General features: G+C 48.4%; 2 protein-coding genes across 2 annotated transcripts; both read right to left on the bottom strand.

The window, feature by feature from the left end:
- Positions 1-14789: 14789 nt before the first annotated feature.
- Positions 14790-235087, bottom strand: NXF1 (nuclear RNA export factor 1). Its single transcript, XM_030217477.1, has 21 exons — positions 234857-235087; positions 188434-188629; positions 188176-188332; positions 128124-128207; positions 127536-127640; positions 126946-127026; positions 126011-126080; positions 115153-115241; positions 114836-114943; positions 96677-96786; positions 93856-93892; positions 93686-93754; positions 47381-47436; positions 47082-47189; positions 35559-35617; positions 34985-35100; positions 23660-23702; positions 23491-23563; positions 22946-23128; positions 15741-15801; positions 14790-15611 (listed from the first exon to the last, which is right to left on the bottom strand). Exons 2-21 carry the CDS (start codon positions 188556-188558, stop codon positions 15573-15575), a joined length of 1773 nt encoding a protein of 590 aa, XP_030073337.1. The 5' UTR covers positions 188559-188629; positions 234857-235087; the 3' UTR covers positions 14790-15572.
- Positions 235088-272789: 37702 nt separating this feature from the next.
- Positions 272790-288083, bottom strand: STX5 (syntaxin 5). The gene is made up of 11 exons (XM_030219272.1): positions 287978-288083; positions 279230-279443; positions 278557-278627; positions 278126-278181; positions 277765-277835; positions 277519-277635; positions 276246-276302; positions 276049-276130; positions 274935-275035; positions 274039-274160; positions 272790-273892 (listed from the first exon to the last, which is right to left on the bottom strand). Exons 2-11 carry the CDS (start codon positions 279422-279424, stop codon positions 273733-273735), a joined length of 1032 nt encoding a protein of 343 aa, XP_030075132.1. The 5' UTR covers positions 279425-279443; positions 287978-288083; the 3' UTR covers positions 272790-273732.
- Positions 288084-288358: the final 275 nt, after the last annotated feature.

The following is a 288358-nucleotide window of genomic DNA, read 5'->3' on the forward strand; positions in this document are numbered from 1 at the left end:
CTCTGGAACTCTTTGCTGGAGGATGTGGTAACAGCGGTTGGCATATCTGGGTTTTAAAAAGGTTTGGACAAATTCCTGGAGGAAAAGGCCATAGTCTGCTATTGAGACAGACATGGGAAGCAACTGCTTGCCCTGGGATTTGTAGTATGGAGTGTTGCCACAATTTGGGTTTTTTCCAGGTACTTGTCACCTGGCATGGCCACTATTTGGAAAACAGGATACTGGGCTAGATGGACCACTGGTCTGACCCAGTATGACTCCTCTTATGTTATGTTAGGCAGCAGTATCAGCTAACTGCGTGCTTCATCCTGGAGCTTGTACTGAAGATGCAACTGTGCTTACCTTTCTGGTATTTAACCTCCTCCCTCAAAAATTGTCTCTAAAAAAATTATTTTGCTCAACTTCTAAATTGGCTGATTCTGGATAGCCAAGTTTGTAAAACCTAGTATGTGTGATGCTGCCCTTTTCTTTTATTTCAACAATTTTATTGAAATGACGGAAAAACACATAAAGCAGAACAGTAACAATAATTTTCAATTTTAACCCCCTTCCCCCAACAAAAATGCACTTCAATACAATCTTGCCCATTAAATTGCAGCAAACTATAGTATAGGGTGGAGAGGAATGTATTAACATTGTAATCCAAAGACTGGGGCTGTAGTCCTTAGACTTATTATTTTAAGTGTGTTAATTCACAAACAGGATTGTGAAAAGGTGCAAGAGGACCTTATGAGACTAGGAGTCCGGACATTCAAATGGCAGATGACTTTTAATCTGAGCAAGTGCAAAGCGATGCATGTAGGGAAGAGGAACCCAAAGTATAGCTACGTGATGCAAGGTTCCACATTAAGAGTCGCTGCCCAGGAAAAGGATCTAGGTGTCATCGCTGATGATATGTTGAAACCCTCTGCTCAGTGTGCAGCGGAGGCTAAGAAAGCAAATAGAATGTTAGGAATTATTAGAAAAGGAATGGAAAACAAAAAAAATGTTATAATGCCTTTGTATTGCTCCATGGTGTGACTGCACCTCAAATAATAGTGTGTGCAATAATGGTCACTGCATCTCAAAAAAAGATATAGCGGAAAAAGTACAGAAAAGGGCAATGAAAATGATAAAGAGGATGGGATAACTTCTCTGTGAGGAAAGGCTAAAGAGGCTAGAGCTCTTCAGCTTGGAGAAGAGACGTCCGAGGGGAAATATGATAGAGATTTATAAAATCATGAGTGGTGTGGAATGGGTAGATGTGAATCACCTGTTTACTCTTTCCAAAAATACAAGGACTAGGGAGCAAGCAATGAAGCTACTAAATTAAAACAAACCAGAAAAAAATATTTTTTCACTCAATGTGTTATTAAACTCTGGAATTCATTGCCAGAGAATGTGGTGAAAGCAGTTAGCTTAGCAGGGTTTAAAAAAGGTTTGGACAAGTTCCTAAAGTCCTTAAGCCATTATTAAGTTACACATGGGAAAACTCCAGTTCTTATTCCTGGGGTAAACAACATCAAACCTGTTTTATTCTTTTGGGATTTTACCAGGCACCTGTGACCTGGATCGGAAACAGGACACTGGACTTGATGGACCTTCAGTTTGTCCCAGTATGGCGATACTTATGTTCTTACTGAAATTACTGTTCCCACTGGGCATGCTGGCATTTATACATGTATTCCGTGAATTCTTAATATTTTACCGCATTCAGTAGAGCCGTTTGTAAAATACATCAGAAAAGTATGAACATCCTGAGTTGGATGACCCATTTCTCCGAGGACAAGCAGGCTGCTTGTTCTCATATATGGGTGACGTCCGACGGCAGCCCCAGGAACGGATTCTTCCTAGCAACAAAGCTTGCTAGAGCCCTCGCGCACACCACGCATGCGCGACTGTCTTCCCGCCCGTAGCGCAAACATGTCTCAGTCTTTTTTTTCCACGGCTCAGGGCGGCTGTTTTCAGCTGTTCTGCGCCCGAGAGAGCCCTCACGCCATTTTCACGGTTTTTTCGCCTCTTTTTGTTGTGTTAGAGCGAGTCGCTTGTGTTTCTTCGTTTAAAAAAAAGTGTTTACTTTTTCCTCTACCTCTTAGTTTATCCCCGTAAGTTTCCTTTCGTTGTTGCGAGCGGCCATTTTGGCCGCCCGTACGGGTTTTTTCCCCTTTTTTGTGCCCTCTTTTGGCACCATCGCGGATTTTGACTTCGCCGCTGCGATTTTTATTTCCATGACCTCGAAGATCGCCAGTGGCTTCAAGAAGTGCACGTGGTGCAGCTGGGCAATCTCAGTCACTGATCCACACGCTTCATGTCTTCAGTGTCTTGGGGATGGTCATCACCCCGGCGATTGCACTCTGTGTCTTTGCCTAAAAAAGCAGACACAAGCGTTGAGATTGGCCCAGTGGGAGCGCCTGTTCCGAGTTGTGCCTGGTCCTTCGGCGTCGACGGCGTCGGCACCGGAGACTGCATCGATGTTAGGAGTGCAGGTAATGGCTGTCCAGAGACCTTCTCACGCTGGCAGCAGTGAGCCATCGAGTGGGTCTCCACCGGTCTCGAGGACTCCTGTGGTACAGGCCCCCCGAGACCAACCTCTTTCGGACCCGGCCCCGAGGAGGCGTGTGGATTCCACGTCCTCCTCGTTGGTACCGGTAACGTGCTTTGTGCGAAGGCAAAGCAGCATCATCATCGGTCACCTTCCCGTCACGGTACCGAGAGCTCCGGGACGCTGAAGGATTCGGCACCCGTGAAGCGTCGACGCCGGGAGGACCGTTCACCCTCCATACAAGAGGTGTCAATGCGCTCTTCTCTGGACAGCCTGGTAATGCCTTCGAGCCCCAGGCAGATTCTGACTTCGTCGCCTGTACCGATCCCACAGCCTTGCTCGACAGACTCTCTAGATGAGCGCCTCCGAGCCATCCTTCCAGGGATTCTGGAAGAGCTGCTGCGACCATCTGTTCCGGTACCGGTGGTGCTTGCGCCATCGGTACCATCGAGAGATGCGGCGGTTGGCTCCCCGCCCGTGGTGCGGACTGCAACGCCGGTACCGCTTGTGGCATCGGCTGCCACCCAAGTTGACTCCACATCAACGTCGCTGGAGGGAGCTTCGTCGCCAGTGGCACGGGAGTCTTCTTCTCAGCATCGCCATCGAGGACATGGTTCCTCGGCGTCAAGACGGGCCCGGCTTCGGACTGAAGTCAGAGAACTCGTGTCCGATATCAAAGGGGAGACCTCGTGGGAAGCAGAGGAAGAGCCAAGATATTTCTCTGATGAGGAGTCTTGTGGTCTTCCTTCTGATCCTACTCCTTCGCCAGAGAGAAAGCTTTCTCCCCCCTGAGAGTCTGTTTTTCTCTTCCTTTGTCCAGGAAATGTCTATGGCCATTCCCTTCCCTGTGGTTACTGAGGATGAGCCCAGGGCTGAGATGTTCGAGGTCCTGGACTATCCTTCGCCACCTAAGGAATTGTCCACTGTTCCTCTGCATAATGTCCTAAAACAGACATTGCTGACGAACTGGGCAAATCCATTATCTAATCCCTCCATTCCCAAGAAGATTGAGTCCCAGTATAGGATCCACGGGGTCCCAGAGTTGATGAAGACCCAGTTGCCTCATGACTCTGGCGTTGTGGATTCTGCTCTCAAGAGAGCCAAGAGTTTTTGGGATTACACCTCGGCGCCCCCGGGGTGGGAGTTTAGAACTCTGAACTCTTTTGGGAGGAAGGCCTATCATTCTGCTATGCTCGTGTCCAAGATTCAGTCGTACCAGCTCTACACAAGCATCCACTTGCGGAACAATGTGCGGCAGCTGGCGGACTTGGTCGATAAGCTCCCGTCGGAGCAGGCTAAGCCTTTTCAGGAGGTGGTCAGGCAGCTAAAGGCGTGTCGAAAATTCCTGTCCAGGGGTGCTTACGACACTTTTGATGTTGTGTCCAGGGCCGCTGCTCAAGGGATAGTGATGCGCAGATTCTCATGGCTTTTTTGGTGAGAAGGTCGAACAGGTGGTCGAGCAGCTCCACCAGTGGGACACCGCCTTCGACAAACTCTCCTACCGGGTGCCTTCAGCATCTACTTCATCAAGTAGACGTTTTTATGGGGGAAGGAGGAATGCTCCCTATGCTTCTAATAGGTGTAGGTACAATCCACCTTCCCGACAGCCTGTCCAGGCTAAGCCCCAGCGCGCTCGTTCACGTCAACAGCGTGCGCCTCAACAGGCCCATGCAGCTCCCCAGCAAAAGCAAGGGATGGGCTTCTGACTGGTTCCAGGCGAGCATAGCCGCTATAAAAGTGTCCATGCCAGACGATCTACCGGTCGGGGGGAGGTTAAATTTTTTCACCAAAGGTGGCCTCTTGTAACCTCCGATCGGTGGGTTCTTCAAATAGTCCGGCTAGGATACGCCTTCAATTTGATGTCAACACCTCCAAATTGCCCACCAGGAGCTCAGTCCTTCAGCTTCCAGCACAGGCAGGTACTAGCAGAGGAACTCTCCGCCCTTCTCAGCGCCAATGCGGTCGAGCCTGTGCCACCGGGGCAGGAAGGGCTGGGATTCTATTCCAGGTACTTTCTTGTGCAAAAGAAAACGGGGGGGGGGGGGGGGGGGGGGGGAGGGATGCGTCCCATCCTAGACCTAAGGGCCCTGAACAAATATCTGGTCTATGAAAAGTTCAGGATACTTTCCCTGGGCACCCTTCTTCCCATGATTCAGGAAAACGATTGGCTATGCTCTTTGGACTTGAAGGATGCTTATACTTACATCCCGATACTACCAGCTCACAGGCAGTATCTTCGATTCCGTCTGGGGACACGGCATTTTCAGTATTGTGTACTACCCTTTGGTCTCGCCTCTGTGCCCAGGGTGTTTACAAAATGCCTGGCGGTTGTAGCGGCGTCGCTGCGCAGATTGGGAGTGCATGTGTTCCCTTATTTTGACGATTGGCTGGTGAAGAACACCTCGCTGGCAGGAGCTCTACAGTCCATGCAGATGACTATTCAACTCCTGGAACTACTGGGGTTTGTGATAAATTATCCAAAGTCCCACCTTCTCCCAGTTCAGAGACTAGAATTCATAGGAACTCTGCTGGATTCCCAGACTGCTCATGCCTACCTCCCCGAGGCGAGGGCAGACAACCTTCTGTCCCTTGTTTCCTGGGTCTGAGCGTTTCAGCAGATCACAGCTCGGCAGATCACAGCTCAGCAGATGTTGAGATTGCTAGGCCACATGGCCTCCACAGTCCACGTGACTCCCATGGCCTGTCTTCACATGAGATCAGCTCAATGGACCCTAGCTTCCCAGTGGTTTCAAGTTGCTGGGGATCTAGAGGACGCGATCCAGCTGTCCACGGGGTTTCTCAAATCCCTTCACTGGTGGACAATTCGATCCAATTTGACCTTGGTACGTCCTTTTCAAATTCCTCAGCCACAACAGGTGCTGACCACGGACGCGTCTCTCCTCGGGTGGGGAGCCCATGTCAATGGGTTTCACACTCAAGGACGGTGGTCCCTCCAGGAAACCGGTTTTCAGATCTCCTGGAGTTGCGAGCGGTCTGGAATGCTCTAAAGGCTTTCAGGGATCGGCTGTCCAATCAAATTATTCAAATTCAAACAGACAATCACGTTGCCATGTATTACATCAACAAGCAGGGGGGCACTGGATCTCATCCCTTGTGTCAGGAAGCCGTCCAGATGTGGCTATGGGCTCGACGTCACGGCATGCTTCTCCAAGCCACGTATCTGGCAGACGTGAACAACAGGTTGAGCAGGATCATGCAACCTCACGAGTGGTCTCTCAACTTCCAAGCATGGGGCACCCCCTTGGTCGATCTCTTTGCTACTCAAGTCAATCACAAGATCCCTCTGTTCTGTTCCAGACTTCAGGCTCACGACAGACTAGCGTCAGATGCCTTTCTCCTTCATTGGGGGAAGGGCCTCCTGTATGCGTATCCTCCCATACCCTTGGTGGGGAAGACTTTGTTGAAACTCAAGCAGGATCGCGGGACCATGATTCTGATCGCGCCTTCTGGCCGCGTCAGATCTGGTTCCCTCTTCTTCTGGAGTTGTCCTCCGAAGAACCGTGGAGATTGGAGTGTTTTCCAACCCTCATTACTCAGAACGAGGGGGCGCTTCTGCATCCCAACCTCCAGTCCCTGGCCCTCACGGCCTGGATGTTGAGAGCGTAGACTTTGCCTCCTTGGGTCTGTCGGAGGGTGTCTCCCGAGTCCTGCTTCTTCCAGGAAAGATTCCACTAAAGGAGTTACTCTTTTAAATGGAGGTTTGTCGTCTGGTGTGACAGCAAGGCCCTAGATCCTCGCTCTTGTCCTACACAGACCCTGCTTAAATACCTTCTGCACTTGTCTGAGTCTGGTCTTAAGACCAACTCCGTAAGAGTTCATCTTAGTGCAATTAGTGCTTATCATTACCGTGTGGAAGGTAAGCCTATCTGTGGACAGCCTTTAGTTGTTCGCTTCATGAGAGGTTTGCTTTTGTCAAAGCCCCCTGTCAAACCTCCACCAGTGTCATGGGATCTCAATGTCGTTCTCACCCAGCGCCTTAATCCAGCGCCAGTCTCGCCTTGGATGCAGCCAGATCTGCAAAAGTAATTTGTGATGTGCAGGTAGCACAACAGAACCCACCGGACATCCAAATGACAAAGGGCTGCAAGGTCTCGCAGATAATCCTCCGCCACAAACGCTGGCAGAAACAACGGTTGATTAAGGTGAAAGGCGGGAACCACATTTGGCAAGGAGGGAACTGGATGGATCATCCCCGAGTCCAAAAACTGGAGAAAAGGGTGCCTACAAGACAAAACCTGCAGCTCCAACACCCTCCTTCACTGTGGCCATTGCCACGAGAAACACCGCCTTTAGAGTCCGATCCTTCAAGGATGCCACCCATAATGGCACAAAAGAAGCCTGCTGCAGGGCCCGGAGCACCAAATTAAGATGCTAGTCCAGACAAGGAGGCAGCAGCGGAGGTCTAAGACGACTAACCTCCTTCAAAAAACGCACAATGTCCAGATGGGATGGCGAGGGAAGACTGTTCCATGTGACCCCAGGAAAAAGCAAGGGTTGCCACCTGAAGCAAATTAAATGCCAGTACTTTCTGCAGCCCCTCCTGCAAAAACGACAAGATGCATGGCAAAGAGGCCAGCAGTGGAGAAACTCCCTGCTGGTTGCACCAAGTCTCGAAAGTCCGCCAAAGTTGTTGAGTGCTTGTGGGTCTGAAAGAGGGTGGTGATCACCTCTTCCTCATACCCCTTCCTCCTCAAGCATGTCCGCTTAATAGCCAGACCATAAGACCAAAGTGGGAAGGCTCCTCCATGGAAACTGGCCTCTGGCAGAGGAGGTTGGGAACCACCAGCACAGGAAATGGCTCCTCCATGAGCAGCTTAACCAGATCCGCATACCACAACCTCCTGGGCCAGGCAGGAGCCACCAGAATTACCAGTACCCGATGTCACAGAATACGATGAAGGACCCTCCAAATGAGTGGCCACGGAAGGAAGACCGAGTAGGGCCTCCACCAGCCAGGGCTGCAGCAGTGCATCCAGACCCTCTGACCCAGCCTCTGCTGAAAAACCGTGTTGCCATCAGATCCATGGACGTCATGCCCCACCACTTTGTGGTGACGCAGAACAGTGTCAGGGACAGCTCCCATTCCGCCAGATCCAGTGACATCCTGCTGAGAAAATCCACCTGCACACTGAGAATCCACGGAATGTGAGCCGCAGACAGGAGTTACAGGCAATGCTCTGCCCAGGCGCAGTCTCCAGAGCCGCCATGTTGTCGGAAGTACCCGGACAAGGAGAGTACCGTGGGGAAGCCAAAATATGCCCCTCTGTAAGTTGCCCCAACACAGCCACCACTGCATACTGAGACGTGCTTGTGGTATCCCCTGGAGCTGCACCTGATAGTCCTCTGACACCAGCACCGCAGAAGAGAGTGCTGAAGAGGATGCATGTGTGCCTTCATCCAGGGCATCACATCCAAAGTCACCGTCATGGACCCCAGAACCTGCATATAATCCCAGGTGTGCAGGCTCTGAGCCCCGAGAAGGGGCCAAATCTGCCCCTGCAGTTTCTCCATGTGAGAGGCCATCAGAAACACATGGCCCTGCCCGGTATCGAAGTGCACCCCGAGATATTCCAGAGACTGGGACGGGACTAGATGACTCATGTCCAAATTGCCGACCCAGCCAAGAGACTGGAGCACCTCCACCACTGGCGGTGGCTGCATGACTCTCGGCTTCCGAGGACACTCGGATTAATCAGTCATCCAAATAAGGATGCACCCAAATACCCTCCTTGCGGAGGAATGCTGCCACGACCACCATGACCTAGTAAAATGTGTGTGGAGCCATGGCTAACCCAAAGGGAAGGACCTGAAAATGAAAATGGTGACCCAGTATTGCAAACTTCAGGAACTGCTGGTGCGGGGGCTAAACAGGTACGCCTCCTTGACATCCAGGGTGGTCAGGAACTCTTCCAGCTGCACTGCCGCCAGCACCGAACACAACGTTTCCATATGAATATGCTGAACCTTCAGAAAATGGTTTACGTGCTTCAGTCCACACTGGTCGGGAGGCCCCTACCTTTTTTGGCATCACAAAATAGATCAAACAACCACCCCATCCCCGCAACGCCATGAGCCTGCAAGACCGCCAGAGTAGCAAACACTGCCAAGCACTTGGAGGGTGCTCTGCATGGGGATTCCAAGAAAAAAATTGCCGACAGGAGCAGAAAACGTAACCGTCTCAGACAATGTCGAGGACCCACTGGTCTGATGTATTTCTGGCCCACTGCTCAAAAAACAGGGTCAGCTGACCTCCAATTGGGCGACCCAAGCAAGGGGCCGACGCTCCATCATTGGGCTGCCCTTGCAGGGGGTAGAAGGCAGGGACCAGAGCCTGAACCCCGCATGTCCCCTCGAAAGGATGCCCTCTGCTGGAAACAGGACCGCTGAAAACCCGAGAAAGTCCCTGCCCTAGCCAAACTGGGCTCCGGACAATACTTCTGGGCCTCCCAAAACGAGGATGCGGTCCTCTCGCCATGCTCAGTCCTCAGGCAAATGCTGTGTCTTAGAATCCCCCAAATCCTTAACCACCTCTTCCTGGTCAATAGCAGCCACCCCCAGAACAGGAGTCTAGTCAACCGCTGTTTAGAGGCTGCATCAGCCGCCCAAGGCAGAGCCACAAGATCCGCCATGCTGTCACAGCCAAGCCAACTGCTTAGACAACGCCTGCATGAGGTCATACAGCAAATCTGTTAAATAGACCAGGCCAGACTCCAAAGATAGGAAGTCCATCGTTCGCTGCTCATCGCCTGCTGGCGAGTCTGCCGCCTACTGAATCCAAGTGAGGCAAATCCTCGCCACTTAGGAGCTACAGATAGAGACCTGCAGCGAGAGCACTGAAACCTTGAAGCCTGTTTCAAAGATGCTTCTAGTTTCCGGTCATGCAGCTGCTTCAACGCTTTCCCCCATGCCACAGGCAGGGTGTCTTTTTGGTGACCGCCACCACCAAAGAGTGTCCACCTTAGGTAGTTTCAACTCAAGTAATCTGGAGATACCAGATACAGACATCACCTTCGCCACTCGCAGTCTGGCATCTGCGAGTGGACCACTGTGCTAAGATGAGCTCCTCTATGGCCTCATGCACCAGAAAAGACCGCGCCGGTCTCCTTGTACTAGCCATCTCGGGGTTGGCCTGGGCCTCTGCCACTGAAACATTCAGCACCTGGAGGGTGCACATAATCAAGGAGGGCAACTCCTCCTTATGAAAAATCCTGACCACCATCGGATCATCTGGTTCCACAGCCAGGAGTTTGCTCTCCTCCAACTCATCCTCCAGGGCACCCCCCCCCCCCCCGATATGACAGATAGGCCCTGCTCTGAGCAAGTGGGCGTAGGGGGTTCTTGAGGGGAAGGGGGGCCAACAACCCCACCTCTGACGTAGCTTCCACCTGCCTCCTCTTGTCAGGGGGCATCAGGGACAAGACCCCCATCCTACAGCACAGCTCCCGAGTGTTGCTGGACTCGCCTCATCAGGTAAACTTGATGAAGGAGCAACACAAAATCTGGGGAAAATGGAGTTTCCTGCCCTGCTGACCTAAGTCCTGCGCGTGATGTCTGGCCTTCCCAAGTCCTGCATTTTCCTCGAATCCTGCTGCAACGGAGCACCCAGCTGACCTGACTGCAAGATGGCCATGGGAGACATTACATCTAACACACTAGAGGTAGAGAGCATGGAAACTCCTCGCTCGACCCGGTGCCATATTGTCCATCCCAGAGTCTCCTGCGGTGGCATATGAACACCCCCCAACACAGAGACTGGATACTGCTCGTCGCTTCCCACAGTGGGAGAAGCGTTTCACTGTCTCTGCAGCCATCCCTGCCAAGATGTGGAAGTGGCACCTGGAAAGCAAAAAGAAAACCAGATACACTCACTGAGACAGTCTACCAGAAGGTGTGCATCCCCAGAACACAGTCGAGCCCTCTCTGCACTAAATTGCTGCAGAGGAAAAAAAACGCTGCTACTTTTTTTTTTTTTAAAGCCGGGTTACAGTGAGCTTTTTTTTTTTTTTTTTTTTAAACAGCTTTCTTGTTCCCCCACGCTGCATAGGCACAAAGGCAGGGATCTGTGAAAAAGAAATCAACAAAAAACACAGGTCTGGTCTGTTGCTCCGTCTTTTGAAGTGCAGCGAAATCAGCTTGAGTGGAACAGAACAGAGGGAGAATCAGCCCACTGAAACAAACAGAGGCAGGGGGAAACCCGGGGAGGGGGAGGGACCTGGGATGACCAGGTATGCCCCCTAAAGCCAGCAACGAAGAGCCAGGACAACCCCTTGCTCAACTGCCCAGGTCACCCAGGCCAGGAGCCCTCCTAACAGAGGAATCCAGGGGCTAGAGGATGTCCGTCCATCCGCCTGTGGAGACAGCGATATACTGACTTGGGGAGGAGCTATCTGTCCTAAATCTAGTGATCTCTATAAGAACATAAGCATTGCCATACTGGGACAGATTGAAGGTCCATCAAGCCCAGTATCCTGTTTTCAACAGTGGTCAGTCCAGGTCACAAGTACCTAGCAAGATCCCAGAGCAGTAAATCTGATTTTATGCTGCTTATCCTAGAATATTCAGTGGATTTTCCCATCTTAAGGAGAAATTAAGTCCTACCTGCTAATTTGCTTTCCTTTAGTCCCTCTGGACCGGCGGGCTGTGCACGCCCCCCAAGCAGGCAGAGACCGAGAATGCCGATTCCCGAGAGAGCCAACAAGAGCCCCACTCAATCCCAAAGCACCCCAGCACTTAAGTTACAAAGTAAGAGGAAAGAAGAAATAACATACACCAGATATCTGTGCACTGCTCAGCTGTTACAGCTACCTACACTGAATAAGACAGCACTGGCACAAAGATGAAAGTCATCGAATATAATTATCAACATCAAGCAAGACTAAAAACGCTTGATGACCGTTCCATCTTTTACAGTTGCTCCATTTAAACTGTAGAGTCTTGGGTTTTTTTTTTTTGAAAACAGCTCTCCACAGAGGCAAGAGCCAAAACAAAATCACGCACACGTAGCTCAAAAATACCAGAAATGACAAAACTGTGTACAGAGATGGATCTGGGCCAGTCTGGGCTGGTAGTCGGACACAACCCACTTGTTCTTGGATTCATCTGCTACTCACCCTAAGGAAAAAGTAGCTGCGGACTTTGCAGCAGTGTGGGCAGTGTGAAAAATTGCTCTCTATAGTTACTTGTACAGTGCTGGGTATAGCTAGTGCTGCTATACAAATGCTCAGTAGAATAGCAGTAATGACTTCACTTCCTTTTTTATCTACTTTACTAGCCGTTAAGCCCGTAACAACGGGCTAGTTTTTTGTTTTCCTATGGCCTCCCCGCCCCCTCCACCAACCCTGCTGTCTCCCCTGCCCTCCCCCCAGTGTCTGTTTCCCTCAGTTCCGCCCCCTCCTTCCCTCCCTGCTCCCTCCTCCCTATTGGGCTGTACTGCTGGTGGAGGCGGGGCTTGGACTTCTACACTCTCAGCGTTCCGACTCCACTGCGCATTTGCAGGTGAGTCAGTCACTTGCCGTTAAGCCCATAACAGGCTAGTTTTTTGTTTTCCTATGGCCTCCCCCCCCCCCCCACCGTCCACCAAACCTCTCTCCCCTGCCCTCCCCCCAGCGTCTGTTTCGCTCAGTTCCGCCCCCTCCTCCTCCGATTTCCACGCCCATGTCCAAGCCCTCCTCCCTATTGGGCTGTACTGCTGGTGGAGGCGGGGCTTGGACTTCTACACTCTCAGTGTTCCGACTCTACTGCGCATTTGCAGGTGAGTCGGTCACTTGCCGTTTATATGTTTGATTACACTTTCTACAATCTTCCAGTGAAGCAAATTTTCACTCTTTCAAAAAGTACAAAGACCATTACATGGAAATATTTTTTCACTCAAAGAATAGTTAAGCTCTGGAACTCATTGCCGGAGGATGTGGTAACAGTGGTTAGCGTTAGCCCAGTATCCTGCACTGTTTGAAGCAGGATACTGGGCTAGATAACCATTGGTCTGAATCAGTATGGCTATTCTTATAAGCATAAAAGAGATAATATATGCAAATAAATGTACAAATGAGAAGCATTCACAGAGCAGGCACACAGTCATCAATCTGCACAGTCAGTTTCATAAACAAATGTTTTATTAACAAATGGTCTTCAGTATGGTTACAGTCCAAAGAGTCAACATGTAACAACACAAGATGAATGAGTAACGTTAAAATCCACATACTTCCACAACATGAAACAAAATGCAAGTGCTGCTGCAGGGGCCACAGTCACCTTTAGCGGCTACAAGACTCTGTACATACAGTCCAAATTGGCAATGGCAAACTGAATGTTCACATTCATGTGACAAACAGTGAAGGAAAAATATACATATATTTTAATAACAAGTTTTACTGTCCAAGCTTCCCATTGGTATGTTTGTGTGAACTCCCACGATCATTCTCCATGGTGGTCTGCTAAGATCTATGGTATGCACCCTAACGTATGGACATTCAGCCTCCAAGACAGGCAAAGGAAAGAAAAGCAAGACCCACATCCCTGTGTAGTCCCCATGGTTTACTGGTGTTGCCTCAATTCATATTCTATGTGAACACTAATAAGATGCGGTGGCACTCTTCCTTCTGTAGAGAATTATGGATTGTCCATTGGAGCAAAGTATGTCAGCTACTTTCTGTACACATCTTCCCTGCATTATACAGGAAGAGCCATTTTGTGGAAATCATGTTGACAAGAACCTGAGAAGTTCACACATGTCCAGGCACAGCATCTCTTTGATGTGCACTGCAGTCATAGGATCCAGTGGGTAGGCAGCCTTGTAATGTCCTTTCCACAACCCCAAAACCCATCAACCTACTTTTGATGAACTCTCCCACTCACTATTATAACCTACTCCCCTCATCCCCTTCTCCATTTCTCACAGATACTACCTGATAAGTTCACTACTACTATATTCACTCACTTCCCTCCTTCCTTCCCCATAACAGTATGCACCCATTTCACAACCTCATACATCACCACAAAATACCTCCCAAAGTGGGAGCAGCATTTCACTGTCTCTGCAGCCATCCCTGCCAAGACACGGAAGTGGCACCTGGAAAGCAAAAGAAAACCAGACACACTGAGACAGTCTCCCAGAAGGTGTGCATCCCTGGAACACAGTCGCGCCCTCTCTCTCTCTCTGCATTAAATCGCTGCAGTGGAGAAAAAAAAAAGGCGATATATTTTTTTTTAAAGCTGGATTACAGCGAGCTGTCTTTTTTATTATTTTTTTTATAGCTTTCTTGTTCCCTCAGATAGCACAGGCAAGGATCTGTGAAAAAGAAAAACCCCACAGGTCTGGTCTGTTTTCCTGTTTTTTTCTGCCGTGCAGCCAAATCAGCCTGAGTGGAACAGAACAGAGGGAGAGTCAGCCCACTGAAACAAACAGAGGAATTTTAAAAGGCAGGTATTTTGTGGTGATGTATGAGGTTGTGAAATGGGTGCATACTGTTATGGGGAGGGAAGCGAGTGAATATAGTAGTAGTGAACTTGATACATCACCAGTCTCTGCCACACCATCACTAGGTATATCTTCTTCCCTCCCTCTTCATCACCATGCAGACCTATTCACCCATCCTCATCATGCAGGTCCATCCTCTCTCATCACTATACAGGCCCATTCCCCCCCATTCACATCACCATACAAGTCCATTCTCCTCCCCCTTCAGCCCATCACCACTCAGACCCACTCCTCCCTCTTGACCCATCATGCACCCACATTCTTCACCTCCTCCCACCCCATCACCCTGTATACTCATTCCCCACACCCTCCTACTTCATCATCATGTAGACCCATTCCCCATCCCCTCCTACCCCCCATCATCATGTAGACCCATTCCCCATCCCCTCCTACCCCCCATCATCATGTAGACCCATTCCCCATCCCCTCCCAATCCACCCCCATCTAGACCTATTCCCCATCCCCTCCTACCCCATCATCATGTAGACCCATTCCCCATCCCCTCCCACTCCACCTCCATCTAGACCCATTCCCCATCCCCTCCCACCCCACCGCCATCTAGACCCACTCCCTACCCCATCATCATGTAAACCCATCCCCTACCCCGTCATGTAGACCCATTCCCTAACCCTTCCCACCCTATCACCATGTAGATCCATTCTCTGCCTTTTCTCCCATCCTCATCATGTAAACCCATTCCCCACCCTCTCCCACCCAATCACTGGGTAGACCCATTCCCCACTCCCTCCCACCCAATCATTAGGTAGACTCATTCTCTACCTTCCCTCCCTCCCACCATCATGTAAACCCACTTCCTATCACCACATACATCCATTCTTTACCTCCCTTATAACCATGCACTATCATTTTCCCCCACTGAATCACCAACTCCCCACATCAGCAGTCATCAACTCCCTTCCCTCATTATTACACCCACTTCTGTTCCCCATTCCTGTAAAAAATGAAACACATTCACTATACTTTGCAAGAAGAATGTTTACGTACTGCCTGCACAGCCAAGAGCACTGGCAATCAGCCACCTGCTGCCATACAATACAGTATTTGCTCCACCAACCAACCTACCCCAACCCTGAACGAGTAGAGGCAGGCACTTATCTACAAATCAAACTATTCTCCTCCTTCTCCTCATGAATTAAACAGAAGTTGGAGGAAGGATGGGGAAAGGGAGGGAAAGGAGCAGAGAAAAAGGCAGATGGGGCGGACTGAGAGATCAAGAGAAAGCCTGACGCACACAAATGGCAAGGGACACTGTCTCCTGCAAGACAATTAAATTCATTCTAAGTGTATCAAATAAATTCTTTGAACATTCATCCTGATAAAATCTTAATCAGAAACATAAAAAAACAAAGGTGAAGAGCACTCAACCAGTTAAAAACAACTAACAGAAAAAAGGGCACCCCTCGCTGTAACATCGATGACCAGTGCTATCTGTAAAGGGTTCCCAAGTAATTCACAGTTTTGGGTGTGGCATTTCTTAAGTACATAGCAACAGGTCCAGGCAGAAATTCTTCACTGCTATAAAAGACCAAACTTTCACTTCATAAATGCCACTTCAGGGATCTTTCCTTCTGCCTGAAATGAGAATGAGAGGCAAAGAATGAGCACAAAGAAGAGCAAAGAGGGACAGCTAATATCCAACATGGCCTATTCTATTGGTGGAAAGCACTTTGACACACTGAGAAGTTTTTAGCATTTTCTTACATTAAGTTGCGTGAATATCTGCGCAGCTCGAGGAAAATCCCAGTCATTGTCCTGAAGGCATCTGGAATCCAAGAGTCAGATAAAGAGTGATGGACGAGCAGCATCAAGTAAGGTGTCACACACAGAGAAATTGCAGGGGGTGGGGGGGGAAATCACACCACAGACCAGCAGATGGTCAACATGCACAGAGAGAACAGCAGAACAGAAGAATAGTCATGAGCATGCATAGGAAACAGGTTTTACGCACACACAGAAGAGCTGAGTGGGTCAGTCACTAGAGTCTGACAAAGCGAATGCTACATACCTGTAGAAGGTATTCTCCGAGGACAGCAGGCTGATTGTTCTCACTGATGGGGTGACGTCCACGGCAGCCCCTCCAATCGGAAACTTCACTAGTACAGGCCTTTGCTAGTCCTCGCGCACCCATGCGCGGCCGTCTTCCCGCCCGAACCGGCTCGTGTTCGTCAGTCCCATATGTAGCAAGACAAAGACAAGGGAAGACACAACTCCAAAGGGGAGGCGGGCGGGTTTGTGAGAACAATCAGCCTGCTGTCCTCGGAGAATACCTTCTACAGGTATGTAGCATTCGCTTTCTCCGAGGACAAGCAGGCTGCTTGTTCTCACTGATGGGGTATCCCTAGCCCCCAGGCTCACTCAAAACAACAAACATGGTCAATTGGGCCTCGCAACGGCGAGGACATAACTGATATTGACCTAAAAACTTATCCAACTAACAGAGAGTGTAGCCTGGAACAGAATAAAACATGGGCCTAGGTGGGTGGAGTTGGATTCTAAACCCCGAACAGATTCTGAAGCACTGACTGCCCGAACCGACTGTCGCGTCGGGTATCCTGCTGCAGGCAGTAATGAGATATGAATGTGTGGACAGATGACCACGTCGCAGCTTTGCAGATCTCTTCAATAGTGGCTGACTTCAAGTGGGCCACTGACGCAGCCATGGCTCTAACATTGTGAGCCGTGACATGACCCTCAAGAGCCAGCCCAGCCTGGGCGTAAGTGAAGGAAATGCAATCTGCAAGCCAATTGGATATGGTGCGTTTCCCCACAGCCACTCCCCTCCTGTTGGGATCAAAAGAAACAAACAATTGGGCGGACTATCTGTTGGGCTGTGTCCGCTCCAGATAGAAGGCCAATGCTCTCTTGCAGTCCAATGTGTGCAGCTGACGTTCAGCAGGGCAGGAATGAGGACGGGGAAAGAATGTTGGCAAGACAACTGACTGGTTCAGATGGAACTCCGACACTACCTTCGGCAAGAACTTAGGGTGAGTGCGGAGGACTACTCTGTTATGATGAAATTTGGTGTAAGGGGCCTGGGCTACCAGGGCCTGAAGCTCACTGACTCTGCGAGCTGAAGTAACTGCCACCAAGAAAATGACCTTCCAGGTCAAGTACTTCAGATGGCAGGAGTTCAGTGGCTCAAAAGGAGGTTTCATCAGCTGGGTGAGAACGACATTGAGATCCCATGACACTGTAGGAGGTTTGACAGGGGGCTTTGACAAAAGCAAACCTCTCATGAAGCGAACAACTAAAGGCTGTCCTGAGATCGGCTTACCTTCCACACGGTAATGGTATGCACTGATTGCGCTAAGGTGAACCCTTACAGAGTTGGTCTTGAGACCAGACTCAGACAAGTGCAGAAGGTATTCAAGCAGGGTCTGTGTAGGACAAGAGCGAGGATCTAGGGCAAAGTCTACGCTCTCAACATCCAGGCCGTGAGAGGCAGAGACCGGAGGTTGGGATGCAGAAGCGCCCCTTCGTCCTGTGTGATGAGGGTCGGAAAACACTCCAATCTCCACGGTTCTTCGGAGGATAACTCCAGAAGAAGAGGGAACCAGATCTGACGCGGTCAAAAGGGAGCAATCAGAATCATGGTGCCTCAGTCTTGCTTGAGTTTCAACAAAGTCTTCCCGACCAGAGGTATGGGAGGATAAGCATACAGGAGACCCTCCCCCCAGTCCAGGAGGAAAGCATCCGGTGCCAGTCTGCCGTTGGCCTGAAGCCTGGAACAGAACTGAGGGACCTTGTGGTTGGCTCGGGATGCAAAGAGATCTACCAAGGGGGTGCCCCACACCTGGAAGATCTGTCACACTACTCGGGAGTTGAGCGACCACTCGTGAGGTTGTATAATCCTGCTCAGTCTGTCGGCCAGACTGTTGTTTATGCCTGCCAGGTATGTGGCTTGGAGCACCATGCCTTGACGGCGAGCCGAAAGCCACATGCTGACGGCTTCCTGACACAGGGGGCGAGATCCGGTGCCCCCCTGCTTGTTGATGTAATACATGGCAACTTGGTTGTCTGTCTGAATTTGGATAATTTGGTGGGACAACCGATCTCTGAAAGCCTTCAGAGCGTTCCAGACCGCTCGTAACTCCAGGAGATTGATCTGCAGATCGCGTTCCTGGAGGGACCAGCTTCCTTGGGTGTGAAGCCCATCGACATGAGCTCCCCACCCCCGGAGATATGCATCCGTAGTCAGCACTTTTTGTGGCTGAGGAATTTGGAAAGGACGTCCCAGGGTCAAATTGGACCAAATCGTCCACCAACACAGGGATTTGAGAAAACTCGTGGACAGGTGGATCACATCTTCTAGATCCCCAGCAGCCTGAAACCACTGGGAAGCTAGGGTCCATTGAGCAGATTGCATGTGAAGGCGGGCCATGGGAGTCACATGAACTGTGGAGGCCATATGGCCCAGCAATCTCAACATCTGCCGAGCTGTGATCTGCTGGGACGCTCGCACCCGCGAGACGAGGGACAACAAGTTGTTGGCTCTCGCCTCTGGGAGATAGGCACGAGCCGTCCGAAAATCCAGCAGAGCTCCTATGAATTCGAGTCTCTGCACTGGGAGAAGATGGGACTTTGGATAATTTATCACAAACCCCAGTAGCTCCAGGAGGCGAATAGTCATCTGCATGAACTGTAAAGCTCCTGTCTCGGATGTGTTCTTCACCAGCCAATCGTCGAGATAGGGGAACACGTGCACTCCCAGTCTGCAAAGCGCCGCTGCTACTACAGCCAAGCACTTCGTGAACACTCTGGGCGCAGAGGCGAGCCCAAAGGGTAGCACACAGTACTGGAAGTGACGTGTGCCCAGCTGAAATCGCAGATACTGTCTGTGAGCTGGCAGTATCGGGATGTGCGTGTAGGCGTCCTTCAAGTCCAGAGAGCATAGCCAGTCGTTTTCCTGAATCATGGGAAGAAGGGTGCCCAGGGAAAGCATCCTGAACTTTTCCTTGACCAGATATTTGTTCAGGGCCCTTAGGTCTAGGATGGGACGCATCCCCCCTGTTTTCTTTTCCACAAGGAAGTACCTGGAATAGAATCCCAGCCCTTCTTGCCCGGATGGCACGGGCTCGACCACATTGGCGCTGAGAAGGGCGGAGTTCCTCTGCAAGTACCTGCTTGTGCTGGAAGCTGTAAGACTTAGCTCCCGGTGGGCAATTTGGAGGCTTGGAGGCCAAATTGAGGGTGTATCCTTGCCGGACTATTTGAAGAACCCACTGATCGGAGGTTATGAGAGGCCACCTTTGGTGAAAAACTTTCAACCTCCCCCCGACCGGCAGATCGCCCGGCACTGACACGTTGATGTCGGCTATGCTCTGCTGGAGCCAGTCAAAAGCTTGCCCCTTGCTTTTGCTGGGGAGCCGAGGGGCCTTGCTGAGGCGCACGCTGCTGACGAGAGCGCGCGCGCTGGGGCTTAGCCTGGGCCGCAGGCTGTCGAGAAGGAGGATTGTACCTACGCTTACCAGAAGAGTAGGGAACAGTCTTCCTTCCCCCATAAAAACGTCTACCTGTGGAGGTAGAAGCTGAAGGCTGCCGGAGGGAGAACTTGTCGAAAGCAGTATCCCGCTGGTGGAGCTGCTCTACCACCTGTTCGACCTTCTCTCCAAAAATATTGTCCGCACGGCAAGGCAAGTCCGCAATCCGCTGCTGGATCCTATTCTCCAGGTCGGAGGCACGCAGCCATGAGAGTCTGCGCATCACCACACCTTGAGCAGCGGCCCTGGACGCAACATCAAAGGTATCATATACCCCTCTGGCCAGGAATTTTCTGCACGCCTTCAGCTGCCTGACCACCTCCTGAAATGGCTTGGCTTGCTCAGGAGGGAGCTTGTCCACCAAGCCCGCCAACTGCCGCACATTGTTCCGCATGTGTATGCTCATGTAGAGCTGGTAAGACTGAATTTTGGCCACGAGCATAGAAGAATGGTAGGCCTTCCTCCCAAAGGAGTCTAAGGTTCTAGAGTCTTTGCCCGGAGGCACCGAAGCATGCTCCCTAGAATTAGCCTTCTTTAGGGCCAAATCCACAACTCCAGAGTCGTGAGGCAACTGAGTGCGCATCAGCTCTGGGTCCCCATGGATCCGGTACTGGGACTCGATCTTCTTGGGAATGTGGGGATTACTTAAAGGCTTGGTCCAGTTCGCCAGCAATGTCTTTTTTAGGACATGATGCATGGGTACTGTGGACGCTTCCTTAGGTGGAGAAGGATAGTCCAGGAGCTCAAACATTTCAGCCCTGGGCTCGTCCTCCACAACCACCGGGAAGGGGATGGCCGTAGACATCTCCCGGACAAAGGCCGCAAAAGACAGACTCTCGGGAGGAGAAAGCTGCCTTTCAGGGGAGGGAGTGGGATCAGAAGGAAGGCCATCAGACTCCTCGTCAGAGAAATACCTGATGTCCTCCTCCTCCTCCCATGAGGCCTCACCATCGGTATCAGACACAAGTTCACGAACCTGTGTCTGAAGCCGTGCCCGGCTCGACTCCGTGGAACCACGGCCACGGTGAGAGCGTTGAGAGGTAGACTCCCTCGCCCGCACCGGCGAAGCTCCCTCCGCCGACGTCGTCAGGGAGCCTTCCTGGGAGGTGACCGCAGTTGGTACCGCAAGCGGCACCGATGTCGGAGACCTCACCCCGGGCAAGGGGCCAGCCGGCGCCTCACTCGATGGTTCCGGTGGCGCAAGCACCCCCGGCACCGGAGGGGAAGGGCGCAACAGCTCTCCCAGGATCTCTGGGAGAACGGCCCGGAGACTCTTGTGCAGGGCGGCTGTGGAGAAAGACATGGAAGCCGATGCAGGTGTCGAAGTCAGAGTCTGTTCCGGGCGTGGAGGCTGTTCCGGGCTGTCCAAGGTGGAGCGCATCGACACCTCCTGAACAGAGGGTGAGCGGTCCTCCCGGTGCCGATGCCTACTGGGTGCCGACTCCCTCGACGACCCAGAGCTCTCGGTACCGACGCGGGAAGGAGACCGGTGTCGATGCTTCTTTGATTTTTTCAAACGAAGCATGTCACCGGAGCTTACCGGTACCGACGAGGAGGACGTAGAATCCAGCCGTCGCTTCCTCGGGGCCGAGGCCGAAGAAGGTCGGTCTCAGGGGGGCTGTACCGCAGGAGCCCTCAGGGTAGGGGGAGACCCACCCGAAGGCTCACCGCCACCAGCAGGGGAATGGACAGCCCTCACCTGCACTCCAGTCGAAGCACCACCGTCCGACGACATCAGCACTAGTGGAGGTCCCGGTACCACCGACGCCGACGCAGCCTTCCGATGTCTCGGCCACGACGATGCAGAGGGTCGATGCCTCGATGCAATCGATACAGTCGCGGCCGAGGGCGGAGGTCTTGACGCTGTCGACGTCGACGCACTCGATACTCCCAGTACCGATGCCGACGAAGAGCCCGAGAACAAAACGTTCCACTGGGCCAATCTCGCTGAGTCCTTTTCTGTAAAAGGGCGCAAAGACTGCAGGCCTGCGGGCGGTGCCCAGCCCCCAGACACTGAAGACACGGCGCGTGCCTATCAGTGAGCGAGATTACCCGGGCGCACTGGGTGCACTTCTTGAAGCCGCTGGGAGACTTCGATGACATGGGCGGAAAAATCACGCCGGCGAAATCAAAACTCGTAATTGCAGTAAGGCACCAAAAAGAGGGGGAGAAAAAACTCGACCCAAGGCCTCAAAAGGGCCTACCCCGAAAACGAAAGAAAACTTAACGGGGCCAAAAACTGGAAATACGGGAAGGGGAAAAAGACCGAAGGGCCCTTCTCCAAAATCCCTTTTTTTTTAAAAGCGAAAAGTCAAAAGACGCGCGAGGGTCAACTTAAGGGGCGCGAACGGCGCAAGCACGACCGTACCGAGCGCGGACAAAAGAAGACTGACGAACACGAGCCGGTTCGGGCGGGAAGACAGCCGCGTATGCGCGGTGCGCATGGGCGCGCGAGGACTAGCAAAGGCCTTTGCTAGTGAAGTTTCCGATTGGAGGGGCTGCCGTGGACATCACCCCATCAGTGAGAACAAGCAGCCTGCTTGTCCTCGGAGAAAATCCAGGATCTTCAGTTTTGCTGAGACCAATTCTGTGACCGAAACTGGCCACTCAGTTTCAGGAGAAACCAAAACTGCCCACCCCCTGGTGGAGACCCTCTTCTCAGGATCAGTCTCCCACGCTCTCCCCTGTTGCCCGACTACCTATAGTCCCTCCCCAGGCCTACCTTAGTAAAACCCTGGTGGCCTCTTCATGGGCAGAACGGACCCCATGTGTTCCTGCCCCGTGCACTGCTCTAATCCAAATAGCTGCCGAGACCGCTGTGGGAGGTCCCGGCAGCCATTTTCCAATTGGAATCAGCATAGGTGAGAACTTGCGCTTGCCTTTATTGGTTCCAATCGCAAAATGGCTGCCGGGACCTCCCGCGGTAGTTTCATGAGGCTGCTGTGGGACGTCTCGGCAGCTGTTTGGATTGGAGCAGCATATGGGGCAGGAATGAGGGAGGGGGGGCTGTTCCTGCCCCCGAAGAGTCTACTAGACCAAAGCCACATCGAAGAAACAGCACCACTGGGAAGTTACAAGTGGGGTTTGCTTCTGCCCCCGAAGAGACCACCAGGGCCTACGGGTAGGGCACAGGAGACTGATCGGGACGGGTGGGGTGGGATGTAGGGTTGAGGAGGTTTGGTTTCAGCTGAAAATGCACAGACATTTTCAGCCGAAACCTGAACCTGGATTTCCGGTCGGTTTCCATGCCAAATCTGATACTGAAACCAAAATTCAGTTGACCTCTAAGTCACAAATACACACAGAGGAGCAGGGTAGTTACACATGCATGCACAAATAAACCAGCAAGATGACAGATTCTCATGTCCTAACATATGCAGTTTTTCAATCACTCCTATGTGCAGGGTGTAAGGATGCTGCACTCACTTCTGAGACCACTCTAGGTTCATGCCAGATTGCAGTGAGAAGGCCTGCAGCAGGTCTTGATTAGTGGCAGTCAAGGTAGGAACAGGGCTGCTGGAAGGTGTGGGTGCCGGCGTAGCAAAGGCTTTGCGGATTTCTTCTATAGTTGCATTGCGCACAAAGAGCTGATCATTCACAATGCAGAGTCTGGACACAGCAAGAGGAAGAGAAGAGTTGAGAGTATCCTATCTCACCTACTAACCAGCCCTGTCACTTGCTGCCCCATCTGTTTAAGCCCTTCACCTACTACCTAGCCCTGTGCAACTCTCTTCACAAGGCCACGATACTCCCACTCTGTAGTCCTTAGAATATATTTGATTAATGTTTCCTCACTCACTATAACTTGACCCAGCAAACACCTGCTCCACTTTCCAGACTTCAAACAGCCCCATAACTACCTCCTCAAGCAGCTCCTAAACTATCTGAACTTGCTGTTGTCCCTTCCCTCACCCCCTACAAGTTCCACAACCCTGGCTTACAGTATACGCTAGACACAACACTCCTCTTACCCTGCATTGCCGGCTGGAACAGCAACGAACATTCGAGAGAAGGCTCGCACCTCATCTCGGGAGTTCTCTTCAACTAGTATGAGAGGGGAAAGAGGAAGGTGTGAGTTAATCTTGGATGGGAAAGAGCAACTGGTGCTTGGCAAATTTTGGAAGGGGGCTGGATACTTACCTTCCTTAAAGATACCATGGACCACAAAGGAAAGCAACATGTTCTAAAATACAGAGAAGAGAGAGAAAAAAAAGGTGAAATTAGATCTTACCTGCTAATTTTCTTTCCTCTAGACCCTCCAGACCGGTCAAGACGCGTGGGTTATGTCCTCCTACCAGCAGAGGGAGACTGAGAAAACACTAAGCTTTTGAAGCCTGTATATATAACCTGTGCAGAACCTCCACTAGCCAGTATAACCCTGACAAAGCAGAGAAACAACAACTAGCAACCCTGTACGTGGTCACAGTAAACTGCAAAAACAAGAAACATCTTCCGCTTGCTCTTATGGAAACATGGTCCTTTGCCTTTGATAAAACAGTTGGGCTTCTACAGGTGGACTATCAAAGAAGAGCCCCACCTGTCCCAGACTCCTATCACAAAACAGAAATAAACAGTCTGCAATTAGAGAAACAACAATCTACAGCTGCCAAGAATTATCCAACAAACACACCTCCTGGCCTCCAATACAGACAGGGCGGGCTCTTGACCGGTCTGGAGGGTCTAGAGGAAAGAAAATTAGCAGGTAAGATCTAATTTCACCTTCCTCAGCGACCCTCCAGACCGGTCAAGACGCGTGGGACGTACCAGAGCAGTAACTAACTTACGGGAGGGACCTACTAAGGCCAGAGGTCAAAACTGCTGCCCCAAAGCGCACCTCGTCCTTTGCATGCACAGGAATCCTATAATGCTTCACACAGGAATGCAATGAAAACCAAACCGCAGCCCGACAAATATCTAACGGAGAAATCATATTATTCTCCACCCACGAGGCTGCCATTCCCCTAGTGGAATGAGCAGACCAGCCCCTAGGCACCACAGGACCCTTCAAGTAAGCAGATGCAACTGCCTCCTTCAACCACCGTGCTATGGTCACCTTAGGAGCCGCTGCACCCTTCTTTGGGCCACCATGAAGAATGAACAAACGGTCAGAGGCTCTGAAGTCCTGAGTTCCAGAGAGATAACAACTCAAAACTCTCCTGACATCCAGCTTGGCAATACCACGCTGCTCCGAATCTCCAGCCATATCATCCAACACTGGCAGAGAGATGACCTGATTAACATGGAACTCGGAACCACCTTGGGCAAAAAAGGAAAGCACCATCCGCAACGAAACCTTTCCCTCAGAAAGGACAAAAATGGTTCCCTACAAGACAAAGCCTGAAGCTCTGAAACCCTCCGTGCTGAAGTAATCGCCACCAACAAGACCGTCTTTAAAGATAAATCCTTACAAGATGCCGATACCAGAGGCCCAAACGGAGGCCTGATCAAAGCATCCAAAACTAGCTTCAAATCCCACGGAGGCACCATCCGTCACTGAGGCGGACGCAGCAACTTAACACCCTTCAAAAAACGCACTACCTCAGGCACAGAAGCGAAGGACTTTCACTGAAGCTTCCCACGAAAACATGACAAAGCTGCCACCTGAACCTTCAGTGTAGACAAGGCCAGACCCCTATCAACACCATCGTGCAAAAATTCCAAAACTTCCGCCACCGAAGAGCGAAACGGCCGAACTCGATGGTCTTCACACCAGTGCTCAAAGATTCTCCAAACCCGGACATACGCCAAGGAAGTGGATCGTCTACGGGAACTCAACATCGTAGCAAAGCCACTGGACAAAAGCCCCTTCTTCAACTTGTGCCGCTCAAGAGCCAAGCCGTAAGCAAAAACCGAGCCGGATCCGGCATGATTATCGGGCCTTGACACAGAACTGATCCTAACACAGGCAGGGCCGCCGCCCCTGCCAACCGCACCAGGTCTCCGTACCATGGTCGACGCCGCCAATCCGGAGCCACCAGAATCACCCGACCGGAGTGATGTTCGATGCGCTATATTACTCGACCGACTAACAGCCACGGAGGAAACACATACAGCCACTCCCGAGGCCAAGGCAACAGAAGAGCATCGATTCCCTCCGCTCGAGGGTCTCTTCAGCGACTGAAAAAATCTCTGAACTTGCGCATAGCGAGCCGTTGCCCTAAGATCTATCACCGAAAGTCCCCAGACCGACACAACTCGCTGGAACACTGACCGAAGAAAAGACCACTCCCTGGGATCTAGAGTGTGCCTGCTGCGATAAACTGCATCTATGTGACCTACCCCGGCCACATGCGCTGCCAAGAGAGCCTGAAGATGAGTTCAACTGCGCCACCAAGGCTCTTTGTCCCCCCTTGACGGTTGACATACACTACTGCCATGGCGTTGTCGCAGAGCACTCGGACTGCCTTGTGGCGAACTACCGACGGCAAGGCCTGGAGCGCCACCCGAATGGCCCGAGTTTCCAGCCGGTTGATGGACCACTCTGCTTCTGCCCGAGACCACCGGCCTTGAGCTACCTGACCGAGACAATGTGCCCCCAACCTTGCAGACTGGCATCCGTGACCATTACCAGCCCCTGTGGGGACTCCAACGGCATTCCTTTTCCCAAATTGCGCGGGTTGAGCCACCAGTGCAGAAAACACATCTCCAAGTCCTGCGACAGAGGGGACCAACGATTGAGCAGAGCTGACTGTACCTGACGCATGTGCGCCCTGGCCCACGGAACTACCTCTATGGTCGCCGCCATCAGGCCCAGGACCTGACGATAAGTACGGGCTGTCGGCGCCTTCTTTGCAAGGAACCGACGAATCGTACCCTGCAACTTGGAACCAAAAGGCTGCACGAAGGAAAGTGAAGATAAGCTTCCGTCAAATCCAGGGAAGTGAGAAACTCTCCTTTCCGGACCGCACCAGTGACCGACCGCAACGTCTCCATCCGGAAAGAGGGCACCTTGAGTGCCGTATTGACCCTTTTGAGATCTAAAATGGGACGAAAAGTGTCCTCTTTCTTGTGGACCACAAAATAGATCAAATAGCACCCCGAGCGTTGCTGATCTGAAGGAACAGGAACCACGGCTCCCAACGCGAGCAGCCACCGCAGAGTGTCCCTCACTGCTGCCCTCTTGCTCCAAGACCGACAGAGGGATTCCAGAAACACTTCGGGAGAACAGCTTTCGAATTCCAGTGCATATCCGCCTCGAAACACCTCGAGAACCCACTGATCTGACCTGATTTGGGCCCAGCTCTGGTAAAACAGACTCAGCCGAGCCCCAACATGCACCAGAGCCTGAGCCCGCACACCTTCATTGGGAATTGCGGCCTGAATACTAACCTCCCGCGGAAAAGCCACGCCCTCCGCGACGACTCTCACGAAAGAACTGTGTGCGCTGGAAAAACCGACCCCTAGAGGTCCTACTACTATTAAACATTTCTATAGCGCTACTAGACTTACGCAGCGCTGTATAAATTAACATGAAAAGACAGTCCCTGCTCAACAGAGCTTACAATCTAAATTGGACAGACGAACAGACAGCTAGGGGTAGGTCCCACTCGATCTGCCCGGCCTATACCGCTGAGCCTCCCTAAACCGTCCCCGAGAGGAACTAGCTCTGGCCCCTGCCTTGAACCGAAAATCTGGAGCCATAGAACCTTGGTATCACTAAGACCTCACACTAACTTGTCCAAATCTTCTCCAAAGAGCATAGCTCCCTTAAGTGGCAGAGAACACAACTTAGCCTTAGAAGCCGCATCCGCGACCCAACCTTGTAAACCGAGGGCCCTACGCGCTCCCACAACCATAGCCATATTTTTGTCTGAAGTACGCAACACATCATAAAATGCCTCAGACAAAAAGGATGAACCCATGTCCAAGTTGGCTAACTCCTGACCCCCCAGAAGAACCAACATCTACCGAATCATCCAGGAGCTTCTCGGCCCAACGAAAACATGCCCGAGCTACCAGACCCCCACAAACCGAGGCCTGCAGGGCTAGAGCCGACAAAACAAAACTACGCTTGAGAAAAGATCCCAACCTCCTATCCTGAGGATCACGGAGGGCCGTTCCTCCATCAACCGGGATAGCCGTAGCTATAATTACTGCCGTCACTACTGCATCTACCGTGGGAGCCTTAAAGGAATCCCTATCTTCCTGAAGGAGGGGATAAAGCCTCGCCATTGCCTTTGCCACCTTACACAGCAAATCCCATTCCTGACAAATCATCTCCCAGAGATCCTTGTTCATAGGGAAGGATCACGCCTGACGCTGAATGCCCTTCACCAACGGATCCTGGCCAGTTTCCCCCAAAGCCACCTCAGGACCAAACTGAAGGGTGGACGACACCCGATCTATGAGTTCTGACAGCTCATCTCTATGGAAAATCCGCACTACTGAAGGATCCTCTCCAGGAATCCAACAAGCCTGCTCCTGAGAGCCGTCAATTCCATCTGACTCCCCCAGATCACTAAGCGCAGCTTCTGCAGCTACAGGAGAAAAACAATGCCTGTCCTCTGACCACTCTAACCGCGGTCTCTCAGCCAAGACGGAAACAGCCCCCTCTTCCAATTGGGGGGGGGGGGGGGGGGGGGGTCCCGATCTCCAGGCCTGATACTGCGTCCAGACAAAATCTGGAGGAAAGCCCACCATTCCTGGACCGTCATTAGGCCCTTTTGTGCCAAAAACGGAGGCCACAGGCCCAAAAACAGCTGGCTCCACGGGCCGCGTCGGACTCAAGATGGCGGCCGTTCCCGCCGAAACTGTTCCCACTGACAGCGGCCCTGCCTACGCTCCCGCTGACCCGGAGACTCCCAACACCATCGATCCCTCCGAGGTCAAGTCGGGGGGAGCCGCAGCCACCTTTATAGGCGCACCGCAAAGCTTACACTAAGCGCCCGGCGCCTCTACCCCTCGCCATGAGCACGCGCGACATCGGAGGAGCTGGGCCGCCATAAACCACGAGGGAAGGGAAAAGCTGTTCCGCAAATGCGCCAAACCAAAAACTCACTCACACTGCAAAAGCACTGAAGAAAGCGCTGCTCCCTCGTTCCAGCAAGGAATCGAAACCCCCGTTCGGTCCGCTGAAAATAAAGAAATAAATGCCCTTAAAGGCACAGTACTCCAACTCTGGCATCTGGAAATTGTAAGGCACTCAAGGCTACAATACTGAGAAAGCAGCCGAGGCACAAAGCTGGCAAGCAAAATGAAATAGAATAACTGACCTTAAAGGCACAGTACTCTAACTCTGGCATCTGGAAATTGTAAGGCACTCAAGGCTACAAAACTGAGAAAGCAGCCGAGGCACAAAGCTGCCAAGCAAACAGAAATAGAGAGCAGCACAGGGGGAGGGACCCAAACATAGGTGTAACACCCCAGGGGGAAAAAACTGGGCCCCACCGGACCCAGGGCCCCAAAGCACATTTTTTTTTTTTTTTACACACACGTACAGGGTACTGCAACAGAATAAAGTTTGGAAGGAAAAAATCCTACGACCCAATGACAAACTACCTCACCAGACTCTTGGAGACTGCACAGGCTGTCAACTGCTACCTCTGCTGAGACTGAGAAAATACTGGCTAGTGGAGGTTCTGCACAGGTTATATATACAGGCTTCAAAAGCTTAGTGTTTTCTCAGTCTCCCTCTGCTGGTAGGAGGACATAACCCACGCGTCTTGACCGGTCTGGAGGGTCGCTGAGGAAGGTGTATAATTATTGGAGAAAGAGAGATGGGTACTTGGAACAGGTATGCATTCATGAGTACGCAGACACAATGAGCACAAGCACGTGATACAAAGAGCACATGGGCCAAGAATGCATAGACCCAGAAAGCATACAAGCACCCCTAATGAGTGTGCATATCTACTAAGCCTGTGCACACAGAGAACATGAGCAGCCAGTCTGTGCAGCACAGCAGAATGATCACTCATTACAAAGTGCACAGTCATAATACAGAAAGCTGGTGGTGACATACTGCAAGTATGCTTTCTTAACACAAACAAGATACTGCCTCCTCCAGGAAGCACTGAGGGCACTCTTCCCTTCCATATTCTCTGCCTACTCCTCTAGCAGAGACTAAAATTAAATGCTGTCAAACTGAAGGCCTGCAACTTCAATAATTGGACAGACTCCTATGGCCTGTGCCCTGATTATGGCTAGACAGATCTGGATGGGCTGGAGTGGGCTTCACGGCACCTCCTGTAGTTGAGGAGTAAGACCAGTGCCAGGAAGACTTCTATGGTCTGTGCTCTGAATATGGCAAAAGATAGATTACGTGTGTTTATATTATATCGCATCATATGCTATAAGTTTATCTTGTTGGGCAGATAGGATGAGCCAGGCAGATCCTTATCTGCCGTCATCTCCTATGTACGGGTCTACAAGAGGATCAGAGGGGGTACAGAAGGGCATGAGGGGTGAGACACAGGATCAGAGTGGGGTATAAGGGGATCATCTCTCCTCCACCTGCAACCAGATGTCCTTTCTTTCTCTTCCTCCTGTTCCCCGATCCCACTCCTCACCTCCCCTATTCTCTGCCCCTCTTGCTTGAGATCCTTTCTTTATTTCATTCCTCTAAGATCTCTTTCTCATGTTCACTTTATCAATCAGTCAAGTCCCTTCCCCTCCCTTTTCTATCCCCACTCTTCCCTTCACAGTACTGTGCTAAGACCCCCCCCCCCCCCCCAAAAAAAAAGTGAAGATAAATACCTGTAGCAGGTATTTGAGGACAGCAGGCTGATTTTCTCACGATTGGGTCGATGTCCGCGGCGGCCCAGGAAACCGGCAAAACTTTGCAAGCAAAATAAAAATCTTTCGAGAACACTCCAGCGTGCAGGCAGAGCGCACCGCGCATGTGCAAATGGCTTCCCGCCCGCGGCACGAGTGTGTCATCCTCAGTTTAATAAAAAGCAATCAGAGAACCAGAACAACTCTAAAGGAGAGGTAGGTGGGTTTGTGAGAACAATCAGCCTGCTGTCCTCGGAGAATACCTGCTACAGGTATGTATCTTCACTTTAGGACAAGCAGGCTGCTTGTTCTCACGATTGGGGTATCCCTAGCACCCAGGCTCACTCAAAACAATGAATATTGGTCAATTGGGCCTTGCAACGGCGAGGACAGAACAGAGTTTGACCTGAAAAAAAAACACAACTAAGTGAGAGTGCAGCCTGGAACAGAACAAAAATGGGCCTAGGAGGGTGGAGTTGGATTCTAAACCCCGAACAGATTCTGCAGCACTGACTGCCCAAACCAACTGTCACGTCGGGTATCCTGCTGAAGGCAGTAGTGAGATGTGAATGTGTGGACTGATGACCACGTTGCAGCCTTGCAAATCTCTTCAATAGAAGCTGACAGCAAGTGAGCTACTGAGGCAGCCATGGCCCTCTAGAGTCAGCCCAGCTTGGGCATAAGTAAAGGATATGCAATCCGCTAGCCAATTAGAAATCGTGCGTTTTCCGATGGCGACTCCTCTCTTGTTGGGCTCAAAAGAAACAAACAACTGGGTGGACTGTCTGTAGGGCTTTGTCCGCTCCATGTAAAAGGCCAAAACTCTTACAGTCCAAGGTGTGCAACTTGTCTTCACCAGGGCGGATATGAGGACGGGGAAAGAATGTTGGCAAGACAATTGACTGGTTCAGATGGAACTCCGACACCACCTTCGGCAAGAACTTACGGTGAGTGCAGAGGACTACTCTGTTATGATGAAACTTGATATAAGGTGCATGCACTACCAGGGCTTGGAGCTCACTATGAGCTGAACAGCCACCAAGAAAATGACCTTTCAGGTCAAGTACTTCAGATGGCAGAAATTCAGTGGCTCAAAAGGAGCTTTCATCAGCTGGGTGAGAACAACGTTGAGATCCCATGACACTGGTGGAGGTTTGACAGGGGGCTTTGACAAAAGCAAACCTCTCATGAAGCGAACTAAAGGCTGTCCAGAGATAGGCTTACCCTCTACACGTTGATAAGCACTAATTGCACTAAGGCAAACTCTTATAAGACTCTGATAAGTGTAGAAGGTAGGACAAGAAAAAGTATCTAGGGCCTTGCTGTCACACCAGATGGCAAACCTCCTCCATTTGAAAGAATAACACTTTTTCGTGGAATCTTTCCTGGAAGCAAGACTTGGGAGACACCCTCTGAAAGACCCAAGGAAGCTGAGAGCCAGGACTTGAGGTTGGGATGTAGAAGCGACCCTTCGTTCCGGGTAATGAGGGTGAGAACACACTCCAATCTCCACGGTTCTTTGGAGGACAACTCCAGAAGAAGAGGAAACCAGATCTGACAAGGCCAGAAGGGAGCAACCAGGATCATTGTTCTGTGGTGTTGCTTGAGTTTCAGCAAAGTCTTCCCTACTAGAGGTATGGGAGGATACGCATACAGAAGCCCTGTCCCCAATGCAGGAGAAAGGCATCCGACGCTAGACTGTCGTGGGCCTGAAGTCTAGAACAGAATTGAGGGACTTTGTGATTGATCTGAGTGGCAAAAAGATCCACCAAGGGGGTGTCCCACGCTCGGAAGATCTTGTGGACAACGCGCATATTGAGCGATGTGGTCGTTCGGCAGCCATTACCTGCGTTCTTGAAGTCGATGCTTCCCTTGATGTCGACACCGCTAACCTCGGTACCGATGCCGAAGGACCGGACTGATCAGCAAAAAGATTTTCTCGTTGAGCTTCCTGAGACACTTGGGTCTGTTTTTTCATCAAAGGACACAGCTTACAAGCAACTGGTAGATGATTGGGCCCAAGGCACTGGAGACACCACACATGTGGGGGTTGGTACCCGAGATGGTCTAGTTGCACTGAGTACAACACTTGAAGCCGCTGGGTGTCCTCGATGACATGGACGGAAAAACGGCAGCTGCGAAATTAAAGGACGTGATTGTGCCAATCAAAAAGGCAGAAAAAGGGAAAATAAAAGACGGCCGCGACGAAAAGAAAAGAAAACTTAAATTTAGTGACAAAACTAAAGAAATAAGGGAAACTACTCTTAGAAACAAAAAGAAATTAAAAAAAAAATTTTTTTTAGAAATGAAGAGAAGAAGCGTAACAAACGAAGTCTCCTGGGCCTTGTAAGAGGAACACAGCGAAAAACCGTGCCACCTCAGATGTGGAAAAAAGGAAACTGAGAATGACATGCTCGTGCCGGGGCGGAAAGCCGTTTGCGCATGCGCGGTGCACTCTGCATGCACGCCGGAGTGTTCTCGAAAGATTTTTATTTTGCTTGCAAAGTTTTGCCGGTTTCCTGGGCCGCCGCGGACGTCGACCCAATCATGAGAACAAGCAGCCTGCTTGTCCTCGGAGAAAGACCAAATACATTTACTAGGCACACACATCAGAAAACTAAATTTAAACATAAAATTTAATATGCAAACACATGCATATTTATGCAAATATATTTCCAACACTGCAAAGGAACAGCCCCCATCAGTCAGCATGCTTAAATACATTTTCTAGTGCATTTTCTTTGCAAACGGACAAAGAAATGAATTTAACACTCCTGCCATAGTGAGCATACACCTAGAGTACACAGACACAGCAAGCATGTACACCCAATGTGCAGACTCAGCTAGAGAAACTGCACAAAAACACAGCATGTACCAGATGTAGAAGGGCACATCACTAAGGGTCAGTTTGTCAAAAAAGGAGCACTTGACCATTAGCGATCGAGCACTTCCACTTTTCAAGATGGCAGCAGGCGTTGCTAGATACCCCCCCAGACCAGGTTGTGTATTGCTGGATTAAGGTGGTACCACAGCACGGAAGCTCAAGGGCCTCCCTGTGCTGGGGGCCAAGTCTAGGGAGATGCTCTAACTCAATGTTCCTGGGCTAGGGGTGCCACCTAGCTGGAGGTGGGGTGTCTACCGGATCCACTTGGGCCATGAGTTCCCTGAGGTGAAATGCTGCACTTCACCTCAGATGAGACAGCTGCTTCCGCATAGGATCTTTACTTCAGCCTTGAACTAAAATATAGATTTTATGCTGAAGGGGATGCAAATAGTAATTGCATAAAAATGTATTTTTACACTGGGAGCAATTCCTGATTTGGTGGGTTTGCATGCCAACCGTGCTATCCTCCAGCGCGATTGTTTTACTGTGGATTTTTCAATACTAAAACTCATCAGGGTAAGACTAGCATGGGAAAACTGAAAGTAAATGTTAAAGATAGCTCAGTTTACTGCATCAGCCTCAGAGAGAGTAATTTTACAACAGCGTGCTTAGGGTGTGAATTAATTTAACATGAGCATTTACTGAGCAAAGTTCACGGCAGATTATAATAGGGAAATATTAATCAAATTCACCAACCATTTCATAATCTGAAAACCAATAACCAATTTCAAACAAAACAATACAATTAACTGAGGAAAAAATTTCTAAATAACCAAGTTTTCAATGCATTCCTCAAAATCTATAGTATCACAGGCGAGATATATGCCTATGTCCCTTTACAAAACAACTTCTCCAAAAGCTCTTGCACAAAGTTAAACCTGCTTCATGTATTTTATAATAAACTAGTAAAAAAGGCCCGTGTCTGACAGAAATGAAACGGGCGCTAGCAAGGTTTTCCTCTGAGTGTGTAGGTTTGAGAGAGAGAGTGTGTGTGAGAGATGGAGTGTGTGTGTCAGAGAGAGAATGAGAGACAGAGTGTGTGTGTGTTTGTGTGAGAGTGTGTGAGAGTGTGTGTGACAGAGAGATAGAGTGTGATAGACAGAGAGTGTGTCAGAGAGTGTATGTGAGAAACAGTGAGTGAGTGTGTGCCCCCCTCCCCACCCCATCTCTCTGGTCTCAGGACCCCCTCCCCACCTCCCTCTCCCCTGCCCCCCCCTCCAGCCATCCATGTCCAGCGACCCTCCTCTCCAGCTGCCCCCCTGCAGCCACCCATGTCCAGCAACCCTCCCCTCCCGTCACCCATGTCCAGCGACCTTCCCCTCCCCCCACTCCCGCACATCAAACCTCCTCGCCACCCGCAGCTGCCATTGGTAACGCTGTCCGGCCGCTGCTGCTTCTCCTGTTGAGCAGCAGCGGCCGCTACAAAAAGAAAAAAAGCAATAAATGTTTTTAAAAATCAAGCGCAGCACCGCAGACAGCCATCAGGCATTGGCTGTCGGCTCTGCAGCCGCTCCTCCTCTTGCCTCTCACGTCGCTGTGCTCCTCCGGGGTCTTACTCCAGGGGCAGTGACGTGGAGGCGAGAGGAGGAGTGGCTGTAGAGCCGACAGCCAATGTATTATCGACGACGACACCCAGATCTCTTTCTTGGTCCTTAACTCCTAACGTGGAACCTTGCATGACGTAGCTATAATTCGGGTTCTTTGTTCCCACATGCCATGCTCCAGTAGAATGTACTTTTATAAGTGTATACCATCCCCAATTTTGTAAGCACCTATGTCTGTGTGCAATATGCTACTTTACAATCAAAATGATCCCCCCCCCCCCCAAGCAATGCACACCCAGTCTGTAAACAGAGACAAGTACTCACCGTCTGTGCACAGATATCCACTATGAAAGAGTTGGTGTCATGCAGGGTTTTGGGCAGCTCGTTCAGTAAGGCCACAACATTTAATCTGGTGTGTTTCAACAACCTGAACCTCTGGGCTGCATGAGAGGAAAACTGTTAGCCACAACTGGAAGACTGTAGTGGGTACAGAATGACAATGAGCAAGCTTAGAAACTCACCCATGCCAAACATCACCTTCATGTTCTCTCACACCAGTGTGCCCCCCCCCCCCCTCTTGTGCTCTCTTCCATCACCCCATCCTCTCCAGTACTATTCCATGTCATGTCATCGCTGCCTAATTCTTTAGCACCTCCCCCACACCAAAGAACCACATCTCCCAGAATGTTCTACCAATAGCACATGCCCAATCCTCATTTCCCTCTTACTTTCTCTCTCATACCTCCATTTCATCCCCTAGAACTATTCCACCTCCGTCCCATAGTGTGCTCTTCCACCAGCATCTCCATCTGATGCACTCTCTCCCATCATCTTATGCTTTCCCACACCATCATCCTCTGATTCCCCCCATCTCTACATGTCATGGTACAAATTCTACCTGCATTCTTGAGTTTCTTCACATTTCTGTTGTCCTTGAAATATTCACCAAGACTGTTCCTGTTACACAGAAAAAGTGTGTTACTACATGTTCACTTTATACAGCTGCCTAACCTTTTCACAGAGTAACATCACCTTCAAAGAAATTCCAACGTCTCCCAAAAACAGTCATTCCAACAGGGTTAGCTCTAGCACTCGACAACCACTTGGTGCAGTACATTTTAGGGCTACTACTTGGCAGGGAGAAGCTGTTAGGCAAAGTATCCTTTCTTAGTCCTGCACTGGGCAGTGGCAGCCAACCCAACTGCTGTGGTCCAGACCAGGACAAAGATCAATCACTCCAGCCAGCCCCTCCTCCAACCTCAGCCTAAGGACAGACAGCCTCTTAGTAGTACCACCATGGTACTCCACTCCTAATTCTGACCTTCTCCTAGGCTTCTCCTCTACTGCATCAGTCTATGCAGCCAGCATGTCATGCCAGAAGGAATGTGGCTGTCGCTTGTCAGAGGGAGTCACTGGATGAGTTGGACAGTGGACCCTGGGGCTCAGTATGGCATGGCAGGCAGGCTATCAACAGAAGACTGACAGAAGAACAGTAAGGGGAACTGATGTTGAACATGGAGGGTGGGTAGGAAAGGGGAGATGTTGGATTGTGGGACACCTGGGCTAAGGAAAAGAATGAAAGATGCTGGACATATAGGAAGGGAGAGGGAACGGAAGAAAAGATGCTGGAGATGGAGGAGATAAGGAAGAGAAGATGCTAGACATGTGGGGGTAGGGCCTTGAGTCTTAAACCTTGATTCACCCCTGGGTTCACCTAGGGCATTACATAACCTTGGACCAGCCCTGCACCCTGAGAGATAAAGTTATGTACATGTAGCAAGTGTTTTCCAAGGACAGCAGGATAAATATTCTTACTTTCAGGTGACACCATCTGCATGAAAATGTTCACTAGCTTGTACACTACAACTTTATACAGCATTGCACTGTGCACATACACCTTCTCCCCTGCTGCTCCCGTGCAGGACCTAGCCAGTCTAGTCTTCACATGCAGAATTCAATGCCAAGAGGAGGTAGGCAGGTATGTAAAATATTTATCCTGCTGTTCTTGGAGAATACCTGCTACAGATATGTAACTCCGTTTTCTCCGAGGACAAGCAGGATAATATGTTCTTTCATCTGGGAATCCCTGGCTAACAGGCTGCCTTAAACAAAAAATAAGGAACAATAACAGGGCCCACAACAGGCAGAATCAATGGAATTCTGGAATTAGTAAGAAGCCACCTGTGTTTACATTTTTCTTTTTAGGCAGACTGGAACTGAAAGAAATGGGCCTAGGGGTGTGGAGTTGGATTCTAGACCCCAAATAGATTCTGCCAGGGCCATAATCACATGAAATTACGTGGAGGGGCATAATCGAACAGTGCCGGCCATCTATATGGGCAGCCATCTATATGGCTGGCGCCGCAAACAGCGGTCCCGAACCGTATTATCGAAAAAGATGGCCGGCCATCTTTCATTTCGATAATACAGTTGGGGCCGGCCAAATGTCAGAGATGGCCGGCATCGGTTTTCGCCAATAATGGAAACCGATGCTGGCCATCTCAAACCCGGCCAAATCCATGGCATTTGGTCATGGGAGAAGCCAGCATTTATAGTGCACTGGTCCCCCTCACATGCCAGGACACCAACCGGGCACCCTAGGGGGCACTGCAGTGGACTTCAAAAATTGCTCCCAGGTGCATACCTCCCTTACCTTGTGTGCTGACCCCCCAAAACCCACTACCCACAACTGTACAACACTACCATAGCCCTAAGGGGTGAAGGGGGGCACCTACATGTGGGTACAGTGGGGTTTTGTTTTTTTTTTGGGGGGGGGGGGTTTGGAGGGCTCACATTTACCACCACAAGTGTAACAGGTGGGGGTGGGCCTGGGTCCACCTGCCTGAAGTGCACTGCGCCCATTAAAAACTGCTCCAGGGACCTGCATACTGCTGTCATGGAGCTGAGTATGACATTTGAGGCTGGCAAAAAAAATGATTTTTAAATTTTTTTTGGGGGGTGGAAGGGGGTTGGTGACAACTGGGGGAGTAAGGGGAGGTGATCCCCAATTCCCTCCAGTGGTCATCTGCTCAGTTGGGGCACTTTTTTGAGGCTTGGTCCTAAAAATAAATGGACCAAGTGAAGCCGGAGAAGTGCTCGTCAGAGCCGGCCTTCTTTTTTCCATTATTGGCCCCACGCCCCTGTCCCGCCTTCCATACCCTGCCGAAACGCCCCCTTGAAGTTTGGCCGGCCCTGCGATGGAAAGCAGTTGAAGCCGGTGAAAATCAGCTTTCGATTATACCGATTTCGCCGGCTTCAGGAGATGGCCGGCCATCTCCCGATTTGTGTCGGAAGATCGCCGGCCTTTTCGTTCGAAAATAAGCTGGATAGTGACCCTTCAGCTTGGAACTCGATCATCCATTGTGCCTGCATTCGCTGTGTTTGTATGTGCACACTTGTAACAGAAGTTCTCTGTGGGTGATGTTACAGTTCTTATGAACCCTAGCAGCTCTAGCACCTGATTGGTCATGCACATTGAATCTTCCTCTGACGTGATCTTTACTAGCTGATCAACCAGGTAGGTAAACACGTACCACCAATCTGTGAAGAGATGCTGCAAACACTGCTAAGCACTATGTGAATACTCTTGGTGCTGACACAAGGGCCAAATAGCAGTGCATGAGACTGGAAGTGGCGCTTCCCTATTCAGATTCTAGATACAGTTATATCCCAGTCGCAGGAAGTATGTGGGTACAAGCATCCTTTAAGTCCAGAGAGCATAACCAATCTCCTTTTTGAATCATGGAAATTAGGGTGCCCAAGGAAGCCATTCTAAACTTTTGCTTGGCCAGGTTTAGGGCCCTCAAGGTCTAGGATGGGACAAAATCCTTCCATTTTTTTGTGACCAGGAAGTACTTAGAATAAAATAAAATCCCTTCCCTGGTGGAAAGAGAGTTCCTTGGTAAGCAATTCCTGATGCCGAGAGCTTAATTTTGATGTTCTTGATGGGCAATTAGGAAAACATTTTTCCAATTGCAGTTAACCTACCCAGACAATTTTGAGAACCCACAAGTCTGAGGTTGTGAGGGGCCTCCTTTCTTGGTGGGGGGAGGGGAAAAATTTAGCCCCCTTGCTACTGGAACGTCATCCGAAACAGTTCCTGAGGCTCTCCTGGAGACAGTCAAAAGCTCATCCCTTTTTTATTTATTTATTCATTTTCTTTAATACAACAAGTTTTTACACTTGACAGGCAATACAGATAAGAAAAATTTCTAATAAAAGAACAATATTTTTAGTAGAGAAAAGTACTCTTCTTTAGACCCCAAATACTCAAGGGGGGTGTGTAATCTCAGAAAAACAAAGAAGACAATTTAAACAAATATTAAGATCTTTACAGAAGAAATCTGCTTAACACGCATTCCCTATTCTAATACAAATTATTATCATCTAATTGGAAATTACTGGTTAGCCAATTTTCAAGTTTATAAATGCTTTCAGTTGTTCCGGTTGGTAAAAAATATATTTTAAACCAGCATATTTAATAACACATTTGCATGGGTAATTTAAGTAGAAGGAAGCCCCTAATTTTACTGCATCTGATCTCATTGAGAGGAATAATTTCCTCCTTTCCTGCATCTGTTTAGTAATATCAGGGTACATCCAGACTTTTTTCCCCCGGAACAAAGATTGTATTTTTTTTAAAGTACATGTGTTTCACCGCTTCCAGGTCTTGTTGAAAAATAAATTATACTATTAATGTCTTTCTTTCTGAGTCCACATTTAAAGTTGTTTCTAAAATCTCAGAAATATTCAGTTCTTCATCTTGATTTTCCCATGGGGTAGCTTGTAGGGGATTTTCCAGTGGTTTTTTAGTTTGTATATAACATATTTTATTTAACGGAGCAAAAGCTCATCCCTTATTTTGAATGGGGAGTTGGTTGAGACTTTTGGACCTTCTGCTGTCTTGGACAAGAGCAAGACCCCCGAGCTGTTTAGGAGGAGCGGGAGGTGGGCAGATATCTATGTCTTTCAGAGTAGAAGGATCTCCATTGCCCTCCACTAAAATACCTCCTGGAAGGGAATGCTGAAATGGGACTGGCGAATGACTTGAGTGTGTGAGAGCTGCCTGATGAGAGTAGCAGCCTTTTGCACCTTTTCACCATAAAAGTTATCTCCATGGCACAGAACAACTGCCAGATTCTCCTGCACTTCAGGCTTGAGGTCTGGGGCCCACAGCCAGGCAAGTCTACAGAAGCTCTGGATACCATATCAAAAATATCATAGGTCTCCCAAACCATGTATTTTTCACACTCCCAGCTCTTTGGCTGCCAGCTGACGGAGTTTGTTGGCCTTCTCCTGAGGGAGAGTGTCAGCAAACTCTGCTACACTATGCACAATGTTCTATAAGTGCATGCTCATGAAGAACAGGTAAGAAGCTATGTGGGAAGTAAGCACAGCATTCTGGAACAGCTTTTCCCCCAAAAGACTCCAAGGTCCTTGCCTAAGTTCCTGGGGGCACGGAGGAGTAGGTCTTCATACTCTTGGTCCTTTTAAGAGTGGATTTGACCACTATTGTGAGGAAGCTAGAACTTCTTGAGTCCTGGAGTCTTCTGGACTCTATATACAGAGTCAACCTTCTTGTTCACTTGCTGTACAGAATTTGTGTGTGTGTGTCGGGGGGGGGGGGGGGGGGGCAGGCTCCCACATCTTCATCTGCACCTCCTTAAGGATTCTGTGGATGGGCATTGTCACAGGTTCCTTGGGGGAAGGCTCAAACTGGAGGATGTCCAACGCTTCTGCTCTGGACTCACTTCCAATTTCCACCTGAAGAGGGGTGGACTTGGCCATCTCCCTAACAAAATCAAAGAAAGAGCTCCTCTGAGGGAGATTTTACGTCTCATACTACTAATCATTCTATAGCACTTCTAGAGATGCTCAGAATCAGACTTATAAAAGTACTCAGCAGGAGATGCCCAAGTCTCTCCCTGCCTCTATGGTCTGGCCTAGGCCTGGGGCATCAAGGCACTGAGGGCCTCCAGTTGTTGAGAAGCTCCTTCCCTCAAAGAGCTGAAGAATGACAATGATGCAGTGTGCACATCCCAAAACCCTTTGAGGTCTCAGTGTTGCTGCACGACGGGCAAGCAGTACAAAGGTTTGGCTGTATCGCCTCAAGCTTTGCTATCAGTGGTCTCAAAGCCATAGCTTCTTGCCATACAAAGTAGTGCTTCACGAAATCCTCAAATCTGCCCAGGAGATGCTCCACTGACAAAGACTGGGACCCAGTCAGTGTGGTCACATTCTTCAGAGACAATGAAGTGTACTGGATGCAAGGTCTTGGCTCCTTGGAGGTTGACACGTCCCCTGCCGTGTCAAGAAGAGTGAGCTGCCCTTACATTAGAGGCACTTTGAGGGCTGTGGTGCCTTAGTGCCTTGAAGCTCTTTGTACTGTGCCTCAAGGGGGAATCAATATTGGTACGCTTTGGCCTCTGTCCGACATCCTGCATTTGCATCCCTTGGTAATGACGAGGATAAATCTTCCTCTTCCTCAGGAGAAGATCGGAGGATGCCCGATTACAATGTTCTCTATCAACACGATGTTGAGGGTGGTTGAGAACCTTTCAGTGCTGATGTGTCCCCGGTATCTGATGCAGCTCTTGGAGTCATGTAGGCTGGTGCTTCCGATGTCGATGTCAATGGACTGGACCTATTTGTGCCAAAAAGTCCTTTTGCCTTGTTCTCATGACCTCTGATGTCTCTCCTTGAGATCTGCAAACAGAAGTTACAAAAAGAGGAACCATGATTGTGTCCCAGATGTTTCCAGCACCAATTAAGAGTATTTGTGATTGATATGATCCTGTTACACCTGGCCATTTCTGGGAGACACTGGTGTTTTGAAAAAGTGTCACAGCAAAATCAAACATCTCGATTGTGAAAATTGTACCCGGCTAGATGCCCAAGGCCTAAGAAGGCCTAGTGGGCTAGGGAAATAAAGAAAACTTAAAAAGTGCTGAAAAGCCTAATTAAAGAACCACATCCTCACATGGCAGTATCAGGACTTACACAACAGTACAAGGCAAAAATATCACCAAACCGCAATATGGAAAATTCCTTGAGACATGAGCTGAGAATAGCTGTGAGAAGCATATCCAACTTGCCCTGTGGAAAAAAAAAAAAAGAGACTGGCTAGGCCCCATGTGACTGGCAGGTGCTGTGCAACACTCTAAAAATGTTTAGTATACAACCTGGTGAGCATTCCTGTGCAGGCTCTGATGGATGATATCACCCAGATGCATGAATTTATTATCCTGTTTGTCCTCGGAAAGTACCTCATATACACAATCACCACAGAAAGATCTTCCCAAATAGGGACCCAAGAGATTCCCCCATATAAACTACCTCAGGAGGGAGACTGACCCCATTTACAATCAGGGAGACTGACCCCATTTACAATCACCCCAAGACAGAAAGATTACTCAAATGCAGTGTTCGCTTACAGTCACCTCAAGAGACCTCCCAAAAATTAAACATTTACCCTGAGAGAGAGCCCCTAAATATATAGCCATCTTCATATGTACTGACCAAGAGAGATCTCCCCAACATTAACTTCCAGAAATATTCTAATATAATGACCCTGAGCAAGATCTTCAATATTTTACAGATTCCCAAACCAATCACCCTAAGATTCACCCATATGCTTAGTCAGACCAAGACAGACTCCTCCCAAATAGCCACTTCAAGAAAGCTTCCCCTGTTAGGGACCCTACCAATCTGCACTAAATACAGTTATCCTCGGGACCGGTTTTAGCAATTGCGGGGCCCTGTGCAGACCAGTTTGGTGGGGCCCCTGCCCCCACCTAACCCCCGCCCCTTGTTGACAAGATGTGTTTTAAAAAATTTTTATTTAGGAAATTTCAAATAAAGACAAATAAAGCAAAACTTGTACAGAAAAACTAATTCAAATAAGCACAATGCTATCATAGCAAACCTAGTACTAAGGAGACACTCCACCTTCCTGTAATGCGACTCCTTCATTGTCATTTCTCCTACACGAATGGGTGGTCTTTTTTTTTTTTGCTTCCAACACCACAAGGACTCACGGAGCCCAGCTAGAGCCACCCTAATGCTCTCACAAAGGCCTGCACCATTCCCACCAAAATCTGCTCCCCAATCTCTTCATCACCCAGGGCAACTCTCATATGATGAGGTTAAAGAGATAAGGACTCTTTAGCTTGGAGAAGAGATGGCCGATGTGGGATATGATAGGGAGATACTAAATGCTGTGTGGAACCAGCATTTAGTATAAAGATTAGGGGACACTCCACAAAGTTACACAGTAATAGGTGGCATATCATTTAAGCTGATCAACCTTTATGATGTCACTAGTAAAACAGGCCCATTTCTGACACAAATGAAATGGGCTAGCAAGGTTTTCCTCGGCATGTGTATGTTTGAGAGAGAGAGAGAGAGAGAGTGTGAGTGAGAGCGAGAATGAGTGAGAGAGAGACAGAGTGTGTGTGTGTGTGTGTGTGTGAGTGAGAGCGAGAATGAGTGAGAGAGAGACAGAGTGTGTGTGTGTTTGTGTGTGAGAGAGAGAGAGTGAGTGTGTGAGAGAGTGTATGTGAGAGACAGAGAGTGAGTGTGTGTGTGTGGGGCTCTGAGTTAGTTCCGTGACCACCTCCTTCCTTCCCTCCCTCCCTCCCTCTCCTCCCCTCCGAGTTCTTGGCCCCCCTTTCCCTCCGAATTCCATGCCCCCCTCCCTCTCCTCCCCAGCGTGTTCCATGCCCCCCTTTCCTCGGAGTGTGTATGTTTGAGAGAGAGAGAGAGAGAGAGAGAGTGTGTGGGTGAGAGATGGAGTGTGTATGTGAGAGAGAGAGAGAGAGAGAGAGAGAGAGAGAGACATACAGAGTGTGTGTGTGTGTTTGTGTCAGACAGAGAGAGAGAGAGAGAGAGAGACATACAGAGTGTGTGTGTGTGTGAATCTGTGTGTGAGAGAGAGAGTGTGTGTGTGAGAAAGTGAAGCCTTCAAGCCTTGAAGCATTTGTGCGCTCTGTAAGGCTCCATCTCCTCAATTGACGACATGTAGTTCCGGAACGTTGCAGGAATGCTTCAAGGCTTGAAGGCTTCACTTTCTTGGCTTCAGAATGTTGGAGGTGCGTTTTATTACATAGGACTAGTAAAAAAAGGCCCATTTCTGACACAAATGAAACGGGCGCTAGCAAGGTTTTCCTCGGAGTGTGTATGTTTGGGAGAGTGTATGTGAGAGTGACTGTTTGAGAGTCAGAGTGAAAGTGTGAGTGTGTGAGAGAGAGTGAGTCTGGGTGTGAGTGTGTTTGTGACAGAGTGTGTGTGTGAGAATGAGAGTGTGTGCAAGTGAGACACAGTGTGAGAGAGAGTGTGTGTGTGTGGGCGAGAGAGAGAGTGTGTGTGAGACACAGATTCTCTGTGAGAGTGAGTGTATGAGACCAAGCGAGTGTGTGAGTGACTGTGTGGCACATAGAGAGTGAATGTGATACAGTGTGAGATAGAGTGTGTGAGAGTGAGAGTCAGAAAGACATTGTATATGAGAGAGAGAGTGTGAGCCCTGCCCTCCCAATCCATGCCCATCTGTGCCCTGCCCCCTCCATTCATCCTTTTCCAGCAATTCCCCTCTCTCCCTGAGCCCTGCCCTCCCAATCCATGCCCATCCATGTTCCTCTGTCACCTGCCCCCTCCATTCATCCCTATCCAGCAATTCCCATCTCTCCCTGAGGCCTGCCCTGCAATCCATATCCATCCATGCCCATCTGTCCCCTCCATTCATCCCTATCCAGCAATTCCCCTCTCCCTGAGTCCTGCCCTTCCAATCCATGCTCCTCTGTCACCTGGCCCCTCCATTCATCCCTATCCAGCAATTCCCCTCTCTGCCTGAGGCCTGCCCTGCAATCCATATGCATCCATGCCCATCTGTGCCCTCCATTCATCCCTATCCAGCAATTCCCCTCTTCCTGAGTCCTGCCCTTCCAATCCATGCTCCTCTGTCACCTGGCCCCTCCATTCATCCCTATCCAGCAATTCCCCTCTCTGCCTGAGGCCTGCCCTGCAATCCATATGCATCCATGCCCATCTGTGCCCTCCATTCATCCCTATCCAGCAATTCCCCTCTTCCTGAGTCCTGCCCTTCCAATCCATGCCCATCCATGCTCCTTTGTCACCTGGCCCCTCCATTCATCCCTATCCAGCAATTCCCCTCTCTCCTTGAGGCCTGCCCTGCAATCCATATCCATCCATGCCCATCTGTCCCCTCCATTCATCCCTTTCCAGCAATTCCCCTCTCTCCCTGAGCCCTGCCCTCCCAATCCATGCCCATCCATGCTCCTCTGTCCCCTGCTCCCTCCATTCATCCCTTTCCAGCAATTCCCCTCTCTCCCTGAGCCCTCCCCTCCCAATCCATGGCCATCCATGCTCCTCTGTCCCCTGCCGCCTCCATTCATCCTTTTCCAGCAAGTCCCCTCTCTCCCTTCCGTGACCCCCCCTCGCATCCATGCTCCTCTCTCTCCCATGTCACAGCCTGGCCCGCCCTCTTCTCCCCCCCCCTTCGCATCCATGCTGTCGTTTCTCCCCTGCCCTCCCGCTCCCATTGTTGTACTTTACTGGCCACCCTCTTCTGTCCCCCCAACATGCGTTTTTTTTTTTTTTCTTCTTGTTAAATTTACCTCCGTGGCGGTTCCGGCAGCAAAGCGTCAGGGAAGGAGGCGGTGCTCCCGACGTCTAGGTTTCCCTTCGCTGTGTTCCGCCTTCTTTTGACGTCATCCTTGACGTCAGAAGAAGGCGGAACACAGCGAAGGGAAGGCTAGACGTCGAGAGCGCCGCCTCCTTCCCTGACGCTTCGCTGCCGAGCGATGCGATTGGTTGAGTGTCATTGCTCCGCCCTCGATGTCATCACGTTTGACGCGTGGGCGGGGCAGACACAAAGCGATCTCACCCCCTTCACTTTTTGGCTAAGAGAGGCTTCATTAGAACGTTGGAGGTGCGTTTTATATAGAGAGATATCTTAAAAAGAGAAGGCAATATTACTGGTGCAGCAATCATTCATTAAAAAAACAAAACAAAACAGTAGAACTATACAGAAATATTTCCAATTGTTTGGGATGCCACCAGCTTGTTCAAAAGAAATTTCCATGTGCACCTTGATAAGCTACCTACTTATATAAATTTTTCATCAATGAACCCCAGAAAGAAACTCTCTTTAGCACAATGATAATATTAGGGGGAGCATTAACAATTCACTTGAGAGCTCAAGATCAGATCCAACATTCCCACAGTTTAAGGAGAGAGATTATGTTCAATAAAATTAACCCATTTGAAGGCACTACTCAGAGCAAGAAACACTCAGTGCAGATTAATAACTTGAACACACATTGGCTTACCACTCCCCAGTAAAAGCACAACAACTAGGAATACGTCTGATCTCACGGCAACATGAACAATGAGGTAGCTTGAGGCCATCGACCTCTAACATCAGAACGTACCACTCAAATCGAAGACAATCCAAAACCAGGCAAACAATGAAATTGATGCCACGGCACCACTCAGACGTTATGTCATGAGAGAACTTTAACATATGCAGTATGAGGAAGTAAATAGGGCACTGAAAGGAATGGAGAATGGATTGGGAACAAGTCACTCACCAGCTTGAGTGATGTTGGACAGGTTGTAGTTGCAGGAACACAGCTGCACTTCTCTAGACTCACTCAGCCACGGTTTTTTCACGTGGCTGAGTTGCTACAGAAGGGCAGCTATGATTGGTCAGGGAGCCCTCTCTAGCATCTAAAAAGGGTGTTCCTAACTGGCCCGGTGTCCAGCCAATCAAGAGTGAATGTGGCTGGAAGATTATAAACAATCCCAAAAACAAGTGAGAATTGAGGGTAGCCCTAAAATAAGCAACCTGTGAGTGCTAGAAAAAAAAATACAAATTTTAAAAAAACAAGCCCAAAGTCGCAAGATGCTGCAGAGGGAAGGACAGGGTCAGTCCAGTCGCAAACCCTGTTCAGTCTCTAGACGGCAGTGTGGGCCCCCTGGGGGTGCGAGAACCTGCGTGGCCGCACCGCTTGCTCCTGCCTAAGACCGGCCCTGGTTACCCTGAGAAAAATCTTCCCAAATTAATAGTTCCTATTACCTTTTCTCCTTGCATTTTACAGTTTAAATGCCCGGGATTGGCAGCTCTTGAGGACTACAGGGCCCTGTGGGTTCAAATCATGAAATGGCTGGAGCACCCCCAGGAGAAAATAAAGTGTCAGCAGTTCCCAGGAGAAAATAAAAGTGTCAGCAGTTCCCAATGCAGTTGAGAGGGAGCACAGCTTCAAACACAGTCATCCCAAGAAAGATCCACCTGAACAACTGGCCTTAATCACCTCAAGAGAGAATCCACTCCATAAAATACATAGTGACTCCATGAAAGCTTCCATCCCCACCAAATACAGTCATGCTAAGGAAAAAATCAAACCTGGCAGGGTTTCCTGTTGAGGTGGGGATGCAAAGAGAGCAGCAGGCCCCATCATGATATGCATCCAGAAGACCTTGCCTGTCTTCAGAGTCATAAACCGAATAATACCTGTCGGAAAAGAGAGCAAGAGTGAGACAAACCAACTTTTCAGAGCATTCAGCCAAGAGATGTTATCCCAATAAGACACATCAACAAAGCTTCAGAGCACTTGGCACTGAGAATAAGCACAAACAGAGAAAGAGACAGACAGACAGACAAAGAACAAGACCAATGTCTTGCACTGTGCCAAGAACACTTACTGCTGGAGAAACCGCAGGACCAGCGCCTTAATGTCATCAGATGCAAAATAGCTGCCCTAGAAATAAAGTGAGGAGGATTTAGTTGGAGAGAAATATTACATTACCTGTGCAGAACAGACCCCAGATGATCTGCACATAACAATACATGATGAATGAATGGATGCACACTGTACCTGTTCTGTGACAGGGCAACGCGTGTGCATGTAAGCTTTGACTGTATTTGTTGTGTATTATATAAACTGCCCTTTTCCAGTGGGCTACAAAGCGGTGAGCGGCAGTGTAAAACACACAACCAAATCATTAAAAAGCATAACAATTTAAATCACCGACTCTAATATTCATTAAGCCCAATGAAGTCCAGGCTGTCTATAAGAGAAACAAACAATTAGGTCTCCTAATAAATTCTCTTTGCAAGAAATAAAACTAGTAGAAAGAGGCAACACAAGTTAATACAGAATGTTCACTAAGAAAACAAAGAACCAAACCAAGCAGGAAGGGAAAATTAGGTTCTTACCTTGGTCATTTTCTTTCCTTTAGTCACAGCAGAAGAATCCATTAACTGATGGGTTGTATCCGCCTACCAGCAGGTGGAGATAGAGAACACTGAAAAACCGCAGTGACCCTTGGACGGCTAGCCCCATTCTGCCTTCAGTATTTGGAATTTCCAAAGCAGAGTGAATCATAAAGGTAGAATAACATAAACTTTCCTCACAGCGAACAAACGCCCCAGAACAGGAGCAATAACCACACAAAGGAGGGAAGAACTCAACCTCCTGCAACAGAACAGCATGTAGAAATCTGAAAACTGGTTTCCAACTTCTCCCAATGAGATTTATATCTGCATGAAAGATCTGAACAAACAACAAAGTCAGACAGGGAGGGATCATGGATTCATCTACTGTGACTGAAGGAAAGAAAATTACCAAGGTAAGAACCTAATTTTCCCTTCCTTGTCATCAGCAGCAGATGAATCCATTAACTGATGGGATGTACAAAAGCACTCCCTACTTAGGGTGGGAACAAGCCACTCCGCGAGCAAGCACTTGTGCTCCAAAAAGCGCGTCCCGCTTCACTGCAACATCCAGCCTGTAATGCCGGACAAATGAGAGATGGGAAGCCCAAGTAGCCGCACTACAGATCTCTTGAAGAGAGAGTGGACCCGTTTCAGCCCACGAGGAGGAAACTGCTATTGTGGAATGCGCCTTAAACGCTTCAGGCGGAGACCGGCCTGAAAGCAGATATGCAGAAAAAATGACTTCTTTGAGCCAACGGGCTATAGTGGCCTTAGACGCCGGCCCCCCGCGTCGAGGACCTGTCAACATGACAAAAAGGTGATCAGAAGTCCTGAAGTCATTAGACATCTGTAGATACTGCAACAGGGCCCTGCAGACATCCAAAAGATGTAACTGCCCAAAGGAGTCCAGAAAATCTTCCCTAGAAAAGGAAGAAAAATGGGCTGGTTCAGGTGAAACGCTGAAACCACTTTAGGGAGGAAGGAGGGCACTGTACGTACCGTCACTCTAGACTCCGAGAATTGCAGAAAAGGGTCCCGACAGGACAGCACCTGAAGCTCAGACACGCGTCTAGCCGAAGTCATGGCCACCAAAAAGACTGTCTTGAGAGTCACATCCTTCTCCGAAGCTCGCTTAAGCGGCTTGAAAGGTGAATCCTGGAGAGCCTTCAACACCAGCCCCAGGTTCCAGGCCGGGCAAGGCGCCCGCACGGGAGGACGGAGCATAAGCACCCCTCTGAGAAATCGGGCAATGTCCTGATGCGCAGCAAGGGACAAGCCAGAGACTTTCCCTCGATAGCATGCCAATGCTGCCACCTGGACCCGCACGGAATTGTAAGCCAGGCCTTTTTGTAAGCCATCCTGCAAAAAGTCCAGCACCGGCAAGACAGTAGCCCGCGTGGGAGTGATCATCTTTGAAACACACCATGCTTCAAACTTGGGCCAGATCCGAGCATAAGCTGCGGAAGTGGACCGCTTGTGGGCCTGCAAGAGAATGGAAATGACCTTGTTAGAGTAGCCTTTGTCTCTCAATTGCGCCCTCTCAAGAGCCAGGCCATAAGACCAAATTGGCAGGGATCCTCCATAGACACCGGACCCTGAACCAACAGGTTCGGCACCAGGGGCAAAGGAAATGGAGCCTCCACTACCATCCGACGGAGATCCGCATACCACGGACGCCTTGGCCAGTCTGGAGCGATGAGAATCACCAATCCCCGGTGTAGTCGAATCTGAAGAAGGACTCGCCCTATCAAGGGCCAAGAAGGGAACACATACAGGAGGCCCGAGGGCCAGGGTTGAGCCAAAGCATCCAACCCCGCCGAGTGAGGATCTCTCCTTCTGCTGAAAAAGCGAGGGACTTTGGCGTTTGAACTTGACGCCATTAGATCCATTCCGGGTGTTCCCCATTTGGCACAAATCTGAAGAAAAACTTCTTCTGCCAGTTCCCATTCCGCCGGGTCGATTTGGAGCCTGCTGAGAAAATCGGCTTGCACGTTGCTCTGACCTGCTATGTGAGCTGCTGACAGAAGCTGCAGATGGAGCATGGCCCAGTGGCAAATCTGAGCAGCCTCCGCGGCCAGAGCCCTGCACTGGGTGCTGCCCTGACGATTTATGTAGGTCACCGCTGTCGTGTTGTCTGACAGGACCCGGACAGCAAGCCCCTTCAGAGTCTTTTGGAAGGCCATAAGAGTCTGGAATATCGCTCTCAGTTCCAAGCGATTGATGGACCACCCCGCTTCCACGGTTGTCCACTGACCCTGAGCATAGCTGCCCTGGCAATGCGCTCCCCAGCCCAACAGGCTGGCATCAGTTATCACTAGGCACCAAGAAGGAAGCGCAAGCGGCATGCCTTGGCGCAGCATCCTATCTGAGAGCCACCACTCCATACTGAGCCGGGCCGCAGGGAGCCACGTTAGTCTGCGTTGATATTCCTGGGAATTCGGAGACCACTGATGAAGCAGGGCAATCTGCAAAGGCATCATATGCGCTCTCGCCCAAGGAACCACCTCCAAGGTGGCCGTCATCGACCCCAGCAGCTGGACAAAGTCCCAAGCTCACTGGCGAGGCATCAGCAGGAGCAGACGAACCTGATTCTGAAGCTTGCACCGCCTTTGGTTGGGGAGAAAGACAAACTTCGAGGCTGTGTCGAACTGGACCCCCAAATACTCGCGAGATTGAGAGGGAGGGGGGGTCAGGTGACTTTTGGGTATATTGACCATCCAGCCTAGAGTCTGCAGGACTGTAACCACTCTGGATGTGGCAAGGCGACTTTCGGCTGCCGAATCTGCTCTGATGAGCCAGTTGTCGAGATAAGGATGCACTCTGATACCCTCTCACCTGAGACAGGAAGCTACCACCACCAGTACCTTGAAAAAGGTACGGGAGGCTGTGGCTAGGCCGAAAGGCAAGGCTCGAAACTGGAAATGTTGTCCCAACACCGCAAACCGGAGAAACCGCTGATGCGGGGGCCCAAATAGGAATGTGCAAATACGCTTCCTTTAGGTCCAGAGACGTGAGAAACTCTCCTGGCTTTACCGCCACAATGACGGAGCGCAGGGTTTCCATGCGAAAGTGTCTTACTCTTAGGGTCTCGTTGACTTTTTGAAAGTCGAGGATTGGTCTGAAAGACCCGCCTTTTCGAGGCACAACAAAATTAATGGAATAGCGGCCGCAGCTGTGTTCGGCGGGAGGTACCGGGATCACCGCTCCGAGGTGCAGCAAGACTTGCAAGGCTCCTCTACCGCCGCTCGTTTGACGGCAGTGCCGTATCGGGACTCCACAAACACGTCTCTCATCGGGCACCGAATTCCAATCGGTAACCTTCTCTGATCAGGTCCAGGACCCATTGATCCGAGGTAATCTTGGTCCACTCCTCGAGAAAGAGGGAAAGACGTCCTCCTACTGCAGGAATCGAGTGGACCGGCGTCCCATCATTGTGGAGGACGTCCCTGAACGCCAGGCCAAGAACTGGCCACTGCGGAGCGTTTGTCCGACTCCGAGTGAAAGCAGTTCCTCTGCTGAAAATGGGCATGTTGAGAAAACCCAGTAGAGCACCCTGGGCGATACCTGCAAGCTTCATGGAAGCGAGGTCTGGAAGAGGAGGGAAACACAGGACTCTTGGAAGAAGGCCTTGGCCTATCCTCAGGTAACCGCTGGGGCTTAGAGTCCCCTAGGTCTTTAACAATCTTCTCCAAATCCTCTCCAAATAACAGGAGGCTCCGAAAGGGTAACCTCACCAGCCTTTGCTTAGAGACCATGTCAGCCGCACAATGCCGTAGCCAAAGAAGACGGCGGGCAGAAACCGCCACAGACATCTGTTTAGCCGAAGCTCTGACCAGATCATAAAGGGCGTCAGCCAAAAATGACAGGGCCGACTCCATCCGTGGGGCAACCTCAGAGAGGGACCTCGCACCATCCGCGGGTTGCTCCACCGCCTGCTGTAACCAGGAAAGACATGCCCGGGCTGCAAAGGAACTGCAAATAGATGCCCTTAAGGCCAGGCCCGAAATTTCAAAGGACCGCTTCAGCGCAGATTCTAGCCGCCGGTCCTGCATGTCTTTCAAAGCGACCCCTCCCTCTACTGGGAGAGTGGTCTTTTTTGTCACCGCCGTGACCAACACATTCACTTTAGGCATCCCCAAAGGGGCCAAGTGCTCCTCACTCAGAGGGTAAAGCTGACCTATAGCCCTGGCCACTTTCAAAGGCCCATCGGGGTCAGCTGAAATAAGCTCTTGGATGGAGTCATGCACAGGAAAGGCCCGAGTAGGCTTCTTAGTACGCGCCATCCTAAGATTAACAGAGGAGGCCTCGCCTTCAGCAGGATCATCAATCGAGAGGGCCTGCAAGGCGTCAGCAATAAGAGCTGGCAGCTCGTTGCGGTGGAAAATCCTCACCGCATTGGGATCATCCAAATCCAGTGGCAAACAGGCACCCTCCTCTGGATCATCGGTCCCTGAGGGCCTGCCAGATCCCTCAGACTCCCCACAGCCCGACCACGGGGGGGGGGGGGGGGGGGGGGGGGGGGGGGGGAGAGGAGAAAGGATATGCACCACTTTCAGATGGGGAATTTACCCGTCTATGTTTAGCGTGTTTCCAATGCTCAGGGGAAGAAATAACATCTGAAGCCATCCCCGGGGCATCAACACCCGGAGGGCACCCAGGATGCAACACAGTGTCAGACACCTGCGGCAGAGCTCTTTTCAGCATGAAGGCCTTATGCATCAGTAGCACAAACTCAGGGAAGAAAAACTCAACCTGGCCCTCCGTCCCCGAATTAGGTGAAACGGAGGTTGGAGCACCTCTGGCAGCCTCGAAACGAGGTGTCCCCCTGCACTCAGACTCCTCCGCCATCGCGGGGGTCGAGGCATGCGGCGCTTCCAAAATGGCGCCCGCTGCCAGCTCCATCGAGCGGGAAGAATCATCGCTCGTCATGCTCGTACTAGCGCGAGCGTCTAAGGAGCACGTTTTGCACAGCCCCGCTGCTGATCTGCGTTTACTACAACGGGAGCAGCGCTTAACTCCTTCAGCAGCCATCGCCCGACTGGACGGAAATATAGCAATAAAATGGTGGCTTCGCGCCAAAACTTACCCCGCTTGGAACAGCGTCCGCGGGACCTCCCCGGAGGAGCTGGGCACCACTCTCACCTCAGAAGACCGAGTCAACGAGCTCTGGCCAAGCTGCACCGAACCAGAATCTCTGGAGAAAGCCTCAGAACAGCCATGCAGTAAAAGCGCGCTCTTTTTTTTTTTTTTTTTAACGCTGTGAGGGAAGTTGGAGGCAGGCAGCAACAGAGGGACTCCGGGAGGATGGGGGAATGGGTAAGGCAGGGGAAGGGCGAACCTATATGCCTTTAAAGTGGGCACCACCAGCCACAACACCCCTGCTCAACTGGCAAAGCACAGGAGCCACCCCAGGCAGAAATTCAGGAGCTGATCAAGCTACGCCCACACCTGCTGGGAGATAGAGAAATACTTAAGGCAGAATGGGGCTAGCCGACCAAGGGTCACTGTGGTTTTTCAGTGTTCTCTATCTCCACCTGCTGGTAGGCGGATACAACCCATCAGTTAATGGATTCATCTGCTGCTGATGACAAGGAATGAATTATCGTTTATGAAAATCTTAAAATACTTATTAAATTGTAGAAACAAGTCAAAGAGGTGTACAAATACCAAACAAAAATAACAAAATGAAGGTAGAAAAGAACTCCATTAAAACTGATAGGAAAGCTGCAGCCATTCCAACAAGGGTATAAGACAGAGATCATTCATTCATTCTGTGGCTCCTGTGGGTCCCAGAGCTATACCCCAACCCGCAACAGGAAGAATAATGTCTTTAAAAATTATTAAAAGCTAGTTGAAAAGGTAAGTCTTTAGTGATGAATGGAAATTGTTAAGCAGTCTTTCAAGTCTTAGAAACTGCAGTAGGGATTTCCAGAGTGCTGGTGCTAGAAAATAAAAGGCGCTATTTCTGTTTGATTCCCACTTAGCTCTTGCTGGATTAGGCAATACTAGTCTGTTATCACTGAGTGATCATAGGAAACATGCTGGTGTATAGGGGATGACAAGTAAAGCAAGATAAGCTGCGATTCCCTCCTATAACAAACTAAGCCTTGCATAGCTTTCTAAAAAATTTGGAGGCCGATACTCGAAACAATTTAACTGAGCAGCAGCAATTCCTACCCAGAAACTGTACTGAGCAGGTCAGGAGTGGACATTCAATGGCACTTAAAATGGACAGTACAACTGAATATCTGCTCTGACTGTCACAACACTTGTTGGTTAGTGCCAGGGAGTCGGGTGGGGCGGGGCACGGCAGTTCTGCCAGCACCAGAGATATTCAGAACCGGTACCCACACAGCTAGAAGGGCAAGTAGGACCCCATAACAAGCAGTCCTAACTTTGCCTGGTTAGCTTTATGGGTATAGCACTGAATGTCAGTAGTAGAGAATGACACGTGGACAAAGTTTGTCCCCCCCCCCCCCCCCCCAGCTCTGTCCCTGTCCCTGCAGGCTCTGTACCAGTTCCCGCCCTGTGCCTGCAGGCTCTGTCCTCATCTGCACAAGCCTTGAACACTTATGATTTTATATTTAAATCTTTTTTATTAAAGTATAAAAAGGAACAATATTCTGTACAACTGCTGTTTATATGTATCACAAATAGAAAACAAGAACAACAATGAGCAACTATATTTACCCCCTCCCCCCACTGACATGCTCTACCCTTCCAATCCCAACAATAGCGGACTTCTACTACTCCAAGGAAACCTAATCCACCCTGTTAAAATGTCCAGGAGTACAAAATACAACCCGATCCGTATGCCCTAGTGAGGGAGAAATATGCCCTATGAAGCACTGTTATGATTTTGTAGGTTGCAACAATTTTTATTGAAGACAATGCATAAAAATACAGGAAACAAGAGGTAAGATATAACCAGAAATGAGCCCAGCAACCATAAAGAAGCCTCAATGGCAGGAAGTAGTCATCAAGATTTTAAATCCCCTCCCCCCCCCCCCCAAATCCCACACAAAGGAAACAAACAGGATCTGTGGCCCCGTACTCTTGCAGCCTCAGACCCCTCAATAAACTCTGCATGACATGAACCCTCCGTCCCCACTGAATTCACCTCCCAGCCGTACCTTCAAGCCCAAAGCTCTTTCCTTAGCAGCATTCCCCCCCTCCAAAAAATAAAGAAAACCCACAAAAACAAACCCCAACCCCAATACAATAGTGCCATTCCCATATTTACAAATGACAATAATAAACACCATCCCCTAGAACTCAGTGTATGGAGATAGGCATGCACTTGATTTCACCAATGCCACACCGAAGCTGCTGCTACTGAAGTCTAGAATTGAAGAATACATTTACATGCAACAAGACAACTTCTGAAATGGTAAAACTTGGCCTTTTGTCCCCACCCAATTAGCTCCGGGTACATCCAAGAGTAACTGTTCTACCATGCCAAGTGCAACTCCACCTAGACCAGAGACCATGTATCACACGGCAGAGGACCAAAATTGTTGAATATTAGGGCAGTCCCAAAACAAATGCCCCAAAGTACAAGCAGCCCCACCACATTTAATATAGAAAGGCAACTGTGCTCTACCTGCATGGAACAGCTGTGCCTGGGAGAAACAAGAACGGTGAATCATTCTGAAATAGCATTCTTGCAGCCAGGCCCCGGATACCAAACAGGGGATAGCCCCAGTGGCAACCTAAAGATCCCAAGTATCTAAAACCCTCCCCAGCTCCGTCACCTATCTATCTCAAAGGTCTGACAAATCTTGTTGTGGCCGACGCACCCAAAGAGCTCTGTAAAGGCTCGAAACAGACAGCACCTGCAAGGAATGCATTAGAAAAGAAAAAAAACTCGCAATTTGGCTCCCGCTTGGTGGCACAGAGAACCAGCACTGACGGAATAAATGTAGTGGTGCGACTGACAATACCTGAAACGATTACCCCATTGAACACCAACCTTCTCCTGAAGGTCCTCAAATAACATAAGTGTTGCATCTTGGGCCAAGAAATGCTCTAAATAAATTATTATTATTATAAACATTTGTATAGCGCTACCACGCAGTGCTGAACACCTGACATAGAGAGACAGTCCCTGCTCAGTAGAGCTTACAATCTAAAAATAATACAGACAGACAAGACAACTAAGGGCGAGGGAAGTACTGGGTGAGAAGGAATAAGGGGAGGTAATTGAGTAGTAGCTAGGAGCCAAACGTAGTGGTGAAAAGGTGGGTTTTTAGCATAGATTTGAAAACAGGTAGAGATGGAGCTAGACGTACAGGCTCAGGAAGTCTATTCCAGGCATAAGGTGCCGCGAGGGAAAAGGGGACGAAGCCTGGAGTTAGCGGTGGAGGAGAAGGGGGACGACAAGAGATTTGTCCAGTGAGCGGAGTTCACGGGGAGGAACGAAGGGAGAAACGAGAGTGGAGAGGTAATGGGGAGCTGCAGAATGGATGCATTTAAAGGTCAGTAAGAGAAGTTTGAATTGTATGCGGAAGCGGACAGGGAGCCAGTGAAGTGACTTGAGGAGTGGGCTAGTGTGGGTATAACGATTTTGGTGGAAAATAAGTCGTGCTGCAGAATTTTGGACAGACTGGAGAGGAGAGAGATAGCTGAGAGCAAGACCAGTGAGAAGTAAATTGCAATAATCCAAATGAGAGGTGACAAGGGTTTGGATAAGGGTTCTGGTAGCGTATTCAGAAAGGAAGGGGCGGATTTTGCTAATGTTGTAGATAAAGAAACGACAGGTTTTGGCAATCTGCTGAATATGGGCAGAGAAGAAGAGAGAGGAATCAAAGATGATTCCAAGGTTACGAGCCAAGGAGACAGGGAGGATGTGAGAGCCATTAACAGAGATAGAGAATGGGGGAAGAGGGGAGGTGGATTTAGGGGGAAAAAATAAGAAGTTCAGTTTTAGTCATGTTTAGCTTCAGATGGCGTTGAGACATCCAAGCAGCAATGTCAGACAAGCAGGATGAAATTTTGTCCTGGATTACGGTTGAGATTTCAGGGGTGGAGATGTAGATCTGAGAGTCATCTGCATAAAGATGGTATTGAAAGCCATGAGATGAAATCAGGGTACCAAGGGAAGAGGTATAGATGGAGAAAAGGAGGGGTCCAAGGACAGAACCCTGGGGGACACCACCTGAAAGCGGGATGGAAGTTGAAGAGGAACCGCCAGAGTGAACACTGAAAGTGCGAAGTGAGAGGTAAGAGGAGAACCAGGAAAGAACAGGGCCATGGAATCCAATCGAGGATAGTGTATCAAGGAGTATGGTGTGGTCAACAGTGTTGAAAGCAGCAGACACATCAAGAAGGATAAGGATAGAATAGAGACCTCTGGATTTAGCTAGCAGCAGGTCATTAGAAACTTTGGTAAGTGTAGTTTCAGTAGAGTGAAGAGGGGGGAAACCAGATTGGAGTGGGTCAAGAATAGGTTGAGAAGAAAGGAAGTCGAGACAGCGGCAGTGAACAGCGCGTTCAAGTAATTTGGAGAGGAAAGGAAGAAGGGAGATGGGGCGATAGTTGGAGGGACAGGTAGGGTCAAGTGTGGGTTTTTTAAGAAGTGGAGTGACAACAGTATGTTTGAAGGCCATAGGAACAGTTGCAGTGGAGAGTGAGAGATTAAGGATGTGACAGATGACAGGGATGATAGTAGGAGAGATAGCGCTAAGTAGATGAGTGGACACGGGATCAGATGAACAGGTAGTACATTTAGAGGAGGAAAGAAGAAGGGCAGTTTCCTCAGTAGAAACTTCAGAGGAGGAGGAAAAAGAAGGAGAGGAAGGAGAGTAGGGGGTGCGGATTAAGGGACAGAGAGGCGGGGAGGGTTTGGATGAAAATTCAAGGTTAATCTTACAGATTTTATCGTGGAAGTGCTCAGCTAGGGTCTGAGGAGAAAGAGAAGGGGGAATTGGGGACGGAGGCACTTTGAGAAGAGAGTTCAGTGTGGCGAAGAGAAGTTGAGGGTTAGAGCCAAGGGAATTTGTCAATTGGGTGAAGTAATCTTGTTTGGCCTGCGAAAGGGCAGACTGGAAGGAGTTAAGCATGAATTTGAAATGAATGAAGTCAGCAAGGGTGCAGGATTTAAGCCAAGAACATTCAGCAGAGCGGGCACAGGAACGAAAGTAGCGGATTTTAGAGGTAAGTCAAGGCTGGGATTTGGTACACCTAGTAGGACGGGATATGGGAGGGGCAAGAGTGTCCAGAGCAGAGGAGAGAATAGTATCATAGGAAGAAACGGCTTCATTGACAGATTTAGATAGAGTGGTGGAAGAGAAAAGGTTAGAGACACAAGAGGACAGAGTAAGGGGGTCAAATAGCTTGAAGATTTCTAGATGTGGGGGTTGAGACTGAGTGGGACTGGGGAGGAGGGTGCTTAAGTGTGAAGGTTAATAGTTGATGGTCAGAGAGGGGGAGAGCTGAGGAACAGAAGCTGGAGGAGAAGCAGTTGGAGGAGAGGATAAGGTCGAGACAGTGATCATTTTGGTGGGTAGGTGCAGAGGAAGATAGTTGAAGATTGAATGAGGAGTTAAGGCAAGGAATTGGGAAGCATAAGACTTAGAGGAATCATCAACGTGGATGTTAAAGTCACCAAGGATGATGGAGGGGGATGTAGGTTCAAGAAAGAAGGAAAGCCAGGCGTCAAAGTCAGTGAGAAAGGATGAAAGAGCCTTATCAGGGGATAGACAAATGACTGCCAATCGGAGAGGCAGAGGAGTGAAAAGGCGGATGGAGTGGACTTCAAAGGACAAAAAGCAGTGAGACTGGGGTGGAAGAAGAGGTTGGAATTTGCAGAAGGGAGAGAGTAGCAATCCAACGCCACTGCCATGGCCGTTAAGACCTTAAGTTTCCCCAAAACAGAAAAACAGGGTTATCCAGCTCAGGCTCAAAAGCTGGATTACCTCGGATAGCAAGAAGATCAATAATGGAAGGGTTCCCCCCACCCCAACATACGCACCAGGGCCCTCCAAACCTCCCACAGTAGTCAAAGACTAGAGCCCTTATAACAGGTGGGAAGCCACGTAGTTGGACAATGTAGCAAAGAAAGTAAGAAAATCATAAGGGGCAAAAAACACACTCTCCAAATCCAAAGGCATAAACTGGGACCTACCAAGACCAAGAAGCCAATTCCCCAAGTGGCAGAGTAAGCAAACCCAATTGTACGATTTATAATCAGGTAAACCTAAACCACCAGGGCTCCAATTCCCAAGTAAATATTGCCAACGTACTTTCAGCTTTCTACCCGCCCAACAAAACTTACTAAAAGGACATGAGTTTATAGAGATCTCATTGCAACACTGACAGTGGTAAAGTCTGCAACAAGTACAGCCACTCGTGGGAAATGACGATACGGCGCAGCCTAATATGCCCCATCAAATACAGTGGACGATTCCTCCAACCCTTCAACAGCTGTTGGTCTCCTCGAGCAATGGCGGAACATTAATAGAGAGTCGTTGGATGCATGGCCAACTGAATTCCCAGATACTGAAATGACCGAGTCGCCCACTTCAGTGGGATGTTGAAACCCCACAAAGTTTTCAAAGCTGCTGTCGATGACAATGCCTCCAACTTGTGAAGGTTTTATTAGCGATAATGGACAGCCCTGTCTGGTACCGTGCTAGATCAAAAACTAACAGACACTGCACCATTAACCATGACCTGCGCTCCAGGAGAAGAATAAAGCGCTTTGACCATAGACAGGAACCACCCATCAATACCATACTTCAACAAGATGTCAAAAAGAAAATACCAGTGAACGCGAACGAATGCCTTCTTGGCGTCAAAGCTGATCAACAGTGAAAGACAATCAACCAAGACCCATTGCTCTAAGGCCACCAAGATTCGCCACAAGTTTTTCGCGATAGGCCGACCACGTACAAACCCCACCTGTGCATCATGAATTAGGGAGGGCAGATACCAAGGAAGCCTACTGGCCATAACCTTAGCCAAAAGTTTGATCTCAAAATTAAGTAAGGAAATAGGCCGATAGGACTCAGTAACGTGGGATCCCAATTGGTACTTTGGGGAGGACTATAATCTGGTCAGTATTAAGTTTCTTCGGGACGGCATCCATCTCAACCATCACGTTAAATATACAGGTGACAGGCACCACGCAGGCCTCCCCCATTAGCTTATAGAATTCTTCCTGTCACAAAATGCCTAGCACCTACCTGGGGTTAACCCTGTGGCCACCTGGAGGGTCTGCCTACACCTGTCACTTGTGACCTACACTAGCAACTTCCACCCCATTGACTGGGTCCCATTTGGCTCTGGGCAAGTCTCCCACTCTGAAGTTATTCTCCAGTGATTTCTAGGTTACTGGGGTCACACTCTCAGGGGTCCCAGAATTCCTCGAAAGCACCCACAGACCCAACACACAAACCGCCAGGATTCTTAGTCAGTCCAGGACAACAGAGTCAATAAACAAAAAAGGTTTATTGTCACAAAATTAGAACAGTGAATCATATAAAACAGATGGAAAAGTAACAGACAATTACAGTTAGCGAATGATACATACCTGTAGCAGGTGTCCTCCGAGGACAGCAGGCTGATTGTTCTCACGACTGGGTTGACATCCATGGCAGCCCCCACCAACCGGAACAAAACTTTGCGGGCGGTCCCGCACGCAGGGTACGCCCACCGCGCATGCGCGGCCGTCTTCCCACCTGTGCGCGACCGTTCCCGCTCAGTTGAATGACAAGCAAAAATGAGTAAAAACGCAACTCCAAAGGGGAGGAGGGAGGGTAGGTGAGAACAATCAGCCTGCTGTCCTCGGAGAACACCTGCTACAGGTATGTATCATTCGCTTTCTCCGAGGACAAGCAGGCTGCTAGTTCTCACGACTGGGATATCCCTAGCTCTCAGGCTCACTCAAAACAAGAACCTAGGTCAATTGAACCTCGCAACGGCGAGGGTATAACAGAAATTGACCTACGAAGAACAACTAACTGAGAGTGCAGCCTGACCAGAATAAATTCGGGTCCTGGAGGGTGGAGTTGGATTTAAACCCCAAACAGATTCTGCAGCACCGACTGCCCGAACCGACTGTCGCGTCGGGTATCCTGCTGGAGGCAGTAATGTGATGTGAATGTGTGGACAGATGACCACGTCGCAGCCTTGCAAATCTCTTCAATAGTGGCTGACTTCAAGTGAGCCACCGACGCTGCCATGGCTCTGACACTATGAGCCGTGACATGACCCTCAAGAGTCAGCCCAGCCTGGGCGTAAGTGAAGGAAATGCAATCTGCTAGCCAATTGGAGATGGTGCGTTTCCCGACAGCGACCCCTTTCCTATTGGGGTCGAAAGAAACAAACAATTGGGCGGACTGTCTGTGGGGCTGTGTCCGCTCCAAATAGAAGGCCAACGCTCGCTTGCAGTCCAATGTGTGCAACTGATGTTCAGCAGGGCGGGTATGCGGTCTGGGAAAGAATGTTGGCAAGACAATTGACTGGTTAAGATGGAACTCCGACACCACCTTTGGCAGGAACTTAGGGTGAGTGCGGAGTACTACTCTGTTATGATGAAATTTAGTATACGGAGCATGAGCTACCAGGGCTTGAAGCTCACTGACCCTACGAGCTGAAGTAACTGCCACCAAGAAAATGACCTTCCAGGTCAAGTACTTCAGATGGCAAGAATTCAGTGGCTCAAAAGGAGGTTTCATCAGCTGGGTGAGGACGACATTGAGATCCCATGACACTGCTGGAGGCTTGACAGGGGGCCTTGACAAAAGCAAGCCTCTCATGAATCGAACGACTAAAGGCTCTCCAGAGATGGCTTTACCCTCTACACGATAATGGTAAGCACTAATCGCACTAAGATGATTCCTTACTGAGTTGGTCTTGAGTCCAGACTCTGATAAGTGCAGAAGGTATTCAAGCAGGTTCTGTGCAGGTCAAGAGCAAAGTTCTAGGGCCTTGCTCTCACACCAAACGACAAACCTCCTCCACTTAAAAAAGTAACTCTTTTTAGTGGAATCCTTTCTAGAGGCAAGCAAGACACGGGAGACACCCTCAGACAGACCCAACGAAGCGAAGTCTACGCCTTCAACATCCAGGCCGTGAGAGCCAGAGACTGAAGGTTGGGGTGTAGAAGCGCTCCGTCGTTCTGCGAAATGAGAGTCGGAAAACACTCCAATCTCCACGGTTCTTCGGAGGACAACTCCAGAAGAAGAGGGAACCAGATCTGGCGGGGCCAAAAAGGTGCTATCAGAATCATGGTGCCGTGGTCTTGCTTGAGCTTCAGTAAGGTCTTCCCCACCAAAGGTATGGGAGGATAAGCATACAGGACGCCGGTCCCCGAATGGAGGAGAAAGGCATCCGACGCCAGTCTGCCGTGTGCCTCTAGTCTGGAACAGAACAGAGGCAGCTTGTGGTTGGTCTGAGAGGCGAAAAGGTCCACCGAGGGGGTGCCCCACTCTCGGAAGATCTTGCGTACCACTCTGGAATGGAGTGACCACTCGTGCGGTTGCATGACTCTGCTCAGTCTGTTGGTCAGACTGTTGTTTACACCTGCCAGGTATGTGGCTTGGAGAAGCATGCCGAACTGGCAGGCCCAACACCACATCCCGACGGCTTCCTGGCACAGGGGGCGAGATCCGGTGCCCCCCTGCTTGTTGATTAATACATTGCAACCTGATTGTCTGTCCGAATTTGGATAATTTGACAGGACAGCCGATCTCTGAAAGCCTTCAGTGCGTTCCAGACCGCTCGGAGCTCCAGGAGGTTGACCTGAAGATCTTGTTCCTGGAGGGACCACAGTCCCTGGGTGTGAAGCCCATCGACATGAGCTCCCCACCCCAGGCGAGATGCATCCGTCGTTAGCACTTTCGTGGGCTGTGGAATTTGGAATGGGCGTCCCAGGGTCAAATTGGCCCGAATGGTCCACCAGTGCAGTGAAGTGTGGCAACTGGTGGAGAGGCAGATGACATCTTCTAGATTCCCGGTGGCTTGGTACCACTGGGAAGCTAGGGTCCATTGAGCAGATCTCATGTGAAGACGAGCCATGGGAGTCACATGAACTGTAGAGGTCATATGACCTAGGAGTCTCAACATCTGCCGAGCTGTGACCTGCTGAGACGCTCTGGTCTGGGAACCGAGGGACAGGAGGTTGTTGGCCCTCGCTTCGGGAAGGAAGGCCTGAGCGGTCTGAGTATTCAGCAGAGCTCCTATGAATTCCAGAGATTGGACTGGCTGGAGATGGGACTTTGGATAATTTATCACAAACCCCAGCAGCTCCAGGAGGTGAATAGTGCACTGCATGGACCGGAGAGCTCCTGCCTCCGAGGTGTTCTTGACCAGCCAATCGTCGAGATATGGGAACACGTGCACTCCCAGATTGCGTAGATACGCCGCAACCACCACGAAGCACTTCGTGAACACCCGTGGGGCAGAGGCGAGCCCAAAGGGCAGCATACAATACTGAAAGTGCTGTGTCCCCAGGCGGAATCTGAGATACTGTCTGTGAGCTGGCAGTATCGGGATGTGAGTGTATGCGTCCTTTAAATCCAGGGAACATAGCCAATCGTTTTTCTGAATCATTGGCAGAAGGGTGCCCAAGGAAAGCATCCTGAACTTCTCTTTGACCAGATATTTGTTCAGGCCTCTCAGGTCTAGGATGGGGCGCATCCCCCCTGTTTTCTTTTCCACAAGGAAGTACCTGGAATAGAATCCCTGCCCTTCCTGCCCGGGTGGCACGGGCTCGACCGCATTGGCGCTGAGAAGGGCGGAGAGTTCCTCTGCAAGTACCTGCTTGTGATGGGATCTGAAGGATTGGGCTCCCGGAGGACAATTTGGTGGAGGGGAGGCCAAATTTAGGGCGTATCCGCACCGCACTATTTGGAGAACCCACTGGTCGGAGGTTACAAGAGGCCACCTTTGGTGAAAAAATTTTAACCTCCCCCCGACTGGCAGATCGTCCGGTACGGACACTTTGATGGCGGCTATGTTCCCATGGATCCAGTCAAAAGCCCGTCCCCGGCTTTTGCTGTGGAGGCGCAGGGGGCTGCTTAGGCACACGCTGTTGACGGGAACGAGCGCGCTGGGGCTGTCCCTGTGCCTGATGAGGCCTTTGGACCGGCTGGGTGTACCTACGCTTGTTGTAGACGTAGGGTACAGCCTGCCTGGCCCGGGAAAAACGGCCACCTGCTGAGGTGGATGCTGAAGGCGCCCGGTGGGAGAGTTTGTCGAGAGCGGTTTCCCGCTGATGTAGTTGGTCCACCAACTGCTTGACTTTCTCACCAAAAATATTATCTCCCCGGCAAGGGACATCAGCCAGCCTCTGCTGGGTGCGGTTGTCCAGGTCAGAGGCACGCAGCCATGAGAGCCTGCGCATCACTATACCCTGGGCCGCAGTACGAGATGCCACATCACAGGTGTCATATATACCCCTGGACAGGAACTTTCTGCACGCCTTCAGCTGCCTGACCACCTCCTGAAAAGGCCTGGACTGCTCCGGGGGGAGCTTGTCAACCAGGTCCGCCGGGTTGCTTCACATTATTCCGCATGTGTATGCTTGTGTAGAGCTGGTAGGACTGGATGCGGGTCACGAGCATTGAAGACTGGTAGGCCTTCCTCCCAAACGAGTCCAGAGTGCGAGACTCCCATCCCGGGGGCACCGAGGCGGTATCCCTCGAACTTCGTGCCCTCTTGAGAGCAGAGTCCACGACCGCCGAGTCATGAGGCAATTGAGGCCGCATTAACTCTGGGTCCGAGTGGATCCTGTATTGGGACTCCGCTTTCTTGGGGATGGTGGGATTAGATAATGGTCTCAACCAGTTCCGAAGCAGTGTCTCTTTGAGGACATTGTGCAACGGCACCGTGGAGGACTCTCTAGGTGGTGATGGATAGTCGAGGACCTCGAGCATCTCAGCCCTCGGCTCATCCACAGAGACCACGGGGAAGGGAATGCAAATCGACATATCCCTGACGAAGGAGGCAAAGGAGAGGCTCTCAGGTGGCGAGAGCTTTCTCTCAGGTGAAGGAGTGGGGTCGGAGGGAAGGCCCACGGACTCCTCTGAGGAGAAATATCTGGGGTCTTCCTCCTCCCCCCACGAGGCCTCTTCCTCGGTGTCGGACATGAGCTCCTGTAGCTCAGTCCTCAACCGAGCCCGGCTCAACTTCGAGGCACCGAGGCCTCGGTGGCGTCATCGAGCGGTGGACTCCCGCGCCGGCGGGGATGAAGCTCCCTCCATCGACGGGGACTCCACCTGCGTGGCGGTCGAGACCGGCGCCGCAAGCGGCGTCGGCGTCTAAGGCCTCGGCACCGGGCTAGAGCACGCCAGCGCCTCCATCAACAGCGCCGAGGGCGCAAGCACCCCCGGCGCCGGCACAGTCTGGCGCATCAGCCCTTCCAGGATCCCCAGAAGGATGGATCGGAGGCACTCGTCTAGGCCCGCTGTCGGGAAAGGCGAGGGGGCCGGTAGAGGTGTCGGTGCCGGAAGCTGTTCGGGTCCAGGAGACGGCACCGAAGTGCTGGCACCCTGGCGTGACGATACCTCTACTACAGAGGGGGACCGCTCCTCTCGGCGCTGCTGCTTCCTCGGCGTCGAATCCTCTCTGGCGCCAGGAGCCATATGCGCCGTGGGCGACTGATGACGGTGCTTTTTTGTCTTTTTGCGGTGCCCGTCATCGGCGCTCGGTGGAATTGAAGAGGAGGAAGTCGATCCCCCTCGGCCTCGAGGGATCGGGTCCGACAGGGTTCGGTCCCGAGGGCCCTGGGTAGAGGGAGTGACCGGGGTCGATTGCTCACGCGGCCGCTCACCCCTGCCGTCTCCGGAAGACCGGCGGGCCAACGGGACCTGTGCTCCTGGGGTCGGTGCCGATTTTGTGGACATCGGTACCGGTACCGAAGATCCGGCCGTCGATACCGATGCCGTCAAAGTCGACGTCGAGGGGCCGGCGCAAGTTCCAAAAAGACGGTACCGTAGAACTTGCCTCGCCACCTGTGTCCGTTTCCGTAAACCGAGACACAAGGTGCACGCCTTGGTATCGTGCTCCGGCCCGAGGCACTGGAGGCACCAAGCGTGAGTGTCGGTCTGCGAGATATGCCGGCCGCACCGACCACACTTCTTAAATCCACTCGGGACCTTCGAGGACATCGACGGAAAAATCGCGTCGGCGAAGTCAAAGTCGTCGATGGTGGCGGTAAAATTCACACCCCGAAAAATAACTCGACCGTGCGGCCACAAGGCCGCGAGACGTCCCCTCTAGAAGACGAGGGAAAAACAAAGTTCTTCTTTTTTTTTTTTTTAACAAAATAAAACAGAAAAGTAAATACAACAGAACGAAGAAAAATCTCGCGGTGAACGTGCGATCCGGTTTCCGGGGCTGACAGAGAGAGAGAGACGAACGCGGCTCTCTCCAGCGCGGAAAAGAAAAGACTGAGCGGGAACGGTCGCGCACGGGCGGGAATACGGCCGCGCATGCGCGGTGGGCGTACCCTGCGTGCGGGACCGCCCGCAAAGTTTTGTTCCGGTTGGTGGGGGCTGCCGTGGACGTCAACTCAGTCGTGAGAACAAGCAGCCTGCTTGTCCTCGGAGAAAACTGAATAAGGATCAATATTAAAACTGTCTAAATACTTTGTCACTACTTGGATAGCACCTGGGAAGCCTCAGGAAATTAACTGCTCACAAGCCTGAACAGGGGTCTCAGGACAGAGATGTTTACCTCTGTGCTCCCTAGCTGAGACTAAAGATTTCCTCACAGTTCACCTCTGTTCTCCCTAGCTGAGACTAAGGATTTCCTCACAGCTCAGGTGGGAAAAAACTGTTGCTTCTGTAACAGATTTACAAAAAAAAGACAGTCACCATCTGCTAGCCAAACAAGGGAAATGCACTAGGGAACAATAAAGTCATACATTCACACAAGAAAATCTGGACATAAATCCCCTGTTTCATCACACTGCCCTATACCCACCCGGATCAGGAGCCTTCATCAAAGAGCCCTGCCGAATCGCCAACTGGACCTTATCAGGACTAAAATGTTGATTCAGCACAGCCCATTCAGCGGGAGTAAGTTCAGGCACCTGGATATTCAGGTATTGAGATGCCTGCAGATCCTCCTCGTGGGGGGGGGGGGGGGGGGGGGGGGGCAGCATAGAGTGTTTTATAATACCAAAGATATCCTGTATAGCTGCATTAGCAGTAACTGGGCAAACCCCGGAGTCCCGAAGCGATATACCAGAGTTGCTCCTCCACATCAAGATATTAAACAGGCCAACAGCCGTCCACACTTGTTACTTTGTGCATAAAGACAATACTTATAATATGTTTGGGATTTCCTTGTTCTCTCCAGCAATAGCTCATTAAGAGCCACTTGGGTTTCCAATAATTGCTGTTTGTGAGCCGGGGCATGTCCAAAGCGCTGCCTCTGCAATCGCAACGAAGCTTCCAACCACAATATCTCCCGGACCAATCTCAGACTGCTGGATAGAGGAGAATAAAGTGGGGGAAACCAAAAGATAGTCAATATGCGATTGTGTTGAATGAGCTCGTAATAAATGGGTATAACCCCTTGTCAGTAGGGTGTGGAACACGCCACACATCAATTAATTTCTTCACCAATTCATTCCGGAATTCATTACATTAGTTAACAATAACCAGTTGATAATCTTTTCTCTCTTCTGTATTGTGAATTTAACAATATGTACACTATTTGTGGTTTATTTGCTAATCTGTTACTCTCAGCCACTTCATTATACTACTTCACTATTGTTGAAATTCAAACTCTATATTTTTAATCTAAACTGTAAGCCACATTGAACTCAAACTTGTTTTCAGGATAATGTGGGATATAAGTGTCATAAATAAACCAACCAAGTCCAGTGCAGTGCACAAATTGGGCAAAGCCCGGGCGGGATTAACAGTCTCCAAACGAGGGTTATAGGATTTATCGACAGCTGAGTCCCACGCCGTGTTAAAGTCACCACTCACAACAAGGGGGACAGGATGAAAAGATAACAGCAATTGAGGCAACTGTTTATTAAAAAAGGTGATTATACTAATTAGGGGCATATACTGTGCATACAAGGATCTCCTGATGGGTCACCGTCATCAGACAGATCACATAATGGCAGGATCCACCGCCACCGTTTGAACTGCATCTGCCACTCTCTTCCCAATCAGCACAGCACCCCACTATGTTTCCCCTGGGCCACTGCAGAAACACAGTCGCCCCCAACCACTTTTAATTTTGCGTGTTCTACGGTAGAAAGATAGGTTTCCTACAGGAGAGCAAATCCACCTTGGCCCTCTGAAGCTGCTGGAGTATTTCAGCACATTTCACATTCTAAGTAAAAAACCACATATTACGGAACCCAAGCAGTCCCATTAGCAACAAACACACATGGTCTCCGATCCAGGCCAGAGGCTATCCCAGCCACCAGCCTCCCCCACAAAAATCTGGGAATGATACTAATAGGAAGAAACTGCCATACAAATAAGCAATACAAAATCCCCCTGCCCTCCAACCATCCACCCACCTTGCGCACCCCAAGCCCTTCCGACTCCCCTAATCCCAACCTCCCCAACCCCCAGAATCTCTTTGGAAAGCCATCACGTGGAATCCCCACCACCCGCTCAAGCCTAGCAAATTAATTAAAAGAAAAGCAATTGAAAAACAAGCACACCTCCACCACACACACTTAACTCGACCCCAACCAAACATCCCAAATACAATCCACAACAGCATAAAATACAACCAGTCACTTCATTTCAAGAACACATCCAGATGGCATCTAAACCCTCACACCACACATACTCACTCCCCAGGGGAGCCAGCAACATCAATATGCCCACTGCAGAGATCCACTATAACAGACAAGAACAACAGGAAGCTGTAAAAGGTTACCTGCACACCCATGTACCCATACTCACTCCAGACCTGCAGCTCACGCTATCTTCAGTATATGCCCACTCTCAACTGACAAACAACCCCAAACTAACTATATGCCACGGACCACCAACCACACCTCTAAGCTCCACGAACACCCAAGCACTACCATATGCTTAGGAGACCTCAAGTCCTACAGCATGGAGCTGAGAAAGTCCCAAATAGTCCACCAAGTCTCCATCTCTGAGGGACTCTGGCTCCCAAAAAAAAAAAAAAGTAAAAAATATATATTCGTGTGATTCAAGCAGCCCTATCTGCTTGCCGCGGAGATCAGGCTGCTGCACATAGGAACCAGAAAAGTTCAGCAAATCCATCAGCTTTAAAGGCCACCGTGAACTATAAGGAAGAGTCCAGACCAAGCAGTCTCAACTGGCAAGCCAACATCAGTACAACGATCAGCACCCACTGCCAGCAGGGGTCGAAGGGGCCTCATCAGTTGGCAAGGTATTCACATAGCGTCTGGCAGTCTCAATGGTGTCAAAAAGCTGTGTCTGGACACCTTGATTTTCCGCTCAAACAGCTGGGAGCAGAGCAGTGCAAAACTGTGCCTCTTGGCTGATACCCCCACCAAATAGTCCTGAAAGCACAAAATCATTTTGTTCTTGTAAGTCGCGGATTTCCCCGCCAGCAATGCCTGTAAGATCGCAACTTTGTAGGCATAGTTCAGCAGCTTAAGGATCACTACCAGGGGCCTTCCATTAGCCACCTGCTGAGAGCCCGTACAATGTGCCTGCTCAATGCGCAGAGGTCCCAGGTGCAATGACAGTCCCAATTCCCGCTGGAACTAGGCCTCCAAGAAGCCTATCAGTTCAGGCTCCATCACTGACTCTTGCAGTCCCACCAAGCACAAATTACTTCACCTACAGCGATCCTCTAGGTCTTCCAGTTTTGCTCGACAGTGCTACAATTCTCTCTGTAACTGGGCCTGTGCCTCCTTTATCTCAGTGACCAGTGTCTCGAGCTCACTGGTGCGCTGCTGCCATGTCGCAAAGTCCCAGCCCAAATCGTCCAGCTTACTCTGCATATGGCCACGTTTATCATCTAGCAGTTGAAACTGCTTTATCAAGCATGCCCTCCATCAGAGCCGCCACATCTGCTACCCACGTGCAGCAATGATGGTCCTGCAGGGCTCCAGGCGCTGCCATTTTGTCGAACGGGTGCCGGCCTTGAGTCATGCCCCTCTGCACACCCTTAGCTGCCATTGCATGATTGGCTCACTTTCCAACTGAGGGCGACTGGTTCAGGGGAGATTCTCACCGCAGCAGGTACCAGGAAATAGGCCAATTGCCACAGTGAGGTTGATTTTGGCAAGGGATGGGTTTCAGCGTCCTCTCCGCACTGGGGAATCATGAGACCTCTCTGTTATGAGTTTTTAATCTGTGGATGAATAACAAGTCATCAACAATCTCAGGATTCAGTCTAGCTCTCCTGTTTCCCACAGTCCTTCCTACAACAGAAAATGTCCTCTCAGAAGATGTGCTGTAGAAATGCACAGGAGTCCCTGTGCAAGTTTTGCCAGTTTTGGACAGCACTCTTGCTTGTTTTTGAAAAAAATAAAATGTCGTCGTTTGCATTAGAGAATGACATGGGGATGGGGACAAAGACTGTCCATGTGTAATTCTCTAGTCAGTAGTATCTGAATAGATTCTTGGCATCACTGAAGACCCAGATTTTCAATGCTGGTGCCCAAATAGGGCCTGGCACTGAACATCCAGACCCATTTTAGCCAGTAGTGGACAGATGAATACTGACCCCTTTAAATTTTAAGTGCTGGGGCTGCTTGGGCGGGACCTCACCAATGGATCTGTTTGCATTCCAGGAAAATGCGCAGTATTCTCTTTTCTGCTGTCTGTGGCCAAGCCTGCATGGATTTGCATGATGCCTTTGCAGTGTTTTGGAGTCAAGGTCTTCCTTATGCTTTTCCTCCTTTTCCCCCCTTTCCCCTTGATCTCAAAGGCTCAAGTGAGTTTAATCACACTGGCCAAGACAAGTTTGGTTCCTGTGGTTGCTGACCCTTTCTACAGACCATACCATACCCCTAGGGCATCATCCAGAACTTTTGGTATACCACCAGGGGCTGCTTCTCCACCCCAACATGAAAACTTTGTCCCTTATAGATGGAGATAGAATGGACTACAGTCAACTCGCTCCCCATAACAGAATCAAAGAAGTTTTACTGGCATGCCAAAAACCATCAACATGGAAATCTTACCAAATTAAGTGGCACTGTTTTGCTCGATGGGCAAAAACCTGCAACAAAACCTCCTGAAATGCTCACCCACAGAAGTTCTATTATATCTTCCCAGACCCAGGTCTCAAAACTTCTTTATTATGACTTCACCTGACAGCCATTTTGGCTTACTATCTCCAACTACAGGGAAAACATATCTCGACTTATCGCCTTGTCTCGTAGGAGGTTTAATGAACATGAGACCACCCTTGAAAGTCCTGCCACCAGCTTGGGACTTTAAGGCTGTCTTAATCAAACTCGTGGAAGCACCATCTGAACTACTAGCGACAGTTTCACTCAAACATTTCCGGAAAAGTCTTTTTAATTGCTATAACCACAGCTAAAAGAATCAGTGAATTTAAAGCATTAGTCCATTACCCTTATTTTTAACATAACAGGGTGGTTATGTGTATCCACCCAATTTTTTTTTAACCAAAACTATTTTCAGACTTCCACCTCAATCAATCCCCAGTTTTATTAGTGACCCCCCCCCACCCCCTGCCTCACCCTACCCATGGAAGTCTCCCCTTCGATTGTAGATGTACCCTAGCTTATTATTTTGAAAATACAAAGAAAATATGACTTCACAACATTTTGTAACTTATAACCCTAATGACCCTGGAGAACTAGTTTCCAAAAGGACACTATCCAACTGGATCTCAGACTGTGTTTCACTCACATGTCTACAGCCACCAGAACGCATTGGAGCATATAAACTCAGAGCAAAAGCTGCTTCCATTAGAAACCTCAAACCAACTTCCACTACAGACATCTGTGAAGCTACCACTTTTGGTCTCAACTCATACTTTTATTTATTATTTATTTGTTACATTTGTATCTCACATTTTCCCACCTATTTGTAGGCTCAATGTGGCTTACATAGTACCAGAGAGGCCTTTGCTGACTCCAGTGTGAACAAATACAAAGTGATGTTGTGGTAAGATAAAGTTCATGTGGCATAGCCACATTAGGGAATCATACAGCACAACAGTTATATTATGTCCATTCTGTACTTTAGTTTTGTTGTGTTGCAGAGATCAGGCATTTAAGTTGGATCGGTAGGGTATGCCTTTTTAAACAGGCTAGTTTTTAGTGTTTTCCGGAAGTTTAGGTGGTCGTATGTCGTTTTCAAGGCTTTTGGTAATGCGTTCCATAGTTGTGTGCTTATGTAGGAAAAACTGGATGCGTAAGTTGATTTGTATTTAAGTCTTTTGCAGCTTGGGTAGTGTAGATTCAGATATGTTCATGTTGATTTGGAAGTGTTTCTAGTTGGTAGGTCGATCAAGTCTGTCACGTATCCTGGAGCTTCACCGTAGATAATTTTGTGAAACAGGGTGCAGATTTTGAAAGCAATGCGTTCTTTGATTGGGAGCCAGTGTAGTTTTTCGCTGAGGGGTTTTGCGCTTTCGTATCGCGTTTTTCCAAATATAAGCCTAGCTGCCGTGTTTTGAGCAGTCTGAAGTTTCTGTAAGGTTTGTTCTTTGCATCCCGCATAGATTCCTTTGCAGTAGTCAACGTGGCTTAGTACCACTGACTGTACCAGGTTGCGAAATGTTTCCATCGGGAAGAATTGTTTCATGCGTTTGAGTTTCCACATTGAGTGGAACATTTTCTTTGTTGTGGTTTTCACTTGGCTCTCTAGTGTTAAGTTGCGGTCCATTGTAACGCCAAGGATTTTCACGCTGTCTGAGATGGGGAGGGTGTAATCTGGGGTGTTGATACTTGTGCGGTTGTCCGCATTGTGCTGGGATGAGAGGATGAGGCTATGTGTTTTTTCTTTATTGAGTTTTAGTTGAAATGCATTTGCCCATGAGTCCATGATGTTCAAGCTGAGCTTGATTTCGTTGGTGATTTCTGTCAGTTTAGTTTTGTAAGGAATGTATATTGTGACATTGTCTGCATAGATGAAAGGGTTAAGGCCTTGGTTAGATAAGGACTTGGCTAGTGGGGTCATCATTAGGTTGAAGAGGATCGGTGATAGTGGTGATCCTTGTGGTACTGTACATTCTGCTTTCCACGGTGATGATATGCTTGATTTTGATTTTACTCGATATGTTCTTGTGGTTAGGAAACCCTTGATCCAGCTAAGTATATTTCCACCAATTCCGAAGTTGTCTAGTAATCTTATTAGTATATTATGGTTTACCATGTCGAATGCACTAGATATGTCGAATTGGAGGAGAAGGATGTTATTGCCTATTGCTATGTCCTGCTTGAATTTGGCTAGGAGAGTGAGTAGTACTGTTTCTGTGCTGTGGAGGGGGCGAAATCCTGACTGTGATTCATGTAATATTGAGAATTTGTTTATATAATCTGTAAGTTGTTTGGTTACCATGCTTTCCATCAGTTTGACTACCAACGGGATAGATGCAACTGGATGGTAGTTAGTGATTTCATTTGTATTTTACTTGGTATCTTTTGGTATCGGGGTGAGTAGGATATTGCCATTTTCCTTAGGGAAGAGACCTTGCTGAAGCATTTAATTTAGGTGGGATGTAAGGTCTGTTATGAAGCGGTCAGGGACAGATTTCATTAGATAGCTAGGGCAGGTATCTAGTTTACAGTGAGTGTTGGAGAACTTGCTAATCGCCTGGGTAACTGTTTCGACGGTAAGGTTCGGTCAGCCAGGTATTCTCCAAAGGTTGGGTCCAACTCATTAAGGAAGTTTTCGATGTCAGTGTTGTCCTGAAGTAGTGTGTTATGTAGGTTTACAATTTTTTCATTGAAATACTTGGCAAGTTTATCTGCAGATGGGATGTCTATATTCGTTGTAGTGACCAGGTTGGTGTCTAGGAGTTTGTTCATGAGTTGGTATAATTTCTTCGTGTCTTTGTAATCTGTCTCTATTTTATATATTTATTTGTTGCATTTGTATCCCACATTTTCCCACCTATTTGCAGGCTCAATGTGGCTTACAATTTTTCCGTCATGACTTATGTCATTTCAGAATACATATAGAATTGGTAATATATATAGAACATGAATGCTAAATGAACAGTCAGGTAAAAAAGGGAAAATATACAAACAGTATCACATATTGAACAAGGATTGCATATTAAAATTAAACAATACGGTATAGGAAGAGAGTAAGGTAAAATTATGTATAATCATACCTGATAATTTTCTTTCCATTAATCATAGCTGATCAATCCATAGACTGGTGGGTTGTGTCCATCTACCAGCAGGTGGAGATAGAGAGCAAACTTTTGCCTCCCTATATGTGGTCATGTGCTGCCGGAAACTCCTCAGTATGTCGATATCAAAGCTCCATCCGCAGGACTCAGCACTTAGAGAATTACACCCACGAAGGGACACTCTGCCCAGCTCACCACCGCCGAAACGGGGGAGGGGAATTAACCCAGCTCATCCCCACACAAGTGGGGGAGGGAAATCCGTCCAGCTCATCCCCGCGGAGCGGGGGAGGGACACCACACCCGCCGATGCGGGGGGATCTGGCTTATCCTGCAACCGCAACCACGGGAGGAGCTGACTGACCCTAACACCGCCGAAGCGGGAGGGGTACAAAGCTGCCCTACAGCCGCATGAAGCGGGAGGGAGTGCCGGCAGAATTTATGTCTCAATCCAGCCCCGTAAAACGGAGGGGAGAGGAATGCAGCAGCTCACTGTAACACAAACTCGTCTCAACTCTTGAAGAATCCAAGTGAAAGAAGAACTTGAACACGAAGTCCTCCTGAAGTAACTGAAGGCTAAACTTGAACCTAAAATTCAACCAGAATATAAACAGTACAGATATCTGGGAGGGGCTATGGATTGATCAGCTATGATTAATGGAAAGAAAATTATCAGGTATGATTATACATAATTTTACCTTCCATATCATCAAGCTGATCAATCCATAGACTGGTGGGATGTACCGAAGCAGTACTCACCCAGGGCGGGAAATTGAAATCCCTGACCTCAACACTGAAGCTCCAAACCGGGCCTCCGCCCGTGCAGCCACAGTCAAACGGTAATGCTTGGAGAATGTATTAGCCGAAGCCCAAGTTGCCGCCTTGCATATCTCTTCCAAGGAGACGGATCCGGCCTCTGCCATCGAGGCCGCCTGAGCTCTCGTGGAGTGAGCCTTCAGCTGGATAGGCGGCACCTTCCCCGCGGCCACATAAGCCGCTGCAATGGCTTCCTTGACCCATCTTGCCACTGTAGGCTTAGCAGCCTGCAGACCCTTACGAGGACCTGCAAACAGGACAAACAGATGATCCGATTTCCGGAAATCATTGGTCACTTCCAAGTATCTGATGATGACTCGTCTCACATCCAGATATTTAAGAGCAGAGTACTCCTCTGGGTAGTCCTCCCTACGAAAGGAAGGGAGACAGAGCTGCTGATTCACATGGAAGCGAGAAACAATCTTGGGCAGGAAGGAAGGCACTGTGCGAATAGTCACTCCTGCCTCAGTGAACTGCAGAAAAGGCTCTCGACATGAGAGCGCCTGGAGCTCGGAAACTCTTCTGGCTGAAGTGATAGCCACCAAAAAGACTGCTTTCAACGTCAAGTCTTTCAGAGATGCCCTCGACAAGGGTTCAAAAGGCGGCTTCTGCAATGCTCTTAGTACCAGGTTGAGATTCCACGCAGGCACCACTGAGTGCAGAGGAGGGCGCAGGTGATTAACTCCCTTGAGAAAGCGCACCACATCTGGCTGCGAAGCCAGGGAAGCACCCTTCAGGCGGCCCCTGAAGCAAGCCAGAGCCGCTACCTGGACTTTAAGGGAACTGAGCGACAGGCCTTTCTCCAGACCTTCTTGCAGGAACGCCAACACTGAAGAAATTGGAGCAGTGAAGGGAGAAAGAGAGCCTGCTTCACACCATGCTGCAAAGATACGCCAAACCCTGGCGTAAGCAGTAGAAGTAGAGCGCTTCCTCGCTCTCAGCATAGTGGCGATGACCTTGTCTGAGAAGCCCTTCTTCCTCAGACGCTGCCGCTCAATAGCCAGGCCGTAAGACCAAAGGGAGAGGGATCCTCCATCATCACGGGACCCTGACGTAACAGGCCCTGCTCCACTGACAGCCGCAGAGGATCGTCGACTGAGAGCCTGATCAAGTCCGCATACCAGGGACGTCTGGGCCAATCCGGACCCACCAGGATTACCCTGCCGGGATGCTTTGCCACCCGGTCTAGCACCCTGCCCAACATGGGCCAGGGCGGGAACACATAGAGGAGCTCTTGTGTCGGCCACTGTTGGAGAAGAGCATCTACTCCCAGGGATCGAGGGTCCCGTCCTCTGCTGAAGAAGCGCGGCACTTGGCAATTGGCCGATGACGCCATCAGATCTAGGCTCGGCTGGCCCCAGCGCTTCGTGATGTCCAAGAACGCCTGAGCAGATAGTTGCCACTCTCCGGGCTCCAAGGTATGGCGACTGAGAAAGTCCGCCTTGACATTCATGACTCCGGCAATGTGGGCCGCTGAAAGCTGCTCCAGGTTCGCTTCCGCCCACTGGCAAAGACTCATAGCCTCCTTGGCTAGAGGGGCGCTCTTGGTACCTCCCTGGCGGTTGATATAGGCCACAGCCGTGGCATTGTCCGACAGGACCCGTACAGGCTACAACACCAGTACCGGGATGAACTCCAATAACACCAACCGAATGGCTCTGAGTTCCAGGAGGTTGATAGACCACTTGCCTCTGCAGGAGACTAGAGCCCCTGCGCTGTCCTTCCCAAGCAGTGGGCTCCCCAGCCCATCAAAGAGGCGTCTGTCGTGACGACAATCCACTCCGGGGTCACCAGAGGCAATCCTGCAGACAACTTGTCTGTCTGCGTCCACCAGCTCAGCGCCTTGCGCACTGCTGGGTCCACAGGAATGCGCACAGCATAATCCTCCGACATCGGAGTCCAGCGCAGCAGCAGAGATAGCTGTAGTGGTCTCATATGAGCCCTGGCCCAGGGCACTACTTCCATCGTGGCCGTCATAGAGCCCAACAGCTGCACGTAGTCCCAAGCCCGAATAGGAGAGGCTACTAGGAACTAGTCCACCTGAGCCTGAAGCTTGACAATCCGATTGTCTGGCAGGAACACTCTGCCCACTTGGGTGTCGAATCGAACTCCCAGATACTCCAGGGACTGAGTCGGGCGCAGCTGGCTCTTCTTCCAGTTGATGATCCATCCCAGGGAGCTCACCAGAGCAACTACCCGGTCCATAGCTTTGCCGCACTCTGCATAAGAGGGGGCTCGGATCAACCAGTCGTCCAGATAAGGATGGACTTGTACTCCTTCCTTTAGCAGGAAGGCCGCTATGACCCCCATTACTTTGGAAAAGGTCCGCGGAGCAGTAGCCAACCCGAAAGGGAGGGCTCTGAACTGGAAGTGTCGTCTCAGGACTGTAAAACGCAGAAAGCGTTGGAGAGGAGGCCAGATGGGAATATGCAGGTACGCTTCCTTGATGTCCAAGGAAGCCAAGAACTCTCCTGCCTTCACTGCCGCTATAACAGAGCGGAGAGTCTCCATGCGAAAGTGCCTCACTTTCCAGGCCCGATTGACCCCTTTGAGGTCGAGGATAGGCCGGACAGAACCTCCTTTCTTTGGAACCACAAAGTAAATGGAGTAACGTCCCTTGCCAATCTGATTTTTTGGCACCGGAACGACCGCACCCAGGCGGATCAGGTTGTCCAAGGTCTGCTGCACTGCCACAGCTTGACCGGAGACTTGCAGGGAGAGAGTACAAACCCGTCTCTTAAGGGTTGGCAGAACTCTAGCTTGTAGCCGTCTCTGATGACTTCCAGCACCCACGCGTCTGAAGTTATAGTGGTCCACTCGCCCAGAAACGAGGACAGCCGTCCTCCAATCTGCACTGGGGCGTGGACCAAGGCCCCGTCATTGGGTACGAGACCCTGGGGGAGGACCGGAGGGAGCACCTCCGGGACGGCGGTCTCTGCGAAAGGAATGCTGCTTGGGGGAGAAATTCCTCTTGAAGGAAGAGGGGGCAGAGGAACCCGACTTGCCCGGGCGGTACCGACGGGCTTCCAGCAACCGTCCTCTGGAGGTACCGGGACGAGTACTAGCCCGAGCCCTGACCTCTGGTAATTTCTTGCCCTTAGACGTGCCGAGATCGGTCACGATTTTGTCCAGCTCGACCCCAAAGAGCAGCTTGCCTTTAAAAGGCAATCTAGCCAGGCGGGATTTAGAGGCGTGGTCAGCCGACCAATGTTTCAGCCAAAGCCACCGCCGCGCAGAGACTGCCTGAGCCATGCCCTTAGCTGAGGCTCTCAAGACATCATACAGCAAGTCTGCCAAATAGGCTAAGCCCGATTCCAGGGCCGGCCAATCAGCCCTCAAGGAAAGATCCGAGGGGGAAGCCCGCTGCACCATAGTCAGGCACGCCCTGGCCACATAGGAGCCGCAAACTGAGGCCTGCAAATTTAACGCAGCTGCCTCAAAGGACGACCTTAAGGCCGCCTCCAATCTTCTGTCTTGGGCGTCCTTTAGGGCCGTGCCACCTTCCACCGGCAACGCCGTTTTCTTAGTCACCGCAGTGATTAAAGAATCCACGGTAGGCCACAGATAGGCCTCACGTTCACTCACAGCCAAAGGATAGAGGCGGGACATAGCCCTAGCCACTTTAAGGCTCGTTTCCGGGACATCCCATTGAGCCGCAATTAAGGTGTGCATGGCATCATGCACGTGGAAGGATCTAGGCGGGCGCTTCGTCCCCAGCATAATGGCAGAGCCAACAGGGGCTGAGGGAGAGACGTCCTCCGGAGAGGAAATCTTCAAAGTGTCCATGGCCTGTAACAACAGGTTGGGCAAATCCTCTGGGCTAAAAAGCCGCGCTGCAGAGGGGTCATCCTCTCCATCCGAGCGGGGATCTATCTCCTCCAAGGAATCCGCAAAGGACCGTTGGGAGACCTCAGACACGCTGCCCTCATCTACATCGGAGGAGACAAAGTCCTCCAAGGCCTGGAAATCAACCCGAGGGCGTTTACCTCTGGGAACCTCAACCTCTTTATCAGAAGAGGGAGCAGGGGCAGCGTTTTGCATGAGGAAAGCCTGATGCAGCAGCAAAACAAACTCGGGGGAGAAACCCCCCAGACTGTGCACTTCCGCAGCCTGGGCAACAGCCCTAGACGCACTCTCAACCGGCACTCGCAATAGCGGGGGAGAGACATGCTGCGCATCCAAAATGGCGTCCGGCGCGAAACTCCGCGAATGAGCCGCGCGGGAAGAACGGCGCTTAACTTTAGCCGCTTTGTGCCGTCGCCCAAATTAAGGGCGTTCATGGCATTAATGTCTCCAACCTCAAGGGCGGCCCACGAAGAAGCCGTCCGAGCCGCGTGGCTGGCCAAGATGGCGGAGGCGAGGAGCGGGGGATGGGCGTTTATGGCGGGAAAAAACCGCCACGCCGGAGGAACGACCGGGACATTCATCGGTCACTAAACTGTCACCCATCAAGGGCGAATCAGGTTGTAAAACCCCCGCATCCCCTCTAGAAGCGCTCCAGCGATCCGGGGAGCGACCCTTTGCGCCCTCGCCCTCCAACGCCATATGCCACGAGGAGAAGAATCGGGGAACCCCCTGCCCGCTATAAAAAGGTAAAATTACCTGCTTGCCGCTCCGAGCTGTAACGAACTGGTGTCCCAATGAGTAGCTGCAATGAACGTTTAAAGAAACGTCGAATTAAACGCCTTTAAAGACGTTTAAAATTTTTTTTTTTTTTTTTAAACGGAGCCAGCGGGAGGGGGGAGAAAAGGAGGGACCTGGCACCACCAGGTTTGCACTTGCTCAAAAGAGCCCTCAACCCCAGGCCTCAACAAAACCTAAGGATTAGGCTTGGAGGCCTAGCCAGAGCTGCTGCTGTGTGTGACCACCACCTGCTGAGATAGAGAACATACTGGGGAGTTTCCGGCAGCACATGACCACATATAGGGAGGCAAAAGTTTGCTCTCTATCTCCACCTGCTGGTAGATGGACACAACCCACCAGTCTATGGATTGATCAGCTTGATGATATGGAATCCTATTGTTAAGTAAATGATGGTGAATTACAGTTCCAATTATAAGTCATTATGGTATGTCATATTAAAGAGATGTGTCTTCAGTACCTTACAGAAGTAAATTAGGTTGTGAATTATCTTCAGGTCTAAAGGTAGAGCATTCCACTTTTGTGAACTCAAGTATGAAAAGCTGGATGCATGTATTAGTCTATATTTTAGTTTCATAGTATGATCTTTTGGTCTGTCTTATTGAGTTTTTGTATTTGTTTCCATGCGTTGAGTGTAGGTTCATCTTTTGTTTTTTTCCATGCTCGTTCGAGTTTCCTGGATTGTGTTTTTAGGTTTTTCAGTTCATCATTGAACCATGGTATTGAGTTATGCTTACGTGAGATTCTTGTTCGAAAGGGTGCTATTTTATCTAGTATGCTTCTGCATCTTTTATCCCATTCTAAAATGTAGTACATGGAGTCCGTTTGTGCTGTCCATTCGTTATTGCATACTAGTTGCCAGAATGTTTTCGTGTCTACTTGACCTCTTGTGCTGTAGGTTGTGTGTCTAGATTGTAAGCTCTTTGAGCAGGGACTGTCTTTTTTGTGTATGGTGTACAGCGCTGCATATGCCTTGTAGCGCTATAGAAATGTTAAATAGTAGTAGTAGTGTTCTTGTATTCGGTGTAAACCCTTCTTCCGCCAGTGTAGGGCCAGTGTAGGGATAAGTTTAATTTGTAGTGATTGGTCCAGGGTGTTTCTGTCCGTTTAATATCTGTTATTATTAAGTTTTGGTCTGATGATAGTTTGTGTGAGATGAGATCGAGTGTGTGCCCTTTGACGTGGGTTGCTTGCATTTGTGGCCATTTGAGATCCCATAATTGGAGGAATTCCTTACATTCTCGTGCATTGATAGAATTTGAGTTTTCTAGGTGAAGGCTGATGTCTCCTAATACTAGTATATTGGAGTTGGTTACACATGTGTTTCAAATGAAGTCCATGAAGTTGGTCTGGCCTTCGTTCCAATTACCTGGAGGTCTGTAAAACAAGACACAATTCAAATGATTGCGTAGGGTTTTGTTGTGGATTCTGACTGAGGCAATTTCAAGTTGAGGTGTTATGGACTTGGCAGTGGTTTCGGTGGTAAAACTGGAACGATAGATTAGTGCTATGCCTCCGCCTCTCTTTTCTTTTCTGGTCCAGTGTGTAATTTTGTATCCTGGAGGGCACAAGTCTAGGATTATAGGGTATTTTTGGCCATGGATCCAGGTTTCATTGATGAAAAGTAGGTCAAGGTTTTCTGACATGATTCACTCTATTAGTATTGCTGTTTTGTTTACAGCGGATCTGGCGTTGATGTAGCCCACTAGGATTGTTTGGTTTGGGTCTTCTGCGTTTGGTGTTGTGTGGACTTTTATTAGTTGTTGTTTTTTTGTTAAGGTGAGTTTTTAGGGCCCTTCTTTCCCTTCTGTTGTGGTTGTCCGCATGTTGGTGTTCTTCCTTTGTTTAAGTTGTTGTCAGTTTGATGAGGTGTGGTGTAATCTTTGATGGTTGTATAATATGGGTACGTTTGTCTTGACCTTTCTTCAGTGCAAAATACAGCATTCATACAATCTGTTTTATGAATCATGTTTGCAAGTTAATTTTTACAGACAAGAGACTTTATTTCTCCTCCCACTACATCCCTAGGACCACATTCACTAACATTCCAAAACTCTATGGCCCTCAACATGGAACTCACCATGGAATGTGCCTGCATCCCCTGCTTATCTTCAGAGAAAGTGGAGTTACCTGTAATGGGGGGTCTCGGTAAACAGGGGAAAGCAGTCACACTCGCCTTCCCACCGTCCCCACAAAAACATGAATGGAAATCTGGAAAAGGCGAAGTTACTTACCTGTAGCAGGTATTCTCCGAGGACAGCAGGCTGATTGTTCTCACATGTGGGTGACGCCCATGGAAGCCAGGTCCGGAAAATCTTCCTAGCAACAAAGGTTGCTAAAAGCCTTCGAGCACGCGGGTGCGCGCACCGAGCATGCGCGACCTTCTTCCCACCAGATGCGCGAGAGTCCCGCTTCAGTCAACTTATGAAGCAAAACCAAAGAAAGGAACAACTCCAAAGGGGAGGCGGGCGGGTTGATGAGAACAATCAGCCTGCTGTCCTGCTACAGGTAAGTAACTTCGCTTTCTCCAGGTAAGTAACTTCGCTTTCTCCGAGGACAAGCAGGCTGCATGTTCTCACATGTGGGTATCCCTAGCCCCCAGGCTCACTCAAAACAACAAACAGAGTCAATTGGGCCTCGCAATGGTGAGGACATAAAGATTGATCTACGAAGAAACATCTGAGAGTGCAGCCTGGAACAGAATAAAAATGGGCCTAGGGGGGTGGAGTTGGATTCTAAACCCCGAACAGATTCTTCAGCACCGACTGCCCGAACCGACTGTCGCGTCGGCTATCCTGCTGAAGGCAGTAATGAGATGTGAATGTGTGGACTGATGACCACGTTGCAGCCTTGCAAATCTCTTCGATAGTGGCTGACTTCAAGTGGGCCACTGATGCTGCTGTGGCTCTAACACTATGAGCCATGACATGGCCCTCAAGAGTCAGCCCAGCCTGGGCGTAAGTGAAGGAAATGCAATCTGCTAGCCAATTTGAAATGGTGCGTTTCCCGACAGCAACTCCCCTTCTGTTGGGGTCGAAAGAAACAAACATTTGGGCGGACTGTCTGAAGGGGCTTGTCCACTCCACATAGAAGGCCAATGCTCTCTTGCAGTCCAATGTATGCAACTGACGTTCAGCAGGGCGGGTATGAGGACGGGGAAAGAATGTTGGCAAGACAATTGACTGGTTCAGATGGAACTCCGACACCACCTTTGGCAAGAACTTAGGGTGAGTGCGGAGGACTACTCTGTTATGATGAAATTTAGTATAAGGAGCATGGGCTACCAAGGCTTGAAGCTCATGACTCTACGAGCTGAAGTAACAGCCATCAAGAAAATGACCTTCTAGGTCAAGTACTTCAGATGGCAGGAATTCAGTGGCTCAAAAGGAGCTTTCATCAGCTGCGTGAGATCCCATGACACTGTAGGAGGTTTGACAGGGGGCTTTGACAAAAGCAAACCTCTCATGAATTGAACAACTAAAGGCTGTCCAGAGATAGGCTTACCCTCCACACGATAATGAAAACTACTACTACTTAACATTTCTAAAGCGCTACTAGGGTTACGCAGCGCTGTACAATTTAACATAGAGGGACAGTCCCTGCTCAAAAAGCTTACAATCTAATAGACAAGTGAACGGTCAGTCCGATAGGGACAGTCAAATTGGGGCAGTCTGGATTTACTGAACCGTAAGTGTTAGATGCCGAATGCAGCATTGAAGAGGTGGGTTTTAAGTAAAGACTTGAAGATGGGCAGGGAGGGGGCTTGGCGTTAAGGGCTCAGGAAAGATGTTCCAAGCATAGGGTGAGGCGAGGAAGAATGAGCGGAGCCTGGAGTTGGCGGTGGTGGAGAAGGGTACTGAGAGGAGGGATTTGTCCTGTGAACGGAAGTTACGGGCGGGAACGTAAGGGGAGATGAAGGAAGAAAGGTAGTGAGGGGCAGCAGACTGGGTGCATAAGCACTAATAGCACTAAGATTAACTTTTATGGAGTTGGTCTTAAGACCAGACTCTGACAAGTGCAGAAGGTTTTCAAGCAGGGTCTGTGTAGGACAAGAGCGAGGATCTAGGGCCTTGCTGTCACACCAGATGGCAAACCTCCTCCATTTGAAAGAGTAACACCTCTTCATGGAATCTTTCCTGGAAGCAAGACTCGGGAGACACCCTCAGAAATACCCAATGAGACGAAATCTATGCTCTCAACATCCAGGCCGTGAGAGCCAGAGACTGGAGGTTGGGATGCAGAAGTGCCCCCTCGTTCTGAGTGATGAGGGTTGGAAAACACTCCAATCTCCATGGTTCTTCGGAGGATAACTCCAGAAGAAGAGGGAACCAAATCTGACGCAGCCAGAAGGGAGCAATCAGAATCATGGTTCCGCGGTCTTGCCTGAGTTTCAGCAAAGTCTTCCCTACTAGAGGCATGGGAGGATATGCATACAGAAGGCCTGACCCCCAATGTAGGAGAAAGGCACCCGAGGCTAGCCTGTCGTGGGTCTAAAGTCTGGAACAGAACTGAGGGACCTTGTGATTGATCTGAGTGGCAAAGAGATCCTCTGAGGGGGTGCCCCACACTCAGAAGATCTTGCGGACAACTGCCCTGTTGAGAGACCACTCGTGAGGTTGCATTATCCTGCTCAACCTGTCGGCCAGACTGTTGTTTACGTCTGCCAGACATGTGGCCTGGAGAAACATGCCGTGATGGCGGGCCCAAAGCCACATCTGGATGGCTTCCCGACACAGGGGGCGAGATCCGGTCCTCCCTGCTTGTTGACATAGTACATGGCAACCTGGTTGTCTGTCTGAATTTGGATAATTAGATTGGACAGCCGATCTCTGAAAGCCTTTAGAGTGTTCCAGATCACTCGCAACTCCAGGAAATTGATCTGAATACCTGATTCCTGAAGGGACCAAGCTCCCTGAGTGTGGAGCCCATCCACATGAGCTCCCCACCCCAGGAGAGATGCATCCATAGTCAGCACTTTTTGAGGCTGAGGAATTTGGAAGGGACGTCCCAAGATCAAATTGGAGCGAATTGTTCACCATATCAGGGAATTGTGAAAAGCGGTAGACAACTGAACTGCATCCTCTAGATCCCCAGCAGCTTGATACTACTGGGAAACTAGGGTCCATTGAGCTGATCTCATGTGAAGAAGGGCCATGGGAGTCACATGAACTGTGGAGGCTATATGGCCCAGAGGTCTCAACATCTGCCAAGCTGTGATCTGCTGAGACGCTCTGGCCATGGAAACCAGCGACAGAAGATTGTCTGCCCTCGCTTCGGTAAGGTAGGCTCCTATGAATTCTAGTCGTTGAACTGGAAGAAGGTGGTAATTTATGACAAACCCCAGTAGCTCCAGGAGTTGAATAGTCTTCTGAATGGACTGTAGAGCTCCTGCCTCCAAGGTGTTCTTTACCAGCCAATCGTCGAGATAAGGGAACACATGCACTCCCAGCCTGCGTAGCGACGCTGCAACGACCGCCAGGCATTTGGTGAACACCTGGGCCACAGAGGCGAGCCCAAAGGGCAGTACACAATACTGAAAGTGCTGTGTTCCCAGACGAAATCGAAGATACTGTCTGTGAGCTGGCAGTATCGGGATGTGTGTATAAGCATCCTTTAAGTCCAGGGAGCATAGCCAGTCGTTTTTCTGAATCATGGGAAGAAGGGTGCCTAGGGAAAGCATCCTGAACTTTTCTTGAATCAGATATTTATTCAGGGCCCTTAGGTATAGGATGGGACGCATCCCCCCTCTTCTTTTGCACAAGGAAGTACCTGGAATAGAATCCCAGCCCTTCTTGCCCCGGTGGCACGGGCTCGACCGCATTGGCGCTGAGAAGAGCGGCGAGTTCCTCTGCAAGTACCTGCCTGTGCTAGAAGCTGAAGAACTGAGCTCCCGGTGGGCAATTTGGAGGCTTGGAGATCAAATTGAGGGAGTATCCCTGCCAGACTATTTAAAGAACCCACTGATCGGAGGTTACAAGAGGCTACCTTTGGTGAAAAAATTTGAACTTCCCCCGACCGGTAGATCGGACACTTTTATAGCGGCTATGATCGCCCGGAGCCAGTCAAAAACCTGTCCCTTGCTTTTCCTGGGGAGCTGCAGGGACCTGTCGAGGCGCACGCTGTTGACATGAACAAGCGCGCTGGGGTTGAGCCTGAACAGGCTGGCGGGAAGGTGGATTGTACCTACACTTATGATAAGTATAGGGAGCATTCCTCCTTCCCCCATAAAAACGTCTACCTGATGAGGTAGATGCTGAAGGCGTCCTTTGGGAGAGTTTGTTGAGTGCGGTTTCCCGCTGGTGGAACTGCTCGACCACCTGCTCGACTTTCTCGCCGAAAATATTATCCCCCCGGCAAAGAACATCCGCAAGCCACTGCTGGACTCGATTTTCCAGGTCAGAGGCACGCAGCCACGAGTCTGCGCATCACTATACCCTGAGCAGCGGCTCTGGACGCCACATCAAAAGAGTCGTAAGCACCCCTGGACAGGAATTTACAACACGCCTTCAGCTGCCTGACCACCTGCTGAAAAGGCTTGGCATGCTCCGAAGGGAGCTGATCGACCAAGTCCGCCAGTTGCTTCACATTATTCCGCAAATGAATGCCCGTCTAGAGCTGATAAGACCGAATTTTGGACACGAGCATAGAGGAGTGGTAGGCCTTCCTCCCAAGAGTCCAAAGTCCGAGCTTCCTGGCCCGGGGGCGCCGATGCGAAATCTCTCGTACTTTTGGCTCACTTGAGAGCGGAATCCACAACCGCAGAGTCATGAGACAACTGGGTCTTCATCAACTCCGGGTCCCCGTGAATCCGATACTGGGACTCAACCTTCTTAGGGATGGTGGGGTTAGATAATGGTTTCATCCAGTTCCTGAACAATGTCTGCTTGAGGACATTATGTAGAGGGGCAGTGGATGACTCCTTAGGTGGCGAAGGATAGTCGAGGACCTCGAACATCTCAGCCCTGGGCTCATCCTCAGCTACCACCGGGAAGGGAATGGCCATAGACATTTCCCACACAAAGGACGAGAAAGACAAACTCTCAGGGGGAGAAAGCTTTCTCTCTGGCAAAGGAATGGGGTCAGAGGAAAGGCCACAAGACTCCTCAGAAGAGAAATATCTTGGGTCTTCCTCTGCCTCCCACGAGGCCTCTCCCTCGGTATCGGACAGGAGTTCCCTGAGGTGCTATGGCCCCGATGGCGATGCCGAGAAGCTGACTCCCGTGTCGGCGGCGATGAAGCTCCCTCCATCGATGTCGACGGGGAGTGAACTTGGGTGGCAGCCGAGGCCGACGCTGCAAGCGGCACCAACGTCGAAGGCCTCACCACAGGCGGCGAGCCAGCCGCCACATCCATTGACGGTACTGTAGGCGCAAGCACCGCCGGTACCGAACAGACTGTCTCAGCAGCCCTTCCAGGATCCCTTGAAGAATGGCTCGGAGACGTTCGTCAAAAGTGTCTGTCGAGAAAGGCTGTGGGATCGGTGCAGGAGTCAAAGCCAGAATCTGCCGAGGACGAGGAGGCAGTACCGGGCTGTCCGGAGACCGGTGCATCGACACCTCTTGTATGGAGGGTGAGCGGTCCTCCCGGCGTCGACACTTCCTGGGTGCCGAATCCCTCAATGCCCCGGAGCTCTCGGTACCGTGACGAGAAGGTGACTGATGACGGTGCTTCTTTGCCTTCGCTCGAGGCATGTCACCTGTACCCTTTGGTAGCGACGAGGACGTGGAATCCACACGTCTCCTCGGGGTCGGGTCCGAAAGAGGTCGGTCCCGATGGGCCTGTACCGCAGGAGCCCTCGAGGCAGGTGGAGACCCACTCGATGGTTCACTGCTGCCAGTGTGGGATGGTCTCTGGACAGCCATTACCTGCGCTCTTGACATCGATGCACTCTCCAGTGCCGACATCGACACCGCTGCTGATCTTGGTGCCGAAATACTGGGCAAAGCTCCAAACAGACGTTCCCGTTGAGCTTGTCTCGACGCTTGTGTCCACTTTTTAAGGCTAAGACACAACTTACACGCGTCGGGGCGATGATCGGCCCCAAGGTACTGGATACACCACATGTGAGGGTCGGTGCCTGAGATTGCCCAGTTGCACCGAGTGCACTTCTTGAAGCCGCTGGTGAAACTCGATGTCATCGATGGAAAAATAGCGGCGGTGAAATCAAAACTCGCGATGGTGCCAAAAGAAGGGCACAAAAAAATGGAAAACCCGTACGGGCGGCCAAACAGGCCGCACACGCAAACGAAAGGAAACTTAAATGGAGAAAAACTAATAAATAAAGGAAAACTAAAACTCTTTTTTTTTTTTTTTAAGACACAGCTCAAACGCGAGACGAAGACGAACGAAAACGAAGGGAATCGGCGAAAAAAACGCTGAAAACGAAGGCTCTTCTTCTCTGGGGTACAGAGCAACCGCGAAACAGCCACTCCTAACCGCGGAAAAGAGAAGACTGAAGCGGGACTCTCGCGCGTCAGGCAGGAAGACGGCCGTGCATGCGTGGTGCGCACACCCAAAGGCTTTTAGTAACCTTTGTTGCTAGGAAGATTTTCCTGACCTGGGGCTGCCGTGGACGCCACCCACATGTGAGAACAAGCAGCCTGCTTGTCCTCGGAGAATATGCTAATATATTTTCAAATTCTTTATTTAATTCTGTTTTCTGCATCAGCTTTGATACAGACTGGCTGGTGGGAGGGGTTGAAGGCTGCATGGCAATATAAATGCACCAAGTCAAAAGCAAATTTTTCACACTCTGATGGGGGAAATCCAAGGTCTTATTAAGGATCAGGTGAAAATAGGGGGAGATTTCAACATTGCCCCAGATGCGCGACTGGACCACTCCTCGGGGAGAGGGCAAACTGGTGACCCTGGACGTAAGGCGCTGCTGCAATTCCTTAAAGAGCTTGAGGTGGTAGATTGTTGGAGAATGCTGCATGGGATACACGACAGTCATACACACATTTAGATAGACTGTGGGTACATCGAAATAGCTGGAGGAGGAGGCTGAAATAGAGGCAGTCCAGGTTTCAGACCACGCTCCTACGTGGATTAAGTTTAAGGGGCTGGGGGATAGGAAACAGGGCGGTGTACAGAAATTGAATGATACAATACTTAAAAATGAAAAAGTTCGGGAGGAGATTAAGAGGGCCATACAAGAATTCTATCACTTCAATGACAATAGGGAGGTTCCAGATGAGATACTGTGGGATGCAATATAAGCAGTGGTGAGAGGAGTCTTGATTAAATGGGGGGGGGGGGGGGGGGGGGGCGCGGGAAAAAAAAAAGAGAACAGGGATAGCCTGCTCCATTTAGAAAAAGCACATAAATGTAACCCCACATTAAAATTTGGGAGGAGCTTAAAAAAGTAAGGGGAGCGTTAGAACAACTGCAAATGGTAGACATTGACTACATGAGAACCAAGCTTAAACAGCAGAATTTTGAATTTGTCAACAAATCAAGTGCCCTATTGGCTCGTCTGTTACGGGCCAGATGAACCAAATCTCTTATTCATGGCAATTATACCCCATTCTTCCCAATTAGTAGAGGGACCAGACAGGGCTGTCCTCTGTCACCACTTCTATTTGCCATTTATATAGAACCCTTGGCGGAACTGATGCGTAATCACCCTGATATTCAGGGTATTATGGTGGGGAAGAGGGAGCACCGCATAGCTATGTTCGCTGATGACTTATTGCTTTACGTGGCAGAGCCACAGGGACTTTGGCGGCAGTGCTGGCTGTACTTGGGGAAATTGAGAGACATGCAGAATGGATAAAAGTGAAATATGGGGGATCTCCCTAACCCAGAAGGAAGAAAACAGATTGAGAAGTAAATTCGCTTTTATATGGGCTAAGAATCACATTTGATATTTGGGGATTCAAATCCCTAAAGACGTGAGCTGCGTGTACAGACTTAATTATGGTAAATTAGTAGAAAAAATTCGGATAGAACTTTCTAGATGGAAAGGGCTGTGGCTATCCTGGTGGGGGCGTATGGCTGTGGTAAAGATGAATGTATTACCCAGGCTGTTGTTCTTGTTTCAATGTTTGCCGGTGGTGGTCCCTTGACAGACACTTCGACAGCTGCAAAAATATATTCTGCAGTTTATATGGGGAGGCAAGCACCCTTGACTAGCTGGGTGGGTGATATTTTTTATTTATTTTATTTGTTACATTTGTATCCCACATTTTCCCACTTATTAGCAGGCTCAATGTGGCTTACATAGTACCGTAACGGCGCTTGCCAGTTCCGGTATGAACAAATACAAGGTCATATTATGGTAGAATAAGGTTCAGGTATGATGAATACTTTGGGGGAGTTTAGGGGGGAAGAGGGAGAGTTTATGGTCTTTGGTTTCATTATGTCGCAGATATCCAGGTTTTTTATGTTGGTTCGGTGGGGTATGCCTTTCTGAACAGGTTTGTTTTTAGGGCCTTACGGAAATTTAAGCGGTCGAGCGTAGTTTTTACTACTTTTGGCAGTGCTTTCCATAATTGTGCGCTTAAATAGGAAAAGCTGGATGCGTAAGTCGATTTGTATTTGAGTCCTTTGCTGCTTCGGTAGTGAAGATTTAGGTATGAACGTGATGATCTTGTAGTGTTTCTAGTTGGCAGGTCAATGAGGTCTGTCATATATCCCGGGGCGTCGCTGTAAATGATTCTGTGAACTAGTGTGCAGATTTTGAAAGCAATACATTCTTTGACTGGGAGCCAGTGCAGTTTTTCTCGGAGGGGTTTGGCGCTTTCAAAACACGTTTTTCCAAATATAAGCCTGGCTGCTGTGTTTTGTGTGGTCTGAAGTTTCTTTATGATTTGTTCTTCGCATCCTGCATAGATTCCACTGCAGTAATCTGCATGGCTTAATACCATTGATTGTATCAGGTTGTGAAATACTTCCCTTGGGAGGAATGGTTTCACGTGTTTGAGTTTCCACATTGAGTGAAACATTTTCTTTATGGTGGATTTCACTTGGTTCTCTAGTGAAAGGTTTCGGTCGATTGTTACGCCGAGAATTTTCAGGCTGTCTGAGATAGGGAGGGAGTAACCCGGGGTGTTGATGTTTGATGGTTTTTATGTGTCATATTGGGATGAGATACTGAGACAATGTTTTTTTTCTGTGTTGAGTTTTAGTTGGAATGCATTTGCCCATGAGTTCATGATGTTTAGACTGAGGTTGATTTCATTATTGATTTCTGCCAGATCGTGTTTGTAGGGGATGTATATTGTAATGTCATCAGTGTAGATAAATAGGTTAAGGCCTTGGCTAGTGGGGTCATCATGAGGTTGAAGAGGATCGGTGATAGTGGTGATCCTTGCGGTACTCCGCAGTCTGGTTTCCAAGGTGATATGTTTTTACTTGATTTCACTTGGTATGTTCTGGTGGTTAGGAAACCTTTGATCCATTTGATAGTGTTTCCACCGATTCCAAAGTACTCTAGGAGTCTTAGTAGTATGTTGTAGTTGACCATGTCGAACATGCTGGACATGTCAAACTGGAGAATGCTTTTGCTTATTGCTATTTCCTGCTTGAATTTAGTTAGGAGAGTAAGTAGTACTGTTTCGGTACTGTGTAGGGGGTGAAATCCTGATTGTGAGTCGTGTAGTATTGTGAATTTATTTATGTAGTCATTAAGTTGTTTGGTTACCAAGCCTTCCATTAGTTTGACTACCAAGGGGATAGATGCTACTGGGCGGTAGTTGGTGATGTCATTTGTTTTTTTTTCTTGGCGTCTTTTGGTATTGGGGTGAGTAGGATGTTGCCTTTTTCTTTAGGGACGATGCCTTGTTGGAGCATGAAGTTTAGGTGGGATGTGAGGTCTGTTAGGAAACTGTGGGGGGTGGATTTTATTAGGAAGCTGTGGCAGGTGTCCAATTGACAGTGGCTGTTGGAGTACCTATTAATTGCCTGGGTAACTGTATCGGTGGTGAGGAGAGCGAAATTTGTCCAGATTCGGTCCGCTGGGTATTCACCAGGAGTTGGGTCTAGTCCATTGATGAAGTTTTCGATTTCCATGTTGTTCTGAGGTAGCATTTTGCGTAGGTTTGCAATTTTTTCGTTGAAGTATTTAGGTTGTCTGCAGGTGGGGTGTCAGTGTTGGTTCTGGTAACCGGCGTTGCATCTAGTAGTTTATTCACAAGTTGGTATAATTTCTTCGTATTTTTGTAATCCGGCCCTATTTTAGTTTTGTAGTATGACCTTTTGGTCTGTCTTATTGCGCATTTGTATTTCCTTTGTATTTGTTTCCACGCGTTGAGTGTGTGCTCATCTTTTATTTTTTTCCATGCATGTTCCAGTCTCCTGGATTGTGTTTTTAATTTTTTCAGTTCTTCATTGAACCAAGGTATTGAGTTGTGTCTGCATGAAGTTCTTGTTTGTAAGGGTGCTAATTCATCTAATATGTGTCAGCACCTTTTGTCCCATTCTGAGAGGTAGTATATGGAGTCCGTTTGTGCTGTCCAATCGTTGTTGTATATCTGTTGCCAGAATGTATTCGAAATGGGGAGAGATGGAGAGGGGTGGTAGAGCGGTGCTAAGGATTGAGTGGTACTATATGACTGCTCAAATTAAGATGGTTTTGGATTGGGAACGGGGGAAGTTAAAGCCAGCAAGTCAGATGGAGCAAACAAACTGCCCCAAAGGGCTTTGAAAACTTATTTGTGGACTTCTGAGGGAATGGGAGGGGCGCTGGCGGGAACATACAATCCATTCCTTAGGCATCTTATTGGTATGTGGGGGGATCTATGGAAGAGTTGGGGACAAGGAGATAAGGTGTCCACCCGGGCGGCTATGAGGTGGGAACCAAAGTTTGGAGCTAGGAGAGATAATGCCACATTTGTGAGATGGGATCAGGTAGGCCTTTTGAGCTTTCGAGATACGATGCAGGGGGGAAAGATGAAGAGTTTTGAGGAGTTGAGGTCCAAGTATGGACTCCCTGAAGGTGATATTTTCCACTACCTGCAAATCCAACATTTTGTGAGAACGATGGGGTGGATGAGAGAGGGTCCACAAGAGAAGGAAAGTTTGGAAAATTTGTGGGGCTTGTTGCAGAGGGTGCCCAGACTCATCTCCGTGCTGTATAAATTCTTTAGGGGTAGTGAAGGGGGCATGGGAAGCAGATCTTAATTGCCATTGCCATTTTAATGAACGGGAGTGGGAAATGATCTGTGGGGAGGTCCAAAAGGCATCAACGTGCATTAGTGCAAGAAAATGCTTACAAGGTACTCACCAGGTGGTACTGTACACTGAGAGACTGAAGCGCATGTAACCTAATGCCTCTGATCTTTGTTGGAGATGTGGGTTACATACGGGCTCCTTTGTGCATATCTGGTGGACCTGTCCGCAGCTGATCCCGTTCTGGCATGTAGTAATGAAAGCCTTAGTAACTATGATAGGGAAATCGCTGGTGTGCAGCCCATCAGTGTGTTTGCTGGGACTGCATAATAAGAGTGACTCCTGGGAGAGGAGCAAATTGATGAGATGGGGGCTAGCGGCAGCAAAATGTCTTATAGCGCGGAGACGGCAGACTACTGATCCTCCGTTAGTGGAGACTGGAAGTGTAAACTGGAACAATTTATAGTCATGGAACGCCTCACGGCGTATTGTAGAGATGGAGAGTTACGGCGCAAGAGAGGGTGGTCCCAACTTCAAGACTGCTTAGCCCAACTTTTGTAATTACTTGTTATGACTTGAGCTTGTTCAGTACAAGGGGGGGAGGGGGGGGAATGAAAGAGTAATGGGGATGGGTGCAGGGAGGGGGAGTTACCTTAGAGTGTGTAAAATAGTAATTTTAAGGGTGCATGATGATCTGCAGAGCCTGGTGACGAAGTTTGCAGCATCTGACTTTATATGTAAGAATTATATAAAACTCATGGAGCATAAAAAGTGTACGTAGACCATCGCTGAAGGGACGGTGGAGAATACTAATAAGCTATGTATTTCATGAGCTAACTGGATCAGGTCCGGTGCTCAAGGCATAATTGTATGTTTGATTGCACTGCGTTGTAATGTTGGCTTTATATTATAAAACTGAATAAAACATTTAAAGTTGAAAAAAAAATCTTCTTACTTACCTTACAGGGAGGAAGTGTTGTGGGAGTCTCCACATCAAAGGCAATAGGGGGAGGTAATGTGTGTCCATCCTTACAGAAAAGAAAAAAAGAAGCATCAGGAGCACTGGAACTTACTGCAGTTGGCTAGGAACTGAATATAGTTCTGAATAAAGGAAATAATAATTTCTCACCAGCCTCAGAAGAATGGGAAACCTCACTCTCACGGCCCTGTCAAAATCACACAGGAGAAAGAGAAAAAACAACAAAAGAGAGATAACAGTGAGGAAAAGCAAGAAGCTGTTCTGATAGACACAGCCTGCTAGGGGAATAGTGGAATGCAGCAGCGAGGCCAAGCACTAACTGTGCATATTCCACTCTGCAGAGCGGAAAGCCAATGTACCCTGTTTTCTTTTTAGGTACCTACACCCTCATCCTCCCTTATAAGTGCTTCTGCCCTCCCAGACAGGCAGACGTTCCCTATGTCCCCCCAAGCTTCCAGCAAGGCACAAGTTCCCCTACCCTTACAAGTCATGAGCTCCACCCCCCCTCCCCCCCATCTCTCCCACCACTCTAGACAGGTGCAAATTCCCTGCCTTTCTAGATGCAAGTGCCACTGTCCTCCTGCTCTCCAGACAGGAGCTTATCCTCTGCAAACTGATTTCCTAAACACTGCTGTCCTAAACATCCCTCCTATAATTTTTGTGGTCTGATGCTTTCTGTTCACAGGCCACTGGGCTTTATTTCTCTAACACTCAAGATATTTCGACATTTTGGGTGCTGTGGATCCAAATATGAGAAATGGAGTCACCCCCTGAATGTAAGTGCTGGAGACTCCAAGAAAACAGTTGGCTATGTTGCCTTTGCAGAAAATCCCAAAACGTAGGGGGCATTCTCACCCTCTCCTTATTGTATTGGGCCCAAAATATGGGACATAGAGGCATGAGAAATGGACAGAGGCAAGCTTCCAGAAACTGTTCATTATACAACCTAGGCAAAACTAATGTTAAAATTCTGTAGCCCATCTCCAGTTAGGAGCTCTGCACAAATTATGGATCCACAGTCTGTCTCATTAACCCTGCTCCTCAGTGACAGAGATATACACAGTCTCGTTAACCAAAGGGCTCCATGCACTATCTTCTCAGTGACATGAATACACGGTATTGGAGTTGCAGTGGCAGGAATAATCAAATCCACTGCTTTTCTCCTTGATCCAGAAATACACTTGGGCAGTGGGCACCCTTCGAATATCTGCTCTTCTCTGTACTTATGCCCAGGATTCAGACTGCGAAGAGAGAGTTCAGGGTCGTCAGGTTTGGGACAGAGACTGGTGTCCTACAAGATTTCTATACTCACCTGCCTTTTTTAACTCACCTGTGAACCTTGGGGGCCACACTACAGCAGGAGTCTCTCATTAGGGAGTGAAAGAGCAGAGGTTTAAGGTGGGAGGAATGGCACATAGCGGTTAATTAGGATGAAGGGAGGGGACCCCCAACTTGCTGCTTGCTCCAATTCTTTCAAAGTCTCCACTTCAATCAGCCTGTGAATTCCTTTCCCTCCCCCCTTGACCAGCAACTGAGACACAATAATTACACTCTGAAGAGAAGGTACAATGGCGGAACAGTACAGGAGCAGAGGTGTACAAGATGTCATGGAAGAAGAGATGCAGTGATGCACAGAGGAACAGGGGGAAAGAAGAACTGTCATGCCACACAGTCACTCCCAGTAGCGCTCCCTGATTATGCTCAACCAGTCCCCTTATCAGAGGCTCTGATCACTGCTTTTCTGAATGCCAGAGTCACGGGAAGTGCACAGACTAGTACTTGACTGCTGCGCTTGCCATCTCTGCATAGCCCCTGCCCGTTACACCTCAGTGCTCAATATTTTTTTCAGAATTTGTTCTTGCTCAGGTGCTGATATAGGCAGAGCTGCACATGCAAATCTAAAGGTTTCTGTGGGGACACAGTGCACCACCGTGGATTGCCAACATCTACCAACGTTCCGTCGCTGCAGCTAGTGAGAGGGGGGACTGCTGCCCCACTCTTGTCCACCTCTGAACATCCATCTTCTGCCAGAGAACGCCTTGCGTCTGCTCTGGATGTGCTGCTGTTTGGCCACTGCGCGACTGTGCCTGTCTTAGGTTGTTCCTCCCTTGAGGAATCTTACCCGTCTCGGGCTAACCTTCCTTCTCTGAAGGCCAAACAGGGCATATCCACCTGGGCACTGTGCTGCTCTGCCAACACCCTGCCATTTCTCATTTTCATGGGCACCAGGGCTTACAGAATGACAGCACCTCTCCAACCATATGGGCACAGAGAGGGCACATAGCACAAGGCTTCATGTATGAACAAGATCAACCCAAATCAATGTCATGCAAAATCAACACTATTCAACCGTGAGAGAAAACAGCAGCATCAAAAGAGCAAATGCTGAGCTTTCTGAGGGAAGGCTACAGGCTGGGAGAGACTGTGACAGCAATGTTAGAAGGAGGGCAGAGGTAAGAGAGCGGGGGGACCTGGGAAAACAATAGGGGAGGCAATGGCGAAAACAGTGAGAGGGATGAGTAATAAAAGGAAGGGTTCAAAGCAAGAAGAAATAGAGAAAGACTCCTGCAAAATGCAAGCCAGGGGAATACAAGGGCAACAGGAACTGTACTGAAAAGTAGAAGATTTCCCAAACAGCTGAAATAACAAATCCACACAATCAGAGGCGGAAGGACAGTGGCTGCTGCAAGAAAAACACTCTCTCAGCATATGTTAAACAGAATTGTATATGGAGTCCTGAGAAACCAATTGTTCAGCAAACCCTGAACTCCCATACTTTCTTCATGTTGAAACACACATCTGCTCCTCCTCCAGACAGAAACAGTCCCTGCAAAACATCAAATCAGGCCAGCCACTCTTTCTCCTGTCACTCACCCCCAGAGGACTAAGGAGTTCATCAAGTCCTTCCATAGAAGGGATGAAGGGGAGAGTTCCACCCTCCACAGAAACCACCCCCCCCCCCAACACTGACCTGATGTAGGAAGATTGATCCTTAAAAGAATCACAGAGGGGATTCCCATCCAACCAGAGCTCCTCCAGCTTCAGCCCTTTGACTTTGTCCAGCTCCCGGTCAGACCTCAGCTGAAGACATTCAAACGTTTTCAAGATATTACATGTGTGACTGACGGAATCCTTCTATCTAAACCTTGCTGTGTTCTCAATCAATTTCTTACCCTCCTCTCCATGAGCATGCCCAAGAGAAGAACACAGCAGTAAGGACACAACATATATATAATTATATCGTTTACAATAAAATTAAATAAGTGAAAAAAAAGGATTCATAAACAGTTTATAAAATGGATGGAAGTCAAATAAGGTCTCGGTCAGCAATTCAAACCAGGGAGCAAACCAAACTACCCAGGACCATCTTTAGGCTGGCGTGGGGCCTGCTACAGTAAAGCGAATACACTTCCCTGTAAGCAGGTATTCTCCAAGGACAGCGTGCCTTACATTCTCAAGTGGGTAACACAACCCGCGTTGCCCAGTCCAGAGATTACAACAAGCTAAAAAGAACTTTGTGGAGCAAAAGATTCGTTCCACTGTGCATGCGCGAGTGCCTTCCTGCCCACTGTGAGAGCATGGTACCACAGTACAATACTATAGCAAATGAAAACAAAAATAGGAGACAACTCCTAGGGGAGGTGGGAGGGATTGTGAGAATATAAGGCCTGCTGTCCTCGGAGAATACCTGCTACAGGTAAGTATCTTTGCTTTCTCCGAGGACAAGCAGGCCTATAATTCTCACAAGTGGGGAATCCCTAGCTACCAGGCTCACTGAAAACAACCGTAGGTCAATTGGGCCTTGCAACGGCAAGGGCATAACATAGATCAACCTGAAACTATATACAAACTGTGTGAGAGTGCAGCCTGGAAAAAAATAAAACAGGATGAATGGATTCTAGATCCAAAATTCTGCAGTACTGCTGTCCAAACCCACCATCGCACTGGGTGTCCTGCTAAAGGCAGTAATGAGATGTGAATGTGTGGACTGGAGACCATGTTGCAGAAGGTAAAATTATGTATCATACCTGATAATTTTCTTTCCATTAATCATAGCTGATCAATCCATAGACTGGTGGGTTGTGTCCATCTACCAGCAGGTGGAGATAGAGAGCAAACTTTTGCCTCCCTATATGTCAGTGATGGGCAACCTTTTGAGCTTGGTGTGTCAAAATTCGCCAAAAAACCGAGCATAACTCGGGTGGTGTGTCACTTCGATAAAAAAAACCATAATTTCACGATACTTATAGTTTAAATAACAAAAATGTATAATTGTAATATATAACTGTATTTAATAAACCAAAAACTAATTATTTAACTTACCTGCTTAGTGACTTCTTTGTTCATCTGTCAATCGGTTTCTTTTGTTGGTCTTGGTATTATTTAACTTGTGTGGGGTGCCGTGAACTAAGATAAGTGAGGGGGAGGGGGAATTCTTTAACTAATCTGCCTATTAGTGACTTTTTTGTTGCTGAATTTCATTGGCTAAATCTTCAATTGAAGGTTGGTATTTTGTACACTTCAAGCCCAAGCATGCGCTACTAACTTCATCTTTCAATCTGTTTCTTTTGTTGGTTTTGATATTATTTAACACTGAGAATAAGGTTTCACAAAAGTACGTAGAGGGAAAAATTGTGAGTAAAGCCATTGCTATATTTTTCAGGGTGCTAAAAGTGTCTGGTAATCGGATCCAGGCACTCCAAATTTCCTGGTAACTCAGATATTCTCTTAATAATTGCATCTTTATTCTGCATATCGTGAAATAGAACTGGTGCACATCTTAGGAGAGTTTCTTTAATAAATCCTCCCTCACTGAGTGCTTTTCCATGCTGAGCTATGGAGTGAGCAATGCTCAAACTTGCAGATGTTAAATTTGTAGAACCTTTTACAAATGTAAGGATGGAATTAGATTGGCTCTTATAAAAGTGTAGCTGCCTGGAAATGTATTCCTTCCTTTCATCCTCACTTTTTTTCAGGAGCTGGGAATGATTAGTTTCAAAATGTCTATTTATATTCCACGTTCTGCTTACTACCGTTTCAGTACATAGAACGCAAAATGATCTGCCATTTTTTTCTATAATGCCATACATCTCGGTCCATGTCTCTTGAAAGGGTCGGCAACTGCTACTACCACTTCCTTTACTTAACCTTGTTTTTTTATTTTTTGGGTTCTCCATCAGGGGGGCAGTGACAGAAGATAGAATTATAGATAGCCTGTTAGCCCTGCAGGCAATTAGGGGTTAACTAGCCTAACTGACCACCTTATGTAAATTAAGATGGCTGCCGCTATTTCTAATGGCGGGAAACGGCACCCATAGCACATGCCCTTGCCTCTCCCAGCCTCCCCCTCACCTATCTCAGTAATGATGGTCAATTAGAAATCCACGACACCCCAGAACAGTAGATTGGATGATGGTTGCTGTGGTTATGTGGTTGCTGGTAATGGCGATCACAGGGCCCTCAGAGATGCGTCCCCCACGGCATTCCACTGCTCTCTGCTCCGCCGGCCGGAAGTGAGGTCAAACGGCCGTGCAGGAGCCGGGGCAGAGGGAGCAGCAGGGAGGGAACGAGCGGAGGACTCGGAGGGAGCCAATAGGAGCGCACACGGGTAAACATGCACCGGGGGGGGGGGGGGAGGTCGCGCTGCACCTTGGGGGGGGCGCATCGGTGATCCGCCCGGGTGTCAGCAAGGAACGCCGCTGCTTCTCTGTATGCGGCCACATGCGGCCGCGTGTCATCGAAAATGGCTACGCGTGTCAGTACTGACACGCGTGTCATAGGTTCGCTATCAGGGCTATATGTGGTCATGTGCTGCCGGAAACTCCTCAGTATGTTGATATCAAAGCTCCATCCGCAGGACTCAGCACTTAGAGAATTACACCCACAAAGGGACACTCTGCCCAGCTCACCACCGCCGAAACGGGGGAGGGGAATTAACCCAGCTCATCCCCACACAAGTGGGGGAGGGGAATCCGTCCAGCTCATCCCCGCGGAGCGGGGGAGGGACACCACACCCGCCGATGCGGGGGGATCTGGCTTATCCTGCAACCGCAACCGCGGGAGGAGCTGACTGACCCTAACACCGCCGAAGCGGGAAGGGTACAAAGCTGCCCTACAGCCGCACGAAGCGGGAGGGAGTGCCGGCAGAATTTTAAGTCTCAATCCAGCCCCGTAAAACGGAGGGGAGAGGAATGCAGCAGCTCACTGTAACACAAACTCGTCTCAACTCTTGACGAATCCAAGTGAAAAAACTTGAACACGAAGTCCTCCTGAAGTAACTGAAGACTAAACTTGAGCCTAAAATTCAACCAGAATAAAAACAGTACAGATATCTGGGAGGGACTATGGATTGATCAGCTATGATTAATGGAAAGAAAATTATCAGGTATGATACATAATTTTACCTTCCATATCATCATGCTGATCAATCCATAGACTGGTGGGATGTACCGAAGCAGTACTCACCCAGGGCGGGACATAGAAATCCCTGACCGCAACACTGAAGCTCCAAACCGGGCCTCCGCCCGAGCAGCCACAGTCAAGCGGTAATGCCTGGAAAAAGTATGGGCCGAAGCCCAAGTTGCCGTCTTGCAAATCTCTTCCAAGGAGACGGACCCGGCCTCTGCCATCGAGGCCGCCTGAGCTCTAGTGGAGTGAGCCTTCAGCTGGATAGGCGGCACCTTCCCCACGGCCACATAAGCCGCTGCAATGGCTTCCTTGACCCATCTTGCCACTGTAGGCTTAGCCGCCTGCAGACCCTTACGAGGACCTGCAAACAGGACAAACAGATGATCCGATTTCCGGAAATCATTGGTCACTTCCAAGTATCTGATGATGACACGTCTCACATCCAGATATTTGAGAGCAGAGTATTCCTCTGGGTAGTCCTCCCTCCGAAAGGAAGGGAGACAGAGCTGCTGATTCACATGGAAGCGAGAAACAATCTTGGGCAGGAAGGAAGGCACTGTGCGAATAGTCACTCCTGCCTCAGTGAACTGCAGAAAAGGCTCTCGACATGAGAGTGCCTGGAGCTCGGAAACTCTTCTGGCTGAAGTGATAGCCACCAAAAAGACTGCTTTCAACGTCAGGTCTTTCAGAGATGCCCTCGACAAGGGTTCAAAAGGTGGCTTCTGCAATGCTCTTAGCACCAGGTTGAGATTCCACGCAGGCACCACTGAGTGCAGAGGAGGGCGCAGGTGATTAACTCCCTTGAGAAAGCGCACCACATCTGGCTGCGAAGCCAGGGAAGCACCCTTCAGGCGGCCCCTGAAGCAAGCCAGAGCCGCTACCTGGACTTTAAGGGAACTGAGCGACAGGCCTTTCTCCAGACCTTCTTGCAGGAACGCCAACACTGAAGAAATTGGAGCAGTGAAGGGAGAAAGTGAGCCTGCTTCACACCACGCTGCAAAGATACGCCAAACCCTGGCGTAAGCAGTAGAAGTAGAGCGCTTCCTCGCTCTCAGCATAGTGGCGATGACCTTGTCTGAGAAGCCCTTCTTTCTCAGACGCTGCCGCTCAATAGCCAGGCCGTAAGACCAAAGGGGGAGGGATCCTCCATCACCACGGGACCCTGATGTAACAGGCCCTGCTCCACTGGCAGCCGCAGAGGATCGTCGACTGAGAGCCTGATCAAGTCCGCATACCAGGGACGTCTGGGCCAATCCGGACCCACCAGGATTATCCGGCCTGGATGCTTTGCCACCCGGTCTAGCACCCTGCCCAACATGGGCCAGGGCGGGAACACATAGAGAAGCTCTTGTGTCGGCCACTGTTGGAGAAGAGCATCTACTCCCAGGGATCGAGGGCCCCGTCCTCTGCTGAAAAAGCGCAGCACTTGGCAATTGGCCGATGACGCCATCAGATCTAGGCTCGGCTGGCCCCAGCGCTTCGTGATGTCCAAGAACGCCTGAGCAGATAGCTGCCACTCTCCGGGCTCCAAGGTATGGCGACTGAGAAAGTCCGCCTTGACATTCATGACTCCGGCAATGTGGGCCGCTGACAGCTGTTCCAGGTTCGCTTCCGCCCACTGGAATAGATTCATAGCCTCCTTGGCTAGAGGGGCGCTCTTGGTACCTCCCTGGCGGTTGACATAGGCCACAGCCGTGGCATTGTCCGACAGGACCCGTACTGGCTTCAACGCCAGTACCGGGATGAACTCCAAAAGCGCCAACCGAATGGCTCTGAGTTCCAGGAGGTTGATAGACCACTTTGCCTCTGCAGGAGACCAGAGCCCCTGCGCTGTCCTTCCCAAGCAGTGGGCTCCCCAGCCCGACAAAGAGGCGTCCGTCGTGACGACAATCCACTCCGGGGTCACCAGAGGCATACCTGCAGACAACTTGTCTGTCTGCGTCCACCAACTCAGCGCCTTGCGCGCTGCTGGGTCCAAGGGAAGGCGCACAGCATAATCCTCCGACATCGGAGTCCAGCGCTGCAGCAGAGAGAGTTGTAGTGGTCTCATATGAGCCCTGGCCCAGGGCACTACTTCCATCGTGGCCGTCATAGAGCCCAACAGCTGCACATAGTCCCAAGCCCGAAGAGGAGAGGCTAGTAGGAACTGGTCCACCTGAGCCTGAAGCTTGACAATCCGATTGTCTGGCAGGAACACTCAGCCCACTTGGGTGTCGAATCGAACTCCCAGATACTCCAGGGACTGAGTTGGGCGCAGCTGGCTTTTCTCCCAGTTTATGATCCACCCCAGGGAGCTCAAAAGAGCAACCACCCGGTTCACAGCTTTGCCGCACTCTGCATAAGAGGGGGCTCAGATCAACCAGTCGTCCAGATAAGGATGGACTTGTACTCCTTCCTTCCTCAGGAAGGCTGCGATGACCACCATTACTTTGGAGAAGGTCCGCGGAGCAGTAGCCAACCCGAACGGGAGGGCTCTGAACTGGAAGTGTCGGCCCAGGACTGCAAAACGCAGAAAGCGTTGATGAGGCCAGATGGGAATATGCAAGTACGCTTCCTTGATGTCCAAGGATGCCAGGTACTCCCCTGCCTTCACTGCCTTCTATAACAGAGCGGAGAGTCTCCATGCGAAAGTGCCGAACTCTCAAGGCCCGATTGACCCCTTTGAGGTCGAGGATAGGCCGTACAGAACCTCCTTTCTTTGGTACCACAAAGTAAATGGAGTAACGCCCCTTGCCAAGCTGACTTTCTGGCACCGGAACGACCGCACCCAGGCGGATCAGATTGTATAAGGTCTGCTGCACTGCCACAGCTTTGACCGGAGACTTGCAGGGAGAGAGTACAAACCCGTCTCTTAAGGGTCGGCAGAACTCTAGCTTGTAGCCGTCTCTGATGACTTCCAGCACCCAAGCGTCTGAAGTTATTGTGGTCCACTCGCCCAGAAACGAGGACAGCCGTCCTCCAATCTGCACTGGGGCGTGGACCAAGGCCCCGTCATTGGGTACGAGACCCTGGGGGAGGACCGGAGGGAGCACCTCCGGGACGGCGGTCTCTGCAAAAGGAATGCTGCTTGGGGGAGAAGTTCCTCTTGAAGGAAGAGGGGGCAGAGGAGCCCGACCTGCCCGAGCGGTACCGACGGGCTTCCTGAAACCGTCCTCTGGAGGTACCGGGGCGAGTACTAGCCCGAGCCCTGACCTCTGGTAACTTCTTGCCCTTAGACGTGCCGAGATCGGTTACGATTTTGTCCAGCTCGACCCCAAAGAGCAGCTTGCCTTTAAAAGGCAATCTAGCCAGGCGGGATTTAGAGGTGTGGTCAGCAGACCAATGCTTCAGCCAAAGCCACCGCCGCGCAGAGATTGTCTGAGCCATGCCTTTAGCTGAGGCCCTCAAGACATCATACAGCAAGTCTGCCAAATAGGCTAAGCCCGATTCCAGGGCCGGCCAATCAGCCCTCAAGGAATGATCCGAGGGGGAAGCCCGCTGCACCATAGTCAGGCACGCCTTGGCCACATAGGAGCCGCAAACTGAGGCCTGCAAACTTAAAGCAGCGGCCTCAAAGGACGACCTTAAGGCCGCCTCCAATCTTCTGTCTTGGGCGTCCTTTAGGGCTGTGCCACCTTCCACCGGCAACGCCGTTTTCTTAGTCACCGCAGTGATTAAAGAATCCACGGTAGGCCACAGATAGGCGTCACGTTCACTTTCAGGCAAAGGATAGAGGCGGGACATAGCCCTAGCCACTTTAAGGCTCGCTTCCGGGACATCCCATTGAGCCGAAATTAAGGTGTGCATGGCATCATGCACGTGGAAGGTTCTAGGCGGGCGCTTCGTCCCCAGCATAATGGCAGAACCAACAGGGGCTGAGGGAGAGACGTCCTCCGGAGAGGAAATCTTCAAAATGCCCATGGCCTGCACTAACAGGTTGGGCAAATCCTCTGAGCTAAAGAGCCGCGCTGCAGAGGGGTCATCCGCTCCATCCGAGCGGGGATCCGTCTCCTCCAAGGAATCCGCAAAGGACCATTGGGAGAACTCAGATACGCTGCCCTCATCTACATCGGAGGAGACAAAGTCCTCCAAGGCCTGGGAATCAACCCGAGGGCGTTTACCTCCGGGGGCCTCAACCTCTTTACCAGACGAGGGAGCAGGGGCAGCGTTTTGCATAAGGAAGGCCTGATGCAGCAGCAAAACAAACTCGGGGGAGAAACCCCCCAGACTGTGCACTTCCGCAGCCTGGGCTACAGCCCTAGACGCACCCTCAACCGGCTGCGCGTCACACGAGGGAAGACACAGGCAGGCAGGGAAGGAAGGCCAATGGCAGCTGAGCTGATCTGCCTGCTCCGGAGATGTAAGTTGAATAGCGAAGAGACGGGCCGGGTGGAGGGGCGGCGGCAGCAGCGACTCGGGGGGGGGGGGGGGGTACCGGCGGCGGCGAACTTGGGGGGAGGGGGCAGCGGCGACCCAATAGCCCGTTTTAACGGGCTCAACGGCTAGTATATGTATATATTAACCAATTGTAGAATCTAGCTTCCTCTAATAAAGGTTTCATTTACTCATTACGAATCCAAAAGAATCCACGGTAATTATTGAGTAGTCTGGGTTAGTGAGACAGGCTGTAAATCCATAGCAGAACAGCATCTTGAGTGTGAAGCCCATCTAGATGAGCCACCATCTCGGGCGAGATGCATCCATCGTCAAAACTTTTTGTGGCTGAGGAATTTGGAATGGAAGTCCCAGAGTCAAATTGGATCAAATGGTCCACCACAACAGGGAGCGAACTAGCTCCGAGTACACTCAGATAACATCCTCCAGATTCCTTGTGGCTTGGTACCACTGAGAAACTAGGGTCCACTGGGCAGTTCTTATGTGACGACATGCCATGGGCATCACATAAACTGTGGACGCCATGTGGCCCAATAATCTCAACATCTGCCGAGCAGGGACCTGCTGAGAGGTTCAAACCCGAGAAGCCAGTGCGACTACAGCATCCGCTCTCAGCCCCGGAAGGAAGACTCAAACCTTCTGCATATCGAGCAGGGCTCCAATGAATTCCAACTGCTGGACAGGGAGCAGATGGGACGGGGTAGCTTAAAACAAACCCTAGTAGCTCGAGCACCCTAATAGTCCTCTGCATGGACTCCTGAGCACCAGCCTTCGACGTGCTCTTCACCAGCCAATCGTCCAGACAGAGAACACATGGACTCCCAGTTTGCGTAGCGATGCTGTGACTACTGCTAGACATTTGGTAAAGCCCCTGGGAGCTAACGTGAGGCCAAAAGGCAACACATGGTACTGGAAGTGCTTTACTCCTGGCCGCAATTGCAGAGACTTCCTGTGAGCTGGAAGTATCGGGATATGTGTGTAAGAACCCTTCAAGTCCAGAGAGCATAGCCAATCATTTTCCTGAATCATGGAGAGAAGTTCCTGAACTTTTCTTTGACCAGGAATTTGTTCTGGACCCTTAGGTCTAGGATGGGGTGATTCCCCTGTCTTCTTTTACACAAAGAAGTACCCAGAATAGAATCCCGCCCTTCTTCCCCTGGTGGAACAGGCTAGACCGCATGGGCCTTCAGAAGGGCTGAAAGTTCCTATGCAAGTACCTGCTTGTTCTAAGAGCTGAAGTGATGAGCTCTTGGTGGGCAATTTGGCAGTCTCTGTCGCCAATGCAGGACATAATTGAGAGACTATTTAAAGAACCCACCAGTCGGAGATTACAAAGGGCCACCTTTGGAGAAAAAACTTCAGCCTCCCCCAACCAGAAAGTCATCCAGTACGGTCACTGGTACTGCGGCTATGCTCTGCTGGAGCCCGTCAAAAGCTTGCCCCCTGCTTCAACTGGGAAGCTATAGGGACTTTAGGCACACACTGGTGACAGGAACGAGTGCACTGGGGTTGAGCCTGCTGAGGCGGGCGACAGGCAGCATACCTACATCTCTGTGATTAGTAGGCACCCTTCCTCAACTTGTCAAAATACCTCCTAGAGAAGGAGGCAGATGTAGAAGGTGCCCAGCAGGAGAGAGAATGGATGGTATCAGTAAGTTTCTTGATTTGGTCAGAAACCGCCTCCGCCTTCTCTCCAAAAAGGTTATCCCCCCAGGCACAGGGCATCTGCCAACCTCTGCTGAACCACTGGTTCCAAGTCAGAGATACAAAGTCATGAGAGTCTGTGCATCGCTATACTTTGGGCAGAGATCCTGGAAGCCACATCAGAAGAGTCAAAGGCGCCCTAGTTAAGAACTTACGACACATCTGCTGCTGCATGGCCAACTGGCAAAGTGATTTGGCCTGCTTTGAAAGGAGAGTGTCTGCCAAATATAGCAACTTGCACACAGAGTCCTGTAAGCATACGCTCGTGAACAGCTGGTATGATTTAATATGGGACATGAGTATAAAAAACTGGAACATCTTATGCCCAAGAGTCCCGGGGGCATTGAAGCATAGTCTCTAGAACTCTTGGCCCTTTTGAGGGCAGATTCAACCACCAGGGAATGATGAAGCTTATCAAACCCAGGGGTACTCTGAATCCGGTACATGGTGTCAATCTTTTTTGGGGAGTACCTGGACAGACAGAGGGGACTCCCAATTCCACATGAGAACATCCTGGCACGAGAACATCCTGTAAGATCTCCTGAAGCTGGACTGTCAAAGCCTCTGTAGGAGGGGACTCGTAGTCCAGGACCTCAACTATCTTGGCCCTGGGCTCATCCTCCATTTCTAAATGAAATGGAATGGCAGCTGCCATTTCCTTAAAAAAGGGGACGGAAAGGATCTTTAGGGGAGACTTTCTCTTTTCCTGTGGAGGGGAGGGGTCAGATAGTATCCCAGAACACTCCTCCAAGAAGTATCAAGGGTCATCATCTGACTCCCAAGAGCACTCCTCATTGGCATCAGACAGAACCTTCTGTAGAGAAGGCCGAGACCGAGACTGCCTCGAACTACAGGAGCCATGTCGTCGAGAGAGGCATAAAGGAGTCGGTTCCGACATCGACTCCAGCAAAGCTTCCTCCACCGACGTCGAGGGAGTGCCGACTTGGGCAGCAGTTGATGCTTGGGTCGTACACAACACCGGCATCGGAAGCCTCAGCACAGGCTGAGGGCCAAGCGGGGCTGCAACGAGAGGCACGGCAGGCACAAGCACCCTCAGTGCCGATGCACACTGTTGAATAAAGCCTGCCAGCAGCTCAAGGAGCAAGGCCATCGGCTCAGAAACAGCCTGCAGACTACTGGGGTCGAGATGGGAAGCTGGTCCTGGCTGCATGGAGACCGCCACACAGCATCTCTTGTATGGAGGGGGAGCAATTCTCCTGGCGCCGACGCTTCTCGGGTGCCGAATCCCTCAGTGCCCTAGAGCTCCTGGCACCTTGCGTTGAGGGGGATTGATGCCGATGCTTCTTGGACTTCGTCCGAAGCCGGCCATCGAGGCTCCTCAGTACTGACGGGGATGATGTCAAATCCTCCCATCGCCTCGGTAGAGTCCGATGCAGGTCAGTCCCGAGATCCCTGCACAGCAGTTGGTATCGACGCAGGTGGAGACCCACTCAATACATAATTGCTCCCAGTGTTGGCAGGTCTAGCAGCTCCCGATGCCAGGTTTTCAGACCGGGCTACAAAACTCTTCTCACATTGGGACTCTCTGGCCAACTGAGTCATTTTCTTCATACGAAGACACAGTTGTAAGGGCTATGATCAGGCCCCAAACATTAAAGACACCAAGAATGGATGTCCTTACCAGAGATGGTCCTATTGCGTCGGTAACAGTGCTTAAAGCCACTGGGAACTTTCGTGGATATGGAAGAAAAAACTTCTGTGGCCAAATCAAACGACTCGATGGTGCCGAAAAAAGGGGCAAAGCACCAGAGAAAAAAAATAAAGGGAGAACGCGATCAAAGTTAATCCCTAAATGCAGCATAGACACACAGAAAAGAAAGGAAACTTAAAAGCGGGGGGGGGGGGGGGGGGGGGGGGGGAAGGGAAGGGAAAAGGGAGAATCCAACAGGGAAACATGAAAACCAGAGTGCAAAACAACGCCGAAAGGCACTCAAGAAGCTCTTCCAAGGAGCAGCAGAAAATGGCGTCCACTTCCCACCGCAGTAAAAAAAATAAAAAGAAAAAGAACTGGCAAGAAGGCACTCGAGAATGCGCAAGCTCTTTTTAGTCTGTTATAAGCTCCAGACTGGGCAATGTGGGCCGTGTTAACCACTTGTGAGAATTATAGGCCTGCTTGTCCTCGGAGAAAGCGAATGATACATACCTGTAGCAGGTGTTCTCCGAGGACAGCAGGCTGATTGTTCCCACGACTGGGTTGACATCCACGGCAGCCCCCACCAACTGGAAAAAAACTTCGCGGGCGGTCCCGCACGCAGGGCATGCCCACCGCGCATGCGCGGCCGTCTTCCTGCCCGTGCGCAACCGTTCCCGCTCAGTTGAATGACAAGCAAAGAAATGAGTAAAACGCAACTCCAAAAGGGAGGAGGGAGGGTAGGTGAGAACAATCAGCCTGCTGTCCTCGGAGAACACCTGCTACAGGTATGTATCATTCGCTTTCTCCGAGGACAAGCAGGCTGCTTGTTCTCACGACTGGGGTATCCCTAGCTCTCAGGCTCACTCAAAACAAGAACCCAGGTCAATTTAACCTCGCAACGGCGAGGGTATAACAGAAATTGACCTACGAAGAACAACTAACTGAGAGTGCAGCCTGAACAGAATAAAATCGGGTCCTGGAGGGTGGAGTTGGATTCAAACCCCAAACAGATTCTGCAGCACCGACTGCCCGAACCGACTGTCGCGTCGGGTATCCTGCTGGAGGCAGTAATGTGATGTGAATGTGTGGACAGATGACCACGTCGCAGCCTTGCAAATCTCTTCAATAGTGGCTGACTTCAAGTGGGCCACTGACGCTGCCATGGCTCTAACACTATGAGCCGTGACATGACCCTCAACAGCCACCCAGCCTGGGCGTAAGTGAAGGAAATGCAATCTGCTAGCCAATAGGAGATGGTGCGTTTCCCGACAGCGGCCCCCTTCCTATTGGGGTCGAAAGAAATAAACAATTGGGCGGACTGTCTGTGGGGTTGTGTCCGCTCCAGATAGAAGGCCAACGCTCACTTGCAGTCCAATGTGTGCAACTGACGTTCAGCAGGGCGGGTATGCGGTCTGGGAAAGAATGTTGGCAAGACAATTGACTGGTTAAGATGGAACTCCGACACCACCTTTGGCAGGAACTTAGGGTGAGTGCGGAGTACTACTCTGTTATGATGAAATTTGGTATAAGGAGCATGAGCTACTAGGGCTTGAAGCTCACTGACCCTACGAGCTGAAGTAACTGCCACCAAGAAAATGACCTTCCAGGTCAAGTACTTCAGATGGCAGGTATTCAGTGGCTCAAAAGGAGGTTTCATCAGCTGGGTGAGGACGACGTTGAGATCCCATGACACTGCAGGAGGCTTGACAGGGGGCCTTGACAAAAGCAAGCCTCTCATGAATCGAACTACTAAAGGCTCTCCAGAGATGGCTTTACCCTCTACACGATGATGGTAAGCACTAATCGCACTGAGGTGATTCCTTACTGAGTTGGTCTTGAGGCCAGACTCTGATAAGTGCAGAAGGTATTCAAGCAGGTTCTGTGCAGGACAAGAACGAGGTTCTAAGGCCTTGCTCTCACACCAAACGACAAACCTCCTCCACTTAAAAAGTAACCCTTTTTAGTGGAGTCCTTTCTAGAGGCAAGCAAGACGCGGGAGACACCCTCAGACAGACCCAACGAAGCAAAGTCTACGCCCTCAACATCCAGGCCGTGAGAGCCAGAGACTGAAGGCTGGGGTGCAGAAGTGCTCCGTCGTTCTGCGAAATGAGAGTCGGAAAACACTCCAATCTCCACAGTTCTTCGGAGGACAACTCCAGAAGTAGAGGGAACCAGATCTGACGGGGCCAAAAAGGCGCTATCAGAATCATGGTGCTGTGGTCTTGCTTGAGCTTCAGCAAGGTGTTCCCCACCAAAGGTATGGGAGGATAAGCATACAGAGGCAGCTTGTGGTTGGTCTGAGAGGCGAAAAGGTCCACCAAGGGGGTGCCCCACTCTCGGAAGATCTTGCGTACCACTCTGGAATGGAGCGACCACTCGTGCGGTTGCATGACTCTGCTCAGCCTATCGGCCAGACTGTTGTTTACACCTGCCAGGTACGTGGCTTGGAGAAGCATGCCGAACTGGCAAGCCCAACGTCACATCCTCACGGCTTCCTGACATAGGGGGTGAGATCCGGTGCCCCCCTGCTTGTTGACATAATACATTGCAACCTGATTGTCTGTCCGAATTTGGATGATTTGGTAGGACAGCCGATCTCTGAAGGCCTTCAGTGCGTTCCAGACCGCTCGGAGCTCCAGGAGGTTGATCTGAAGATCTTGTTCCTGGAGGGACCACAGTCCCTGGGTGTGGAGCCCATCGACTTGAGCTCCCCACCCCAGGTGAGATGCATCCGTCATCAGCACCTTCGTGGGCTGCGGAATTTGGAATGGACGTCCCAGGGTCAAATTGGTCCGAATGGTCCACCAGTGCAGCGAATTACGGCAACTGGCAGACAGGCGGATGACATCTTCTAGATTCCCGGTAGCTTGGCACCACTGGGAAGCTAGGGTCCATTGAGCAGATGTCATGTGAAGGCGCGCCATGGGAGTCACATGAACAGTGGAAGCCATATGACCCAGGAGTCTCAACATCTGCCGAGCTGTGACCTGCTGAGATGCTCTGGTCTGGGAAGCGAGGGACAGAAGATTCTGCGCCCTTGCTTCGGGAAGAAAGGCCCGAGCCGTCTGAGAATTCAGCAGAGCTCCTATGAATTCCAGAGATTGGACTGGCTGGAGATGGGATTTCGGGTAATTTACCACAAACCCCAGCAGCTCCAGAAGGTCAACAGTGCACTGCATGGACCGAATTGCTCCTGCCTCTGAGGTGCTCTTGACCAGCCAATCGCCGAGATACGGGAACACGTACACCCCCAGCTTGCGTACATACGCCGCAACTACCACGAGACACTTCGTGAACACCCGTGGTGCAGAGGCGAGCCCAAAGGACAGCACACAATACTGAAAGTGCCGTGTCCCCAGACGGAATCTGAGATACTGTCTGTGAGCTGGCAGTATCGGGATGTAAGTGTAAGCGTCCTTTAAATCCAGGGAACATAGCCAATCGTCTTTCTGAATCATTGGCAGAAGGGTGCCCAAGGAAAGCATCCTGAACTTCTCTTTGACCAGATATTTGTTCAGGCCTCTCAGGTCTAGGATGGGGCGCATCCCCCCTGTTTTCTTTTCCACAAGGAAGTACCTGGAATAGAATCCCTGCCCTTCCTGCCCGGGTGGCACGGGCTCGACCGCATTGGCGCTGAGAAGGGCGGAGAGTTCCTCTGCAAGTACCTGCTTGTGGTGGGAGCTGAAGGATTGGGCAATTTGGTGGAGTGGAGACCAAATTCAGGGTGTATCCGCACCGCACTATTTGGAGAACCCACTGGTCGGAGGTTATAAGAGGCCACCTTTGGTGAAAAGCTTTCAACCTCCCCCCGACCGGCAGGTCGTCCGGTACGGACACTTTGATGGCGGCTAAGTTCCCATGGATCCAGTCAAAAGCCCGTCCCCTGCTTTTGCTGTGGAGGCGCAGGGGGCTGCTTAGGCGCACGCTGTTGACGGGAACGAGTGCGCTGGGACTGTCCCTGTGCCTGATGAGGCCTTCGGGCCGGCTGGGTGTACCTACGCTTGCTGTAGGCGTAGGGTGCAGCCTGCCAGGCCCGGGAAAAACGTTGACCTGCAAAGGTGGATGCTGAAGGCGCCCGGTGGGAGAGCTTTCGAGAGCGGTTTCCCGCTGGTGTAGTTGGTCCACCAACTGCTCGACCTTCTCGCCGAAAATGTTATCCCCCCAGCAAGGGACATCCGCCAGTCGCTGCTGGGTACGGTTGTCCAGGTCAGAGGCACACAGCAAGGAGAGTCTGCGCATCACTATACCTTGGGCCGCAGCTCGAGATGCCACATCACAGGTGTCATAGATACCCCTGGACAGGAACTTTCTGCACGCCTTCAGCTGCCTGACCACCTCCTGAAAAGGCCTGGACTGCTCCGGGGGGAGCTTGTCGACTAGGTCCGCCAGTTGCCTCACATTGTTCCACATGTGAATGCTCGTGTAGAGCTGGTATGACTGGATGCAGGTCACGAGCAAGGACGATTGGTAGGCCTTCCTCCCAAACGAGTCCAGAGTGCGAGACTCCCGCCCAGGGGGCGCCGAGGCGGTATCCCTCGAACTCCGTGCTCTCTTGAGAGCAGAGTCCACGACCGCCGAGTCATGAGGCAATTGAGGCCGCATCAACTCTGGGTCAGAGTGAATCCTGTATTGGGACTCCGCTTTCTTGGGGATGGTGGGATTAGATAGTGGCTTCAGCCAGTTCCGAAGCAGTGTCTCCTTAAGGACATTGTGCAACGGCACTGTGGAAGAATCTCTAGGTGGTGATGGATAGTTGAGGACCGAGCATCTCCGCCCTCGGCTCATCCACAGTGACCACGGGAAAGGGAATGCAAATAGACATATCCCTGACAAAGGAGGCAAAGGAGAGGCTCTCAGGGGGCGAGAGCTTCCTCTCCGGTGAAGGAGTGGGGTCGGAGGGAAGGCCCACAGACTCCTCTGAGGAGAAATATCTGGGGTCCTCCTCCTCCCCCCACGAGGCCTCCTCTTCCTCGGTGTCGGACATGAGCTCTCTCAGCTCAGACCTCAACCGGCCCCTCTCGACTGCGAGGAACCACGTCCTCGATGATGGCGTCAAGCGGTGCACTCCCGCACCGGCGGGGACGAAGCTCCCTCCATCGACGTTGACGGGGACTCCACCTGCGTGGCGATCGACACCGGTGCCGCAAGCGGCGTCGGAGGCCTCGGCATCGGGCCAGAGCACACCAGCGCCTCCATCAATGGCGCCGGGGGGCGCATGCGCCCCCGGTGCCGGCAGAGCCTGGTGCATCAGCCCTTCCAGGATCCCGGGAAGGATGGCTCGGAGGCACTCGTCGAGGCCCGCTGTCGGGAAAGGCAGGGGGGGCGGTGTGGGTGTCGGTGCTGGAAGCTGCTCGGGTCCAGGAGATGGTACCGAAGTACCCGCGGACTGACGCAGCAACACCTCTTCCACCGAGGGGGAACGCTCCTCCCGGCAGTGCCGCTTCCTGGGCGTCGAGTCATCCCTCGAGGTACCGGAGCTGGCAGTCCCGTGTGCCGTGGGCGACCGATGACAGTGTTTCTTTGCTTTCTTTCGATGCCCGTCATCGGCGCTCAGCGGAAGAGACAAAGAGGAGGTAGAACCCCCCCCGGCCTCGAGGAATCGGATCCGACAGGGTTCGGTCCCGATGGCCGTGGGTAGAGGGAGTGGCCGGGGCCGACTGCCCGCGCGGCCGCTCACCCCCGCCGTCACCGGCGGCCCAACGGTACCTGTACTCCTGGGGTCGGTGCCAGAGTCGGCGCCGATTTCGTCGACATCGGTACTGGTACCGAAGACCCGGCCGTCAACACCGATGTCATCGAAGTCGACGGGCCGGCGCAAGTTCCGAAAAGACGGTCCCGAAGAACTTGCCTCGCCACCTGTGTCCGCTTCCTCAAGCCGAGACACAAGGTGCACGTCTTGGAATTATGCTCCGGCCCGAGGCACTGGAGGCACCAAGCGTATCGGTCTGCGAGATCTGCCTGCTGCACCGACCACACTTTTTGAATCCGCTCGGGTCCTTCGAGGATATCGACGGAAAAATCGCGTCGACGAAGTCAAAGTCGTTGATGGTGGCGGTGAAAAGCACACCCGAAAAAGAAACGACTGCACAGCCACAAGGCCGCAACGAAGCGCCCTCGCGGCTAATAACGACGAGGACACTCTTTCTTTTTTTTTTTTGAAGTTCGGTAGAAAAAATACGCGAACGCGTACGCTAAATGGAAAAAAAGCCGCGGCTAGGCCGCAATCCGGTTTCCAGGGCTGACAGAGAGACGATAACACGTCTTTCTCCAGTGCGGAATATAAAAAAACTGAGCAGGAACGGTCGCGCACAGGCAAGAAGACGGCCGCGCATGCGCGGTGGGCGTGCCCTGCATGCGGGACCGCCTGCAAAGTTTTTTTCCGGTTGGTGGGGGCTGCCGTGGACGTCAACCCAGTCGTGAGAACAAGCAGCCTGCTTGTCCTCGGAGAATGAAGAGGAAGTGTTGCACTATAGATGTACAGCCCATATTTCATCAATGTACAAGGGGTATATGTGTCTATGTATCAAGAGATATTAATTGTGATGCAAATTCAAAATTCCTGTTAACTTCTTTTCTTCAGATCCTTCCAAACCAGTCCAGATACTTGAGTTTGTGTCAGCATGCCAAGAGTTCCACAATTTTTCCAGCTATATCATTACTGCACAAGGACTGCTGCAGCTGAACAATTTCCAGTATACTATTGCCTACACTGAACTAACAACCTTTAAAACTAGAACCTGAAATAAAAATCAGCAGAGCACTTTGTTCCCATTCCTATGATTGGCACCAACTCAGTTGGGAGATGGGCAACAATACTTGTGGGTCATAGGAGTGGATGCTGTCTGCTTTGATGACACCTATCCTTTCTCTATCTGCTTGCCACTAGTCTGTAGGCCTGGGCAGGTGTGACAGATGAAGAACTAAGAAAGGTTACACAGTTTACACGCCTAAAGATGTCCCTGACAGATCTCTATCCTCTGCTACACTTACCACATTAGAAGATAGATTTAAGATCTTGAGGTTAGGAGCTTTCCGTACCAAATCAGTCAATTCATCCAGTCGATATAACTTGTTGTTGCTCAGGTTAAGAGACAGCAGCTGTAAACAGAGAGCATTAAAGACAAAGGAAGGCATAGAGGGATTCCAATGTAATAGTTTCTGTTCAGTGAGTGGGAAATGCTCTCCATAAGGAGAGGAATAGGTATAGTAAGCCAGGAAAGGAAAGCAGAGGAGATTGGACAAGATGAGACAAGTGGTGGTGAGCCTGCAGGCTGTAGTTAAAGAGGAAAAGGAATCTCACTTCTTACCTCAGGAATGTTCTCCTCTATGATTTGGAGGACTGTCTGCATGCAATTCTTCCGATTCAGCACCAAATCAATATTATGACAGAGAAGCTCTGCATGTGCAAAATTCAGAACAGCAACAAGACACAGTAAAAGTTCTATATCCATCATGCTCTTCCACATTCACTTTTGCCATCAATCTATTACTCATTATTCCTAATTTGCCCTCTCATCCAACCTAATTATTTTACTGATCTATCTTTCCACTACCATCTGTCATCCACCATCCATGCACCTCTGTACTCTGTTTTTCAGGCATGTGACCTAATACTTCAGTGTGCCTGTTATTCCTGCTGCTGCCTGATCCTGTCCATTGCTAAAACGTACCAGTAGTGATGTAATTTTAGTCTCCTTTACATATTTTACCAGAGTTAGCGAGACAAGGGGATGCAATAGCCTCTTGCACCGAGGTTGTCTCTTCAGGAGCTTCTGCCTAGGAGGGAAAGGTTAAGACATCTGGCATGTAGATAACTGGGTGGCTGGTGGGCATGAGGATCGCCTGGTCACTTGCCTGCCTGGTACGAAGGAGGCAGACCTCACACGTCTCCTAGATAGGCTTTTAGAGAGTGCTGGGTAGGAGCCGGCTGTCTTGGTACATGTGGGTACCAATGGCATAGGAGAATATGAAAGGGAGGTTCTGGAAGCCAAATTTGGGCTCTTAGGTAGAAAGCTGAAATCCAGATCCTCCAGGGTAGCATTTTTGAAATGCTCCCTATTCCATGCACAAGACCTAAGAGGCAGGCAGAGCTCCGTAGACTCAATGCATGGTTGAGATGATGGTGCAACGATAAGGAATTTAGATTTGTTAGGACTTGGGCAACATTCTGGGGAAGGGGGAGCCTGTTACAAGAGGATGGACTCCACCTTAACCGGGACGGAACTAAGCTGCTGGCGCTAACTTTTAAAAAGGAGATAGAGCAACTTTTAAACTAAAATGGGGAGGAAAGCCAACAGTCGCCCAGGACTGCATGGTTCGGTGTGGAGTATCCTCAAAGGATACTATTGAAACAGGACATTTAGGGAATCCCAATAGAGAGTTTTAAATGGGAGAACTGAGTAAAGGATGAAAATTATCCCTGTCAACTTCAAAGCAGCTTGTAGATGCAAGGAAAAAACACAATTTGAAGTGCTTATATACAAACGCTAGATGCCTAAAAAATAAGTTGGGAAAGTTGGAGTACATAGAACTAAATGAAAAGGTAGATATAATAGGTATCTCAGAGACCTGGTGGAAGGAGGACAATCAGTGGGACACTTATCAAGGTACAATTATATTGCAATAATAGAGTAGATCAAATTGGAGGGGAGGGTGTGCAATATGTTCAAGAGCGAATTGAGTCCAACAAAATAAATATTCTACATGAAACAGATAGCAGTGTGGAATCTTTGTGGATAGAAATTCCATGTGTGAAGGGAAAGAGTATACACTGGTGTATTACCATCCACCAGGACAGAATAACAAATGTTTACAAAAATTAGGAAAACTAGAAAATAGGGCAACATTATAATAATGGGTGATTTCAATTACCCCAATACTGACTAAATGCTACATCAGGGAGCGCCAGGGAGGTAAAATTCTTAGATGTAATACATGACTGCTTCTTGGAGCAACTGATCCAAGAACCAACAAAAAGGGGAGCTATTTTAGATCTAGTCCTTAGTGGAATGCAGGGCATGGTACAAGAGAGAACGGTGTTGGTCCGCTGGGAAACATGATTAAATTTGAGCGGATATCTGGAGTGAAGCCACTAAAGAAATCTACTGTAGCAGTATTCAATTTTCAAAAGAATGACTATGACAAAATTAGGAAAATGGTTAAAAAGAAGCTGAGAGGGTTGGTCGCAAAGGTTGATACTTTAAATAAGGCGTGGATGAAGTTTAAAAATACCGTTGTGGAAGCCTAGACCAGATGTATTCCACGTGTTAACAAAAGTGGAAAGAAGAGCAAATGACAGCCAGCGTGGTTAAAAGGTGAAGTGAAAGAGGCTATTAGAGCCAAAAAAAGCATCCTTCAAAGAATGAAAAAAGGATCTGAATGAAGAAAATAAGAAGCAGCGTAAGCAGTGTCAAGCCAGGTGCAAAGCACTGATAAAGAAGGCTAAGAAAATATTAAGAAAAACTTGCTGTGGAGACAAAAATTCATAGTAACACCTTTTTCAGGTACATCAGAAGCAGAAAGCCTGTGAGGGAATCCGTGAGAACGTTAGATCATGAAGGAACAAAAGAGACACCCAGGAAAGAAAAAGCCATAGTGGAGAAATTGAATGAACTCTTTGCTTCGGTCATTATGGAAGAAGATGTAAGAGATCTACCTGTACCAGAAATGGTTTTCAAAGTGACTATGCACAGGAACTGAAAGAAATCTCAGTGAACCTGGAAGATGTACTTTGCTAAACTGACAAGTTAAAGACTGATAAACCACCTGGACCAAATGGCATACACCCTAGGGTTATGAAAAAACTCAAACATGAAATTGCTGATCTATTGTTAGTTATTTGTAATCTGTCATTAAAATCGTCCGTAGTACCTGAAGACTGAAGGGTAGACAATGTAACCTGATTTTTTAAAAGGGTTTCAGAGGTGATCCAGGAGATTACAGACCGGTAAGCCTGACTTCAGTGCCAAGCAAAATAATGGAAACTATTATAAAGAATAAAATTACAAAACACATAGATAAACATGCTTTAATGGGATAGAGTCAGCATGGGTTAAGCCACGGGAAGTCTTGCCTCAAGAATTTGTTTAATTTCTTTGAAGGCGTAAATAAACATGTCGAAAAGGTGAGCTGGCTGAAGTAGTATATCTGAATTTTCAGAAAGCTTTTGACAAAATTCCTAATGAGAGACTCCTGAGAAAATTAAAAAGTCATGGGATAAGAGACAATGTTCTTATGTGGATTAGGAAGTGGTTATTGGACAGAAAATAGAGGCCAAGGTTAAATGGCCATTTTTCTCAATGGAGGGTGAATACTGGAATGCCGCAGGAATCTGTACTGGGACCGGTGCTATTAAACATATTTATGAATGATCTGGAAAATGGAACAAGTGAGGTGATTAAATCTGCAGATTTCAAAGAAATATTAAAAGTTGTAAAAACACACGTGGATTGCAAAAAATTGCAGGAATGCCTTAGGAAACTGGAAGACTGGGCATCCAAATGGCAGATTAAATATAATGTGGACAAATGCAAAGTGATGCACATTGGAAAGAATAATCTGAATCATAGCTACCTAATGCTAGGGTCCACCTTTGGGGTCAGCACTCAAGAAAAAGATCTAGGTATCATTGTAGACAACATGCTGAAATCTTTTGCTCAGTGTGCTGCGGCAGCGGCCAAAAAAGCAAGCAGGATGTTAGGAATTATTAGGAAAGGGATGCAAAATAAGACCAAGCCATCTCCGTCTGGCTGCCTGGGTTCGTAACATCTTTAAGATGCTAAGGTCAGCAAGCCTCCAAGGTTAAAGGAAAGGGGAGGGGAAGTAGGTTTCTGTTTCTGAAGTTGAACAAGCAAAGGAGAGGAGGGGAAGATAACAGGTTTAACAGATCTATTCGGATAAGCTTTGATGGTGTCAGCATGGTCTGTTCCTGCTGTCAGCTATTGTATGAGGCAAACACTCTCTTTCTCTCTCTCACACACACACACACACACACTCTCTCTCTCCTAACGCTTAAAAACATAATCACCATTACATGATAACCTTGCTAGTGCACATTTCATTTGTTTAAGAAACGGGTCTTCTTTACTAGTAATATTATAATTACTCTGTATCGCTCCATGATGTAACCTCACCTTGAGTACTGTGTTTAATTCTGGTCACCGTATCTCAAACAAAGATATAATGGAATTAGAAAAGGTTAAAAGTAGAATGACCAAAATGATAAAGGGGATGAAACTCCTCTTGTATGAGGAAAGGCTAAAGAGGTTAGGGCTCTTCAGCTTGGAAAAGAGATGGGTGAGAGGGATATATATGATTGAGGTCTATAAAATCCTGAGTGGTATAGAACTGGTAGAAGTGAATCAATTTTTCACTCTTTCAAAAAGTACAAAGACCAGGGGACACTCAATGAAATTACATGGAAATATTTTTAAAACAAATAGGAGCATTGTTGAAACATAAAATAGAGGGGTGGGGAGGGAATAAAATGTAAAAAGTTTGATGACAGAAGGTAACAGTTTGCCACCACTGAATACTTGTTCATGTCTGAGTTTCTGTATCTTCAGAATGTGGAATGTGTTTCTTGTGATTTGTCATCAATAAAAATGTTGAAACTTAAAACAAATAGGAGCAAATATTTTTTCACTCAAAGAATTAAGCTCTGGAACTCGTTGCTAGAGGATGTGGTAACAGTGGTTAGCGTATCTGGGTTTAAAAAAGGTTTGGACAAGTTCCTAGAGAAAAGTATATAGTCTATTATTGAGATGGACATGGGGAAAGCCACTGCTAGCCCTGGGATTGGTAGAATGGATTGTTGCTACTAATTGGGTTTCTTCCAGGTACTTGTGACCTTGATTGGCCACTGTTGGAAGAAGGATACTGGGCTAGATGGACCACTGGTCTGACCCAGTATGGTTATTCTTATGTTAGTTCGCTTTTGGACTCTGGAGCGCTTTTTTTTGCATTTGTTGGTCTTCTTGAGAAACTAGCTTTCCAGCAGCACCCAAAGCATGTTGTTAATGCTCATATATTACATCCACAACATGCTGGCTTCTGCCCAAAACATAGCACAAAGATGGTTAGAACAGCTTTTCTAAGCAAACTCCATTCTGCTTTTGATAATGGCAAGGTAGGCTTGGTGATGTTACCAGACCTAACTGTGGTATTCAACCTTATAGTAAATGCTCTCTTGCTGATCCATTTAAAAGACACTGGTATCTCCGGTACAGTGTTTCAATGATTTTCTTTTTTTTTTTTTTTTTTTACAGGGCAGAACTTTCTCAAGCAAAACCGAAACCTCTCCATTTTTCATAACAACATTCCACTGTAGCGAACTGTAAGGTTCAATATTGGCTCCATTACTTTTCAACATTTTCGAGTCCATTTACCTTCTTTGTAAAACAGTCATGTTATCAGCATCATTTATTGTGCCAATGATGTCCTCCTCATATCTTACAATGATTTTCTCTCTCCTGATATCTTGCCATTCCAATTTTGTTAATTCTATAGTCTCATCGCTTACTGACAATTGCCGTGTTCTCAATTTTTTCCGAAATCATAACCTTATGGCTTACTGGTTGGTTACTGTGCCCTTCTCATCTAGCCGGATTAATGGCAACCCAACTCTCCTTATAAATCTCTTTTAAGTACCTTGACATCTATTTGGATTATTAACTATCTTTCTAGCTTCAGATTTCAGCAGTAGTTAAAAAAATGTATTGTTTCATACTCTTATCAGTTCATGGTGGTTCACCACTATTTAGATCATGCAATAGATGGCATTGCAATAATCTAAACTTGATGTTACCAGGAAGTTTAGATTATTGCAATGCCATCTATTGCAGTCCTCCCATTCAGTCAAGCGAATACAGATTGTTCAAAACACTGAAGTGAGGATCTAGTGTTATACTAATAAATATGAATATACTAGTAAAAAAGCCCCGTTTCTGATGCAAATGAAACGGGGGCTAGCAATGTTTTCTTCTGTGTGCATGTGGGAGTGTGTGTGTCCGTGCCCTCTGGCCTCTCTCCCCTCCCCTCTCTGAGTCCTTCACTGTTACAGAGCCAGCGATTTGATTTCGTGCTCTGCTGTTTTCCTTCACTGACTGTGTTACAGAGAGGGCGGGGCAGACACTCATAGGGAAACCGGATATCTCGCCCCCTTCACACTTCCGGCTGGAGGCTTCATAGAACGTTGGTTTTGCCTTTTATATAGAGAGATTACCACTTTATTAATTCACCATCACCAGCTTCCAATACATTATAGAATTCAGTTTAAAATTGGAGTGGAGAAGCCTACTACTTAGTGCAGAAGACTTTGATCCTGATGAACTGGGTTCACTTTGCACTGCAGCTCCTTGTGACTCTGAGCAAGTCACTTAACTCTTCAATGCCCAGGTACAAAATAAATGCCTATATACAATATGTAAACCGCTGTGAATGTAACCACAGAAAGGTGGTATATCAAGTCTCATTCCCTTTCCCTTATTATTATTTATCTTATAAAATTCTCCTACTGACTCACAAAGTACTATGTAATGGCATCCCATAGTTTTCCATATCCCTGCTAGGGCCTTGATTTCCCTGCAAGATGGTCGTTTATTTATCCATCCCATTTCTTGTGCCTGACAGGACTCAGCAATCTGCTTTTTACTTTATTGCATCTTCCTTATGGAATGTGCTTCTTCAGGACCTTTGCCTGGGGCTCTCTCTTCCCAAATGTAAAGCAGCACTCAAACTCACCTTTCTATCAGGCCTAGCCTAGCCTACTTAGAAGTAGGTGGCCGAGTCTCTGTCCTTGTCTTTGTCCATCTAGCTTTTGAACTCTATCTGTAACCCTCGATTTTTAATGCTTTACTTTTTTTCTTGCCTATCACTTAAAGGTGCTCCTTTCCTTCTCTCAATATTTTTCTATGTAAACTGCTTTGCTATATGCATCAAAAAAGTGCAAACTATAAACCATGCACCTTCCAACCACCATTCAAATCAATCAATGACTCGCTCATCAGCCAACATATCAACTCATACACCTATCCCAGATACCCATAAGCCACACCAGGCTACTCATCCCTTCTATTCATCAGCCATCTTCTAGCTGCTTAACTGTCCACTCACTCATAATCCATCATCCATTAATTTATTCCTTAACCCACTCATGTAGTTAACATATCCATTTACCCACTCAACATCTAGCACACCCATCTATGCATGCATCAATAACTCATACATCATGCCAATCAGTTATCAATATGCACTCACCCACCATCCATCACAACAAAGAATCACACATTGATGATCAAACTCACCACATCCACCATATTCAACTAAACCATACATCTACCATCTTTCTAACATCAACATACCATCCACATACCTATCTATTAAACCTGTATCCATCAATCCACTTAGCTACTTCATGAAAAGACCAAATATTTAACAGCAGGTACCCTGACAAAAATGGCCCACAACAAAAGAGTCCCCAACAAAACAGCCCAATAATCATTTACCTGCACTGGTGTTTAGCGCTCTACCTCTGCACCAGGACCCCAGGTTATATCAGAGTAAAACGTAGCTATATGCAAAAAGGCACCCCATTGAGTAGCAGTGATATGGATTATCACCAAACGGCTGGGCACCAGGTTCCAGCAACAGAAAGGTTCAGGGAACAGCTCAAAGAGAGAAGTGGAGCCACAAATAGGGCTGACTCAGTGTGTGTGTGTGTGTGTGTGTGTGTGTGTGTGGGGGGGGGGGGTCCACTGAAGGAAGCTTATGCAGAGCAGCATCCTAAGTAGAGCCAAAGTGGCCATACGGAGCAGGTGGTGCTATTGCTTCTCAACTAGTATGCATCAGATCTCAGCACCACAGCCCTCGTCAGTACCATGGTTCTAAGACACCTCTGCTGCTCCTTGGGTGTTGACAAGTTGGGTGGTGCCAGAAGTAACTGAGGCAAGGTAGTGTGCACTGAAGCAGAAGCAATTTAATTGGTCTGGGCGGGACCCTCCTTGGTTACATGCTGTAAAGTGGTGTCAAGTGAGGGAAAATGCTTGTGCTATGCTGGCTGGCATCAGAGCCAAGGGTAGTATGGAAGATGGAGCAGTTCTCTGCACTAGAAGAGTTGGGTGCTGGAGGCTGTGCTAAACGTTGGCACTGGCACAATCAGGTGCTGGAGGCTGTTGTCAGTGCCAGAGCAGAGAGTGCAGCATCACAGCTTCTGATGCAGTGCCCCCAAGGCATCTTCCATAGAAGCAAGGACCAAACTGAGCAATCTCCTTCTGTTGCCATTACGGAGGCTATGCGGCTTGGTCTGGGACATGGGCACTAAGGTAGGTGCTACTGCAAGGATCCCAGGGGTCTGTGGCAGTGTGCCAGCACAATGGGCACTGAGGTGCGTAAGTCAAGTTGGAGATGTCCAGTTGTGTGAAAATGCTCCAAATTAAAACAGGTGGACCCTGATCCCAGCGTGTTGCACAGAGTGAATAACATTTCCCTCCCTGAAGGTTCCTCTTTGGCTCTTATGCTCCATCACCTGCAAGTTGAAATTCAGGTGGGATTCGGAGAGTCAGGGATCCCTAGGAAAGTCAAGAAACAAAAATTTAGAAAATAAAATAAAATAATAAATGAACTTGATGCGGAAAAAGCATTCGATAAAGTGGACTGGGAATTCATGTTTGATATGATGCGCTATATATATGGGCTTTCATGGCTGGTTTTATGAGGCTATCATTGCATTATACACAGAGCCCTCAGCCGCGATCCTCCTTAATGGAGTGAAAAGTGAGAATTTTCAGATATACAGGGGGACACGTCAGGGGTGCCCATTATCGCCCTTATTATTTATCATAGCGCTGGAACCCCTGCTCAGAGCAATAAAATTGGAAAGGGCAATACAGGGGGCTAAGATAGGAGCCAATGAGATTAAGGTGTTGGCATTTGCTGATGACCTGCTAATTTTGACTACTAACTCTAATGAAGCACTCCCGATATTATTAAATATAATTGAGAGGTATAGCCAACTCTCGGGGTTCATTCTTAACCTTGCAAAGTCAACAGCCATGATGGTGCATGGGGAAGGGACTCCCAGCTCTAAACAACTTAAGGTGAACTGGGTGGATAGCGAAATTCGGTATCTGGGGGTCCATATACCAAAAGATTTAACGCAACTGTACCACCTAAATGTTTCCAAATTGATGAGGGACACGTGTACAAGATTGCAATTGTGGCATGACTACCCACTTTCTCTGTTGGGTCGTATTGCTATAATTAATATGATGATAGTGCCTAGGTGGCTATATGTTTTTCAGGTACTTCCGCTATTCTTAACAACTACAGTGGAAAAGAAATGGACTAGAGTCATCCAACGTTTCCTCTGGCGGTGGAAACGGGCACGAATACCGTTGTGGATACTCCACACCCCAGTGGAATATGGGGGTCTGGGGCTTTTGAACATTAGACATTTAACAATAGCTAGCGGCATGCGCCACATAAATGACTGGCTCAGAGGAACGAGCTACTTTTCGGCCACAGCAATAGAGACTGCAGCGCTACAACAAGTACATCCTGGATACATGCTGCATGCTTCAAAAGCGATAATAAGTAAGGAGTTTGTGGACACAGGAATCTTCACATCAGCACGAGCGGTCTGGAGATGGGTTTGCAGATTACACCGCTTTTCAGCAAAAACGACACCGTACATGCCCATATGTGGGAATTTGGACTTTCCACCAGGGCAGCTACATAGCGCTTACCGGAGGTGGAAACAACAGGGTCTGATTTTTCTAGCACAGGTATTGACAGCGGAAGGAAAGATTCAACCCTTTGGGGAGTTACAAAAAAGTTATCAGTTACCACCACTGGACATTTTTTACTATTATCAATTGAAACACTACATCACCGGATTACCCTGGGACGATCTGACTGAGGATGTCCGGGAGGAGTTGGCGGAGGCATACACCATCAGATCCCAGCAGAAGGTACCATTGAAGTTCCATCATAGACACCTTAAAGATGCAAATACAGAACTTGACACCGGAAAGCTGGCAGAGGCATGGAGTGCGGAGCTGGGTGTAACTATAAAAGCTGCAACATTAAAGGAACACATTTTGGGATTGAGGCAAATAACCCAATCCTCAAAACATTGGGAGATGCAGTACAAGGTAGCGCTCAGAGCACATATACCGCCAAGGCGGGCCTTTCATATGGGCTTATCCCCAGATGGGGCATGCCCAAAATGCGGGGCTGCAGGAGCCACTCTTGGATACATGTTTTGGGTCTGCCCGCAAATACGTACCTTCTGGGACAGACTTTTGAAATGGATCTCACATACTTGGCATGCTGGCTGGCAACCCAATCCGGAGATGCTGTTTGGAAAACTGCAAATACTTGAACCAATCCCACAGGGCATGCGAGAATTCTCGCTTCGAGCCATAATTGTGGCCAAGTTAAACATTTTAAAATCATGGTTGTCCATAAGAGCTCCCTTGCTTCAGTCTTGGAGAGGGGAGATGATACAGCTTATGAGATTTGAAAGGCTGGAAGCAAAACAACAACCCCCCGCCAGAGAGAAACGATTCTATCGCAGATGGGGTCCCTTTTTGGACACATTGACTCCTAGAGCACGAGGCCATTTATTGAATATGTGAAAAGTAAAGCACGGACTTGATTAACAGGTTAAGAGACTGAGTTACCTCCAAAGGGGGGGGGGGGGGGGGAAAGGGAGAGGGTGGGTAGTAGATTAACCAGGGAAGGGGGAGGGGGGAAGGGGATGGGAGGTAAGGAAGGTTAAAGGGTTGGAAGATTAGTTGTTAGTTGCAGAGACTTACAATGCTGTGAGTATGTTGCACAACGTTGAATGTATATGTTTTCTGAAAAACTCAATAAAAATCATTTAAACATAAAATAATAAATGGAAAACAGGGAGACCTGTTGTATTGGGCTTTTTTTCCCATGGCCATTCTGTCAGCGCTCTTTTGTTGTGAGCCATTCTGCAGGGGGCTGGTTTGTCTTTCAGCTATTTTGTCAGGGCTCTTTTGCTGTGATTTTGACGGGTCACCTTATTAGTAGATCCACTATCTTACCCATCCGTCCGTCCGTCCACTAACCACTCATCATCCAGCCAATCACGACCGAGCATTCACCCTATGAAACTAGTCACAAGGAAAAGGACCCTACCTGGATCATTGCGAATATTCTTCAGATCTATTGCCTGCTGTGCACCGTCATAACGCTTACTCATGCAAATCTAAAACATGAGAAAACAGAATTACATAGACTGCAAGCGTTTCTTTGAACATAGAGCCCTGTGGAATCCATTCCAAAGAGATAGCCCAGAATTCAGTGGCAATGTTATGCACTTCCAAATGGAAGGAACCAGATTTAATTCCCGAGTTGTGTCTTCTGTTCACTGGGTTAGCCAGGACTGAGGGTAGAAGAGATGAAGAGGAGAGAGAGCTGTGCTTATTACAGAGTCTCATCACTTCTGAACAAGCTAAGGAAGCGGGAAGGTTTTGGGAGAGTTGTGGGAAGGGAACTCGGGGAGTTAGGTTTAGAAAGATGCTTTTCATATGTGTGTTCAATAATTGTTTGTACTGCGGTTTTCTTACAGGATGTCATAAGATAAACCTTTAATAAAAAAATGTTTTCAAATTATATAGTGTCATCACTTAGTGATCAGATTCAGGGTCTACAATTGCAGAATTCTGAAAGCAGCCCTGGTGCAATTGTCCCTGGCTCAGGACCATCACTGCAATGACCAAACTAATTATGGCAGGGAAGGGGTGGGGGAGTGGATTATAAGACAGAGGAAAATTATCCTCAAATAGTTAACTTACATAGTGTGTATTTCCAGGAGGGGAGGGGGTTACACAGATGAAGCACGCGTGGGTCTCAAATTTATGTGCTTGTGCCTAAGCACCTATGCACATGCATACTCCACTACTCTAGGATTATATAAAGGAAAGCAAGTGCCTACTTTCCTGTACAGAACAGGCTCCTACCGCCTGCCCTCCAGGCACTTAACTGTAGCGTGCTGTTATAGGATTGACTTTTATGAGCCTCCCATGTTTTTGTCCCGACAATGAGAGAACCCCTTCTCAAAACCCCCTTACCTTCAGAATCACAGTCTCCTCTGGTTTCAGTTCTTTTTGAATACTCTTGGGAAGGTCTGAAGGGACTGATATTACGTTCAACTTGAAGGCAAAGAAAAGAATGGCCATGTTAGAGACCTAGAATGGGAGCCTAGCTTACAGAGAAAGTGCAGTTTTTCACTGAAATTCCAAGGAACATGGGCTGATTGTGAAAAGATGCCCACTCAGATGCAAAGCCCACATCAATGTTTAACGGGACAGCAGATTTCAAAATGTGTTATTTTCTTCCCCTAATCAAAGCAAGACCCTGGTTCTGCTTACCTTTTACCTAGCCAAGGTACACTTGTTGACAATCCGTCTGTGTACATTTTGTCAGATAAGGGCATCGCAGTTTTCAATGGGCCAATTTACCCTGGTAAATTGATACTTAGCCAGAAAATTACTTCTGATAATTGTCCTTGAGAGAAGAAGATGCCAACCACAAAGCCTCTCGGGATAGAGACCCAGGCCATGCAGAGGGACAGAAGTCATAAGAATGTACACAGCCAATGCACACCTAGGAAAATGTCAGGAGCATACTGGCTAGGGCTGGACTCTAAGAGCTCCTGTACCTTGTAGCCGTCTTTGTCTGTGATCTTGCGTGACACTTGTTGCAGGGCTGCAGCTACGCTGGCCTCCTTCACGTAGAACATTGCTCGGTTCTGCTCATGGTGAAACTGAGGGAGAGAAGCATGAGGAATTAACAGGTCAATCACATTAGCCATCCAACACTTACTGAAACAAAGACCTAAAAAGTGTGATGCTGCTGAAGCATCAGTGATGTTCAACAGGGCTGCAATTAGAGTAGGGCAACTGGAACACTGTCCAAGGTGCTATATTTTAAGGGCAGTATGGAGAGTGGAGTAGAATGGAGCCATCACATTTTGTGCAGTTTGTTTTGGGCTCATAATACCTTATTCTGGTCCAGTACACTGAACACTTATGTCCTTGAAGTGCTTCATGTCCCACCTATTCCTAACAATTTCAAAAGAAGTATCTTCAGTCCTTCATCTTCTCAGCAAACACACATACAAAGTAAGAAAAGCCAGTCCCAATATGGCAGAAATGCGTACACATGTGTCTTGTCTATCTATATCCATGCTCAGAATTTGTATATATGCAAGTCAGCTGTTGGCTTTTCAGACTGCAGCCTGGCTCACCTCTACAGGTGTGAAGGGGACAGTGCATACGCTCTGTATGGAATCCAGTAACCAAGTCTTGTCATATTTTTTTCCATGGGGAATCTAAGAGACAAATGAAATAAACATGGTAACTACAACAAGAACTGAAAACAAAGCATCATTTTTATATAAAGATGATGAAACTGTCTTCCTCTTCACATGCCTCCAACACATCTCTCAAATCAGTCTTAACCTAAGTCAGTCAAATGGAGAAATTAGGTCTTACATTCTAATTTTATTTCCTTTAATTCAAATCAGACCAGTCCAGAACCTGTACATTATATCCATGGAGCAGCAGATGGAGACAGAAAACAAAAGCTATATAAGGGCACCAAGCAGCTGTAGCTCTTCAGTATTTCAAATGACAAAGCAGCAGAATCTATGTTTTTCCTTTTGCTTGAGTTGAAATAATTTATTTTATTTCAACAATTTGAAAAATTAAAACTGCTAAAAATACAGAGATATCAATCACTAAAACTGAGAATAAATGTGTACCTTAGAAACAGCAAAAAAAAAAAAAAAAAAACAATAACAACAAACAAACTAATAGAACAACCATGATATATCAATATATCTTAGGGAAGGTCTCTGAACTGGTCTGGTTGGATTAAAGGAAACAAAAATTAGCAGGTAAGACCTAATTTCTTCTTCTTTAGCATCCAGAGCAAACCAATCCTGAACCTGTGGGATGTAGCAAAGCTGCCTCAGGATGGGTTGGGACTTGAAATCTCTATCCAAATCACTTCAGCTCCAAAAACCATTTTTGCTTTAGCTCCTACAACAAAATTGATAATGCATTGCAAAAAGTATGAAAGGACCATGTCACCGCCTTGCAGATGTCTACTGGAGATACCACTCAATTCCACCCATAAGGTCACTACACCGTTGGTAGAGTGCACTCTCAAAGCTATAGGGGTCTGTTTCCCCACTAAGATATAGGTAGATGAAATTGCTTCTTTTACCCAATGTGCAATAGTAGCTTTAGAAGCCGCTTCATCCCTCCTTGATCCTCCAAAAAAAAAAAAAAAGGAACAGCGTATCCGACTTTCAAAATTCATTCGTCACTTCTAAGTATCTTAAAAGCACTCTTCCAACAGCTAGTAAATGTAAAGATTTGAATTCTCCAAATTCTTCTCTGCAGACGGAGGGAAGAATGAGTGTCTAATTTAAATAAAATGAAGAAACCACTTTCAAAGTGGAGGAAAGGATTCCTACAAGGTAAAGGACCAACAATGACAAGGACCAACGTTTTGAGAGAAAGATCCTTTAAGGTTGCTCTCTTAAGAGGCTTGAAAGAGGGAGTCCCCAGCACCTTTAGTACTAAATTTAGACTCCATTCTGGAAAAGAGGCACAAATTGGAGAACAAACTCATAACTCCCCAGAGAAAATGAACTATTTCTGGATCAGCTGCTATAGAAGACCTCACCATATGACTTTGAAAGCAAGATAAAGCTGCCATCTGAACTTTTTTTTTTTTATATTTTATTGAAAATTTTTAAACCGCATCAATAAGCAAGAACAGCTAGCAATCAAAATGATACAAATTGCAATGATATTGGTAACATAATATCCCATCATCTCCCTCCTCCTCCCACATTCCCAAAACATTACTCCACTGAATGGTTAGTCCTCTGTAGTTAGAAAATCACCCAATGTCTTGTGAATATCAACTAGGTGGTATCATCAAACTTGGTGCATCAAGGTCTATCCCAGAGCGGGATCTCCAGGTGGCATATTTGTTCCATTGTTTATGGAACTGTACGATTTGCCCCATTCGGAGCGCTGCTGATGTAGATAATCCATTTTGTAAATTACTTTTAGCACTGGGGGCGGCAGTGGGTTTCTCCAAGCCGCTGCCAATACAATTTTTCCGCTACTAGCAGGGTTGATGAAAAACGATGTGTCTCCGGCTGCACCCCCAGTGGGCGAAAGTGCAGAAGACAAGATTCCACTGTCAACGGATACCGCACTCCTGTAATTTGAGCCAGCAAGAAGACCACATCGGACCAATAAGTCTTTATCTTTGAGCAAGTCCACCAAATGTGGAGCATGCCACCCTTCAGAACAGCCCCTCCAGCAATAACCCCTTCCTTGTTTACACATTTTTGCTATTCTGTACAGGGTGAAATACCAGCGATACAATATTTTGTATCCATTTTCTATCAATGAGCTAGAGACAGAAGCTTTCAGCATATAACCAAAGACCTTATCCCATTTTTGTAAATCATATTTATTTCCCATGTCCTGCTCCCATCTCTGTGTGTACCTCAATAAATGGGTATGTCGGGCCAGGAGCACTGCATATAACCATGATGTACAACCCTTGGCGTTCCCACCCTGGAGTGAAGTCTCCATCATCGTGTCATCTAAAGTCAGTTCATCTTTAGCTCTACGGAGTATATAGTTTCATATCTGCCTATAGTTAAATATATTTTATTTATTATTTATTTATTTATTTATATTTTACTCACACCTTTTTCAGTAGTAGCTCAAGGTGAGTTACATTCAGGTACTCTGGATATTTCTCTGTCCCAGGAGGGCTCACAATCTAAGTTTGTACCTGAGGCAATGGAGGGTTAAGTGACTTGCCCAACATCACAAGGAGCAGGATACTCTTCCTGGAGATCTAAAAATGGTATTATTTTCCCCTCCTCCCAAATCTGTCCCAATTGTGACAAGCTCCTTCGTTCCCAGCTTTTATAGACTGCCTCCTCTGTCCTGACGGGAAAACCTGGGGCGGCTCGTATGGCTGTCTGTCTAAAGTATGTTCTGTTGGGAAAGAGCCTTTGGCGTATATCATACCAGGTTTGTAGAGGAAACCGTATAGCAGGAGGGGCCGTCTTAATATGATGTAATAGCTGTTGATGGGGCAACCACAATAGGGATCCCAACTGATGTGTGCCTAGCCAGTGTCTCTCAATTTGGACCCAAGACTTGGTGGCTCCAGTGACTCACTCTGCCAATGAGTAGATGCGCCGCTTGGAAATACAACAGAAAATTAGGGACCCCCATACCTCCCCATTTCTTTGGCTGATATAAGATCTCCGCTCGAACCCGCGGCAGCTTATGCCTCCAAATGTATGCAAAAACTTTATGGTTGAGCTGGCGAAAAAAGTGTTTGGGCACTGGTAATGGCAATGCTAAGAATAAATATAGAGCTTTGGCAAGACCATCATTTTTACAGCTGACTAGTAAATCAGGCCTGTTTCTGACACAAATGAAACGGGCGCTAGCAAGGTTGTCCTCGGAGTGTGTATGTTTGAGACAGTGTGTGTGAGACTGACTGTGTGCGAGAGAGAGAGTGAATGCGTGAATGTGTGACAGAGAGAGTGAGACTGGGTGCGAGTGTATATGTGACAGAGAGAGTGTGTGTGTGAGAGTGAGAGTGTGCGCCATGGGCCCCCCTCCCTCCTGCCGAGTTTCAGGGTCGTCCCCCCCTTCCCTCCTTCCTAGTTCCAGGGACAACCTCCCCCCTCCCTCCCTCTGAGTATCAGGGTTGTCCCCTCTCCCTCCCTCGCTCCGAGTTCCAGGGTCCCCTCCCTCCCTCCGAGTTGCAAGGTCGTCCCCCTCCCTCCCTCTGAGTTCCATGGTCGTCTCCTCCCTCCCTCCCTCCGAGTGCCAGGGTCATCTCCTTCCCTCCGAGTGCCAGGGTCGCCTCCCCCTCCCTCCCTCCGAGTTGCTGGGATGCCCCTCCCTCCGAGTTCCAGGGTCACCCCCCACGCCCACAAGTTCCAGGGTCTCCCTCCCTCTCTCCAATTTCCAGGGTCTCCTTCCCTCTCTCCCTCCCCTCCGAGTTCCAGGGTTCCCCTCCCTCCGAGTTATAGGGTCGTAGTCCCTCCCTCCCAGTTCCAGGCGCACTTAAAAATCATCATCATGTCCTATCGAATAAAATGCACCTCCAACGTTTTGAAGCTGCCTCCCTGGTGGACCGTGTCTGAAGCTTTCAGCGCTGACACGTTACATACTTCCGGACCAACAACACCAGCATGAGGCCCCGCCCCTGCCACCCTCGCCGCAATGCCACACCCCCCCCTTCTCTGTTAGTTCTGGTTCCGCCCTCATTTCCTGTTTCTGCAATGAGGGCAGGACCAGAACTAACAAAGAGCAAAGAGCAATGCTGCTTTCGCTTTCCTGTGGGCAACCTGGGTGCGGCGACCTGGGGGGGGCGTGGTGTTGCGGCGAGGGCGGCAGGGGCGGGGCCTCATGCTGGTGTTGTTGGTCCAGAAGTACGTAACGTTTCAGCGCAGGAAGCTTCAGCCTCGGTCCACCAGCTTCAGAACGTTGGAGGTGGTTTTTATTATATAGGATATTCTACCCAACCATGAGAGTTCCAAGTCTTCCCATTTATCTAAATCCTGAAATATTTCCTTTGGAGGAAGATTAGTCTCATAGAGGGTATGGAGCGATGATGTAAGATTAATACTCAAATAGCGCAATGGCATTTCACCATCGAAAAGGGTAGAATTTATGGATGGAGTTTTGTACCGTTAGTGGCATAAGGCCCAAGGCCTCGGATTTGTTCATACTAATCTGGAAACCTGAAACTCTTCCGTAGCTCTGTATGGTCCGCATTGCCGCTTGCAATGATCGTACCGGCTCCGTCAGGGTCAATAAAATATCATCAGCAAATAACATAACTTTGTGTGTCTCTGTACCCACTGTCTGGCCCTGTATTTTTGGGTGTGCTCGAATAGCCTGAGCCAAAGGCTCAATAGTTAATGCAAATAACAGAGGGGAGAGCGCACAGCCCTGCCATTTTCCTCACCCCAAAAAGAATGGGGTAGAGTAGGAGCCATTAGTTTGCAAAGAGGTCATAGGTGAGGCATAGAGTAGACGGAGCCAGGAAACAAATCACCCTGTGAAGCCCATACGTTCCTGTACAGAGAACATGAAAGACCATTGCACCCTATCAAATGCTTTCTCGGCGTCTAGGGAATGAGCGTGGGCTGTTTCGCGACATTCGCCTCATGAATCAAATGGAGTGCCCTCCGAGTATTATCAAACACCTGGCGTCCCACAATGAAACCCGCCTGATCGGTATGAACTAAATGTGGCATCACTCTCTGAAACCTTTTAGCCAGGACTTTTGTAAACAATTTATAATCCGAACTCAACAATGAGATCAGGCGATATGAGCCACATTGCTGCGGATCTTTTCTCGGTTTCAGCAAGATGGTGATGTATGCCAGGCGCTAAAAATATGGCAGCTCTGGCAGGCACTCCAGCTCGCCGAAAGCACGAACCATCAGCGGGGGCAAGAAGTTTGCGGCAGGGGCATAGCTGCTATGGGGCCACGGGGGCCTGGGCCCCCGTAAATTTAGCCCTGGACCCCCCTGCTGATGCCCCTCTCAACCCCCCCCCCGCCAACCCGCTCAACCCCCCCCCCGCCAACCCGCGTGCAGGACGTCAGACTCACAGAAACAGAATGAAACCCGGCTTCGTTCTGTTTCTGTGAGTCTGACGTCCTGCACGTTGTACGTGCAGCAGGACGTCAGACTCAGAAGAAACCAAACGCAGGAAGAAGACTAAGGCTGGCGGGGGTTGGGGTCCCCCACCAGCAAAGGTACAGACGGTGACGGATGGCGGGCGGGTCGAGAGTGGGGGGGGGGGGGGTTAAACTTGTTGGAGGTGGTGCTGGCGGCAGGGGGGGTGTCGGCGATGGCAGGGGGGGTGTCGGCGATGACAGTGGGGGGGGGGTGTCAGCGGTGGAGGGGGTCCAAAATATGCCCCCTCACCTTGCTCTGGACCCCCCCCCCCCCCCCCACCGCTGAAGTCCAGATACGCCCCTGGTTTGCGGTAACATTTATAAAACTTATTGGTGAACCCACCTGGCCCCGGTGCTTTCCCAGTGGGCATATCCTGTAAGGCCTCCAAGACTTCATCTAGAGTTACTGGCACTGACAATGTCTCTCCCTGGGAGATCAATATTTTTGGGAGTTGTATCTCCTGTAGATATTCCTGAACCTCCAGTACTGTGGGTGAGATATCAGGGAGATAAAGCGTTTTATAAAAATTTAAGAAGGATAACTGAATGTCTTCTAATTGAGTGCATCTCTTCCCTGTATCATCTAGTATCGTATAAATAAATCTGCTGGTGAATTGTTTTTTTTAGTTTATGTGCCAAGAGTCGGGTTGGTTTATTCCCAAATTCATAATGTGTTTGCCTAACTCTCTGTAGGTGTTCTGCTATCTCTGCCAGCTGGAGCTCACGGAGCTCCAACTGGACAGTATGGATGCGCTCCTCGACCTGGGGGGCAGATGGGCCCCGTTGGCCTTGAGTGGTCAAAATGGACAGCTCTGTATGTAGTTCTTGGGAATCGGGACTTCGCCTGTTGCCTTATATGAGTCCGCAATGCTATAACCCTTCCACATATTACTGCTTTTAGGCCTTCCCATAGTATCACAGAATTAACCTCTCCATTATCATTGAGTTCCACATAATCTTTAAGCTCTTTCTCTAAGCATGAGATAACCAGGGGATCAGCCAGGAGACCATCATCAAACCGACACTGGTGTCGCGGGGGGATAACACATTGAGCTCCATCTCGCGTGGTCAAGGAGAAATTAGACCTTACCTGCTAATTTGCTTTCCTTTAGTCCCTCCGGACCGGACCAGGATTGGACTCTTGGGTTGTGCTCGCCTACCAGCAGGTGGAGACTGAGAAAAACTTGTGACTCTGGAGAGCCAATAAGAGCCCTGGTCATGTGACCCTAGCCTCAGTATTTGACTAACCAAGCAGAAAAAAAAAAAAGAGAGAAACCTTCTGTGCCGTATGGAATCCTAGCAGCCACAAATTCCTCGACAAAGCCGAGTACTAGAGCTCACCAGCAACTCTCACCAGAGAAGTGGTATGGCTCACTTGTATTATAGCTCACCAGCAACTCTCACCAGAGAAGTGGTATGGCTCACTTGTATTATAGCTCACCAGCAACTCTCACCAGAGAAGTGGTATGGCTCACTTGTATTATAGCTCACCAGCAACTCTCACCAGAGAAGTGGTATGGCTCACTCATATTCTAGCTCACCAGCACTAGAGAAGAGGTATAGCCCACTTGTAGTATAGGTCACCAGCAACTGTCCCCAGAGAAGTGGTATAGGCCACTTGTATCATACTTCACCCGCAGCTCCCACCAGAGAAGAGGTATGACTCACTTGGCTCACTTGAAGTATAGGTCACCAGCAACTCTCACCAGAGAAGTGGTATGGCTCACTTGTATAATAGCTCACCAGCAACTCTCACCAGAGAAGTGGTATGGCTCACTTGAAGTATAGGTCACCAGCAACTCCCACCAGAGAAGCGGTAAGGTCCCCTTAAAGTTGTATAGATACACACATACATACGTACACATATATAGCAGCAACGGACCCCACCCGCAACTCCAACTAGAGATGTGGCATGGGTCACTGAAAATGCTAAATATACAAGCTGGTTATTGTTTTTTTTTTTTTTAATTATCTATTTATTTATTTTACTATTCTGCTGAAAATATGACAAAACATGGGAGGGGCCTGGTCCGGTCCGGAGGGACTAAAGGAAAGCAAATTAGCAGGTAAGGTCTAATTTCTCCTTCCTTAGCGTCCCTCCGGACCGGACCAGGATTGGACTCTTGGGAAGTACCAAAGCAGTAATCTTACGGGAGGGACTGACATTGAGAACGCGGAAGAGTACCTGAAAACAGACTAGGATGAATACAAAGCCAAAAGCTTGAAGATCCAAGAGCCGCCAACAAACCAAATAGGATGACTACAAAACAAAAAAGCCTACAAGTCCAAGCGACGATGACTATTGTCCCCTACCTACCGCAGTAGCTGTGCTGCGCGAAGGACAGGGAGACTCTAGAAAGAGAAAAACTGCTGAAAGAAAGATTGCAAAGCTAAAGGCAGAGCCGCCTCGAAACAAAAAAATCTGCTAAGAATCCACCTCAGCTGAGAAAAATGGCAACAGGAATACTGAACTACCACTCCTACAGATATCCTGGCCGATCTAACAGCAGATTGGAAGAAAGAAAAAACTGACAGAGAGAAAGTACCTGATCACCTGAAACTAAAAAGGTGAAAACAAGAGTACAATTAAATACATTATCATAGCCGAAAATGCTATGCAGGAGAAGAAAGCATCTAAATCCCTGCCGCCAAGCTGACTAAAGGTGCAAGTGCCAGCCGCTGCAGTTACAGAATATGGAGAAAACATCTCAGAGCGCAATTGAAATGAGATAAAACAATCTTCTGTAGCTGATGCCTCTGCAAGCAGATCACCTGAAATTCTTGCCGCAAACACCAATTAGAGGAAACGTGAATAAATGAAATGAAATGTAGACACTTGTTAATACCCTCATTAATACCTCTTATCATATTGAATTCCATAAACCACTACACAGTTCTAGGAATAACATGTATAGAAAGATTGTCCATTTAGGAATCTAGGCAGGTGCCCTTTGGGCTCGATGGGACATTTGACCTTTTCAGAGTGTGGTAATACACATGTACCTATGTAGAAAAATTGTCCACTGTCTATATTCTCGAGACATACCTACAGAGAGGATGCTCAATCTCAACCAGCAGACCAGAGTGCTGCACTCTAAAGACTACATAGGCAACTGAGGGATTCCATCCGAGAAAAATAACCAGATAGGAGAGAATATATGAGAGGTGTGAGAATATCAGAGAGATGTAAAGAAAGTCATAACCCAAGAGAAAATATGTACTCCTGCCGTTGTCTTTGCAGCAAGAGATTAAGCGAAGCATAAGTGAGGTCAAAGCGACAACAAAAAATTGTAGAAGAGGGACATCCCATTAAGGTACTATCCCCGCTGACAAAGCCCAGAAGATGCGAGTCTCTTCCCCTGAAAGTAGAGTGAAATCCAAGAGAAAAAATACACACAATGCGTTGTTTTTTTTAAATCCAACCACATGCCATATGAAGAGTAGATTCTTCATTGTACTTTGACAAATGACCTAAGCTACTGTTAAGGCATTGTCTGTCAGACTCTCACCACCTCGCTATCCAGTAGGGAAAGAAAAAACACTCTCCCAGAGTTAGACAAATAGAAAAACACTCTCCCAGAGTTAGACAAATATTCCCATGTCCATGACATTGAAGAAGTGAAAAGTTGCCAAAGGAGACTACTGAGACTCGAAATATAATGAAGAAAAATTCCTTCTTGGGCGCTAGAAACAGAAAGCGGGATGCATGTAGAGAAGACAGAATACTCTGCTCCAGCTTAACTAAACAAAGAGAGAAAAGTAGAGATATGTAATGAAATCTAATGAGATCACATGAGAAATCAAAGGCGAGAAGAAATGATAAACCTGGCAACATTCACCACCCAACCTAGAGTCAGCAGAAAAATGCTCCCCCCTGTGCGTGACATGACAACTCTGCCAATAAGACGTTCTGTCATGAACCGGTCGTCCAAGAAAGGATGAAACGAGGAGCCCTTGTTTCATGAGCACTGCTGCGAAAGAGCAGGGCAATAAAACTGGTAATGTGGACCTTGTCATCATCCTCGCATCATGGTCTTTTCTCCTGCCATAGTGAGATATACGGACCCACACCTAATAGAGATGAATGTGGTAATTACAACCTGTATTGGGCCAACGTAGTGATGGCAAAATGCCCAGGAAGTGAAAACAAAATCCCCTTCCAAATGAAAAGAAGCTCTGGAGTGAGAGAGCAGAGCACGAAAAGAAAAAAAGAAAGGAAAAATATTATAAACGGAATAAAGGTGGTGAATTTGTGCCATAGCCTTTCTGGTGAAGGCGGAGAATACAAGACTATATCTGACTGTAAGAAAGTATGAGACTGTATCTGACTCCAAGAAAGCTTGAGACAAGAACATAAGGTCTGTAAGCAAGAGAAAAAGATAGTAGATGCTATGAAAGGGCATACTGGACAAAAAACCAGAATGTGTACAATCTGTCAATGCTATATTTATTGCAGACTTGACTGAAGGTCCAGATAAACTGCCAGCCGCTGCAGTTACACAATATACCCTTGAAACTCATATGATATCAGAAGAAACATCCAAGATCCTATGCCACACTAAAAGTATATTTTCTTTGCCACTTAATGACTCCCAAGGTCCTTATGCAATACTAAATGTATAATCTCCTATATATTTTCATCATGCATGATGTAATGGAACATGGGATACAACTGCAACAAATAAATAAATATCCCAGAGCGCTTGACGCCAATTCGCGGGAAACTGAATTGAACAAAATGTATAAATGATTTGTTTTCTTTTTTTTATTATTTATTTATTTATTTATTCATTTTACTAAATATATCAAGATATATAACCTTGAACAGGAAAGTAAATATTTCAGGATATCTATACATACAAGAACATAAAAAAAATAATAATAATATGAAATATATTACTCAAGTCCACCAAAAAGAGAATCCAAGATACAATACATGGAGGTAACTAGAAGAAAATAGTTTAACAACATCAAATAATACCTAGAACTAACAGAAAAAAAACCAAAAACTTCTTATTTCACTCCTATTGTATTCTTAGAGGCTAAGAAAGATGTTAATTGTAAGGGTTCTGTGAATACATACTTCATCAAATTATATCGAATCACACATTTACATGGGAACAGCAAATAAAATACGGCTCCCAATTGAAGAACTGCTGATTTTAACAAAAGAAATTGTTTTCTTCTCTTTTGAGTTTCCTTTGAAACATCTGGGAACAAATTAACTTTAAGTCCAAGAAATAATTTGTCTTTATTTCTAAAGAACATTCTAAATAGCCAAGCTTTATCTGATGATAGTGCTAAGGTAGCAATCAAGGTCGCTGGCCTGGCTTGGTCAGTTTCAGAAGTCTCTAATAATGTAGAAACATCCAATGGGGCATTTTGTTCTTGCTGAAGATCTTTTTGTGGCACATAATATGCTTGATTGAAAGGTGGTAAAGTTTCTTGAGGAATTTGTAACACTTCCAATAGGTATCTTTTAAGCATATCTACAGGTTTCACCATTTTAACCATGGGGAAATGTATAAATCTGATATTATTATACCTCATAAAATTGTCATACAGTTCCATCTTCCTTCTCAGATTTACAACATCTTTCACCATAGTTTGTTGTACTTTCTCAACCTCTAGAAACTTTTTATTCATCTTTTCTTCATTATCTTTTAAACCTTTAATATCAGATTCATTTTTGACTATCTTCTGTTCTAATAAAACCACTTTCTCAGATAAAACTTTAGATTGACCAGCAAAGGTCATAACGGCCTGTGCCATCAAATCCCATAAGGCATCCAACGTTACCTCAGAAGGTTTCTCCGGAATTTTAAGGGAAAATAGCAGAAGTAGATCCTGAGAATCCATTAGTTCTTCTCCTCCTCGTCCCACAGCCTGGGTCCCTGCAATGGTCATCTCGGGAGTTGTAAACTGACCCTCTGGCTCTTCCTCGCGCTGTTCAAGAGCTTCCTTCATTGGGGTTACCCTTCCGCTCAAAGGCGGAGGCCCCGTTGATCCTCCTGAGGGAGAGCTGGTAAACCGCGGTTGTGGGGGCGGAGTCCTCTGGTCGGGGCTCAGCGAGACATTTGGCCCGGAGTTCGCCGATTCCTCCAAAACGCCGGCGATACTCTCGGGACCGCTCCTGATCCGGATATTCTGTCCCGAGGGTCTGAGATATTGGTCCATCGGGCCAAGAGGTAAGGGGGGAAGCGGCAGCGAAGCTCGAGCTGCTGTTTTCCCCCGTCTTTTCGGCATTATTTTCTTTACTAAGAAAGCAGCTCCTCGATGTTCATAGGTACGGCAGCCATCTTGGATTCTTAAAATGATTTGTTTTCTATAGAATGTTTGAACGTTTAGGAAGCTTACCAGACACCCTTGGGCTGGATTGACCGCTTTCGTAGCTAGGAGGCTGGACTCGATGGACTCTAGGCCCTTTTCCAGTGTGGCAGTACTACTATACATTATATATATATATATATATATATATATATATATATATATATATATATATATATATATATATATATATATATATATATATATATATACACACACACACACACACACAGACACATCTTACAGAAATAGCTCTGAAAAAACAATTGCACCACACTGCAGCTGTTTTTTTTTTTTTATAGAAAGTGCAGCTAAATGAATGCCTGACTGCCACCATGCCTAAGGAAAAATTTAGGATACCTGAGATGAGAAAAAGCAAACATACTAAGAGGGAAATCCTCCCCGTGCACTAGCTACGCACCGCCAAAAAGCAAACAGACTGTCCAAATGCAGTCTGTTTCGTCTGTCCAATTTAGATTGCAAGCTCTGTCGAGCAGGGACTGTCTCTCATGTTCATTTGTACAGCGCTGCGTAAATAGTAGTAAACCAAAACATACAGTCATCCCCTATAGGGGCCACCTAAGAATAAAAGCATAAGGGACAATCAAAATATTATTTTTAACATATGAATAGCGGAAACCAGACACACGCAGCACCGAATACCTTACATACAGAGAACAATAGAAACTGAAGCTGAAAGTCTTTAGAAGAAAAAGACCCCGAGGGAAACACCCCCTCTGCTGAAAATCTCCAGACTATCCCAGAAACAATATCTCCGTTCTTCTACAGTCTCAAAACTAAAGCATAATAAAAGCAACGCTTCCGTGGAAATGAAACTGCCGCTGCATTCAAAAATGGCGTCCTATCGCGCCAAAAGTAAAAAAGAACGAGGATCGAAGAAGAAAAACATGGAAGACACTAAGGCAGAGACGACAGCGACGAAGCAGGAAATCGGTGACGCAGGTAGAGGAAGAGGAACAGGTAACCCCCCGTTACCTAGCAAAAACTTTAGCCTCTCCTCCGACGCTGATAAACAACACGTCTCAACATGAGCTTTGTCGACAGATCGGAGGAGAGCGTGCCCGCACCCTAAGCGATTCGCGCCTTTTTTATTTTTTATACATAAGAAAACCGTAGGAAAATAATGTGAAGAGAAAAATCGCCCCTTAAAGACACAGACGCTAAATAATTCGCTAGTATTAATATATAATATATCTCTATCTATCTATCTATCCTATATAATATATATATATATTCACACATATTTTAAAAGCTTCTTGTCTTAATTTTGTTTTCTTTTAATTCCTTTAGAGTAACAAATGGCTGCCTATTAAAAATGGGCAAACAATACAGCCAAGCTAGAAAAGAACAGTGCTGAAGAGAAATAAATAGCAGTCTGTTTTTTTTTTTAAACAACTGAGCTTGCTGGTTAAAATGTAGGATTTTCTAGAGTGGCTGCCTCTCCCAGAGGCATACACCTTTCTAAACAAAGGGTAGCCCTTCCCAGCTACGTATGGGAGATGGGGAGGAAGGGGGGAGGGACCCGGGGGCACCCCGAGTTTAACACCCCCAGAGGCTGTAAAGAAGAAAGGAAAAGAAATCCCTACCTGACCAGCGTCTAACAGAGAATTCCTAGGCACAGAAGAAGAGGTAGCATTGTTGTTCTTATTATTAACCTCTAAAGAGAAAGATAAAGAGAGAGACTAATGGGCTCGCTTCCTACCTGCTGGGAGACTGAGAAAAACTGGGGCTAGGGTCACATGACCAGGGCTCTTATTGGCTCTCCAGAGTCACAAGTTTTTCTCAGTCTCCACCTGCTGGTAGGCGAGCACAACCCAAGAGTCCAATCCTGGTCCGGTCCGGAGGGACGCTAAGGAAACCATGTTTTAGGGTGGATCTGTATATCCTTCGTGCTTAGCAGTAGGTTAGGGGGCCCCAACCACATGTCAATACAAGAGTGAGAGTGATGAACTGCGGAGTAGTATGTGTAATCATGAGTGTGGGGGTGCAGACAGCGCCAAATGTCTAGCAGGTGCCATCTCCCCATAAAACTATGAAGCTTAAAGCGGTCCTGTCGGGAATATGCTATACCCCCTGTGGAGATATCCAGCTGCAGCTGAAGGGTAAGACTGAAATCCCCTCCCATCAACAAAGTGCCCTCCATGTGTTTGGAAAGAAGCCCTGACAGTTCCTCAAAGAAGGCCCCCTGACGCTCATTGGGGGCATAGATATTTAGAAGGGACAATACCTCTATTCCCACCTGTAAGACCACAAGAATATAGTGCCCCCTCTTATCGCGGACTATATGTTTCACCTGCCAAGGGTATTTTCTGGAGAGAGTTATCAGCACCCCCTTTTTTTTGCTTTCCATGTGACTAGAGGCAAAATAAAGGTGGTAGTATCTACTATGCCCACACAGGTGCTCATGAGTTGGGAGTAAGTGCGTTTCTTGTGCAAAAGTCACATCTGCATGTAGGCATCGGATCTCTTAAAAGAGAAGTTGACGCTTTACTGGTGAATTTAATCCCTTAACATTAAGTGTAAGAAAGGTATCATTCGACATATCTTTTACATTAACCAAGTTAGTGCACATTGTTAAAACTTGTAACATTACGTTAAACATCTGAGGAGGTGCCACCATTCCAGTAAAGCAATATAACCCCCCTCCCGCAACCCGTCCCACACCCAACCCCCCTCCCTTCCCTCCTTCATTAATCTGGCACCTCTCCTTCCCAAACATGAGGGCGCCTTAGAAGGAAGTGACTCCCACCTTTCTGTCAATCAAAGCTTCAGACTTTTAATCCACCTGCGGCAATTAGAATTCCCAGTCCATGACTCACCAGGACTGATATTAGTGCGACTTCCAAACGTCGTCAGGCCTATGCCTCTAGTAGATCTCAGTCCAATTAAATCATATCCAATATGATCACAGATATTTTCATGCCTTCGCCTTAAGGCTTGCAGATTTTAGAGCCAAGTCTGACTGCTGGCGCTGTAAGCGGCCCTTTCCCGCTGTGACCCTCTGCCAACGCGGGCAAGACTCTTTTGTTGGGTTTTAGGAATGGTTTGTGCCATTCTCTTTACCAGCAGCTGCTTCTGGGAATATTCCTGCCGCCTCTTCGATCGTTTGGATCTGGTGTAACTTGTCTTCTTTATAGAATCTCAAGGCAAATGGGTAACCCCATTGATATCGAATTCCCTGACAGCGCAGAAACTGAGTGAAGTGTTTGAGTTCTGCCCACCGTTTCAATGTAGACGCCATTAGATCTTGGAATATTTCAATTTGATAACTGTCCCATTTGAAGTCTGCTATCTTACGGGAGGCTTGCATGATTTTTTCCTTTATCTTGAAGTCTGAAAAACAGGCTATCAGGTCATGAGGTTTATTGGATCTTGGGGCCCCCAGGGACCGGTGTGCTCGCTCTTTGCAGATTTCTGCGGGGTCTAATGTTATCTGCGCCTCTGCCAACAATGCACTTGCCATTTTTTGTATCACAGCCTCGCAATCAGAGTATAATGGCGAGTCGGGCAGGCCCTGAAAGAGTATATTACAGCGCCGGCTTCGGTTCTCCAAGTCTTCGATTTTATCCCATATTTGACGTGCCTCAGCCTATGCCTCCTTGCTCTGTTGTGCTAACATGGTGAGCGACTACGCATGCTCTTCAAGTCACTCCTCTGCCTCCTCCACTCGGTGTCCCAGCGCCCGGTCTCACCTCTCATCCATCCCTAGGATGGCCAGGTCATTGTGCGCTGCTTTTAGGTCCGTCTTTATCTCCTGCAGCCATTGCTTTATCTCTTGTAAGGGCTCCAAGTCCTGCTCTATAGATCCACCAGAAAGAAATAACAGCGGCGAACTCTGGGTGGCTTGTTGCGCCTTAGGATCTGGCACTCGCGTTTCCCCATCCTCCGCGTGGGTTGATGTGGCAGGCCCCGCGTATGCAAACCCGGATAAATCCGGCTTAGATGCCTGGGAACTCATCTGATTGTGGTTGGGGAGCATTTCTAATACATTTCTATGTTTGCTCTGATATTTTCTGAGTGTAACAGCTGCGGTGATGCTTGTTTTTGCTCAAAGGCTGGCCAGAGCTCTCTGCCTAGGCAGCCATCGTGCTCGGTGACGTCACTTCCTCTACGATTGATAGTCTTTTTAAAGACTCCCACCTGAACTTTCAAGGAGTCTACAGCTAAGCCTTTTTAAAGATCATCTTGAAGAAATGCTAAAATCACCAGCAACTGATGCAGCAAAGGGCACACCAGACTCCCGTATACACCATAGACATGTAACATTTCCTCCCCTGAAGCACAGTGGCTATCACATCTTCCGAGCAACCATGGTATCTCAAGTGTGACCGCTCAAAAGCCAAGCTGTAAGACAAAAAGGAGCCAGAATTTCATGATTACCAACTCCTGACGAAGGTGGCCCTTCTCCTGGGGAAGGCAGAATGGTTGATGGATCTTGAGCTGAACTAGGTCTACAACCAAGGTCTTCTGAACCAATCTGGAACTACTGGAATCACATGGCCTGGATGAGATGCTATTTTCTGAATTATATCACCACGCATCGGAAGTGAACATGAACAGTAGCTGTCTCTGAGGCCAAGACTATCAGGGCATCCAGAACTTTGGATCTGTACTCTTTCCATCAACTGAATAAGGGACTCTGACACTGAGTTTTGTTGCCATAAGATCTAGAAACAGTTGTCCCAAGTGGGACATTATCAGTGCAAAGACTGTATGAGATAGCTCTCACTTGCCTGGCTTGAGAATGTGCCTGCTGAGATATTCTACCTGGACAGTCTGAGTTTTTGCAGTATGTGCCACCAAGAGAGCCAGTGCGTGCCTCTTTATCCAATGGAACAAATGGCTCTCCTCCTTGGTTACCTCAGCACTTTTAGTTGATTTAAGCTACTGGAGTGGCATTGTTGGAGAATGCTACTCCTTGCCGACCAGAGCTGAGAGGCAACAGCACTGTAGTCCCTTTGAGTTGTTCCCTTTATGCTGTCAGTAACTGTAGCCCAACCCACTGGCGAGAACCCTTATCACTGCTACTGAAGGGTTAGATTAATTGGTCTGAGCCCCAACCGGTTGTTGGACCAAGACCAAGACCCTTGTGCCACCTGATTTAGGCAGTAGACTCCCAACTGAACAGATTGGCATCGTTTTTCACCACTATCCAATTGGAAGAATACACACACATTCCCTCAAGCCACCACTTCATGTGATGTCCATAGTAACTGGAAGTAGTAACTCTGGGAGTATGCCGACCATTGAGCGATAAGAGAGATCTGTAATGGTCTCATATGGGCTCGTCAATGGGACTAGATCTATGAATGTTGCCATTGACCCCAGTACTTGCATGCAGTCCCACGCTTAAGGCTCTTACTGCCAAAGAAGTAATCAGATCTGAGATAAAAGTTGTTCATCCTCTGCTTGGGTAGGAAAACTGTCCCTGACTTGGTATCAAATTAGGATCTTTAATATTCCAAGTCTTGAGAGGGAAGAAGCTTGCTTTTTGTAATATTAACTACTCAACCTATAGATTGCAAAAGCCTGAGCACTTACATAGTAACACAGTAGATGACGGCAGAAAAAGACCTGCACGGTCCATCCAGTCTGCCCAACAAGATAACTCATATTTGCTGCTTTTTGTGTATACCCTACACTTGAGCTAGAACATTCCACTCTCCTGAAAGGTACTGGCATAAATTAACCAGTTCTTCCAATATGGATGCATTCTGATTTCCTGTTTGTGAAGGAAAGCTGATATTACCACCATTACATTGGAGAAACTTCTGGATGCTGTTGGTAGGCCAAATGGCATTGCCTGAAACTGGAAATGTTGCCCCACTATTAAAAACCTCAAGATTCTCTGATATAGCAACCAAATTGGAATATGAAGGTTAGCCTCCTTGAGATCTAAAGCAGTTAGAAAGCGTCCCAGCCACACTGACTGATATTAAAAGGGTAAAATTAGACCTTACCTGCTAATTTGCTTTCCTTTAGTCCCTCCGGACCGGCCCAGAATGTGACTGATGGGTTGTGCACGCCTTCCAGCAGGTGGAGACTGAGAAAAAAACTGTGACTCTAGCCAGCCAATAAGAGCCCTTGGCCAGTTAGAGAAAGATCCAGTATAAAGTACCAAAGCAGAAGGAAAGTCATAGAAGAAATACAGAAACTGTGCATCCAAAAAACCTGAGCAGCCACCGGCACATTGCCAACAACGGGTGCGTGCCTTCAACATATCATGGTCCTTCATACCGGACCTTTCAGAAAATTCTCTTTTTTTTTTTTAACTATATAGATCAAGAAACTAACAACACAGCTCCGAACAAACACCGATATCTGAAGGGAGGGATCTGGGCCGGTCCGGAGGGGACTAAAGGAAAGCAAATAAGAAGGAAGGTCTAATTTACCCTTCCTTAGCGTCCCTCCAGACCGGCCCAGAATGTGACTGATGGGAAGTAACAAAGCAGTGAAAATATGGGATGGGACCCTAGAAGCCCCGCCAATAAAACGCGTTCTCTAAACAACTTGATGATGACTGAGAACGTCTAAACTGTAGTGGTTAGAAAAAGAAACAATCAAATCACCGGATGTCATCAGTAGACCTAATATTGTGCTACAAACACCGCTTGACATCCAAATACTTCAAAAACCACTGCTCTTCTGAACCAGAAAGCGAACCGAAGACAGGCAATAGCACGGCTCAGAAATATAAAACAGCGAGACACTACCTTAGGAAAGAAAGAAAGGGACGGTTCGTAACACTAGCCAATCGGACCAGAACTCTAAAACGGAGAACTACACGACAGCGCCTGCAACTGCGAAACTCGTCTAGCCGAAACAACAGCCACCAAAAATACTGTCTTCAGAGACAAGTCCGCCAAAGTAGAGGATAACAAAAGCTCCAAGGGGGTCTTTGTAAGAACCCTAAACACAAAAGTCAGATCCAACGAGGAAAAGAAATTTGTGAGGAAGGGCAAAGGACAATAACCGTCCTCATAAAACGGACCCCATCCGGAAGACTAACTAGAGACCTCCTTCGGATACGACCACGGAACTGTAACAAAACCGGAAACCTGCACCTTAAAGAGAAACCAAAAGAAGGCCTATATCACAGCCCTGCTGCGAAAAAAAACAAAGATGCGAAACCGAAGCACAGAAAAGCGATAGGACCCAAAGCCTTTACCTCTGTACTCCAATATCCTCCAAGTGCGCATCTCCATCAATGACGTAGAACGTTGACAAGAGCAAAGCATAAACGCAAGGACCTGAGCAGAATAACCTTACTTAACCAGGATAGCACTAACAAGATGCAAGTCATAAGACAGAATCGATCCGACTCCAGATGCAAGACAGGACTCTGCGACCAGAGAACTCGCTGGACCGGAAGTCTAAAGAAAAAGCCATCCCAACAACGTCGAAGATCGGCGCACCACATCCTCTGAGGCCAATCCGGTACCACGAAAACCAGACTTCCCTGTGCGTCTCTACCTTCTGAAGAAAGCGACATATGAGAAGCATACCTTAGACCGGCTGAGCAGATTGTAGAAGATTGTCCATTCCCTGCGCTAAGGGAGCCTTTTGACGACTGAAGAACAAAGGAAGTTTTGCATTGCTGGCAGAAGCAAACCGAAGCATTCCGGGCACCCCCAACAAACGAGTAACGGCCGAAACGCAACTTCGCTAAGCGACCACTCTCTCGAATGGAGCAGAAGACAACTGAGAAAGTTTGCGTGAACATTTAGGACCCCTGCTACTTAAGCCGCTGAAAGAACCATCAGATGGACCTCCGCCCAATGAAGCAGGAGCGCCGTCAGCAACGGCAGACCTCCCCGTACCCTTATGATCTATTGAAATTGCGACCACTGTGGCATTGCCTGACCATAGTGGAACTGCTCGGCTTCTCAGAAGAAAAACACATCTGGAGCCCCAGAAGAAATTGCTCTGGTCCCTAATGCCTTCTGAAGAGACCAGAGACCCTGAGGAAACTGCCCCTGACAGCGAGCTCCCCAGCCGAGGAAACTAACATCTGTCATCACTACAGACCATCTGGCCTGATCTAGAAGCATACCTTCGAACAAATTGGACTCCCAAAACCACCAATATAAACATGTCTGCACTTAGAGTGAGAGAGGCAAAGTTTGATGAAGCGAAACCTTCTGAAATGACCATCTCGACAACCATTAGGTCTCAAGAGATCTCTTGTGAGTCCTGGCCGGGCCACCACCTTGATAACTGCCGGACTGGTTCCCAAGGCTGTAGAGAACATCCCACCGGAGTAAAATCTGCCCGAAGCGACGAAATCTGAGTCTGCAACTTGAGGACCCGAGACGATGGAAGAACACGCGACCGTGGCTTGTGTCGAACCTGACCCGCAGATACGTAATTGACAGAGAAGGCAGAAGACTGCTCTTCTGCACATTAACTACCCAATCTAGGACCTGCAAGCATGGTACCACCCAAGCTGCCAACTGAAGATACTTGTGGGAAGACCTTGCCCGGATCAACAAATCATCCAAATCAGGATGCACTAAAATGCCCTCCATTGTGAGAGCCTCTACCACAACTACCCTGACTGTGGTAAACTTACGAAGAGTAGATACCAACCCGAAGGGAAGAGGCTGAAACTGAAAATGGTGGACTAGCACTGCAAAAGAAAACAAAGGAAACGTTGATGTGCAGAACGAATAGGAATGTGAAAATAGGCTTCTGTAAAATCGAGAGAAGTCAGAAAACTCCCCTGACCGCACAGCCATAAAGGAGAGCACTTAAAGGACTTGACTGAGTGCCTTGAAATCTAAAATTGGATGGAAAAAACTGTCTTTCTTGAAACCAGAAAGTAAATGGAGTAACGATCAATTGCCACTGATCTGCCCGAGGGACAGGAGAAAATTGTTCAAAGGAGCAGAAATTTGCAGAGAGTAGCTCTGACGGCCCCGGCATGTGATGCGGAAACGGCAACGAGATTCTAGGAAAACATCTGACAAAGGATGAACAAACCTGAATGCATATCCTTCTCATCTGGGCCCACCTCTCTTGAAATGTTACAAATTGAGCGCTACGAGCAAGGAGAGCCTGAACCCGCACCACTTCATTGCTGAGAGCAGGAGAACTAACCGTTATGTGTGAGACAGCAGAAAGACACATAACAGCAGACTTATGCTAAAATTGTAAACTAGGTATAACTCCTGTAACTGCAACATTACAGTACCTAGGTGACCTGTTGAGGATAACCCCAAAGGAAACAGTATACAAAGAGATTAAAACTGGATAGTGGTGATGAACATCTGCACTAAACTGGGCAACCCAAGACCATTCAGTGGAGAATCAGTGGAGAGCCTGGACACAGAGGTGGCTACTGATAGAGATGGGACGCTGAGCGTGACAAACCTTCGGCCTGTCCCAGAATGACAACACTGATGTTCTTATAGTCTCATTCAGCCTTGATCGGATGAGTGTGCCCCGACAAATGAGACAACAAACTCTACCCATGGCTGAATTGAACAGTCTAATTTGGACGGAGAGGAGAAACGAATACCGGTAGAAAACAGCAGTCCACTCATACCTAATCAATGCTGCTGCTGCCTTCTGGACATGGTCCAGCATTGGAGTAAAATCATAAGAAAAATTGTAAACTGAAATTTGAAAACTACATTAAGAGCTTCTTATTCCAGACCTTCGCACCCTCAGGCAAGGTGGCAAAGGTAGGGAGGGAGAGAGAGAGAGGATAGGAAAGATGAGCTTGAGACAAGCTGATTATATACTGCTCTCCACCAGGTAATCCCTGTCAGTCTACAACCTAACTGGCCCAATCTGTAAAGCTGCATGACCTCGCGGACCTCAGCACCATAAAAGTAACCTAGACACAGCATTGAGAAGAAAATAGAAGGAAACATGGCTGAAAACAGTGAGAAACCATTTTGTTTATTTATTCTAGTTATGTATTTATTATTTTTTTATTTTATTAACTGAGGATGCCATGCAAAACATGCTTCAGAGCAAATGTTGGCTGACATAGCATAAAACAAATGGGCATCAGAAATATTTTGGTTAGGAAGCTAGAAACATTACCTTAGCCTACCCTGCTGAGATGTTATCTCGCCATAGTTCCCAGAGAGGGCAAAAATAGAAGCTGAATCACCTAAAGCCGAGAGTGCTATGCCCAGAGCTGAACCTGTAAGGTCCTGAGCACTGCTGCCCACTTGATTATATGCCTCATAAGAGTCCCACATAAGAGGCTTAGGAAGGGTAAAACTGTCCCAGCTAGCAGCTCCCTTTTTAAACAACAAGCATGAGGCTTTCTGCCACAGGCAGCTCTCTCTCACTAGGTTCAGCTCTTAGCCTTTCCAACATAAACAGATTCAAAATGGCGGCGTTTCCCGCCAAAATCCGCACCGAAGAAAAGACGCGACCGGCGGTAAAACAACGAATTCGCGACCGGCGGTAAAACAACGAACTCACGCGACCGGCGGTAAAACAACGAACTCAAGACACCCCTCCGATGGCGCTGCCGAAACATCGATACCAGCAGCCTGGTACTGGTTGTAAAGGTGAAGGAACATCGGCCCACACAGCTGCCCAGACACGGAGCTCCCCGACATTGCGAAAAACAATTAAAATAGAAAACAGCTGATCAGCCAACAGCTGATCGCTACAGGAGCTGCCCTGCTCGTTTTTACAGCCCAGAAACGGCTCTGCCAAGACAGCAGACCGGGAGGCTTTTTTTTTTAACTGAGTAGCTGCCTCTCCCTGCCTCCACAGTTCATACAATTAAGATCTGGAGGAAAACTCACATCAGTCAGACTGTTCCTGACAACAGTCTGCTATGGAGAGCATCAGAAGTTACCAAAGAATGCTTTTACTTCAGTCAGACTGTTCCTGACAACAATCTGCTATGGAAAGCATCAGAATTTACCAAAGAATGCTTTTACTTCAGTCAGACTGTTCCTGACAACAATCTGCTAAGGAAAGCATCAGAAGTTACCAATGCTTTTACTTCAGGGAGGAACAGGGGGGAGGGACTCGACTACCCGAGTGTGGCACCCCCGGGGCAAACAGAGGCCCCCACGGACCTCAGCCCCTACCAAGCAGGTTTTTTTTTGTTTTTTTTAAGATGCACAGAAATAACCTGAACCTTTCAGCAGAAAGGAGAAATTAGATCTTACCCGCTAATTTGCTTTCCTTTAGTCCCTCCGGACCGGACCAGGATTCGACTGATGGGTTGTGCTCGCCTACCAGCAGGTGGAGACTGAGAAAAAACTCTGACTCTAGAGAGCCAATAGGAGCCCTGGCCATGTGACCTTAGCCTCAGTATTTGAATAACAAAGCAGGAAAGAAAGAAAGACCTTCTGTGCCGCATGGAATCATAGCAGCCACAAAGCACTCGGCAATGCCAAGTATCAGAGCTCACCAGCAACTCTCACCAGAGAAGTGGTATGGCTCATTTTTACTATAGCGCACCAGCAACTCTCACCAGAGAAGCGATATGGCTCACATGTAATACAGCTCACCAGCAACTCTCCCCAGAGAAGTGGTATGGCTCACGTATAATATAGCTCACCAGCAACTCTCACCAGAGAAGTGGTATGGCCCACTTAAGATTTTATATATATTCCATCAACTGAGCTTACCAGCAACTCTCACCAGAAAAGTGGTAAATCATATTTAAGGTTTTATAGATATTCCAGCAACTGAGCTCAGCCACAACTCTCACCTGAGAAGTGGTATGGCGTATTTAAGGCTTTATAGATAGAGAAGTGGTATGGCGTATTTAAGGTTTTATAGATAGATTCCAGCAATTGAGCTCACCAGCAACCACCAGAGAAGTGGTATAGACCACGTAAAGTTCTGTATATATATAGTATTGTTCCACAAATCATAAAGGAATGAATACACTTCCTACTTAATAAAAGAAGCGAAAGAGTAGAAAGAACATGGGTAGGGGCCTGGTCTGGTCCGGAGGGACTAAAGGAAAGCAAATTAGCAGGTAAGATCTAATTCTCCTTCCTTAGCGTCCCTCCGGACCGGACCAGGATTGGACTGATGGGAAGTACCAAAGCAGTAATCTGAAGGGAGGGACCCTATGAAAACTGCAGAGAAATGTTCATGCTGCATAGGCCACCTGGCGACAACGAACATGTAGAGTGTCCCAATGAGCAAAATAAAATGAAACTAGGACTAAGTTGCCAACTTACCAATGTGCACCGAGAGCACCAAAATGGCTGTAGTAAGAATAGAGCCCGCTTCTGAAGTTGTGGAATATGTTGTAATACGCTGTGGAACTGCCCTCTCAGCAAGAAGAGAAATAGACATCTCATTTCCTTGATCCTTCGAGATATAGCGGGTTAGAAACAATGAAAAACTTTACGCCTACTGGCTAGAAGGACAAAACCAATAAGAAAAAACCGATTGGGAAAGGGTGAAAACTTTAAACTACAGCAGACCGAAAAGAAGTTACTAACCGTAGAAGTATTCCACATATAGATCTACTTGCTGCAATGGCTACTAGGAAACACTGCTTGAAGAGGAAAACTTTATAGAAAAAGTTATGGCTACTAGAAAACAGAACTTTAAGAGGCTGTTCACGTAGTTCACCTAGCTGATGGACGAAGCGGGGGGTACAGGTGCAGGACTCCTTTAAGAAAACCGCTTTGACAGTGGATGCTGCATAAGCGTGCGGTTGTCAACAGTATCATGCATCACTGATAGAGCTGCCAAATGAACTCTAATGGATGAGTAAGACAGACCAGATTTCACAAGATGCAGAAGATATTCAAAACATGCGAAATGGATACTGTTTGCGAAATGACAGTGGCGAGAGGAGCACCACAGAGTGAACCGTCGCCCCTTTGATTCATAGGACTTTATGTAGATTTCTGCTGGAATCAATTAAAAACTTGAAGTACTTCCTGCGAAATATCAAAGACGTTGCGGACCCAGTAACCACGCCATAAATTTGAGTGACTGGGGGTCCGGACGAAGAAAGGTGCCTTGGTTTTGCGTGAACACCTAGTGAGATGACGGAAGAAACGCATATAAAAGGTTGAAAAACCCCTGCTGGACGTTAGCATCTGTCCCTGTCTCCGTCAAGGACTGTTGCTGAACGGAAGAAGCAAGAATGTTCGTGAGCCTGAAGGCAAAAAGAGATAGCCCTGACAGTGTCGCAGTGAGGAAGTAAGGCTGAAAAAATGAGAGTCCATTCACCTAATATGCAGGGTGAGACAACTAAGAAAAAAATGACTACAAACTCAAGAGTATACTCTTAACTCCTCCTTGGCGGTATGACATAACCCATTGCCATGGCAAGGACCAACATAGCGTCTCTCCACCTTGTTTGTCAGTAGGGAAAACAAAATTCACCCGAAGGTAAAACGAATTGCTGAGGTCCCCCAGAAAAAAAATATATACAAACAAGTTTCTGCCAAAAAGAGTACTGCACGAAGCATCCCAATGACAGAACTAAGGTTCTTGAGATAACTAGATGACACTTAAATAGCGCGATTGATGACCCTGAGATTCGCAATAGGATGAAGGAAAATTCCTTCTTGGGCATTAGAAAGTAAATTGCATTCTGCAGAATAGAGCCGAGGAAATGGCCGAAGGCCCAAGGTCACCAAGGAAAAATATAACTGGGATGTTTGCAGAGGAGACAAAAGACAGTGCGCCCACCTGACTACACAAAGAGAAAATCAGAGGATATCTGATGAGGAGATCAAATGAGAGATCAAATGAGAGGCCTGGCTACAATCACCACCCAACCTAGAGACTGTAAGAAATGCAACACCCGGTGCGTGACCTGAGAACTCTGCTGATATGACTTTCTCCAATTAGGCAGTCGTCTAGGTAAGAATGAAATGACCCTAAGAGCGCAATGAACATCCTCTTAGATCTATAAAAGACGAAAGAGAGAGTACTGCTGAAAATGACTGGTTAATGCATAAGCAAAAACTAGCCATTTCTCTGGATCTGAGGAGAAGAGGAAGGGTGACCAAGGACCACCAGTTAAATAGGGCTACAAACTCCAACCCTATCTCTATGGCGTTCCATAGTTGGGTAAGTTCTGAATATAGAAAGTTCTAAATATAGAGTCCCACCAGCTATGGTAGTACGCTCCCGGACAGAAAAAAAAATTGTCCCAGTATGAACGTCTGATTCACCGGCCTGTAATTCCTTGGATCTCCCTAATCCACATACACTAATCCATGTACCCGGTCATGCGACCTCCCTCACTGAGATGTAGATTGTAAGCTCCTTTGAGCAGGGAACGTCCTTCTTTGTTAATTTGTACAGCGCTGCGTAACCTAGTAGCGCTCTAGAAATGTTAAGTAGTAGTAGTACCAGACTCACACCCAATAGATATGAATGTTGAGCTTGTTTCAGGTTAAAACACCGAACCTAGGCCCAGGGTCCCCGGTGTTCCTAGTGGTGAACAGCCATGGCAAATATTGTATGCGTTAGTTTGCAGAATTACTGCAAAGCCTTGCTTTGGAGCAGAGATTTCTGTTCGATACTCTCGTGAGAGGTTTTTTTTTTTTGTTTTTTTTAATGCTGTTCTGGTTGTAGAAAGGTGGACATTTGAGCTTTCCCAGAATGGCACAACTTATGTACCTATGCCCATTAGATATGAATGCTGGACTTGATGGACTTTAGGCCTTACCCAGCATAACCATACTTATGTACCTATGGCATAAATACACAGGAAGTGAGTGAATCCCCTTCCAATTGAAAGAACACTCTGGAGTGAAGGCGCATAGAATGAAAATGAAAAAGGACAAACTTGGAAAATACCTGTAACGAAAAAAGAGAAGTTGTGCCACAGCCACTTGGTGAAGGCAGTGTAGACAAGACTGTATTTGAATTCAAGAAAGCTTGATATAACATCAGGTCTCTAAGGAAGAGGAAGAGATAGCAGATGGTATGTATAGGCATACAGGATGTTTATAATCTGCCAATGCTGAACTGAGAGAGTAGAGACAAACACGGGTAGATGGTTTGAGGACCTTCCACTATCTTTAAGTGGGAAATATGCAAAATGAAAGGATGACTTTATTCTCTAAGTGACCATATGTCCTGTAAAACCCAGAAGAAAGCTAAAATGAAATGAAAGGCTTCAAGGCAGTTGGAAAAGAAGGGAAGACATGAATAAAGCATGCCTGCTAAGGCAGCTGAGTGATTGGGAGCTTGGTAGACAGGACTGTCCCTCAGAGAATATGAAAGAGCTGATATATCCCCATGGCATCTGAACAATCTACTGTATGCCTCTAGAGAAGGCTTCTTAAAGTCTGAAAAGGAAAACACTGTATAACACTTCACCAGGGAATGAGAAAGACAGAAATTTACTCAATGCCTATAGAGAAAGTTTCTAAAGTTCTTAAAACACTGTATAATACTACAGCTATTGAGGAAAATGCTTGAAATGAATTATGATATTATGATAAGATGTAGATTTTCCACCAGGCAATGAAAAATGACTGAGCACCAGAAAAAAACTAGTCTTAACAGCCCCGTGATACATAGAAATTTAAAACAAGAAAAGCTTGCTATATATCCATATATGAAAGGAGCCCCCTTTCAACCAAATATTGCCTGCTGATGTGAAGAGCATTTTAGAATATGCCGTTCAGCACATACAAAAGTGTACACATCTTGGAGCCGAACTGCTCTATGAACTGCAGCCTTACCTTCAGCAGAGAGATCCCCGACGGAAAAGACGGAGGGAGAAACAAAATGGCCGCCGTTCGCGCCACTGGCCCGTGGCGATCGTTGACAGCGCGCCCGACACCTCCGAACAAGCGGAGCCCAGTGGAACGGCGAAGAAATAACAGCCGGCGAAAAAGACCCCGAAAAAAACCGGAGGCAGGCACCGGACCCGAAGAAACCTTGAAGAGAGAGCCAAATTACACGTTCCGGCTGCGTGAACTGCGCGACGCTGCCCGACAGCAGCTGTTTGAACTTTTAAGCCATATCGGAAAAAACAGGTGGCCGCGCTTACGCGGTTCGCACCTTTTTTTATTTTTTTTTTTCATTTGTTTAAACTGCCGCTGCCAAAACGCAAGAAATGGAGGAAATTAAAATCTGACAAGAAAAATCGCTGTTTAAAGTCACAGACACTGAATTATTTTTTCTTCTGTTGTGTTCTTTTTTTTTTTTTATAACCCCTCAATATAATAAAACACTGGAGCTGCCTGCTCGTTAGAAGTCTGAGGAAAAAAAAGGCTGCTTCTTTGAATTTCCTTTATTTGATTTAATTCTTTTAAAGCAGCTGCCTGTTAAAAGTGGCTGCCTCTCCCAAAGACGGTACACCTTTCCAGAGAAAGGGACAGCCCTTCCCTGCTAAGCCAGGGAGATGGGGAGGAAGGGGGGTGGACTCGAGACACCTGAGTTTAACACCCCCGAGGCTGTCAAAGAAAGAAGAGAAAGGAAACCCTGTCAAGCCTCTAAATAAGATTCCAGGCACAGAAGAATTATCACAAATATCTGTAATATCTAAAGAGAAAAAGGAGAGAGACTAATGGGCTCACTTCCTACCTGCTGGGAGACTGAGAAAATACTGAGGCTAAGGTCACATGGCCAGGGCTCCTATTGGCTCTCTAGAGTCAGAGTTTTTTCTCAGTCTCCACCTGCTGGTAGGCGAGCACAACCCATCAGTCCAATCCTGGTCCGGTCCGGAGGGACGCTAAGGAAATAACATTTATAAGAATTAACAAGAAAGAATAGACAAAAAGGAATGAGACTGAAGGACTCACCACCTTCCACCTGCTGGAGACTGAGATTACTGGATCTTTCTCTAACTGGCAAGGGCTCTTATTGGCTGGCTAGAGTCAAAGTTTTTTTTTTCAGTCTCCACCTGTTGGAAGGCGTGCACAACCCATCAGTCACATTCTGGGCCGGTCCGGAGGGACGCTAAGGAAGTTTCCATTTTAAAGTGTGGAACTCGCAAGGCATGATTTACATATTTGAGATCTAGAATAGGACAAAATGTGCCATCTTTCTTTGGAACTACAAGTGGATAGAATATATTCTGATGTCCCACTCAGACTCAGGAACTAGAATTAATGCCACGGGGTCCAAGAGATTTTGAAGTGGGACTCGCATGGCTGCCACCTTAGTTACAGCATGACACAGAAACTAGAAATGACTACTATTGAAGCCAGGACTACTGCTACCTATACCAAAAAATACTTCAGTGTCACAAATATTATAACCATTCTTGAATATATTGTATTTTTGTAGAGTACCCTCAGATATTACCCACTCTTCTAAGCAGACAATAGTACTGCTAACTGGTGGTATAGCACTTCTTTCATCGGGTTACTCTTTTAAGGTTTTTTTTGTTTTTTAGTTTACAAAAAAAACACACAAGTGCTATTAATATGGTATCTTCCATGATACTTTATAGTGTTTCAACCTGTACCTGGTGTCATTAAATAAGGCAAGAATGGCATAGTTATTCAAATCACAATACACTTATCTTCTTAGAGATGCCTCGCTGAAAATGAGGGCAACTCTCCTTGTTACACAAATAAAGAGTGAGGACGGCCTTAACCCTAGTCCCTGAAGAAAGCACTTGAAACCCGCGGAGTTGGGCGGTCTCAGGGGAAGGCGGTTGGACATTTACAATTTTGCCCTCATTTTCAGCTCGATTCCTTTGCAATGCTCGTATATTTGATCACTATTTCCCTCTTGAGAAAACTGCACTGGCTGCTGGCCCAGTACTGTATTCAGATTAGGATCCTGTGTTTGGCTCACAAGGCCCTCCATTCTGGTGTCCCTTCTTATTTGTCTAATTTGATCATTCCATACTACCCTACTCAAAATCTCTGGTCCTTAGATTACCATCGTCTTGTTCTTTCTGCACCAGCACTACCCATTATGAATCTACTAGACACTCAGCTTTATTCTTTTTGGCTCCAGGTTATAGAATAACCTTCCTCCTGTTATTCAAGGGGACCTCTAATTTAAGAAGTTTTGGGCGGCTCTTAAGTCACATTTTTTTATGGATGCTTTCGGCTGACTGCCGCTTGGTTCAGGTGTGTAGGAGTGACAGCTCTGTGCAAAGGGCAGTTTCTTTGTCCCCTGGTTATGCATATGGCCTTACTTCTTGGGCGAATCAAGTTATCTATTCTATCCATGACTGGAATTCCTTTCAGACTATATTTTAACTACAAACTGCTTTACCTGTTTCTGGAAAGGCAGTATAGTAAATCCAATAATAAACAAACATATACAAAAGTCAGATGAACTCCTAAAGCAGTAGTCTCCAACAAGTGGTCCCAGTAGTTCATTTTTGCAGTCTCATAACTGATAGCTGAAAAATTGAATTTGCTCACCAGAAGGATATGGCACTGTTGGGAGGCGGGAAGAGAAAATGCCCCACGAAACTCCACTAAGTTGCACGTGCTCCAAAAAATATTAGGATCAAGAGAGATGATAGGATTATTTATTTTTATTTATTTGTTGCATTTGTATCCCCCATTTCCCCACTTTTTTGCAGGCTCAATGTGGCGTTCGCCAATTCCGGTATGAACAAATACAGTAATGTTGTGGCAGAATAAGGTTCATGTATACAGACACATTAGGGAATTGTAGAGAGGAAGAGAATTGTGGAGAGGAAGAGTTATTTATGTCCATTACTAGCTTTGGTTTTCGTTGTGTTGCAGGGTACAGGCATTTAATAGTTGGGTCGGTAGGGTATGCCTTTTTGAACAGGTTAGTTTTTAAGTTTAGGTGATCATAAGTTGTTTTCACGGCTTTTGGTAATGCATTCCATAGTTGTGTGCTTATGTGAAAAGCTGGATGCATAGGTTGATTTGCATTTGAGTCCTTTGCAGCTTGGGTAGTGGAGATTTAGGTATGCTCGTGTTGATCCTGTGTGTTTCTGGTTGATAGGTCTATGAGATCTGTCATGTATCCAGGGGCTTTGCCGTACATAATTTTATGAACCAGGGTGCAGATTTTGAAAGCAATACGTTCCTTGATTGGGAGCCAGTGCAGTTTTACTCGGAGGGGTTTGTCGCTTTCGAATCATGTTTTTCCAAATAAAGCCTGGCTGCCATGTTTTTGAGCAGTCTGAAGTTTCTTTAAAATTTGTTCTTTGTGTAGACTCAAGAGGTATGCGAGGATTGATCTCCTCTCTATATGCCTACCAAGGGGCAGGCGCAAAGCCATCCATTATGCACAGACAGAGGTGGGAGCAGGAGTTGCAGTTTAACTTGCCGGAGGCCGGCTGGGTGGCGCTTGAACGGAGGATATTCAGATCCTCCACAGCAGTGGCTATGCAGGAAAGCACCATAAAGGTCTTTTACAGATGGTACTTGACACCGGTCAGATTACACCACATGTTTGCGCAGGTATCACAACGCTGCTGAAGAAATTGCGGGGCTGTGGGAACTGCAGGACATATATGGTGGTCATGCCCCAAGGCCCAGGCGTACTGGAAAGGAGTACAGTCACGCCTTCAGGTGTGGGTAGGCAAAGCTGTACAGTGGCATCCCTTGATCTTCTTGCTAGGACAGAGACCAGCGGGACTTACAATGGACCAGTGGGCACTACTAAGAAGTGCACTGACTGTAGCCCGGGTCAATTTAGCTCAAAGCTGGAAATCCCCAAAGGTTCCCCCAATGGTGAGATGGATAACTAAGGTACGATATGTATGCGAGATGGAGAGACTAACTGCTGAGAAAAGAAGAACCATGCCTAAATGGAAAAGGGTCTGGGAACCCTTTTTAAATAGATGTTCTGGATAAAGGAGATAACATTGGAGTGGAAGGACAGAGGGGGGGGGGGGGAGGGAGGAGGGGGGAGGGATTTGGGATAGAAAGAAGGTGGGATTATCCGGTTTAAAATAAAAAAAATTAAAAAAAATTAAAAATTAAAAAAAGAAGTTTGAAGTAGTATAAGGTATGGTTTTAGCATGGTTCTGATGTATAAGGGAGTGTTTGTGTGGCACTTTACCTTGGACTTAGCAAATATGTGGCATATTATGTTAGTTTCATTATTATTTGTTCTATACTTAGATGCCTATGCAATGTTGTGCTTATTCATGCTCAATAAAGACTTCTATAAATTAAAAAAAAAAATTTGTTCTTTGCATCCAGCATAAATTCCGTTGCAGTAGCCTTCATGGCTTAGTACCATTGATTATATCAAGTTGTGAAATGTTTCCCTTGGGAAGAATAGTTTCATGCATTTGAGTTTCCACATCGAGTGGAACATTTTCTTTGTTGTAGATTTCACTTGGTTCTCTACTGTGAGGTTACGGTCAATTGTAACACAGAGAATTTTCAGGCTGTCTGAGATAGGGAGGGTATAATCTGGGGTGTTTATGTTTGTGGGTTTGTTTATATTGTAGTGGGATGAGAGGATGAGACAGTGTATTTTTCTGTGTTGAGTTTTAGTTGAAATGCGTTTGCCCATGAGTCTATGATATTCAAGCTGAACTTGATTTCGTTGGTGATTTCTGTCAATTCACGTTTGTAAGGAATGTATATTGTGACATCGCCTGCATAGATGAAAGGGCTAAGGCCTTGGTTGGATAAGGATTTGGCTAGTGGGGTCATCATTAAGTTGAAAAGGATCGGTGATAGTGGTGATCCTCGAGGTACTCCACATTCTGCTTTCCACGGTGGTGATATGTATGAGCTTGATTTCACTTGATATGTTCTAGTGGTTAGGAAACCCTTGATCCAACTAAGCATGTGTCCGCCAATCCCGAAGTAATCTAGGAGTCTTAGTAGTATTTTATGGTTTACCATGTCGAACGCACTGGACATGTCGAATTGAAAGAGAAGTATGCTTTTGGCTGTTGCTATTTCCTGCTTGAATTTGGCTAGGAGGGTAATTAGTACTGTTTCAGTGCTATGGAGGGGGCGAAATCCTGACTGTGATTCGTGTAATATTGTGAATTTGTTTATATAATCAGTAAGTTGTTTGGTTACCATGCTTTCCATCAGTTTGACCACCAGTGGGATTGATGCTACTGGGCGGTAGTTAGTGATTCTGTTTGATTTTTTTCTTGGGATCTTTTGGTATTGGGGTGAGTAGGATGTTGCCATTTTCTTTAGGGAAGAGACCTTGTTGAAGCATGTAGTTTAAGTGGGATGTAAGGTCTGCTATGAAGCGGTGGGGGGTGGATTTTATTACGTAGCTGGGGCAGGTATCCAATTTACAGTGAGAGTTGGACAACCTATTAATCGCCTGGGTGACTGTTTCCGCAGTGAGGAGAGCGAAATTTGACCAGGTTCGGTCTGCTGGATATTCACCAGGGGTTGGGTCCAAGCCAGTGATGAAATTTTCGATATCGGTGTTGTCCTGAGGTAGCGTGTTATGTAGGTTTGCAATGTTTTCATTCAAGTATTTAGCAAGGTTGCCTGCAGATGGGATGTCTGTATTGGTTGTAGTGACCAAGGTGATGTCTAGTAGTTCGTTCATGAGTTGGTATAATTTCTTCGTGTCTTTGTAATCTGGCCCAATTTTAGTTTTATAGTATGACCTTTTGGACTGTCTTATTGCGTATTTGTATTTCCTTTGTATTTGTTTCCATGCGTTGAGTGTGTGTTCGTCTTTTATTTTTTTCCAAGCTCGTTCGAGTTTCCTGGATTGTGTTTTTATTTTTTTCAGTTCTTCGTTGGACCACGGTATTGAGTTATGCCTACGAGAGGTTCTTGTTCATAAGGGTGCTACTTCGTCCAGTATGCTTCTGAATCTTTTATCCCATTCTGAAAGGTAGTATATAGAGTCTGTTTGTGCTGTCCATTCATTTTTGTATATCTGTTGCCAGAATGTTTCAGAGTCTATCTGGCCTCTTGTGCTGTAGGTTGTGTGTTCTTGTATACGGTGTGAACCTTTTTTCTGCCATTTTAGGGATAGGTTTAGTTTGTAGTGGTCGGTCCATGGTATTTCTGTCCATTTAGTTTCTGTTATTATTAGATTCTGGTCTGTGGACAGATTGTGTGAGATGAGGTCGAGTGTGTGCCCTTTGACATGGGCTGCTTGCATCTGTGGCCATTTAAGATCCCATGAGTGGAGGAATTCCCTGCATTCTCATGCGTTGGTAGAGTTTGGGTCTTCTAGGTGGAGGTTAATGTCTCCTAATAGCAGTATATTGGAGTTGGTTACACAAATGTTTGAAATGAAGTCCATGAAGTTGGTCTGGCCTTCGTTCCAATTACCTGGAGGTCTGTAAAACAAGACACAATTCACATGATCGCGTAGGGTTTTGTTATGGATTCTGATTGAGGCAATTTCAAGTTGCGGTGTTATGGACTCGGCAGTGGTTTTGGTGGTAAAGTGGACCGATAGATTAGTGCTACGCCTCCGTCTCTCTTTTCTTTTCTGGTCCAGTGTGTGATTTTGTATCCTGGAGGGCACAGGTCTAGGATTATAGGGTCCTTTTGATCATGGATCCAAGTTTCAGTGAGGAAGAGTAGGTCGAGGTTTTCTGACATGATCCAGTCTGTTAGTACTGCTGTTTTATTTACAGCGGATTTGGCGTTGATGTAGTCCACTTGGATTGTTTGGAATGGGTCTTCTGTATTTGGGGCTAGATGCACTAAAATAAACGAGCCAGTAACTGTGTTTTAAACTGGTTCTACCCAGTTTAACATGCAAGTAGTAAACCAGGACATGCACAAAAGGGCACTGTTCTGTCACGGTAGCAGCTAACAAAAACGGAACGCAGATGAGCAAATTAGTATTATAATGTGTATAATTCGTTCTCTAATGAGATGCACTACCGTTTTCTGATCCCCTTACCATGGAAAGCCTAACGAGAGGTCTGCACCTCTCGTTGGGGCTGCTGTGAGGGAATCGGAAGGGAATTTATTTATTTTATTTATTTGCATTTGTATCCCACATTTTCCCACCTATTTGCGGGCTCAGTGTGGCTTACAATACATTGTAAAAAGATGGAAGTGCAGTTGGTTGCAGTACAATTATGGGTTACATTGTGAAGAATTATATAAGACAGAGTAAGTTCAGGATATTCTTAGGGGATCGAACAGTGGAATATAACGGGTGAGTTGAGAGGGGGGCAAAACATAATCGAGGGAACATGGAGGTCTGACAATTTTGTCAGTGGGTAGGGTTTAAGAGTGGTGAGAGCGCGGGAGTAGAGGTTCAGAGAGTGTATTGGTGCGTGTCTATGAGATTGTATGGGCTTTATGTGTTTTGATCCTTGCCGTAGATTTTCTCGAAGAGATAAGTCTTTAGTAGTTTGCGGAAGTTGGTCAGTTTGTAGGTCATTTTCAGGCTGCGGGGTAGTGTATTCCAGTATTGTGTGCTCATGTATGTGAAAGTCGATCCGTGCAGTGCTTTGTATTTTATGCCTTTGCACTTAGGGAAATGGAGATTGAGGAAGGTTCGGGACGATCTTTTAGCGTTTCTGGGTGGCAGGTCAATCAGGTCGGACATGTATGCAGGGGCTTCACCGTGAATGATTTTGTGGACTAAGGTGCATACTTAAAAACTGTCCAAGTGCTCGTCAGGGCCGTCCTTCTAAAGTGCCTAACATGGATGTCCTTCACTTAAAACAAAAAAGGACGTCCCTGACAAGCACTTGTTTTTCCCCCAAATTTTCTGTGATGGGTGTCCTTCTTGGCTGGTGCTGCGCAGAAGGGCTCAGAGCCAACCCTAACGCGGATTTCGAGTTAGTTTTTATAGGAGAAAAGTGGAGTTCAGAGGACAAGAGGAAGGTGTTTTTCTTACCTGCCTGAACTGACCACAACCACAGTTCTCTCAATAGCCCCTCCAAGGTTGTTTTCAGCTTGCGCCCCCCCCCCCCCAAGAATAGGGACATACGAGGATGTCCAAATCAAAACTTTTTGGACGTCCCTCCCTCCAGGTCTCTCTCAGCCAATCACAGCACATTTAACTGATACTGGTAACAGCTAAACACGCTGTAATTGGCTGAGAGAGACCTGGAGTGAGGGACATCCAAAAAGTTTTGATTTGGACGTCCTCGTACGTCCCGATCCTGTGGGGGGCCCCATGCTGAAAGCAACCTTGGAGGGGACTGTTGAAAGAACTGTGGTTGTGGTCAGTTCAGGCAGGTAAGAAAAACAGGGACGTCCTTTTTTTATTTTGTTCAGAGAGTCCTTCCTAATTGCCTGATGTAAGCCTGCCTTTTAACATGCAAAGCAGTAAACAATGGAAATGTTACACAAGCGAAGAGCAGCAGCACTTAAATTAACTGGGGCTCTTTCAGCACTCTTTCTCTTCTGAGGTTTCAGGCTGCTGACAAGTTTCCTGCTCATCAGGGATCACCTTTTTTTTTTTGTTTTGTTTTTTTTGAGTGGACGTCCTTGGCTTGTGAAAGTCTGCAACGATTATGGGGACAACTTTTTTGAGTGAAGGACGTCCATAAAGGATGTCCTTGGCATGCGCAGAGCAGCCAGCATAATGCTTGCCTGCTCTGCGCATGCTCAGCTGACCGACTGGCTTGGAAGGAAATCCCATGCAAATGAGCTAGCAGCGACCAGCTCATTTGCATGCAATTTCCTTGATCCATGCCCGTTTCTTAATGAATCGGTAAGGGAAGGGCTTTAACGATTTTTTTAGTGCATCTACCCTTTGGTATTAAGTGGACTTTTGTTAGTTGTCGTTTCTTTGTTGAGGGGAGTTTGTTTGGGCCCTTCCTTCCCTTCTGTTGTGGTTGTTCTCATGTAAGTGTTCTTCCTTTGTTTAGGTTGTTAACAGTTTGGTGAGGTGTGGTGTATTTGATCAATCTATGATGATTGAGTAGTATGGGTATGATGTTGTTTTCTGAAGTGGGGTGGTTAGTGTTAAGTGGATCAGTGTTAGGGAGTAGATTATTAGTAGTAGTTTGAGGGTATTCATTATGGTATATATTTCCTGTGGTTTCTATTAAGGCCGTGTTGCCCCAATCTGCTGTCCTCACAAGCCTGCCTTCTCCGTTTGATCAAATACAGTGCAAAAGGCTCCTTCTTAGACACGCCCGTCCTGCTGAAGGTGTCTTCAGTTCACTAGCAATTATTCAGTTTTTACTTTGGTTTTTACTGTCAGGCCTTTCAAGCCTTGTCATTTGTAAAGTCTCAATATCTTGAAATATAATAGGCACTTTATTCACGGTCTGGTGATCGGACGCGTTGCCCAGGGCACAGAGACTCCGCAACCCTGGAAGCTGTGTCTATGTTGGAGGTAGACACAAGAGGGGGGCAAGCAGCTTTGCCCAGAGCCCCTCGGAGCCTGTCTCCGGGGCCTCCGCCGCGTTGCCCCTTCTCCTCTTGTAGCTGCTGCTGCGCTCTGGTCGCGGTGCTGTCGACTGAGCCCTCGGCGACCTCGGAGGTTCCATCACGCCTCCATAACTCCCATGCTCCTAGGGCAGCTCTACGGGACAGTGCTCCCCTTTCCTGCTGCCATCTGACGAACTGGCGGGCGGGCGAGGAGGCAGAGCTGGGCGCACGACTGCTTCCACACAGCCCGTGCGGTCCCCCGTGGGAGAGGCTCGATCCTAGAGCTCCTGGATCCTTTGATGATAGGATTTACATTGATGCTATTGGTGTTCCTAGTGGGGTCCCTGATGAATTCAAGGCCCGTAACCAAATTGCTGCTGATATTGAATACTTTCTATTCTGGTGGTACACTGTTAATAAAAGTGTTGATTGGATTAACTACATTTATTATATCCAAAAGAAATTCATCAACTACACATGAGATGCAGTTAAGGGCATCACTGAACAGTTAGATGCCACGAGCCGCATGACTTGGGAAAACCGGATGGTTCTCGATATGATATTAGCAAAAGAAGGCGGAGTTTGTACCATGTTGGGAGGCCAATGCTGTACCTGGAGGATGTAATGGGGCAGTTCAGCAAACTGAAGAGTAGCAAATCTCCTGGACTGGATGGCATACATCCTAGAGTACTGAAAGAACTGAAAAATGAGCTTGCGGAGCTTCTGTTAGTGATATGCAATTTATCCTTAAAATCGGGCGTGGTACCGGAAGATTGGAGGGTGGCCAATGTAACGCCAATTGTTAAAAAAGGTTCCAGGGGAGATCCGGGAAATTATAGACCGGTGAGTCTGACGTTGGTGCCGTGGAAAATGGTGGAGGCTATTATTAAAAACAAAATTTTGCCTGACCAATTTACTCCAATTCTTTGAAGAAGTAAACAAACATGTGGACAAAGGGGAGCCGGCTGATATTGCGTATCTGGATTTTCAAAAGGCGTTTGATACGGTACCTCATGAAAGGCTACAGAGGAAATTGGAGGGTCATGGAATAGGAGGAAATGTTCTATTGTGGATTAAAAACTGGTTGAAGGATAGGAAACAGAGCGGGGTTAAATGGGCAGTATTCACAATGGAGAAGGGTAGTTAGTAGGGTTCCTCAGGGGTCAGTGCTAGGACCGCTGCTTTTTAATATATTTATAAATGATTAGAGATGGGAGTAACCAGCGAGGTAATTAAATTTGCTGATGTAACAAAGTTATTCAAAGTCGTTAACTCGCAAGAGGATTGTGAAAAATTACAGAAGGACCTTACCAGACTGGGCGGCTAAATGGCAGATGATGTTTAATGTGAACAAGTGCAAGGTGATGCATGTGGGAAAAAAGAACCCGAATTATAGCTACGTCATGCAAGGTTCCACTTTAGGAGTTACGGACCAAGAAAGGGATCTGGGTGTCGTCATTGATAATACACTGAAACCTTCTGCTCAGTGTGCTGCTGCGGCTAGGAAAGCGAATAGAATGTCGAGTATTATTAGGAAAGGTATGGAGAACAGATGTGAGGATGTTATAATGCCATTGTATCGCTCCATGGTGCGACTGCACCTTCAGTATTGTGTTCAATTCTGGTCACCGCATCTCAAGAAAGATATAGTACAACTGGAAAAGGTGCAGCGAAGGGTGACAAAAATGATAGCGGGAATGGGACGACTTCCCTATGAAGGAAGACTAAGGAGGCTAGGGCTTTTCAGCTTGGAGAAGAGACGGCTGAGGGGAGACATGATAGAGGTATATAAAATAATGAGTGGAGTGGAACAGGTGGATGTGAAGCATCTGTTCACGCTTTCCAAAAATACTAGGACTAGGGGGCATGCGATGAAACTACAGTGTAGTAAATTTAAAACAAATAGGAGAAAATGTTTCTTCACCCAATGTGTAAATAAACTCTGGAATTCGTTGCCGGAGAACGTAGTGAAGGCGGTTAGCTTGGCAGAGTTTAAAAAGGGGTTGGACGGTTTCCTAAAGGACAAGTCCATAGACCGCTACTAAATGGACTTGGGAAAAATCCACAATTTCGGGAATAACTTGTATAAAATGTTTGTACATTTGAGTAGCTTGCCAGATGCCCTTGACCTGGATTGGCCGCTGTCGGGGACAGGATGCTGGGCTCGATGGACCTTTGTTCTTTTCCCAGTATGGCATTACTTATGGACTTTATCCCCAACAACACTGCACCTGATGGGACAATGACAAAAGATTTACAAGGACTCAACTACTCTGGCTGAGGAATTAGCTGAGAACGTTGGTATCGATACATCCTGGACAGGATGGTTGGACAATGCATATGGAAAGTGGAAAAAGTTCATCATATCAGGTTTGACCACATTGCTTGTGGTCATTGCAGTGCTTATACTATTTGGCTGTTGTATTATACCCTGCGCAAGAAGATTAGTGGAACGTCTTATTGAAACTGCCTTAAGCAAGAAAGATCCTATGGGACAATATGTTCTGTATGAAAGATTACTTCAAAATGCTGCGCTTGAACAAGCCAAACTTTATGCTACCCTTGACCATGTTGACACATAATATATGCATGTGCTGTATGAAATTATACAACTTATTCATGTCGTAATTTGCAATACTAGAATTAGTGTTTAGACTTTACTGTTATTTTTAATCCTCAAAACTGATTTCTTAGCTTCATTAATCATTAACACCCATATATCATATTTTACAAAAACTATAGCTTGGTCCTCTTCCTCTGCAATCATATTACATGAATAAGGCTGTAAGTGATAAAAGGGTGGTATCAAACTGGGGTACTCTATTTGATGTTCATTATAACCACATTGTTTTGTTACACTTGGTCTTCTCTTACTTGATCCCTTATTTTAGTGCTCATGAGGTTGTATGGCAATGACGGGTAAGACAGGCATCTTGTTCCTACCCTGCAATGGGAACCTGCGTTGCCTGTAACCTAAGATAGCCTGCGACCGGAGTACTAATATTTTCATAATACATGAGGATGGAGATTCAGCCATGGTGCATGCCTGGATTCTGATGTACCACTTCCCTACTGGTGAAGACCTTATTCTCTAAGGCCTTCAAGGGGGGGGAATGTATATTATGGCCACAACCCAGACACCAGAAATTAGGACAAGAGGCCTGAAGTTGTGAACTAGGCCCACAGAAATCAGCCTGTGTGTGACCCACAGTCCTATGATCCCTCATGACAGGCTTGCTGCCAAGCTTATAGAAAGAGCTGACATAAAGAAAGAGCTGTTTACAGAACAATGTGGTTTAGCTGTTGCAACTTTGAGTGGGCCAACTGTGCAAACAGGTGTTAGAAAGCAGAACTATGATTTGGGAGGAGAAAGGCTTTGCTTATCATGATGACTTGCATATAATTGTCACTATGACTAGGCTTAATACATGTAACCAGATAGATAATAAGAGGGTATAAAACTGACAGCCTGTGGATGATGTTTTGGAGAACTCAGTGTCTTTGCTGCTCTTTTGTATCACTAGTCTCCCATATGAGAACCACTTGATTTATTTGTATTCTTGCTTGGTAAGTAAATAAATAAAAGATGACTTCTCATATACATAAGCCTTCTATGTCTTTACTCTTCTCACTTAGTGGGTGTGTGGAACATTCTGGTAATCTGGGGAGGTGTACTGCTATGGATTTACAGCCTGTCTCACTGACATAGACTACTCAATAATTACTGTGGATTCTTTTGGATTCGTTTTAGATGAATGAAACCTTTATTAGAGGTGCTAAATTCTACAACGATTAAGATATATACAATGGTTAGCTATATACACACAATGATTAGCTATATAAACAATCATTACATCACTAGTCCTTACATCATCCAGGCTCTTATCAGCTGGGGGGGGGGGGGGGGCGTTACAGTGAAATCGGGAGCTCATCTGTGAGTAACGTATGTACTGCGCAGTGGATCTGTTCCTGGTCTAAAAAGCTCCTGGCTTTCACTGTAACGGGCCCCCCCCCAGCTGATGTTGAGAGCCTGGATGATGTAAAGACCAGTGATGTTGTATGTATAATATGTACATGTATAGTGTATTATTGCTTCTTTTCCTGGTCTAAGAACTCTTAGCATTGCTTAGATGTAGAGACCAGTGATGTAATGATTGTTTATCTAGTTAATCATTGTGTGTATATAGTTAACCATTATATATATCTTAATCATTGTTGAATTTAGCACCTCTAATAAAGGTTTCATTTATCTAATACGAATCCAAAAGAATCCATGGTAATTATTGAGTAGTCTGTGTCAGTGAGACAGGCTGTAAATCCATAGCAGTACATCTTAGCAATGAGCGTGTGGGATTCGTACAAAGAATGACACCTTTTTAAGAGGAATGCAGGGGAGAGACAAATTCCAAGTATGTTATTATAGCCAGTGAGTGGTCATAATGGGAGGAATAGGATTACTGCAGGCAAAATGTTAAAAAAGAAAGGGAGAAGGAATGAGTATATCTTGTTGGGCAGACTGGATGGACCGTACAGGTCTTTATCTGCCGTCATTTACTATGTTACTATGTAACAGTATTGCTTATCTGAAAACCCGTTAGAGCCGGGATAAACAGCATAGGAAGAGTAAAGAATTGGAATGATTTACAGTTAGAATGAGATGCTTGCCAGAATACTTTACTAAATGATAACTGAGCGTGCCGTTGTAAAGAGTGACACAGTTGGAATGATGTGTGATTTATGCAGTTAAAATGATAACTGAGTGACGCAGTATAAATATAAGAAACGGAGAGAAAATTAACAAAAAGAAAGTGTATTTATATCATGATTTAAACTTATGTCTAGACTCATTTGGAGTTATTAATTGCACATATAGAGAAAAAGGGATAGGAGACAAATCTTATAAGATACAAGGACCGTCTCAGGCAGGGAACCTTTTAAACTTTCAGGCATAGGAATGTGTTAATTACTCAGCTTTTGCAAGCAGTACATATCAGGGAAAAAAAAATGTGACCTTGAGTGAAGGGAAAAGAGCAACAGTTTGTTTTTTTTTTTAACAAGCTTTTGAAGCAGCATAGCAAGCAACACAAACTGCCTTAGATCTGTGGCCAGTACAACTAGAATTAGAATTAAGAGTATCAGGGAAATAAAATTATGCTAATTAGAGCCTTTGGCAAAAACAAAGGAATCGGGTAACACTGGGGTTCTAGAGCCGTAGGTTTTTTTAGAACTAGAGAAGAAAATAAATCAGGGATTGGGGGAATTCCCTTACTGCATGAAAAGGTGTCAGCCCTTCCAGAAACAGGATAAACTGGGCTAGAACCCCTGGAACGGGTGGAGAGCCCAGAAAGGTGGGGAAAAGCCTATAATCTATTAACTAATGAAGAGCAGCAGCATGCTTGGTTTACAGATGGGTCTGCTAAGTATGCTGGAGGAAAGAATATATGCAGAGTTATATGCTGCCTTATATGGCTTTGAAAACTGAGAATTTAGGGCAATGTCATACACATATATCAATTCATAGTCTGTGGCAAATGGATTAGCCATAAAAACAACTGGAAAATTAATATCAAAGATTTGTGGGCAGGGAATTGTGGCAAGACATTTGGAATTATGTACAGAATACTAATGTTATTGTTTTTTCTGTAGATGCTCATACTCTAGAACATCTCTACAGCACAATGGCTGATCAATAAAGTAAAATCACACCCCTCGAGGTGGAAAACTGTGGAAGAGCCAAATAATTAGTCAGGTTTGGTGAAATGGGTGCACCAAAATGTGAACATCTGGGAAGAAAGCCCACTTACAGGTGGGCAACAGATTGTGGTATTAGTTTAATTATGGATGTTATTAAAATTGTTATTGTTGAATGTCTGGTTTGTTAATACCAGACTAGGCGATCTGTTCCCCACATGTCTAAGGGGTAATTATAAAGGGGAAAATTACCTGAAAAAATTTGGTAGATGGATTAGATAGGACCTTTACCTAATTTTCAAGGATGTAAATATGTGTGCACAGCAGTAGATAATTATTCTAGATATGTAATTGCACATCCTTGCAGGCAACACTATCAACATTTTAGAACTGATAATGGTTCCCATTTTGAGGGCCAATTAGTATAATAATGTGCCTTAAGTCATAAGATAAACCTGTCCTGATCCTCCAATCTGGGGAAGAATGGACTTATGTCCCAGCAAATAAGTGTTATCTTAGAGAATAACTGATCTGTTTATATGCTTTATTCACAGATCTTTGTAAGAATCAATGTAATCCTTCTTCTTACGGTGTCTTTGGGTATGGTTATTACCCCCGGTGGATATTTATGACTCACAGCCGAGAGTCAGGTCAAGCTGATTGGGAGATGGAGGAATCATAGTGAAATCTGACAACAAGATAATTACACATGTTCAGCCAACTAGATATGTCCTGTGGGCAGCTGTCAACAACACTCAAATATGGAAAGAATATGACTTGCACAAGTCAGAAACAGACAATACAGCATCACTGACCCAAAACTGCGGACATTGTTGACATTTACACCACCAATGTGTTATTAGCACATGTTTATATTCTTCTTGTGTGAATGCTACACCTATGAAGACCTGTGTAAATACTGTAGTACCCTTAATTGCCTTAATTATAGAGTAAAATGAGCTTGGTATGATACATTGTTAGGGGCTTTTAGTACAAGTATAGAGATAACAAAGGCAACTGATGCTGAAACTTTAGACAAAGTAAAATGTATTAGAACTGACTGATAAAGGGTTTTTTTTTATTATACTCAGATAGTTTACAAGTAGGAATTAATATAGCATAATTTACCACTTGTATGTTGCAATATTTATTTGCCCTTATACAATGGAATAAGGCTCATGACTAACTCTGAACACTTGTGGAGGTGAATTTCATCGGTGGATTCCTTCCACAGCCTGATTAATAATTTCAAATACTGCCTTGTGCACTGACCTCTTTTGTTATGGGCAAATTGTGTAGTTTAATGTAACTAAGCAGTGTGTATTATTTGTAATACTGAATTTTGGTTAGTTATTAGTGGGCAGCATTCTTAATTAGTGGGCAGCATTCTTATCATTTGCCCTTGGATTGTACTTCCTATTAATTTTAGTAGGTTTGTTGAAATTAGTGCTGAGTAATTATCCATTTGAATAATCTGTCTTGTTCCTTGTTCTTTGGTTTTTACCTGATGTAGAGTAATAACTTATGTATGGACTGTCGTTCAGACAGAGTTGAAAATCAAGGACCGAATGTAAAGAAGTGAATTTTAAAGATTTTTTTTCATCTGTCTTGACTGACCAGTGCACTCAGGGTCTGTATTGTTGATTAGAAGTAATTCTGTTTAAAAAATGATTGTTTAACTTTGATTGTGCGAGAATAAGTTGGAATGCAGAAGATAAGACACAGCTCTATCCTCATCCTTTTAGATCTATCTGCCGCTTTTGACACTGTTGATCACAGCCTACTCCTTGATACACTACCTTCATTTGGATTCCAGGGCTCTGTTCTTTCCTGGTTCTCCTCCTACCTCTCGCTTCGCACCTTTAGTGTACACTCTGGTGGTTCCTCTTCCACTTCTATCCCTCCACCAATCGGTGTACCTCACGGTTCTGTTCTTGGTCCTCTCCTGTTCTCCTTTGGCTCTCTGATATCATCCCATGGCTTTCAGTACCATCTCTATGCTGATGACTCCCAAATCTACCTCTCTACCCCCGAAATCTCAACCAACATCCAGACCAATGTTTCAGCCTGCCTGTCTGATATCGCTGCCTGGATGTCACAACGTCATCTGAAATTTAACATGGCCAAAACCAAGCTTCTCATCTTTCCCCCTAAAGCTACCTCTCCTCTTCCCCCTTTCTCTATTTCTGTGGATGGCACTCTCATTCTCCCTGTCTCATCAGCTCGTAACCTTGGGGTCATCTTTGACTCCTCTCTCTCCTTCTCTGCTCACATTCAGCAGATTGCCAAAACCTGTTGTTTCTTTCTCTATAAGTACATAAGTACATAAGTACATAAGTAGTGCCATACTGGGAAAGACCAAAGGTCCATCTAGCCCAGCATCCTGTCACCGACAGTGGCCAATCCAGGTCAAGGGCACCTGGCACGCTCCCCAAACGTAAAAACATTCCAGACAAGTTATACCTAAAAATGCGGAATTTTTCCAAGTCCATTTAATAGCGGTCTATGGACTTGTCCTTTAGGAATCTATCTAACCCCTTTTTAAACTCCGTCAAGCTAACCGCCCGTACCACGTTCTCCGGCAACGAATTCCAGAGTCTAATTACACGTTGGGTGAAGAAAAATTTTCTCCGATTCGTTTTAAATTTACCACACTGTAGCTTCAACTCATGCCCTCTAGTCCTAGTATTTTTGGATAGCGTGAACATCAGCAAAATCCGTCCCTTCATCTCTGAGCACTCTACCAGAACCCTTATCCACAATCTTATCACCTCTCGTCTTGATTATTGTAACCTGCTTCTCACCGGCCTCCATCTTAGCCATCTCTCTCCTCTTCAATCAGTCCAAAACTCTGCTGCGCGACTCATTTTCCGCCAAAGTTGCTATACTCACATTAGCCCTCTCCTTAAATCACTTCACTGGCTCCCTATCCGTTTCCGCATTCAATTCAAACTTCTCTTACTGACCTATAAAGTGCATTCACTCTGCCGCTCCCCAGTACCTCTCCACTCTTGTCTCTCCCTACACCCCCCCTCGGGTAATCCGTTCTGTAGATAAATCTCTCTTATCTGTCCCCTTCTCCTCTACTGCTAACTCCAGACTCCATTCCTTTTATCTTGCTGCACCTCACGCCTGGAATAGACTTCCCGAATCCCGATGCTGTACGTCTAGCCCCGTCTTTGGCCGTCTTCAAGTCCAAACTTAAAGACCACCTCTTTACCACTGCTTTTGACTCCTAACCACTACTCACTTGCCCTGTCCTTTTATCCTCACCTCTTTATTCCCTTACCCTTAATTGTTTTGTTTAACTGTCTTATCTAGATTGTAAGCTCTTTGAGCAGGGACTGTCTTTTTGAGTATGGTGTACAGCGCTGCGTATCCCTTGTAGCACTCTAGAAATGAAAAGTAGTAGTAGTAGTAGCAGCTCTAATTAATTTGGTATGTGAAGAGTATGGTGCTTGCTTCCCAGCTCCAGCCTGGCCACCTGGAGTTAGGGAGCATGTGACCACGTTCCCACAGTATGGCTTGTTCACCGAAACAGAGAAGCATTCTGTAATTTTCCTCAGCTCTGAACGTGAGTTCTGAGCCTAATAAAAAGGGGAATTTCTTTCAGTGAAATCGGGAGCTCATCTGTGAGTAAAGTGAATGATACATACCTGTAGCAGGTGTTCTCCGAGCACAGCAGGCTGATTGTTCTCACGACTGGGTGACGTCCGCGTCAGCCCCCACCAACCGGAAGAAGCTTCGCGGGCGGTCCGCACACAGGGCACGCCCACCGCGCATGCGCGGCCGTCTTCCCGCCCGTGCGCGACCGTTCCCGCCCTTGTTACTTCTTGTTTAGACTACTGCAATCTGCTTCTTGCTGGCCTCCCACTTAGTCACCTCTCCCCTCTCCAGTAGGTTCAAAACTCTGCTGCCCATCTCGTCTTCCGCCAGTGTTGCTTTACTCATACTACCCCTCTCCTCAAGACCCTTCACTGGCTCCCTATCCGTTTTCGCATCCTGTTCAAACTTCTTCTACTAACCTATAAATGTACTCACTCTGCTGCTCCCCAGTATCTCTCCACACTCGTCCTTCCCTACACCCCTTCCCGTGCACTCCGCTCCATGGATAAATCCTTCTTATCTGTTCCCTTCTCCACTACTGCCAACTCCAGACTTCGCGCCTTCTGTCTCGCTGCACCCTATGCCTGGAATAAACTTCCTGAGCCCCTACGTCTTTCCCCATCCTTGGCCACCTTTAAATCTAGACTGAAAGCCCACCTGTTTAACATTGCTTTTGACTCGTAACCACTCGTCTCCACCTACCCTCCTCTCCTCCTTCCTGTACACATTAATTGATTTGATTACTTTATTTTTTGTCTATTAGATTGTAAGCTCTTTGAGCAGGGACTGTCTTTCTTCTATGTTTGTGCAGCGCTGCGTACGCCTTGTAGCGCTATAGAAATGCTAAATAGTAGTAGTAGTAGTAGTAGTTGAATGACAAGCAAAAAGATGAAAACGCAACTCCAAAGGGGATACCCCAGTCATGAGAACAATCAGCCTGCTGTCCTCGGAGAACACCTGCTACAGGTATGTATCATTCACTTTCTCCGAGGACAAGCAGGCTGCTTGTTCTCACGACTGGGGTATCCCTAGCTCTCAGGCTCACTCAAAACAAGAACCCAGGTCAATTGAACCTCGCAACGGCGAGGGCATAACAAAAATTGACCTACGAAGAACAACTAACTGAGAGTGCAGCCTGAACAGAATAAATTCGGGTCCTGGAGGGTGAAGTTGGATTTACACCCCAAACAGATTCTGCAGCACCGACTGCCCGAACCGACTGTCTCGTCGGGTATCCTGCTGGAGGCAGTAATGTGATGTGAATGTGTGGACAGATGACCACGTCGCAGCCTTGCAAATCTCTTCAATAGTGGCTGACTTCAGGTGGGCCACTGACGCTGCCATGGCTCTAACACTATGAGCCCTGACAAGACCCTCAAGAGTCAGCCCAGCTTGGGCGTAAGTGAAGGAAATGCAATCTGCTAGCCAATTTGAGATGGTGCGTTTCCCGACAGCCACTCCCCTTCTGTTGGGATCAAAAGAAACAAACATTTGGACGGACTGTCTGAAGGGGCTTGTCCGCTCCAGATAGAAGGCCAATGCTTCTTAGAAAACTACAAACTGCCCAAAACACAGCAGCTCGGCTTATCTATGGAGCGACAAAGTTCACCTGTTCCAGACCACTTCGCGAGAAGCTACACTGGCTTCCTGTACAGAAGCGTATAATTTTTAAAATTTGTACCCTAGTCCATAAGATCCTCTATGGAGCAGCCCCAGCATATATGGATGCCCTTGTCAACTTACCACCAAGAAATTCACTTAGAACTGCTTGTTCTTACTTAAACCTCCATTTCCCTGCGTGTTCTGGGCTCAAGTATAAAACCACATATGCTTCCACCTTTTCCTATGTCAGTACTCGTTGGTGGAATGCGTTGCCTAAATCGGTAAAAACGGTTCAAGATCATCTGACTTTCAGGAAGTCTCTCAAGACCTACTTATTTGGGCAAGATTACCCTAAAGATCCTTTCTTGCCTCAATGATTCCTGGACTCCGACCCCTCTTGTGATTTTGCAGACTTACCTACTTTTTTTTTCCTATCCCTTTACCTTTCCGTCCCACCTATCCCTTTCCATTTATTGTACTCGCCTGTTTACTACTTATATGTTGTAAGCCACACTGAGCTTGCCTGCGGTGGGAAATTCTGGGGTATAAATGCTGTAAAATAAATAAATAAATGCTCACTTGCATTCCTATGTGTGCAACTGACGTTCAGCAGGGCGGGTATGAGGTCGGGGAAAAAATGTTGGCAAGACAATTGACTGGTTCAGATGGAACTCCGACACCACCTTCGGCAAGAACTTAGGGTGAGTGCGGAGGACTACTCTGTTATGATGAAATTTGGTATAAGGAGCATGAGCTACCAAGGCTTGAAGCTCACTGACTCTACAAGCTGAAGTGACTGCCACCAAGAAAAGGACCTTCCAGGTCAAGTACTTCAGATGACAGGAGTTCAGTGGCTCAAAAGGAGGTTTCATCAGCTGGGTGAGAATGACATTGAGATCCCATGACACTATAGGAGGCTTGACAGGGTGCTCTGACAAAAGCAAACCTCTCATGAAGCGAACAACTAAAGGCTGTCCCGAGACAGGCTTACCCTCTACACGATAATGATAAGCATTAATCGCACTAAGATGAACCCTTACGGACTTGGTCTTAAGACCAGACTCAGACAAGTGTAGAAGGTATTCAAGCAGGGTCTGTGTAGGACAAGAGCGAGGATCTTAGGCCTTGCTGTCACACCAGACGGCAAACCTCTTCCATTTGAACGAATAACACCTCTTCGTGGAATCTTTTCTGGAAGCGAGCAGGACTCGGGAGACACCCTCAGAGAGACCCAAGGAGGCAAAGTCTACGCTCTCAACATCCAGGCCGTGAGAGCCAGGGACTGGAGGTTGGGATGCAGAAGCGCCCCCTCGTTCTGAGTGATGAGGGTTGGAAAACACTCCAATCTACACGGTTCTTCGGAGGACAACGCCAGAAGGAATCAGATCTGATGCGGCCAGAAGGGAGCCATCAGAATCATGGTGCCACGATCCTGCTTGAGTTTCAGCAAAGCCTTCCCCACCAAGGGTATGGGAGGATAAGCATACAGGAGGCCCCTCCCCCAATAAAGGAGAAAGGCATCCGACGCTAGTCTGCTGTGGGCCTGAAGTCTGGAAAAGAACTGAGGGACCTTGCAATTGGTCTGAGTGGCAAAAAGATCTACCAAGGGGGTGCCCCACGCTTGGAAGATCTTGCGGACAACTCTCGAGTTGAGAGACCAATCGTGAGGTTGCATTATCCTGCTCAACCTGTCGGCCAGACTGTAGTTTACGCCTGCCAGGTACGTAGCTTGTAGAAACATGCTGTGATGGCGACCCCAAAGCCACATCCTGACACAGGGGGCGAGATCCGGTGCCCCCCTGCTTGTTGATGTAATACATGGTAACCTCACTGTCTGTCTGAATTTGAATAATTTGATTGGACAGCCGATCTCTGAAGCCTTTAGCGCGTTCCAGACCGCAACTCCAGGAGATTGATCTGAAAACCTGTTTCCTGGAGGGACCAATGTCCTTGAGTGTGGAGTCCATCGACATGAGTTCCCCACCCCAGGAGAGACGCATCCGCTGTCAGCACTTTTTGCGGCTGAGGAATTTGAAAGGGACGTCCCAAGGTCAAATTGGAGCGAATTGTCCACCAATACAGGGATTTGAGAAAAACTGTGGACAGCTGGATCATATCCTCTAGATCCCCGGCAGCTTGATAGCACTGGGACGCTAGGGTTCATTGAGCTGATCTCATGTGAAGACGGGCCATGGGAGTCACATGAACTGTGGAGGCCATGTGGCCTAGCAATCTCAACATCTGCCGAGCTGTGATCTTCTTGGGAATGTGGGGATTACTTAAAGGCTTGGTCCAGTTCGCCAGCAATGTCTTTTTTAGGACATGATGCATGGGTACTGTGGACGCTTCCTTAGGTGGAGAAGGATAGTCCAGGAGCTCAAACATTTCAGCCCTGGGCTCGTCCTCCACAACCACCGGGAAGGGGATGGCCGTAGACATCTCCCGGACAAAGGCCGCGAAAGACAGACTCTCGGGAGGAGAAAGCTGCCTTTCAGGGGAGGGAGTGGGATCAGAAGGAAGGCCATCAGACTCCTCGTCAGAGAAATATCTGATGTCCTCCTCCTCCTCCCACGAGGCCTCACCATCGGTATGAGACACAAGTTCACGAACTTGTGTCTGAAGCCGTGCCCGGCTCGACTCCGTGGAACCACGGTCACGGTGGAAGCGTCGAGAGGTAGACTCCCTCGCCCGCACCGGCGAAGCTCCCTCCGCCGACATCGTCGGGGAGCCTTCCTGGGAGGCGACCGCAGTCGGTACCGCAAGCGGCACCGATGTCGGAGACCTCACCCCGGGCAAGGGGCCAGCCGGCGCCTCACTCAACGGTACCGGTGGCGCAAGCACCCTCGGTACCGGAGGGGAAGGGCGCAACAGCTCTCCCAGGATCTCTGGGAGAACGGCCCGGAGACTCTCGTGCAGGGCGGCTGTGGAGAAAGACATGGAAGCCGATGCAGGAGTCGAAGTCAGAGTCTGTTCCGGGCGTGGAGGCTGTTCCGGGCTGTCCAAGGTGGAGCGCATCGACACCTCCTGAACAGAGGGTGAGCGGTCCTCCCGGTGCTGATGCCTGCTGGGTGCCGACTCCCTCGGCGACCCAGAGCTCTCGGTACCGACGCGGGAAGGAGACCGGTGTCGATGCTTCTTTGACTTTTTCAAACGAAGCATGTCACCGGAGCTTCCCGGTACCGACGAGGACGTAGAATCCAGCCGTCGCTTCCTCGGGGCCGAGGCCGAAGAAGGTCAGTCTCGGGGGGCTGTACCGCAGGAGCCCTCAGGGTAGGGGGAGACCCACCCGAGGGCTCACCGCCACCAGCAGGGTAATGGACAGCCCTCACCTGACGAAGCACCACCATCCGACGACATCAGCACTAGTGGAGGTCCCGGTACCACCGACGCCGACGCAGCCTTCCGATGTCTCGGCCCCAACGATGCAGAGGGTCGATGCCTCGATGCAACCGATACAGTCGCGGCCGAGGGCGGAGGTCTTGACGCTGTCGACGTCGACGCACTCGATACTGCCGGTGCCGATGCCGACGAAGAGCCCGAGAACAAAACGTTCCACTGGGCCAATCTCGCTACCTGAGTCCTTTTTTGTAAAAGGGCGCAAAGACTACAGGCCTGCGGGCGGTGCCCAGCCCCCAGACACTGAAGACACGACGAATGCCTATCAGTGAGCGAGATTACCCGGGCGCACTGGGTGCACTTCTTGAAGCTGCTGGGAGACTTCGATGACATGGGCGGAAAAATCACGCCGGTGAAATCAAAACTCGTAATTGCGGTAAGGCACCAAAAAGAGGGGGAGAAAAAAACTCAACCCGAGGCCTCAAAGGGGCCTACCCCGAAAACGAAAGAAAACTTATCGGGGCCACAAACTAGAAATACTGGGACGGGAAAAAGACCGTAAGGTCCTTCTCCGAAATCCCTTTTTTTTTTTTTTTTTTAATAGCGAAAAGTCAAAAAGACGCGCGAGGGTCAACTTAAGGGGCGCGAACGGCGCAAACACGACCGTACCGAGCGCGGACAAAAGAAGACTGACAAACACGAGCCGGTTTGGGCGGGAAGACGGCCGCACATGCGCGGTGCGCATCGGCGCGCGAGGACTAGCAAAGGCTTTTGCTAGTAAGTGTTCCGATTGGAGAGGCTGCCGTGGACGTCACCCATCAGTGAGAACAAGCAGCCTGCTTGTCCTTGGAGAAAAACGTCTACCTGTTGAGGTAGATGCTGAAGGCGCCCGGTGGGAGAGTTTGTCGAAGGCGGTGTCCCGCTGGTGGAACTGCTCTACTACCTGTTCGACCTTCTCGCCAAAAATGTTATGCCCCCCCCCCCCCCCGGCAAGGGGCATCCGCTATCCGCTGCTGGACTCTATTTTCCAGGTCAGACACGCAACCATGAGAGTCTGCGCATCACTATACCCTGAGCAGTGGCTCTGGATGCAACATCAAAAGTGTCGTAAGCACCTCTGGACAGGAATTTGCGACACACCTTCAGCTGCCTGACCACCTCCTGAAAAGGCTTGGGATGCTCCGACGGGAGCTTATCGACTAAGTCCGTCAGCTGCTGCACATTGTTCCGCAAGTGGATGCTCATGTAGAGCTGGTAACATTGGATCTTGGACACGAGCATAGCAGAATGGTAGGCCTTCCTCCCAAAAGAGTCCAGAGTCCCGCCTCGGGGGCGCCGAGGCGTACTCTCTAGTACTCTTGACTTTCTTGAGAGCCAGATCCACAACACCAGAGTCATGAGGCAATTGGGTCTTCATCAACTCTGGGTCCCCATGGATCAGATACTGGGACTCAATCTTTTTGGGAATGTGGGGATTACTTAAGGGTTTCGTCCAGTTCGCCATCAATGTCTGCTTCAGGACATTATGAAGGGGAACAGTGGACAACTCCTTAGGTGGTGAAGGATAGTCCAGGACCTCAAACATCTCAGCCCTGGGCTCATCCTCAGTAACCACTGGGAAGGGAATGGCCGTAGACATTTCCCGGACAAATGACGAGAAAGACAGACTCTCAGGGGGAGAAAGCTTTCTCTCTGGTGAAGGAGTGGGATCAGAAGGAAGACTGCAAGACTCCTCGTCAGAGAAATATCTTGGGTCTTCCTCTTGCTCCCACGAGGCCTCACCCTCGGTATCGGACACAAGTTCACGAACTTCAGTCCGAAGCCGAGCCCGTCTCGACGCCGAAGCACTAGGTCCTCGATGGTGGTGCCGAGAAGAAGACTCCCGCGCAGCCGGCGACAAAGCTCCCTCCAGCGACGTCGGCGGGGAGTCAACTTGGTTGGCCACAGATGCCGATGCCACAAGCGGTACCAGCGTCGCAGACAGCACCACAGGCGGAGAGCCAGCCGCCACCTCTCTCGATGGTACCGGCGGCGCAAGCACCCCCGGTACCGGAGCAGATGAACGCAGCAGCCTTTCCAGGATACCTGGAAGAATGGCCTCAAGGCGCTCATCCAGAGTGGCTGTCGAGGAAGGCAGTGGGGCCGGTACTGGCGACGATGTCAGAACCTGTCTGGAGCGTGGAGACGGTACCGGGCTGTCCGGAGCAGAGCGCATCGACACCTCTTCTATAGAGGGTGAGCGGTCCTCTCGGCGTCAACGCTTCTCGGGTGCCGACTCCTTCGGCGCCCCGGCGCTCTCGGTACCGTGACGGAAAGGTGACCAATGCCGATGCTTCTTCGCCTTCACTCGAAGCACGGTACCGAAGAGGAGGACGTGGAATCTACACGTCTCCTCGGGGCCAGGTCCGAAAGATGTCTGTCCCGGGGGGCCTGCACCACAGGAGCCCTCGAGGCAGGTGGAGACCCACTCGATGGCTCACTGCTACCAGCCTGGGACTTCTGGTCAGCCATCACCTGCACTCCGGACGTCGATGCACCCTCCGATGCCAACATCGATACCGTCAATGACCTCGGTACCGCTGGCTCTGTCGACGTCGAAGGATCAGACCTGGCTCCAAACAACAAGTTTCACTGAGCCGATCTCGTCGCCTGGGTCCTCTTTTTGAGCTGAAGACACACCGTGCAGGCGTTGGGACAATGACCCACTCCCAAGCACTGAAGACACGAGACGTGTCTGTCAGTCAGCGAGATGGTCCGGTTGCACCACGTGCACTTCTTGAAGCCACTGGCAGGCTTCGAGGACATGGGCAGAAAAATCGCGCCAGAGAGATCAAAGTACATGATGATGCCGAAAAGGTACCAAAAAGGGGAAAAACCCATACGGGCGGCCAAAATGGCCGTTCACGAAAAAGAAAGGAAACTTACGGGTAAAGTTAGAAATACAGGGACTTTTTTTTTTTTTAAAACAATAAAGAAGACGAAGACAACTTCATAAAACTACGCGAAAAGCGGCAAACGAACGCAGCGAGGGCCTTTCTGAGACACAGACTGACCGTAAACAGCCATCTTGAGCCACGGAAAAAGAAAGACTGAGGGACACGCTCGCGCTACGGGCGGGAAGATGGTCGCGCATGTGCACGCGAGGGCTAGCAAAACTTGTTGCTAGGAAGATCTTCTGATCCTGAGGCTGCCGTCGGACGTCACCCAGTAGTGACAACAAGCAGCCTGCTTGTCCTCGGAGAATACTGGGAATACTGAGTCTAGAGCTAGGTGGCTAGGGCTCTTATTGGCTCTCTAGAATCAGAGTTCTCAGTCTCCACCTGCTGGAAGGAGTGCATAACCCATCAGTCAATTCCTGGACCAGTCCGGAGGGATGCTAAGGAAAGATCTCTCTTAAGTGTGTTACTCAGGAGTCGCATTTTATGGGTTTTGCCAGGGGTGACCCAAGGCAAATTGCTGTCTGAGGCAAGGCTAAGTTGCCGCCGCTCCCATCAGGCTATGGTCTGGCATCTCCCCCTTCCTTCCTCCACCCCATTCCCTGAGTTTACCTTCTTTGTCCATTTTTCCAAAAGTTGACAGTGGCAGGGATTTTCATGCGCTGCCCTGCTGCCGGCACTGGCCTCTTCTCTACTGTGCCCGCCTCTGAGGAAACAGGAATTTACAACAGAGAGATGGGCCACAGTAAAGAGAAGAGGCCAGTGCCAGCGGCAGGGCAGCATATAGAAATCGCTGCTGACACCACCTTTTGGAAAATGGACAAAGAAGGTAAACTCAGGGAAGGGGGTGGAGGAAGGAAAGGGAAGATTCCGCTCCAGGAAGAGTACTGCCTAATGGTAGATCCACCACTGAGTTTTGCAACTGTTAATAAGCCAAAATAAAGTGAGTTTTTAAAAAAACATATCCTTGTAGAATAAAAATTAGTATTTAAAATATACATGTGTAAGCCTAAAATCTTTTGGTGGTCCTTGGAGCTTTCTTCTGTCCACTTTGCAGCCCTTTACATGAAAAAGGTTACAGACCACTGCCCTAGAGGACCAGCTTTGTGCAAAATTTGGTTTGGCAAAATCAAATTGTTTCAAAAATATATATGAATGGACTTACCATCCCACTGCCACAAACTAACAATGGACTAACCAAAATTTAATTTTGTCTAATTAAAGTTTCTGAAACCCTATGTCTGGGAATCAAGTACTATTAAAGTTAGCCTAGTGGTTTTCAAGCTGCCTATGGTAAGTTGAATTTGTCCCTCATGTATTATTTGTAGTATTTATACCCCGCTCTTTCCCACTCGATAGCAGGTTCAGTGCGGCTTACAAAGTATGACACAAGTTATCACAAGATAATACAAAGTATGGTACCAAGTATCATTAAGATATACAGTTATATAGAGTAAGAACAATTGTAAGAGATGTGGGGAAAGGATTGGAGTATGGGTGGTTCTTGTGGTGTGGATTAGGATCGAGAATTAAGTAGGGTCATTTGGGTAGGCTTGTTTGAAGAGGTAAGTCTTCAGCAGCTTGCGGAAGGGTAGGTGTTCGTTGGTTTTTCTGATGTGTCGAGGTATGGCGCTCCAGAGTTGGCTACCTATAACGGAGAAGTTGGATGCGTAGTAGGTTTTGTATTTGAGGTCTTTGCAGTTGGGGAGATGAAGATTGTGATACGTTTGAGAAGATCTGGACCCGTTCCTGGCTGGAAGATCGATCAAGTTGGACAAGTAGCTTGGAGATTCGCCATTGAGGATCTTGTGGATCATTGTGTGGACTTTTGAAGTTTATTCGTTCTTTGATAGGGAGCCAGTGAAGTTTTTCACGAAGTGGTGTTGTGCTTTCAAATCGTGACTTGCCAAATATGAGTCTAGCTGCTGTGTTTTGGGCGGTTTGTAGTTTTTTTATGGTTTGGGTTTTGCAACCGATGAAGATGCTGTTGCAGTAGTCGGCATGGGTGAGTACTGTGGATTGTACTAGATTGCGGAAAGTATTCTGTGGGAGGAATGGTTTTACTCTTTTCAATACCCACATCATGTTGAACAACTTTATGGGGAAACGTAACACGGTTTCCCCCTCACCTACTCATAAACCTCTAAATCATTTGTTAAGTTTGTAAAATACAAAGGTCAAATGTTCGCCAAAGATCTAACTCTACACAAAAAGGATAGTTTTATAAACATTTTTGGATGTTAAAAGGGTTTTTATAAAATTATTCCATGGGTTATGTACAGTGCCAAGGTGTACATGACTAGCATATAGGTATATTCTGGAGTACCATAGAGATGGGGACCAAAGCAGAGAAGGAACCCCTGAAGTGGTCTAATATGGAATCAGACCCCTGGGGGAATGTCCAAGAGAGAGACCCATGTGCCCATAACTTGAACCTATTCCCATATCCTGGACCTGGTAGGGAAAGTAGAACCTGACTTGAGTTGGCACCTCTTGCTATGGGGCAAAAGGAACAAAGAACTTCCCAAGACTATATGGAACATCACTCCTCGATAAGCCAAGATTTGTGCTGTAAACAACTGACTCTTGGTGACATTGATTATCAATCCTAAAGACTGAAGAAGGGTAGGTATCTTGGATGAAATTTGCAAACTCTCTTGATAGAGAGAGCCACAAATCAGCCAGTCATGAGGTATGGATGAACCCGCAATCCAACCTCGTGAAGGAAAGCTGCCACTACCACCACATGGCCTTGAAAAAAATGTCTTTGGTAATGTGGAAAGGCTGAATGACGGTCATAAATCGCTAAGGTCCCTCTGTGGAAAGGAGCACTGGGAATATGAAAGTACGTTTCCTAGAGGTCCAGGGAGGCTAGAAACTCTCCCCACCAGACTGAACTATTACACACTGCAAGGTTCCCATTGTGAAAAGTTGAACCGTAAACACCCTAGACTCTTATGACATTCAAGCTCAGCTGGAAGGAAGCTCCCTGGTTGGAACTACAAAGCAAAGGGAACTTCCCATTCCCCCAATTGCAACTGGGGACAGACTCGATTGTGCCTAAAGGCAGAAACATTGGCAAGGTGGCAAGAACTGCCTGATATTAGCATTTGAGCTTCAATGTAGGCTTCACAAAAAATCTGTAGTGAAGTCCAGGTTGAAACCGTGTGATAGAAAAACTAAGACACATTGAGCTGAGGCAATCTTGGTCACTCCTCCTGAAACCCGTAGAGGAGAACTGCCTGAGGAGTGAACTGAGACTCCATCATTGGGAGATGCAGCAGGCGTAGGTAGACCTGGAGTTGAAACAGAGTTCATTCTACCAGCAGTCAGGTGGCTTGTCTTAGTGGAAGCGGAAACCCTGAAAGTGGTTTTCCTGGCCCCACGAAACATATGACAAAACACTTGTCCACTAGCAATCTCCGAGACTTGAGAGTCCCTCAGGTCTTTACCCAACTGCCCTAGATCTTCTCCAGTCCCAATATTACTTCCAAAAGGCAGGTTGCCAAATGTGACTTGGAAGCCACATCAGTGGTCTGATGCCTAAGCCAGTGCTAACTTCTTGCAGAGAGGGTCAAGAATTGGCTGGTGTGACTGTGCACTAGAACTGCTGCACATTGGAGCTAACAAGTGGGCTGAGAACAAGAACCAGATGGTATAGCAGAATATGGCTGTTGCACCACTACGCACTACAGATAGCAAACTGCAGCGGGTCGTGAAGCAGTACTTCTAGAGCTCTGAGCTCACTCACAGCTGGTTGCAACAACTATTAAGCTACCTCTACACTGAAGTAGTTCCTGGCCCACTCACTCCACATGAAATCTAGGTGCCCCATACCATGAAAAGATGCCAAAAATGCCACAGAAGCAATTAGAGGTGCCAGGTACGCTGCAGATATTGGGGTAGCTGGGGCTAGTATGCAAAGGTGTGGCCAGTACAGTGTAAAAAAAAAAGAGAGAGGAGGGCAATCTTTAGTACAGTAGTGTAGTGATAACTGTTCCAGTCATGCAAGAACTGCTTGGCCAGGCAAGCAGTAAGAAACAATGAAATAAAATATGCCCCATTGGAAACACAGGTTTGTCCACAGTTTCTAATAGTGTGGATAAACCAGCCTTGAACTTGTAACCTTCAGGCAGAAAGGCCAGCCACCTTCCTGAATAAAACTAATTTGATGTAAACAGTGCACTGCACACAGAGCAAGTGTAACCAGAGCAGCGCAGACAGTGCAGGATTACCATGGAGACAGAGAGAAACCTGAGAGGAGTGCACTAGCTTAAAATGTAACATTTCTCACAGAAATAAAGCCTAGTTAACTAAACCCCATCTCACTGTACTGCCATGCTCTGAGAAACGGAAAGAGGGAAAGAGTGAAAAACCTAGAGTAGGATCCCTAATCCTCATCCCTTTCTCCCCTCCATTAATGATGTACACACACACCCTGAACCTCCTTAAGGAGGGTCCAGAAATATTCTTAGTGCAACTATAAGAGGGTACACCCAAACCATAAATCACCAAGCGAGGCACAGGCATGTCCACCAGAAGACTTTCAGATAGTCGGTACTTTCCAAGCTGCCGCTTAAGGCTCTTGCTGCCACAGAACAGCCGCATGGGTCTACTGGTCCTCCGACCTCACCACTGGGACACTGCAGGAGCCCAGAGGACTCCCACAGGAGTCTGCAAACTGTCCCAGGCCTCCTTCTCAGAAGCCCTTAAATACCAAATATGAAGAAACTGGGAGCGAACCACTCCAGTTCCCCAGTCACATCTTCTGAAAAGCCTGCATATAAAGCTGCCAGAACCACAGGCGAATCAGGCCCCAAAGGAGTGCCGGCACTTCAGCCTTGCCATGTGGCACGGTAGGAAAGATGGCGCATGCCCAAGAAAACAGCTGCCCTGCGCCCACCAAAATGAGCCGAGAAGGAGCACAACGCTTCACGGAGACCAGCTGTACAGTGGAGCTCTGGAACAGGAAACAGTAGCATCCCAGCGGATCCCACACCGGGAGCCGCTTTTGCTCTCACCCACTGGCGGGCAGGGTAATGACTACTCACCCCCTCAGGAATCTCTGTCACATGCCAAGTCAGTCTTCACACCCTTCAGCTAGTACTGCAAACCGGCATCAGCTTGCTGCGCTGAATTAATCAGTCTGACTTGTTTCTTTTCTTTTTTTTAACAGTGCTCAAACGGCATCTTTTTTTTTAAGGCAGGAGAGGATGCCAGAGTGAAAGAAACCTCAGACTCTTTTTAAAGTCAGGAGAGTGAGAACCACAAACCCCGGTCAGGCAGAGAGGAGGGGACGATGGGGGAGGGACCTGTCACCACCAGGTGTGCACCCAAGTCCAAGGACCAGGACACCTCAGAAACCAGAAACTCAACTAGACCCAGGGGACCAGACCAGGAGCTGCACGGTTATGACCATCCACCTGCTAGATAGAGAGAATACTGAAGTTAAGTGGCTGCATATGACCACATATAGTAAAACCTCTGAAGTTCTCTCTATCTCCACCTGCTGGTACAGGGACATAACCCACAAGTCTTTGGATTGATCTCTGGGATGCTATGGAAAGGGACATTCTTGCCCTCTCAACCTAGATGGCCTATCATAAAATTAACCCAAACTGTGATTCAGCTCAACCTAGCCATTAAGAACTTGAGTGTATGTGTCTCACAACCTTTCAAGACCATGTGAAAAGCCTCTGATCTTTATGAAATCAATGCTAAATAACAAAATTAATCTGCAGTGGCTCCTGCATGTCACGACTCTTGTATCTTACTCTATTAATATGTAGAAAATTCCCCTTTTCTCAGACACCCACCTATGCAGCAACAGTACTTCAGGGTCTTAGGTGCTTACCGTAATCCTAAACCAGGGCCTCAGTGGGTCTACGTTGACACCGGCTCTATCTGGATGCCCAGGGTCTCGCCTCACTATGAACGGCATATTTGAGGTGCCACCTCTGCCTCGGTCATGCCAGTTCTCACCTCGTCGCCTGCGCCTATCATAGGGTGTGCTGAAAAACATAAGAGATGACAATAGTAAGGAAGACCATATGCTGAGGAACAGGAAACATAAAAGGTTTGTCGTGGAGTGTCATAAAAACCATGCACTCACTATCTGCCTTTTGGGGTATCTTGGGTTTCACTCATTGATACATCACCATCATCATCTTCCAGTCGAGAGCGAGGGTTCAGCCCGCCCCCGCCCCTACGGAATCTGTGGTTCATCTCACTATACATCCTTGCACGGAAGGGGCCACGGCCCTTCTTTTTCTTCGCAGAAAAGCCTCCACCAACACGATCGTCATGTTCTAAACAAAAGCAAGCAAGAATTATCCACTTAGGGAGAGATGGTGAGGGGTGAATATATGGTCAGCTGCATAGATTTTGTTTTATTGTTTTCTTTTTTCATTTTTATAAACTTACACATTACATTAGGGTTTATATCCCACTAACACCTGTTGAGTTCTAAGCAGTTTACAAGCATCTTAGGGTTTTATCAGAACATTCCTCTAAGAGTTACAGTTGATTGCTTGGGGGGGGGGGGGGGGGGTAGATGGGATTCTAGTTATAGTATATGTTTCTTAAATGGAAAAATTAATTCTTACCTGATAATTTTCTTTCCATTAGTCCCAACAGATCAATCCAGAGACTTGTGGGTTGTGTCCCCTACCAGCAGGTGGAGATAGAGAAAACCTCCGAGGTTTGCTGTATGTGGACCTGTGCAGCCAAGTAAACCTCAGTATGAACGATACCAAAGCAGAGGAATGGAAACAATAGAAAACACTCCTGACATTGTCAGAATAAATGCCCAACATACTTCCACTACTTCCAAATGTATTTGTTTTTATTATTTAATCAAACAAAAGAAAATTCAGAAAATGAAGATACATACCTGTAGCAGGTATTCTCCGAGGACAGCAGGCTGAATGTTCTCACTGATGGGTGATGTCCACGGCAGCCCCGAGATCGGAAATCTTCCTAGCAACAAAAGTTTGCTAGAGCCTTCAACCGCGCGCACAGCGCATGCACAGCCATCAGTTTCCCGCCTGTCACGCGAGATCCCGTAGTTTGATAACAAAGCAAAGAAGGAAAAAACCAACTCCAAAGGGGAGGCGGGTGGGTATGTGAGAACAATCAGCCTGCTGTCCTCGGAGAATACCTGCTACAGGTATGTATCTTCATTTTCTCCGAGGACAAGCAGGCTGCTTGTTCTCACTGATGGGGTATCCCCCAGGCTCACTCAAAACAACAAAGAAAGGTCAATTGGGCCTCGTAACGGCAAGGACATAACAAGGATTGACCTATGAAAAAACATCTAACTGAGAGTGCAGCCTGGAACAGAACAAAAATGGGCCTAGGGGGGTGGAGTTGAATTCTAAACCCCGAACAGATTCTGCAGCACCGACTGCCCAAACCGACTGTCGTGTCGGGTATCCTGCTGGAGGCAATAGTGAGATGTGAATGTGTGGACTGATGACCACATCGCAGCCTTGCAAATCTCTTCTATAGTGGCTGACTTCAAGTGGGCCACTGACGCTGCCATGGCTCGAACACTATGAGCTGTGACATGACCCTCTAGAGTCAGCCCAGCTTGGGCGTAAGTGAAGGAAATGCAATCTGCTAGCCAATTGGAAATGGTGCGTTTCCCGACAGCAACTCCCCTTCTGTTGGGGTCAAAAGAAACAAACATTTGGGCGGACTGTCTAAAGGGGCTTGTCCGCTCCACATAGAAGGCCAATGCTCTCTTTAAGTCCAATGTATGCAACTGACGTTCAGCAGGGCGGGTATGAGGATGGGGAAAGAATGTTGGCAAGACAATTGACTGATCAGATGGAACGCCGACACCACCTTCGGCAAGAACTTAGGGTGAGTGCGGAGGACTACTCTGTTATGATGAAATTTAGTATAAGGAGCATGGGCTACCAAGGCTTGAAGTTCACTGACTCTACGAGCTGAAGTAACAGCCACCAAGAAAATGACCTTCCAGGTAAAATACTTCAGATGGCAGAAATTCAGTGGCTCAAAAAGAGGCTTCATCAGCTGGGTGAGAACGACGTTGAGATCCCATGACACTGGCGGAGGTTTGACAGGGGGCTTTGACAAAAGCAAACCTCTCATGAAGCGAACAACTAAAGGCTGTCCAGAGATAGGCTTACCCTCTACACGTTGATGATAAGCACTAATTGCACTAAGGTGAACTCTTACGGAGTTGGTCTTCAGACCAGACTCTGATAAATGTAGAAGGTATTCAAGCAGGGTCTGTGTAGGACAAAAGCGAGGATCTAGGGCCTTGCTGTCACACCAGACGGCAAACCTCCTCCATTTGAAAAAGTAACTCTTCTTAGTGAATGGAGGAGTGGCCTAGTGGTTAGGGTGGTGGACTTTGGTCTTGGGGAACTGAGTTCAATTCCCACTTCAGGCACTGGCAGCTCCTTGTCACTCTGGGCAAGTCACTTAACCCTCCATTGCCCCATGTAAGCCGCATTGAGCCTGCCATGAAAGTGCCGTGTTCCCAGACGGAATCGAAGATACTGCCTGTGAGCTGGCAGTATTGGGATGTGCTTATAAGCATCCTTTAAGTCCAGAGAGCATAGCCAGTCGTTTTTCTGAATCATGGGAAGAAGGGTGCCCAGGGAAACCATCCTGAACTTCTCTCGGACCAGATATTTGTTCAGGCCCCTTAGGTCTAGGATGGGACGCATCCCCCCTGTTTTCTTTTGCACAAGGAAGTACCTAGAATAGAATCCCAGCCCTTCTTGCCCTGGTGGAACGGGCTCGACCGCACTGGCACTGAGAAGGGCGGAGAGTTCCTCTGCAAGTACCTGCCTGTGCTGGAAGCTGAAGGACTGAGCTCCCGGTGGGCAATTTGGAGGTTTAGAGACCAAATTGAGGGAGTATCCTAACCGGACTATTTGGAGAACCCACCGATTGGAGGTTATGAGAGGCCACCTTTGGTGAAAAAATTTTAACCTCTCCCCCCCCCACCCACCGGCAGATCGTCCGGCACAGACACTTTTATCTCGGCTATGCTCAACTGGAGCCAGTCAAAAGCCCACCCCTTGCTTTTGCTGGTGAGCTGCGGGGGGCCTGTCTGGGCGCACGTTGTTGACGTGAACGAGCGTGCTGGGGTTGAGCCTGAGAAGGCTGTCGAGAAGGTGGATTGTACCTACACCTATTGTAAGCATAGGGAGCAGTCCGCCTTAACCAGAAAAAAACGTCTACCTGATGAGGTAAATGCTGAAGGTGCCCGGTGGGAGAGATTGTCCATAGCGGTTTCTCGCTGGTGGAGCTGTTCGACCACCTGCTCGACTTTCTCACCAAAAATATTATCCCCCCAGCAAGGGACATCCGCCAGCCGCTGCTGGACTCTATTGTCCAGGTCAGAGGCACGCAGCCATGAGAGTCTGCGCATCACTATACCCTGAGCAGCGGCTCTGGATGCAACATCAAAAGAGTCGTAAGCACCCCTGGACTGGAATTTACGACACGCCTTCAGCTGCCTCACCACCTCCTGAAAAGGCCTGGCGTGCTCCGGAGGGAGCTTATCCACCAAGTCCGCCAGTTGCTTAACATTGTTCCGCATGTGGATGCTCGTGTAGAGCTGGTACGACTGAATCTTGGACACGAGCATGGAGGACTGATAGGCCTTCCTCCCAAAAGAGTCCAGAGTTCTAGATTGTTGTCTTGGAGGCGCCAAGGCAAATCCCTAGAACTCTTGGCTCTTTTGAGAGCAGAATCCACAACCATAGAGTCATGAGGTAACTGTGACTTCATCAACTCAGGCTCCCCATGGATTCGATACTGGGACTCAGCTTTTTTGGGAATGGTGGGATTAGATAGTGGTTTCGTCCAATTCTTCAGCAATGTCTGCTTAAGGACATTATGCAGAGGAACAGTGGACGACTCCTTAGGTGGTGAAGGATAGTCAAGGACCTCGAACATCTCAGCCCTGGGCTCATCCTCAGATACCACCGGGAAGGGAATAGTCACAGACAATTCCCGTACAAAGGAGGAGAAAGAAAGACTCTCCGGGGGAGAAAGCGTCCTTTCAGGCGAAAGTGTGGGATCAGAAGGAAGATCACAAGACTCCTCAGAAAAGAAATATCTGGGATCCTCCTCTTCTCCCCACAAGGCCTCTTCCTCGGTGTCAGACAAGAGTTCACGAACTGCAGTCCGAAACTGAGCCCGTCTCGACTCGGAGGAACCATGTCCTCGATGACGACATTGAGAAGTCGACTCCCGTGCCGGCGGCGATGAAGCTCCCTCCATCGATGTCGACGGGGAGTCGACCTGGGTGGCAGCCAAGGCCGATGCCACAAGCAGTATCGGCGTCGGGGACCGCACCTCAGGCACAGAGCCAGCTGCCACTTCCATCAACGGTACCGAGGGCGCAAGCACTCCCGGTACCGGAACAGACTGACGCAGCAGCCCCTCCAGGAGACCTGGAAAAATGGCTCGGAGGCGCTTGTCCAGAGTGTCTGCAGAAAAAGGCTGTGGGGCCGGTGCAGGAGCCAGAAGCAGAACCTGTGCAGAGCAGGGAGGCGGTACCGGACTGTCCGTAGACTGACGCACCGACACCTCTTGGATGGAGAGTGAGCGGTCCTCCTGGCTTCGACGCTTCTCGGGTGCCAAATCCCTCGACGCCCCGGAGCTCCCGGTACCGTGTATGGAAGGAGATCGATGCCGATGCCTCTTAGCCTTCGCTCGATGCACGGCATCGGTACTCCTCAGTACACACGAGGAGGACATGAAATCCACACGCCTCCTCGGGGTCAGGTCCAACATCAGTCGGTGCTGGTGGGCCTTCCCAGCAGAAGCCTTCGAGACGGGTGAAGACCCATTTGAAGGCTCACTGCTCCCAGCGTGTGGTGGTCTCTGGACAGGTAGTACCTGCTCTCCCGATGTCGATGCCATCTCCAGTGCTGATGCCGACGAACTCGGTACCGCTGTCGACGTTGACGCCGAAGTGCCGGGCAAAGCTCCAAACAGACATTCCCGCAGAGCTTTTCTCGACGCCTGTGTCCACTGTTTAAGGCTAAGACAACTTACACGCATCTGGGCGATGGTCGGGCCTAAGGCACTGGATACACCATGAATGGGGATCGATACCTGAGATTGCCCGGCTGCACCGACCGCACTTCTTGAAGCCGCTGGGAATCCTCGATGTCATGGACGGAAAAATAGCGGTGGCGAAGTCAAAGTTCTTGATGGTGCCAAGAAAAAAAGGGCACAAAAGGGAGAAACGCGGACGCGCAGCCCAAAAGGGGCCGCAATGGCAGCGAAACAAAACTTAAAGAGGGCTAACTCTAGACTGTAAGGGAACTTATATTAAAAAAAAAAAGTAAGGCACACAAGGAGTACGAAAAAGAAAAGAAGAAAAACATCGCAAATCACGTGAAAAAACAACGAAGGCTTTCTCTCAGGAGCAGAGAGATGGAAACAACCGCTCCCTACCATGGAAAGAGAAAAAACTACAAGACTCTCGCGTGACGGGTGGAAAGCTGATGGCCGCGCCCGCACGCAGTTGAAAGCTCTAGCAAACTTTTATTGCTAGGAAGATTTCCGATCTCGGGGCTGCCATGGACGTCACCCATCAGTGAGAACAAGCAGCCTGCTTGTCCTCGGAGAAAAATGAAACCCAAAAAAACAAAACCGCAGACAGTAAATCCAGGGGGGGGGGGGGGGGGGGGGGACTCTGGATTGATCTGTTGGGACTAATGGAAAGAAAATTATCAAGAATTAATTTTTCCTTCCATAGCGTCCCACAGATCAAGCCAGAGACTTGTGGGATGTACCCAAGCAGTCCTCAAGTAGGGCAGGACACCCTCAACCTGGCAGAAATCACCGACGAGCCAAACACCGTATCCTGCCGAGCTGCCACAACCACCCGATAATGACCAGTGAACATATGGACCGAAGCCCATGTAGCGGCTCTGTAGATATCTTCCAGAGAAAACAAACAGGACTCTGCATAGGAGGAAGCCTGAGCTCATGTAGAATAAGCACGAATTTGCACAGGGGCTTGCTTGCCCAATGCCACATAGGCCGAAGTAATGGCCTCCCGTACCCAACGGGCTATGGTGGCCTTGGACGCAATATGACCCTTCTTACTGCCTCCAGAAAGACGAAATTCAGTCATCACCTCCAAATACCCAAGAGCCCGTCTCACGTCAAGGCAGCGAAGAGCCCGGAATTGCTCTGGGTAATCTTCCTGGTGAAAAGTCAGCAAATGTAGAGACTGCCCCAAATGGAAACGAGAAACCACCTTGGGCAAAAATGAAGGAACTGTCCTAATCGATACCCCCGCCTCCGTAAAACGCAGGAAGGGGTCTTTGCGAGAAAGAGCCTGCAACTCTGAAATTCTCCGAGCCGAAGTAATAGCTACTAGGAAAATCGCCTTCAAGGTAAGATCCTTAATCGTAACCCCCGATAAGGGTTCGAAAGGAGGACGCTGAAGCGCTTTGAGAACCAGATTAAGGTTTCAGGATGGCAGAACTGGAACGTGCGGAGGACGCAACCGATTTACACCCGTCAAAAAACGAACCACATCTGGGTGGGAGGTGATCGACGCCCCCTGAAGCCGGCCTCTAAAGCATGCCAGAGCCGCCACCTGCACCTTAAGAGAACTCATAAGTACATAAGCATCGCCATGCTGGGACAGACCAAGGGTCCATCGAGCCCAGCACCCTGTCACCGAGAGTTATTTCTGTACACCCTCCTGAAGAAACGCGAGGATAACCGATACCGAAGCAACTGATGACCCCAAACTCGCACACCACGAATTGAAGGTACGCCACACCCTAGCATAAGCTATCGAGGTGGATCTTTTCCGAGCCTGAAGCATCGTAGCGATAACCGCGACCGGATACCCTTTCCTTCTCAACTTTGTCCTTTCAAGGGCCAGGCCGTAAGACCAAAGGGGGAGGGATCCTCCATCATGACTGGTCCCTGCAGGAAGAGACCGTCCTGCGCCTGGAGCCGGAGAAGACGATCGAACAGGAGCGTGACCATATCCGCTTACCATCTGTTCTAGGTCTGTCCCAAACAAAAGCTTTCCCCTAAAAGGAAGCCTTGCCAGCCGTGACTTAGCGGCCACATCTGCAGCCCAATGTCGCAACCACAGCCAGTGACGCACAGTGACCGCTAGGGAAACCTCCTTTGCTGAAGCCCTCAAGATCATAAAGAAGATCCGCAAGGAAGGCTAAACCGGACTCTAAGGCTAGCAAAACAGCCACAAGGTCCTCCGGACAGGAGGCTTTCTGTACCCACGATAAGCATGCCCGCGCCGCATAGGAACCAAAAACTGAAGCTTGCAGGGAAAGGGCCACCACTTCAGCTTCAAGCAAGTCTCCAACTTACGATACTGAGGGTCCTTGAGCGCAGTGCCACCTTCCACAGGGAGAGTGGTTTTCTTAGTGACCCCACTACATGAGCCGCCGTCAAGAGAGAGAGAAGAGTCTCTGCCCGGCGGATCAGGGCCGCCTCGCGCGCTAGTGGTGCACTCCTGGTGACACCCCCCCCCCCCCCCACCAGATTCTTTTGAATGAACCACCAGTGCATGATTGCATGCAGACGGGTCAACCACTGTGATTAATGAATCTACCGTAGGAACCTTCAGCGAGTCTAAGTCAGCAGCAGGCAGCGCGTAAAGATGAGACATAGCTCTAGCAACCTTAAGCCCACTGTCTGAGGTATCCCACTGCGCCGAAAAGCGAATGATATATACCTGTAGCAGGTGTTCTCCGAGGACAGCAGGCTGATTGTTCTCACGACTAGGTAGACGCCCATGGCAGCACCCACGAACCGGAAGAAAAGTCTCGCGGGAGGTAGCATAGGCGGGGCATGCTCACCGCGCAATCCGCGGCCGTCTTCCCGCCCGTGCGCGACCGCTCCCGCTCAGTTAAATGACAAGCAAAGGAATGAGAAAAATGCAACTCCAAAGGGGAGGAGGGAGGGTAGGTGAGAACAATCAGCCTGCTGTCCTCGGAGAACACCTGCTACAGGTATGTATCATTCGCTTTCTCCGAGGACAAGCAGGCTGCTTGTTCTCACGACTGGGCTCCCAGGCTCACTCAAAACAAGAACCCAGGTCAATTGGGCCTTGCAACGGCGAGGACATAACAGAAATTGACCTACGAAGAACAACTAACTGGGAGTGCAGCCTGGAACAGAATAAAACCGGGTCCAGGAGGGTAGAGTTGGATTTAAACCCCAAACAGATTCTGCAGCACCAACTGCCCGAACCGACTGTTGCGTCGGGTATCCTGCTGGAGGCAGTAATGTGATGTGAATGTGTGGACTGATGACCACGTCGCAGCTTTGCAAATCTCTTCAATAGTGGCTGACTTCAAGTGGGCCACTGACGCCGCCATGGCTCTAACACTATGAGCTGTGGCATGACCCTCAAGAGCCAGCCCAGCCCGGGCGTAAGTGAAGGAAATGCAATCTGCTAGCCAACTGGAGATGGTGCGTTTCCCGACAGTGACCCCCTTCCTATTGGGGTCGAAAGAAACAAACAATTGGGCGGACTGTCTGTGGGGCTGTGTCCGCTCCAGGTAGAAGGCCAATGCTCTTTTGCAGTCCAATGTGTGCAACTGACGTTCAGCAGGGCGGGTATGAGGGCGGGGAAAGAATGCTGGCAAGACAATTGACTGGTTAAGATGGAATTCCGACACCACCTTTGGCAGGAACTTAGGGTGAGTGCAGAGAACTACTCTGTTGTGATGAAATTTAGTATAAGGAGCATGAGCTACCAGGGCTTGAAGTTCACTGACCCTACGAGCTGAAGTAACTGCCACCAAGAAAATGACCTTCCAGGTCAAGTACTTCAGATGGCAGGAGTTCAGTGGCTCAAAAGGAGGTTTCATCAGCTGGGTGAGGACGACGATGAGATCCCATTACACAGTAGGAGGCTTGACAGGGGGCTTTGACAAAAGCAAACCTCTCATGAATCGAACAACTAAAGGCTGTCCAGAGATGGGCTTACCCGCTACACGATGATGGTAAGAACTAATTCCACTAAGGTGATTCCTTACTGAGTTGGTCTTGAGACCAGACTCCGATAAGCGTAGAAGGTATTCAAGCAGGGTCCGTGCAGGACAAGAGCGAGGTTCTAGGACCTTGCCCTCACACCAGACAGCAAACCTCCTCCACTTAAAAAAGTAACTCTTCTTAGTGGAATGCTTCCTGGAAGCAAGCAAGATGCGAGAGACACCCTCAGAAAGACCCAAGGAAGCAAAATCTACGCCCTCAACATCCAAGACGTGAGAGCCAGAGACTGAAGGTTGGGGTGCAGAAGCGTTCCCTCGTTCTGCGAGATGAGGGTTGGAAAACACTGCAATCTCTACTGTTCTTCGGAGGATAACTCCAGAAGAAGAGGGAACCAGATCTGACGGGAACAAAAGGGCGTGATCAGAATCATGGTGCCGCGGTCTTGCTTGAGCTTCAGTAAGGTCTTCCCCACCAAAGGTATGGGAGGATACGCATACAGGAGGCCCTCCCCCAATGTAGGAGAGAGGCATCTGACGCTAGTCTGCCGTGTGCCTGTAGTCTGGAACAGAACTGAGGCAGCTTGTGATTGGTCTGGGAGGTGAAAAGGTCCACCGAGGGAGTGCCCCACTCTCGGAAGATCTTGCGTACCACCCTGAAATAGAGTGACCACTCGTGCGGTTGCATGAGTCTGCTCAGCCTGTCGGCCAGACTGTTGTTTACGCCTGCCAGGTACGTGGCTTGGAGAAGGATGCCGTGCTGGTGTGCCCAGCGCCACATCCCGATGGCCTTCTGACACAGGGGGCGAGATCCGGTGCCCCCCTGCTTGTTGATGTAGTACAATGCAACCTGGTTGTCTGTCCGGATTTGGATAACAAAAGGTTCTGAGCCCTCGCCTCGGGAAGATAGGCCTGAGCCATCTGTGAACTCAGCAGGGCTCCTATGAATTCGAGAGATTGGACTGGCTGGAGATGGGACTTCGGGTAATTTATTACAAACCCCAGCAACTCCAGAAGTTGAATAGTGCACTGCATGGACCGAAGAGCTCCTGGCTCCGAGGTGCTCTTCACCAGCCAATCGTCGAGATATGGGAACACATGTACCCCCAGCTTGCGAAGGTACGCTGCAACCACTACAAGGCACTTCGTGAATACCCGTGGTGCAGAGGCGAGCCCAAAGGGCAGCACACAATACTGGAAGTGCCGTGTTCCCAGACGGAATCGGAGATACTGTCTGTGAGCTGGCAGTATCGGGATGTGAGTATAAGCATCCTTTAAATCCAGGGAGCATAGCCAGTCGTCTTTCTGAATCAGGGGAAGAAGGGTGTCCAAGGAAAGCATCCCAAACTTTTCTCAAACCAGATATTTGTTCAGGCCTCTCAGGTCTAGGATGGGGCGCATCCCCCGTTTTCTTTTCCACAAGGAAGTACCTGGAATAGAATCCCTGCCCCTCCTGCCCAGGTAGCACGGGCTCGACCGCATTGGCGCTGAGAAGGGCGGAGAGTTCCTCTGCAAGTACCTGCCTGTGGTGGGAGCTGGAGGATTGAGCTCCCGGTGGGCAATTTGGCGGAGTGGAGATCAAATTCAGGGTGTAACCGCACCGCACTATTTGGAGAACCCACTAGTCGGAGGTTATGAGAGGCCACCTTTGGTGAAAAACTTTCAACCTCCACCCGACTGGTAGGCCGTCTGGCACGAGCACGTTTATGGCAGCTATGCTCCCGTGGATTCAGTCAAAAGCCCGTCCCCTGCTTTTGCTGTGGAGCTGCAGGGGTCTGCTTGGTCGCACGCTGTTGACGGGAACGAGCGCGCTGGGACTGGCCCTGTGCCTCAGAAGGCCTTCGGGCAGGCTGGTTGTACCTACGCTTGCTGTAGGTATAGGGTGCAGACCGCCAGGCCCAGGAAAAACGTCCACCTATAGAGGTGGATGCTGAAGGCGCCGGGTGGGAGAGATTGTCGAGCGCGGTTTCCCGCTGGTGCAGTTGCTCAACCAACTGCTTGACCTTCTCGCCGAAAATATTATCCCCCGGCAAGGGACATCCGCCAGGCACTGCTGCTTCCGGTTGTCCAGGTCAGAGGCACGCAGCCAGGAGAGCCTGCACATCACTATACCCTGGGCAGCAGCTCTGGATGCTACATCACAAGTGTCATAAATACCCCTAGACAGGAATTTGCGACACGCCTTCAGCTGCCTGACCACCTCCTGAAAAGGCCTGGCCTGCTCCGGCGGGAGCTTGTCAACCAGGTCTGCCAGTTGCCGCACATTGTTCCGCATGTGGATGCTCGTGTAGAGCTGGTACGACTGAATCTTGGACACGAGCATGGAGGACTGATAGGCCTTCCTCCCAAAAGAGTCCAGAGGGCGCCGAGGCGGTATCCTTCAAACTCTTGGCCCTCTTGAGAGCAGAGTCCACGACCGCTGAGTCATGTGGCAACTGAGGCTGCATCAACTCTATACTGGGACTCTGCTTTCTTGGGGATGGTGGGATTAGATAGGGGCTTCAACCAGTTCCGAAGCAACGTCTCCTTCAGGACATTGTGCAACGGTACCGTGGAAGACTCTCTAGGTGGTGATGGATAGTCGAGGACCTCGAGCATCTCAGCCCTCGGCTCATCCATGGTAACCACTGGGAAGGGAATGCTCACAGACATTTCCCGGACAAAGGAGGCAAAGGAGAGGCTCTCTGGAGGCGACAGCTTCCTCTCCAGTGAAGGCGTGGGGTCGGAGGGAAGTCCAGCAGACTCCTCGGAGAAGAAATATCTGGGATCCTCCTCCTCCCCCCACGAGGCCTCCTCCTCGGTGTTGGACATAAGCTCTCTGATCTCAGTCCACAACCAGGCCCGTCTCGACCCCCGAGGAACCACGTCCTCAGCGATGGTGCCGAGAGGTGGACTCCCGCGCCGGCGGGGACGAAGCTCCCTCCATCGACGTCGACGTGGATTTCACCTGAGTGGCCGTCGAGACCGTGTCGCATCACAGGGCCAGAGCCAGCTGGCGCTTCCAACAACGGCACCGCGGGCGCAAGCACCTCCGGTGCCGGTAGGGCCTGGCGCATCAGCCCCTCCAGGATACCTGGCAGGATGGCTCGGAGATACTCGTCCAGGGCCGCTGTCGAAAGAGGCTAGGGAGTCGGTGCTCGATGCTGTCCGGGTCCAGGAGACGGTACCGGGGTACCCGACGACCTGCGCATGGACACCTCTTCAAAAGAAGGGGAGCGCTCCTCCCGGCATTGGTGCTTTTTAGGGACCGAGTCTCTCGACATCCCTGAGCTGCCAGTCCCATGCGCCATGGGCGACCGATGATGGTGCTTCTTTGCAAGCTTCTTCCGATGTCCGTCATAGGCGCTCCGCGGCATGGACGAAGAAAAGGTGGAGTCCCCGCGCCCCCTGGGGGTCGGATCCGACAGGGTTCAGTCCCGATGGCCCTGGGCGGCGGGACCAGCCGAGGAGGGTTGCCCACTTGGTCGTTCGCCGCCGCCATCGCTGGCAGGTCGTTGAGCCAAGGGAACCTGTGCTCCTGGGGTCGATGCCATAGTCGGCGCCGAAGTCGTCGACACCGGTACCGATGCCGAAGATCCCGCTGTCGACACCGATGCCGACGTCGAAGGGCCGGCGCAAGTTCCAAAAAGATGGTCCCGAAGAACTTGCCTCGCCACCTGCATCCGCTTTTTCAAGCCGAGACACAAGGTGCACGCTTTGGAATTATGCTCCGGCCCAAGGCACTGGAGGCACCAAGCGTGAGTATCGGACTGCGAGATTTGCCGGCCGCACCGACAACACTTTTTAAATCCGCTCGGGACCTTCGAGGACATCGACGGAAAAATCGTGTCGGCGAGGTCAAAACCATCGATGGTGGCGGTAAAAAGGCCACAACAAAAAGAAAACAAGGTCGCGACGACGGCGAAAATAAAAAGGAGAAACACTCGACGGAAGGGAGACTTTTCTACAACTTTTTTTTTTTACACGACGAAAAAACAGTCAAGCGAACACGCGTATAGAGAAAGAAATAGCGGACAAGGCCGCGAAACGGTTTTCCCGGGGCTGACAAGGAGAGGGACGAAACTGCTTCTCTCTCCAGAACGGAAAAACAGAAACTGAGCGGGAACGGTCGCGCACGGGCGGGAAGACGGCCGCGCATGCACGGTGGGCGTGCCCCGCATGCGCTACCTCCCGCGAGACTTTTCTTCCGGTTCCTGGGGGCTGCCGTGGACGTCTACCCAGTCGTGAGAACAAGCAGCCTGCTTGTCCTTGGAGAATAAGGATTTTCATAGCCTCATGCACATGAAAGGAACGAGGTGGGCATTTGGTGCCAGACATAATAGAGGGCACTGGACCTGTTCCCCCTGACGATTCAGGGGTGAAATGTCCAAAACCTCAAAAACCCTAATAATCAGGGAGGGAAGCTCTTCCCTGCGAAAAAGGTGGGCAGCTGTCGGGTCATCCCCCTCCTCAGAAGGCAGGGTGACCTCATCTGCCAAATCCAATGATTCTGAGAGAGAGCCCGGAGACAAAACCGGGCCATCTGTGTCAGATAGCTCCTCGGGATCCAAAATGTCCACCCGGGGACATTTTTGGCAGGAAAGACTGAGAACCTACAGCAACCGAAGTTTGCTGAGGAAGAGACGGGGCTGTCTGAAGAGAAGCTCCTGACTTCTTCAGAAGTAAGGCATTGTGCATTAATAAAACAAAATCCAGGGAAAACGGAACTGAAAGGGACTCCCCCTGCTCCCTCTAAATTGCTTTCCTCCATCGGAGCCTGTGCACAGAAGCGCGCTGTGCCTCCTGTCTGTCCACCGCCATGTGCGGAGCTGGTCGCGCCTGAGAGGAAAAAATGGCGCCCGCCGACGCGCACTGCACTAACTGCCCCGAAGAAACCGCCAAAACTATCTCCTGCACTTCCGACTCACTGGACGCCTGAGAGGAACCCTCGTCGCGCTGAATACCCGCTGTGGGCCAACGGCGGCACGACTCCCACTACCCCGACGCTACTCTCTGGCCCACACACCGGGAGCAGCGCTTAGCCGCCTCAGAAGGCACTGACATGCTCCACAAACGCCTGCCCCTCAAACAGACTCAGCAGCCCGTCTAGCTCCTCTGTATGATTAAACAAAAACAAAGTCTCTTAAAGAGATGCTTAACTTTTTTTTTTCTCAGAGAGAAAGGCAACACCTGATCAGGCCCACAGCCCTGGGCGACGGAGGAAAAGTAGGGGGAGACCGGGAGGGACCTGGCACCACCAGGTGTACACCAGAAGCTACAAACAGCCACTCAACCCCGGACTGAGCTAAACTAGGCCCAACGACACCAATAGCAAAATCAAACCAGAGCTGCACAGAGATGTCCCTCCACCTGCTAGATAGAGAGAATACTGAGGTTTATTTTATTTATTATCTCACTAGTAAAACAGGCCCATTTCTGACACAAATGAAACGGGCACTAGCAAGGTTTTCCTCGGAGTGTGTATGTTTGAAAGACAGAGAGAGTGTGTGTGTGAGTGAGAGACAGAGTTATGTGTGTGTCAGAGAGAGAGAGAGAGAGAGAAAGTGTTTGTGTGAGAGAGAGAGCGCTAGAGTGTGTGTGAGAGAGTGTATGTGAGAGACAGAGAGTGTGTGTGTGTGTGTGGGGCTCCGAGTTCCATGACCCCCTCCTTCCCTCTCCTCCCCTCCGAGTTCCTGGTCCCACTCCCTCTCCTCCCCAGCATGTTCCATGCCCCCTTTTCCTCGGAGTGTGTATGTTTGACAGAGAGTGTGTGAGTGAGAGATGGAGTATGTATGTGAGACAGAATGAGTGAGAGACAGACAGACAAGAGTGTGTGTGTGTCAGAGAGAGAGTGTGTGAGAGACAGAGTGTGTGTGTGAGTCTGTGTGTGAAAGAGAGTGTATATGAGAGAGAGTGAGTGAGTGAGTGAGTGTGTGTGTGTGAGAAAGTGAAGCCTTCAAGCCTTGACGCATTCGTGCGCTCTGTAAGGCTCCATCTCCTCAATTGACGACATGTAGTTCCGGAACGTTGCAGGAATGCTTCAAGGCTTGAGGCTTCACTTTCTCGGCTTCAGAATGTTGGAGGTGCGTTTTATTATACAGGATTTGTACCCCACAGTTTCCCAACAGTGTCAGGCTCAATGTGGCTTACAGCTCGCACCACAGAGGCAAATGCCAATGCAGTAAAATGAAGCTAATACAGCAGGAAAAACTACAAGAGATAATGGGGATGAGTAGGAATTGACGGAAGGAGTAGGGAAACTTGGCTGCACAGGTCCACATATAGCAAACCTCGGAGGTCCTCTCTACACCTGCTGGTAGAGAGACACAACCCACAAGTCTCCCGATTGATCTGTGAGACGCTATGGAAAGGAGAGTTTTTAATTTTTTTTGAAACGTGAGGTATGATTCAAATGCTGCTTTTACTATTTGCAACAACTACGCTGCCTCTCTCCTTACATCGAGAAGATAAATCTTATCACAGTTGTTTATGCCATGGCAACATCAAGACTGGATTACTGTAATGCACTCTACAACAGTCTGACTACAAAGGGCCTGCACCAGCTTCAATTGATAAAGAATGCAGCAGCAAGACTAATAGAAGGTTGCAAGCAAATAGACAATATCACACCATTTTTGCAAAAACTTCACTGGCTACTAGTACAATACAGGACTAAATTTAAAACTCTGATCTTCAAGGCCCTTAAAGAAAATGGCCCCGAGTACCTGAAGTATAGGATGATCCTTTACACACCTCCAAGGACACTAAGGTCCTCTCAAGCATTATCACTAACCACACCCTCTCCAAAAGAAATTACACAATGTGATACCTGCAAGACAGCCTTCTCCGGAGTAGCCCCCACACTCTGGAATGCACTTCCTGAAAGGTTCTGCTTAACACAAGACTATCTCTACTTCAGGAAGCAGGTTAAAGCTTGGCTCTCCAACCAGGCATTTAATGGAAGAAGTAACTATTCTCACTCACACACACACACACACACAAGAAGTGACATGGGCTGCAAACAGATAGGGTAGGAGTGGACATGTTTAAATTAGTCATCAGCGAATGCTACATACCTGTAGAAGGTATTCTCCGAGGACAGCAGGCTGATTGTTCTCAATGATGGGTGACGTCCACGGCAGCCCCTCCAATCGGAACACTTTCTAGCAAAGTCCTTTGCTAGTCCTCGCGCGCCGATGCGCACCGCGCATGCGCGGCCGTCTTCCCGCCCGAACCGTCTCGTGCCGGCCAGTCTCATATGTAGCAAGACAAAGAGAAGGGAAGACACAACTCCAAAGGGGAGGCGGGCGGGTTTGTGAGAACAATCAGCCTGCTGTCCTCGGAGAATACCTTCTACAGGTATGTAGCATTCGCTTTCTCCGAGGACAAGCAGGCTGCTTGTTCTCACTGATTGGGTATCCCTAGCCCCCAGGCTCACTCAAAACAACAACCATGGTCAATTGGGCCTCGCAACGGCGAGGACATAACTGAGATTGACCTAAAAAATTTACCAACTAACTGAGAGTGCAGCCTGGAACAGAACAAACATGGGCCTAGGGGGGTGGAGTAGGATTCTAAACCCCGAACAGATTCTGAAGCACTGACTGCCCGAACCGAATGTCACGTCGGGTATCCTGCTGCAGGCAGTAATGAGATGTGAATGTGTGGACAGATGACCACGTCGCAGCTTTGCAAATCTCTTCAATAGTGGCTGACTTCAAGTGGGCTACCGACGCTGCCATGGCTCTAAAATTATGAGCCGTGACATGACCCTCAAGAGCGCCCAGCCTGGGCGTAAGTGAAGGAAATGCAATCTGCTAGCCAATTGGATATGGTGCGTTTTCCCACAGCCACTCCCCTCCTGTTGGGATCAAAAGAAACAAACAATTGGGCGGACGTCTGTTGGGCTGTGTCCGCTCCAGATAGAAGGCCAATGCTTTCTTGCAGTCCAATGTGTGCAGCTGACGTTCAGCAGGGCAGGAATGAGGTCGGGGAAAGAATGTTGGCAAAACAACTGACTGGTTCAGATGGAACTCCGACACAACCTTTGGCAAGAACTTAGGGTGAGTGCGGAGGACTACTCTGTTATGATGAAATTTGGTGTAAGGGGCCTGGGCTACCAGGGCCTGAAGCTCACTGACTCTACGAGCTGAAGTAACTGCCACCAAGAAAATGACCTTCCAGGTCAAGTACTTCAGATGGCAGGAATTCAGTGGCTCAAAAGGAGGTTTCATCAGCTGGGTGAGAACGACATTGAGATCCCATGACACTGTAGGAGGCTTGACAGGGGGCTTTGACAAAAGCAAACCTCTCATGAAGCGAACAACTAAAGGCTGTCCTGAGATCGGCTTACCTTCCACACGGTAATGGTATGCACTGATTGCACTAAGGTGAACCCTTACAGAGTTGGTCTTGAGACCAGACTCAGACAAGTGCAGAAGGTATTCAAGCAGGGTCTGTGTAGGACAAGAGCGAGGATCTAGGGCCTTGCTGTCACACCAGACGGCAAACCTCCTCCATAGAAAGAAGTAACTCCTCTTAGTGGAATCTTTCCTGGAAGCAAGCAAGATGCGGGAGACACCCTCTGACAGACCCAAAGAGGCAAAGTCTACGCTCTCAACATCCAGGCCGTGAGAGCCAGGGACCGGAGGTTGGGATGCAGAAGCGCCCCTTCTTCCTGTATGATGAGGGTCAGAAAACACTCCAATCTCCACGGTTCTTCGGAGGACAACTCCAGAAGAAGAGGGAACCAGATCTGACGCGGCCAAAAAGGAGCAATCAGAATCATGGTGCCTCGGTCTTGCTTGAGTTTCAACAAAGTCTTCCCCACCAGAGGTATGGGAGGATAAGCATACAGCAGACCCTCCCCCCAGTCCAGGAGGAAGGCATCCGATGCCAGTCTGCCGTGGGCCTGAAGCCTGGAACAGAACTGAGGGACTTTGTGGTTGGCTCAGGAAGCGAAGAGATCTACCAAGGGGGTGCCCCACACCTGGAAGATCTGTCGCACCACACGGGAATTGAGCGACCACTCGTGAGGTTGCATAATCCTGCTCAACCTGTCGGCCAGACTGTTGTTTACGCCTGCCAGATATGTGGCTTGGAGCACCATGCCGTGACGGCGAGCCCAGAGCCACATGCTGACGGCTTCCTGACACAGGGGGCGAGATCTGGTGCCCCCCTGCTTGTTGACGTAATACATGGCAACCTGGTTGTCTGTCTGAATTTGGATAATTTGGTGGGACAGCCGATCTCTGAAAGCCTTCAGAGCGTTCCAGATCGCTCGTAACTCCAGAAGATTGATCTGTAGATCGCGTTCCTGGAGGGACCAGCTTCCTTGGGTGTGAAGCCCATCGACATGAGCTCCCCATCCCAGGAGAGACGCATCCGTGGTCAGCACTTTTTGTGGCTGAGGAATTTGGAAAGGACGTCCCAGAGTCAAATTGGACCAAATCGTCCACCAATACAGGGATTTGAGAAAACTCGTGGACAGGTGGATCACGTCTTCTAGATCCCCAGCAGCCTGAAACCACTGGGAAGCTAGGGTCCATTGGGCAGATCTCATGTGAAGGCGGGCCATGGGAGTCACATGAACTGTGGAGGCCATGTGGCCTAGCAATCTCAACATCTGCCGAGCTGTGATCTGCTGGGACGCTCGCACCCGCGAGACGAGGGACAACAAGTTGTTGGCTCTCGTCTCTGGGAGATAGGCGCGAGCCGTCCGAGAATCCAGCAGAGCTCCTATGAATTCGAGTTTCTGCATTGGGAGAAGGTGGGACTTTGGATAATTTATCACAAACCCCAGTAACTCCAGGAGGCGAATAGTCATCTGCATGGACTGCAGGGCTCCTGCCTCGGATGTGTTCTTCACCAGCCAATCGTCAAGATATGGGAACACGTGCACCCCCAGCCTGCGAAGTGCCGCTGCTACTACAGCCAAGCACTTTGTGAACACCCTGGGCGCAGAGGCGAGCCCAAAGGGTAGCACACAGTACTGGAAGTGACGTGTGCCCAGCTGAAATCGCAGATACTGTCTGTGAGCTGGCAGTATCGGGATGTGCGTGTAGGCGTCCTTCAAGTCCAGAGAGCATAGCCAATCGTTTTCCTGAATCACGGGGAGAAGGGTGCCCAGGGAAAGCATCCTGAACTTTTCTTTGACCAGATTATTTGTTCAGGGCCCTTAGGTCTAGGATAGGACGCATCCCCCCTGTTTTCTTTTCCACAAGGAAGTACCTGGAATAGAATCCCAGCCCTTCCTGCCCGGATGGCACGGGCTCGACCGCATTGGCGCTGAGAAGGGCGGAGAGTTCCTCTGCAAGTACCTGCTTGTGCTGGAAGCTGTAAGACTGAGCTCCCGGTGGACAATTTGGAGGTTTTGAGGCCAAATTGAGGGTGTATCCTTGCCGGACTATTTGAAGAACCCACTGATCGGAGGTTATGAGAGGCCACCTTTGGTGAAAAGCTTTCAACCTCCCTCTGACTGGCAGGTCGCCCGGCACTGACACTTGGATGGCGACTATGCTCTGCTGGAGCCAGTCAAAAGCTCGTCCCTTGCTTTTGCTGGGGAGCCGAGGGGCCTTGCTGAGGCACACGCTGCTGACGAGAGCGAGCGCGCTGGGGCTTAGCCTGGGCCGCAGGCTGTTGAGAAGGAGGATTGTACCTACGCTTACCAGAAGAGTAGGGAACAGTCTTCCTTCCCCCAAAAAATCTTCTACCTGTAGAGGTAGAGGCTGAAGGCTGCCGGCGGGAGAACTTGTCGAATGCGGTGTCCCGCTGGTGGAGTTGCTCTACCACCTGTTCAACTTTTTCTCCAAAAATATTGTCCGCACGGCAAGGCGAGTCCGCAATCCGCTGCTGGATTCTATTCTCCAGGTCGGAGGCACGCAGCCATGAGAGTCTGCGCATCACCACACCTTGAGCAGCGGCCCTGGACGCAACATCAAAGGTGTCATACACCCCTCTGGCCAGGAATTTTCTGCACACCTTCAGCTGCCTGACCACCTCCTGAAATGGCTTGGCTTGCTCAGGGGGGAGCTTGTCCACCAAGCCCGCCAACTGCCGCACATTGTTCCGCATGTGTATGCTCGTGTAGAGCTGGTACGACTGAATTTTGGCCACGACCATAGAGGAATGGTAGGCCTTCCTCCCAAAGGAGTCCAAGGTTCTAGAGTCTTGCCCGGAGGCGCCGAAGCATGCTCCCTAGAACTCTTGGCCTTCTTTAGGGCCAAATCCACAACCAGAGTCGTGAGGCAACTGAGTGCGCATCAGCTCTGGGTCCCCATGGATTCGGTACTGGGACTCAATCTTCTTGGGGATGTGGGGATTACTTAATGGCTTGGTCCAGTTCGCCAGCAATGTCTTTTTGAGGACATGATGCATGGGTACTGTGGACGCTTCCTTAGGTGGAGAAGGATAGTCCAGGAGCTCAAACATTTCAGCCCTGGGCTCGTCCTCCACAACCACCGGGAAGGGGATGGCCGTAGACATCTCCCGGACAAAGGAAGCGAAAGACAGACTCTCGGGAGGAGAAAGCTGCCTTTCAGGAGAGGGAGTGGGATCAGAAGGAAGACCCTCAGACTCCTCGTCAGAGAAATATCTGATGTCTTCCTCTTCTTCCCACGAGGCCTCACCCTCGGTGTCAGACACAAGTTCACGGACCTGTGTCTGCAACCGTGCCCGGCTCGACTCCGTGGAACTACGGCCACGGTGGGAGCGTCGAGAGGTAGACTCCCTCGCCCGCACCGGCGAAGCTCCCTCCGCCGACGTAGTCGGGGAGCCTTCCTGGGAGGCGACCGCAGTCGGTACCGATGCCAGAGACCTCACCCCGGGCAATGGGCCAGCCGGCGCCTCACTCAACAGTACCGGTGGCGCAAGCACCCCCGGTACCGGAGGGGTAGAGCGCAACAGCTCTCCCAGGATCTCTGGGAGAACGGCCCGGAGGCTCTCGTTCAGAGCGGCTGCAGAAAAAGGCATGGAAGTCGATGCAGGCGTCGATGTCAGAGTCTGTTCCGGGCGTGGAGGCTGTTCCGGGCTGTCCAAAGGGGAGCGCATCGACACCTCTTGAACAGAGGGCGAGCGGTCCTCTCGGTGCCGATGCCTACTGGGTGCCGACTCCCTCGGTGACCCAGAGCTCTCGGTGCTGAAACGGGAAGGAGACCGGTGACGATGCTTCTTCGACTTCTTGGAACGAAGCATGTCACCGGAGCTTCCCGGCACCGACGAGAAGGACGTAGAATCCAGCCGTCTCTTCCTCGGGGCCGAGGCCGAAGGAGGTCGGTCTCGGGGGGGCGGTACCGCAGGAGCCCTCAGGGTGGGGGGAGACCCACCCGAAGGCTCACCGCCACCAGCAGGGGAATGGACAGCCCTCACCTGCACTCCAGACGAAGCACCACCATCCGACGACATCAGCAGACGAGGAGGTCTCGATACCACCGACGTCGACGCAGCCTTCCGATGACGCCCCGATGCAGAGGGCCGATGCCTCGATGCACTCGATGCACTCGGGGATGAAGATGAAGGTCCAGGCTCCGACGACGTCGATGCAGTCGATACTCCCGGTGCCGATGCCGACGAAGAGCCCGAGAACAAAACGTTCCACTGGGCTAATCTCGCTACCTGAGTCCGCTTTTGTAAAAGGGAACACAGACTACAGGCCTGCGGGCGGTGCCCAGCCCCCAGACACTGAAGACACGACGCGTGCCTGTCAGTGAGCGAGATTACCCGGGCGCACTGGGTGCACTTCTTGAAGCCGCTGGAAGACTTCGATGTCATCGGCGGAAAAATCGCGCCGGCGAGATCAAAACTCGAAATGGCGAAAAAGGCACCGCAAAAATTAGGGGGAAGAAAAACTTCGACCGAGGCATAAATAGGGCCTACCCCGACGACGAAAGAAAACTTACCGGGGCAAAAACTGGAAGTATGGGAAGGGAGAAGACCATAAAGGTCTCCTTCCGACACCTTTGGTTTTTTTTTGTTTTTTTTTAAAAGACACAGTCGATAAACGACGCGCGAGGTCAACTTTGGGGCGCAAATGGCGAAACACGACCGTACCGAGCGCGGACAAAAGAAGACTGGCCGGCACGAGCCGGTTCGGGCGGGAAGACGGCCGCGCATGCGCGGTGCGCATCGGCGCGCGAGGACTAGCAAAGGACTTTGCTAGAAAGTGTTCCGATTGGAGGGGCTGCCGTGGACATCACCCATCAGTGAGAACAAGCAGCCTGCTTGTCCTCGGAGAATTTTTGACTAAACAGAAATATTGTGTGAAGAGAGGGGTTAAAACATCTTTTCTTCATGGCTCTCTTCTTGTGGTGTGCCCCAGGGCTCACCACTTTTCTTTTTGGTGTTCAACATTTATCTTACTCCTTTGAGTAAGTTGTTATCTGCTTTGGATTTTGTTTATACTGACTTATGCCAATGATATCTTTCTGCTCTGTCCTGAATGGGCTCTCTTGAAGAGACTTTGAATAACCCGAGTCACGCCATTTTCTTAGTTTGACAGGAGGACTTTCTTGATTTTTTTTAATTAAATAAACTAAAAACCAAGATTATATATGGTTTGGTGATTTTGAGTCCCTATCAACTAGGGAATTGAGATTGGAGTCTGGGGAAATATTGAAAGTTGAGACTGAGTCAAGGGTGCTGGGTGTTCTTTTGGATTCCAAGTTGACTTTCGATATGCATATAATCTAGTGAAAAGATTTTTTTTTTCAAATGTGTCAATTAAGGGCAACAAGGTCATTACTAAATAACATGAGCTTTAGGGACACAGCTCAAGCTATATTACCTTCCACGGTTATATTACTGTAATTCCTTATATTGTTCATTGTCTTCAAAATTGCGGTGAAGCTTCAATTTTTGCAGAACACTGTGGCCAGACTCATTTTCAGTAAAGGCAGGTTTGAAAGAGCCACTCCACTTTTACATTCTTTGCATTGCATGTTTGATTTATAAGTCATTACATAGCTTGAATGCTGAAGTGTTACTTCTAACCTACATACTGCATGCAAATTTCACAAACTGAAGCTTGGTTTAATGTGAGCAAGTGCAAAATGATGCATGTGGGAAAGAGGAACCCGAATTATAGCTACACTAGTAAAAAAGCCCCGTTTCTGATGCAAATGAAACGGGGGCTAGCAATGTTTTCTTCTGTGTGCATGTGGGAGTGTGTGTGTCCCTGCCCTCTGGCCTCTCTCCCCTCCCCCCTCTGAGTCCTTCACTGTTACAGAGCCAGCGATTTGATTTCGTGCTCTGCTGTTTTCCTTCACTGACTGTGTTACAGAGAAGGCGGGGCAGACAATCATAGGGAAACCGGATATCTCGCCCCCTTCACACTTCCGGCTGGAGGCTTCATAGAACGTTGGTGTTGCTTTTTATATAGAGAGATAATGCAAGGTCCACGTTAGGAGTCAGAGACCAAGAAAGGGATCTAGGCATCATCGTTGATGATATGTTGAAACCCTCTGCTCAGTGAACTGCTATGTCTCAGAAAGCAAACAGAATGTTAGGTATTATTAGGAAAGGAATTAAAAACAAAAATGAGGAAATTATAATGCCTTCGTATTGCTCCATGGTGGAACCACACCTCGAAGGTAAAATTATGTATCATACCTGATAATTTTCTTTCCATTAATCATAGCTGATCAATCCATAGACTGGTGGGTTGTGTCCATCTACCAGCAGGTGGAGATAGAGAGCAAACTTTTGCCTCCCTATATGTGGTCATGTGCTGCCGGAAACTCCTCAGTATGTCGATATCAAAGCGCCATCCGCAGGATTCAGCACTTAGAGAATTACACCCACAAAGGGACACTCTGCCCAGCTCACCACCGCCGAAACGGGGGAGGGGAATTAACCCAGCTCATCCCCACACAAGTGAGGGAAGGGAATCCGTCCAGCTCATCCCCGCGGAGCGGGGGAGGGACACCACCCCGCCGATGCGGGGGGATCTGGCTTATCCTGCAACCGCAACCGCGGGAGGAGCTGACTGACCCTAACACCGCCGAAGCGGGAGGGGTACAAAGCTGCCCTACAGCCGCACGAAGCGGGAGGGAGCGCCGGCAGAATTTAAGTCTCAATCCAGCCCCGTAAAACGGAGGGGAGAGGAATGCAGCAGCTCACTGTAACACAAACTCATCTCAACTCTTGAAGAATCCAATTGAAAAAACTTGAACACGAAGTCCTCCTGAAGTAACTGAAGACTAAACTTGAACCTGAAATGCAACCAGAATATAAACAGTACAGATATCTGGGAGGGGCTATGGATTGATCAGCTATGATTAATGGAAAGAAAATTATCAGGTATGATACATAATTTTACCTTCCATATCATCATGCTGATCAATCCATAGACTCGTGGAATGTACCGAAGCAGTACTCACCCAGGGCGGGACATTAAAATCCCTGACCTCAACACTGAAGCTCCACACTGGGCCTCCGCCCGAGCAGCCACAGTCAAGCGGTAATGCTTGGAGAAAGTATGGGCTGATGCCCAAGTTGCCGCCTTGCAAATCTCTTCCAAGGAGACGGACCCGACCTCTGCCATCGAGGCCGCCTGAGCTCTAGTGGAGTGAGCCTTCAGCTGGATAGGCGGCACCTTCCCCGCGGCCACATAAGCCGCTGCAATGGCTTCCTTGACCCATCTTGCCACTGTAGGCTTAGCAGCCTGCAGACCCTTACGAGGACCTGCAAACAGGACAAACAGATGATCCGATTTCCGGAAATCATTGGTCACTTCCAAGTATCTGATGATGACTCGTCTCACATCCAGAAATTTGAGAGCAGAGTATTCCTCTGGGTAGTCCTCCCTACGAAAGGAAGGGAGACAGAGCTGCTGATTCACATGGAAGCGAGAAACAATCTTGGGCAGGAAGGAAGGCACTGTGCGAATAGTCACTCCTGCCTCAGTGAACTGCAGAAAAGGCTCTCGACATGAGAGTGCCTGGAGCTCGGAAACTCTTCTGGCTGAAGTGATAGCCACCAAAAAGACTGCTTTCAACGTCAGGTCTTTCAGAGATGCCCTCGACAAGGGTTCAAAAGGCGGCTTCTGCAAGGCTCTTAGCACCAGGTTGAGATTCCACGCAGGCACCACTGAGTGCAGAGGAGGGCGCAGGTGATTAACTCCCTTGAGAAAATGCACCACATCTGGCTGCGAAGCCAGGGAAGCACCCTTCAGGCGGCCCCTGAAGCAAGCCAGAGCCGCTACCTGGACTTTAAGGGAACTGAGCGACAGGCCTTTCTCCAGACCTTCTTGCAGGAACGCCAACACTGAAGAAATTGGAGCAGTGAAGGGAGAAAGTGAGCCTGCTTCACACCACGCTGCAAAGATACGCCAAACCCTGGCGTAAGCAGTAGAAGTAAAGCGCTTCCTCGTTCTCAGCATAGTGGCGATGACCTTGTCTGAGAAGCCCTTCTTTCTCAGACGCTGCCGCTCAATAGCCAGGCCGTAAGACCAAAGGGGGAGGGATCCTCCATCACCACGGGACCCTGATGTAACAGGCCCTGCTCCACTGGCAGCCGCAGAGGATCGTCGACTGAGAGCCTGATCAAGTCCGCATACCAGGGACGTCTGGGCCAGTCCGGACCCACCAGGATTATCCGGCCCGGATGCTTTGCCACCCGGTCTAGCACCCTGCCCAACATGGGCCAGGGCGGGAACACATAGAGAAGCTCTTGTGTCGGCCACTGTTGGAGAAGAGCATCTACTCCCAGGGATCGAGGGCCCCGTCCTCTGCTGAAAAAGCGCGGCACTTGGCAATTGGCCGATGACGCCATCAGATCTAGGCTCGGCTGGCCCCAGCGCTTCGTGATGTCCAAGAACGCCTGAGCAGATAGCTGCCACTCTCCGGGCTCCAAGGTATGGCGACTGAGAAAGTCCGCCTTGACATTCATGACTCCGGCAATGTGGGCCGCTGACAGCTGTTCCAGGTTCGCTTCCGTCCACTGGCATAGATTCATGGCCTCCTTGGCTAGAGGGGCGCTCTTGGTACCTCCCTGGCGGTTGACATAGGCCACAGCCGTGGCATTGTCCGACAGGACCCGTACTGGCTTCAACGCCAGTACCGGGATGAACTCCAAAAGCGCCAACCGAATGGCTCTGAGTTCCAGGAGGTTGATAGACCACTTTGCCTCTGCAGGAGACCAGAGCCCCTGCGCTGTCCTTCCCAAGCAGTGGGCTCCCCAGCCCGACAAAGAGGCGTCCGTCGTGACGACAATCCACTCCGGGGTCACCAGAGGCATTCCTGCAGACAACTTGTCTGTCTGCATCCACCAGCTCAGCGCCTTGCGCACTGCTGGGTCCAAGGGAAGGCGCACAGCATAATCCTCCGACATCGGAGTCCAGCGCTGCAGCACAGAGTGTTGTAGTGGTCTCATATGAGCCCTGGCCCAGGGCACTACTTCCATCGTGGCCGTCATAGAGCCCAACAGCTGCACATAGTCCCAAGCCCGAAGAGGAGAGGCTACTAGGAACTGGTCCACCTGAGCCTGAAGCTTGACAATCCGATTGTCTGGCAGGAACACTCTGCCCACCTGGGTGTCGAATCGAACTCCCAGATACTCCAGGGACTGAGTCGGGCGCAGCTGGCTCTTCTCCCAGTTGATGATCCACCCCAGGGAGCTCAAAAGAGCAACCACCCGGTCCACAGCTTTGCCGCACTCTGCATAAGAGGGGGCTCGGATCAACCAGTCGTCCAGATAAGGATGGACTTGTACTCCTTCCTTTCGCAGGAAGGCCGCGATGACCACCATTACTTTGGAGAAGGTCCGCAGAGCAGTAGCCAACCCGAAAGGGAGGGCTCTGAACTGGAAGTGTCGGCCCAGGACTGCAAAACGCAGAAAGCGTTGATGAGGAGGCCAGATGGGAATATGCAGGTACGCTTCCTTGATGTCCAAGGAAGCCAAGAACTCTCCTGCCTTCACTGCCGCTATAACAGAGCGGAGAGTCTCCATGCGAAAGTGCCGCACTTTCAAGGCCCGATTGACCCCTTTGAGGTCGAGGATAGGCCGGACAGAACCTCCTTTCTTTGGTACCACAAAGTAAATGGAGTAACGTCCCTTGCCAAGCTGATTTTCTGGCATCGGAACGACCGCACCCAGGCGGATCAGGTTGTCCAAGGTCTGCTGCACTGCCACAGCTTTGACCGGAGACTTGCAGGGAGAGAGTACAAACCCGTCTCTTAAGGGTCGGCAGAACTCTAGCTTGTAGCCGTCTCTGATGACTTCCAGCACCCAAGCGTCTGAAGTTACTTTGGTCCACTCGCCCAGAAACGAGGACAGGCGTCCTCCAATCTGCACTGGGCCATGGACCAGGACCCCGTCATTGGGTACGAGACCCTGGGGGAGGACCGGAGGGCGTACCTCCGGGACGGCGGTCTCTGCGAAAGGAATGCTGCTTGGGGGAGAAGTTCCTTTTGAAGGAAGAGGGGGCAGAGGAGCCCGACTTGCCCGGGCGGTACCGACGGGCTTCTTGAAACCGTCCTCTGGAGATACCGGGGCGAGCACTGGCCCGAGCCCTGACCTCTGGTAACCTCTTGCCCTTAGACGTGCCGAGATCGGTCACGATTTTGTCCAGCTCGACCCCAAAGAGCAGCTTGCCTTTAAAAGGCAACTTAGCCAGGCGGGACTTAGAGGCGTGGTCCGCAGACCAATGTTTCAGCCAAAGCCAGCGCCGCGCAGAGACTGTCTGAGCCATACCTTTAGCCGAGGCTCTCAAGACATCATACAGTAAGTCTGCCAAATAAGCCAAGCCCGATTCCAGGGCCAGCCAGTCAGCCCTCAAGGAAGGATCCGAGGGGGAAGCCCGCTGCACAATCGTCAGGCACGCCCTGGCCACATAGGAGCCGCAAACTGAGGCCTGCAAACTTAAGGCAGCCGCCTCGAAGGACGACCTTAAAGCCGCTTCCAATCTTCTGTCTTGGGCGTCCTTGTAAATTTAGGTTATCTTCTTCAGGGCCTTGCACTCCTTCTCTATTCTTGGGAATATAATAAATTTTGTTTAGCGGGGGTACACCCTCTGAAGGAAAATGAAGAGTCTCTATCAGGTATTTCTTAAAGGTATCAACCAGAGATACCCCCGCTATCAATGGAAAATTTAAAAGTCGGAGATTAAGGCGCCGATTAAAATTTTCAATTTGCTCAATTTTTTGCCTCATGTTTGTAGAGTCCTTCATTGTCGTGATTTTAAAGGCATTCAGGGCTTCAACCTCCTTCTGTACCGATTTAACTTGTGTAGTTATATCATCTTTAACAGAGTCTACTGTCTTTTTTAAGTCCTCAAACTTAGTATTCAATATTAGTATATCACCTGAAGTCTTCTGAAGTGTAGTGGTGATCTGGTCTAACATCACCTTCAGCGTTTGCAGCGTCACCTCCGAAGTCTGTGCCATAGGGGAAATATTCCCCCTGGCTCCCCGAGTCGTTGCCTGTGCCTCTGGGGTCCTCACTAGAAACTCCTTTCGGCACGCCTTCCGAGTCGTCGGGGTTTCCCACTAGGGCCGCTTTCGACATCGGGCTGGGAGGGATCAGTGAGAGCGATGGTGGCGATAGGGAGACTTCCTCTCCCAGTGGGGCTTCCGCTTCTCCGGACCTCCCCACAGCGGGATCCTCTCCCCGAATCCTGGGAGCACCGGGGAAAAAACGCTCCAGCGATGTTTGACCCGAAGAGGGAGTTGAGGTAGGTGGAGGCACTACCCTCAAAACTCCCTTACGTTTATGGGGCATTTCAACGGGGGAAAAAAACGAACTGTTCAGCTCAATTCTCACAGAGCGTTTTCATGTCCACCCGGTGCGGCAGCCATCTTAGTTTTCTCCCATGTTTTGTCTTGGGCGTCCTTTAGGGCCATGCCACCTTCCACCGGCAACGCCGTTTTCTTAGTCACCGCAGTGATTAAAGAATCCACGGTAGGCCAAATAAAGGCCTCAAGTTCACTTTCAGGCAAAGGATAGAGGCGGGACATAGCCCTAGCCACTTTGAGGCTCGCTTCCGGGACATCCCATTGAGCCGAAATTAAGGTGTGCATGGCATCATGCACGTGGAAGGTTCTAGGCGGGCGCTTCGTCCCCAGCATAATGGCAGAGCCAACAGGGGCTGAGGGAGAGACGTCCTCTGGCGAGGAAATCTTCAAAATGCTCATGGCCTGCAGTAACAGGTTGGGCAAATCCTCTGAGCGAAAGATCCGCGCTGCAGAGGGGTCATCCGCTCCATCCGAGCGGGAATCCGTCTCCTCCAAGGAATCCCCAAAGGACCGTTGGGAGAACTCAGATACGCTGCCCTCATCTACATCAGAGGAAACAGGTTCCTCTAAGGCCTGGGAATCCATCCGAGGGCGTTTACTTCCGGGGGCCTCAACCCCGTTATCGGACAAGGGAGAAGGGGCAGCGTTTTGCATAAGGAAGGCCTGATGCAGCAGCAAAATAAACTCGGGGGGAGAAACCCCCCAGACTGTGTATTTCAGCAGCCTGGGCCACAGCCCTAGACGCACCCTCAACCGGCGCTCGCAAGAGCGGGGGAGCAACATGCTGCGCATCCAAGATGGCGTCCGGCGCAACACTCCGCGAAGGAGCCGCGCGGGAAGAATGGCGCTTAACTTTAGCCGCTTTTTTGCCGTCGCCCAAATCAAGGGCGGCCATGGCATGAACGTCTCCCAGCTCAAGGGCGGCCCAAGAAGAAGCCGTCCGAGCAGAGTGGCCGGCCAAGATGGCGGAGGCGAGCAGCGGGGGATGGGCGTTTATGGCGGGAAAAACCGCCGCGCCGGAGGAAGACCCGGGACACTGACCGGCCTCCAAACTGACACCCAACAAGGGCGAATCAGACTTTAAAACCCCCGCATCCCCGCTAGAAGCGCACACGCGGTCCGGGGAGCGATTCTTCGTGCCCTCGCCCTCCGACGGCATAGGCCACGTGAAGATCAATCGGGGAACCCCCTGCCCGCTATAAAAAGGTAAAAATTACCTGCTTCTCGCTCCGAGCTGTAACGACCTGGTGTCCCAGTGAGTAGCTGCAATAAACGTTTAAATAAACGTCGAAATAAACGCCCTTAAGGACGTTCAAAATTTTTTTTTTTTTTTTTTTAACGGAGCCAGCGGGAGGGGGGAGAAAAGGAGGGACCTGGCGCCACCAGGTTTGCACTTGCTCAAGAAGAGCCCTCAACCCCAGGCACTCAACAAAACCTAAAAATTAGGCTTGGAGACCTAGCCAGAGCTGCTGCTGCTGTGTGTGACCACCACCTGCTGAGATAGAGAACGTACTGGGAGTTTCCGGCAGCACATGACCACATATAGGGAGGCAAAAGGATTGCTCTCTATCTCCACCTGCTGGTAGATGGACACAACCCACCAGTCTATGGATTGATCAGCATGATGATATGGAATATTGTGTTCAATTCTGGTCACCAAATCTCAAAAAAGATATAGTAGAATTAGAAAAGGTACAGAGAAGGGTGACAAAAATGATAAAGGGGACGGGACAACTTTCCTATGAAGAAAGGCTAAAGCAGCTATGGCTCTTCAGCTTGAAGATGGCTGAGGGGAGATATGATAAAGGTCTATAAAATAATGAGTGGAGTAGAACGGGTAGATGTGAATCGCTTGTTTACTCTTTCCAAAAATACTAAGACTAGGGGGCATGAAATGAAGCTACAAAGTAGTAAATTTAAAACAAATCAGAGAAAATATTTCTTCACTCAACGTGTAATTAAACTCTGGAATTTGTTGCCAGAGAATGTAGTAAACGCTGTTAGCTTAGTGGGGTTTAAAAAAGGTCTGGATGGCTTCCTACAGGAAAAATCCATAGACCACTATTAAAATGGACTTGGGAAAATCCACTGCTTATTTAGCAGTATAAAATGTATTATAGTGTTTTGGGATCTTGCCAGGTACTTGTGATCTGGATTGGCCACTGTTGGAAATAGGATGCTGGGCTTGATGGACCTTCGGTCTGTCCCAGTATGGCAATACTTATGCACTTATGCTTAAAAGTAGTTTCATAAAAGAAGCAGATAGAATTGTCTTTTTCTTTTCAGGGAGCAAGAATATGGAACGGCCTCCTGAGTCAAATTAGGGAACTGTCCATCCTACTTACCTTTTCAGAAAGTTTTGAAAACTTATTTGTTTTCAAATTCAGTAACCAATTGTTAATTTGATTACTTTATGAACAATTATGCTGTATTTCCCTCTATTGTTGAGGACTCTTTCCTTGTGATATGCTTTGAATCCCATTGTGGAATTAAGCGGAATATAAGATTGAAATAGAATAGAATAGGTTAGAAAAGACCAGTGTCTATATGGGGCAAGCCCCACAGAGGCCAATAAAGTCCAGTTACTGGTCACACAAAAAATACATTAAACAAGCTAATTCACCAAAGAAAACAGAAACCTCTTGCTATTATCAATTTCAATTTTATAAATTTGGCAACAAAAGTGGTAAACTTTTAGCCTACTTAACAAGGAATTGGAGGACAAAAGATGTTTTCAGGCATTGATATACTTTGAGAATTTTTTACAGCACTTTATTCTAAATCCTGTACTGAAACATTAATTTAATTTAGGCATTTATAACCTCTTTAACCACCAAGTTCAAAATGGAGAACAATCTCTGTCCCTAGAGAGCTCGCAATCTTGTTTTTTGTACCTGAGGCAATGGAGAGTTAAGTGACTTGCCAAGAGTCATGTATATTCCTTCCTATGTTAGGCCTGTTACTAAGGCCTAGGCCTGTTACAGAGGCCTGTGCAATGCTCTGTTTATTTCTCACGTTAGCCTACTAACTCAGCATTTTGTGTAACAATCAGTGCGTTCTCAGGAGCTGAGAACAGACACTTCACAGATGTACATTTGGCTATAGCTGAGTAACCTTGGGACGTGCTGAAAGCCAGACTGACGATACACAGGGGCCTAAGAGAATGTTACATTTGTGGGGAGAGAGAGACAGAGAGAAAACACAAGGGTATTGTTCTATGCCCTGTGGCTAACTATATGCTGTGCACGCAAAACTGATAGCTAATTAGCCAATGGCCACCAACTGTCCACGTGAACCCACATCAGGAGAGAGTGATATAATTCAGGAATATCCATATATGGCACAGGCTAGCTTCTGATTTCTAGTTTGGGAGAAATCACATGATTTATGAGAAATGCAACTCTACTACTACTATTAAACATTTCTATAGCGCTTCTAGACTTACGCAGCGCTGTACAAATGAACATGAAAAGACAGTCCCTGCTCAACAGAGCTTACAATCTAAATTGGATAGACGGACAGACAGCTAGGGGTGGGGAAATTGCAATGGTAGGGGTGATAAGTGAGGGTGTTGAGTAAGAGAGTCATGGTTAGGAGTCGAAAGCAGTAGCAAAGAGGTGGGCTTTAAGCCTAGACTTGAAGACAGCCAGAGACTGAGCCTGACGTACTGGCTCAGGGAGTCTATTCCAGGCATAGGGAGCAGCGAGATAGAAGGAACGGAGCTGGAAGTTAGCAGTGGGGGAGAAGGGGGACGACAGGAGACATTTACCCAGCGAACGGAGTTCACGGGGAGGAGTGCAGGGAGAGATGAGAGCGGAAAGGTACTGAGGAGCTGCGGAGTGGATGCACTTGTAGGTCAAAAGGAGAAGTTTGAACCGTATGCGGAAGCGGATAGGGATACTTAGGGTATATATGTGATAGCTGAGAAGTCTTTGTTTTTCAGGATTCGCGTTTGGCGCTGCTGTCTGACAACCTGCTCCAGAGAGATAACAATTATTTTGTATATTGGCTCTGAGATACCAATAAAGATTGTACTGGTTGTGCCAACCACTGAGTCTAAGTTTTCTCTCTTATTTTTTTCAGGCTATGAGGCTGAAGTGTTTCCCCTCCCTGTGGGGGCTAAGGGATTGGGAAAACACAGTCACAAGAAGCAGCAGTGGGAATCAAACCCAGAATGGCAAGATCAAAGCTCACTGCACTAACCATTATGCCACTCCTCCACTGCACCGTGATATATACCTATCCAGTTTAGCTTTGTCCGAAATTTCGAATGCAGATAGATTCTGAATGCACCAAGAAAGCTCTCTCTGTAAGGCTCCAGGCCCAGCTGGCTTTAGAAGGGAGCTCTACAAAATTCTGCAAGGTGAGATCACTACTAAGATAATGTTGGAAACCTTAAAATTGTCTCAAAGTATTTTCCCTGCTAAGTTACAAAGCAAAATTATTGGAGAAAATTCTGGCAAATAGGCTAGCCTAACTGACCTTGAAGTTAATTGTGGAACCATACATGGATTTCATCCAACAGCATTATGCAGTTAAAAATATTCATTCACAAGATCTTGGCATCCTTGGATACAGTGACAGTTCAGGGGAAGCCTTCTCTGCTCATCAGTTTTGATATGGAGAACGTGTTTGGAACTTTACACACAAAGTGCTGCAGTATTATGCCATAACAGGTTCTTTTAGGAAAGCAGTGATGAATCTAGGAACCTAAGGCAGCCATATAGGTAAATGGGGTACTATCAGATATCATTATTCAAAATAAACTAAGTAGGGCTGCACCTTATTCTCTCTTTTATTTATATTTACTTTAGACCCCCTTGATCAGAGATATCATCACTAACCCTGAAATGAAAGAAGGTCAATATATGCAGACAGGAATTTAAAATAGTCGCTTTTACGGATAATTTAGTAGTCCACATTACAGAGCCACAAAAAATCTCTCCCTGTTCTTATGGAAATCTTTCGCAAATATGGAGATTTTTCAGGTCTTAAATTGAATCACTCTAAATCTGAAGCTCTTGCCATAAATGGCACACGAGTCTTTTAAATATCCTGTGACTGAATTAGCAATAACATCCAACAGATTTACAGGGTTGATGCAGAAAACTTTATTAGTAACCAAAAGGCAACTAGTGAGCTAAAGGATTTCTTTATTCCGTAATGGTTATGTATGATGCAACAAATCCCTAACCAATTGTTGCAGAAAGATTCATTTTACTCCCTTGCGGTTTAAACAAGATTATTTATATCCCTGGCATGTAAACTAGCCTTTGTATGGCCTCAATAATAGGGTAGCCCCCCCCCCCCCCCCCCCCCAATCTAAAGCATAGTATTCTGTTAAAACCACTGTGAGAAACCTGGAGGATAGTGGCTGTAACGAGGGCTCAGAATCCGTTTTATACAAATCTTTTGTCGGTAAGAGATAATGAGGATTTTCTGCCTGGGTTAGACAATGCTACCTTCTCCTAGTGGATTATGTTAATTAAACACCTACTCTGTAAAGACAGGAAACTTCTGCCCCATCCATGAACCAAAAACAATGTGTCTCAATAGGGCAAGGAGATTACAGAGTGATATAGCTGAGTATAAGCAAACTGAATTTGCTTCATCAAGGGGGATACCAATCAGGATAAGGGAATGCCATCCATAAGTTATTTGACATAAATGCCCCGATAGGTTGGTCTGTCTCTAATTTCTGCTTAAAGATTATGTAAACCTTATTACTAAATTGAATCAAGACCTGGGGCTATTTTGGAAGGTCAACAAAGTTCTACCACAAATTACAGAAATTTAGGATAATTCAAAAAGTATATTTTTCACAAAGTCAGGTTTATAGAGCTTGTTGTTCCATTCTCCACTTGTCTTAAATGCCAAGAGGAGGATAATACTTTTGATATGTGCTTTGTGGAACACCTGCAAGGGCAAACACTTAGAATGTCACAATTGAGGTTTTTACTGGGATATTTGGAAGCAAGTGGGGTTAGAGGTAAAGGACTAAGATACTCTTAAGCAAAGCTTGAATTGAAAGCGAATGATACATACCTGTAGCAGGTGTTCTCCGAGGACAGCAGGCTGATTGTTCTCACGACTGGGTTGACGTCCACGGCAGCCCCCACCAACCGGAACAAAACTTTGCGGGCGGTCCCGCACGCAGGGTACACCCACCGCGCATGCGCGGCTGTCTTCCCGCCCATGCGAGACCGTTCCCGCTCAGTTGAATGACAAGCAAAAATGAGTAAAAACGCAACTCCAAAGGGGAGGAGGCAGGGTAGGTGAGAACAATCAGCCTGCTGTCCTCGGAGAACACCTGCTACAGGTATGTATCATTCGCTTTCTCCGAGGACAAGCAGGCTGCTTGTTCTCACGACTGGGGTATCCCTAGCTCTCAGGCTCACTCAAAACAAGAACCCAGGTCAATTGAACCTCGCAACGGCGAGGGTAATAACAGAAATTGACCTACGAAGAACAACTAACTGAGAGTGCAGCCTGACCAGAATAAATTCGGGTCCTGGAGGGTGGAGTTGGATTTAAACCCCAAACAGATTCTGCAGCACCGACTGCCCGAACCGACTGTCGCGTCGAGTATCCTGCTGGAGGCAGTAATGTGATGTGAATGTGTGGACAGATGACCACGTCGCAGCCTTGCAAATCTCTTCAATAGTGGCTGACTTCAAGTGAGCCACCGACGCTGCCATGGCTCTGACACTATGAGCCGTGACATGACCCTCAAGAGTCAGCCCAGCCTGGGCGTAAGTGAAGGAAATGCAATCTGCTAGCCAATAGGAGATGGTGCGTTTCCCGACAGCGACCCCTTTCCTATTGGGGTCGAAAGAAACAAACAATTGGGCGGACTGTCTGTGGGGCTGTGTCCGCTCCAAATAGAAGGCCAACGCTCGCTTGCAGTCCAATGTGTGCAACTGACGTTCAGCAGGGCGGGTATGCGGTCTGGGAAAGAAAGTTGGCAAGACAATTGACTGGTTAAGATGGAACTCCGACACCACCTTTGGCAGGAACTTAGGGTGAGTGCGGAGCACTACTCTGTTATGATGAAATTTAGTATAAGGAGCATGAGCTACCAGGGCCTGAAGCTCACTGACCCTACGAGCTGAAGTAACTGCCACCAAGAAAATGACCTTCCAGGTCAAGTACTTCAGATGGCAAGAATTCAGTGGCTCAAAAGGAGGTTTCATCAGCTGGGTGAGGACGACGTTGAGATCCCATGACACTGCTGGAGGCTTGACAGGGGGCCTTGACAAAAGCAAGCCTCTCATGAATCGAACGACTAAAGGCTCTCCAGAGATGGCTTTACCCTCTACGCGATAATGGTAAGCACTAATCGCACTAAGGTGATTCCTTACTGAGTTGGTCTTGAGGCCAGACTATGATAAGTGTAGAAGGTATTCAAGCAGGTTCTGTGCAGGACAAGAGCGAGGTTCTAGGGCCTTGCTCTCACACCAAACGACAAACCTCCTCCACTTGAAAAAGTAACTCTTTTTAGTGGAATCCTTTCTAGAGGCAAGCAAGACACGGGAGACACCCTCATACAGACCCAACGAAGCGAAGTCTACGCCTTCAACATCCAGGCCGTGAGAGCCAGAGACTGAAGGTTGGGGTGCAGAAGCGCTCCGTCGTTCTGCGAAATGAGAGTCGGAAAACACTCCAATCTCCACGGTTCTTCGGAGGACAACTCCAGAAGAAGAGGGAACCAGATCTGACAGGGCCAAAAAGGCGCTATCAGAATCATGGTGCCGTGGTCTTGCTTGAGCTTCAGTAAGGTCTTCCCCACCAAAGGTATGGGAGGATAAGCATACAGGAGGCCGGTCCCCCAATGGAGGAGAAAGGCATCCGACGCTAGTCTGCCGTGTGCCTGTAGTCTGGAACAGAACAGAGGCAGCTTGTGGTTGGTCTGAGAGGCGAAAAGGTCCACCGAGGGGGTGCCCCACTCTCGGAAGATCTTGCGTACCACTCTGGAATGGAGCGACCACTCGTGCGGTTGCATGACTCTGCTCAGTCTGTCGGCCAGACTGTTGTTTACACCTGCCAGGTATGTGGCTTGGAGAAGCATGCCGAACTGGCAGGCCCAACGCCACATCTCAATGGCTTCCTGACACAGGGGGCGAGATCCGGTGCCCCCCTGCTTGTTGATGTAATACATTGCAACCTGATTGTCTGTTCGAATTTGGATAATTTGATAGGACAGCCGATCTCTGAAGGCCTTCAGTGCGTTCCAGACCGCTCGGAGCTCCAGGAGGTTGATCTGAAGATCCTTTTCCTGGAGGGACCACAGTCCCTGGGTGTGAAGCCCATCGACATGAGCTCCCCACCCCAGGCGAGATGCATCCGTCGTTAGCACTTTCGTGGGCTGTGGAATTTGGAATGGGCGTCCCAGGGTCAAATTGGCCCGAATGGTCCACCAGTGCAGTGAAGTGCGGCAACTGGTGGAGAGGCGGTTGACATCTTCTAGATTCCCGGTGGCTTGGTACCACTGGGAAGCTAGGGTCCACTGAGCAGATCTCATGTGAAGACGAGCCATGGGAGTCACATGAACTGTGGAGGCCATATGACCTAGGAGTCTCAACATCTGCCGAGCTGTGACCTGCTGAGACGCTCTGGTCTGGGAAACGAGGGACAGGAGGTTGTTGGCCCTCGCTTCGGGAAGGAAGGCCTGAGCCAGGGCCGGTCTTAGCAAGTGCGGGGCCCTATGCAGACCAATTTGGTGGGGCCCCATCCTAGCCACGCCCCTATCCTAGCTCCGCCCCCCGCCCCCACCCATTGATAAGATTATTCAATTTTTAGAAAATTTTCTATTTATGAAATTTCAAATAAAGACAAATGAAGCTAAACTTGTACAGAAAAACTGATTGAAATAATAAGCACAATGCTATCATGAAACCCCCCCTCCCAAGAAATTATTCAGTTCAAGTCCACAATTAGTAGTTCAAATTCTCATAACCCCGGGGGGTCAGAGGTGCGGACACACAATCTCTCCACTGCAAAACACTATACACAAACGTGTGCAAAAACACAGTCATAACCTTACCAAACCATAACAGCACTAATTCCAAGGACAGGACGAGCTACAACCTTATGCATGGAAAGGCAGAACTGTAATTACACCAGGCTCTATAACACCAATACACTACCTTGTGAAAAAAAAAAAGGGCTGCAAATACTACACGCTAGCAGGATACTGTACCTTGATCACACATGAAAAACACATGACAACAAATATGAAGGCAAAATACTGAATGGAAAGTTACCTCAAGAAGTCAGACTCAGCCTGCAGCAATACTAGAAAAATTGAAACTTACATGCAAAATATCACAGATGCACATTTCTAAAAGCTGACATATTCCAATTAATAAATTCTGAATAAAATACTTTTTTTCTACCTTTGTTGTCTGATCATTTAGTTTTTCTATTCGCTTTGGTCCCAGTGTCTTCTGTTTTATGCAGTGTCTTCTTTCCGTTTGATATTTTTTCTCTCACCGTGTCCACCATCCTCCTGTGTCCTTGTGTTCTGTCTACCATCTGTAGCCCCCTGTCCCTATCCTTCTCCAGTTTCAGCATCTGCCTTCAAAGTGTTCCGATCCAGCCCTTAAATTCAACAATTTGCCCTCCATACACATCCAGCATTTCTCCTCTCTCCCCTCCACTCCATTTCCAGCAATTTCTCCTCTCCCTGGGCCCTGCCATCTCATCCAAGTCCATCCTTGGCCCTCTGTACCCTTCCCTCCTCCATCCACATCCAGCAATTCTCCTCTCTCCCCTCCCCTCCATTTCCAGCAATTTGTCCTCTCTCTGGGCCCTGCCATCCCATCCAAGTCCATCCTTGGCCCTCTCTGCCCTTCCCTCCTCCATCCACATCCAGCAATTCTCCTCTCTCCCCTCCCCTCCATTTCCAGCAATTTCTCCTCTCTCTGGGCCCTGCCATCCCATCCAAGTCCATCCTTGGCCCTCTCTGCCCTTCCCTCCTACATCCACATCCAGCAATTCTCCTCTCTCCCCTCCCCTCCATTTCCAGCAATTTCTCTTCTCCCTGGGCCCTGCCCTCCCATCTGTTCCTCTCTCCCCTGCCCCCCTCCATTCACCCATGTATCCAGCAATTCCCCTCTCTCCCTGGGCCCTGCCATCCCATCCAAGTCCATCCTTGGCCCTCTCTGCCCTTCCCTCCTCCATCCACATCCAGCAATTCTCCTCTCTCCCCTCCATTTCCAGCAATTTCTCCTCTCCCTGGGCCCTGCCCTCCCATCTGTTCCTCTCTCCCCTGCCCCCCCTCCATTCACCCATGTATCCAGCAATTCCCCTCTCTCCCTGAGCCCTGCCATCCCATCCATGTCTCTCTTTCCCCTGCCTGCCCTCTTCTTTCCCCCACGATGCACGATCGATCATCGATCCCTTTCCTTTTTCGCTTTTAAATTTACCTCCAGTCCGGCAGCGTCAGTGAAAGCGCTCCCAGCCAGTAAAAGCGCTTCTTTTCGCTGTGTCCCGCCTTCTTCTGACGTCATGACGTCAGAAGAAGGCGGGACACAGCGAAGAGAAGCGCTTTTACTGGCTGGGAGCGCTTTCACTGACGCTGCCGGACTGGAGGTAAATTTAAAAGCGAAAAAGGAAAGGGATCGGTGATGGATCGTGGGGGAAAGAAGAGGGCAGGCAGTTCGGACGAGCGGCGGCGGCGGCGATCCCCGGTTGGAGCTAGGTCAAGGCTGACTGAGGCGCGCCGCGCGGGGCCCTATGCGGCCGCCTCAGCCTAAGACCGGCCCTGGCCTGAGCGGTCTGAGTATTCAGCAGAGCTCCTATGAATTCCAGAGATTGGACTGGCTGGAGATGGGACTTTGGGTAATTTATCACAAACCCCAGCAGCTCCAGGAGGTGAATAGTGCACTGCATGGACCGGAGAGCTCCTGCCTCCGAGGTGTTCTTGACCAGCCAATCGTCGAGATATGGGAACACGTGCACTCCCAGCTTGCGTAGATACGCCGCAACCACCACGAGGCACTTCGTGAACACCCGTGGGGCAGAGGCGAGCCCAAAGGGCAGCACACAATACTGAAAGTGCCGTGTGCCCAGGCGGAATCTGAGATACTGTCTGTGAGCTGGCAGTATTGGGATGTGAGTGTATGCGTCCTTTAAATCCAGGGAACATAGCCAATCTTTTTTCTGAATCATCGGCAGAAGGCTGCCCAAGGAAAGCATCCTGAACTTCTCTTTGACCAGGAATTTGTTCAGGCCTCTCAGGTCTAGGATGGGGCGCATCCCCCGTTTTCTTTTCCACAAGGAAGTACCTGGAATAGAATCCCTGCCCTTCCTGCCCGGGTGGCACGGGCTCGACCGCATTGGCGCTGAGAAGGGCGGAGAGTTCCTCTGCAAGTACCTGCTTGTGATGGGAGCTGAAGGATTGAGCTCCCGGAGGACAATTTGGTGGAGGGGAGGCCAAATTTAGGGCGTATCCGCACCGCACTATTTGGAGAACCCACTGGTTGGAGGTTATAAGAGGCCACCTTTGGTGAAAAAATTTTAACCTCCCCCCAACTGGCAGATTGTCCGGTACGGACACTTTGATGGCGGCTATGTTCCCATGGATCCAGTCAAAAGCCCGTCCCCTGCTTTTGCTGTGGAGGCGCAGGGGGCTGCTTAGGCGCACGCTGTTGACAGGAACGAGCGCGCTGGGGCTGTCCCTGTGCCTGATGAGGCCTTCGGGCCAGCTGGGTGTACCTACGCTTGTTGTAGGCGTAGGGCGCAGCCTGCCGGGCCCTGGAAAAACGTCCACCTGCTGAGGTGGATGCTGAAGGCGCCCGGTGGGAGAGTTTGTCGAGGGCGGTTTCCCGCTGATGTAGTTGGTCCACCAACTGCTCGACTTTCTCACCAAAAATATTATCCCCCTGGCAAGGGACATCAGCCAGCCTCTGCTGGGTGCGGTTGTCAAGGTCAGAGGCACGCAGCCATGAAAGCCTGCGCATCACTATACCTTGGGCCGCAGCACGAGATGCCACATCACAGGTGTCATATATACCCCTGGACAGGAACTTTCTGCACGCCTTCAGCTGCCTGACCACCTCCTGAAAAGGCCTGGACTGCTCCGGGGGGAGCTTGTCAACCAGGTCCGCCAGTTGCTTCACATTATTCCGCATGTGTATGCTCGTGTAGAGCTGGTAGGACTGGAGGCGGGTCAGAGCATTGAAGATTGGTAGGCCTTCCTCCCAAACGAGTCCAGAGTGCGAGACTCCCGCCCCGGGGGCACCGAGGCGGTATCCCTCGAACTCCGTGCCCTCTTGAGAGCAGAGTCCACGACCGCCGAGTCATGAGGCAATTGAGGCCGCATTAACTCTGGGTCCGAGTGGATCCTGTATTGGGACTCCGCTTTCTTGGGGATGGTGGGATTAGACAATGGTCTCAACCAGTTCCGAAGCAGTGTCTCTTTGAGGACATGTGCAACGTGGAGGACTCTCTAGGTGGTGATGGATAGTCGAGGACCTCGAGCATCTTAGCCCTCGGCTCATCCACAGAGACCACGGGGAAGGGAATGCAAATCGACATATCCCTGACGAAGGAGGCAAAGGAGAGGCTCTCAGGTGGCGAGAGCTCTCTCTCAGGTGAAGGAGTTGGGTCGGAGGGAAGGCCCACGGACTCCTCTAAGGAGAAATATCTGGGGTCCTCCTCCTCCCCCCACGAGGCCTCTTCCTCGGTGTCGGACATGAGCTCCTGTAGCTCAGTCCTCAACCGGGCCCGGCTCGACTTCGAGGCACCGAGGCCTCGGTGGCGTCGTCGAGCGGTGGACTCCCGCGCCGGCGGGGATGAAGCTCCCTCCATCGATGTCGACAGGGACTCCACCTGCGAGGCGGTCGAGAACGGCGCCGCAAGCGGCATCGGCGTCAAAGGCCTCGGCACCGGGCTAAAGCACGCCGGCGCCGGCACAGTCTGGCGCATCAGCCCTTCCAGGATCCCCGGAAGGATGGCTCGGAGGCACTCGTCTAGGCCCGCTGTCGGGAAAGGCGAGGGGGCCGGTAGAGGTGTCGGTGCCGGAAGCTGTTCGGGTCCAGGAGACGGCACCGAAGTGCTGGCACCCTGGCGTGACGATACCTCTACTACAGAGGGGGACCGCTCCTCTCGGCGCTGCCGCTTCCTCGGCGTCGAATCCTCTCTGGCGCCGGGAGCCATATGCGCCGTGGGCGACCGATGACGGTACTTTTTTGTCTTTTTCCTGTGCCCGTCATCGGCGCTCGGTGGACGTGAAGAGGAGGAAGTCGATCCCCCTCGGCCTCGAGGGATCGGGTCCGACAGGGTTCGGTCCCGAGGGCCCTGTGTAGAGGGAGTGACCGGGGCCGATTGCCCACGCGGGCCGCTCACTCCTGCCGTCTCCGGAAGACCGGCGGGCCGACGGGACCTGTGCTCCTGGGGTCGGTGCCGTCGGTGCCGATTTCGTGGACATCGAAGATCCGGCCGTCGATACCGATGCCGTCGAGGGGCCGGCGCAAGTTCCAAAAAGACGGTCTCGTAAAACTTGCCTCGCCACCTGTGTCCGTTTCCGTAAACCGAGACACAAGGTGCACGTCTGGTATCGTGCTCCGGCCCGAGGCACTGGAGGCACCAAGCGTGAGTGTCGGTCTGCGAGATATGCCGGCCGCACCGACCACACTTCTTAAATCCACTCGGCGAAGTCAAAGTCGTCGATGGCGGCGGTTAAAATTCACACCTCGAAAAAATAACTCGACCGCGCGGCCACAAGGCCGCAACGAGACGTCCCCTCTAGAAGACGAGGGAAAACAAAGTTCTTCTTCTTTTTTTTTTTTTTTTTTACAAAATAAAACAGAAAAGTGAATACAACAGAACGAAGAAAAATCTCGCGGCGAATGCGCGATCCGGTTTCCGGGGCTGACTGAGAGAGAGACGAACGCAGCTCTCTCTCCAGCGCGGAAAAGAAAAGACTGAGCGGGAACGGTCGCGCATGCGCGGTAGGCGTACCCTGCGTGCGGGACCGCCCGCAAAGTTTTGTTCCGGTTGCTGGGGGCTGCCGTGGATGTCAACCCAGTCGTGAGAACAAGCAGCCTGCTTGTCCTCGGAGAATGCATTTTACAGGTCTACACACAGAAGTGTTTACGCACATATTAGCAGTGGCGAAATAGTTTTCATAGCCTCTTCATAAAGGCGGTTAATAAATCCCAATAAATATCCTCCTAACAATGGGCACCACCTATACAAACTTTACCTCTGAGGGCTGGGGGTCTGATCTTGAATATATAGAAGAACGTACAAGGTAAAGAGGTACTAGTTCAAATAGCTATGTTGGCAACCTTGGGTGAGAGGAGAATATAATATAATCTATAGGAATGAAGGTCATAGGAAACACAGGCCTTTCATACCATATTGTAGGCATTCAATGGGATGGGAAAGGGGAGAATGTATAACAATATAGTGATGACTGTTTAAATATTGGTTTGGGTGAAAATGTAATGCTCTGTTACTCGGGTTGGTTAACTGGTTTTTTTTGTAAGTGTTATTTACTTAACCACTAATAAAAATTGAATTAAAAAATACAAAGAGGTTAGATTCTCTCACATCCAGTATGGGCCGAAGGCTACCCAATTTCTTGGGGATTAGGAAGTACTTGGAATAGAAATCCTGTCCCCTTTCCTGAAGGGGTACCTCTTCAACTACTTAAGTTTGCAAGTGGAATTATAGTTACTTATGGAGTTCAAAACGATGGTGATGCTTAGAAGTAAAGGGGGGATGGGGGAGGAAGCTGTAAGAAATTAATTTATAACTCTAAAACAGGATCCTGAGTACCCCAGCAACCTGTCATGATGGTTCTCCAGATCTACTTAAAAACTAAAGCCTGTTTCCCCACTGGTAAGCTTGTTATAAACTAGGTACTGGCTTCTAGTTAGAGGTCGTGGTTGCAAGTTATTGTTTCCTTTTCTGTAGGCTTTGTTGCTGTGTATACGATTCAGTTTCTTGACACTGCTATGGTTACCTAATATAAGGCTAGCAACTCCTGCAAGGGTACAGCCGCTGACAATATTGTGTCATAACCATCTTTGAATGATAGTTGGGGCCTATGGCTGGAAAAGATTGGTTTGAAGGCTCCAGTCTATTTGTTTTATTTCGTATACTCATTTTGGCCCTTGTAATTACAAAGCTAAACTACTGCAACTCACCATATCAGAGTCTACAGATTTTTCAACTTAAAAAGGAGATATATGAACCAGATATAACCTCTTAATACAGAATACTTTCTTTTTTTAATATTTATTCAAAAAGTGATCACAGCAAAACAGCACAATCCTGCAGGAATAGTCAAATCAACACAAGAGTAAGAGCAGTGACCTTCAAGGAACAAGTCATAACTGCAAACACTTTTCACTTCAATGCAAGAACCCACAAAAACCCACACTCATCATCCCAACACCCCCGCCCCCCCTCCCAGTGTTAAAAGATCTCCCAGATACAAACACTTGACATTGCTTCCATATATTACAGTAAGTCTTTGTAACCCAGAGTCTTAGAACAACACATACACTCCCACACAGACACCCTGTAACATATCAGCATCCAGAGCTGCAGTGTGGGGACATCTGCCCCACCCACTGTTATAAAATAGTCTGCTTGGCCTATTTTTAAAATAGCTTTATAGTATCTAGCAAAAATAACTGAACTATCAGTTAGCCGGTCTGCAAGGGAGCACTTCCAGTCTGTGGGATCTAACTCTGCAGTTTTTAAAAATCAACCCTTTAATAAATTCAGATACTGTATTACCTATAAGGAGCCCTTCCTTGGAAGGTCATTCTCATGCACGAGACCCCGATACTCAAAACTCTGGCGCTATTCTGAATAGCAGCGTAAAAATACCAAACACGCAGAACGCCCTAATGCTCAATGCTAATGAGATACAAATATAGGCACTCTCATAGCATTGAGCATTAAGGAGTTTGGCAGGAGGATTATGCTTGGTACACGTGCAGAAGAGTTCCAAGATAAGTCAGCTCCTGTGGGTATGTGCCTGGTAAAACCCAAATGTGAAGCAAGCATTGTCGTGTTTTCTGCAGCCTAAATATAAGCGGTTTTAATTGTGCTTTCACTTGGGGCTGCTGTTTTTTCAAGACAGGGCTTAAGGGCTTGCATGGACTTTCCGGTTCTACTTCCAAAAGCAATCAAAACTCACAGATTTTTGCAGAAAAATCGTGAGAAATCCTGCATTGACCTGGCGTTATTTTTTCCAGAGGTAAGGCAGCTTTGTTTCAGGTGCTCTTTTCAGAGTACTTGGGGAGGAATACAAAACATCATCATTAACATAAGATTGACTACATTTGCATGCTATCTGTACTAGTGCCTGGCACAATCATTGTTTCCCAAACTAGACCCTTCTGAACATTCTGTGCAAGTAAATGCGGGCGCTAGTACAACGCTAATGACCTCTTGCGCCTGTGTTTACTTTTGAGCATCAGGGCCTGACGTAGAAAAGGAGAGCAATGATGCACCAATATATATGTCAATCAGGAAAAGGGCAAAGGGTCAGACATGCAGGAAACTAATATAATAATTCGCACCTCCAACGTTCTGAAGCTGACTCCGTGGCAGTGAAGCCGTATAGTGTTCATAGGGTTCATAATTGCCCAGGGAAAGAAATGTGACATCAGAAGGAGAAGGGACCAACCTCAGGCCTTGCACTCGGTCTCAGTGCCCCGCCCTCGGAGGGAAGGGAAGGCTGCATATAATATTCACCCACCCGGAAGTTTGTTCCCACCCTCCGAGTTCCAGGGTCGTCATCCATCCCCCCTCCCTCCCAGTTCCAGCGTCCCCCCTCCTTCCCAATTCCAGGGTCCCCCTCCCTCCCAGTTCCAGGGTCGTCGTCCCTCCCTCCCTTCCAGTTACAGGTCCCCTCCCTCCGAATTTTAAAAGTCATCCTGACTTACCTCGCATGGTAAAAAGCGTGCAGGCTCAGCACTTACTTCAGTTTTCCCTTCTCTGTTCTCAGCTCTGGGTCCCACCCTTGCGGAAACAGGAAATGAGGGCGGGACCAGAGCTGAGAGACAGAGAAGGGAAAACTGAAGTAAGTGCCGAGACTGCACGCTTTTTACCGCTGCTGCCGGCCGCTGTAACCCCGACAAGGTAAGTCAGGATGACTTTTAAAATTCGGAGGGAGGGGGCCTGGAACTGGAAGGGAAGGAGGGAGGGACGACGACCCTGGAACTCGGAGGGAGGGATGATGACCCTGGAACTGGGAAGAAGGGAGGGGGGACCCTGGAACTGGGATGGGGAACCTGGAATTGGGAGGGAGGGAGGGAGGGGGGGACACTGGAACTTCCCTTAAAAACATTATGGCAGAAGGTGATTACCTTGCTAGCGGCCCGTTTCATTCAATGAGAAACGGGCTTTTTTTGTACTAGTTGTTTTATAAGTATTAAACATATACATAACATATACCATGAATACACAGACACTAATATTTTACAAATACTTTCTGTTATGAGCTCTTTTGGGGGAAAAAGAAGTCTACCAACTACACTCAAATAAGGCCACCGCTGTACATCATACATGGCTGTAAATCAGGTGTAATAAGCATTCATCACACACAAAAGTTGGGAGTTCTTTACGCCATCACACGTATATCCGAAACCCCCTACCATTCTACGTCATAAATACATCACACACAGTGTACGTGACGCTAAGGTTGTAACTCGGCCAAAAGTAGCATCTCACGTGACATCTCATAAGTAACGAACTGCCCCCCCGGGAAAAGACGTTTAAACTGTGGACGTCACAATGACCCTCCCAGTAGCAGCTAGCGATCCTACGCTCTGTGGTCTCTAGAAACCCCGTAACGTTAACCACTGCTACTCACCGATGTAAGATCTGCCTCCTCAGCCATCAGGGTACAAAAGCCGCGGTATCACTGCAGGAAAAGCCGGAATGAACGCGTGGGGAGAAGGGGAAAAGCGGACTCGATCTTACCCACAACCGTCCTTCGGCTACCAACAGCTATACTGAGCGTGCGCGAGGAATGCCAGCAGCACGCAGGCGTACAACCACAGTCTCACAATTGCCGTTCCGAGTAACAGCACCAAGGAGGTTTTAAAGACCTCCTCTCGTCGTGCCCAGTACAATCACTGCGCAAGCACTCAACCTTCGAAACAGCGGAGACTGAATTAGTGCGCAAGCCTGCACACGTCTGGACGACACCCACCACGGCAGAGTTGCTGCGCAGGCGCACAATGGTGATACATGAGGAATAGGGCACAATATGAAGTTTTGCTGTAGACGAATTGGACTAAAGAGCAAAACTTCCTAGCATTCCGAGGAAGTAGCAGTGCAGCAAATAAGTTATACCCCGGTTATACCTAACCAGAACTAAAAGTGTGCAACACCAGGATTGGGAACTTTTTTATTTCTCTTTGTAATTTGTAATTGTATTTGCAATGTTGTTATCATAAAAGACGGATACAGCAGGATCCTCGGGAATCCTCCCGGATTCGATTAAAAACCTTTAAAAGTTAATTTCTTCTTTGCCCAGTCGTTTGTACATATGGATATTTTTACATATAACCTCCAAAATAAATGTTAGTAGAAGAAGACAGCTGATGTATTAACGCTGATGTGAAGATTATTCTCCCGGGATCCCCTATTTCATACCAATCTTTCATCCTTACAACTAGTTGCGATCCTCCGTGCGACGGTAACATTACGTTACAGGGGGCGTAAGCGGATCGGGCGTTCTCAGCTTAAAATAAGGTTTCAAGACAAAAGGAGCGCTTGTTGTTTTCACGGCCGCTACTGCCTTACAGACAGTATGCAGCGCTCACCAGCAAACCCAGCGCTGCACAAATCTTTTAAAAAGTTTAAAAAAAGAGGTGCAATAGACTGGAGTGGAGTGAGCCTATCTAGCCACTGTAAGTAAGGAAGCCAATTTGGTTAATCTCTATTTCCACTCCCCCCCCCCCTTCGCAGCGTCATTGCCATTCACGCAAAACAAAGCAATGCAAACCTATTAGTATGTAGCTGCATCTGCGTTGTAGTTGTGTATTGCTGATCCATCTGTAACAAGCCCTAAAACTGTTTCAGTTGGATCGGCAGGTCTTACAAGGTGGAAGATAAAAGACAAAATTGGGGTGGCATGATACAGACGTTCAAATATTTGAAAGGTATTAATTCACATTTGAACCTTTTCCGGAGATGGGAAGGTGGTAGAACTAGAGGGCATGAATTGAGGTTGCAGGGACTGGGAGGCAGACTTGGGAGTAATGTTGAAACAGGTGGGAAATCAGGAGACGAAAGGCAAATTTTGGTTCCAAACAAGGCAACTTTATTGCTAGCAAGTGAACCGTACCGAGTAGTCTCGGGACCACTGTGTGTCGCGAATCACCTGACACTTACAATTATACTTCCCTACTGGGCCCTGCGCACTAGGCCCCTTACACATCAACATTTGGCATGCGCAGATAAACAATTGTAGTTCTTACAGTACAAAATTGTAGTCCCAGTACGTACACACGTCATAACAGCGAAATGATACTGGCAAGAAAACGAAACTTAGCAGCTTATTTCTTCACACACACACAATGCTCCTTTCTAGCACAGGAGATAGGTTCGGCTTCAGGAATGCAGGGGGTGTCAGCACCCTCCAAGGTCGCGTTGCTACATGCAAGCTGGTCCTTGTATAGGCCTTGCAAACTACTGTTACAAGCTATAAGTCTAATTAATCCTGCATTCTGTCCTTACATTAGTAAACAGCAAACTTCTTTCGTTAGTAAACAGTAAAACTGGATAAGGCACGGAATGTCCAGTGCAGTAATAAGGTATGGCTAAAACAGCCAAAAGCAGAGGTAGAGTGCATAAGTATAAGTCCATCAGTAGGCACAAAACATGAGGTTGTTCTGTGTTCAGTAGTATTCGGGTAGTATCATAGTATTCGAGTAGTATCCGGCGTTCCACTCTTCATTCCCCCCTTTTGATACTTGAACATCCATTTGGTGGAGAGTATCACCTCCAGGGACCCTGAAAGGGAAAGAAAGGACAAGAATAGTTAGCGAAGGAGGCATTCAAGCGGCCCTAAGCCCTTGCGCAGCCGCGGTTTGCTTCGCCGGGGTTGAGACGGAGGGTCCCTTAGAGGTAATCCCCCCCCCCCTTTGTAGCCGGTCTTTGTGGCACAAGGGTAATGGCCATACGTGACTCGGGGTTCAAAGTGAACATCAGCCACAAGGTGCTCATCGTAAGCTTCATCGACTGAGGAATGGGGGAGTACATCTGGAGGTCATAAGTTGGGCAGCAGCCGCGCGGTCGGCGATGCCCCCCATCGGTGGAGCGGAGACACCTGACAACAAAGGAAGAGATAAAGGAATTAGTAAACAGGACAACAAGAACAGGCCACCCATGAGAGAGGCCTTGCAGGGCTCCCGGAGGTTGGCAACAGCTGGTTAGGGAGGAAGTCCAGTCCCACGCGCGTTCCAGGTCTGGACGGGGACGTGGCTAATTTGACCATCGGTCAGTTATCTCTTTGATGACATGGCTCTGGTCATCAATCTGTAAGCAGCAATTACTGAGGTTAAACTTGCCACACACCCCGCCTCCTGGGCTAGGAGGTAGTCAAAGAGCCAATGCGATTTTGGTAAACCGCGGTATTTAGGTAATGAGCTTAGTTTTTGTCGGGCTAGGATATTAAGGGCAAAGGCCCGAATCGTTAGTCAGGATTTCGAGCACGGCCTGTAGTGCGAATAAGCGATTCAGCATCTAGATAGGGGTTCGGTACCCATATGTGCCATCTTCAGCCCATGTGGCCGGTCCATTAGTAATGAATGATGCGTTCTGGCGGCCACTCCGTTGTCTTTCCAGTCTCCAATTTGGACTTTGGGCTTGGTGTTTAGAAAAAGACCGTTTAGTCTGGCAGGGTTATCTGGCCCCTTTTCCACGTATAGGGGGATACCCAAGTTTCGCGACTCGCAGGGGCAGAAGGAAAAAAGCCTAGGTCGGACAGTACCCAAGAGACAGGTACCGTACCAGCGGGCCGGGAGCTGTTCGTAGGCCCTGCGCCCACAGATATAGTAGTAGCCCCCCGGGGCTACCCACTTGAGGGAGGCGTTTCCTCCGTATGTCCATGTCGTGTTCAAGGTGGTTCTGTCCAGATAGGCTCCGGGGCGGGCAGGTTATCCGTTTGCCACCAGGTCGTCCGGCTTCCATTATACTGAAGGACCCCCGTGCAAGCAGAATCTCCCACTGGTACAGAGTACCGTTTCCGATGGCGCTCGACTAGCGCAGAGGGTGCCTATGATATTGTTCTTAAGGCCCATTCGTACGGCTTCGGCATTGTGCCTGGAGACCCCAAAGCAGTGGAGTAGTGGAGAGGGCTAACCGATCCCTGAGAACCAGCTAGCCAAGCTGTGCCAAGAACACCTGGCTGCTTCCATCGGTAAAAAGGGTGATGCCCCCTTGCCAGGGTTGGTCCTTCAGGTCAGGGTCTGCTCGAATGCACAGTGGCCATTACCTCTTCACAGTTGTGGAGTGGTGGTTCAGGGGCCGGAAGGAGGGTGGCGGGATTAAGGTTAGTTGTGTCCAGGATCCGCACCTCCGGATTTTCGCACAGGAGGGCTTGGTATTTAACCAATCGGGAGTTGGTCATCCATCTAGGTTCCGTGGCTCTCGAGTAGGCCGCGGATGGTGTGGGGGTGTGGTCACAAAGAGGGTCTGGCCGAAGGTGAGCTTATTGGCCTCGTGTATCAGCAGACAGGCCGCCGCAATGCTTCGGAGGCAGCCCGGCCATCCTCGTGCCACGTTGTCCATGCTCTTGGAGAGGTATGCTACAGGGCGTTGCCAGGTGCTGACCAGTTGGGTAAGGACTCCAAGTGCCAGTCCCTTCTTTTCGTCGACGAACAAGTGGAACGGCTTAGTCACATCTGGCAGTCCGAGCGCCGGTGGGGCCACAAGGGCCTCCTTGAGGTCCTGAAGGGCTTTCAGTTCGGGTTTCTTCCCACTGGAGGTTTTGGCCCTCGAGTTCAGGTCCTTTTAGCTTGGCGTACAGATCATGGGTCAGAACAGCGAAGTTGATGATCCATATCCGGCAATATCCAGCGGCTCCGAGGAGTGCTCGCAATTCCTTCTTATTTGCAGGAGTGGGTTGGTTGCGGATAGCTTGGGTTCGGGGGGGTACCGAGCCTCCGGGTTCCTTCTCGGAGGCGGAAACCCAGGTATTCGACTTCGATCTCGCATATCTGGGCCTTCTTGCGACTGGCCCGGTACCCTGGGCTCCCAGGGTTTTCAAGAGGTAAAGGGTAGCTTCTGCACAGTCCGTGTACGTTTCACGGGCCACCAACAGGTCATCCACGTATTGGACGACCGGCCCATACTCGTCCTGATAACGTCTTCAGGTCCTGAGCGAGGTTGGTCGCCGAAGAGGGTGGGGGAGTTCTTGAATCCCTGGGGGAGTCGTGTCCAGGTAAACTGCTGCTTATTACCAGTCTGTAAGTCTTCCCACGTGAAGGCAAACAACTTCTGGCTGTCGGCAGCAAGGGGGATGGAGAAGAAGGCGTCCTTCAAATCAATGACACTGTACCACTTGGTCTGGGATGGCACTTGGGCTAGGATGGAGTATGGGTTTGGTACGAGGGCAACTATGTCGGCTACCTGGTTGTTGACTTTCCTCAGGTCCTGGACGGGTCTGTACTCGGATGTTCCTGGCTTCTTAACGGGCAACAATGGGGTGTTCCATGCGGATCTGATTGGTTTAAGGACTCCCTGTTGAAGGAGTTTCTGTAGATGTGTGTGCATACTATGCCGGGCTGCATAGGGGATATGGTATTGTCCTTGGTTGACAACTTGAGCATTTGGTTTGAGCTCAATCCAGATGGGGATAGCGTTAACGGCCAGTCCTCCGGGGTTTACTTCTGCCCATACATCGGGCACTTCATCCATTATGGCTCGCCTCTGCTGGGCAAAAGGGGATTTCTGGTCGTAACGGCAGTCGCCAGGCCCTACAGTCGGGGGGCATGTAGTCTCCACTCTTCTCTCACTGGACAGATAAGTGTTACTGGCCGATCTTCAAAACGAGCTTCCACTTCACCCGTGGTCTTGAACTTCAAGGTGGCCTGGAGCTTACAAAGTAGGTCTCGACCAATCAAGGGGACGGGGCATCCAGGAATGTGTATGAACTGATGAGACACCATCGTCCCTCCGATCTGGACTTGGCGCTCCTTGAGGAGGGGGCTGCAAGGGATTTCCCGGAGGCTCCCACAATTGGTATAGTCTCTTTCGTGGCTGGGGCTATAGCAGTGGTGATAACAGAACGTTGGGCCCCTGTGTCTAGTAAGGCCTTCATAGACTCTGTCCCCACTCGAATTTCCACCAGAGGGTCAGTGGGGACTCTGCCCTCCCGGTCTCTTCATGCGGTGCTGTCTCGGGTAGCCTCCATAGCCATCTGCCATTCCCTCCGGTCATCCCGTCCCCTATCTCTTCGACCCCGGCTCCGGCCTTGTCTGGGGGCCCCTGCACGGTTGTCCGTCTCCTCCTCTCTGGGCCGGTCCCATGGTTCTTCTTCTCTCGGGTGGTCCGTATCTCCTCTGGGCAGTCAGCCCACAGTGCCCTTCTTTCTACAATTCGCACACTGGTTACGTCCTATGGGGGACCGCGTCCCTCTTGTTCTCCTGCCTCTCCCCTTTGGTCTAGACCTCATTCGTTCCTCCAGCACCGTGGCCAACACATCTGCTTTCTCCCGCATCCGCCTGGTTGATTCCTTTCGGGCTTCCGTCTTCTCTTCCTGATCGCGATATCCGAACACGCGATCAGCTATAGCTTTCAGTTGGCTGAGGCTCATCCCTTCGAACCCCTCCGTCCTCTGTAGCTTCCTTCGTATATCCGGTGCTGACTGGGCTAACAAAACTCATAACCACGGTGGGAGGTTCCTGGGGTCTTCGGGGTTTATTGGGCTGTGCCTTCTGAATGCTTCCATAAGTCGTTCAAGAAAGTCCCCTGGACTCTCGTCCTTTTGTTGGACTACACTGTGAATTTTTCCCATATTGGTGACCTTCTGCTTCCCCTTCTTTAAGGCGGCCAGGTACGCCTGCTGGTATCGGCGGATAGAGGTTTGGCCTTCAGCGGTTCGATAGTCCCACACAGGGGCAGCCATGGGCGCCTCCGTCTCTATTAGGTTCTGCAAGTTGGCATGGGTAGGGTTTCGCATCCCGGACAGCTTGCTCCATATTTTGTTGCAAAAGGCGGCGTTCTTCGGTGGTCAGGATGTGGGCGCTCAACTGCCTAAGGTCTCCCCAAGTCGGATTATAACTGTATATAATGCCTTCCACCAGCTCCACCAACTGCTCGGGTTTTCTGGTCGTAGGACGGCCCATGCAGTTTCCAGTTATACAAGTCGGCACTTGAGAAGGGAACGTGGCTATAAACTGTCGATTCAATGGGCTGGCCCCCCCTTCCGCCGGGTTAGGGGTATAGGTGGTAGATTGTCGAACTGGGAATAAGTTAGTGGCTCCCTCTTTCCTGCTCGAAGGAAGGGCACTGCGTGGACTCGATTGGGGGAACCGAGTAATGTTCTTCACAACTCGTTTACTCTTCCGTATGGTTGCGGGGCCAGGTGACTCAGGTGATTCAGGTGAGTCCGGACGGGACGTCTCTCCGGCATCCGACTCTGACCCGGAAGCCTCAGCGTTATCCGGGCCCTCCTCCAGGCTCGCGATGTCGGGGTATATCGGGGCATACGGCGGTGGCGCGATGTCGTCTTCGTATGCTTCCGCCGTAGCAAGTATCGGGGCCTTCGGGAGCTTCTTTTCGGGCAAACCCTGAACTTTCCCTAGGGTTTTCTTTGGGGGTTTCATTCTAGGAAGTGTGTTGGTCGTACTGGGCGTGGCTCCTACCTTACCAATGGTAGCAGGGGGCGTGGTCTCAGTGGCTTCAGCGCTAGGGGCGGTGGGCCGTATGGGGGCGGTCCCTGCGGCCTTCTGAACGGCAGCGGTTGCCGAGCTTTGGAGAGCGAAGGCATGGGTCGGCAGGGTTCTGAGCTTAGTTTTCCGGCCCTTCCTCTGCTTTACCAACATGAGGGCGGCCTTTCTACCTTCCGTTGGGCCCAAGCCGGCGGGTCCCGGACTACATCCAACCACGCTTCTATGTATGGAATGTCCTCGGGACAGCCTGGGTTTCCCTCAACTATAACAATATTCATGACCGCCGCCACTTTCTCATACTCGAATGACCCTTCCGGGGGCCATTCGGCAATTCCTAGCCCTGGCCACATAAATTGACATCTCTGTATCATCCCGGCCCTGCTACATTTATCTAGGTCGAACACTTCGCTAAAGTGTTCCGTCATTAAATCTAACGGTGAAGACCCACCCCCGCCCATCCTAACCTGAGTGCCAAAGGACAGGTGACGGACAAAGAGGGAAAGGGGCGGTGGAGGAGTAAGGGGTCTCGTTCCACCAGACACAAAAGGGTCAACACTCGGCCTGACCAGGACGCGGTCGCCCGGCCTGGAACTGCAAGCCCAGTCACACACTTTCATACGCCACAAGAAACCCTCCCATTCGCCGCTCGGTTTCGTCGTCGAAGCCTAGTGAGTTTCGGGACCTAGTCGTATACCAATAGTCCGTATTAGTCACTGGCTAAAAGAGGGTGATCACGCCTCTTCTTCGGTCCTTACTGGGCCGGTCACTACGTAGAGTATACTCGCCTGTCCGCCGGGGTCGCAGGCCGCGCCGTCGTGCGCTTCTCCCTGAAATAGAAAAGGTGCCTTGTCGGAACCACACAGCCCCCTCTACAGTCAGGCAGAGTTGATCGGCCCTCCTCCGGGAGATGGACGCTGAAATCAGCGGTGGCCACTCACCACCTCCTCGGGTGGGAATCGATGACCCGATCCGACTGCAGTGGGGGAGGGGAAGAATATAATCCGATTCCCCTTTCTACTTCTGTCCCATCTGGGTCGCCAATGAAACAGGTGGGAAATCAGGAGACGAAAGGCAAATTTTGGTTCCAAACAAGGCAACTTTATTGCTAGCAAGTGAACAGTACCGAGTAGTCTCGGGACACTGTGTGTCGCGAATCACCTGACACTTACAATTATACTTCCCTACTGGGCCTGCGCACTAGGCCCCTTACACATCACATTTGGCATGCGCAGTAAACAATTGTAGTTCTTACAGTACAAAATTGTAGTCCCAGTACGTACACACGTCATAACAGCGAAATGATACTGGCAAGAAAAACGAAACTTAGCAGCTTATTCTTCACACACACACAATGCTCCTTTCTAGCACAGGAGATAAGGTTCGGCTCAGGAATGCAGGGGGTGTCAGCACCCTCCAAGGTCGCGTTGCTACATGCAAGCTGGTCTTGTATAGGCCTTGCAAACTACTGTTACAAGCTATAAGTCTAATAATCCTGCATTCTGTCCTTACATTAGTAAACAGCAAACTTCTTTCGTTAGTAAACAGTAAAACTGGATAAGGCACGAATGTCCAGTGCAGTAATAAGGTATGGCTAAACAGCCAAAAGCAGAGGTAGAGTGCATAAGTATAAGTCCATCAGTAGGCACAAAACATGAGGTTGTTCTGTTGTTCAGTAGTATTCGGGTAGTACTCATAGTATTCGAGTAGTATCCGGCGTTCCACTCCTTCAATGTCAGGAAGTATTTTTTCATGGAGAGGGTGGTGGATACGAGGAATGCCCTTCCGCGGGAGGTGGTGAGATGAAAACGGTAATGGAATTCAAACATACGTGGGATAAACACAAAGGAATCCTGTTTAGAAGGAGTGGATCTATGGAATCTTAGCGGACATGGGTGGCAATACCGGCATTTGCAGAATAAAACCTGTGCAGGGCGGACTTCTACGGTCTGTGCCCTGAAGGCAGGGACAAATCAAACTCGGCTATACATATAAAGTATTACATACCATGTAAAATGAGTTATCTTGTTGGGCAGACTGGATGGACCATTCAGGTCTTTATCTGCCGTCATTTACTGTATGTTACTATGACTATCATTTTAAAAAAGCTTCAAAATTTATTGTAAATGGTAGTTTGTAGTCATTTTTCTTCACTGTTCTGTGCAATATAGATGACCAGATTTCAGTGACGATATCTTGTTTCCTAATGGGTTCATCTTAACTGTTGTAATCTGCCTGGGAAGCCTGGTGTTTCTAAAGATGATGGGATATATTGAAATTAAATGGAAGTAGAATTAAACTCTCCTTTCATTGGGGCACATGGAATCACATTTTCATGTGTTTTGTAGAAGATTGCCTTTTAGATACACAAATGGATTATTCTGTTTTGGAACACGTTTCGGGGCAAGTGGTTTTATGTCCAAATAAAAATAAATATTTTGTTTCATGCCGATCTCTTTTGTTTAAACATAACTAAATGGGCTAATAGCCCCTAATGCAGTCCAGTGGTTTTCTTATATTTTGTTCTTGTGATGTCTTATACTGTACCAAAACTGAAAACTCTTATCTCCTTGAGGTTAAATGATGACTATAAACTTGAAGCCAGTCCCCCTGCAGCAGCCATCTCCGTTTGTAAAAACAATAGCAAAGTAGATTTGCATTCTCTCTTGTTAGGGGATGGGGGGGGGGGGGGGATTAGATCTATGAGGAGTTGTGGGGGCTGGGCTGGTGGAATTTTCAAGGGTCTGTGAAGGGGGGGAGGGTTATTTTCAAAATATATTTGTTAGTACTGCAGAAGCTGCTTTGTTATTTCCAGTGCTGTATTGTGGTTTTCAGAGGAGCTCTAGATGCCTGCTTTTTTCTTCATGATGACAATAAAGATAGTCCTCTATAAAAATACTTGCAAAAGTTTTAATGCCTATGTGTGTCTTTTTTTTAAATTTGACAAACATGTCATTTATTTTAAAGCTTCCCCTATGAACATATAACATAAAATTTTAAAACAGCAAAATTTTATTGTACCTGCTAGACACAGCAGAAACTCTCTTTGCATATGTCCAGATCTTTCTGGAAGGGCTGCTTACACCCAGATCCAGCTGTATTCATTGTCTGAGGGGCAGCATACACCTAGATTCAGCTCTGTTTCTCATCAGAAGGGCTGCATACACCAGGATCCTGGTGTAATTGGGATCAGAAGGGCCGCATACACCAGGATCTGGTGTATGCGGCCCTTCTGATCCCAATACACCAGGATCCTGGTGTATGCGACCCTTCTGAGCCAAAATACACCAGGATCCTGGTATATTTATTTATTTGTATCCCACATTTTCCCACCTATTTGCAGGCTCAATGTGGCTTACATAGTACCGTAGAGGCGTTGGCCAATTTGGTTGATAACAGATACAAAGTTATATTGTGGTTAGAAGAGGTAGTTGTGGATCAGGCGTCAAGGGACGTGAAGATTATAAATTGTTCAGTACGATCATTGGTTATGCTGGGTGCTGGGATTTATGTTGGATCGTTGGGATAGGCTTTTTTGAAAAGGTGAGTTTTGAGTGATTTCCTGAAGTTTAAGTGGTCAGGGATTGTTCTCACAGCATGTGGGAGCAAAGGAGCCAACTTTCAAAATTATTCGGGGTGCTAATCCCAGTGGACACATACCATGAAATTTCTCAATATTGGGGGTGCTCCAGCACCCACAGAGTTGGCTCCTATGTTTGGGAGTCTGTTCCATAGTTGTGCACTTATGTGGGAGAAGCCGGATGCGTAAGTTGTTTTGTATTTTAGTCCTTTACAATTTGGATAATGTAGTTTAGGTATGATCGTGATGATCTGTTTCTGGTTGGGAGGTCTATTAGGCCTGTCATGTATCCTGGTACTACACCGTAGATGATTTTGTGTACCAAGGTGCAGATTTTGAAGATGGTCCGTTCTTTGATTGAGAGCCTGTGCAGTTTTTCTCGTAGGGGTTTAGCACTTTCGAATCATGTTTTACCATATATCAATCTGGAGTTTTTTTGTGAGTTGTACTTTACATCCCGCGTAGATTCCGTTAAAGTAATCTGCATGACTTAGCACCATTGATTGTATTAGGTTTCGAAAAGTTTCCCTTGGGAAGAAAGGTTTTATTCGTTTGAGTTTCCACATTGCATATAACATTTTCTTTATTACCGTGTTTACTTGGTTTTTGAGTGTGAGGTTGCGATCGAGTGTGATGCTGAGTATTTTTATGCTATCTGAAGTAGGGAGTGTGTGTCCTGGGGTGCTTATAGTTGGGTCATTCCATGCCAAGTGGTCTAAAATAAAAAAAAGTTCCCACCATCATGTTCTCCAATTTTGTTCAAGTTTTATCTGTTGCGCGAGTCAGGTGTTAAACGAAGTTTCCCAAAATTTGAGGTCTCTAACTGCAATAGTTGCAGATCTAGGCCCCCTTTTCTGAAAGGTTGTCAGGCCATGAGTGCGCGACATTTACCAAAATGCCATTTTTGGGGTCTAATAAAATCCAAACGCATTTATAAGAATGGCTAAAAAATTCAAATCCTGTACAGTTTTTTATGCTAATTCTGATGAAATACATTTTAACATTATGGATGCAAAATCCAGTCAAACAAGTTGACTCAAAGTGTGCATCAAAATTGGTTGAAATAGTTTCTTGAGATCTTTGTTGTCCGGTCCTAGTTTGATTTTATAGTAGGACCTTTTGGTTTGTCTAATTGCATATTTGTATTTTCTGTGTATTTGTTTTCATGCATTGAGAGTGTATTCATCTTTTGGTTTTTCCATGATCGTTCTAATTTTCTGGTTTGTGTTTTGAGTTTTTTTAATTCGTCATTGTACCAAGGTATTGAGTTTTGTCTTCTTGATGTTCTCGTCTTTAAAGGTGCTATTTTGTTTAGTAGGCTTCTGCATCTATCCTACTATTGACTGAGGTAATGTATGGAGTCAGATCTTGTTATCCATCCATTGTCATATATCTGTGGATCTATTTGCCCTCTCGTAGTGTAAGTTATTTGTTCTGATGTGTGAGTTAGTCCCTTCTTTCGCCAATTTAGGGATAGGTTCAATTTGTAGTGGTCGGTCCAAGGTGTTTCTGACCATTTGATGTTTGTTATTGATAGGTTATGATCTGTGTACAGTTTGTGTACTAGGAGGTCCACTGTGTGTCCCTTAGTGTGGGTAGTTTGTATGTGAGGCCATTTGAGATCCCAGGACTGTAAGAGTTCTTTACATTCGCATGCATTGGCGGAGTTGGTATCTTCTAGGTGAAGGTTTATGTCGCCTAGTATTAGAGTATTGGAGTTATTAACACAAGTGTTTGAGATGAAGTCCATGAAGATTGTCTGGCTTTCATTCCAATAACAGTGAAGAAAAATGACTACAAACTACAGAGTTTATAATTGCTGATTCTACCAGTTACAATACATTTTGAAGCTTTGTTAATGATATTCAGTTATATCTTTTATCTTCCACCTTGTAAGGCATGCCTATCCAACTGAAACAGCTTTAGACTTGTTACAAATGGACCAACAATAAAGAACAACAACATGGATCAAGCAACTCATAGGTTTGCTTGCTTTGTTTTGAGTGTATGGCAATGACGGCTGCACAGGGAAGTGGAAACAGAGATTAACCAAAAGGCTTACAGTGGACTAGATAGGCTCACTTCCACTCCAGTCTATCAAACCTCCTTGATAGTGCACGACAAGGGGCCCAGGAGAACCTGGAAATAGAGGACTAGAGAACCAAAGCGCTGGGTTATGACTATTGATCACTGCATAAAGCAGTGGCGGACGTCAAACACAGAACCGTTCCAGTGTTAAGGTAGTGTCACGTCTGTGGTCGTGACGCCTCTCAGACTTACCTTATTTCTGGGGGTCAGCTTCTGAGCTGGCTTCCGTCTGTCCTTTCTGAGTTAGTTCTGACTCTGTGTGCTGGCTGCTTCCAGCATGGCTCTGATTGCTCCTCTGTGCTGCACCTGTGTATGTTGAGCCTCTCTATGCTTCAGTATGCTTTCTGCCTGCTTCTTGGTTTGTGCTCCTCTCGCCCTTTGGTGGCCAGAACTGGTGGCTGCCATAGACTGTCTTGCTGTCCCTACCCGTTCCAGTGTTCAGGTCAGTCCAGTTCAGATCTTCCAGGTTGCCAGACTTGTCTTTCTTGTTTGTGCCTGAACAGCACCCCTAGTTGCCTTGAGATTGCTGCAGCTGAGCCTCAGGTGTTGATGGGCTTTATTAATCACCTAGAAACTTCTGTGTTTGCCTTTGCATCGTCTAAGGTCCCTGGTATGTTGGGGTGCGCTGTGCACTTCTGCCTAGTCCAGTTCTAGTCTGAGTTTCTTGCTTGAATTCTAGTTAGCTTGTGTGTAGCTTATTCTAGTTAGCTTGTGTGTAGCTAGTTTTGGTTCTGTTGCTTATTTCCTAGTCTTGCCTCTGTTCTGTATTCCTGGCTTCGGTTTCTTTCTTAGTGGCTGCTTGGCAGCTTTCAGTATTGCTCTGCTCCCTGCCTGTATTTCTAGCTACTGGAGCTTCAGCCATAATTCTGTCCTCTGCCTGTATTTCTCAGCTACTGGAGCTCCAGCCATAGCCCTGCTCCCTGCCTGTATTTCTAGCTGCTGGAGCTTCAGCCATAGTCCTGTCCTCTGCTTGTATTTCTCAGCTACTGGAGCTCCAGCCATAGCCCTGCACCCCTGTCTGCCTTGCTTTTGTCTAGGTGCCTGTGGGCACTTCTGAATCCTGATTCCTGGTGTTCCTGCCTGCTAGTTCCAGTACCAGTTTTCCTCCAAGCCCTGCCGGCTGCCTGCACTCGGGGGCTCAACCCCTGGGGAACGGCAGCTAAGTGTAGGTGAAGCCTAGGTCCTGTCCAGTGTGTTCCGGTCCAGTGTGTACCAGTCCAGTGGGTTCCAGTCCTGGTTTGCCTTGTCTCTGGTTCGGAGGTGATTTTGCCTGCCACTGCCACTCCACGGCAGTGGTCCAAGGGCTCACAACCCAGTGCTTCCGGGAGAAGCGTAACAGGTAGTACTTAACAGATCCGGAAGATCCCGGGGATCCTGCAGAGCTGGCTTTTACACCGTCCCCCAGTTTAGCTATTTTGTTGGTTGCTTTGGTAACTTATGAGTTCTTTTGTCCGGAGAAAAGTGGCAAAGTCGTCAGCGAGAAGTCTAGCAAATTTCATTGTCATATATCAAACTAAGAGGAAAAATGGCCACTGTGTATTGTCGGTAAATAAAAGTAATAAATCAATTTAGCCTATACAACTCTTTCATTAAGGTGGTAAATTCTGAAGTGGGCTGGATTGTTCAGTTCAGTTTCAGCAGCTTGCACTGTAGACCTAAGCCTCAGAAAAAAATAATTCACATTGACAAAAGGTTCTTTTTGTTTTCATATACATATTAAGTATCACATACCATGTAAATTGAGTTTATCTTGTTGGGCAGACTGGATGGACCGTTCGGGTCTTTATCTGCCATCAGGCCCCCGAACTGAGGAAGCATCCTACCAATAGACTAGATCTGCATACTTGGCACACTTGGGCCATTCGGGAGTAATCAGAATAGGTCTGGAGGGGTGGCCTGTTTCCACAATACTCGACCCAACAGTGGTCAGGATAGAGACACATACATGAGCACTCCCAGCAGTCAATCCTGGAGGAGTGCATCCAGACCTGTGGATCCACTCTGCTTCTAGTGGTTGAAAAAGTGTGGGACCTTGGCTTTCTTACTCATGGCCAGTGACTGCAAACCAGGGAGAATACTTCATCCAAGAGCTCCCACTCCCCTAGGTTTAAGGTTTGATGGCTTAGAAAGTCAGCTTGGACATGGAGTTCACCTGCTATGAGAGCCATATCCAGAGTCACTAGGTCAGCCTTTACCACATGGAACAGAGCCACTACTTCCTTTGCCACTGGGATGGTGCCCCCTGTCAATTCAAATATACCACTGCTGTGACATTGTTAGAGAACACCCTGACTGGTTTCTCCTGATCAGGGCCCATCTTATCACCTGAATTTCCAAGTAATTGATTAACCAGGCCACTTCAGTACTCAACCAGTGGCCTTGGAGTGCCTGACTCTGGCAGAACGCTTCCCATTCCAAGAGACAGGTGTCGGTTGTCAATTGTTGAAACCACCCAGTCCTGCAATTCCAAGTGCACCCCTTTCATCAAATGGTGGTCCAGAAGCCACCATACCATGCTGGCCCGGGCCTCTGCGGACCATGGTAGATATATCAGATAAGAATGCATTTGAGTTAATCACCATGACAGGAGACAGATCTGAAAGGGACGCATGTTGGCACATGTCCACGGCACAAGATCCAGAGTCATTTCCATGAAGCTCAAGATCTGCATGTAGTTCAAGGCCCATGGCACCTTCTATGCCAAGAGCACCCAGATCTGTCCCTGTAATTTAAGGCACTGCTGCTGAGGTAGAAAAACTTTGCCTAATCAGATTTCGAATTGGACCCCCAGATAAGCTAATTCCAAGCACGGATTAATTTGAATCCCTAAGTCAAAGTCCAAAACAAGGATGCAGACCCCATGTAGCACAGCAAATGAATGGAAAAAAATGAGGTAAAAAGTCAAGAGACAGGTGTCAGTTGTCAATTGTCAAAACCACCCAGTCCTGCAATTCCAAGTGCACCCCTTTCATCAATTAGAGGAACTAGATAAAGATCTGATCGTAGATATTCAAAAATTAGGAAAGAAAAAAGAGGTTCTGTTGATGGGAGATTTCAATCTGCCGGATGTAGATTGGAAGGTTCCGTCTGCCAAATCGGAAAGAAGTAGAGAGATCGTGGATGCTTTCCAAAGTGCTCTGCTCAAACAGATGGTGACGGAACCCACGAGGGAGGGAGCGATGCTGGATCTGGTACTCACAAATGGGGATAGTGTATCAAATGTGCGAGTGTGTGCACACTGGGAAGCAGTGACCATCAAATGGTTTGGTTTGATATAACAGCTGAAGTGGAGGGCGGCCACTCTAAACTCAAAGTCCTGGATTTCAAGCGTGCTGACTTTAGTAAAATGGGGGAATACCTGAGGAAGGAGATGATGGGCTGGGAAGTGGAAGGGCAGTGGTCCAGGCTGAAAGAAGTAATAAATAGGGCCACAGACCTTTATGTAAGGAGAGTAAATAAAAGCAAGAGGAAAAGGAAACCGATATGGTTCTCCAAGCAAGTGGCTGAGAAAATAAAGGCTAAAGAGTTGGCGTTCCACAAATACAGAAAATCTCAAGAAGAGGAACACGGGGAGGAATACCGGATGAAACTGAAAGAAGCCAAGAGAGAGGTACGTCTGGCGAAGGCGCAAGCGGAAGAATAAATGGCTAGAAATGTAAGGAGGGGCGACAAAAATTTCTTCAGGTATATTAGTGAAAGAAGAATGACTAAAAAGGGAATTGTGAGACTAAAAGATACAGCAAACCGCTATGTAGATAATGATGAAGAAAAAGCCAATTTGCTAAATAGATACTTTTGTTCTGTTTTCACTGAAGAAAATCCTGGAGAAGGACCGCGAGGGACTGGCAAAAGTACACCTGAGAATGGAATGGATATAGCACCGTTCACGGAAGAGAGTGTGTATCAACAACTTGGAAAGCTAAAGGTGGACAAAGCCATGGGACCAGACGGGATCCGCCCCAGAATATTGAGGGAGCTCAGAGAGGTCCTGGCGGGTCCTCTTAAAGATTTGTTTAATAAATCCTTGGAGACGGGAGAGGTTCCGAGGGACTGGAGAACGGCGGAGGTGGTACCTATTCACAAAAGTGGTGATAGGGAAGAAGCTGGAAACTACAGGCCGGTAAGCCTCACTTTGGTTATTGGAAAAGTAATGGAAGCCATGCTGAAGGAAAGGATAGTGAATTTCCTAGAAGCCAACAAGCTGCAAGATCCGAGACAACATGGTTTTACCAGAGGGAAATCGTGCCAAACGAATCTCATTGAATTCTTTGATTGGGTAACTGGAGAATTGAATCATCGACATGCTATAGACGTAATCTACTTAGATTTTAGCAAAGCTTTTGACACGGTTCCTCACAGGAGGCTCTTAAATAAACTAGATGGGCTGAAGATAGGTCCCGAAGTGGTGAACTGGATTAGGAACTGGTTGACGGACAGACGACAGAGGGTGGTGGTAAATGGAGTTCGCTCGGAGGAGGGAAAGGTGAGTAGTGGAGTGCCTCAGGGATCTGTGCTGGGGCCGATTCTGTTCAATATATTTGTGAGTGACATTGCCGAAGGGTTAGAAGGTAAAGTTTGCCTATTTGCGGATGATACTAAGATTTGCAACAGCGTGGACACCCGGGAGGGAGTGGAAAGCATGAAAAGGGATCTGAGGAAGCTAGAAGAATGGTCTAAGGTTTGGCAATTAAAATTCAATGCGAAGAAATGCAAAGTGATGCATTTAGGGAGTAGAAACCCACGAGAGACTTATGTGTTAGGCGGTGAGAGTCTGATAGGTACTGAGGGGGAGAGGGATCTTGGGGTGATAGTATCCGAGGATCTGAAGGCGACGAAACAGTGTGAAGGCGGTGGCCGTAGCGAGAAGGTTGCTAGGCTGTATAGAGAGAGGTGTGATCAGCAGAAGAAAGGAAGTGTTGATGCCCCTGTACAAGTTGTTGGTGAGGCCCCACCTGGAGTATTGTGTTCAGTATTGGAGGCCGTACCTTGCGAAGGATGTTAAAAAAATGGAAGCGGTGCAAAGAAAAGCTACGAGCATGGTATGGGATTTGCGCTCCAAGATGTATGAACAAAGACTTGCTGACCTGAACATGTATACCCTGGAGGAAAGGAGGAACAGGGGTGATATGGAACAGGGGTGATATGATACAGACGTTCAAATACTTGAAAGGTATTAATCCGCAAAAAAATCTTTTCCGGAGATGGGAAGGCGGTAGAACGAGAGGACATGAAATGAGATTGAAGGGGGGCAGACTCAAAAAAGATGTCAGGAAGTATTTTTTCACGGAGAGGGTGGTGGATGCTTGGAATGCCCTCCCGCGGGAGGTGGTGAAGATGAAAACGGTAACGGAATTCAAACATGCATGGATATGCATAAAGGAATCCTGTGCAGTAGGAATGTATCCTCAGAAGCTTAGCCGAAATTGGGTGGCGGAGCAGGTGGGGAAGAGAGGGTGGTGGTTGGGAGGTGAGGATAGTGGAGGGCAGACTTATACGGTCCGTGCCAGAGCCGGTGATGGGAGGCGGGACTGGTGGTTGGGAGGTGGGAAATACTGCTGGGCAGACTTGTACGGTCTGTGCCCTGAAAAAGGCAGGTACAAATCAAGGTAAGGTATACACATATGAGTTTATCTTGTTGGGCAGACTGGATGGACCATGCAGGTCTTTTTCTGCCGTCATCTACTATGTTACTATGTCACATGAATACAATCCAAATCCTATAACAAATGGTCTTTAACAAATAAATGCTAAAATCATCAAAGTCCGTGGTACAATCATAAAAAGGGACTAGACACGGCCTTGAGGAGAGCAGTCGCCACGATCACCATCTCTTTGGAAAAGGTCCCAGAAGCCATGGCTAGGCCAAAAAAATGTCTGAAATTGAAAATGGCAGCCTAAGACAGCAAACTTTAAATATTGCTAGTGTGGGGGCCAAATAGGGATTTGAAAGTAGCCTTCCTTGCGGTTCCTGGCCATAAGGAACTCACCTGACCAGAGTGATGTGATCATCAATATTCCAGGGGTGGCCAGGATAGTCTTCTTGTCTAAGGCACAACAGGGAGACTCCATAAAGACACCACCTAAGTAGCCTCTTTGTACCTCATCCAGGACCAACTGGTTGGAAATAATCTGGGTTAATTTCTCCAGCAACATGGACAGCTGACCCTTATCTGCTCCACAAAGGGGGGGAGGACCCCCACAGTCTCACTGTGGATCTCCAGAGGCCCCTGTGGCCTTCTGGCCTTGTAAGCCCTTCTTGCAGTCAAAACAAAAAGGAAGAGGGCCATGCAGGAAGCCTACATCTTTGGCTCAGTGATGGAAGACTAGCGTCTGGTGTTTCACCTCCAGCAAACTCTGGAGGTGCGTCTCTGCCAAATCCTTGGTGATTTGTTCCAGATTTTCCCTGAACAGTTTACCACTGAAGAGCAGCTGGTTGAGGTGGGTCTTGGAGGCCAAGTCTGCCGATCAATTACAGAGCAGGGGAGTCTCTTTGTGGAGGCCAAGTCTGCCGATCAATTACAGAGCAGGAGAGTCTCTTTGCCATTTGGAGTTGTTGCTGGCAAGAGGGAAAGCGAGGATGCCTTCCTGGAGGTTCCCAAACTTTCTGGCACACTTGGAGAACTTGTGTGCACAAGAGTAACATCAGTTGTAGACACCACTGGAACAACTTAAAATCAAGAAGCACCTATGGACTCATTGGAGCCCATTTGTCATTCAGAAGAGCTGCTGGCATGAGGGAGCGTGAGGATGCCTTCCTGGAGGTTCCCGAACTTTCTGGTGCACTTGGACTTGTGCGTACAAGTGACATCAGCTATAGGCGCCACTAGAACAGCTGAAATCTAGTGGCCCCTGGAGCGCATGGCTACAGGTGTGCACTCACAGGGCATGGCCAAAAGAGCATGCCAAAGTGGTACACCCTGTCCCTTGAAGCGCTGAGGCGTAAGTTTGACATCATGGGGGAAAAAAATGGAAGGTTCAGCCTAAGGCAGCAATAACTGCAAGTACTCCTCTTTGATGTCCTGTGGATAAACATATTACATCTGCTAGTAGTCAAGTGGCCTTACCCTCCTCTCCTGAAGGACCATCTATTAGCTCACTAGAGAGGTCCCCCCCCCCCCACACCAATCCAATGCCTACCACCTCTTTGCTTCCTCTGGTTAGTAGTCCAGTTTCTGATGAGGGTATGGTGATTGTACCTTATGGTCCAACCTCGGGCTTTTCTTCTGGAGTCACAGTGCCCAAATCAGTTTCTTTTGTGGGGGTTGGAGATATCCCTCCTCCCACATCAGGACAAAATATTATCTTGCAAGGTATTTGATGACCAGGACTGAGTCCATGATAAGATCTCAGGTTCAGCAGTCATGTACCTTCACTCATGAGACTGTTTAAATGCTAGACGATATTGACATTAAATTTGCTTTAACAGATAAGAGACTCCAAGGTTTGGAGCCTCAGATTTCCACTCTTCAGGTTTTGGGAGTTTCAGCGATTAAAGATAGTTTCACATTGCATTTTGCAATGGAGAGACTAGAAAATTTACTACACTCCAAAAACCTGAGATTTTTGAATTTTTTCAAACACGATTCTTTCATCTGAGTTTCTCTTGGATGCATAGTTTAAGGAGGTGCTGAAAATTTCAATGTCAAGAAATATCAATTACTCAATGAGTGGAGGAGTGGCCAAGTGGTTAGTGTGGTGGACTTTGGTCCTGGGGAACTGAGGAACTGAGTTTGATTCCCACTTCAGGCACAGGCAGCTCCTTGTGACTCTGGGCAAGTCACTTAACCCTCCATTGCCCCATGTAAGCCGCATTGAGCCTGCCATGAGTGGGAAAGCGCGGGGTACAAATGTAACAAAACAAAACAAAAATTTCTCAACGCTGCCATGTGGAAAATCCTACTGAAGGTGACCTTGACTCCCTTGTGGAAGCTACCCTCTCCTCAAGACCCTTCACTGGCTCCCTATCCGTTTTCGCATCCTGTTCAAACTTCTTCTACTAACCTATAAATGTACTCACTCTGCTGCTCCCCAGTATCTCTCCACACTCGTCCTTCCCTACACCCCTTCCCGTGCACTCCGCTCCATGGATAAATCCTTCTTATCTGTTCCCTTCTCCACTACTGCCAACTCCAGACTTCGCACCTTCTGTCTCGCTGCACCCTACGCCTGGAATAAACTTCCTGAGCCCCTACGTCTTGCCCCATCCTTGGCCACCTTTAAATCTAGACTGAAAGCCCACCTCTTTAACATTGCTTTTGACTCGTAACCACTTGTAACCACTCGCCTCCACCTACCCTCCTCTCTTCCTTCCCGTTCACATTAATTGATTTGATTTGCTTACTTTATTTATTTTTTTGGCTATTAGAATGTAAGCTCTTTGAGCAGGGACTGTCTTTCTTCTATGTTTGTGCAGCGCTGCGTATGCCTTGTAGCGCTATAGAAATGCTAAATAGTAGTAGTAGTAGTAATTTAGATCTGAGTAATTTCCTTGAAAGTTCTAATGGTAATATTAAAACTAGGGCTACCTTCTTTGTTACATTTTCCACAGATGGTTATTAAAGCTTACTTTAAAACTAAACATTTGTTGGTTTTTGGACAAAGAATTCAGATCTTTCCTGACATGGCTAGATTCACTCAACTAAGAAAGAAGCAATTCCTGGAATTAAAGGTTTATACACGTGCTCTAGGAGCTACTTTTTTTTTTTTGTGGTTCCCATTCAAGTGTTTAGTTAGTTAGCAGGGGAAGAATTTTCTTTGTTCCTACACAACTTGAAATTTTTCTGAACAGAAAAAGTTCCTAGTGTTTTTGTTTTTAAACTGCTGGGTGAGGTTAGGTTCTCTGAAAATAAATACTCCTAGAATAGTTTAGAATGGTGCTACTGAGGGGTAGGATTAATGCCGTGTGTTTTCCTTATATTATTTTTCTTTTGATTATTGGGTAAGCAGGCTCCCGTAATGTGGGCTACTGCACCAATGTTAATTCTAGAGATATTTCTGCTATTTTAGATTATGTAATGGTGTATTATTACTTTTTTTAATATTATGGCTATGCAAATTTTTGCATTTTCCAATTAAAAAAAAAATTACAGAGAAAGTAGTCTCTTTGCTGACACCAAAACCACCATTCTTCTGAGGTGCAGAGTTTTAAAAAATGACCTATGTTCTTGGTTCCTTTTTTGGGCCCGGGTCCACTTCCCCGAGGCAGTGGGTTTGTAACACAACAGGTGTAGCATGGAAAAAGGTATTTTATATAGACATAGGCTTATTACAAAATGTACAGCACTTAAATTTATTGCAGCACCGCTTCTGTGTGAGCGTCCCCGTGTCTGCCTGTCAGGGCCATGCCAACCCGGTAAGCGGGGTAAGCCCCGCAGGGGGGCGCCTGCCTTCAAGGGCGCTGCGCCATCCGGTCCAGTTGTATTTAAAAATAAAATAAATCGTACCGCGTCGGCGCCTATGTGCATGCACTGCTGCTGCCTTCCCGCGCGCAGCGCTCGGCTCTTTGGCCCCGCCCAGGTCTTCCCACACGCTCGCGGCCCTGTGTAAGTGACACGTCCGTCCGAGTTATTTGGACCACTGCCGCCGGGTGTTGCCATTCCGTTGGAGTGCTGAGAGGCAGTGAGAGAACCGCTGCTTGGATCCTCTGAGAAGGTCAGCTGCCTGCGGGTGTAGCGACGGAGGGGTGAGTCACAATTACCTTGCTGTTTCTGTTGACATACTGCTTGAAATCTTCCTCCTTACCCAGTACTGGTTTGGTTATGAGATGGTCATAGGTCACACACACAACAGGGATGGGTTGAGCACTGGGAGTTTCTGCTAGTGTTGGTGGAGGTGTACATTGATGAAAAACAACAAAGCAGTGGAATCAAATGTATTTATTGGAACACATTTGATTCCACTGCTTTGTTGTTTTTCATCTACTGTTTTGTAAGCAGTTGTGTGCCTTTTTGTTTTTTTTTGGAGGTGTACATTGTACTTATGAAGGCCTGAACCAAGCAGTTTCAGTGCTGCTAAGTATCTGATATCTAAGAATTAATGTACAGACAATGAGAAGTGGAAATTTCTATTTTTTTCTGTAAATTACAATGATATTAAGCAGGCCAGGTGGAGCAAGTACCCCCACCTCTTTCCCCCACCTTCCTCTGACCAAGCAAGTGAAAGACAATGAGCTCCTACCATTTGTTGTCCATTTGCTGTTCACATGAATGTGTGTATTAGCCTTTGAGAGACTTTTAGGATGCAGATCAAAGGAAGTTCCAGGTGTAGGGGGCAGGGCTGACAGAGGAGAGAGAGATAGAAATCCTGTAGTAAGGACTGGATAAGAAATATTATTGCAGAAGGGGGAGAATCTCTCCCTTTGAATATGGCCAAGAGACAGAATTCTTTCCCATGAAGTAAGGCTACTATCCAGGACAGAATTACCCTTTTACAACCATGAATCAGGTAACACCTTATTTCCTTCTCTGCCTAGAACAATTCAAACACTATCTCCCTGGTCCCTGGAGTCAAAAGCAATAGTTCTATTGACAAGAGAAACCTAACACCTCTATAGCAACTGGAAGCAGTAAACTTTTGTCTCCTCTTTTAGAATAGGGGAGATATTAAATTAAAGGTTTGAGAAATTTATGTCCAAAACATTTGGACAACAGACCAAATGCATCTTCGAAAGGAAATATAAACAGATGCTGTGTATTTTATTGATACTAGAGATCCTGACTGACCGTAAGGTGCTAAGGGGGTGTGACAACCCCTCCCCCTTGTGCTCCCTTTTTGTCTTGTAAGGGAAAAGAAACTCTATATATTATGTCTTTGCCAGATAAGAAGTTGGTCAGTGTCTAGTGCACTCTGCCCCATGCCAGGGGATGGAGACCCTGACCTGATCATTTCCATTGTCCTTTCATGTTTTTTCTCCTCTTTTCTATACTAGACTATACTTGAATATTTTCTTATTTTTTTATCCTAATCTCTGGATAATTAAATAAACCTATGTTAACCCCAGGAAGCGCTTCCTTGGTCTCTTTTTGTCTTTGTTGCAGTCTAAATAGTGCTACCAGTTGTCTGGTTCTTTTAAGGTACCGGGGTCGAGGGGATTGCATTTGTGTGAGTAGTGCCCAGCCGTGATTAGAGACTCTGGAGGCATGGCACAAAAAGCATAAACACTAGCCATGTGATCTTAGTAGTTTTCTTATAGTCTTTGTTCTCCAAGTTCAGCCTGGCATCTATCGACTCAATTCTTTCACTTGCACTTCTAAAACACAAAACACACAAAATCACTCTAAAGAGCAAAACTCTGGCTGCTCACTCTTCTCTCATCATCATAGATCATGTTAGGTTGGGGTACAGATGGGAGGGAATATACCCTCACATCAATGGAGGGGAATTAACCTGAAGCTTAGAAACTGGCTTGCAGGGGTTCCATCCCCTCCTCGTTCTTCCCATTTCATCAAACCTGTGGGCACACAAAGGTAGATCCAGGGCTGGCCCAACAGCAGCAAAGAGAAGCTGCAGTCACAGCAAAAGAATAAGAGATTGCCAGCCACACAAACTCAAAGAACCAATAGTAGTTATTTTAAGCCACATTTCAATATTTTTATAGGGGGGGGTCTCTGTGATGGCCATGATTATTGAGTTAAATTAATATTCTGTAAAAGGGTGGGGGAGATGCAACCTATGGCATGAAAAATAAATGGGGGGAGGGGAGTGTAAGGCTGAAGATTCACCTAGGGCACCCACTACTCTCTGGGCAAAACACATGGCAAGGGGGAGCATAACTCCACAGAACATTTGCTCACCTTAAGTAAGTTTTCTTAAAATCTTTTTTTTTTTTAACTTAAAGGGAACTTGCAGAAACATTTTAACTTTGTTACTATACACAACCTTGAATGGTCCTGGAGGCCAAAGTGGTATAGTATATAAATTAAAATCAAATATTTTCATGGGTATGGGGAAGGGGCCAGCAAATCTGTTCTGGTTAGTTGTCATATCACTGAAAATAAATCTTGTCAACATTTATGAGGCTTTAAATCTGCCATGAAAAGATGGCAAGACCAATTTACAAAGAGGTATTTCCAAACTGTACTCTTTTTTTTCTTTCTTATATAAAGCTTTTGCTCCCTATGCTCTACACCTCCTTCTCCAAACTAATGTAGCTGTTGAAAATATAATCAAAAGCATATTTGAAAAAGGTGGCATATAACAATCGGATTAGCCAGTCCTGCAAGATATAGGCTACTGCTTGTAAATTTTATTTCAAACATGGCTTTTATTAAAATGCTCAAAGCCAGATAAAGCAAGTTAAAACCCTTCATTTGTTCAGCAATTCCACAAAGATGCACTCCATCTTTCAGCTCCTATTTCCTTGCATCTTGTGCCACACGGGGGGGAGGGGGGGGGAGGGGGGCGCCAACTGATAGTCTGCAGGGGGGCACCAGAGAACCTAGGCATGGCCCTGCTGCCTGTGTAAAGTGAATGATACATACCTGTAGCAGGTGTTCTCCGAGGACAGCAGGCTGATTGTTCTCACGACTGGGTGACGTCCGCGGCAGCCCCCACCAACCAGAAGAAGCTTCGCGGGCGGTCCGCACGCAGGGCACGCCCACCGCGCATGCGCGGCCGTCTTCCCGCCCGTGCGCGACCATTCCCGCCAGTTGAATGACAAGCAAAAAGATGAAAACGCAACTCCAAAGGGGAGGAGGGAGGGTAGGTGAGAACAATCAGCCTGCTGTCCTCGGAGAACACCTGCTACAGGTATGTATCATTCACTTTCTCCGAGGACAAGCAGGCTGCTTGTTCTCACGACTGGGGTATCCCTAGCTTTCAGGCTCACTCAAAACAAGAACCCAGGTCAATTGAACCTCGCAACGGCGAGGGAACAACAGAAATTGACCTACGAAGAACAACTAACTGAGAGTGCAGCCTGACCAGAATAAATTCGGGTCCTGGAGGGTGGAGTTGGTTTACACCCCAAACAGAATCTGCAGCACCGACTGCCTGAACCGACTGGAGGCAGTAATGTGATGTGAATGTGTGGACAGATGACCACGTCGCAGCCTTGCAAATCTCTTCAATAGTGGCTGACTTCAAGTGGGCCACTGACGCTGCCATGGCTCTAACACTATGAGCCGTGACATGACCCTCAAGAGCCAGCCCAGCCTGGGCGTAAGTGAAGGAAATGCAATCTGCTAGCCAATTGGAGATGGTGCGTTTCCCGACAGCGACCCCTAGCCTGTTAGGGTCAAAAGAAATAAACAACTGGGCGGACTGTCAGTGGGGCTGTGTCCGCTCCAAGTAGAAGGCCAATGCTCTCTTGCAGTCCAATGTGTGCAACTGACGTTCAGCAGGGCGGGTATGCGGCCTGGGGAAGAATGTTGGCAAGACAATTGACTGGTTAAGATGGAACTCCGACACCACCTTTGGCAGGAACTTTGGGTGGGTGCGGAGCACTACTCTGTTGTTTTTTTTTATTTATTTATTTATAGATTTTACATTTAACACACAAGCACCAACTTGCATAAGTAACATGAGAGCAAAGTACATTTAAAGGCATTTCTATAGGAAAAACATTTTAAATTATCTTCTTAGACCACTAAAAGAAAGGGGGGAAGATCTAGAAAGTTATGAAGAACATATTATGCACAATAATTCAAAAGAATAAGGCCTGGACATTTTAGCCACGAAACTATACATTTCTCTCAAAACTCTCATCTGAGGGTCCCTGGGCAATTCTCTTTAAGTTAACAAAACTCTTAAGCTGTTCCGGATCAAAAAACGTATACTTATTCCCCTTATATTTTATCAAACACTTACAGGGATAAGATAATAGGAAAGTAGCACCTAGAAGCTTGGTCTCTTCTCTCAATGCTAGAAATTTTCTACGCTTATCTTGAGTTGTTCTTGTTACATCTGGATATATCCAAACACGAGCACCCAAAAATTCTTTTATAGCATTTCTAAAATACAACTTAAAGATAGAGTTAACATCTCTTTCAAAAACAAAGGATACCAACAAAGTAGAACGTGTTTGGACTTCCGTCAAACTCTGTTCCAAAAATAAAGTCAACTCTTGTAATCCCTTTGATTGTACATCTTGTTTCTCTGATTTTCTCTTTTGCTCCTCTGTTTGCGGTAATGGAAGATAGTACAACTTGTTAATCGGAGGTATCATTTCAGAGGAGAAATTAAGAATCTCAGTCAGATATTTTTTAAAGAGTTCAAGAGCACTTAATTCCTGGATCTTTGGAAAATTTACAATTCTCAGATTAAGTCGTCTATTATAATTTTCCAGTTGATCTAATTTATTATGTAAAATGACTTTGTCCTTAATCAAACTTTCTGTTACATTTTTTAAAGTATTAATGTCTTGTTGAAAATCTTTTCTCTGTGAGTTTACCTCTTGACGCACTTTCTCAATTGCTTCATTGAGAGAGTCCACTTTACCCACCAGGGAAGTAGTTTCTGAAGCAGTTTTCAGAGTAGTTCTGTTTAGGTGTTGCAACATTGCCCAGATACTACTCAGGGTCACCTCTGCGGGAGTCGAAGGCTCCTGTTGAACTTCCACTGCAGCCATTTCAGGAGAAGCGCCGTCCAAGGAATAATTCTCGGCGCCGCTTTCAGACGTCGTTAAGAACTCCGCCTCTATCCTGGATTCTGCAGGGCACAGAGGGGGGTTGAGATCGGGCGAGGATAGAGTGGTTTCATGCCCCAGGGGAATCCCCGCTTCATCGGACGTTCCCACAGCAGGGCTCCTCAGCTCCTTATTTCGCGGCGTGCTTGTAGTGAAGGACTCGAGAGTCGTCTGAACTAAACGGGCAGGCTCAACTGTGGACGGCAAGCGTTTGACCACCCCCTTTCGCTTGGTATGTGGCATTGTAAATGTAAAATAATAAGGAAATGTTTAGAAATAGAATATATCAAGCAAAAGGCATTTCAGCGAGCCTCGAAGAGCTCCAACAAGCCACGTCCGCCATCTTGGCTCCTCCCCCCAAAATTCTCTCTCTTTTCGCACTACTCTGTTGTGATGAAATTTGGTATATGGAGCATGAGCTACCAGGGCTTGAAGCTCACTGACCCTACGAGCTGAAGTAACTGCCACCAAGAAAATGACCTTCCAGGTCAAGTACTTCAGATGGCAGGTATTCAGTGGCTCAAAAGGAGGTTTCATCAGCTGGGTGAGGACGACGTTGAGATCCCATGACACTGCAGGAGCCTTGATAGGGGGCTTTGACAAAAGCAAGCCTCTCATGAATCGAACGACTAAAGGCTCTCCAGAGATGGCTTTACCTTCCACACGATAATGGTAAGCACTAATCGCACTAAGGTGATTCCTTACTGAGTTGGTCTTTAGGCCAGACTCTGATAAGTGCAGAAGGTATTCAAGCAGGTTCTGTGCAGGGCAAGAACGAGGTTCTAGGGCCTTGCTCTCACACCAAACGACAAACCTCCTCCACTTGAAAAAGTAACTCTTTTTAGTGGAATCCTTCCTAGAGGCAAGCAAGACACAGGAGACACCCTCAGACAGACCCAACGCAGTGAAGTCTACGCCCTCAACATCCAGGCCGTGAGAGCCAGGGACTGAAGGTTGGGGTGCAGCAACGCTCTGTCGTTCTGCGAAATGAGAGTCGGAAAATACTCCAATCTCCACGGTTCTTCTGAGGAGAACTCCAGAAGAAGAGGGAACCAGATCTGATGGGGCCAAAAGGGCGCTATCAGAATCATGGTGCCGTGGGGTCTTGCTTGAGCTTCAGTAAGGTCTTCCCCACCAAAGGTATGGGAGGATAAGCATACAGGAGGCTGGTCCCCCAATGGAGGAGAAAGGCATCAGACGCTAGCCTGCCGTGTGCCTGTAGTCTGGAACAGAACAGAGGCAGCTTGTGGTTGGTCTGAGAGGCGAAAAGGTCCACCGAGGGGGTGCCCCACTCTCGGAAGATCTTGCGTACCACTCTGGAATGAAGCGACCACTCGTGCGGTTGCATGACTCTGCTCAGTCTGTCGGCCAGACTGTTGTTTACACCTGCCAGGTATGTGGCTTGGAGGAGCATGCCGAACTGGCAAGCCCAACGCCACATCCCGACCGCTTCCTGACACAAGGGGTGAGATCCGGTGCCCCCCTGCCTGTTGGTGTAATACATTGCAACCTGATTGTCTGTCCAAATTTGGATAATTTGGTAGGACAGCCGATCTCTGAAAGCCTTCAGTGCGTTCCAGATCGCTCGGAGCTCCAGGAGGTTGATCTGTAGATCCTTTTCCTGGAGGGACCACAGACCCTGGGTGTGAAGCCCATCGACATGAGCTCCCCACCCCAGGCGAGATGCATCCGTCGTCAGCACTTTCGTGGGCTGCGGAATTTGGAATGGACGTCCCAGGGTCAAATTGGTCCGGATGGTCCACCAGAGCAGTGAAGTGCGGCAACTGGTGGAGAGACGGATGACATCTTCTAGATTCCTGGTGGCTTGAAACCACTGGGAAGCTAGGGTCCATTGAGCAGATCTCATGTGAAGACGAGCCATGGGAGTCACATGAACTGTGGAGGCCATATGACCCAGAAGTCTCAACATCTGCCGAGCTGTGACCTGCTGAGACGCTCTGGTCTGCGAAGCTAGGGACAGGAGGTTGTGGGCCCTCGCTTCGGGAAGGAAGGCCTGAGCCGTCTGGGTATTCAGCAGAGCTCCTATGAATTCCAGAGACTGTGTTGGCTGGAGATGGGACTTTGGGTAATTTATCACAAACCCCAGCAGCTCCAGAAGTTGAATAGTGCACTGCATAGACCGGAGGGCTCCCGCCTCCGAGGTGTTCTTGACCAGCCAATCGTCGAGATATGGGAACACGTGCACTCCCAGCTTGCGTAGGTATGCCGCTACCACCACGAGGCACTTTGTAAACACTCGTGGGGCAGAGGCGAGCCCAAAGGGCAGCACACAATACTGAAAGTGCCGTGCGCCCAGGCGGAATCTGAGATACTGTCTGTGAGCTGGCAGTATCGGGATGTGAGTGTACGCGTCCTTTAAATCCAGGGAACATAGCCAATCGTTTTTCTGAATCATTGGCAGAAGGGTGCCCAAGGAAAGCATCCTGAACTTTTCTTTGACCAGGAATTTGTTCAGGCCTCTCAGGTCTAGGATGGGACGCATCCCCCCTGTTTTATTTTCCACAAGGAAGTACCTGGAATAGAATCCCTGCCCTTCCTGCCCGGGTGGTACGGGCTCGACCGCATTGGCGCTGAGAAGGGCGGAGAGTTCCTCTGCAAGTACCTGCTTGTGATGGGAGCTGAAGGATTGAGCTCCCGGAGGACAATTTGGTGGCAGGGAGGCCAAATTCAGGGCGTATCCGCACCGCACTATTTGGAGAACCCACTGGTCGGAGGTTATGAGAGGCCACCTTTGGTGAAAAAATTTTAACCTCCCTCCGACCGGCAGATCGTCTGGTACGGACACTTTGAGGGCGGCTATGTTCCCGTGGATCCAGTCAAAAGCCCGTCCCCGGCTTTTGCTGTGGAGGCGCAGGGGGCTGCTTAGGCGCACGCTGTTGACGAGAACGAGCGCGCTGGGGCTGTCCCTGTGCCTGACGAGGCCTTCGGGGCCGGGAAAAACGTCCACCTGCTGAGGTGGGTGCTGAAGGCGCCCGGTGGGAGAGCTTGTCGAGGGCGGTTTCCCGCTGATGCAGTTGGTCCACCAGCTGCTCGACCTTCTCACCAAAAATATTATCCCCCCGGCAAGGGACGTCGTCCAGTCTCTGCTGGGTGCGGTTGTCCAGGTCAGAGGCACGCAGCCATGAGAGCCTGCGCATCACTATACCTTGGGCCATAGCACGAGATGCCACGTCACAGGTGTCACAGATTCCCCTGGACAGGAACTTTCTGCACGCCTTCAGCTGCCTGACCACCTCCTGAAAAGGCCTGGACTGCTCCGGCGGGAGCTTATCGACCAGGTCCGCCAGTTGCTTCACATTGTTCCGCATGTGGATGCTCGTGTAGAGCTGATATGACTGGACGCGGGTCACGAGCATGGAGGACTGGTAGGCCTTCCTCCCAAACGAGTCCAGAGTGCGAGACTCCCGCCCCGGTATCCCTCGAACTCCGTGCCCTCTTGAGAGCAGAATCCACGACCGCCGAGTCATGGGGCAATTGGGGCCGCATTAACTCTGGGTCCGAGTGGATTCTGTACTGGGACTCTGCTTTCTTGGGAATGATGGGATTAGATAATGGTCTCATCCAGTTCCGAAGCAGTGTCTCTTTGAGGACATTGTGCAACGGCACTGTGGAGGACTCTCTAGGTGGTGATGGATAGTCGAGGACCTCGAGCATCTCAGCCCTCGGATCATCCACAGAGACCACAGGGAAGGGAATGCAAATAGACATGTCCCTTACAAAGGAGGCAAAGGAGAGGCTCTCAGGAGGCGAGAGCTTCCTCTCTGGTGAAGGCGTGGGGTCCGAGGGAAGACCCGCAGACTCCTCTGAGGAGAAATAGCTGGGGTCTTCCTCTTCCCCCCACGAGGCCTCTTCCTCGGTATCAGACATAAGCTCATGTAGCTGAGTCCTTAACCGGGCCCGGCTCGACGTCGAGGCACCGAGGCCTCGGTGTCGTCGAGCGGTGGACTCCCGCGCCGGCGGGGACGAAGCTCCCTCCATCGATGTCGACGGGGACTCCACCTGCGTGGCGGTCGAGACCGGCGCCGCAAGCGGCGGCGGTGTCGACGGCCTCGGCACCTGGCTAGAGCTCGCCGGCGCCACAGTCAACGGCGCCGAGGGCGCAAGCACCCCTGGCGCCGGCACAGCCTGGCGCATCAGCCCTTCCAGGATCCCCGGAAGGATGGCTCGGAGGCACTCGTCCAGGCCCGCTGCCGGGAAAGACAGGGGGGCCGGTAGAGGTGTCGGTGCCGGAAGCTGCTCGGGTCCAGGAGACTGCACCGAAGTGCTGGGACCCTGACGCGTCGGTACCTCCACTACCGAAGGGGATCTCTCCTCTCAAAGCAGACTCTTCGGCGTCGACTCCTCGCCGGTACCGAGAGCCGGATGCATCGAAGGCGACCGATGATGGTGCTTCTTAGATTTTTTGCGGTGCCCGTCATCGGTGCCAGGTGGAATGGAGGAGGAGGAGGTCGATCCCCCTCGGTCTCGAGGAACCGGGTCAGACAGGGTTCGGTCCCGAGGGCCATGGGCCGAGGGAGTGACCGGGGCCGATTGCCCACGCGGCCTCTCACCCCTACCCTCACCGGAGGACCGGCGGGCCCACGGGACCTGTGCTCCTGGGGTCGATGCCATCGGTGCCGATTTCGCGGGCATCGATACCGGTACCGAAGAACCGGCCGTCGATACCGATGCCGTCGAGGTCGACGTCGAGGGGCCGGCGCAAGTTCCGAAAAGACGGTCCCGTAGAACTTGCCTCGCAACCTGAGTCCGTTTCCGGAGACCAAGACACAAAGAAAACGACTTGATATTGTGCTCCGGCCCGAGGCACCAAGCGTGGGTGTCGGTCTGCGAGATAGGCCGGCCGCACCGACCACACTTCTTAAATCCACTCGGGACCTTCGAGGACATTGACGGAAAAATCGCGTTGGCGAAATTAAAGTCGTCGATGGTGGCGGTAAATCACACCTCGAAAAATAAATCGACCGCGCGGCCACAAGGCCGCAACGCGACGCCCCCGCTAGAAAACGAGGGAAAACAAGCGCGTTCACACTTTTTTTTTTTTTTTTGAAGAAAAAGAAAAGGGTCCGGAACGCGCCCAGAAACAAACAAAAAAACTAAGAAAATTCGCGAAAACGCGACGGTTTTTCAGGGCTGAACAAGAGAGAGCGGCAACACACGACTCTCTCCAGCGCGGAAAAAACAAGACTGGCGGGAACGGTCACGCACGGGCGGGAAGATGGCCGCGCATGCGCGGTGGGCGTGCCCTGCGTGGGGACCGCCCGCGAAGCTTCTTCCGGTTGGTGGGGGCTGCCGCGGACGTCACCCAGTCGTGAGAACAAGCAGCCTGCTTGTCCTCAGAGAAGTAACTGTGACTGTCCTTCTGTCAGTGGCTGAGGATGTGGGTGTGTGTGGAATGGCTAGCCGAGCTTGAATGGCTGTAGATATGAAGGTATGTGTTGGTTTGAGTTTCTCTCTTGTCCCTTTTTGTGTTTGTTTTATATATACAGTGCAATCCGCTTAAGTGCAAGGGTCTGGGACCAAAGAAATACATGCAGTTAACCGGAGCGTGCACTTAACCGTTGTGACCCAAAGAAGCTTGACATCTGTTAAACATATGTACAGTACTGTTTATTATACGTACAGTATACAGTCTCCGTTTACTTCAAGTAAGCCTAACGTCAGTTATCAGTCATAGTCCTCTGTACACTCTTTTGTCTGTGAGTTCCAAAGACTACGTCTGCCAGATGGTAAAAACTGTCATAGCACTGACATCCAGTGGCCTCCAGATAGGCCCGCACGGTGTTCAGACTCTCCAGTGTTCTTGCAAAAGTGACAGGAGGTTGTTGAATTTCGTATGTGCTTCGCTGCTCATTTCATCATCTGTTTCATCATCAGCCGTTGCATGCGTGTAGGCGCATATCTGGACATCAGTGCTGTCGTCAGCTGTTTGTAGATCGTAATCAACAGCTACGTAGTGATGAAACTCCTCTTCAGTAACACCGGCTGGGATGTCAATAGCCTGTTCATCTGACGCTTTTGCAACAGCTGCATCTGTTTCATCCCTCTCCACATCCCTAACAAAGCTTGCCCGCATGTAGCAGTTCACAATGGTTGCCTGTGTAACATGATTCTAGGCTTCTTTCTGCATATGTAGGGAATCCAACAGTGATAGATTACGAGCCAGTTCAACAGTATGTTTATCCTTACCAGTCTGGTCATCCATAATGCTTATCAGGCGACATAGCACAAGAGCCCAATAATGTTGTTTGAAATTGGCTATTATGCCCTGATCCATAGGTTGGATCAGAGAGATAGTGTTTAGTGGCAAGAAGACCACCTTGGCGTTAGACAGCCTAACATCATCACTGTGTACAGCACAATTATCACAAAGCAACAAAATCTGATGCTTTTGTGCCCGCATTAACTTCTTTAGCCACTGCTTCCAAATTTCTCCAGTCATCCATGAATTTGCGTTAGCTTCGTATGACACAGGAAGTCACTTAATATTCTTGAAGCAACGGGGTGTTTGCTCTGTCCAATGACCAGTGGTTCCAACTTCTCACTCCCATCCATATTGCAGCAAAGGAGGACCGTCAGTCGGTCCTTCGAAGTTTTACTTCCTGTAATTTTGGCTTGTTTGAATGCAAGTGTTCCATCAGGAATCGCTCGCCAGTAGAGACCGTTTTCATCAGCACTGAAAATGTCACGAGATACAAACTTGTTCAAGATGGTAGGAAGAACTGAAACAACCCAATTTTCAGCACCAAAGTCATCAGTGTCTTGTTTTTCACCATGCTGTTTCTTGAATTTTATGTTGTTCCTCTCCTTCCATCTTTCCAACCATCCAACAGTGGCTTTGAATTCAGTTAGTCCAAGACTTTCAGCTAGCTTTCTCCATAAGCAGTGGACCACTGACAGGCAACTGTCTGCTCCTGACTTGAGAAAACTACCGAAGAGCATCTTCTACCTCCTCAGCTTTTCCCGCTCGTTTTCGTTTCCGGTGTGGATTTGTATTGTTTTGCCAGTCTTCCAGAAGCTGGTCTTTCTGCTTCAAGATATGTTAAATCTGACTGGGATTGACACCATATTCTTTAGCAATAGATGCTTGACTTTGTTTGTTTTCTAATTTTTTAAGAACGTCTATTCGTTCAGCGTTGCGCGGACAACTCCAGTGTACACTCTAACAACATTCTTTCGCTTCTTCTGCCTGTGGCAGTTAACCGAGATTTCAAATTTACTGCCCCTTTGTCACACGCCAATCGGCTTCCATATTCCGCGCATGCACTTATGCGGAGTCTTTCCTGCAGAGGAGCGGTCTTAAATCATGCATATAAGCGAATCTTGCACTTATTAGTGGTGCGCTAAACCGGTTTGACATTGAAATTGATGGCGCCAAAAACGGGACCAAAATACGGCATGCAGTTAAACACAGCATGCGCTTATCCGACGTGCTCTTAAATGGAGTGCACTGTATATGAATTCCAGCATCTTGCTGTGGCATAATTTAGTTTGTTTGATCTTTCCTGATTACCAAGGAGGTGACATTCACACACAGGACTTACATACACTCAGATACTCACACACCTTCATACCTACAATCATGCTCGGATAGCCATTCCACACACACTCCTCCCCCCCACCCCCTAAGTGAAGGGCACACACAGAATCAGAGGGATAGGCAGACACAGACAGCTCTGTAACAAAGTTCTGTCCTACATGCTGTACATTTGTAATAAGCCTATTTCTATATAACATACCTTTTTCCAAGCCACCCCCGTTTGTTGTCTTATTGTGCTATAAACCCATTGCCTCTGGGAAGTGGATCCGGGACCAAACAAGATGAAAGACAAAGGGGATGGAACTCCTCTCATATGAGGAAAGGCTAGAGGTTAGGGCTCCTTAGCTTGGAAAAAAGTCAGCTAAGATCTACAAAATCCTGAGTGGTGTAGAATGAGTAAAAGTGAACTGATTTTTTTTACTCTTTCAAAAAGTACAAAGACTAGGGGATATGCAATGAAGTTACATGGTAATACTTTAAAATGAATAGAAGGAAATATTTTTTCACCCAATGAATAGTTGAGCTCTGGAACTATGAGTTATCTTGTTGGGCAGACTGGATGGACCGTGCAGGTCTTTTTCTGCCGTCATCTACTATGTTACTATGAGCTCTGGAACTCTTTGCTGAAGAATGTGTTTACAAGTTAGCATATCTGAGTTTTAAAAAGGTTTGGACAAGTTCTTGCAGGAAAAGCCCATAGTTTACCGTTGAGAGACATGGGGGAAGCCACTGGTTGCCCTGAGATTGGTAGCATGGAATGCTGCTACTATTTGGGATTCTGCCAGGTACTTGTGACCTGGATTGGCCACTGTTGGAAACAGGATTCTGGGCTAGACGGACCATTGGTCTGACCCAATATGGCTATTATGTTTTTATGTAATCAGAATGCACTAAGGACTATGCATCCCAGCTTTCAAGGTGAGAGAGCTTTGCCCAAGTGTCACCCTCTAGGCATGGTGGCGCCTCCGATGCAGGCTGCTACGCCTGTACCTGCCTGAATATGTAGGCTTGGTGCAGCAATTAAATAGAGAGGAAAAACTTTGTGCAGGTCATTGCAAGGAAAGCGCAGAGGCTGGCCAAGGCTCTCTGGGAACAAAGGAAGGGGATGAGCCATTGGTGAGTCTTCCACTCACTCTGAGACTATAGCAGGCTCTCCTAAGGTTTTCATTTTTGGGGCCTGCCCACAGCCAGAATTACCTAGCCCTGCTCCTAAGGTGAGCTCTGTTATATGGCCCACCTGACTAGAGCACTGTCCAAAGGAATGGGGAACAACAGATGGCTCATCAAAGTCAGACCATGGGAGCCAGAAATTTATAAAACAAAGTCTTTCTTTGTATTAGTTGTACTCATATACATTTGAAGACTCAGCTATACCAGTACAACTTCTACAAATAAAGACTTTGAATTATAAATAGCTGGCTCCCATGGTCTGACTTTAAGAGCCATCCATTGCTCCCCACTCCTTTGGACTGTGTGTTTTGTATCTGTGGGTTTTTTATGCATTCCTCCACTTCGGTGGCCACCTGACTACAGCCCAAGGCACGATCTGGGCGAGCAGAGAGCAACTGCTTCCTTCCTTGTGGTGCTCCCTGCAGCAGGAGTGCCACTCAATGTGCTCAGCCAGGGCCTCCATAGCAGCGTGAGTGCAGGCACACATGCTTCACAACCGGTGGTAATGCTGGCAAGGGCAGACCTCAACATCTGGCAATGCAAGCGCTCCATGCCACAACCACTCCCCTCCTCAGCTATGAAGCTCCCACTGTGTATGGAAATGCATTGATCTCTTGGGCCACTCACAGCAGCTCCAGCCACCCCTTTCCCCGGGGCGCAGACTCAATGGGCCTTCCGGCAGGAATTCCATCCTACAAGGCTGACTAGCAGCTTCACACTTCCCCCAGATATCCTGCAGGTTTATTGCTCCAATTTTTTTTTTAATGTTTTGTGTCCTGACAGCCCCCACCCCCCCTCCTCTTCGTGGGAGGGCAGGCAAGGCAAATAGTAGCAGTGACCCAGACTGCTCCAGCTACTCCTAAATTCTGCTGCTGTATACTTCTTGGTTCTCTCTGTCCAGTGGGCCCAAGAGCTTCGCCATTACCTCCCATTAAAGCTATACAGGATGTCTTTACCATCTGCTGGAGATAGAATACTAAGTTCTGCGAGCTGCACAGTGCTTTTTATAAACCATCAAGTTGTAAGCTCTGCCCTGTACCTTTATCTTTTGGTCAAGGGACATAACTTGTTCTGGACTTGTCAGGGGAATGATAAAGGAAGTTAAAAGTTTGGATTTTGTATCCCCGCCAATGAGGACTTTCAGCACCTGCATCATGGAAACACAGCTGAGAAACTGTGAAAGGAAAATTTCCAGATTTACTATGGTCACTATGGCCCTGGCCCCTACTGATCTCATATCCCAGAGGACTTCTGTTGTTTCATCCATCATGTGCCCCAATGCTCAGCAGAAGTGGACCTAGGCCTGCAACCCTCCCTGTCTTTATCCCACCGATGGTTTCAGATGAACAGTGCTTTTTATCCCATTAAACCATGTCCAGATATTATGTTCAGTTTTGAGACGAATAAAAAAATTTGATTACAAAGTGAAATTGGTTGCTTTACATTCTAGAAGACTATCAGAGGTTCCCTGGTCCACCCAGGGGGGTTAACATTATGTCCAGGCCTATTGGACTACTCATCTACTCCAGACAACATGTATTTTAGCACTGTGAAGTCAGGAGGGGGAAAGCATGATTTTCTCACTGCAGTTGTCTGTAACTTTATGCTCCACCTCTACTCTGCTAGGAATTGTCTGACCACTTACTCGGGCTTTTTTTTTTTTTTCCAATTTATTCTTTCTTACCATCTGTCAATGATTAAACTAAGGGCATAAAACCCTGGCAGTGTTTCAAGGCAGCTGCAGTGCTCCCAGGATGAGTGCAGGCAAAATGCACCATGGCCCCTTAGAGTTACAATACTGGAAATACAGAGTCATTGAAAAATTACCTCAACATATCAATGTTTTAAATAGTCTACTATAAAAAGAGACACAATTTCACTTCATAAGATGCAAATTGAGACTCACAGGAGCCCCTTTAATGTCCAGCTATTAAAAATAACTTTTGGTGAGAAAGTGTTAGTGAGATGAGAGATATTTACATGAAAATAGAGCTGCTGTAAGGAGGATACAGGACACAAGGACCATAAAATACTCCTGCTCCTCATTCCTTCACAGTGGAACATCCACCCCTTCCCTCCTCTCTTTTCTTCCCAGAGGTTCATATCTCCTCCCCTTGCTGGTACCAGCTTAGAAAGTCTCAGTGTTGTTCCATTATAAAGAGTTCTCTCACACTGGTTCCTGGCTGGGAGGGAGAAGTGACATAGCATGTTTTTATGCTGCCAGATGGCAAAGGCTGCCAGGAAGCAGAGATGGTGGGTAAGAGGGCAGATAGGACACTTGGTAATAAGGCTGGGGCAAAGCCACCGAGACACTGAAGCCCAGCTTATCTTATGTCTTACAAATAACTAGGAGTCTGTTTTTAAGTTAAACAAAATAATGCTTAAGATAAAGTTATTTTTGAAACCTCATTTAGAACTCTTCACAGAACCCTGATAGCTGAATCAGTGAGGGGCTCCCAGAACATGTCACATGCGCCCTGGGAGGCAAGATATTGCACATTGGAAAAAAGATGAGCATAGCTACAGGCCACTGTTTCCTGCACTGTGTCACACAGACCCTGCTGGAATGCTTAATCTGAGGTTTTCTGTCCGGAGAGGTGAGTTTCCCATGTACAGGTTCTGGAGCCATCTCTGAACCAGTGGGCAGGGTGAGCAATGTCTTAGCCTCTCCCCTACTCTTCAGAATCTGTCAGTGCTGTTTACTGATGACTTCCTGTCCCCATGCTTAGGGAACATATTATGCAATATAGCCACGGCTGGAGAGAGCAGTCCATGGTCAATGCTTGGCTCCGGGTGTCTGGGAGGACAAGAAGTGGGAAACACATCCTCAAGCCAGGAAAACTACAAAGATGATGAAGAAGACAATGAGGATGAGGAAGATTTTGATCATAAGCCAGCGGTTGGAAGTGACGGACTGGAAATATTTCAGGATTTCTGAGTGAGCAGCTTCCACGTTCAGCTGTGTATCTTCCACATTGGCATCGATCCTATGAAGGAGAGGAGATGTAAGGTGAAAAAACAAGGGAAACTGCTGAAATACAATGATGGCTCTGCTCTTAGACCTCTTAGTCATTGGTTCTATCCTGCCCTGGGCCCTGTACACAGCATTAGTACTTTATACCCCACCCCATACCTCTGGATGGTCTCCTCCTGCTCCTTCACCATGTGCGCCAGCTGCTGGAATATAGAGCCCAACTCCACGATGGTGGACTCAATGTTCTGCATTGTGTCTGCTCGGCTCTGGATGTATGAATCCTAAGGGGAAGGGCACAAATGGATACACCAGTTGTTTTCTAGATAAAGACTCCCCCTCCCCTTGCAATAACAAATCACCTTGATAACTGACAAAGGTGTCTAACCCACCTGTGATAAAGAAAACTTCTCTCCTGTTACCGTATGTGGCACACTGGGGTAGGGGTGTGGAGAGAGGGCAAAGAAAGGACAAGAGCTGATGGGCTAGGGGTAGCACAAGGCATGTAAGCACATAAGCCATATTGAGTCAGAACAAGGTCCACCAAGCCTGGCATCCTATCCCAAGCATGGTAGGTCCAGGTCTCAGTTGTGTATACGTTGCATGCCTTTATTATGAATTTCACTATTTTATGGTTTATAAAAGGTGGTACAGCAAATGATTAAAGCTAAATTAATATCACAGAACGTAAATCTCATTTAATTTATTGACGATGTACTGCTCATCATATAAACACCTGAGCAGTTTACAACAAATTCAACCTCAAATATGGTCACAAAATCTGAGAAAGTGGGAGAATCTTACCTTATGTTAATCAATAGCAAAATTATACACAGAATGGAAAAATGGTCAGTGGAGGTTTTAAAGAGCAGGTCACACATGTTTCTATGTGAAATGATGCAGGGACACAGAATCCTATCTAGACACAGTGGATAGATGATCTACTGAGCTTCCCTTCCAAACCTGCCATTCTCAGAGTGCTAGATGACCTACCGAACTTCCCACCTAGTCCACTTAACCTGAGCTTGGCTCTCTCCCCCTCACCACAATCCTCTTACCTGCTCATCTATGAGCTGCAACTGTTGACTCATTCGGGAGTCCATATCTATGGCAACATCCCCAGGTCTGCGAGTGTCATCTTGCAGCAGCACAGAGCCCCCTGCACAAGACAAAGTAACAGACACCTTCTGTCAGAACCTAAAACATACACAGGACAACACACATCTTGCTGTCATGGCTAATAAGTCCCCCAGAGACAGATTAGTCACTGGTGCAAGTCCTGGGGTTGTCTGGATTCTCATTTTCTACTGAGGGATATCTATATGAGGGATGTCTAGCTTCTCACAGGTCTCCCACCTCTTCAATCCATTCAAAATTCTGCTGCACGATTAATATTCTGCCAGTGTCGTTATGCTCATATTAGCCCTCTCATCAAGTCACTTCACTAGCTCCCTATCCGTTTCCGCATACAGTTCAAACTCCTCTTATTGACCTATAAGTGCATTCACTCTGCAGCTCCTCAGTACCTCTCCACTCATCTCTCCCTACATTCCTCCCCGGGAACTCCGTTCACTGGATAAGTCTCTCTTATCTGCACCCTTCTCCTCCACTGCTAACTCCAGACTCTGTTCCTTTTATCTTGCTGCACCATATGCCTGGGATAGACTTCCTGAGCCGGTACGTCAGCCGGTACAGCCAGTCTTCAAATCTAAGCTAAAAGCCCACGTTTTTTATGCTACTTTTAACTCCTAACCCTTATTCACTTGTTCAGAACCCTTATTTTATCATCCTCATTTTAATATTCCCTCATCTCTTGTTTGTCCTGTTTGTCTTACAATTAGATGGGCCAGCTCTGTTGAGCAGGGACTGTCTCTTCATGTTCAAGTGTACAACGATGCATACGTCTAGTAGCGCTTTAGAAATGATAAGCAGTAGTAGTAGTAAAATGTGCCTGGGAAACAGACCCATACATATGAACCTCATCTTCAGGAAAACATGTAGCTATATTACTTGGCACAGACATTGGGCCAGCAATCAGTATAGACAGTAAAGTGCTGCCTTTACTTCAGACATGAGAAGCATCCAGGTTACCTGCAGGTGTTAGACAGCTCATGAGGGAACCCCAGAGACCTAGATGGTTCATGTGCTATGTTCTACACAGGCAGGACTTACCCAGATTATTGGCTGCGAGAGGCAGAGAGGAAACGGGGGAACGAGAAAACTGCTCCCTGCGACTGCGCTGCTGCTTCAGGTTCTGATAGGAGACAAGTGAGAGACAAGCTGTAGCCAACTGCCAGCAACTGAACAAAGCGAGACACAGAATGAGTCCCACGGACAAACAAGACATACCCAGTTCCTGCAGCTCTTACCTCAGTTCTCACTTCTAGCACAGACTTGAAATCATTAGACATGGATGCCAATTTGGACTGGAAGAAAAAGACCAAAAATGGATGGATTTTAGATTTGATTACTTGGATTCTAAAATCTGAGGCTCAGATGAGTTACATTCAGACACACTAGGAGGTAAATATTTAACCGACAGCAGTGAGCATTTTGCTGCAGATGTTATTCATGGATATTCAATGCCGAGTCATGCCTGGGCTTCAGCACTGAATATACAGTTTATGCGGAGCTGGTTAACTCAAAGCCGGTTAAGTCGATATTTTATGCGGTCCTATTTATGTGGTTACCCTGGCCGGTTAAGTGCTGAATATTGGCACTTAACAGGCCAAGTGCTAACTCCACCCCAGAACGCATTAAAAAAAAGCCTCATTTAGGCACTAACTGCTCATTTTCAGCAGCAATAACTGGTTAAGTACCGCAGAAAATCAGCAGATAGTCCCGAACAAGCAATTTAACTGGTCAGCAGCCATTTCTTGTCGGTTAAATCGTTTTGAATATTGACCAGCAGGTATTCCTTGGTTAAGAGAGCTTACAATCAAAATTTTGTACCAGGGCAATAAAGGGTTACATTTATGTTTATTTCGTCGCATGCTATACCACCTTACCTAACAAAAGACCAAAGTGGTTTACAAACTAAACAGTATCACACAGGAAAGGAACGCCAGAATAATATAGGAAAGCAAGACATACACACCAAGTGACTTGCTCAAGGTCAAAAGCAGGGCTGTGGAGTCGGTACACCAAACCTCCGACTGACTCCTACTGATATTAGGCTTTAAAGTTTCTGTTCTGGATCTAAAGTACTGGTAAATGTAACTCCACATCTAGGACAAATCTTATATATATATATATATATATATATATATATATATATATATATATATATATATACACACACATACACACACACATACATAAAATGGTAACTTTACCATATATTATATATGTAACTTTTTATTTTGAAGCTGGAGTTGGAGACAGTACATTTTTACTGACTCCAGCTCAATCAATATTGCTTCCGACTGACTGATCCACAGCCCTGGTCAAGAAGGATTTGAACCATGTTTTCCCTGGTTTCTCCATTTCCGAAGTCAAGACATGCCAGCTGCTGTCCCCACCTATCCACCCTTTGCCTCCAAGAGTCAACATAGTGACATCAGCGGTCTTATCTCCAAGAAACTTCCTCTAATTGGAATATAGTGCATCCTAAAAATCCAGATCCACAGAAGCAGAACTCACTTGCAGAGACACAACAATAGTGTTGGAATGAGTCTGGACATGTCTTCCATTCTGGCTACCCTTCGTGCGCACGAAGTCCTGCAGCTGTGCAATCTGCTTATTCAAACTCCCAATATCCTAGGGGGGTGGGGGTGGGGGAGAGAGGAAATAATGAAAGCTTGAGTCCAGATCTCATGCAGGCACACACCTGGGAGTTTCCCCTCCCCTATATTCCGACACAGGTCCTCCAGCTGCCACATCACTCACCTGTTTAATGATATATGTCAGTTCCTCAATCTCCACAGCTTTATCATCAAAGAGAGATTTACGCTTTGCTACTGCAGGAGAGAGACAGAGATAAACAAGGTCAGGGTTAGCAACGATACATCGGGACAACAAAACAGGGCCTGCAAAGAAAAGAAGAAAGGGAGGCAGGGTCTCCAGGGCAAAGAAGCAGGACTGGAAAGAGAAGAAGGGAAAGAGGAACAAGGCCACTAATGGAACAAATCTCCCTGGAATTTCTTATATCTCAGACACCAAATGATGCTGGGTTACATATCCTTGCACAGCCTACACAAACCAGCTAATGTTTGTCTTGCCCTCTCACTGGGTGATATAATGTACTTACGGATCGTTAGTTTCTCCAGTTTTGCAAATGTATTACTGAGGTCCTTCCCAATGCGCCTAAGTGGAAGAGAAACAACACCTTTTACAGCACAACTGGACAGGCTGGAAACATTTGATCCCATGCTACTACATCCCTCTCCAACAGAGTCTTTTCTGCACCTGATCTCCACTTCTAAACTACTTCTACATACCCCTAGTTTCCCTTTCACAGAAAACCTCCTGCACCCACTATGATTGAACCCAGTTTCAACACTCCCTTCTCACACACAGCCCCAGCACCATTCTCAGAGACCCACATATTTGAATCCTACTCCTACGTCTTCCACCCATTCATGATCTTAGTACCATGCTCATAGCCCCCATCCCCATTGTATGCCCAGATTCACCCTGTTCCCCCTCTCCCAGACACCTCATTCCCTGCAGCACACTTACTTGGCCATCAGAGTGAAGTCACTCCTTTGCCGGACAGCACTTAGGGCATGCTGGCTAGACTGGATCCCATTCTGAAAACAAGTGAGGAAAAACTGCTTATAATACATACAAAATGTACATTCACACTTACATAACGTCTCTTTTGAACAAAAATACAACCCTATGCAGTTTACAGGAATGCAATATGTCAAAATAAATTACTCAATAGAATACTTAATTGCATTAATACAATATAACGAGAGACCCAATAAACCTAACAGCTCAACCTCCCTCTCCACAGGAATGAACAAATCTGCACATCCAAACCACTCAGAAGTACTACACATACCAACAACCTAACTGGATGTTCTAGGAAAGATATAGAACGTTTATGCTTACTGTCTCTTTTGTGTGAAAAATGGTATAGCAAATTAACTTCACTGAACGGAAATTAATTCCATCAAAATATAGGACAGGGAGAGAAGAAAGAGTAGAAAAAGACAGCAAGGTAGTGTCAGAGAGAAGACTAAAGGAAAAATAGGACATAAGATTCCTTTATTCCTGACAGTGGCCAAGTACCCAGCACCTCCCCCCTTCCACAGTCCCAGCATCAAACCACATCTCCTCCAATCCTTTGTCTAAGATCCTAGGACTGCACAATCTCCTATGCCCTTCCACCCCAACACACACATACCTGCCGGCTACGAAGGGATTTGCAAGCAGAGAGGAACTCCTGAGTTCTGTCACGACATGACATGGTATCTTGAGTAGTAGCAGGTGCGGAGATAACAGGGACAGTGGTTTCAGGGGGAAACACCTGTGTCTGAGAAAGCCCCAGATAAACTCCCTGCTCAGTGTTTCTGGAACCGTGACGTTTCCGTGTGTTCATTGAGACTCAGAGCATCTGGCTGCAAGAGACAAAAAGTCAGACGGACAAGTATTATTATTATTAGCATTTGTATAGCGCTACCAGACGCACGCAGTGCTGAACACCTGACACAGAGAGACAGTCCCTACTCAATAGAGCTTACAATCTAAAATAATACAGACAGACAAGACAATTAAGGGCGAGGGAAGTACTGGGTGAGAAGGAACAAGGGGGGAGGCAAATGAGTAGTGGTAGCTAGGAGCCAAAAGCAGCAGTGAAAAGGTGGGTTTTCAGCATAGATTTGAAAACAGGTAGAGATGGAGCTAGACGTACAGGCTCAGGAAGTTTATTCCAGGCAAAAGGTGCCGCGAGAGAAAAGGAACGAAGCCTGGAGTTAGAAGGAGAAGGGGGACGACAAGAGAGATTTGTCCAGTGAGCGGAGGTCACGGGGGGGGGGGGGGGGGGGGGGGATGTAGGGAGAGATGAGAGTGGAGAGGTAATGGGGGGGGGGGGGGGCTGCAGAATGGATGCATTTTAAGGTCAGTAAGAGAAGTCTGAACTGTATACGGAAGCAGACAGGAAGCCAGTGAAGTGACCTGAAGAGTGGGCCAGTGTGGGTATAACGATTTTGGCGGGAAATAAGCCGTGCTGCAGAATTTTGGACAGACTGGAGAGGAGAGAGATGACTGAGCGGAAGACCAGTGAGAAGTAAATTGCAATAATCCAAGCGAGAGGTGACAAGGGTGTGGATAAGGGTTTTGGCAACGTATTCAGAAAGGAAGGGGCGAATTTTGCTAATGTTGTAGATAAAGAAACGACAGGTTTTGGCGATCTGTTGGATATGTGCAGAGAAGGAGAGAGAGGAATCAAAGATGACACCAAGATTACGAGCCGAGGAGACAGGGAGGATGTGAGAGCCATTAACAGAGATAGAGAATGGGGGAAGAGGGGAGATGGGTTTAGTGGAAAAAATGAGAAGTTCAGTTTTAGTCATGTTTAGCTTCAGATGGCGTAGCGACATCCAAGCAGCAATGTCAGACAAGCAGGATGAAATTTTGTCCTGGATTAAGGTTGAGATTTCAGGGGTGGAGATGTAGATCTGAGAATCATCTGCGTAAAGATGGTATTGAAAGCTGTGGGATGAAATCAGGGTACCAAGGGAAGAGGTATAGATGGAGAAGAGGAGGGGTCCAAGGACAGAACCCTGAGGCACACCAACTGAAAGCGGGATGGAAGTTGAAGAGGAACCGCCAGAGTGAACACTGAAAGTGTGAAGTGAGAGGTAGGAGGAGAACCAGGAAAGAACAGGACCCTGGAATCCAATCGAGGATAGCATATCTAGGATTATGGTGTGGTCAACAGTGTCGAAAGCAGCAGATAGGTCAAGAAGGATAAGGATAGAATAGAGACCTTTGGATTTAGCCAGCAGCAGGTCATTAGAGACTGAAGAGGGCGGAAACCAGATTGGAGTGGGTCAAGAATAGGATGAGAAGAAAGAAAGTCAAGACAACGGCGGTGAATGGCGCGTTCAAGTAATTTGGCGAGGAAAGGGAGATGGGGCGATAGTTGGAGGGACAGGTAGGGTCAAGTGAGGGTTTTTTTAAGGAGTGGAGTGACAACAGCATGTTTGAAGGCCATAGGAACAGTTGCAGTGGAGAGTGAAAGATTAAGGATGTGACAGATGACAGGAATGATAGTAGGAGAGAGAGTGTTAAGTAGATAAGTGGGGATGGGATCAGAGGAACAGGTAGTACACTTAGAGGAGGAAAGAACAAGGGCAGTTTCTTCAGTAGAAACTTCAGAGGAGGAGGAAAAAGAGGGAGAGGAAGGAGAGTAGGTGGTGTGGACTAAGGGAGAGAGGTGGGGAGGGTTTGGATGAAAATTCAAGGTTAATCTTATGGATGTTATCGTGGAAGTGCTCAGCTAGGGTCTGAGGAGAAAGAGAAGGGGGAATTGGGGATGGAGGCACTTTGAGAAGAGAGTTCAGTGTGGCGAAGAGAAGTCGAGGGTTAGCACCAAAGGAATTTGTTAATTGGGTGAAGTAATCCTGTTTGGCCCATGAAAGGGCAGACTGGAAGGAGTTTAGCATGAATTTGAAATGAATGAAGTCAGCAAGGGTGCGGGATTTAAGCCAAGAACGTTCAGCAGAGCGGGCACAGGAACGAAAGTAGCGGATTTTAGAGGTAAGCCAAGGCTATGGTTTGGTACACCTAGTAGGACGGGGCATGGGAGGGGCAAGAGTGTCCAGAGCAGAGGAGAGGATAATATTATAGGAAGAAACGGCTTCATTTACAGACTTAGATAGAGTGGTGCAAGAGAAAAGGTTAGAGACACAAGAGGCGAGAGTAAGGGGGTCAATAGCTTGAAGATTCCTAGATGTGGGGGTTGAGATTGGGTGGGACTGGGGAGGAGGGTGCTTAAGTATGAAGGTTAATAGGTGATGGTCAGAAAGGGGGAGAACTGAGGAACAGAAGCTGGAGGGAGAGCAGTTAGAGGAGAGGATAAGGTCGAGACAGTGACCATTTTGGTGGGTGGGTGCAGAGGAGCACAGTTGAAGTACATCCTCTTTTCATCCCCTGCCCAATCCCATCAGTGTTACATGTGACATCACTCTGAAGAGATCCCCACAGACCCCACCAGAAGTTAAAAGGAAAAACTGCAAAATGCAAAACTTAGGCCCAAACAGTCCAAGTCCCTCAAGACCTAAAGAACCAGGATTCAGGAGATGATTTTATCAGGACATCTTATCTCAGTCATTAACAGAGAGATGCTTATCTGATTAGATCCAAAACACAAAAGCAAGTCTACATCTGAATAGCTGGGGAGAAACAAAATGTAAAGTTTTTGGCCTAGTCAGTCTTGACTTGAACCCAACAGAGATGCTGTGGCAGGACCTGCACAAAAACCTACAAATGTGTCTGAATTAAAAGTTCTGCAAAGAAGAGTGGGCTAAGATTCCTCAACAGTATTGTGAAAGACTGATATCAAATTATAAGACGGCAACAAAATAGGACAGTGGGCCCCAAGAATGAACGTGAAGAACAAAATTCTTGGGGCCCACTGTGCTGTTTTGTTGCTGTGCTTTGTCCACTGAGCTCTTGATTCCCTCTCCTCTGTGGCATCAAATTATATGAAGCATTTGTTTTTCACTTGGGTGATATGGGTGTTGGACTACTTTGTTCCTTAAATAAATGAAATAATGTAAAAACTTGTGTTTTCAGGTTTCCTTTGGCTAATAATATATTTTGTTTAAAATTAGGAACTATTTAGTGTGACATATATGCAATAATGGGGGAAATACGGGAGGGGGGGGGGTATAAATACTTTTCCACATCACTGTTCTATTCCAGTTTTCTCTCTCATCCCACTCAACTCACTAGCAACTCTTTTTCTGCCTCTCCTCCCCACCAAATTGGACTCCTATCATGGCACAAACTGTTTCTAATACTTTGCCTTACTCCCTGAGCCTAATATGAAGTCAGTGAGATAATTGACTGCATGTCAGGCTGCATTCTTCCTCAGGGCCAACTGCAGTATTTGCTCTATGACGCCCCGGGTAGTTCAAATAATGCAGTCAGTACCAAGTGGCAGAGGAGGACGATACAGTCTGACAAGCACCGCTATTCTCCAGAATTAGTGCTGTAGTAGGGGTTCTCGCCTGAGGGAGGAAGGGGCCAAACTCAGGGAGGGAACCATGAAAATCACCAGCGGCTGCCTGGTTTCTGTGCAGAATTCCTCACAGAAAAGGATTTAAATATAAATTCTGAAATTCAAAGTGATGCGGAATTTCCTTAGAAGTAACATCTGCCTCACAGATAATGCAAACCCTTCTGTACTTTCTCGGCTTGTTTTACACCCAAATTTTGGGTAGGAATCCACAGAACTCACTGCTCAGTTTTTCAGTTTACTGCTATATAATCTATTTGTCTTACACAGCTATTGCCCTAAAACAGCTACAAAGCAGTTTACAGAAATACAGCCCTCTACACAAGAGGACTTACTTCCTTTGTAATGTGCTTGCTCTTCATATCACCCTGGCAATTGATATGAGCCATGGAAGTTGCGTTTTCAGACAGGATGCAAACCACTTTGCTCCATATCAACAGAAGAAAACCCGGCAGAGCCAGATGAACAAGCAAGTTACAGACCATATCACTTCCTCCGAGGAACACTGCAATACGGTGTTTCATCCAAAGATCCTATGATTTGGACACTTGATTTTCCAGGATTGAACTTACAAAAGCACCCACTCCATGAGAATTGGAGTAAGTCCTTCATCAACTCCTCCAAATAGTAACTTTCTCTTAAAAGAATGCTAGTAAGCCGTGTCTTGGACGCCATATTTGCCAATAGATTTCTCAGACACTGTAAATAGTGTGCTATCGCCACCGTTGCCATGTTCACAAATGTCCTTATGAAATAATTCTAGACATCAGCCAGAAAAAGTGGAACCCACCTTCAAAATACACCGCTTCTTACACATATTCTGAGGATCCTGCACAACTGCCACAAGTGTCATAATTATAGAATGCCTTCCTAGGTATAAGCTGAAAACAACTATGGAAAAACTAAACAAGAGCAAAAGAACAATTTGACATTAATCAAATCTAGAAAGATCTTCATCAAAGGTAAATTATATAAATGGTGGATGTAGGGCCGGTGATGCTCAAGTGTGCTCAAAGAGCAAAGTCCCAATTACTTCTTACACTTGCTGCATATTTCCTGTGGGTCAGACAAGCTATCTTGCACTCCTTAGAAACATTTTAAAAAAATGAAGGCAGATAAAGACCACAAGGCTTATCCAGTCTGGCCATCCATGCTATCTACTATCCCTTCCACTTCCTTAGAGATCCTATGTACTTGTCCCAAGCTTTCTAGAATTCAGATCCTATTTTCATCTCAACCACCTCCACAGTTCCACAAATTCACCACTCTTTCCATGAAGTATTTCCTCAGGTTAATTCTGACTCTATCCCCTTTCACCTTCATCCTATTCCCCCCCCCCCCCCTCATTGTACAGCTTCCTTTCAATTGAGACTTGCCTCCTGTGCATTTATGCTAAGTATGTCCCCATACATTTGATAGGAAAAGAAATCTAAAATCATGACCAATTTGGAAGTGGGAGACACTGCCTTCACTTGAATAGCTAGAACCACCACTAAACACTGAGATTGGTCCTCTTCTAATGATGTAGCTGGCCCAGCAATTCAACTACAGAGACTTTTGTTATTAAATGTAGTCTCTCTCTCTCCTCCCGAGTCTATATTCATCAAACTCTTTCTTCCCCTTCCTTCAAATCTTTCCTCACATCACATTCTCCACCAACCTTATCCTGAGCTAGCCCGTCTCAACCCCCCCCCCCCCCCCAACTACTTTTTTCACCAGTCTCATAAGAATATAAGAATAGCTATACTGGGTTAGACCAATGGTCCACCTAGCCCAGTATCCTGTTTCCAACCATGGCCAATCTAGAACTTGTCCAAACCTTTTTTAAACCCAGATATGCTAACTGCTGTTACTACATCCTCTGGCAAAGAGTCTCCATCATTCTGTCTCTGTCTCCACTTCACCTTTCCTCTTAATCAGCTCATCCACTGTTTTGTTAACCCTCCTCTTTCTTTCTATAGGTTTGCTACTGATGCCACCACCTCTGTTCTGTTTTCTTCTTGAACAATGCTGCTGTCATCAAGTTTGAGCCCAAACTGTTGCATGTGATCCTTACAGTGCCATACCACCACAGAATAACTATTCTGAAAGTAGTGCTGGTGGAGAATGTATATTAGTAGAGAGTCAGGGAACTGTACTTAAAGTTAATGAGGACCACTAATGATGCATGGGCCTTATAATGAAGAACAGTGACCTAAGGAACACCTACTGCAAACTGTCCACTTTTACTCTCACCCTAATCCATTCCGGGAAAATGTTAGACATAAATCACTTGTTTACTAGACAGTCGCATTGGGAAAGAAATCTCACCTGTACCCACTGGAATCTAACCTGTCCCCTGTACTAAAATAACACGACTTGTGGTAAAATAACTCAATCTATGCCATTGTTCTGGCACATTTCCCATACCTGACATGGTGCAGTTGTTATATAAAATAAAATATATTTTTCTACCTTTGTAGTTTCAGCATTTTATTTTTCCATTGGACTTTGTCCATGTCTTCTGATTTTCAGTTTTATTTCCTGCCATTCCAAGGTCTTCTATTTGCCTTTTTTTCCCATGTCTGCTGTCCCATCTTCTGTGCCCCTATCTGTTCTGTCCAGTACCTTTCTTCTGTGTCCCTGTTCCTATCTACTCCTCATAGGTGTAGCCCATCTCCCTCCAGCCCCCTTCCCCTCCCCAGGGTCCAGCCCCCCTCCTCAGCTTTCACCCAGCCTCTCTGATGAACTTTCCCCAGAGTCCAGCCTGTTTCCCTCTAGCCCCTCTTCTCAGCCTCTCTGATGTCCCTCTCAGAATCCAGTCCATTCCCCTCCAGCCCCTCTCTTCAGCTTTCACCCAGTCTCGCTGATGCCCCTCCTCAGGGTCCATCCCCTCTTCTCAGCTTTCACCCAGCCTCTCTGATGCCTCCCCCAGTCTCTCATGCCTCCTCCTCCTCAGCTTTCACCCAGCCTCTCTCATGCCCCCTCCCCAGCTTTCATCCAGTTTCTCTCATGCCCCCTCCCTAAACTTCCCCCCCCCCCGTCTCTCTGCGGCCTTCTATCCTTCCCACAATCTATCATGGCCCCCCTTCAGCCATTACTCACAGCATGGTTCCAGCGGTAGTGTACCACCACACCAGCCTACCTCCCTAATCCGTGGTACTGCTTCAAACCCCTCCTCTTCCCATGCATGGGAATCAGGCTCTGCAGAGATTTCAGCTGCACGCTGCATTGCAGTTTGAAGTCCAACGACACTTCCCCAACTTCCTGTACCATGCAGTTCTCTGCAGAGCCCGATCGCCGTGCAGGGGAAGAGGAAGAGTTTGAAGCAGCACTAAGGTTTAGGGAGGTAGACAGGTGGGGGGGTACCCTACCGTGGAAACCACACAAAACCTGTGTCCATCCCTGCGAGAGTCCTGTACTCCTGGAAGGGATCCCTGCCACAAACTCCATTCCCGTGCAGCTCTCTATTCTTTACTCTTACCAAAAATACAGACTTGGGGGGGGGGGGGGGGGGCATACAATGATAGTAACATAGTAGATGACGGCAGAAAAAGACCTGCACGGTCCATCCAGTCTGCCCAACAAGACAACTCATGTGTGCTACTTTTGTGTATACCCTACTTTGATTTGTACCTGTGCTCTTCAGGGCACAGACCGTATAAGTCTGCCCAGCACTAGCCCCGCCTCCCAACCACCGGCTCTGGCATAGACCGTATAAGTCTGCCCCGCACTATCCCCGCCTCCCAACCTCCAGCCCCGCCTCCCACCACTGGCTCTGGCACAGACCGTATAAGTCTGCCCCGCACTATCCCCGCCTCCCAACCTCCAGCCCCGCCTCCCACTACCGGCTCTGCTTATCCAATCTCGGTTAAGCTCCTGAGGATCCTTTCCTTCTGAACAGGATTCCTTTATGTTTATCCCACACATGTTTGAATTCCGTTACCGTTTTCCTCTCAGATAAAATATTTCTTCACTCAAATGTGTAATTAAACTCTGGAATTCGTTGACAGAGAATGTGGTTAAAGCAGTTAGCTTAGCAAGGTTTAAAAAAAATATTTAGATAATTTCCTAAAAGAAAAGCCCATAAACCATTATTAAGATACAAAAAAGCAGTGGCTTTTCCCTAGTCTAAGACAAGCAGTATAAAATTTGTTTTACTCTTTTGGTATATTGCCAGGTACTTGAGACCTGAATTGGCCACTGTTGGCTTGATGGACCTTTGGTCTGTCCCAGTATGGTAAGGCTTATGTCCTGTAAAGAGTCAAGGAATTACAGCAGAGGGCTAAAGAACAGTGGTTCCACAGTAGCCCCTAAATCTCTGGGATGGTACCAGAACGAGCCTTATGCAGATTCCTCATGACACGGGTGGGAAGAAATAATCCCATGACCTAAAGTCCATCTGAAAGAAGAGAAAAAGGGACAGTACTGACTGGTCCCCAAACCTGTCCTGGTTAGGTTTTCAGCATATCAACAATGAATATTCATGAGATAGATTTGCATGCTACATCTTCTTCATTACCTACAAATTTCTGTCATGGATACTCCTAAAAATACAAGAAAAATGACCTCCCTCCCCTCTTTACTTTTTAGAAAAACGGAAACTCTCCCCTTACTTCCGCCCCGAAACCGGAGTCATCATCAGTACTTATTGGGCAAGGATGTGTACGTCACGCATAAAGAAAGGGCTTCAGAATACCGAAACCAAACATAAAAGGGGATTCATAGTAACAGCCAAAAACTCACACTGCCTTTACTCAATATTCTCGGGGTTAATGGAGAGGGAGGGGAGGAGAAAGAGGGGGAAAGATGCGACAGTCAATCCTACTCCTCTGGGTATAACCGAATCCCACAAGGAATAGCTCTCTTTCTCAACGTAAGAAAGTTATTGTGTCCCTATGCTGCTCTTCCTCCTCCAGGTTATATTACCGTATCTCGCCGGCTCCAGCTTGCTCTCTCGCTTCTTCTACTAACAGAGACACTATTCCCAACAGCTACGCTCGCACTCACTGACGTCACTGCCACGTCCGCTCCCGGCTCTCTAACGCACACTCCCACTGTTTCCGGTGACGTGTCCTCCCGTCGGCTGCCACCGTCGGCATGCTGGGATTTGTGGTTCCCAAATGACGTGACCAGGCTTCCTCTTTCCCACGTTGAGAGTTACAGTACTCGAATGTCAAGCTCAACTTAGCCCGAACCCCGAATCCAATTGCCGAGGCTAAGAACTACCTAGCGTCGCTGTAGCGTACCTACAGTTCGAGGAGAGTAGGCAGGGCCAGCATCGTCCCCCTTCCCTCTCTACACCCTCTG

This window comes from Microcaecilia unicolor, chromosome 11 (genome assembly GCF_901765095.1).
Source record: "Microcaecilia unicolor chromosome 11, aMicUni1.1, whole genome shotgun sequence".
NCBI lineage: Eukaryota > Metazoa > Chordata > Amphibia > Gymnophiona > Siphonopidae > Microcaecilia > Microcaecilia unicolor.

Excerpts from the sequence above, each read along its gene's own strand:
- STX5 (XM_030219272.1), bottom strand. The coding sequence starts at position 279,424 with ATGAACACACGGAAACGTCACGGTTCCAGAAACACTGAGCAGGGAGTT. Across the intron at positions 278,182-278,556 it reads GACTTCACTCTGATGGCCAA|GCGCATTGGGAAGGACCTCA; the intron begins GTAAGTGTGCTG and ends TCTTCCACTTAG. Across the intron at positions 273,893-274,038 it reads CAGGAGGAGACCATCCAGAG|GATCGATGCCAATGTGGAAG; the intron begins GTATGGGGTGGG and ends TCTCCTTCATAG.
- NXF1 (XM_030217477.1), bottom strand. The coding sequence starts at position 188,558 with ATGTATAGTGAGATGAACCACAGATTCCGTAGGGGCGGGGGCGGGCTG. Across the intron at positions 128,208-188,175 it reads GGCCCTGGTTTAGGATTACG|ATTCCCCATGGAAAAAAATA; the intron begins GTAAGCACCTAA and ends TTTGTCTCTTAG. Across the intron at positions 23,129-23,490 it reads GTTCCAGCCGGCAATGCAGG|ACTCTGCATTGTGAATGATC; the intron begins GTAAGAGGAGTG and ends TGCTGTGTCCAG.